The sequence below is a fragment of the Heptranchias perlo genome, chromosome 37, assembly GCF_035084215.1.
Source record: "Heptranchias perlo isolate sHepPer1 chromosome 37, sHepPer1.hap1, whole genome shotgun sequence".
Classification (NCBI taxonomy): Eukaryota; Metazoa; Chordata; class Chondrichthyes; order Hexanchiformes; family Hexanchidae; genus Heptranchias; species Heptranchias perlo.
The window spans coordinates 5,590,593-5,793,550 of record NC_090361.1 but is presented as its reverse complement, the minus strand read 5'-3'; the positions used below and the strand labels follow the sequence as shown (position 1 = coordinate 5,793,550).

General features: G+C 44.8%; 1 protein-coding gene across 2 annotated transcripts; it reads right to left on the bottom strand.

Moving 5' to 3' along the window:
- Window positions 1–1,015: 1,015 nt before the first annotated feature.
- Window positions 1,016–127,373, bottom strand: notch3 (notch receptor 3). Of its 2 annotated transcripts, XM_067973025.1 has the most exons (34): window positions 127,119–127,373; window positions 111,185–111,266; window positions 67,219–67,361; window positions 63,378–63,713; window positions 59,328–59,450; window positions 56,882–57,115; window positions 55,447–55,602; window positions 53,636–53,821; window positions 45,005–45,118; window positions 36,919–37,032; window positions 32,676–32,909; window positions 31,792–31,902; window positions 31,192–31,384; window positions 29,994–30,139; window positions 28,540–28,653; window positions 27,206–27,325; window positions 26,899–27,051; window positions 24,989–25,217; window positions 22,297–22,498; window positions 21,682–21,835; window positions 20,053–20,237; window positions 19,256–19,388; window positions 17,551–17,802; window positions 15,924–16,036; window positions 13,004–13,545; window positions 12,029–12,379; window positions 11,357–11,505; window positions 10,070–10,286; window positions 8,055–8,157; window positions 6,545–6,713; window positions 5,296–5,600; window positions 4,538–4,685; window positions 3,680–3,777; window positions 1,016–3,343 (listed from the first exon to the last, which is right to left on the bottom strand). In XM_067973025.1, exons 1-34 carry the CDS (start codon window positions 127,177–127,179, stop codon window positions 1,925–1,927), a joined length of 7,389 nt encoding a protein of 2,462 aa, XP_067829126.1. In that variant the 5' UTR covers window positions 127,180–127,373; the 3' UTR covers window positions 1,016–1,924. The 2 variants fall into 2 exon arrangements, with proteins under 2 accessions (XP_067829126.1, XP_067829127.1); XM_067973026.1 differs by lacking the exons at window positions 1,016–3,343; window positions 3,680–3,777; window positions 4,538–4,685; ... (7 more) ...; window positions 15,924–16,036; window positions 17,551–17,802 and adding an exon at window positions 18,541–19,008.
- Between the last annotated feature and the right edge of the window lie 75,585 nt (window positions 127,374–202,958).

Sequence of the window (202,958 nt, the reverse complement as noted above, 5' to 3'; positions counted from 1 at the left end):
TAGAGAGGCGGAGAGGCTTAGGGAGGGAATTCCGGAGCTTAAGGCCTAGGCAGCTGAATACACAGCCACCCATGGTTAACCGATAAAAATGGAGGATGCGCAGGAGGCCAGAATTGGAGGAGCACGGAGATCTCGGAAGGTTTTAGGGCTGGAGGAGGTTACAGAGATAGGGAGGGACGAGGCCATGGAGGGATTTGAAAACAAGTATGAGAATTTTAAAATCGTGGTATGGCCTGTTTCGAGCGTTCTGCCTGTAGCAGGGGTTGTACGGCCCGATTCAAAGCCCCGACCTGGGGCAGCAGTGGTTTCGAAGCTCCTGCTCCAATCAAGCATGTGAACAGGAACAAGTCTTTCTAATCAGTGAATTTAAGCCAAATCTCAGATCTCCACAGACTTGCTAGATTCACTCCCACCAACAGAGCTGGGTTATCTGTTCAATGCTCAGTTAATGAGCGAACTTTATCAGACTTCTTATTTTCCAGCTGCACTCATCAATCACCTTCTCTATAGAGCAATATCACCTCCACCTTCCAACAAATTACACCAATTTAAAAAGTACAGAATAATTGACATTTCTCTTCTTTAAAAAAAAGATCTGTTACAATTAAAAGTACGCAAAGAGTTATTGATTCAGGAGCCCTGCCGAAAGGTAACCATCAACTCTGAACATATCTGACATTTTGAGGCCTGGACAGTATGTGGATCCTCTGAAGTAACCCAAGGGACTGTACTGATGATACGGCCCTGGTCTGTTACACACTGGGTAACTCTAAACCGTATGGCCTGAGTCAGTTCTGCTCTGATACGGTCCGTTTTGACTCGATTGGGTTTTAAGTCCATTTGTTCTATGCTCTGGCCTCCTACAGCACTGCCTATATTCTTGACAATTCTTGGAAAAGTCTCACAGGCTTCCTCCTTATACTGGAAGAACTTAACAGTGAAAACAAAATAACAGCGTTCCTTTGATCTTGAAACAGTTAAATAATCATACAATGACACTCTGACAGCATCGTAATTTCCAATGGCAGTAACTTTTAGAAAAGCTTATAGAGGATTAAAAAAAGAGAACAGACCATGAGAGAAAGAACTTGCATTAAAAACTCTCATATTAATTGCTTTATATATAAATGAAATGACGGGGTGTCTTGAGGATTCAATGGTTTTTGACAGTTTTCTTAGCTTCTGCGTTGCTTGAAATACAATTGCCATAGGGGTTTTTCAACTGGTTATTTTGGAATGGTTACTGATTGCAGATCATTGGAAAACCTTCAGGCTACCTCTGTGTTCCAAAGAGAAGGAACAGAACTTCCTGTAACAGATAAGTTATGTAGTGTGAGGTGTCCCTTATTCAGGAAAGGCAGCGGCAAATGCAGCGCCTGAGGCCTCCTGCCCAAATTGTTCTGAGGTAATTTCTCGGATCCTCTTTAGTGGGTAATGGCAATCCCGGACAAAAACCTGGCACACCTCAGCAAAACTAGAGTAACAGACGGTTACCGGAGAATGGCAGGCATCAGTCAAACCAACAGACAGCGTGTGAAGTCCAGTAATACAGAGGAAAAAAACGAAGGGCTTTTATTGCTCAGAGACATATTTGAAGAGGCATGTCCAGGAGAACAATAAACATGTAACAGGCTGCACCATTTTCCACCCAGCCCCTGCTGATTCCCAAACACGTACGGGTAAAGGCAGTGATCACAGCGAGACAGGAACAAATCAAAAACTTTCCTTCTCACCAATTTTTTTGTTTCAAAAGGAATCGAAACCAAAAGACGACTCCATTTTCGATCCGGTGAGTGTTACAGCAGTCGGCTACTTCGTGACTGTCTCTTTAAGACAATGAAAGGAGGAATAGCAAAAAAAATAGCCCAGGTTCTAATATCCTATAGAGACTTTTCTTAAGAAAAGAACGAATGAATGACGTATTTTACGCAAAAACTTGCATTTTGGTCGCTTGTTCAGTCATGTGCTGCAGTTGGGCCTGATGTCCAATTATGGCAGGGCTGGGGGTAGAGTCTGACCAATCAGACATGGAATGTGGAGATGGACTGGACCACTGTTCGGGTGATTCAGGCGACGGTGTCAGGTAGGGGTGCTCATTCTTCAGGTGGAGGTAATGTTTGGGTGTGTTATCGTGCCCTGACGTGTAGCTGTGTTTAGAAGAGGGGGTCAGGTAGTCCTCGGCAGCGGTGTTGCTATGCTGCTTGAAAAATGGCGGCACGTTGGCTTGGGAGGGCGGGGCTTCCTGCGGAGAGATTGATTGGTTGCAGCGGTCTGGTATCCGCGCCATCTCACTCCGCAGCAGGCTCTGCTGGAGCGAATGACTACTAGCGGAAGGGACACACCTCTGCTGTCCCTGCGAAGCTTGAGAAATTGTCTGCTGCTCGACTGGATTCTGGGGCTTGACTGGACTCTGCTGGTTGATCATTTGAGGCCCATTCCCCATGGACATGTGGCTCTGCAGCACCAAGCCATGCTGCAAGGCTTGACTTTGCTGGCGCATGTTGGCATGGGCCCCAGCGGACTGTTGCACCACGTTGATTACAGAGTTGCACTGCGAACTGGGAATCCTCGTTTGCCACTCAAACGGTACAGTGGTGATGGGGCTTACCATGCCAACATTCAGACCGAGGCTACCGCCATTCAGAAGGCAGCTGGGCTGGCCAGCGACTTGAGACATTGAGAGACGAGGCTGCATGTGGTTCATGGACAAAATGGCAGTGTTCTGAGCAGCAATGTCTCCAAGATCGCCAAGTCTAGCCAAGGAGACGGTGAAGGGACCTTCCAGAATACCGTTTACTGGAGGGGTGGCGAGCACGGACAAGGAGCCAGCAGGATGCAAGATTCCAGAGGGGGTCATGACTGGGGATGTGGGGTTGGTAATATAGGCACGCGGCGAATCCAATGAGTCTACTGGAGACAATGTCACCGAACTTTCCATGAGGGAGGTTTGGCAATCCAAACTCAACTTCTTGTTCCTGGCCTTTGCTTCCTTTGCATCCTTGGTCAAGTTGCCATTATTCCCCGAGCCTGAATTCTTCGAGCTGGGCCTCCTCGTTTTCTTTCCTTGGGGGGTTTGCTTTAAGTTGGTCATGTAACTGTTGGGCGGGCACATGAGGGGGGACATTGAATGGCTGCCCATGTGACCGCCTGGTTCCTGAGGGCTTCGCACAGTGTTGCACTCGTCCAGCAGCTGCACAATGTCGTGATGCATCCGCTCCTGCGCAATGTCCCGCGGCAATCGGTCCATGTGGTCCGTGATGTCTCGGTTGGCAAAGTGATCCAACAGCATCTTTGCAGCTTCAAAGCTTCCTTCCCGGGCAGCCAGGAAGAGAGGCGTCTCCTCCTGAAAAATACAGGTTTTCTGATCGTAAGAAAGAATGCAAGAGAATCTCATTGCTTTACAGCACAGAGTATTATCACATTTAGAATGATACCAGGGCTAAAAGGATTATGGGGACAGGTTGCATAGACTAGGCTTGTATTCCCTTGATTAAGGGGTGATCTAATTGAGGTGTTTAAGATGGTTAAAGGATTTGATAGGGTACATAGAGAGAAACTATTTCCTCTGGTTGGTGAGTCCAGAACAAGGGGGCATAACCATTGCCATTCATGGAGCCTAGATTGAAGAATTGAGAGTGTGCCTCTGATATTTATGAGAAGTAACAAGCCCTTTACTCACCTTACTGTCCTGCATATCCTTGTTGGCTCCATTCTTCAGTAGGACCAGAGTGGCATCAACATTGTTCACCGCTGCAGCCCAGTGCAAGGCTGATTTACCTAAACATCCAGACAAAAAGTAGAATTATTTACAATGATCCAGCTCATAACAGCAAGCAAGAATGTTGTCAAAGCTCAGACCCTTTGCTGAGTGTGAAGAACCACCTTTGCAAGACAGCATGTGTCCGTGTCAGACACAATGAGAGTGGGGCACTCTCCTGAACGGCCTCCCACCAATCCGCCTCCGTAAACTTGAGCTCATCCAAAACTCTGCTGCCCATATCCTAACTCGCACCAAGTCCGGTTCACCCATCACCCCTGTGCTCGCTGACCTCCAATGACTCCCGGTCCAGCAATGCCTCGATTTTAAAATTTTAATCCTTGTGTTCAAATCCCTCCATGGCCTCGCCCCTCCCTATCTCTGTAACCTCCTTCAGCCCGACAACCCTCCAAGATCTCTGCGCTCCTCCAATTCTGGCCTCTTGCACATTCCCAATTTCCTTTGCTCCAACATTGGCGGCCATAAGCTCTGGTATTTCCTCCCTAAACCTCTCCGCCTCTTTCCTCCTTTCAGTCACTCCTATCTCTTTGACCAAGCTTTTGGTCACCTGTTCTAATATTTCCTTATGTGGCTTGGTGTCAAATTTTGTCTGATAATCACTCCTGTGAAATGCCTTGGGACGTTTTTACTATGCTAAAGGGGCTATATAAATACAAGTTGTTGTGTTGCTGTTGGTGTTGATAGACATTTGATCCAGTGGCCCTGGATTATAGTTTGAGTAGATAACTTTGTGTACAGCCCCAGGGGTCTCGAACATACCTATCTCATCGACAGCGTTGACATCAGCATGGCACGCTATTAGTTCCTCGACCATTCCTTCGACGGCAAGCCGGGCCGCGAGAATTAGGGCGGTGGAGCCGTCGACCATACGCGCATCCAGGTCCGTGGCTCTATTTCTTATTAGGATCTGGCGGAGAGGGAACAATACAGAATTCACCTTTGGTGCATCTGCTAAAGCCAAACTTTCTAACTTGATAAGCTCAGCAACAATTTGTACAAAAACCACCTCAGGTCTTAGTGGCATCTTGACATGGCTCTTCACAAACTCAGATCTGGTTTGATCGTATCATCACAATCACAGAGTAATGGATACAAGGGGGTGATCTTCAGGCTGAAATTTAAACAAGGGGTTCAGATGCTTTGTGTATAGAATAATAATGGATACTGGGAATTGAAGGGCACAAGCAGATTTCAATAGTAACTTTCAAAAGGGAATTGGATAAATACTTGAAGGGGAAACATTTGCAGGGCTATGGGGAAAGGGCAGGGGAATGGGACTAATTGGATAGGTCTTCCAAAGAGCCGGCACAGGGACGATGGGCCGAATGGCCTCCTCCTGTGCTGTATCAATCCATGATTCTATGATAATGAGTTACAGGGTGGAATCTAATCGAGAGTTGAGATGATTAATATATAGAATAATGGATACCAGGAGTGAATTACAGACGAGAATCTAATCAAAAGGATTGATTAGGTTATGATTAGTGGCACCGAGCCACTAGGTTCCATAATGTTACCTGGAAGACGCCTTGCGCATCAGCAGCGACTGCAGCGTGGAGGGGGGTGCGGCCGGTGTTGTCCTGAGCATTGGCGTCAGCGCCCGCGTCGAGGAGCCGCTTGGCGGCATCTGCCCGTGCGTAGCGGGCAGCCAGGTGGAGGGCGGTCTCTCCGGTCCGGTCAGTCTGTGCGCAGAGGTTGGCTCCCTGGTAGATGAGGTCTGAGATGATGTTGGCAGATGAGTCCTCCTGCTCCTCTTCCTCTGCCAAACCCGTGTCCAGTCCTCCACCACAGTACGAGGCCAGCATCAATGGGGTGAAACCATCTAAATACACAAAACACAAAACGGTTCTCATCTGAACAGCATTACCTTTTTAGTGCTTTATTCATTTTATTCATGAATAGATTCGCAACTAAATATAAGTGGTACTTCTGTGACGTTCACATAGAAAACTGCCAGCCAACGACAGGTTACCGAGAATTTACAGCACAGAAACAGGCCATTCAGCCCAATAGGTCCATGCCGGTGTTTATGCTCCACACGAGCCTCCTCCCACCTTACTTCATCTCCCCCAATCTGCATATCCTTGTACTCCTTTCTCCATCATGTACTTATCTAGCTTCTCCTTAAATGCATCTATACTATTCACCTCAACTACTCCTTGTGGTAGTGGGTTCCATATTCTAACCACTCTCTGGGTAAAGAGGTTCCTTGGTGTTATTGAGCCAACAAGACCATAATTTCCAGGGTTTGGTCCCTGGTCTGTACAAAGTTAGCTGATCTCACTCTGCATAGCAGTAGTGGTGTTACAATTAGCCTCAGTGCCCTGGGGTTAGGGAGGGCAAGGGGAGAGGAAAAGTAGCCACTTTTTATTGCTCCTGATCACCACCCAGTGGACTGCTGGCCCTGTGGTCCCCATTCTCTCAGCTCTCCCCAGTTCATTGACTCTGATCAGACCAAGCCAAGCATATGTCTCTTGGAGCCGTCCTGCATCTTGCAATTTGCCCCCCGCCCCATGTCACATGCCATCTCTGGTCAAACAAACATGCAGACAACCCGCTTCTAGATGTTAGCCATTGCTGCTGCTGTGTAACCAGAAGTTGGCAGGTGAACCTGGGAATGGAAATTGGGACCTTCGGGTCTGTATGGTTTACTGCCACAGCATATAAAGCATTTCACAAATAAAGGACTAGGAAGCTACTCTCTTATGGACTAAGCCTTTGCTCGGTTCTGCAGTTCGACCATTAAGGATCCTAAAGGACAAGTACCTGGGCCTCGGACGTTCACATCCATGCAGTCAGAATCAAACTCTCCCTGAGGCGGGGTCAGGGCCATGGAGGGTGGCATTCGGATGTCTGCCGCAGCAAGGTGGTGCTGAGTCCATTGCCGACAATCGACCGTGTCTTCGTTATCCGACAGTGTGGTTGGCTCTTCCACCTAAGGAATATGTCACACAGAATGATGCAGCATACTGATGTGCTAATGGATGGGCAGAATGTTCATGTGTGCCTCAGATTCTCCCCCCTCCTTATAGGAACAGGAGTAGGTCATTCAGCCCCTCGAGCCTGCTCCGCCATTCAATCAGATCATGGCTGATCTGTACCTCAACTCCATTGACCTGTCCTAGATCCATATCCCTTGACACTCTTACCTAACAAAAATCTGTCAATCTCAGTCTTGAAAATTTCAATTGACCCCCAGCATCCACAGCCTTTTGGGGGAAGAGAGTTCCAGATTTCCACTATCCTGTGTGTGAAAAAGTGCTTTCTGATTTCACTCCTGAAAGGCCTGCCTCTAATTTTAAGATTGTGTCCCCCTCCCCACTGACACTATGACTTCTGATCTTGGTTGTGCTACCAGACAGGTAGCTACAAGTGGAGACAGGGGCCTTCTCCGCCCCTCAGGGAAGGAAAGAAAACCAGAGGTGATGTCAGTCTGTTCTCTAACATCTCCCAGCAGCATTGCCATTGGCCTGTGTGAGAGCGCAGGCAATGAAGCCCAGGGCTGGGAGAAAAGAGAGGCAGGAGAATTATAAAGGAAAAATGGGTTAAAAATTGAATAACACATCAGGGCTTGTGTGGATATGTGGATATAGCAATGTTAGTAAACTGACAGACAATGTGAACTATCTTGTAGATTAGTTCAAAAGTTATGAAAGTGAGGAGAGAAGGCGAGAGATTTCCAAACTGCATCCAGTTAAAGTACCAGTCACTCCTAGGCCAGGTAAAGCAGTTCCACACACAGCTAACAATGCACCTTGTCTATTGTCACCAGTATGTTTGAGGTTTGACCAATAACCAGAAGCTGTAGTGATGATTGTACGGTAGAGGGAACTAGAGGTATAGCAGGTGTAGGATTCAGTGTAAAGCTCCCTCTACACTGCCCAACAGTTTATCTCAACACCAGCCTTAGAAGAGGGGCGCCAACTGTACCAGTGAGATATTTCCAATTCCAGCCAACCAGACGCCCTTTCTGAGTGAGGTTCTCGATTAGTGCTGCATCGAAGTGAATTGAGACTGCCCAAAGACATTTCATGTAGGATTAGGACCAGCAAAGAGAAAGGGAGAGAGACAGAGAAAAATTTGGTTCCATCAGTCTAGGATGGAACCTAGGTCCCAGAGCTGAAAAGAGTGTGTTCAAACTCAACGAAAAGGTCACAACACTCATTATCCCATTCATAACACCCAATGTAGACTGTGGAGTCCTGCATGGGTGGAGGAAGTTGTGCAATGTTGATGTGCAACTCGTATAGTGTAAGGAAATGGAGACAGTCCTCACCTTGAGTCGCTTTGCCTCGGGGCACTCCGTGTCCAGCCACTGTTCAGTCTGGAGGTCCCGCTCGCTGATCAGACCCTCCTCCACCATGGATTTGGAGATGTGCCTGGTGAGAAACATTAGGACGTCAAGTTGTGAAACTGCTCCACAAATGTAGGTCTGCTGCCATCGTGTCTCATGGGGTGACCAGAAAAAGACTCTTTGAAACGTATCGTAGCAACTGCGTACGTGAGCCCGCACTGCGCAGTTGCGTTGGGTTCTCAGTAGAAGCCAGTGCCCATCTCAAAGATCCACACACATGCACTTCCCAGCAGGGTTCAGTGGATAGCAACCAGGAGGGGGATCCCTGGCTGATTTTTCTCCTCTCCAGCCCAGGGGCACTCAGGCATGTCGTAGTCTTCCGGCTGAGAACCCAAAACATTTTTACTAAACAGAGATGGGGTCCCATCATCCAAATTTTATGGTAACTATGGTGTGAAAATGTTTTTTATACAATGGAAGCACTGATCCCTCGAACTCTTTCATCGTATAAATCATGTGCTTGGTTAGTGCCAGCAGGAATCCATACTAACTGGCGTACAATGGACAGGCAATGCTCATCTTATTTTATGCTTGGAGTTTTCTTTTGTATTAGGGGGAACATAACAAGAGGGCAGAGCCAGAAGAATGAACAAACTAAGTGCCTTTCTACAGAGCCTTTCACGTCCTCAGGATTCCCAAAAGCATTTCATAGCCAAAGAACTGCTTTTGAAATGTAGTCACTGTTGTTATATGGGCAACAGTCAATTTGCACAAAGCAAGGTCCCACAAACAGCAAATGAGATAAATGACTAATTCATCTGTTGTGCTGACGTTGGTTGAAGGATAATGAACAATGAAGAATAATCCCTACTCTACAATATAGTGCCATAGGATCTTTTACATCCAACTGAATGGGCCTTAGTTTAACGTTTCATCCAAAAGGTGGAGACCCGAAACAATGCAGCACTCCCTCGGTACTGCACTGAAAGCTCAACCGGGATGATGTGCTCAAGTCCTGGAGTGGGACTTGCACCCAAAACCTTCCGACTCAGAGTTCTGACACTGAGCCAAACTGGTACTCAACTATAACAAGGATACCCACCTCTCAAACCTCACCCTGGTGGCCAATTAGAGCAAAGTAAGATGCAACAGAGTGCCAATGGGCATGGCCAGAATCTTGCCAAATTGAATATTCCAGTCACCTTGTTTCTGGGGCTGATAGTGAACCCTGTATTTGTGTTTTTGCACACAAGGGGGCACAACACTGGAACACTCTTGCCGCCGCATTTAAAATGGAATAAAAATTCACCACTCGGATTCTCTGCGGACACTAAAGAAATATCATCTTCATGTAAAAGCATTTGGCTGATGGGTAAAGGTTTGCATGAAGACTTTAAATCAGAATTTATACAGTTCACTTCAACGGCCTTCCCTGGTAACCTATTCCACAACTATTAACCTTTGGATAAAAAAAGTTCCACCTGAATTCCCTTCTCACTCCTAACCCCTGTTCCCGGCAATGAAACCCTACACCATAGTGAACAATTCACCAGGGTCAACTGTATCAGTCCACATTATAATCTTGAAACTTTTCTCTTTCATTCCTCCCAAGCTACAAACATGCCATCTCACTCTAGCTCCTTCCTGTATCCTCACTATGCTGAAATCAAGACTTATCCCAGCTCCTACTATGAGTTAATCTTTCTTAGAACCGTAAAATTGTGAACTCTCCACTGTAGCTTTTAAGACTCACGTTGCGGGTCACCTCACCTCCCTGACTTTTAAAACTCAAACTTAGGGGTCACCTCAGCACAGCATCTTGATGTACCTCGTCCTATGTTCTATTCTCTGTGACCTTGGTGCTGTCCTGCACTGTATGCCTCAGGCCCTTCACCTAGTGTCTCAGTAAATAAAATGAGAATGCCAAGGATCATTGCAGAAAACATCCTCCGTTGTAATTTTGACAAGGCCCACTAATTACGGCCTACGATCCTTACTTCATCCCCAGCGCGTCCTGTCCCACGGGCTCCCGCCGGTTCTTGTTGCTGCTGTCCTTCTTGAGAGTGAAGCCCTCTGGGAACCACAGCAAGCTCTGCTCCCGCTTGCGTCTCGCCACCAGCACCCCAAGGATCAGGATGACGGTGAGAATGACTGCGGCCACGATCATTAGCGGCAGAAGGTTCATGGGGGGCGCCGGCGGTGACAGGAGCTCACCTGGAGAAACACACAAAGAAGCGTGAGAGCGGGCCGGGGTTAAAGCGAAATATTCATCGCAGTGACAAACTGCCTGGGGCGTCAGTACAGAGACGGTCACTTAACCCAGTGCTTCAGATGCTGTCACAAGCCACCACAGCGCGGACCCCAGCGGCTTATGGCCATCTGAACCCCTTGATTAAATTACAACCATTTGCTCGCTCTGCTATTTGTCACATTTAGGGTCTCGGTGAAATGAAAATTATGACTATCAAATGCAGAGCTGCAATTATCACTGATTGGAGGCTGTGATGTCCTCATGGCAGACAATATGGTCACGTGATTCACAGACGGACTATAATAAGAGAATTAGATTGCAGTTAGGAGGCAAAATGATAGCGTTACTGAGACCACGGTACCGTAAACAATGGTGTATAAGCCCCTCCTCTATACTCAATAACAAAATCAACAAGACTTGAGAGCAAGGACTCGAAGAATTTGCTCCTTTCCCCATAGAGTACTTGAAATAGAGTACCAGAAAATGTAGTTAATTCTGGGTCAATAGATATTGTTAAAAAGGATCATTAGCAGTCCACAAAGGGGACTGAGGTTTGGAGAGGTATTTCGCAGAACTGCTTAATTCACACATGGATTAGGAAGAAAGCGTAGAGTTCTTGGGTGGGTGGGTGGGACCCATGATTGAGGCAGCTGTCCATCAGCAATGGAAGGCGTGCACTTGATGGCTCGAATGGGCTTCTGTTTTTTCAAGTTGCAATAGATTCCTGCGCAGCATTCAGATGAACCAGACATGCAGGGAGCTGTGATTTATAATCAGACGTATAGGGTATATATCTATTATTGCACCCAGTGAAAGCAGAGTCATTTATTGGCTTATAATTCATTACACTTGTCCCAAGTACCAACCTGTGGAGGGGATTGAAAGCCTGGTCAATTACCTCAGAAGTAGCCAGTTCTCCGTAGGGAAGCTTTATAGAGATGGAACCCAAGCCTTGACTTTCAATCAAAGACAATTTGAAGGAATAGTTTTGCTCGTACTAAATTTTCAAGTTATTAGAGAGTAAGACACTTACTGTCGACATCCTTGATGGGATAGGGGAAGTGCAGGTTACCAACCGCAGACAAAGCACCAATGTAGGCAGCCGCACTCTCTGCCGTTGGGAAGCATTCTCCTGCTCCTTGGAGGCACAGACGATTATCAATCTCCAGATTCACCTTCGACCTGGCAGGACAAAGCACAACTTCAGACTATAACCACAGGTACTGGGACAAATCAAACAATAATATAATTCAGATAGAGATAAATAAGGAATGAGGCACGGTTGCTCGGTGTCCTCTGGCCTTCTCCCTGGCTGCCTCTGTGACCTTCTCCCAGGATGTCTGGTATCTTTATGTCCTCTGGGACATTTCCTCTAGCTGGAGCTCGTTTGTGCTCTACCTGGTCCTTCTCCCTATCTGGCCCATTGCTCTACCTGGTCCTTCTCCCTATCTGGCCCATTGCTCTACCTGGTCCTTCTCCCTATCTGGCCCATTGCTCTAACCTGGTCCTTCTCCCTATCTGGCCCATCTCTCCCTGCCCACGCCCCTTCTCTCCCTGGTATTTCTGTGTCCTTGCAGCTTTCTCCATTTCTGTGTCTCTACCAATCTCAGTAGGAAGGCTTTGTTCAGGGAATCCTTGAACGGGTTGGAATCCAAGCTCCATTCATGTTAACAAGAACCAAGTGGGACATGTCGAAATCTCTTACCCTATGATTTCCTGCCCAAGCTCTCGCGGCATCCTGCCCCGTGGCACGCTGCGCTTCTTGAGCCGCGAGCTGCTGCCGTAGTACGGGTAGATCATGTACTGCCCGCTGCTGTCCAGTTTGAAGCGCAGCGTGGCACGCAGGATGGAGCCCAGCTTCTGCAGGAAGTTGGTGCTGCTTTTCAGCAGCTCATCTGGTGGGAGCAGCACGATGACGATGAGGGTCCCTTCGGCTAGACGCTCTGGCACATCGGGGGCGCAGTCCAGACCATCCCAGCCACACTCCTCGTTGTTGCAGCCTTGGTCGCAGCGCTTATTGGCATAGTGATCGGCACAATACTTCTCGTATAATGGGCTGGCGTAAAAAAAACACACAAAGGGAGAAATTCCAGGCATGTCTTGTGTTAAAAATCAGCATATCTCCTTGTGGCATTGCTTATAAAGGACAAAAGCATTAGACCATGTAATATATGATGTATTATTCTGCTACCAAGGTGCAGTTGCCTTTAATCAAACTCGTCCCTTTAAGGCCACAAAGTCTAATTCTGTGAGTAGGCACATCCTGGGGTCAACTAGAGGATAGTTTGCTGTGAGCCACATCTCGCTATCAATTAAAAGTTAACTTTTTTTTTTAGTTAATTTTTTTTTTTTAAAAAGATGTTGTTTGTTCACTGGTAGGTTCCAGAACTGTTTTGTTGTGATTTGTCGCTATTACATGAATATAAGATTTGAAACATTCAGGTGCTAGTGTGACAGACTTCATATGTGTGATGCTTTCTGGAGTGAGAGATGAAATTCAGGCAAAACATTTTATATATATGAGAGAGAGATAGAGAGAGAGAGAGAGAGAGAGAGAGAAAAAAGGTAAGTGACTCCTGGGATTCAAATCTGCAGCCTGTGGGACGCTAAAATGTATTAACCCCTATGCTAACAGGCTGACTGGTCCTGCTGGGCTGTACAGCTTCATGCCTGAACTTACTTGCAGGTTCTCTCTTGGTTCTGACAGTCAAAGTTGTCGTACAGACATTCGCGGGTGTTGCAGAACTCGTCACAGATGTTGTTGTTGAAGTAGCGCCAGCACTGCTGAAAGCTGCACTCCCTCCAGGGGTCGTCGACCGACAGCGAGCAGTCCCCTCCGTCCCACTGGCAAGCGTGCGTGTTGCACTCCCGGTCGCAGTAGCCATCGCCCGCCCTCCGGTGGCACTCCTGGTTGGAGCAGGCGGGCTCCTTGGGAGGAGGGGTATACCTCCTCAGCACCTCGCAGTGCCTGCCGCCAAACTCCTTCGGGCACAGGCACTGGTAAAAAGGGGCCTGCCGGCTGGGCTTGCAGACACCGCCGTTGCGGCAAGGCCGGCCGCCACTGCAGGTATTGTTGGCGGGGAGGTGGCAGGCCAGGCCGGCAAAGCCTGGGGGACAGGTACAGCGGGCTCCCATGGGAGAGTCGATGCACAGCTCACTATTCTGGCAGGCCAGCTCTTGGCAGGTCAGGATGCTGCGCTCGCAGTTGGGCCCAGTGTAGCTCTGAAAGGAAAAACAAACGCAGGTTAATAACACTCACAAGCGAGTTCACTTCACAAGTCATCCAATCACCGAGGAACAGTTCATGCACCATGTGATGTAGTGGTTATGTGTTACTGGACTAGTTACATGTTACATTGCTCGCCCGTATCCCAACTCGCACCAAGTCCTGTTCACTCACCATCACCCACTGTGCTCGCTGACCTACATTGGCTCCCGGTCCCTCAATGCCTCGATTTAAAATTTCTCATCGTTACGTTTCAAATCCCTCCGTGGCCTCGCCCCTCCCTATCTCTGTAACCTCCTCCAGCCCAACAACCCTCCGAGATCCCTGCGCTCCTCCAATTTTGGCCTCTTGCGTATCCCCGACTTTCTTCGCTCAACCATTGGCAGCCGTGCCTTCAGCTGCCTGGGCCCTGAGCTCTGGATTTCCCTCCCTAAACCTCTCCGCCTCTCTCTCCTTTTTTAAGATGCTCCTTAAAACCTACCTCTTTGACCAAACTTTAGTTCACCTGGCCTAATATCTCCTTATGTGGCTCGGTGTCAAATTTTGTTTGCTAACGCTCCTGTGGAGCACCTTGGGACGTTTTACTAAGTTAAAGGCAGTATATAAATGCAAGTTGTTGTTGTAGTAATCCAGAGAACGCGAGTTCAAATCCCACCATGGTGGGTTGAGAATTTGAATTCAGTTAAAACAAAAATCCAGAAATAAAAAACTGGTATCAGTAAAAGTGACCGTGAAGCTGTCGGATTGTCATTAAAAACCCAACTGGTTCACTAACGTCCTTCAGGGAAGGAAACCTACCGTCCTTACCCGGTCTGGACCTATATGTGACGCCAGTCCCACACATGGTTGACTCTTAACTGCCTTCTGAAGTGGCCTAGCAAGTCACTCAGTTGTAGCAGGGATGGGCAGCAAATGCCGGCCTTGCTAGTGATGCCCACATCTCGAAAATGAATAAAGAGAAAAGAAGTATGGGTTCCTCCTCATCTCCATCAGATCACATTCCTTTCTTCCTCCCTGTCCCCAATATTCTCCCCTCCTCTCCAAGTCTTGGTGAGTTACTGGGTTCATAGAGGCTGCTTCCCCTCTGCTACCTTGCTCAAGTGGCCACTCTGCTTGGGTGAATCCAGACAATTAGTGTTGTCGAGCTATTGCAGCAAAATGCAAGAGGACATTGGTAAACTTGCAGAATGGGCATGTAATTGGCAAATTAATTTCAATATAGATAAGTGTGAGGTGATGCATTTTGGTAGGAAGAATGAAGAGGCCACATACTCCTTGGATAATAAGAACCTAAATGGGGTGGAGGAGCAAAGATACACAAATCACAAAGTAGCGACGCAGGTTAATAAGGCATAAAAAAAAGCAAATCAAGCACTGGGGTTCATTTCTAAAGGGATAGAATTGAAAAGCAACAAAGTATAGAACCTTAGTTAGACCACACTTGGGAGTATCGTGCACAGTTCTGGGTTCCATATGCTAGAAAGGATATAGAGGCATTGGAGAGGGTACAAAAAAGATTCCCAAGGATGATACCAGGACTGAGAGGATATACTTATCAGGAAAGGCTGAACAGGCTGGGGCTCATTTCTTTAGAAAAGAGAAGGCTGAGGGGTGACTTGATAGAGGTTTTTAAGATGATAAGATAGACGTGGAGAAAATGTTTCCGCTTGTGGGGGAGCCCAAAACTAGAGGTCAAAAATATAAAATAGTCACTATTAAATCCAATAGGGCATTCAGGAGAAGCTTCATTACCCAAAGAGTGGTAAGAATGTGGAACTCATACCACAAAGAGTAGTTGAGGCGAATAGCATAGTTACATTTAAGGAAAAGCTAGATAAGCACATGGGGGAAAAAGAATAGAAGGGTATCTTGATAGGGTTAGATGAAGTAGGGAGGGAGGAGGCTCGTGTGCAGCATAAAAGGCGGCATAGACCTCTTGGGCCGAATGGCCTCTTTCTGTGCTGTTGTTTCGCTGTAACTCAATGTATTCGACTGTTGGAGCGCAAGAGGCATTCCCAACCGAGCCTCGTCCTGTCCTCGCCCAGCAACCAGAGCTGTGGGTAGCAACCAGGAGCAGGAACCCTGGCTGATCTCCATCCCCCACCGCCCCCCCTCACTCAGGGGCACTGAGGTCAAATGTACTCCTACCCCCACCTCAGTGGAGATTAGCTAACTCTGCACAGTTGGGCAGAGCACTTCCAGACAGAGCCATTGGTGGTGGGGGCATAGGGAAAGACCACTGGAAAAACTGCTTCTCCAATAAAAGTTTTTTTTTTTAGGATTGAGAGGGGAAAAAAGGGATGAGGCACATCTCACCAGAAAGGGACGGTTTCCAACACAATCTCAATGGGTCTGGTTGTTTTTTGTCACTCACCTGTTGACACTTGCAGGTATAGCCGAGCGGTGTGTTCACTGTGATTTTGCAGTGGCCCCCATTCTGACAGGGCTGAGATTCGCACATGTTAATGACACTCTGACACTGGCGACCTACGAGAGATGAGGGAAAAACAGAATAAACCAGGCTTTCTGGGGGTCGAAGGGCGCCGGAGCTGGCAGAGGTCGAAGGGTCACCGCCCTCATCACAAGCAGAGGGAGCAGCCACAGCAACCTTGCATCATAATTCTTTGTTGCAACAGTGGTGCTCGCAAGTGGTGACATTTTAAAGGTAGGTCACCTCATCGCAGGGTTAGGCAAACAAAGGAGGTTTGCAAATGTTTTCAATAAAAGCACTTCTACACCAGATACACAAATCATTAAAAGTAGCAACGCAGGTTAACAAAGCCATAAAAAGTGCAAACAAAGCACTGATGTTCATTTCTAGAGGAACAGAATTCCAAAGTAGAGAAGTTCAGTTAAACTTATGCAGAGCCTTGGTTAGACCACACTTGGAGTACTGTGCACAGTTCTGGTCTCCATATTACAAAAAGGATATAGAAGCACTGGAGAAAGTGCAAAAAAAATTTACAAGCGTGATACCAGAACTGAAAGGGGACAACTATCAGGAAAGACCAAACAGGCTGGGGCTCTTTTCTCTAGAAAAGAGAAGGCCGAGAGGTGACCTGAAAGAGGTCTTTCAAATTATGATGGGGTTCGAAAGGGTGGAGGTAGAGAAGATGTTTCCACTTGTGGGGAGACCAGAGCTAGGAGCCATAAATATAAGATAGTCACTAATAAATCCTATAAGGAATTCAGGTAAAAAAGTGGTAAGAATGTGGAACTCGCTACCACATGGAGTAGTTGAGGTGAATAGCATAGATTTATTTAAGGAGAAGCTAGATAATTACATGAGGGAGAAAGAAATAGAAGGATATGGTGAGATGAAATAGGGTGGGAGGAGGCTCACGTGGAGCGTAAACACCAGCACAGACCGGTTGGGCCGAAAGGCCTGGTTCTGCGCTGTAAATTCTATGTAATTCTATGTACGCTGCTCTGGTTCTGAGAGTGGCCTTCTGATAAATTGCCACTTCCCCTTTTATATTTCCAATGGGCGCCATTCTTCATCAGAAACTGAGCAGTAATGGAGCCAAATCACTTGGCAGAGTTCACAAGTGTATCTGCACTACTGGTGGAATGAGGTCATTGGTGCTTTGATCTTTCAAAGAGCAGCTGATGGGACATGTACAATATAAAAGCACTTTAACAAGTGTCAGCACCTCCTACAGTACATGTGTCAGAGAGAGAGAGAGAGAGAGAGAGAGAGAGAGAGAGAGACTAGATTAAGAAGTGTGTGTGTGGACGGGATTATTCCAAACCGTCTGTGGTGTGAGCAAGAGAAAGGACAGGCAGGATTAGAGTGTACATATGGGTGCATGCAACAGACTTAATCAGAATGAGTGAGAAAGCGAGCACCCATGCAAAACTGGGTTATTGTGAGCAATGCAATGGGTAGTTGGGAAAGCGAGCAAGAGAGTGTGCGCGGGTGCAAGCGTGTGTGACTGGGCAACTGGGAGAATTGATGACCTTAAATCACTGCCTTGCTAGGGTACAGTTGTCGCACTGACCTGTGAAGCCGGGCTTGCACACGCACTGGTAATCGTTAGGAAGCTGGACACAGTCGATGGTAGTCGGCGGGTTACAAGGGCTCGACAGGCACTCGTTAATATCGCCTTCGCACCGATCGCCAGTGAACCCGGGGGGACAGTTGCAGGTGTAGCCACCGATTCTATCCACGCAGGTCCCATTATTCATACACTTGGGCACGTTCGTGCCTGGCGAGAGGCCGCAGTCATCTTCGTTAATTTCACAAAGTACGCCTGAGAAAGACAATTACAAGCAGTCAAAGACAGCCCAAGTACTTTTAGTAAAGACTTCATAACAAGCTGTGGGAATTGAGTTTGGGTACAGTAGAATGGTAAGGGGTCAGAGAGGGACAGATGCGTGGATTAGACCTTGGGTTGAAATTCCAGTTGGATAATCCTTATCCTTTTAATAACAGATTCTTATCCTTTTAATAACAGATTCACGGAAGCTGGAGACAGCAATATGTCTGACAATTCACTACATTTATTATTGTTTCAAAACATTCATCTTAAGGCCACATACAGAGCTGCACACGCAGCCCTCCATCTAGAAAACTCGTGTAAAGAACTCTCTGGGAATCACGAGCAATAGCTTATCCAAAGCCGTTCATGATTCTTCTCTTCGGAGGGAGCTAAAGTTCCTAACTAACTTTTGCTTTGTATCCCTCTTTTGTAACATTTTAAAAACAAGTCTACATTGTCTAATTCTTGCTGAGATCTAATGTTATCTTCCGGTTCCAATGTTACCGCCCTATTCCAATGTTACCTTAGCAACTGTTGCTTCTTATCTTTGCTCTTCCTGAACTATGACTTTACTCAGGAGTGTCATTGTGATGAAAAGATAGGATCTGCCAGCATACAGCTTAAACTAATTCTGCCTACATTAACTGTCGTGTCTTTGTTCTGTATTAAAAACAATGTAAAAACATATTGATATTCTCACATATCCAAAATGGAAATGCACCACAGACGTGAATCTCAAAGCTGTTTAATGTGAGGTGTAGTACAAGTGACACCTGTTAAGATTTGCAATCCTTACTCCTTGGTACAGCACTTCCCTCTCACCCCAGGGAGCTGGGCATAGTTGGGTCTCGCTCAGACAAGTCTAAGGTAACAAAGTTCTCATCTCTCCAGAATGTTCTTCCAGTAACCTTGTGTGATCAGGTTCAATATTATAGACATTTGCTTCAAAACCTTGATCTTGGAAAATAATTGTGAATTGTACAATAAACTGTTCTGACACAGAAAGCTACTTAAGGAGAAGAGGAACAGGGAGATTAAATAACTTGAGTTTCGGCCAAACACAGAGGAAGAAACAAACATTGAAAATCATCATTCCATTTTTGTATAGTTCCAGTTCAGCCTTGTTTCTGGAGGCAATTTAACTCCAGAGTCCAGATCTGCTTGGGAAATCTCAGTTCAAAGAGCCTGGAATCGGACCTGAGGAAAATGGAACCAAGATCACTTCAGAATCCAGAGGCCAAAGGAACATCATTATGCTACGCATTCAATCTTCAATTAACCCGGAAAAATTGCAGAACTTACGCAACCAAAATCCTTTCAACTCTCCTCTTTTTCTTTGTTATTGTGCAACACTGCGTCGGACTGAACTAAGTAACAACCTCCTGCATCGCCCTCAGTAACAGACCCCTGCGTCTTCCTTGCGTGCGGAGGCAAACAGTCTTACCCAGAGTTCCTGGTGGACAGGAGCAGATGTAGCGGCCTATCAGGTCCAAGCAAGTTCCTCCGTTCTGGCACGGGTTCGACTCACACTCGTTCACCTCCAACTTGCAGGTTTTCCCTTTGTAGCCCGGCATGCACTGAGGGAAAGACGCCAAAGTTCAATTAATCTTTTGAAGCAATGAACGTTTGCTTTACAGCTTGACGTCCAGAGATGTTTCTGCTAGTTTGCCAGCTGATGGCAGCAGGACATTGGCAGTCCCATGCCTGATGCCAGAGTGGGACGATGCGGGTTGGCATCTGCAACTCCCAAACGCTGAACAGGGGCGGCCGAATGGTTCTTGATTGAGAGGAGCACAGACAAAATGGGGGGTTGGGTGCACGGGGTGGGGGGCAGCGATTACCCAGACACCTGCTGGTGAGTGGATAAGGAGCAGCTCAGGCAGATGCCTATCCACCAAACGTTAGTAAAGAAAGAAAGAAAGAAAGAAAGATAGAAAGAACTTGTATTAATATAACAAAAATGCTGGGAATACATTGCAGGTCCGTTAGCATCTAACAAGAGAAGTTAAGAACGATTAACTGTTCTTCGCAGACGTTGACGCACTGTGTATTTCCAGCATTTTGTTTCTTAGGGAACCTGCAACGATTTTTCCAGGCATTTTTGTATTAATACGACAGAGAGCACTAGTTCCCATCAATTAAAAATGAGAGAGTTAGTGGCATCTGTTTGTAGGTCCTTTGCTGGTGGTATTTAAAAATGAACCTTTGAGCCATAGCATTGTGCTAAACATCACTGCTTACCTCACACATGTAGCCTCCGATGAAGCTCCTGCAGGTGGCACTGTTGTGACATGGGTTGGAGGCACACTGGTCAACCTCGGTCTCACAGTAGCTGCCGGTGTAACTCTTTGGACAGACGCAGTAGTGCGCGTTCCCAGCACTGAAGCACGAGCCTCCATGGTGGCAAAGCTGAGTTGCAGCCACACCTTTTGTAAAAAGCAGAAAGGAAATGAATCCATAAGAGTTGCAAGTATTTGCTTTCACATCAGCTTTCCCTTTTAAAAACACAAAATCTACATGATTCTAAGCTGGTAAAAGTGGAATTAGAGTGCAAGAAGCCTGTTTCAGTAGAAATGGGAGAGCTGCTTTTAACATTAGGGGGCAGGATGTTTAGTGTTGGGGATTGGTGCACTTTCCCACTTCTGGCATTCAATGTCAACATTAAAAAACGGAAGAACTTGCATTTATATAGCACCTTTCACGACCTCAGGATGTCTCAAAGCGCTTTACAGCCAATTAAGTACTTTTGAAGTGTCGTCACAGTTGTAATGTAGGAAACGTGGCAGCCTATTTGGACACAGCAAGATCCCACAAACAGCAACATGATAATATCTTGGTTGAGGGACACACATTGGCCAGGACACTGGGGCAATCTCCCCATCTCTTCTTCGAAATAGTGCCAAGGGATCTTTTACACCAATCCAAAGGGGGGTGAATGGGCCTCAGTTTAACGTCTCATCGAAAGAAGGCACCTCCGACAGTGCAGCACTCCCTCAGTATTGCATTGGAACATCAGCCTGGATTTCGTGCTCAAGCCTCTGGAGTGGGACTTGAACCCACAACCTTCTAACTCAGAGGCTACCCACTGAGCCACGGCTGACACGATATTAAGCAATAGGCACTCCCAGGTCAGGTACAGTATAGCACAGTTAGAATGAAGCTCCCTCCATGTTAGTGTGACATTTCCATTTTCCATGCCAGTCACTCTCCTGGTTTCTCACAGTGAGACTGCCAATTGAAGCTGAACTATGCTTCATGCTGTGGATTAGCACCAACTGGGGACTGGGAAGACAATGCCCAGATTTACTTCACTGAGGACCTTCCCAGCTGGCGGGGAGGTCTGTCTGGGCTGAACCCCTGGTGCTCGCTGACCTACATTTGCTTCCATTCCAGCAACGCCTCGTTTTTAAAATTCTCATCCTCGTGTTCAAATCCCTCCGTGGTCTCCCCCCTCCCTATCTCTGTAACCTCCTCCAGCCCTAAAACACTCCGAGATCTCTGCGCTCCTCCAATTCTGGCCTCTTGGGCATCCCCGATTTCTTTCGGCGCACCATTGGCGGCTGTGCCTCCAGCTGCCTCGGCCCTAAGCTCTGGAATTCATTCCCTAAAACCTCTCCACCTCTCTCTCCTCCTTTAAATCGCTCCTTAAAACCTACCTCTTTGACCGAGCTGTCTTAATATCTCTACGTGGCTCAGTGTCAATTTTTGACTGATTGTGCTCCGTGAAGCACCTCGGGTCATTTTACTATGTTAAAGGCGCTGTATAAATGCAACTTAATGTTTTGAATCCTCGAGGCTGTTCGTGCATTATCCAACCTGCTTACACTGGATGTCTCATTGCAGGGGCGACTTAATTCTCACTCCTCCTACCTCTCTGCGATGCCGCCACTTCACACGACACATTGGGGATGTCGCAGTAACGTCCTGTCCAACCGCTGGCGCACTCACAGGTAAACGACATTCTCCTTGGCCGGCATCGGCCGCCATTCTTACAGGGGGACATGCTGCACCAGTCCATAGTGATCTATGTGAGGAAAAGAAAAGATCTCCATCAAAGCCAGAAAGTTCTATTCAATCGTTTGACCTTTTCTTCTCAGTCTCTGTGACAGTATACGCTAACCCAGGTCTACTCTCGGGTCTCCGCCAATGCCACTTTGTAACCAACTGCTTAGAGATGGGCGAGAAAGACCAGCCCGGGTTCACTCTCGCCCTTCATCGTGAGGGAGCGTCCGTCCTCACTGCCGCCAACTGTACAGTATAGCTAGTGTCCCATGATATGCAAAAATGATAAGGGATACAGATACAGTCCGACCGTGGTTAACGGGCACAGTCCGACGCAGTTAACGGGTATGCTCAGACCGCAATTAATGAGCATTTTCCAATTTCAAGCAGCTCAAAGTCCTGCTTATATTCATCAGATCCTGAGACTTCCTTCAGGACTGAGGCAGGTACAGGAGAGGGATGTAGCAATAAACAAATCCTCACCTGACACCGGTCACCTGTGTACCCATGGGGACAGGTACACCTGTAGGACTCCAGCCCATCAATGCACATCCCACCATTTAGACATGGCTGAGAGTCACACTCGTCGATATCATTCTGGCAATTGGAACCAGTGAAACCAGATCGGCAGTGACAGCTGTACAAGTTAATGCCGTCTAGACAGGTCCCTCCGTTGAAACAAGAGCTGAAAGAAAGAGTAAAATTAACATTCATCTTTTGTTTTGAAGCAGTTCTGTCCTATATCAGGCTTTACCATTGTGGAGGTTCTGCTGGGATGTCTGAGACAGTCACAGCCTACAGGCACAATAACCAATTGACTGCTGATATTTCATCACCATATAACCAGCATTTCTAGAATATTCTGGAACATATTTTAAAGGGTAGTAATTTGATAAGTAGAATAGTGTAACACTGTTGATGGATTATGGAACTTCATTCAACCGTGCGACAGACTGACACTTGTCACAAATATCAGATGACTGAGAAAGACGCCTTTAATGAACCCGAACTACAATTATGTGGCAATCTCCATGTTCCACGTGCTTTACGTTTATTTAATTTCTCTTGTTGATCTATCCAGCGATCCCTGCTAGAAAGAGCGTGTAGGGACATCAAGATTAGGCTAGGGTGTGATATTACACAGTTGAATAAGAAAGAAAGGCTTGCATTTATATAGCGCCTTTCACAACTTCAGGACGTCCAAAAGCGCTTTACAGCCAATTAAGTACTTTTGAATTGTAGTTACTGTTGTAATGTAGGAATCACGGCAGCCAATTTGCGCACAGCAAGGTCCCACAAGCAGCAATGAGATAAATGACCAGATAATCTGTTTTAGTGATGTTGGTTGAGGGATAAATACTGGCCAGGACACCGGGGAGAACTTTCCTGCTCTTCTTTGAAAAGTGCCATGGGATCTTTCACGTCCACCTGAGAGGGCAGACAGGGCCTCGGTTTAACACCTCATCCGAATGACGGCACCTCAGACAGTGCAGCACTCCCTCGGTACTGCACTAGGAGCGTTGGCCTTTATTTTGTGTTCAAGCCTCTGGAGGGGGACTTGAACCCACAAACTTCTGACTCAGAGGCAAGAGTGCTGCCCACTGAGCTACGGTGGTCCTGATAACATTCACTGCCTGGGCACAGATGAAGAATGGACACATAGGTGAGCTAACTGAAGGATGTTAGCATTTGTGCAAATGCACCCCAACATGGGATTGCACTTTCAGGACAGCAGAGAAGCTGGTGAAGTGGGGGGGGAGGGGGGGGGAAGAGGAGAGGGGATATGACTGCTGGGAGCCCATTACCAAGGGAGTAGTGAGTGTATTAAATCCAAGTTGTGTAGGGTCTGGAATTTCCTTTAAGAAATGTAAATCCATCCGCATGACCTGATTTTGAAGCAAGTTGTTTTTAATCATCTACTACTGGCTGAGAGGGTCAAGGCAGGTCTGAAACATGCACTGTAAGAGACGCCCACATCACGACTGAAGGTCCTGGCATGGTGCCAGTGTGCAATTATCTATTGTTCAACAGGTGGAGCTCGGACATTCACAGTTCCTGATCAGTCAGCTCGGCCAGTGAAGCCAACAGACACAGCAGCAGAACTTCAACAGGTGTCAGTCTCTAATCTTGATCTTTTTTTTTTGTATAACTATCTCAGGGATCACCTCCATTTCTTTTCTGAGCAAATGAATCATCAATACTTTACCAGTAAAGAAAGAACTTGCATTTATACAGCACCTTTTACGACCTCAGGATGTGCCAAAGCGCTTTACAGCCAATTAAATAATTTTTGAAGTGTAGTCACTATTGTAATGGAGGAAATGCAGCAGCTAATTTGCGCACAGCAAGGTCCCACAAACAGCAATGAAATAATGACCAGATTATCTGTTTTTAGTGCTATTGTTTGAGGGATAAATATTGGTCAGGACACTGGGGAGAACTCCCCTGCTCTTTTTTGAAATAGTGTCCTGGGATTTTTTGCGTCCACCCGAGAGGGAAGATGTGGCCTCGGTTTAACGTCTCATCTGAAAGACGGCACCTCCGACAGTGCAGCACTCCCTCAGTACTGCACTGGGAGTGTTAGCCTAGATTTTGTGCTCAAATCTCTGGAGTGGGACTTGAACCCACAACCTTCTGACTCAGAGGTGAAAGTGCTACCCACTGAGCCACACAGTAAAGTTTTATTTTAATTATAAATATGAGTAGAGCTCCTCTGACACTAGCTTCACAATGCTACTGTGTTGTTCTTTATTCTATGTGCAATAAAATCGGCCTTCTATGGGGATGCTTTCAAGCAACCACTGACTGTGTCAGTGAGGTCCTTAAAAGACGATACAGCACTTTTATTTTGTTAGTTTTGTGCTCAAAGTAGGGGAAGTCAATGCTGGAGAATGAAATACATTCTACTTGAAGCCACCCATTAAATACCTAATTCCCAGGTCAGGTACAACCTGGTTACCTGCCAATTATGGGCCCCAGCCACAAACCTCAGTAGCAGTATGATAGTTTCCCGTTTATCATACCAGTCATCCCCTGGGTGAAGTTGTCAAGGTAATCCCAACCAGCGCTAAATTAAGAGCAGTTCCTTGCTGTGGGCCGATGCCTACCCCCAGCAGGATTGAGACGGCCTAAAGCTCGTGTGGTTCCATTAAGAGGGCAGGTATATCTCGCTCACCTCTCAGTGCAGTCTGGAATATTGTTCTCGCAGTGCAGTCCATTAAACCCAGCCTTACAGGTACAGGTGTAGCTGTTGACATAATCGGTGCAGGTGCCGCCATTGCGGCACGGGTTGCTCTGGCACTCGTTGATCTCATCGGCACACCGGGTGCCCGTGAAGCCGGGCATGCAGTTACAAACAAAGGAGTTCACTCCGTCCAAACAGGCACCGCCATTCAGACAGGGATCTGGGAAGAGGAAAACGGTGATTAATGCCAGTGCTTCATAGTAGGCCTGGGACCAAGACAAGAAAGAAAGAACTTGCATTTATATAGAGCCTTTCACAACCTCAGGATGTCCCAAAGCACTTTACAACCAAGGACGTGCTTTTGAAGTGTAGTCATTGCTGTAACATAGGAAATGCAGTGGCTAATGTGCGCACAGCAAGATCCCACAGACAGCAATGAGATAACGAGCAGATCATCTGTTTTTTTTTTAAAAAGTGACGTTGGTTGAGGGATAAATATTGGCCAAGACACCAGGAAGAGCTCCACTGCTCTTCTTCGAAATAGTGCCACGGGATCGTTTACATCCACCTGGGAGGGCAGGCGGGGGCCTCGGTTTAACGTCTCATCCGAAAGAAAGCACCTCTGACAGTGAAGCACTCTCTCAGTACCGGCGCTGGAATGTCAAGTCTAGATTTTGTGCTCAAGTCTACAGAGTGGGACTTGAACGCACAACTTGATAACAGTGAGATACAATTGAACAATAACAATTTGCATTTATATAGCGTCTTTAATGTAGAAAAACAGCCCAAGGTGCTTAATGCAGAGCAAGTGCAATGGTGTGGTTCTGTGCACCCTGGGGGAGAAGGCTCATCAAGGTGTTGACAGCAGTGAAAGCAAATGCTTGTTATACTCTGTCTAGACTTTCCCTTTGCCCTTTTCCCTCCTCTTGTCCTGAAGGCACTGCCTCGTGCTGGGACATTGTTCCATAGGTGCTGGTTACCGTCTGCTAACTTACTGGAGGATCAGTCTTTGTGTGTCAGTCTAGACTGTGAGACAGGCTATGCAACAGTGTGAGGACATCACAGAAAGAACCCGGTTCCATCCTCACTCAACATCAATACATGCACACTTCCAGAAGAGATTATCTTTAAGACTATGTTTGATAGGTGATTGAAGGAAAGGGTTATGGGAACAGGGCGGGCACTTGGGATTATGACTGCTGCATGTGCTGAGGATAGATATGAGCACAGACTGGTTGGATTGATTGATCTGTTTTGTTCTATGTAATTCTGCGGATCACTGGATAGTGATAAGTAGCAGAACTTTTTTTCTCTCTCTCTAGCCCTTCGGCCATGTGCAGTGCATGTAGCTTCATGCTAGCTAAGATCGGCTTAATCATCAACAACAATCTGCATTTTTATAGCGTCAATAACATAGAAAAAAGTCCCAAGGCACTTCACAGGAGCGTAATCAGACAAAAATCAACACAGAACCAAAGAAGGAGATACTAAGGGGGGTGACTAAAAGCTTTGTCAGAGTAGTGGGTTTTAAGGAGGGTCTTAAAGGAAGAGAGGTAGTTGGAGAGGCAGAGAGGTTTAGGGAGGGAATTCCAGAGCTTACGGTCGAGACAGCTGAAGGCATGGCTGCCAATGGAGGGGCGAAGGGATTTCAGGATGCACACGAGGCCAGAATTGGAGGAACACAGAGTAGCCGGAGGGTTGTAAGGCTGGAGGAGGTCACAGAGATAGGGAAAATGAGAATCTTATCTAGGGACTGAACCTGGCATCTCTCCTGGTCTACGTGGCTCGGTTCTAGGTTATGGGGTGCCTGAACCGACAGACACTGGGAGTGCAAAAATAAAAACTTTTTTTTGCTGCAACCAGTCCCGAGCATCAAACAGTACAGCAGCTCAAATACTCACTTGGAGTACAGTCATTGATGTCAGTTTCACAGTCACGCCCTGCGAAGCCCGGCCTACATGCACAGATGTAGTTTCCCAGCGTGTTGGTGCAAGAGCCTCGATTCCTGCAAGGGTTGGCCGCACATTCATCAACATCTACTTGACAGATCCGTCCTGAGGGGTAGGAGAGAGAGAGAGAGAGAGAGAGAAAGTGATAAGGAAGCGATAAGCGTTAAAACACTGGTCACTCACTCCATCTGTGTTTGCCACGCTAAATTATCGTCCTTGGACCGCGCTGCCAGGGGGAGGGGCTTCACTGCCACGTTACCTTGCCATCCCTCCGCACAGGTGCACATGAAATCCTCATAGTCGGGAGTGTGGTTGCAAACGCCTCCATTCTCACACGGGTTGGGGGAACATGGAACCAGCACGTTCTCACAGTTTGGGCCTGTGGGCGGAGAAAGCAGCAAATTTCACACGTGTATTAATGAGGCGCACAAGAGCAGTGTTAACAGGACCCGCTATTTAAATCTGCATCAATTCTACCATGAAATACACTCTGGGAGGTGTCCACGCCTTTGTTACCTCTAGACTCAACTATTCCAAAGCTCTCCTGACCAGCCTCCCACCTTGCACCCTCCGTAAACTTGAGCTCATCCAAAACTCTGCTGCCCGTATCCTAACTCGCACCAAGTCCTGTTCTCCCATCACTCCTGTGCTCGCTGACCTACATTGTCTCCCGGTCCAGAAATGCCTCCATTTTAAAATTCTCTTCCTTATTTTCAAATCCCTCCATGGCCTCGCCCCTCCCAATCTCCGTAACCTCCTCCAGCCCTACAACCCTCCGAGATCTCTGCGTTCCTCCAATTCTGGCCTCTTGCGCCTCCCCGATTTTCATCGTTCCTCCATTGGCGGCCGTGACCAAACTGTAGCGGCAGGAAGTGACATAATCAGAGCCACCCTGGCCCAGAAGTGACATCATCAGAGGTCCCAGAAACCGGAAGTGGCTGCACAGTCTCACTATTCACTCCCAATAGTAAAGGCAAGATACTGAACTGTCCAATGTGGCACTGAAATCTGCATACAGATTCATCAAGATAAACCAGTCTGAAGACAAGTCTCTTCATCTTACAGAAGTTGAATTTTTCAGAAAGAAATGAGCTATCTTGTTCCTCTGCTAGGTTTACTGAGCCTAATTCACCCCCACGCTCCGTGACAAGACAAACCAAACTCAGCAAAAGTTAGCAGTTGTGTCACATCTATAGCCGCAATTTGATCTAAAAGCGGTTACCTCGCAGTTAACTCAACCGTCCACACTGGATAGGTTATAGGGCGAATAGACTATTTACCAAACAACCCACAAATTCAATTGATGGGCAACTCAAATTAATAATTAACAGGAAGTGTTCCAGTGCTACAACTTGCAAGCAAAACATTAGCCTGTCCAACTACGTCACCCCCTCCAGCGTCCTAGCCCTATCTCAGACCCGCTGTTGCATCTGGCAGCAGGACCTCACAAAATTACCTTTCGTGTCTTTGAGCTGTTTATTAACGAAGGCATTTAAAGCTGCTATTAAAAACTAAGAAGAAACCAGGGACAAAATTCCTTTTTTGTCGCAGTAACTAGGAGATGACCAGGTGCTCGAGAGGTTGGCCTCTAACCTGTATAAGGCAGTTCGCACTGGCAGGTGTAACTGGCAATTCCATCCACACAGATTGCTTTGTTTAAGCAAGGATTTGACGCACAGTCATTGATGTTGACTTGGCAGTGCTGGCCTGTGTAAAGAAATAAAATTGCATTTTTCAGTTGGTCCTGTTATCTAATTGAATCTATAAGGGGTGGACAGTGAAAATCCACCAAACTCCAAGGCATAGTGGGGACCATAAGATCATGGCATCCCCTCAAATCCAAATGTAACCACCACCCCTCCTTAAACAGAGCTAATTATAACCCCACATTCTCAGTCCAATTAACAAAACATGCCCATTGCATGGAACATAGGAACATAGGACTCCGCCATTTGATAAGATCATGGCTGATCTGTGATCTAACTCCATATACCTGCCTTTGGCCCATATCCCTTAATACCTTTGGTTGCCAAAAAGCTATCTATCTCAGATTTAAATTTAGCAACTGAGCTAGTATCAATTGCCATTTGCGGAAGAGAGTTCCAAACTTCTACCACCCTTTGTGTGTAGAAATGTTTTCTAATCTCGCTCCTGAAAGGTCTGGCTCTAATTTTTAGACTATGCCCCCTAGTCCTAGAATCTCCAACCAGCGGAAATAGTTTCTCTCTATCCACCCTATCCGTTCCCCTTAATATCTTATAAACTTCGATCAGATCACCCCTTAACCTTCTGAACTCCAGAGAATACAACCCCAATTTGTGTAATCACTCCTCATAACTTAACCCTTGAAGGCCGGGTATCATTCTAGAATTCTGGAAAGATCAACTAAGTTATTTTTGCCATTGTGTTACAGATCGCACTATTTTCTGTTGTAACCAAAAGCATTTGCCAAACCAGTCAGTTATGCACACCCATTCCAGGCTTGGTGAGGCTTCCACCCATGTTTTGTGACTGATCCATTTTGATATGTTTGTGACAGATCCATTCCACATTTTGTGATACACGCAAGCAGCTCAGTGAATGACGGGAAATATCCAGGGCTGGGAGCACTTGACTAAGTAAGATGGTGCAATGAAGAGCATGCACAATATATTGTAGGAACAACAAAAGTATCTGCGTTCTTTATTTAGAAGAACCAGAGGGGAGATGAGAGTGGTGGAAGCAGATTCAATAGTAACTTTCAAAAGGGAATTGGATAAATACTTGTAAAGGAAAAATTTGCAGGGCTGTGGGGAAAAAGCAGGGGAGTGGGACTAATGGATAACTCTTTCAAAGAGCCAGCACAGGCACAATGGGCTAAAAAGCCAACTTCCGTGCTGTATCATTCAATGATTTACTGTTTATTTTTCAACTGATAGGAGCCTAAAATATTTACCAGAACTATCAGATTCTACTGTTATCCTTGCAGCCTCATTGGATTCATGTACCCAGTTATAACGGTGTTTGGGGAAGCCTAGGTATAATTTAGTAAATCTTTTGTAACGTACCTCGAAAGCCCTCTTTGCATTTACAAAGGTAGCCATTCACCAGGTCAGAACAGGTCCCCCCGTTCTGGCAGGGGTTTGAGTCACACTCGTCCTTGTCGATATCACAGTTCATTCCGGTCCATCCCGCCTCACAGTCGCACTTATACCTAGATTTAAATTGTTGGAATGGGAATATTAAATTAGTGAAAGAATGAAAAATCAAAATGCAATTTAAAAAAAAGCTGGTTTCAGATTCAAGAAACAGAAAAGGCGGGGGTGGGGGGAGAAGGAGAAGGAGAGAACGAGAGAGAAAGAAAGAAAGGAAGGAGAGACAAGATATAAACTGAGAGTTAAGAGCTTTCCCAGTGATTCAGTTGATAAGTGCATTGTCCAGTGTAGAACCAGGAAAAAGAAAGAAACTTTGGTTTATATATCACCTTTCAAGACCTCAAGACTTCCCAAGTACTTTACAGCCAATTAAGTGCTTTTTTGAAGTGTAGTCACTGTTGTAATGTAGGAGAGTGAAAGGTTTGCTCTTTCAAGTAAGCTGCTCTTAGTCGGTTTGCCAGTTTGAGGGCCAAAACTGGACTCAGTACCCTATTGTAGGGAGGCAGAAGTTAGGCAGGATTCCTGCTCCTGATCATTGACCTGTGAACCCCTGGGCTGCAGAGTCATCATGTGGACCTCAGGGGAGACGAGAGTCATGCGCGGATATAATGTCTCCCGTAATCGAGTGGTCTTCTGAAACCTGGGACTCGATGTCTCGGCTCAGACATTAAGAATGGTGACCGTGGCAAAGTACTGGAGGGCCTCCTGTGCTGGAGGAACTGATCCCAGCAAGAGTCAGCGTCTTCGGGAGAGCAGGAAATCAGAGGAGGGATGGTGGGAGTGGGAGGTGGGGGGAGAGATTTTGGGGGCAATTTTAACCTAATTGGGTGCGATGCTGGTTTGACATCCATTTAAGTCACTGGGCGGGGTTTAAAATCGGCGTTCCACCCGATCCCGTGGGTTTCCCGCCCGGCGAGTTACGTTAAAATGACCTCTTTTATTTCTTCTAGAAATGAGGAGGAGGAACAAAGTACCTCTGAGAGGAGAACAAGACTAAACACAACCGGGCCGCTCCCAAACCAGACCGACAGCTCCCAAAATGAAAAAGGAGAAGGTATAAAAAAAAAAGTCAGGGAATTTCCCCGCGCTTCATATTTTCTTGTTGCCTTACCCATTGACGTCATCGTGACAAGTTCCGTGCACACAAGGGCTGCTGCTGCATTCATCCACCTCGGAGTGACACAGGGGGTCGTGGTAGCCATCCGGGCAGAGGCAGGAGAAGCCGTCCTCACCGTCAATGCAGGTGCCTCCATTCCGACAAGGGTTGGACGCGCACTCGTTTATTTCGAGGTCGCACTGTGGGCCTGAAAGAAGCGAGTGATTTTCTTTCTTACAAACTAAGAGAGCACTAGAATCAAGAGATTCAATCAGCAAGATGCAAGTGTACGGGCGACAGTTTCTGAGCCCCCAAATGCCACCCATAGGGCCTTGCATACAGCGGTCGGCTTATCGGAGCATTGCAGGTGCACCGCTTGCGGGTTTCAGTGAACGAGGTCTCAGAAAATAACCTGTGTGAGAGGAGTGGAACAGAGGCATATGAGAGGCGTGGAGCTGACCAGTGAAAGGCGTGTGAGAGGCGCGGTGATGGCCTGTGAGAGGCGTGGAGCTAACCAGTGTAAGGCGTGTGAGAGGCGTGGTGATGGCCTGTGAGAGGCGTGGAGCTGAACCGTGAAAGGCATGGCAATGAGCCGTGTGGGACTGGAACACTCACCTGTGAAGCCTGGCTTGCAGATACAGTCGTAGCGATTAATGCCATCCTGGCAGATCCCATAGTCACAGGGCTGGCTGGCACAGTCATCATGGTTAATCTCGCAGTTGTCACCTGCAGTTAATGATAAAAAATGTCATGTGAAACACAGAAATAGCGTCACGGTGAAAAGCTGGAAAGACTCAAGAAACTTTTCATTGTGATACTATAATCCAGCAACAGTCCATTAAGCTATTATGAGGCTTAATTAACATTTGGTTCTAATATGTTACATCAAAAAATTACATGTAAGCCAGCACTGTTTAATATTGTACAATACGCTGAATTGGTCAACTCAAATCCCACCCATCACACCACCAGTGACACTCACATAGCCACCAATATTCCATTCTGATTTCCTTAGGTCCAAATGCCCTCATTAGATAAAACCAAGGTTTAAAAGAGAAAAATCTATAATTGTGCTGTTGGGTGTATGTCATAGTTCAGGTGGACGCATCCTTAAAATTCACAGACCTCCACCCCCCCCCTCTTTACTGAATCCCGGTGACAACAATTAACAAAGTACAGGGGGCTTAATCCTCTGTCTTACAGCTGGAGCAAATTCAGTTCAGAGTTCGGAGTTGAATCTCGAAGCTTCTTTTGCCCTGGGTTAGTTTTCAACGGGCAGCTGGCAGGGCAGGAGGCCACGGGTCGAGTGCAAGTTAAGGGAAGGGAGGCACAAAGGTCAGGCTCATTGCTTCACATGCCCCTGGGTTGGTCTTATGCACTCTACCTCGAGTGCAGTCCAAGAGCAGGGCCAGCCACTCTGAACACAGAATAGTGAAACACATGGCAAGATCTAAAATGAGAGAGAAAGTAAACTCAAAAAAGCTTTGATTTATTTGTACCTGAAGTTCCCTGTTGGCAGCGACAGAGGTATTGGTTCACCAGATCGATGCATTTGCCGGAGTTCTGGCACGGGTTGCTATGGCACTCGTTGATTTGGTTCTCGCAGCGGTAGCCGGTGTAGCCCAGATCACACTGGCAGGTGAAGCTGGCGATGCCGTCGGCACAGGTGCCGTGGTGACAGGGGTCAGGGTTGCAGTCATCAACATTCCGCTCGCATAGCTTCCCCTCGAAGCCTGCAGCGAAAACAAAGGAAAACACAGAACCAGATAAGTTACGAAGGAAACTGCCAAAGAGCGAAGCAGCGGCTAGTGGTGTCATCCAAACTGCATCACGTGAACCAGGGAATTGCAAGGTCACAAGTGGCAACATGAATGTAATCTTACTTTCCTACATCACAACAGCGAATAAAATTCCCATTGTTTGTGGGATCTTGCTGTGCGCAATATGGCTGCCACGTTTCCTACATTACAACGGTGACTACACTTCAAATTGGCTGTAAAGCACTTTAGCATGTCCTGAGTTCATGAAATGCACTATAGAAATGCAGGTCTTTCTTTCTTTTACCCTCCTCGTAACTAAAGAGGTGCTGGGGAATCACATAATTGCAGCAGGGAGTGGGAACTTGGGGAATTCACCCTCTCACTGATAGACTGCTGAACATAGGGGGTGATCAACTTCAGGTTTGCATCCAATCTCCAGGACTTCAAAACAAAGCTTAAAACTTAGGCTAGTAAACTAATTTAAGACACGGAGTATGAACGCCAGCTGTCAGCGGATGTAAGGCGATAACTCAATTGAGAAGTTTGGATGGCATTACAAATTGAGAGCGCGGTGCTCTGGAGATTTATGGTCATCCTGAGATTTGGCTGCGATCTCAAATTCACCACTTGGTATTGATTATACATGGCCATCATCAGTGCTATTCCTTCCCTTAATGCTGTGGTGCGGAAAGGCCGCAGTAAACAATATCTGGTATTCCAATCTGAAAGGTGTCATCTGATACCAAGGCTTTGAAACCCCATCGACCTGCAGTGTATAAATCTCCCATGTATTTCACACCTCGCACACACCTGCTCAACAGGCCTAGAAAATGGAAGGTCGGCGCGAACTGGGCACAGGGAATGAACCTTACACCAGAACGGGGAGTCACGAGGCTTCGCCCGATATTGGGCCTTGGGCCTCAATTACACGAGATAGGCCAGCTGCATCGCCGGAAATTGAAATCCTCCTCGCCGACCCCCAGGTAGGTCCTGGGAGAGGGGATGGGGGTGATCAGGAGAGGGAGGGTAACGATTGGGGACCGGCAACGGTCTTTGGCACAGCAGTGGAGGCACGGAAGCACTGCTGCACATCCCAGCTCCACATTCAGGTAAAGACTATTTTTTTTAAACTTATCTTATTGGTAGCGGCTTGCGGTGGTCCCTTTAAGGCCGCGTGTAGGCCCAATTTTGCAAAGGGGGCCTCAAAAAGGCATGAGGCACCCTATTTGCACATACAAATACGCCTGCTTCAGGTGCGGGACCTGGCTGCTGCTTTTTTCTGCCTTTACCAATATGGCGGGTGGCGCACTTCAGGGGCTTAATGAGCGCTCGCGTGCCCCGGCCACTATATTGGATGCTTAGGCCCGTTTTGCGCATGAAAAACGGTATGCGGCGCCATCGAATTTCTAGGCCAGAATTTCTGCAAATCCACATGTATGAAGACCAGCGATTAATGGGGCAAGATAATCCCTACGCGTTTCACGTCATGCACACGATGGCCACGGTTTTCCAACTCTGTGCTTGCTGGACCTGTGATTTTCCATGCATTTTATGAAAATGTACATTCCCATATGTATTTTTCTGAAGTCAATATACATTTTGATTACACAGTCCTTGCAGGAAGAATGTATTCGTACTTCCTGTTTCCTTGGCATGACTGTACTTGCATTGGAAGCAATGCTGGTGATGGAGTGGGGAAATGTGGCAGCTTGCTTGGTTTTGGGTTGTGGGCCTGGGAATGGGGGAGAGGGCGTTGCATACTGGTGGCCGTGTAGGTTGGGGTCGATGCCCCTGGTCGGTGAGATGCTGTGCTGGGAGTAGGGACACTTGATGTTGAGTGCAGACTGGGGCTCGGGCTGCTTTCCCTAGTTTGTAGTGGAGGCCAAACATCGCTTGTTCTGACTGGGGAAGAGGAGATTGGTGTGAATCAACACCATTGTAGCAGGCACTGGGGAAACCGAGGGGAGATAAAAAATAGAAGGGTTGAATCTGTGAGGCAGGTACAAAATTCAGCAGCACTGGGGGCCCAGATAATGGGGTAAAGTTCACAAGATCAGGGAACTCAGTGATGGGACCTGGGACCTTTTGGTCCATGTGGCTCAGTAACACAACACACCTTGCATTGACCCACTGGGTTAAAACCTTGCAGCACATCAACTGTACCTACACAGGTTATATTCTGCAGGGGATGCTAACCTCATGTATGTATATATATTTTAAAAATCTTGAGCTCTGTTCCTTTCAGAATCATTTCTAATCTATTTGCGAAACGTATTTTTTTTTCCTCTCCCGTTTCTGTGCTGTTGATCCGAGACAGAAAAGTTGGTTCTCACATTCACTCCACCTCAGGACTGATCTGAGGCCCTGTTGCAGGGAGTTACAAAAAAGGGAGGGGGGGGGGGGGGGGGGGCGGGGAAAGGCACAAACCTGCTATTGTTCAACAGAATATTCTATGAGCTGTCGACACAATAGACATCATATCCAATAGGCTTCCCTGGTGCCTGCGTCCAGATCCTGTGAATACTAATCAGGCTAGGTTGAACAATACAGCTTTATCTATTGAAGGGCCCTGTTAGTACCAGTCCCCTCACCAAGACTTTTTTTTCTTCAAATCATCTGTATATAAATGTAACAACTTCTGAAAATGGCACAAGAAGCTTCCCTCTAACCTCCCGATTGGAATGAGGTAAATCATTGCGTTAAAAACTGGAATTCAAGTAATCGAAGGGGAGTTAGTTATTTGGCAGTAACACCACCCAAAATCGATGTAGGCCCAGGCTTTCCTCATTTTGTTATCCTTCACTTTGAGATTTGAGTAAAGGCGGCTACCGTTCACGTTTGTCCACCAGTCCAATCATTCACTGAAATAATATCTGGAGGATAAATATCAGCCACTAAGTCACAGCTACAAAAAAATACTAAAAGTGGACTTTTTATTTCTGTGCCCCTTGCACTCTTGGCCTGTCAATCACGATGTTAGGTTGCGTAATAGGGCTCAGGGAGTAGCGCCTAGGAAGCACTTAGAAAAATGAAGATTGTAGAAGTACCCTCGAGTCTGCCATGGTTTACATTTCAGACAAAACAACAAATATTACTCCAGCATTGCCTCAGTGCCCAGAATGGTACTAAGAAGTTGTTATGATCTGGAACGCATTGCCTAAAAGGGCGATGGAAGCAGATTCAATAGTAACTTTCAAAAGAGAATTGGATAAATACTCGAAGGGGAAAAAATTACAGGGCGATGGGGAAAGAGCAGGGGGAGTGGGACTAATTAGACAGCTCTTTCAAAGAGCCAGCACAGACACGATGGGCCAAATGGCCTCCTTCTGTGCAGTCCTACTATGATAAGTCACAGGTTCAATCCCTGGTCTGTGCTGATCTGAGCCACGACAGTGTGGATGTGGTATCAAGAGAGCAAGGGGATCAGGCTCAGTTCAGTTGCCTTCTGTGGTGGAATAGCCTGCTAATGTTCACTTGGGTGGTCTGTACCTATGGAATCTTACCTCAGCATGTCAGTACCTCAGGGGCCAGGCGGGGAGAACACTGAGCAAAAAAAAAACAAAATCAACAGAGACTGCAGCTTATCTTCATAAAATATTCTTTGATAATTTTCTGCAGTATTTAAGGACCAGTTACCTTTACCCTCCTGCTCCCCCCCACTAATGAAGAATTTATTAGCAATTTTAGTTGATAGAAGTGCAGGTTGGACAGCTTTTAAAAATAATTCCCTTTCCCTCTGACTCTTGCCAGCTGCAGTTCCATAGGCACCAGCTAGTACCATCCAAGTGGCCAGTTCTTCCTGTAAAAGCATAACCAATGAGTATTGGTAGGCTCCTCAACTGTGGAATGCATCACAAGAAAATTGAACATTGGATCAACTGAGCCACCGGGTGAGTGGTTGGACTCCTGCAGTGTCCATGGTAACTGGACGTATCCTGTCCTAAGAGTGGCTGTGTTTAAATGTAACAAGGTCCTGGCTTACCTTCTGCACATTTGCACTCGTATCCGTTGGGCATGTCAATGCACTTGGCTCCATTCTGGCAGGGGGTGCTTGCACATTCATCAACGTCAATCTGACACATCAATCCGGTAAAGCCTGGAGAGCAGAAAGGAAGAAAACTGGTTAGCGTTTCCTGCGGTCAAACTGTGTGCGATAGAGCAGGTCTCTGGCATAGTGGTCTTGAACTGGTGGACCTCAGTAAGAGTCATGGCCCAAGGATCTCCATTAACAAGTAACGGATCTCAACCAGAGTAGGAAAGAAATGTCAAACCCATCCGAGTTCTCAGCTCCTGATTGTAGCTCCTTGCTAAAGGATCATGGCCCCAAGGTTCTCCATTAATGAGTTACTGATCTCAACCAGAGTAGAGGTAAGGTTATCTCAATTCCTCCCCCTATCAGACACCCATGGGTAAATTCCGCGCTGACCAAAATTTACCAATTTATGTACTGGCCGTATGCGAGGCCTTGTTGGCTGCATAAAGCCTGCCAGAATTTTCCCTTTGCCCCGCAAGTCTGGGGAGGGGAGCAATGAGATGACCTCGTCCCAGCTCTGGTCGCTGGCAGGACCTGAGCACGCTGTTACTTGCCTATCATTCACCTGGTGCGCTCAGTCTTTCTTGGAGTACAAAAGGCCGTTAGCCTCCAGTGCCATTCCCCCCTTTTTTCTAGTGGGGAGAACAGGAGGAAAGAAATTGCAGGTAGCTTAACCTGAGATCAAACAAGCAACATCTTTTAAAAGGAGAAAATCTAAGAGCGTTACATTGTCTGTGCTAGTGAGTGCAATCCCATTGTACCGTGAGATTAGTGGAATGGGACATACTGTAGAGGGGTGAAGCAAACCCTCACGGATATATTGTAACCTTTCCTTGGATTATTTTCAATACAGCCACTTTACTCCTTCTTTTGTGGCGTCAGCCATGGCTCTCACCTCTGAGTCAGAAGGTCGTGGGTTCAAGTCCCACTTCAGAGGCTTGAGCACATAATCTAGGCTGACACTCCCAATGAAGTGCTGAGGGAGTGCTGCAATGTCGGAGGTGCCGTCTTTTGGATGAGACGTTAAACTGAGGCCCTGTCTGCCCTCCCAGGTGGACGTACAAGATTCCACAGCGCTATTTCGAAGAGGAGTACGGGAGTTCTCCCCGGTGTCCTGGCCAATATTTATCCATCAACCAACATCACTAAAACAGATTATCTGGTCATTATTTCATTGCTGTGTGGGAGCTTGCTGTGCCCAAATTGGCTGCTACTTTGCCTACATTACAACAGCGACTACACTTCAGAAGTATTTCATTGGCTGTAAAGCACTTTGGGACGTCCTGAGGTCGTGAAAGGCGCTATATAAATGCAAGTCTCTCTTTTGTTAAAGGATTGAAATTAAGGAGGAGTGCAAGAGCTAAAAATGCATTCAGAGCACAAGCAGTCCCCCAAACTGCTCTGTAAATGTAACTGTTGCTTAAATGACACTACAAGTAATGCAATTTTTTAACTCTAAAAAATAAAATTCATGCACTATTCCCATTCCAAGACTCCAAGAGGATGTGTGAGGAAGCTGGTCCCAGGCCTCTACCCCCACCCCCGCTCCCCTCCCCCCAACCTTCCCCACCGCCCCGCCATCCTCCCCTCACGCCCTTCCCCACCCCCACATGAGGTAGCTATGCCTAGACCTCTACCTAGGGTCATTTGAGAAGTAGCTGCTCCTAGGCCTCTGCTCATGTCCCTCTGTAAATTGTGCTGGGAAATTCTCGAGATTGGACTGGGGAGATTTTCCTACAGATCTTAACTCCCTACCTCTTTCCTTGTGCAGCATCCTAGTTTCCCCAAAGGAAAATCTAACCCACCAAATCTCCCACTTGTTGAGCTTCTGTTCTCAGACACATTGGGATGGCCCAAATGGAAGATAGGATTGGGGAGGGAGGGAGTGACGGTATAGGGGCGGAAAGGACAGTTATGCCAGGCTTCTGTCATGGACTTCACAGAATCTGACTTGGAATAGTATTGGCAAAAGTTTAAGAGAGGGTCATCCACTCGGGGTTTTGGTGGCAGGGAGTGTTTATCACAAAAAATATCAAACCCATCTTAGTTCTCGGCTCCGGATTGTAGTTCCTATCTAAACGAATCAAGCTCAGGCCTCAAAGCGTCTAAATTCAAGGCTTGCCACTAGCTAGGGAGAAACGATCAAAAAAAGATATTTTCAACATCAACTAATAAACAAATTATCTAGTCATTATCTCGTTGTTTGTGGGATCTTGCTGTGCACAAACTGGCTGCCGCATTTCCCACATTACAAGTGACTACACTTCAAAAGTATTTCATTGGCTGTAAAGCACTCTGGGATGTCCTGAGGTTGTGAAAGGCGCTATATAAATGCAAGTTCTTTCTTTTCTTTCACTCAATGTTTTAATCAAGTGATTCTGTAATGAATCACTTCAGGATAGGATCAGGAGAACAAAATTTAAATCTGAGTACTAGAAAAGCAAGATTTATCATCCTATGCAACTAGTAAATTTGTGTACACGAGATTTGCTGTGCTATTTGATGAGGTCCAGCCCATAAACAGAGATTAGTGGCTGAGAAATGCAGCATAATGGTATGTGACAAGACCTTACATAATAAACCACCATATAATTCAACTAAATACTATTTTCAGTAGAATGCAGACAAGATAGTGAATAATCCAGCATCTGTTTACAAAAGCAGGACTGAAATTTCTTATATGGTAATAAAATTCCTTTCATTTTTTTTAAACAAGGCATTAAAGGCCTTTTACCAATCTACAGTGAGATTGCAGTGCAGTACTGAGGGAGTGCTGCATTGTCGGAGGTCTTTCGGATGGAACATTAAACTGTCTGTTCCGGTGGATGTGGAAGATCCCACGGCACCATCTGAAGGACAGCAGGATGTTCTCCCAGTATCTGTCAACATTCCTCCCTCAACCGACACCCAAGAACAGATCAACTGCTCATCCACCTCGTTGCTATTTGTGGGATCGTGCTGTGCACAGTGATTACTGTACTTGTTTATATAACGATCTTTGCATTTCGATGTAATCCGTCATGTATGTGAAATCGTAAGAGGTGATCAGGTGCTATATAAGTGCGAGTCTTTGTTGTTTTCCATCTTTCATCTCACAATTACAGTGTATTTGCTTTCATCACCAACACGTTACTGAATGAACTATTATCACCCTGTCACTTTTCAGCAATCTTCCTTCGCTGCTTTGAAAACTAGAAAGCTTCAAAGAGTTTACAAGGTCTTAGATGCATGTGGTATAGAAAATAATAGCCAGGTGGGACACAGGTGAAGGCCCCAACACAACCTCAGGGTTCGGGTGGTTTAGATCTAAGAAGTCTTGATTTTTATTTTCTCTTGCTTAGTTTACAGCTTCATCTGAACCCCCAGGCTGTGTTCATTTGTGAATTCTTCAGGTTTCCTGCAGTTAATTATGGATTTATCTTCAATTGAAAAGATTCTTCTCAAGGGCAAGGTTGAGTTGAAAACTGGAGGGTCATTAACCCCATGCTGCTGAAGAATGCTTCTCAATGGGTCAGGTAAGCAATGGCCCGACTGAATCAGTGGGAATGTACGTGGGCTGGGCATGTCGCAGGGGTATCACAAACGGGGGTAGGTGAAATAACTTGGGAAGGAGAGACAATACATGGGAAAATAGAGGGAAATATTTGCTGATGTAAATGGCTTTCCTCACAAAGATCACATCATCATCGCCAGACGTTTCACTGAAGAGAATTTTGAGAGATTTAAAAAGTCTATGGCTGCTAAGTGGAATTGTCTAAATTCAGATCAGACATTTATATTCCACAGCTCTCTAGAATCTCAACAAAAACGTATTCAGAAACTTGGGAGCCCTCTGTCAATGTATTCCTGTGTCAGCTTATTGAGAAAGGGAATGCACAGTGACAATTCAGAATATGAAAGGAGAGTGGGAGCACCGGGAGAACTGACTGAATCTGACAGTTGTATTCTGAGGTGCTGCTCCTTCAAGCAGGGCCTTCAATGGCTGCATGTGGAACACAGTAATCATATGAGGGGCCCCGTGTCTGCCCCAAATGTAAATTGGGCCTAAAAGAATTGAGGCTCCCTCTCATTAAGGGCAGCTACTTCTCAGGCGAGGGAACCGAGGCCTTCAGAGAACAATTGGTGCATTGTCCGCCTCCCGGAGATAACAGACACGGCCCCTCTTGTCAATCAACCACCAACGGAGAGCTTCTTCAAAGGACTGGCTGAGGTATACTGCACCCTGACCTCTGAATAACCTCTCCACCACAAGAAAAGCTGGTGAGGCCTACACTGCAGGCCTCTCTCCAGTTAAACACCTACTAGTCAGCAAACAGGGGAGGGATTGTGATGGTAAAAAAGTATGCGGTTATGACTTAGTGCCCACTGTAACATATTTTCTTATCTTGCATTTGATCATCAGTGCATTAAACTAATTTTTTTGGGCAGAGGATCAGTCAGCTAGTTCAGGCAAATGGACCAATTTCCACACAAACCCTCCACGGTCTCCAACACCCTAAATTGTTAACTCTTTGAGGCCTACACAGCAGCACTTCGACATCGCCAAAGATCATGCAACTCAAATCCTTGGCGTCTGCTGTGGGTTCTTCTCAGTGTCAACAACAACAGCAACAACTTTCATTTATATAGCGCCTTTAATGTAGTAAAACACTCCAAGGCGCTTCACAGGAGCGATTATCAAACAAAATTTTGACACCGAGCCACATAAGGAGACATTAGGACAGGTGACCAAAAGCTTGGTCAAAGAGGTAGGTTTTATGGAGCTTCTTAGAAGGAGGAGAGAGATGGAGAGGTTTAGGGAGGGAATTTCAGAGCTTAGGGCCAAGGCAGCTGAAGACACGGCCGCCAATGGTGGAGCTGTGAAAATCGGAGATGCTCAAGAAGTCAGAATTGGAGGAGCGCGGAGATCTCGGAGGGTTGTGGGGCTGGAGGAGGTTAGAGAGATAGGGAGGGGCGAGGCCATGGAGGGATTTGAAAACAAGGATGAGAATTTTAAATTTGAGACGTTGCCGGACCGGGAGCCAATGTAGGTCAGCGAACACAGGGGTGATGGGTGAACGAGACTTGGTGCGAGTTAGGATCCGGGCAGCAGAGTTTTTGGATGAGCTGAAGTTTACGGAGGGTGGAGGGTTCTCAGGTTGCCAGTCAGAGCAGGAAGTGATGGCAACAGGGGTTCACCTCAATGCAGTTTGCCTCAGGGAGATTCAAGGCACCGTCTGCAAACAAATTACATTACGGCCAGCATTTCAAATCCAAAAAAAGTGTGACAGGGCAGGATGGGTTAGGTTTTGGAAGGAAAGGGTGAGAAACAGGAGATCTAAAAGGAAAGAAAAGAGGTAAGATGGACAGGTGAAGAACTGACTACCATGGCCAGGTCTGCCTCCTTCCCTCCTCCATCATCAATTAAAAAGGCTAGCTCGAGGGTGCTGGACTACAAAGCGGTGAAAGTTATGTAACAGAGCTCTGGTTAGACCCCCATCTGGAGTACTGTGTTTAGTTCTGGGCACTGCATCTCAGGGAAGGATATATTGGCCTTGGAGGGGGTGCAACGCAGATTCACCAGAATGATACTGGGGCTAAAAAGGAAAAATTATGACGACAGCTTGCATGGACTCGGCTTATAATCTCTTAAATATATCGTAAAAGATTAAGCGGTGATCTAATTGAAGTGTTTAAGATGATTAAAGGATTTGATAGGATAGAGAGAAACTATTTCCTCTGGTGGGAGAGTCCAGAACAAGGGGGAATAATCTTAAAATTAGAGCTGGGCCATTCAGGGGTGATGTCGAAAAGCACTTCTTCTGTAAAAGGGTAGCGGGAATCTGGAACTCTCTCCCCCCAAAAAGCTGGAGGCTGGGGGTCAATTGAAAATTTCAAAGCGGAGATTGATAGATTTTTCTTAGGCAAGGGTATTAAGGGATACAGAACCAAGGCCGGTAGATGGAGTTAAGATTCAGATCAGCCATGATCTAACTGAATGGCGGAACAGGCTCGAGGGGCTGAATGGCCTACTCCTGTTCCAATGTTCTACTTATGTTCCAGAGCATTAACCTGGCCGCCACAAGGATTGTTATCTCCTGGTTGTTTTGCATAAAGCACTCTGGTATATCATTTACAGACATCTGAAAATAATTAACAGTGTAAGCTGACAATTCAGTGCAGTCGTGAGGGAGTGGTGTATTGTCAGGAAGTGCTGTCCTTCAGATGATACTTTAAGCCAAGTCTGCTGGTTCAGGTGGATGTTAAAAATCCTACGGCACAATTTGGAGAAGAGCAGGGGGCTCCCCGTGTGTCCTGGCCAACACTCCTCCCTCAACCAACACCAGATGAACTGGTTATTCACCTCATTGCTATTTGTGGGATCTTGCTGTGTGCAAAATGACTACCACGATTGACCAGAATATGATGGTCACTGCACTTCAAAGTAATTGATTGTATGTGAAGCGCTGAGATGTCGGAGAGATGTAATAATGTACCAGATATAAAGGCAAATATTCAACGATTTTCTTGTAAAATGACACACTGATGTAAACTTCAGGAAATCCATTAAAAAAATATATTTCCTGATCTTGCATTATGCTAACTTACTTAATAATCATTAACAGGGACAGCCTGCAAATGCAGGAGGACAATGAATGGGAACCATTAAGCACACAGCAATGTAATGTGGGGTGTGGCCATCATTTAAGTGTGAAACTCTCACCACTGGTTTGGCTGGTCTAGATTTAATGACTCGATTGCAATCAATCAGTATCAAAAGCTCACTCCTCTAGATATCATTAATGTCGATGGATGGAAAACCAGAGGCGGGATAGGGAGAAATTTTTTTTTACTCAGCGAGTTGTTGTGATCTGGAATGCGCTGCCTGAAAGGGTGGTGGAAGCAGATTCAATGGCACCTTGCAAAAGGGAATTGGATATATAGTCGAAAAAGAAAAATTTTCAGGGCTATGGGGAAGGAGCAGGGGGAGTGGGACTAATTGGAGCCAGAACAGAAACGATGGGCCGCATGGCTTCCTCCTGTGCTGCAAGATTATGTATTTTCTATCAAAAATAGGGCAGTAAAAAGGGACACTTGGCACACTGATCCCACTCCTTGCAGTCTTTCAGACTCTCCTCGGAGAAGTGAATGACCTCTGGTACAATTCCAAGATATTTCAACAAAAAAAAATCTTCCCCACCTCTGAAAATTCCAACATTTCATTGCGACACAACAATCTAACGTTATTCGACCGTGACCAATTGCATTCCACAGATGGTATTTCCATGGACCTGGCCAGCAGGACTGCAACCATGGTAACCATACCTTGGACAAGAGACAAAATTGTCACAACGCACATTGCATGTTGGTGTCATGGTGACATTTTTCTCTATTTAAAATAAAGCAAAGTCGCCCCAGTGTTTCACCTGGTTTTACACCAATGTTCTTCTGAACACCTGTCAGGACCATCATGTGGAGAGTGGTGTGCTTTCGTTTTCTTTTAAAAAGCAGAAATCCTTCTCAATTTTTTTCTCCCGCTTCTCCTTTAGGCGTGGAGTTGTGCTGGGCTAAGGTTGAATGAGTGCCAGTCATGCTCTCACACCTCACTCAAGGGGGCATTCTTCATGAGTGAAGCTGGACAACCTTATGAACTGTGGAAGGAGGAAAATCACAGCAGAACCTGATCCTACTCACCCAATGTCCACACCCGTGTTGTCCCACAAGAGTCATTGGATAGTAATCAGAAACTGGGTGCTGGCTGATTCTTTCCCCGCCCCCACTCCCCTGCCGCAAGGTGCTGAGGCCAACTAGCACCCCTACTGCTGCTTCAGCCTAGATGTGTTAGCTGTATCAAACCAAAGATCGATCAGGTCTTCATGCCTCAACTCCTCACTGGGTGACTGAGCTACTGAAGGAGCTTGGGCGTGTTTTCAAACAAACCCAAATGAGATTGGAGCACACAATGTGGTGCCAGAATATTTGCCTGTATAATTCTGCGGGACCACCTCATCAGGGCACCCTGACAGCGCTGAACATGCAGCTGGTTACTCCTTACCGGAGGGGCACTTGCAGGCGAAGCCATTGACGATATCAGAGCACGCACCGTTGTTCACACAGGGATTGCTCTCGCACTCGTTAATATCGATCTCACAGTAGGTCCCCATGAACCCTGAATGTTATGACACAGAGAGAAAAGTTGATTTAATGGATGATATACATACGTTTAAACAATCATATGTACATACATATCTGCACGTGTACATACATATGGAGTAACGGAGCATGTTGTAGCAATAGGAGCAGGAGCTTAACAATTCAGACTGGATGCCAAAACATACAACCAGTGAGGAGGTTAGTATTAGCTGTGGTGTGAGTGGTGATTCTCAAATGTAAAACCAGGCACTCAAAAGACAACGGGGCAGATCTTGACTTTGTGCGACAGTGCAAGATGGGTGGAGAGAGATGCAATACGGGCAGCCGACTCACTATCGCCCGTCTTACACTATCACCCAAAGTCAAGGTCTACCCCAATGATCCTTATTAATCAAACCACACGATTGAATCCAAAAGTGCAGGACATCACTGGGGTTAAAAGGGTAGCAAGGAACGCTAGTTTAATCAAGAAGCAGTGGTTCGGTAACAGCAAGCCTGAGGTTCAAAAACTGGTTACAGGAGAACGGGAAGACTGAGGGAGGTAAGGAATTTCACAGGTTTGAAATCCTGGGAAAGAATGAGTTAGATCGCAATGGATAATAGCATACACTGGTGGATACACTAGGAATGGAATGGGCCATGTACTAAGCCAAAGTTTAAATGGTTCTGTGTACAGAAGATCTGAATGACATGATTACAGTGAGCAGACAATTGGCACACGGGGAGTCAAGTGTCGTCTTCAAGTGAAGCAGGCATAGAGGCAGGGGTATATTTGTATCAGGTATGCTGATGTAATTCAATACCCATTTTAAAGTCATACATCCTGTCCTATATTACATTGCCAGTATAAATTCCTGTGTCCAGATTTCTAATAGAAACTGTTAATTTAAACTTGTCACACTGTAATTGCACCCTCCTGCCAGTGGTGGTGCTACAATGCCTCCACTGGTGGGAGGGTGTAATTACAGCGTAACTAACGTACATTGGCAGCTCCCATTATAAATGTGGACATGGGAACTTATAATGGAAAAAAGTTGATTGGAGGTGTGCACAGATACAAGATTCTTAATATATTATGGCTACATAGGTACAGATAGATAGACATCTACACACGTACAGACATGCTAGCTACTACTTAAAAGCAAATAATTAGTGTTTACAAGAATATATTATTCCCCATCAGGAGAATGTTCTCAAAGTATGCGCAGAGCAAAAAGACTTGTTTACATGGAAATAAAGATGTTTTCAGTTTATAACAGGGGTAGGAGGAGAGTTCAAAGACTTCAGAGCATAACAGTTACATGGACTGAATTCCAAAACACGCGACTAGTTAAGAGATTAGTATTAGTTGTGGTGTGAGAGGTAATTATGGAGTGTAAAACAAGGTACTCAGAAGACAACAATCCTTCTTATTAATCAGAAGAGCCTCACGCACAAAGGGGTGAGGATACACAGGCTGTTCAAACAGTTAGGATTTTTGTGGCTTGCTCACAAAAAAAGTCAAAGATTCTAATCATTGGAGTAATTTTGTCCTGGCAATTGTGAGGGATCAAGGTTCAGAGGTCAGGGCACTGCCAAGGTTGACAAGCATAGGACAGGAGATGACATAAATCAAGCAGTGGCGATTGGGGGATGCCAAGCTTGAGTTCTAAAAGTTTGCAGATTGTAGGGAGGGAAGGAACCCCACCTTTTTAGCAGGTCGTGGAATTGAATCAGTTGGAGTAGGAGAAGGTACAATGAGTCTTAAATTGGGGTGTTTAAGATAATTAAAGAATTCGATGGGATAGATAGAGAGAAACTATTTCCTCTGGAGGGAGAGGCCAGAACAAGGGGGGCATATCCTTAAAATTAGGCCGTTCAGGGGTGATGTCAGGAAGCACTTCTTCACACAAAGGGTAGTGGAAATCTGGAACTCTCTCCCCCAAAAAGCTGTTGAGGCTGGGGGTCAATTGAAAATTTCTAAACTGAGATTGATAGACTTTTGTTAGGCAAGGGTATTAAGAGATATGGAACCAAGGCAGGTAGATTTAGTTAAGATGCAGATCAGCCATGATCTAATTGAATGGCAGAACAGGTTCGAGGGGCTGAATGGCGCACTCCTGTTCCTACATTCCAATGCTCCTAATTTCAACACAGTGAGGATGAGGTAGGAGGAAGGGCATGCAGGATTTCAACAATTTGCATTTATTAGTGCCCTTAATGTTGGAAAATGTTCCACACGAGGAAAAATAAAAAAGAATGGAGTAGAGGGAGAGATGCATGCATGAAAGGCCAGAATCGGAGGAATGAAGGGTATTGTTGGGGGGGTGGGGAGTAAAGCCGGAGGAGGTCGCAGAGATAGGATAAGGAGAGGCCACAGAGCGATTTGAATACGATGCCAAAGATTTGAAAGTCACTGCCTCCAAGGGACAGGATGATGGACCAGAGAGACAAGATATGGGTAGCTGATGTTTGGACGAGTTGAAGCTTATGAAGAGTGGTGGATGGGAGGCCGCCAAGAAAGAAATTGAGTCTAGCGGGGACAGAAACACGAATAAGGTTTCAGCGGCCAAGAGGGTGAGGTGCTGGTGGAAGCATGCTATGTTCCAGAGATGGAGTATCATCGTGTTGGTGATGGATAGCATGTAGAGCTTGAGGTGTGGTTCTGGGATCATTCTCCTGGGGCCTTCAAATAATACGGGCACCATGGACTGCTTCAGAATAAAGAATAAAAGCATCATGGGTATTAATGTGTAGGATCACATTTCTGTGGTCAGAAGCCACCCAGATACTCATGGTGTGGTGCTCCTTCCTTTGCTATAAGGTTGAAGCATGGAGCACTGATTGTCGCATGGGTCCTTTTATAACACCCTGCACTCGAGGGAAGCCGGACAGGCAATAACAGTTCTGCGACCTTTCTAGTTGCTGTCTCCTTTCCCTGGCGAACATGGCTCTGTAAGTAGAGCTGGGGAGTGGGGCTGGAAGTAGAACCAGGAAGCAGACTGTTGAAATGGAAATTGACAAGCTGGCTGGGACGTTCCTGACCGTCCCAGGTGGCAGATGAGTCAGTGATTAAAGCCACAGTATTGATCATACTGTTGCTGGTGCAATTTTACAGCCAAGATACAGTTAAGCAAACTCATGCTGTAGCGTGTTTAACAAACCTTGCTTTCTGGACGGTTAGCAAAAAGAAATCTTTTCAAAAGTACTCAGGAACACCTGCTTCAGCACTACGCACTCAACTTAGGCAAGCAGAAAGCAAATGGTACGAGTGCAAGATGCTCTGACTGTGTGTGTGTGTGTGTGTGTGTGTGTGTGTGTGTGTGTGTGTGTGTGTGTGTGTGTGACTATCCATGTCTTTCTCCCTCTGCTTCTTTCGGTCTGTCCGTCTCTTTTACTACTACTATAATTCAAACTTTAAACCCAGCTCTCAGAACTCCTGAGTAAATGGAATGAGGGGCCTGTTTGGGGGGGGGGGGGGGGGGGGGGGAGATTGCGGGAAGTGGGGGGTGTACTCTTTCATGCCTGGAGAAGCATTCACCAGCTTTGGCCAGCTTTGTTGGCAGACAGGCCTGCACGACTGGCAGTGAATGCCATAGAGCAGCGAGGTTCAAAGAGAGAAATATGCAAAGAAGGATGAGGGTCCTTTCTTTTTATTTTCCACAGGAGTGCAATTGGAGTGTAAGTGCCTTTGTTGCTCCCCATATCCCTGTCTGGCGTGACAGTAATGTAGTATGTGAGTGGCAGGCCGTGTTGAAAGCACTGGCACCATACAGTACACTCGTTTTCACACAATAGACTATTTACACAGTAACGTAAAACGGATTCCAAAAGATGGGATTAATTGGAGGTTCATTAAAATAGAATACATTGCATAATTAACCTTTCCCGAGCCCTCACGGGACGTAGACCTTTTTATCTTTTTTGCCAATGACCAAACAGCCATTTTGGTGTGAATTGGGGGGTTGTTACCAAGAGGCTCTCTTAATTCTGGCTATGACTGAAGAAATGTATGTTCCTGCTGTCAGCTACAGTGTACGCACTTTAAACTACCAGATATAGAATCATAGAAAGGTTACAGCAAATCACATAATGAGTTTCCAAATACTCAATGCCCGTCTAATATTAGCTGAAGCTGCAATAATGATGTCCCACTCCCACCTCATTAACATCCCCTTTTCTCCCCCATTGAAACAACCCGATTATTTCCAGTGCACCTGACAAAGTAGATGGGAGATCTGAGAACAGATCTATCAGTAACTAGCACCTGCAGCTGAGTATCAGGGAGGGACCAGGATTCATATAATGAATGATTATTTGAACAGAATTGTTCTCCTCAGTAAATGTTAGAAAGCTAGAGTGTCTCTAATCTGCCCCCGTGTTACTAGGCCTCTGTATTTTCTGAAACTTCCTTATAAACCGGGCATTCTGATATCGCTGCTGTTTCTCCATACCCTGTTGATTGCAGTGACAAACCCGCAACATTGCTCATAACCACCGAGCCCCTTGGCCGTGGAATAAACTCACCTGATGTGAAACAGATCATCACAGACAGATACAAGCAAATCACCCACGTACATATTCTACAACAGCTTGTCAGGGAGACATAACTGAAAGTACTGGGGAGGTCCCTTAGCTTATTTGTAATACAATATACTAAAAATATCACATCTGCATGCATGTCCTGTGTCAACTTCCACCATTATAAATTCCAGTGTCCTCATTTATAATGGAGATTGCCTATGTAAACTTGTCACCCTGAAATTACACCCTCGGGCCAGTAGTGGCACTGTAGCGCCTAAGTTTTGTACCTCCCAGACCCGGAGCCTATAATGCAGAGAAACTCTTTAAAATGCAACCAGCCCTGTTTCTCGGCTTCCCAAATTGCCGCAAGTTTGGCGATTTAACTGCACTGGAAAGAGATGAGAGTGTATGTGTAGCAGTCAGGAGAGGGCGGGATCAAGATTGGCCGCTATGCACCCCCCCCTGCCGTTGAATAGCCCTCCAACACTCACTGACCTAAGCTTGCGATTTCACAACTAAAGAGTGGTCACTTCAGCAGAGGGCAGCTGTCGTTCAAGGAAAGCAGCAGCAGTCAATGCCTTGAGAAGAGATGGGAAGGAAGAAAGAATATGGAGGAGGAGACAGGAATGGGCCAACTAAAAGCTCAGGGATTCCAAGGGACGTTACGGTGAGGCACTTTTACTGCGTAGGCATACAGGGGAGTCCGTGATGACACAACATTGTCATCAACTGGCAACATAAATCATTTTTGAAATTATACAAACTAATATTAAGATCAGAATGCACTGCAGCCAATACAACATTCCCCAGCAGCCCCCCCACAAAGGAGCATTTCCAAGATTTATTCAGCATCTGATTTCAGGAACTAAGTTCACTCGAAACAACCTTATCAGCATCAACCCTCTAAAGAGTCAGTCTTGCCTACGTACTGCATTATTGTTTAATCCAGCCTCGAAATGTAGTCCCCCCGATGCATCTCTCTCCCCACCCCCACCCCCACACTGACATGGATCAGTGCTGGGGTCAGTTTGGACTGGCTCAGGGTGCTCACATTGTTAATGAATTCAGCCGGATTTACCACCTGGGGTTTTGTTTATAGAAAGTAATCTGGAATCTTTTATAACCACCGCCAGTGAAAACAGGTGGGGAGCAGTTGTGGCATTTGTGAGCCAAATCCATCCAAGAATCAGTTTTGGGGGGGGGGGAAAGCTGGGTCAGAGAGTGACTGAGGGAACAATGGCGTCACGCCCTCCCCTGAATCCGAGCCATCAGATACATCCAGTGACACCGCTCTCCTACATCCTAACGGGACGTTGCCTATCTGATTTAGGAAGTGGTGACCCACCCCAGCTCAGAATGGATCCTTAAAGCTAATTTAATAGAGAAAGCTCAACTCCAACTGTCGTCAACAGTATTTTCTTTTTAATGGCTATTTTGGCCTGTTACCTCCCATGAGAAGCCCCTCTCCATTTGGCTCCTGTAGTAAAATTTCACAGGCCTTTTCATTCCAGTCAGGAGTGACTCCAAGACCTGGCGTACTGAGGGGGAGCTCAGGTACCTGCAATGCTACAGCACTGACAGTCTCCGCAGGAAGATCCAATTTTGGCTAGTGTGGAGTGGGTTTGCCAGACTCAGCTGTATTATTAAATTGCGGGGAAGGGTAAAGGAAGTCTCTCCTATGGGTAAGTTGGAGCTCGGGATCTTTTCCACAATTGCGTGAGTGTGGTCCTTACAGGGTGACTAAATGGAGCATCTGTGGATATGAAATGTATGACACATGACCTCAGGGCTATGGGGAAAGAGCAGGGGGGAGTGGGACTAATTGGATAGCTCTTTCGAAGAGCCGGCACAGGCACCGTGGGCCGAATGGCCTCCTTCTGTGCTGTAAGATTCTATTATGGTGATAGAAAGAGTCGAGGTTCCCACTCCTTATCCCAAGGCTTCTTCGACAGCACCGCCCTATGATTCGCAGCATGAATCCTGGAGGGGGGGGCGGGGGTTAAATGGAGGGGGCAGTAGACAGGAATGAAAGTAGTAAAATTAGAAAGGATTAAAGAGGAAAATTCACATCGACCACCGAAGCCATTTTGAGAGTGTTGACAGCTCTCTATTTCTCGCCCTCAGCTCCACGCCACTCTTTCACGTGTGTTTACTTTCATCTAAATCTCGAGCTGCAGGGCGCCCGTTATGAGTGTTGCATCAGAGCAGTTCTAAGCTGCATCCATAAAGGATCCAGGAGATGCACTTTTGCAGGAGGGACCTTGTTTGTGCAGCACAATGTGCTGATGCAGCCTTTCCTCCCCTAGCCATTTACTGTTAGAAATACAAAGCATCCTCTCCAGACCATATCATTAAAAGGCGGCCAATTTTTTTTTTGTGTTTATTATTAAAAACTTTCCCCAGGGAAAAATTTAAACTCCACCAAACTCTCGAGGGTTGAAATTAATGATGGAGGGAATATTCAGCCTCCCAATATGTGGTGTGCCGGTGAACAAAGAGGATTTCCTCAGTGAAAGGGTGCAGGCCCAGCCCTCCTGTACTCCGCAGTGTATTAAAATTCTGAGCACACACCCAATGTCTCGTTCCCACCTCCCCTTCGTCTCCCAGCAGCTTCAAGGTCTGAAACTAATCTTGAGGTGTTTTCCATCCCACATCTTTAAAGGGGCACTGCTGCACTGGCTGTGCGCACCAACATAAGGGCTTCAAACTGCTCCGTTTGTGTGATTTTTCTTCTTTTCTTTGTCCAGCTGTCTATGTGGCCTTTTCTCAAATGTAAATCTCCATTGAAGCTCGTAGTTTGAATATAATGACTCTTCTTTTGAGTGTTGGGCAGCAAGGAGTGAAAAAAAAAGTAATCCCAAATTCTAGATTGTCTTTTTTTCTCCCCCATCCCCCTGTTTTGCTCATTTTCCTCTCTCCCGAGAGCAGGGACCAGCTTGAGGCAGAAGGAAGCAATATGGCCCATCGTGCTCCTGCTGGCTCCCTGAAGGAGTTGCCGAAGCTGGACGTCAGCAGGCTCTGTGACCGCGATGGACGTCCCAGCACAGCCTGATCCGATCCTCACCCGCGACACCCCCGACACCTCTCCCACCCCCGACACCTCTCCCACCCCCGCGCACCCCTCCCACCCCCGACACCTCTCCCACCCCCGCGCACCCCTCCCACCCCCGCGCACCCCTCCCACCCCCGCGCACACCCTCCCTCCCCCGACACCCGCGCACCCCTCCCACCCGCGCACCCCTCCCACCCCCGACACCCCTCCCACCCCCGACACCCCTCCCACCCCTCCCACCCCCGCACCCCTCCCACCCCCGACACCCGCGCACCCCCTCCCACCCGCGCACCCCTCCCACCCCCGACACCCGCGCACCCCCGACACCCCTCCCACCCCCGACACCCCTCCCACCCCTCCCACCCCCGCACCCCTCCCACCCCCGACACCCGCGCACCCCCTCCCACCCGCGCACCCCTCCCACCCCCGACACCCGCGCACCCCTCCCACCCCCGACACCCGCGCACCCCTCCCAACAGGGTCAAACTGAATCGGGTGCACCGCCCCAGCTGATTTTGTCCTCTCTATTCTGGGGTCAAGGCACAGTTGGGGCATGGCTTCCTCCCCAGATGGGATTAGCCAACTCAGCGCAGTCCAGAAGTCAAGCTCGGTTGCCTTCGAAGAGCGAAGTTTACCAGGAAACCTTCAGCCGAGCGTATTTTCCAGAAACGACGACGGGGACACCGAACAAGCAATAATCAACTTGGTCGCTCGTTAAACACCCTGCCCGAAATTCAGCTCCGCTGAGTTCAGAATTGAACATTGGGCGGCGTTATAAAGGGCGGCAAGTGTGATTCCATCTGTACTGCACCACCACCCACGTCCATTTTCACCCCCAACGCATCCATTTTGGTTATCACTCTTATTTGTTTGGTTCTGATTCATTAACTGAGGGAAGGTGCATTTTTAAAAGAACATTTCTACTGTGTAATTAGTAGCGATAGAGAAGAGTAATTTTTCATGAATGGGGCTCCTTACCTGGCATACAGATGCATGTGAATTCTCCAATTCGGTCCAGGCAGGTAGCGTCATTCTGGCAGGGCATGGACAAGCACTCATTGATGTCAGTCTCACAGCGAGGGCCCGTGTACCCATTCCCACACTGGCACTGAAACGAACCTTCGGTATTCACACATTTTCCAAAGTGCTCACATGGATTGGCACCTTCAAACGACAAACAAATAAATAAATGGATGACATACACAGTCCCGGAGACACTTCTGAACTGTGCAGTGCTGAAGCAGTGAGGCTTCCAAGCAAGTGCCTTATATCCTCGTGTATAAGGCGGCCCAACTACAAGGCAGCACTTCTAAATCCAACCCATGCAGAAGATGCCCCAGTCGCTGATTCAATAAAAGAAAAAGACTTGCATTTATGTAGCTCCTTTCATGACCTCAGGAGGTCCTAAAGTACTTTACAGCCAATGAAGTACTTTTGAAGTGTAGTCACTGTTGTAATGTAGGAAACGCGGCAGCCAATTTGCGCACAGCGAAGTCCCACAAACAGCAATGAAATAAATGACCAGATAATCTGATATAGTGCTGTTGGTAGAGGGATAAATATTGGCCAGGACACCAGAGAGAACTTCCATGCTCTTCTTCAAAATAGTGCCCATGAGATCTTTTATGTCCACCTGAGAGAGCAGATGTGGCCTTGGTTTAACATCTCATCTCAGAGACGACTCCTCTGACAGTGCAGCACTCCCTCAGCACTGCACTGGGAGTGTCAGCCTAGATTATGTGCTCAAGTCTCTGGTGTGGGACTTGAACCCACAACCTGCTGACTCAGAGGTGAGAATGCTACCCACTGAGCCACAGTTGACACTGGTAATGCTGACAGACTGGTCCATGTGCTGCCACTGCTGTGCACAGACAGGTGACGAGAGACCAGGAGCTGAGAGGGGGGAGCAGGAGACAAGCAACTGCAGGGACGAGAGGATCAGGAGACTGGGTGCCGGAGGCAGGTAAATGGCACCAAGCAGGAGCAGCTGAACTGCTCTGGGTGAGCAACAGCACCATCCACCAGAATGGCTTGGGGAGAGGAAGGACCTACTTGAGGGTCTCCATATCAACCGTTCAACTTACATTTATTTAGGGCCCTTCACATAGCAGACATCTCAAGGAGGAGCAGTGGACTCCGGGCAGAAAATAAAGGAGAAACTAGGGGAGGAGACTGAAGACGTGGTGAAAGAAGTAGGTTTTGAGGTTGGGGAGGAGGTAGCAAGATGTTTGAGAAGTGAGTTAGAGAGCATCAGAACATACAGGATCGGAAAAGACCAGCGTAGTCCATCTTGCCAGCCCCAGCATTCCTCAGTACACGGTGGCTGATGGCTCCACAGGGCAGAGAGGGAGGAGGTGGCAGTGCAACAAACCCGAGTCAAAGGAGAATAGAGTAGGTGCTGCAACGCAAGATTAGAGAAGATTGCAGAGGTCAGGTGAGGGAAGCCATGGAGCAATTTGAAGATGTGGGCAAGGATTTTAGAAGTTGACCTGCTGGAGGACAGAAGTCAGTAGACCAGGGATGGGTGGAAGGATGTTTTGTGGGACATGGTGATCTGGATGAATTGGAGTTTGTGTAGGTGAATGTCAGAGAGAAAATCAACTACTTTAAAATCGCCAACAGAAATTCTGCTGAGGTTAATATTTTCTGATAGGAAATGGGAGGGTCCTTCTGGACTTTCCTTCAATTTTAACCTGTTGTAATTAATGGGGTAAATCGTTAAGGTGACCTATAGGTGGCTTGTCCTCTCTCAGGAGATCCATTCCCTAGGGGAACAAACTCATACATACCTATTGAGCACTCATCAACATCCTGATTACAGGCTGGTCCAGTGAATCCCGAGGGACATGTGCAGATAGCTTGCCCGGTTACTGGATTGGTGTCGCAGATAGCCCCTTCGTGACACGGGTTGCTGACACAAGCATCATCAAGGTGGCAGAGCAGGCCTGCAAGTCAGTAACAGAAGAGTTAGGAGTGTCAGGGAGGATCCAGTGGCCTTGTGAGCAATTACCAGCTGCTACGTACAGACAATCGGAGCTGGCTAGCATGGTTCATCAGAAGCAATGCCAAAACACCAAAGGAGTTACTCTGCCTCAGACATGGGCCTTGATTTTGCGACAAATGACCTAGGTTGTTGATCTATTCCCCCACCCCCCCAACTCTCCTATTGGTGTAGACTCATGTTGGGGTATGGTTCCACAGGCACTGGGGGCCCTCCAGTGCCTTACAAAAGAGGTCCATTCTTCATGTGAGCGCCAGTCGGTGAGCAATGACAGGCTATTTAACCACAGAAAACCCAATCCTCACCCGCCATCCACACACTTATGAATTTCCCAGCAGGGACCACTAGCTGGGAATGAGTGGGAACCCTCGATGATTTTTCAATCTTCCCTTGCTCAAGCTGAAGCCATTTTTAGCATCTCTGTCATCCTCCCAGCTGAGTTCGGCGAACGCAGCACAGACTCTCCTTGCTTGTACGCTTCAGTACCACACTGGGCTGATCCAGCGGATATTATTCAGGGACCAAGGAAATATAAAATGAAGTTAATCGCCCTTCCACCATGTAGAATATTTGAATTGCAGGTTCCGACAGGCCAATCACTCACTCAAAGTAATTTTGAAATTCAGCATCAATTACTTAATATGCCTCCGTTTGTGTGCTGGGTCTACCAGACATGTTCATTTTTCCTCTTGTAGACTAACAGCTGAGACCACATGCAATGTCCTATGTCATAAATCCTTCAACTATAGACACAGATCCAGTTTGTCATTGCTGCAACTTGTGTCTCCCCGAGGTCTCCATTGCCTCCAGAAAATTAACAGTTTCTTCCAACAACACAATGCAGTGTGTTCTATCTACAGGATGCACTGCAGCAAGTCGACAGCACCTCCCAAGCCCGTCACCTCCATCCTACAAAGACAAGGGCAGCAGATGCATGGGAAAGCCATCACCTCCAAGTTCCCCTCCAAGTCACACACCATCGCGAACCTTCGTCGTCGCTGGGTCAAAATCCTGGAACTCTCTACCTAACAGCACTGTGGGAGAACCTTCACCACACGGACTGCAGCGGTTCAAGAAGGCGGCTCACCACCACCTTCTCAAGGGGCAACTGGGGATGGGCAACAAATGCCGGCTTTGCCAGCGATGCCCATATGCCGAGAATGAGTAAAGAAACATATACACGTTGGGGACCCGCACGGCCGAGTGACAGTCTCGGCGGTTACCTGTCTTTCCGATGCGGCATTCGCAGAAGAAGGATGCCACCCGGTCATGGCACGTGGCTCCGTTGAAGCACACTGCCGTGGCACAGTCGTCGATGTTCTCGCTGCAGTCGTCCCCCGTCCAGCCATTGACGCACACGCAGGTGTGGCCACCTGGAGTGTTGAAGCAGGTTCCTCCGTTGTGGCAAGCGTTGGGTTGCAGGTGACATTCGTCCACATCCTCCGTGCAAAACTGACCTGGAAGGGAAATGATCTCACAAGGGTTAGAGATCACAAAGGCCCCTGCAGGCAGTTAACGAGCTGCCCTGCCTTTGCATGCTTTGGTCATGCGACCAATCAGCCTCTAAAATAAAAGAAAAACAGATGGGAGGTGCGGCAAATTAGCAGGATGCCCTTTCACCTCTTGGATCTGGCTCAATCCAGTCTAGTGATAGATGACAATTCTTTGGTTAACATATCCAGGACATCACAGAGTGTACAGCACAGAAACAGGCCATTCGGCCCAACTGGTCTGTGCTGGTGTTTATGCTCCACACAAACCTCCTCCCACCCCTCTTTATCTCACCCTATCAGTATAATCTTCTATTCCTTTCTCCCTCATGTTCCCCTTAAATGTATCTTTGCTATTCGCCTCAACTACTCCTTGTGGTAGAGAGTTCTGCATTCTAATCACTCTCTGGATAAAGAAGTTTCTCCTGAATTCCCTATTGGATTTATTGGTGACTATCTTATATTTATGGCCCCTAGTTTTGATCTCCCCCCACAAGTGGAAACATTTTCTCCACGTCTACCCTATCAAACTCCTCTATCAGGTCACCTCTCAGCCTTCTCTTTTCTACTCAGTTTCTCATGGGGAAGAAAACTGCCTACAAGTTGGCGATCTCAGATAGACTCATTCGTAAGGATAAAAACAGAAAATGCTGGAAAACACACAGCAGGTCAGGCAGCATCTGTGGAGAGAGAAACACAGTTAACGTTTCAGGTCGATGACCTTTCATCAGAACTGGATGAGGAAAATCTGATGAAAGGTCATCCAGCTGAAATGTTTTTATTTCAGATTTTCCCGCATCTGCAGTATTTTGTTTTTGTCATTCGTAAGGATGGCCGGTGTGGAAAATGGAAATGTCACTTTGGTCTGGTAATGGGGTTAAGGGACATTGTTGGGGTGCAGGAGAGGAAAGGAAAGCTTCATTCTAGGGGGGCATAGATAAGGTAGATAGTCAAAATCTTTTCCCAAAGGTAGGGGAGTCTATAACGAGGGGGCATAGATTTAAGGTGAGAGGGGAGAGATACAAAAGGGTCCAGAGGGGCAATTTTTTCACTCAAAGGGTGGTGAGTGTCTGGAACGAGCTGCCAGAGGCAGTAGTAGAGGCGGGTACAATTTTGTCTTTTAAAAAGCATTTGGACAGTTACATGGGTAAGATGGGTATAGAGGGATATGGGCCAAGTGCAGGCTATTGGGACTAGCTTAGTGGTATAAACTGGGCGACATGGACATGTTGGGCCGAAGGGCCTGTTTCCATGTTGTAAACTTCTATGATTCTATGATTCTAAATCAACCTGTGCTACACCTGACATGGGAGTGCTTGACGATGGCATTACTTTCCAGGCAGTGGAGCATGTTTTCTTCTGTTTGTAAAATTAAAGAACATTTCTCGAGTTTATCATGCTAGCTTAGTAAAATATCTTTTCTTTAGCTTTGCACACAGAGAAGTATATATCCCCTGGAAAATAGGTTTTTCATTCCCAAGCAGTGATCTTTCTCAGCTCAGTGAACATAAAAAACAAACGTAGATTTGCATTTAGATTTTCTGGATTAGCACAGTTCATGTCGCACTCCAGTGCAGTACTGAAGGAGTGCTGACTGTCTGTCAGCTGAGACATTAAACCGAGGCTCCATCTGCCCTCTCAGCTGGATGTAAAAGATCCCACAGCACTATTTGAAGAGCAGGGGAGTTCTCCCAGTATCCTGGCTAATATTTATCCCTCAACCAAAATCACTAAAAACAGATTATCTGGTCATTACCTCATTGCTATTTGTGGGACCTTGCTGCGTGCAAATTGGCTGCTGTGTATCCTACATTACAACAGTCACTACGCTTCAAAAATACTCCTAGTTCTGATAAAGGGTCCATACCCAAAACATCTCCTCTCTTCTCTCCACAGATGCTGCCTGACCTGCCAAGCATTTCCAGCATTTTATGTTTTTGATTCAAAAGAACTTCATTGACCGCGAAGCGTTTTGGGATGTCCTGAGGGCGTGAAAGTCATTACATAAATGGAAGTTCTCTCTTTCTTTAATACTGTAGTTGATTTGGTTTTAATAAGGAATAAGGTTTCGGATATGATTTCTTGTCTTTTCCAGCCTCAGCTTCAGCCCCTGCACTAGTTTGTTAATCTAATGAGAGGGAGGACGTGATGTTTCTATTCATTGCTAATGCTGACATACCTGTCCACTCAGGTGTGCACTGGCAGTTGTAGGTATTTACACCGTCTACACAGGTTCCTCCATTCATGCACTTGTGTTCAGGGCAATCATCAATGTTAATTTCACAGTTCTGTCCTTCAAAACCTGATGAGGAAAAAAAAAACACAAGGAATAAGCTTCCTGAATCCCAACCGTAATTGTAAGATTGGGAACTTGATAATGAATTGAGCCCCAATGTAGATTTTCACTTATTCAATTGGCACACCCTGAATCCATAGGAAGCAAACACGAGGCAGTGAGTGACTGGGCAAGGATGCAATTGAGGGCTTCAAATCGCACTGTAAAGGGTAAGTTAGCCATTTCAGTTTTAAGGAGCGGTCCTATTTAGTTGCGGGGAGGGCCCTCAGAGCCTATGCCATGTGCCAGTGTGCTGCACATCACCGATCCACGATGACATTGCTACTCTGGAGGATTAACCTCTATTGCACCATGGCTGAATTACTTTGTTCAGGCACAATCGGGCCATCAGCAGCACAGACTGGATAACCACCGTGACTATAACAATTACCACGTCGATCTTTATACCGCTGAGTCGGAAATATTGGGAATAATTTTAACCTAACCTGCCCATCAGTAAACCCACCGGATGGGGTGGAACGCTGGTTTTACACTCCGCCCGATATTACTCTCTGCTGACTTCAGTGGGGAGTACAATCGGGGCGGGCTGTAAAACTGGCATTGCACCCGATCCTGTCAAATTTCCTGACGGGCAGGTTAGGTTCAAATCAGGTTAGTTTTGAACTTACCCCCATTCAGGAGTAGGCGGTGTCCTCTGGATTACTGTTCTGGACAAGGTGGAACAGCTTATAATGGTGTACATTATCTAGTCCTTTTAGAATCCTAAAAACAGCAATCATATCAGCACTCAACCTTCCCGTTCCCAGTGAGAATATGCCCAAATTCCATAATCTCTCCTCATAACCCAATCCCTCCATCCCCTCAATCATCCTGAGAGTAAAATATCATAACCTGTGATTCATTCCCAGTTAATGCTTATTCATAGAATCATAGGAGGATACAGCACTTAAGGAGGCCATTTGGCCCATCGTGCCTGTGGCGGCTCTTTGAATGAGCTGTCCAATTAGTCCCACTCCCCTGCCCTTTCCCCACAGCCCTGCAAATTTTTACCCTTCAAGTATTTATCCATAAATCATCCAAACCCTCAAATACAGCCTGGCACACCTCCCAGGTACCCAGTGTTGCACCCGTAATGTATTAACAGTGTGGCTCACATAAACTGGGAGGCACTTTGTTTGAAGCTGTATATCATTCGAAGTGAGAACGAGGTGCAGTGGAGAACTTTTGTGCGCCCGCTGTCCTATGTCACTCTGCCGTGCTGCTGTTCTCCGAGCGAGGGGCCCTTCTGACTCACATTAATTCAGTGCATTTGATGTGAAATACTTCGAATTGCTTCCTGTCCCATAGAAAGCCATTTCCTGCCAAGGCCCGTGAGCCTGAAAAGAATCTGACATCTGACATAAATATCCCCGCTCGGTTATTCAGGAAGCTTTGGCCGGTCGCCAGGTAGTCATTTGCCTTTTAAAAAAAATTCTTTTAAAAAAAAATCTAATATGAACTTGCGACCTCTGTAATATACGAGCACCGATGACACTGTGACCTCCGTCACATATTCCCTGTTTGACCGGCCCTTCTGACCCCACCGCCTTAGTTGCAATCAGCCTTGGATTTGCAACCAGTTTTATTGTGCACTGATTGGTTCCTTTTAGGGATCAGTACAGTGCCACCTCCAAGTTCAAAGATTGTCCCACATGAGAATTGTAAGAACATTTAGGAATGGAAAAGCCCATCGGGCCCAAACTACCCTGTCTTGTTACTATGTCCACATCTCATCTGGGTTGCTTCAACCGGTCTACGTCAGTGATGGGCTTTACTGGGTGGTTCATGTTTTAAATACCATCTGTTAAAATGAACCGAATGTGTGCCCACTATAAAGCATGGCATTGGGCCAAGGGTGCAACTGTTTTAAAAAAAAAGTATGCCAAACATGTTATGGAATCTGTCCGCTGATCACTGGGTGCTACCTTGTGTTGAACAGACTGACCCTAAATGCAAAAGGTGGATTGACTCTGTTGCTCCCTCTCCAGACTCTCTAATATTCACTTTCTGGTTATAGAGCCATGGAACCTCAAAGGGCCACTGCGCAGTAAAATTGGCTACAGCAGTATTGCGGGATTGTCGTATGAGGAGAGATCGAGTAGACTAGACCTGTATTCTCCAGAGTTTAGAAGAATGAGAGGTGATCTCATTGAAACATACAAAATTCTTACAGGGCTCGACAGGGTAGATGCAAGGATGTTGTTTCCCCTGGCTGGGGAATCTAGAACCAGGGGTCACAGTCTCAGAATAAAGGATAGGCCATTTAGGACTGAGATGAGGAGAAATTTCTTCACTCAGAGGGTGGTGAATCTTTGGAATTCTCTACCCCAGAGGGCTGTGGAGGCCCAGTCATTGAGTACATTCAAAATAGAGATTGATAGATTTCTAGGTATTAAAGGCATCAAGGGATATGGGGATGGTGCAGGAAAATGGCTTTGAGGTAGAAGATCAGCCATGATCTTGTTGAATGGCGAACCAGGCTTGAGGGTCGGATGGCCTACTCCTGCTCCTAGTTCTTATGTTCTTTATAAAGCTTCCGGAGTGGCTCATGGAGATAATGCAGTGAGTAGCTAACCCAGAGACCAAGTCTGTGCTGTCAGCTGATCTCAGCTGGGGCAGTATTATCATTGGCCTCCAAGCCCTGGAGTAGAGAGCAGAAAATCTTCCAGGGCTCCTGCTCCCAATCACTATTCAGTGACCCTCTCTCCACCCCCACCACCTCGCTGAAAGTCGATTGTGTGAAGACAGGATTGGGCTCAGCTGTGTTGCCCCTAATGGTCCAATAGCAGGCGATACCCAGTCAGGGCTCGCAGAAGGATAGCGGCCACTTGAATGCAGTTAGGGAGGGCACCTGGTACCACCGGACCTCTCCATGGACACCTCCCAGAGAGAGAAGAAAAAAATAGTCTTTTTACTCGGCTATGTGGTTCATTAGTATCCATACACAAGGGAAAATAAATCACACTTCAGCCACTAGATATACAGTTGAGAAGGACAATTTATAATTGTACTGTTGGCTGTTTTTTTATATTTCATGTGCTGACTATATGACTATAACACTTTTTTTTTAAGAATTCCTTGCCAGTGTCTATTATTTCCCTGCACGACCCTCTTATTATTTTGTCAAACATTACACGTGTTACAACATCCTGCATCTTCCTGTAGTCACCATTCTGAGTCTGAATGGCACAGTCACTTGGGCAGGATCAATCAGTCCCCCAGCGATGGGACTGGAATGTGGGGACCAACTTACACTTTACCTACGTTATCTAGAGTACACAGCTTCCACCATGTAGAATGTCAATAGGATGCAAACAAACAACAACTTGCATTTATATAGCGCCTTTAATGTAGTAAAACGTCCCAAGGTGCTTCACCGAAGCGCTTATCAGACAAAATTTGACACCGAGCTACATAAGAGGATATTAGGATAGGAAAAGCTTGGTCAAAGAGGTACGTTTTAAAAGAGCACCTTAAAGGAGGAGAGGTAGAGGGATGGAGAGGTGCAGAGAACTCGGAGGGTTGCAGGGCTAGAGGAGGTTACAGAGATAGGATGGGACGAGGCCACAGAGGGATTTGAAAACAAGGATGAGAATTTTAAAATCGAGACGTTGCCAGACCGGGAGCCAATGGAGGTCAGAAGGCCAACACTGAAAGTGGCTGCATTTCCAGAAAGCAACTACAAACCAATAGAGCCCAATTAAAGAGATTACAGGAAAATAACCCTTCATTCTGACCCAACTCCAAAACATCTCTAATATCATTAAGTAAAGCAAAGTGAAGTCACGCACACAGACTAACCGGGTTAATTAGCGAGCTAAGTTCTTAATCAGGAGGCTGTGACATTGGCACAAAGACTACGCCACCCTGAGCAAGTATACGTTATACTCCCACCTGGTAAACAGGCGCATTCGTACGTCAGGTCCCCGGTCTGTCGGCAGGTCCCACCGTTCTGGCACTGCGATGGTGCGCAGGGGATGTAGATACTCTCGCACAGCTGTCCTGTGAAGCCGACCGGGCACTGGCAGCGGAATGAGCCGGGGGTGTTGATGCACAGCCCCCCGTTCTTGCAGTGGTTGGGCGCTTTGCACTCATCGATGTCAGTGTGGCAGCGCTTCCCGCTGAATCCCGGAGGGCAGGTACAGTTGTAGCGATTATTCCAATTTGTGCAGTGAGCTCCGTTGGCGCATGGGCTTGTAGCGCAGGCATCTATCAGCGAGCAGTTAGCTCCTAAAGGATGAAAGAAAAGGGACATCACAATTGATTGCTGCAGAATGGGAAAGTTCCTTGCTATAAAACCTGGTGCATCAGTTACCTCTATGATTAAAAATCCTATTGATACTCTCCGTTTAAATGCACTGACGCAAGCTAGGTGTGGGTCGACCTTCCAGTACTTCATCCAAGCAGCCATTCTTTCTGTGTGAGTCGAGACAGCAGACTGTTTGACCGTGTGGCCAATGTAGCCAACCTCAATACTCGCACTCCCACCAGAGCCCACTAGATGGCAGTGAGGAATGGGAAGCCGGATTGATTTTTCCCAGCCAAAGCCAAGGGAATACTGAGGCCAATTGTTGTTTCCCCTGCTGCTTTTCCATTGGAGACCATCCAATGCAGCATCCTTACATGTTGCCATCAGGGCAGCTCCACAATAATCAAGATTTTACGGTAGTGAGAGTCTGATTTATTCTTGCGCGCACACACAGTTTAATTTAAACCTATAACATTCCTTTGCCATTTGCTGTAACACTGATTGTAAATCACATCGATGATATACATTGAGGAGAATTTCCTCTGAGTGCCATAAAGCATTGGTTAATGTGTTTGGATGAAACTCCTCTGTTTATCATTCAAGTGAAGTCTTAAATCACTTAAAATAAAACAGTCTTTTCTAAAATACAAAAAGCAATTTCATTCAAACACATTACCCAATTTGTTAAAAACAGCACATAAAGGAATATCTAACCCATGATGTACAAAGGAAGAACGAGATTCTAATACATTGCATCAATGAATGTCAGTCTCTATACTTAGTGCACACAAAAATCAAACCTGAAGCTGTGACGTATATGCCTGATATTATGGTAATTCCAAAATTTACTGCCTTAGAATTAATTTTACTGGTGAAACTTAAAATCCTCTCCTGGTATCTCAGGCAACCCAGAAACCAAAAGGTGGGGAGAGGGGGAGGGAGGGAGGAGATGGGACAGTCCAGACTGCACACTGCCAGCAACAATGTCTGCCATCACACAAATCAATTCGATTATCAACAGGTGAGATTCAGGGCATTTTCTTCAAGTGCATTTTTGTGGACACCTCTGCTTTGGGATACACAGAGGTATATAACAAAACGGGAAATGTTTAAGAAATACACATTTTATTTATCCATTTTTAACCCACAGTTTTCACTGTTTGGAGATGATATGAATAAAGTGGTGTTAGATTTTACGGCACGGAGGACATCTCAAGCTAGAAAAAATGGCAGCACTCAGCGCTTGGTGAGGGGAAGAGGGTTTAGCAGCCACACACTGCAATAAGCCTCTTCTTCTAGGAAAGCTCCAACATATTGGAGATCAAAAGCCTGAACAAAATAACGTTAAGTACTGTGAGAAAATCATTTAAAGGAAGACTTGCATTTATTTAGCACCTTTCATGACTTCAAGACGTCCCAAAGCGTTTCACAGCTAATGAAATACTTTTGAAGTGTAGTCACTGTTGTAATGTAAGAAACACGGCAGCAATTTGAGCACAGCAAGATCCCATGAATAGCAATATGATAATGACTAGATAATCTGTTTTACTGATGTTGGTTGAGGGACAAATATTGGCCAGGGCACTGGGGAGAACTCCTCTGCTCTTCTTCAAAATAGTGCCGCGGAATCTTCCACCTGAGGGGGTAGACAGGGCCTCGGTTTAATGTCTCATCTGAAAGACGGCACCTCTGACAGTGCAGGGCATCCTCAGTACTGCACTGGAGTGTCAGCCTGGATTTTGTGCTCAAGTCTCTGTTAAAAAGTTTAAAAAGTATCTTCAACTCGGATGAAAAAATAGGAAGATAAATGCACCACACATGACACTGAGGCACGTAGGATCAGGAAGGTCTTAGATTCAACCCGTGTCATATGCTGAACTAGCTCATTTCAGCTAATGCTGGGGTATTAAAATCAGCCTCACTATCTATAAACTACGAACAAACACTCAGCCGGTGTTCCCAATCCTGATCCTGTGACCCTATACATTTGTGAGCGTAGATAGGAATGGGATCTGTTATCGCCCTTCCCCTCTCCCCACGGTAGAATAGCCTACCAATGCTCACTGCGGAGGCCCACATAAGTATCGTTACTCAGGCAAAGTAGCCGAGGATTTCCAGTACTACAGTATCAGCAGCTCCGAGGGGGAGAGAAAATTGGAGTAAACATGTTTGGCATGGCCGAGGAGCTGAGTGACTCAAAAGAATCCGAGGTGAATAATGGACAAAAGAGGGATTAAGAGGATTAGCACACAGATCAAAGAGATCACACCTCTAATTAACCTGTAACAGAGCTAAAATCTACTCGCACCAAGGGCGAAGAAAATCTTATGGGAGAAATTAACTACACGTTGACAACTGGAATCGAATTAAAGTCGTGGTTTCAAAATCAGGGCAACGAGCCTCTTCCTGACAACCGCCCCCCCACCCCCAAGAGCCTTATTACAATAATTGCTCTACCAACTGAATTCCCGCTTTTATAATGCCCTAGTGACGTGCTTCACCCCACCATTGGCGGCTGTGCCTTCAGTTGCCTAGCTCCCAATGTCTGGAATTCTCTCTCTCCCCTCCTTTACGACCCTCCTTATCATCCCTTTGGCCCAAGCTTTTGGTCACGTATTTCTAACCTCTCTTCTTTGACGTGGCCCTTTTCCTCATGCTTCTCTCTGAAGCACCTTGGGATGTTCTTAGCTGATCGAGGTGCTACTGCCGCCAGCTCCCAACGCATGGGTCTCTCACAGCCTGGGGGCAATGCAGCAACAACTTGCCTTGATTATAGCACCTTTAACATAGGATACCGTCCCAAGGCGCTGCAAAGCAACACAATCAGACAAAAACTGACACTGAGTCAGAGGAGGATGCGTTTGGACAGGTGACCAAACACTTGGTCAAAGTGTCGGTTTAACGCAGCATCTTAAAAGAGGAGAGAGATGTGGAGAAGCGAAGAGGTTTGAGGAGGGAATTACAGAGCTTAGGGCCTGGACGGCTGAAGGCACGGCCACCAATGGCGGGGCGAAGGAAAGTAGGGGATGCGCAAGAAGCTTGAGTTCTCGTAGGTTTGGAGCAGGTTACAGAGATAGGGAGGGGCGAGGCCATGGAAATATGCCTAATTTGCTAAGGTAAGTGGCCAGGAGAAGCAGGAGCACCAGCACAGCATTACAAACAGCTTTTCTCTCCCTAGTTTTCTCCTCTCACTGCTTCCTCGAGGGCCATGCAAACTGGCATGTGATCTGCTCCCAGATCATCATCAGTGCCATCCTGAACTGCCTGCCATCAGACGAATGAGAGTAGTTTGATGAACACTCCACCCATCTTCCCTCCCCTTCCTGTGAGGGGGCGCGCCCGTAGTGCAGATTAGATAAGGACTGACTGAACAGCCCACTGCTCCACTGTGCTGCATGTTGATGCTCCATTGCTCTGCGTCACCAGAAATCACTGTGCTTCTCCCACATCTAATGCTGTACATGTATGGAACGCGGGTGGCCTTACCTCTGAACCCTCGTGTACAGCTGCATGTGTACTGTGCTGTGCCATCCACCACTGAGCTGGCGCATATTCCTCCGTTTAAACATGGCGACCTTTGGCAGGGGTCAGGAAACTGGCACAAGTCCCCAAGGTAACCAGACCGACACCTGCACAAACCAAGAAAGCGGGCATTAGCTCCTTAGTGCACCTTGGGGATTTAAACAGTTAAAGCCATGGAACCAACAATTACTCAAAGAGCCAGTTTATAAGAGCTGGCAAATCAAGGAACTCTTCTATAAACTGGATTTAATACTTAACCATCTCTTAAATCAATTCCACATTAAGGGCACTGAGTGCAGCCCTAAGATATAATGTCCAGGAAGGTCCCGGATGTGTTTTAATTTCTCCGATCTCAGCTGGGGCAGAAAAATAGGCACTACAATTACCATGCAAATCACAGCTCCCTCTTGATCGATGCGTCCCGGTCCCCTACTGGAGTGTGCGCGTATGCACATTTGCTGAGAGATGATTGGGCTTAGCCATGATGCTCCCTATGGTCAAACACCCTGCTGGCATTGTGTCTAGGCTTGTGCATGAAGAATGGCCAATTGACCAAAGCGCCAGAGAGTAGCAGCCATCCAGGGACCAACCCCACCATCCAATGGAGGTCTTTAAAATTATGAAGGGGTTCGATAGGGTAAGCTTAGAGAAAATGTTTCCACTTATGGATGAGTCCAAAATTAGGGGCCATAAATAGAATATAGTCACTAATAAATCCAATAAGGAATTCAGGTGAAACTTCTTTACAACAACAACTTGCATTTATAAAGCGCCTTTAATGTAGTAAAACATCCCAAGGCGCTTCACAGGAGCGATTTTCAAACAAAATCTGACTCCGAGCCAAATAAGGAGATATTAGGACAGGTGACCAAAAAGCTTGGTCAGAGAGGTAGGTTTTAAGGAGCAACGTAAAGGAGAAGAGAGGCTTAGAGAGGCAGAGAGGTTTAGGGAGGCAATTTCAGAGCTTAGGGCCTAGCCAGCTGAAAGCACGGCCGCCAATGGTGGAGCGATTAAAATCGGGGATGTGCAAGAGGCCAGAATTGGAGGAGCGCAGAGATCTTGGAGGGTTGTAGGGCTGAAGGAGGTTACAGAGATAGGGAGGGGAGAGACCATGGAGGGATTTGAAAACAGGTATGAGAATTTCAAAATCAAGGTGTTGCCGGAACGGGAGCCAATGTAGGTCAACGAGCACAGGGTGTGATGGCTGAACGGGACTTGGTGCGAGTTAGGATACGGGCAGCAGAGTTTTGGATGAGCTTAAGTTTATGGAGGGTGGAAGATGGGAGACCAGCCAGGATAGCATTGGAATAGTCAAGTCTACAGGTAGCAAAGACATGAGTGAGGGTTTCAGCAGCAGATGAGCTGAGGCAGGGGCGGAGTCAGGGGATATTACAGAGGTAGAAGTAGGTAGTCTTGGTGATGGAGTGGATATGTGGTCAGAAAGTCATCTCAGGGTCAAATAGGATGCTAAGGTTACGAACGGTCTGGTTCAGCCTCAGCCAGTGGCCAGAGAGTGGTGAGAATATGGAACTCGCTACCACACAGAGTGGTTGAGGCAAATAGCATAGATGCATTTAAGGGGAAGCTGTGCAAGTACTTGAGGGAGAAAGGAATAGAAGGTTATGCTGATAGGGTTTGATGAAGTAGGGTGAGAGGAGGCTTGTGTGGAGCATAAACACTGGCACAAACCAGTTGGGCTGAATGGCCTGTTTCTGTGCTGTACATTCGATGTAATTCTATGTAAACTGTTGCCGCTTTCAAAACAACAAGGGAAAAAATTAGGAAAAAAAATTCTGTTGGGGGGGGCGGGGGTTAACTTCTTAATTGAGTTTTTTTTTAAAACCAGGGGGAGGAATGAGAAAAGAAAAATTAGAACAATAATATTAGACCAATAACAGAAAATTAACCGAAACATTGTTGGTAATAAATCTGGAGCAAGTCGAGGAGCTGGGGTTTCTCAGCCTTGTAACTGAGGCCCCCTGTTAAATGATCGAGTCCCACAGCTTGTTCTCATCAAGCGATCCAGTCTGGGAAAGGCAATTTACTCTCGGGCCTCGGTGCGGCTTGAAAGGGGGAAGACTTTTCCCACACTGTCATCTCCCTGGCCACCGGGGGCTCGAGAGGATCCACACAGCCAGCTGCGTTCCATCACCTCCTTCCCCGCTGACTCCTCCGTCTCGTGGCGCTGCGGACTGCAGCCGCCTCAAGTCAAAAGCTTCCCTGGTTTCCTGTTCTGCGACGTTTTACTTCAGGGCAGTTGCAGGCTTTTCGCTATTAACCGTTTCCTTCCAACATTCTGCCGCTGCCACTCTGCCCAACGGTCGCTTTGTTCCCCCGTGGGGCCATTCTTTGCGGGTTGACGGGCTGCCAACTTGAAAGACTCCTCCGGGGGCGTAAAATCGCACTTGTAGTGAGTTGGGGTTTAGTTACAGAAAGCAAATACCGTTTCTTACACTCCAGATAGCCAGCTGTTGCCTGCAGCTGTATTTACAGCGTGCGCCGCTTGAGAGCAGCAGCAGTGGGCCCTTGCGCTGGTCGGCTGCCATTTTTATGTTGATGCCCAGATGCAGCAGAGTGGTGCTCAAGATATGGGCGCCTGTGTCGAACTTCACCAGAATGATTCCAGGGCTAAAAGGGTTAAATTATGAGGGCAGGTTGCATAGACTAGGTTTGTATTCCCTTGAATATAGAAGATTAAGGGGTGATCTAATTGAGGTGTTTAAGATGATCAAAGGAGTTGATAGGATAGATAGAAACTATTTCCTCTGGTGGGGGAAGACCAGAACCAGGGGGCGTAACCTTAAAATTAGAGCCAGGGCGTTCAGGGTGATGTCAGGAAGCACTTCTTCACACAAAGTGTAAGTGGAAACCTGGAACTCTCTCCCCCAAAAAGCTGTTGACGCTGGGGGTCAACTGAAAATCTCAAAAATGAGACTGATAGATTTTTGTTAGGTATTAAGGGTTAGGGAACCAAGGCGGGTGGATGGAGTTATGATACACATCAGCCATGATCTAAATAAATGGCGGAACAGGCTCGAGAGGCTGAATGGCCTCCTCCTGTTCTTGTGTTCCTATATCGGAAGAGAGGCCTGTGTTTTCCACCGCCTTTGATGGTTTCTCTTGGGACCCGAATGCTGCTGGAGGTATGGAATCTGCCTCCTTTATAGTATCAAGTGCCGGCATAGGCACGAAAGAAGAAAGACATTTATATAGCACCTCTCACGACCTCAGGATGTCCCAAAGCCCTTCACAGCCAATGAAGTACTTTTGAAGTGTAGTCACTGTTATAATGTCGGAATTTGAGCACAGCAAGATCCCACAGACAGCAATGTGATAATCTGCTTTTTTTTTTAAAAAGTGATATTGGTTGAGGGATATTGACCGGTACACTGGGGGAGACCTCCCCTGCTCGTCTTTGAAATAGTGCTACAGGATCTTTTACCTGCATCTGAGAGGGCAGACGGGGCCTCGGTTTAACGTCCCATCCGAAAGACGGCATCTCTGACAGTGCAGCACTCCCTCAGTACTGCAGTGGGAGTGTCAGCCTAGATTTTGTGATCAAGTCTCTGGAGTGGGACTTGAACCCACATCAATAACAACTTACATTTATACAGTGCCTTTAATGTGGTAAAAACGCCCCAAGGCGCTTCACAGGAGCGTTATCAGAAAAATTTGACACCAAGCCACATAAAAAGAGATATTAAGGACAGGTGACAAAAAGCTTGGTCAAAGAGGTAGGTATCAAGGAGCGACTTAAAGGAGGAGAGAAAGGCAGAGGGGTTTAGGGTTGCGTCCAGTTTCAGCTGTAAACGTAGCTCTCGACACTGGAATGTGAAACATTAATAATTGCACAAATAGGTCTGCAAGCAGTACAATAAAATTCACTGATCTGCAAATTTACAGTGCGACTAATGATTTTTACGGAATATAGTGTTACATACATAGGAATTACAACACAGAAACAGCCGTTCGGCCGAATCAGTCCGTGCTGGTGTTTATTCGCCATGTCAGCAGTAGTCCTAATTCCATTTTATGATCCTAATCCTGGGTATAAGTGGTGCCCGTTTCTGGTACCAGCAGAACCTGTTCCTGGGGTTCCCCTAGTATGAGCCAACATGCACTCTTACAATATGTTAAACCCACTCATCTGCTTACAGCAAGCCCTTGGAAACTGGGTCCATCACAACTGACTGAATTAATCGCCACATTGTGGGAACCTGGGGTATATTTTTTCCATTTAGGAGAAAAGATAGCCAATATGATGTTCCCCACTGCCTTGCAATACTACTTTATTAGCAGATGGAGGGGGGGGGGGGGTGGAATTGCAGCATCTGTGTTTAATGTTTTTCCATTTACTGTATTACAGAAGACCTCTTATAGTGGAAAGGTTTAAAATGAAACTCCTTTTATAACAAACTCCTAATATGAACACCCTAAATAACAGTTTCCAAGCTCCAGAGTAAGACTAAGATTTTGGGGATACATAAACTCAAACTCTTCAATTTATTTTTTTTCTCCTCTTTCCGCCTCTTATGAAGGCATCAGTTCCTGGTTGGGGGGCAGGTTCGTGGGCCCACTCCACTACCTCGAACAAGTGGCCATTATTTGTGCCATTAGATGACTGCAAGGGTGGAGGGAGCAGACCAGAAAAGCTTCACTAAGGAACATGGCTGCAAGGTGCCACCATTTGGATTAACGCACCTTAACATAAGTGAAACTGCTATATGCTAGCGCAAAGTTTCATCCAAATGTAGGATCAACGTTAAAGATATCTATCCACTGGAGCCTGTACACAGCTTCTCCTTGCCATAGGTTAAATGGCTCAATAGAGCAGTAACAATAAGGTGGGCCAGAATAGCCTCTTGTCTCTCTAAACTGCCACCTTTACAGGCTGAGAAAAGTCCACACTCGTGGAGGCCAAGTTTAGCCATACTGCTCAGCAAGGATGAAACCACTTTATAACATACATAAACGAGATTCCATTGTCCACTATTTTAATACAGGTTTTAACTGATTTAAAATAACACCTCCTTTAATAAATCCAATCGGGAATTCAGGAGAAATTTCTTTACCCAGAGTGGTGAGAATGTGGAATGCTCTACTACAAGGAGTAGTTGAGGTGAATAGCACAGATGCATTTAAGGGGAAGCTGGATAAACACATGAGGGGGAAAGGAATAGCAGGATATATGTTGATAGGGTGAGATGAAGAGGGATGGGAGGAAGCTTGTGTGCAGCATAAACACCAGCATGGACCAGTTGGGCCGAATGGCCTGTTTCTGTGCTGTATGTTCTATGTATATATGTAAAACAATGAACAAAAGGAATGTCTTACAAATATTTAAGCATTCACACATTTATATCGTAACCTGTCATTTCTAGACTCTCACGGGGTTGTTAAGGAGTACCTTGAGTGAAGTCTATCTCCATTAACATGAACCTGATTTTTATACTAATGGAGGGGGCATTTACCCACACTGCTTAGCTCCAGTGCAACAGCTCTATAAATTCTAATGAAATGAAACAGAATATTATGTATTACAGGAAGTACAGACACTGGGCACCCGTGCTAACAGTAACTCTGGCACAAAAAAAAACTGACCAAACAAATGAAATCCTCATGAAAATAATGTGAAATAACGACTCCAGTTTGATCTCTGGCTTCAAAACTGATTTAAAAAACACTCAAACTTCAATCTCCTGCATTTCGAAGTCGCCTCAAACTCGTGATTAGAACGCTACCTTGCAATCGTTCTATTATATATTTAATAGATTGGTCATATAACGAGCTTAAAGAGATGGAAATAAGACCTCCTTTGATGACACAGTTGGTCCTAAGCCATCCACAACCATAATTCCACCGATTTTCTCCCTTCTCTGCCTCTCCAGAAGGTGTTAATTCCTGGCTGGGGTGCAGTTTCATGGGTGCACTCCTTGGCCAAGTGGCTAGTTTGTGCTGAGTTAGGTGATCTAGGGCAGGTGGTGGTAGGAATCCCTCAAATGACCTCAGCACCCCTGGGTTGGTGAGGGAGAAGAAAAATAGTTAATAGTTTATAAAGAAAGACACAATTATATCGCAACCTTCATGATCTCAGGGCATCCCAAAGTGCCTTACAGCCAATGAAGTACTTTTGGAGTGTAGTCACTGTTGTAATGTAGGAAATGCGGCAACCAATTTGCACACAGCAAGATCCCACAAACAACAACGTGATAATGACCAGATAATCTGTTTTTAGTGATGTTGGTTGAGGGATCAATATTGGTCAGGACACCGGGGAGAACTCCCCTGCTCTTCTTCGAAATAGTGTCATGGGATCTTTTACGTCCACTTCAGAGGTCAGACGGGCTTCAGTTTGACTTCTCATCTGAAAGACGGCATCTCCGACAGTGCAGCTCTCCCTCAGTACGGCACTGGAGCGTCAGCCTGGATTTTGTGCTCAAGTCTCTGGAACAGGGCTCGAACCCACGGCCTTCTGAGTCAGAGGCGAGGGCGGTACCAACTGAGCCAAGGCTGACATGCTCAATCGCTATGCAATGTACTGCTGGAAAGTCCACATGTGGAGGTCGAGTGAAAAAGGAACAAGACTGCTGTAGTGCCTCCCATGACCAAATAGCCTGTCTGAACTAACACATCGAAATTGGACATTTCGGCGAGGTATTGGTGGGGGGGCGCGGTGGTACTTGCAGAATGGTACCCCAACAAGAGTTGGGAAAAGTTTAAGAGTTATCCTGGTTGTTGGTAAATGTGCAAGGAGCTGGGACTGAACCGGTCAGCGTGACCATGGAGACATTTTGTCGGTCTTTGGATGTCAGGGAACCAGGACGGGCTTTCTCCCCATCTCCATTCAGCGGCTGGCCCACCAGAAAGAGTATACATTTTATGGAGGGGAAGGGGGGGTGGGGGGTGGGGGAAGAGAAGAATTGGACAAAAAAGATCTATACATCAGTCTGAAAAAAAGTGAAAAATGATTTAAAATGATTAACGATGCCACAGAGGGAGTCTCCCTATTGTTGTTTTGTGGTGACCATTTTGCCTTCTTTTGTTTTCTCCTGGTGGACACAAGAATTAAGACTAAAACACAGCATTGTGGGGAATGAAAGGGGTCACAAGGTCACCTGCTGAACAATGAGGCTGATTTAGGCCTTGGGCTGCGTTCTTTTACCCTTAAAGTCCAGCGGCTGCATTCCACAAGCTTCTGTCGCTACTGCTGCGGAAATAGGGTGACCCACTAATCATCATCTACCCCGGGATAATGAGGTATTACACAGCCCCCTCCGAGGGAGCCTCATTCCATCGCACAGCAGGCACTGTCGCCCTCTGAGGCCTGAACTTCGCTTTTCCTTCCCCACGAAACAGTGGCTTCTCACCGCACAGCGTTGACAATTTTTTTTTTTAAACTGATAGTGGCACTCCCTTCTCATTCCCTCTAAAAGAGAGATGTTTTTCTCACGGCTCCCCAGCCCGTTTCACGCTACTGGCACAGACCAATTCCCCACCTCCCCACCCCCGAAGTCTGATTCTTGTCTAACACTGTAACCCCGTTTTTATTATCGGATCTTTGCACCTCAAACCACTCCCCAGTTGGGACAGAGGGTGTCCGAGCTGTTCCCATGCCCTGTATCACTGTGTAAATGGCTGTGATACAGGACAGCTGAGCCAATGGGACTTTTAATGAAAAACTGGGAGAAAAATAATTTAACACATTGTGAAAGTTCAGTCTCTAGCAGATAAGGTGCTTACCATTGTTTTAAAATCCCTCCATTGCCTCACCCCTGCCTATCTCTGTATTCTCCTCCAGCCCTAAAATCCTCTGCGATTCTGCGCTCCTCCAATTCTGGCCTCTTGCGCATCCCAGATTTTCATCCTCCACCATTGGCCGCTGTGCCTTCAGATGCCTAGGCCCTAAGCTCTGGAATTCCCTCCCTAAACCTCTCCATCTCTCTCTCCTCCTTTTAGACGCTCCTTAAAATTTACCTCTTTGACCAAACTTTTGGTCACCTGCCCTAATATCTCCTTATGCCGGTGTCAAATTTTGTTTGATAAATGCTCCTTTGAAGCGCCATGGGACGTTTTGCTATGTTTAAGGCGCTATATAAATGCAAGTTGTTGTTGTTACCATGATGTTAAGTTATCTCACTGGCCAAACAAAACGGACTGCGCCTTCAGACTTCAATTCACCCCAATTCCCGGCTGTTTCGGGATTTGGCTAGCCTCAGCAAAGTCTCGGAACACTTCTGTCCTGTGGGGCTCGGTGTCTTGATGAACTGAGCCATCAAGAAGTGGTGTTTAGTCTGTCAGTCTCCAGCCCTAATGGGCAAGGCCTTGCCCCAGACTGTGTGGCCCTCCTTGCAGAACAAAGAAGTAAGCAGGTGAATGGCAGAGCATCAGTGAAGGGAGAGGGGGGAAAACCTTAATTATGAAAAAAACAGAAAAGTACAATAATCAAGTACTGTATGAAAGTTTGCTAAATTGTTGGGAAATTTAATTTACTCATGAGGGGAAATTAATATGTAAAACTTGGGTTCCAGTGACTGGGTTTTAGCATTAAGACATTGCTGAGCTGGTGCTGTTGTTTGGCGCCTGTAATCTGCTTTCCATGGTACTACCATCCCCTGGGCCCATGTTAAGAAACTCGTCCACAGTTAAATGGAGACAGGGTCAGAGGTCATCTCCCAGATAATAAAAATGTCACCCAGGTGAAGAGCTGCTGCCGCCTCCCCCCACTGGCATGTTGCATTTTCCTCCTCCGTGTCTCACTCCCTTGAAACAATTTCCAGCCAAGTTATTAATGCCCATGATCCCGGTTGCCATGGTTTCACCACAGGCGAATGAGCAAACTCGAATGCCCGCCAGCCACACCAACACATAATTAGTCTCCACTGTCCCGCCCCATACTGTTGGTTTATACTAAAGCTCTGAGGAAAGAGTTAGTGTCGCTGCACAGATATTTAAAATAAATTCCTTTTAAAATAGCTGTACATTTTTGCAGCTCAAACCACAGGCAGTTCCTTACAATACATTTAAAGGGTGGCTGGTTGGAAAGAATTCACTTAAAGGAAATATTTGCTCATGCACTAATGGTCATTCAATGTTTACTTAACAGTAATAATTGGATAAAGGGGATATGTGGCTTCACATTTAGAAGCTTCTGCTTCATCTTAAAGGACCACAAAGGATTTATGGTGTTAGGAGCTGATTTGTAAATTTTAGCATTTATTTAAGGATGGAGCTAGGTTTCTCCTCCAGTGTCTCAGAACAAGAGTCTGAGTCCCAGGGCACACTTCCCACCCTTGATGCCAAAGTTAGAGTCCCAAATGTCTCTTCCTACTCTTGAGGTCATGGGGCTGCACCTCAAATTTGCACTGACCCAAGGCCAAGAGACATAACGTGAAGCAGAGTGACTCTCTTCATCAAAGGGAGAAGGGGACATGGTTTAATCTTGTGTACTTCTACTTTATTGTCTCATACCTCTATGCATTGTCCACTCCAACATGTCTAACAGAATCAAGGAGACAGGGAACAGAGGAATCTCTTTCTCTGACCAATCCCAATAATGCTCTACGCTGACTTGACAGCAAGCAGGTGCACTGGCTACATGCTGACATTCAACAATGTCTCACTCTCCTTCCCATGAAGTAAGATGTTCCACTTACTGCAGCAGCCATCAGGACTCGGTGACTCCAGCCCCCCCGATTAGAATCACAACTTTTAAGTCAGCATTTCGATTGCTCCAGGGGCTCATGTATATCTTGTAGATGTACTTGTTCTCATTGACAGCTGCATTTCTAATATCCTGCTTATACGGTTAACTGGAGCTCAAACTTAACCTTCAATGCAACTACAGACATTTAGAAATGAAACGTTAAGCCAAGGCCCCATCTGTCCTCTCTGGTGGACATAAAAATTCCCACGGCACTTATTCCAAAGAAGAGCAGGGGAGTTCTCCCCGGTGTCCTGGGCAATATTTATTCCTCAATCAATACCTAAAACAGATGATCAGGTCATTTATTTCACTGCTGTTTGTGGGAGCTTGCTGTGCGCAAATTGGCTGACACGTTTCCTACATTACAACAGTGATGACACGTCAAAGGTATTTCATTAGCTGTAAAACTTTGGGATATCCTGAGATCATGAAAGGTGCTATAGAAATACAAGTTCGTTCTTTCTTTTACATCAGAAAAGCTAGCAGATATGAACATTGGGTTAGGATCAGGCTTGGCTGTGATGCCTTTCGTGATGGAATCTCCATCAAAACACAGGCTCATATACGAGGCACGGCTCCTTTGGACAAGGTCCCAGAGGGCTTTCAGTGCCCAAGGGCTGTGTCCCAGCAGGAGTCAGCGCCTTCAGGAGGGGACAAGGAAATTAGGCCAGACCCACAGTATCAGTCAAGCCAATGGCCTAAGCCAACAACAGTGCTCCAACCCTGCAGGAGGGGCTGTGCACACCAGCTTACTTTGGTTTGCAACATTTCGACTGCACTCGTTGCCTTGGTTTCTGTACTACCGGTTTCAGCCACGTTGACCGTTTTTTGAAACCTTGGAATGTGAAACAGGAAAATAAAGTCCAGATGTCCTGGGCCAGGGCCATTGCTCATCTGTAAATGAGAGAAACGAACAGATTTTTTTTGTTGCGCTGCTGAATAATCCCCGATTGGTACCAGAGTCTGAAACAAGGGAGACACAGCAGAAGGAACGAAGGTCAGTCTGTGCTGCAAATCACACCTTGGAATTCCTTGCGTTCGCCATCAGTGTGGGTACGATAGCAGGATTGGTGCACGTTACAATAGCGAGACAACACCCTTCTCCCATTCACTGTGTAGCCTGAATTCCACAGACGTAAGCCTGGTGTCTGGGTTGCAACATCTTGGCTGGGAGGGGGGTTAGCGTTCGTGCATTGTGAAGATGTCAGGACCACAGAGCTCATTGGCCCCTTGCCACTCAAACTCAAACAGGGCTATAATGTGATTTTACTTAATTACACAGACCTTGGAAGTGCTTGCTGTGATTCTTAAAGGGGCTGGTCACACTTAAAGGCACAGCATCACCTTGCAACAAAATCTTGAGAGAAAATCAAAGCCCCAAGTTGCAAATACCAGGTGTACAACTGTGCAATGACATCCTTGGTAACCTGATGGCACCATTTGGAAGAGCAAGTAAAATAATAACTCAGCATTCACAAAAAGCAAATGTGGAGTTTGAATATTTGACTGATGACTTGGTATGTAAATGCAAGTTCCATTTGCTAGTTGGTGTCTTATGCAGAGTTGCACCTTTTCTGTCTGGGTGTACCTGCTTCAGCACTTCGTAGATGCAGATGGTGCAAGTCTCCTTCCTTGACCTTCTCCGCTACTTGCCGCCCTTGCTGGCGTTTTATTCAAGGCTTTCTTGATGCTCTTCTTGGGAGCTGTTTTCTTCTCCTCGGGCATTTTCAAACTCAAATTCAGACTCGTGGCATTTCAGGGCCTTGGTTTTTGCTTTCGGCCAGTAATGGTGCTCTGAGGCAACGATGCCGCTCAGGAGTCCAAGGCTACAACTCCCAAATGAAATGAGCCATGCACTCGCTGGCAGGCAGATTGCAAACTTAAGGAACAAGAGGCAACAATTATGACTCTCAGGAAAGACTGCAAGTTCTGGATGTGGTGTCTGCTGCAATGCAATCTCCGCTCCTCCCTCCCCATACCCATCACAACACAGTTCCATCCATCCTTGAAGCCGCAACATGTGGAGGCTGCGGCTTCAAGGATGGATCTTACCCAAATATTTTCTCTATGCAATTATATTGTCTTCACAAAGAGATGCAGTTTGAGGCGCGAAAGGTTGTCTTTTGTGGCAGGGAGCCCACGAATGAAGTCAGGGGAGCACATGGGCTGCTCAACAGGCCCCCGAATGTGTGTCACGTGACCAACTGGTCAGTCTGAATTTATAAATCCTGCGGAAATATTTCAACACAAGAACTGCTGCCAAGCACTATACCAAAATACCGCGTGGCAATCCCAAAAAATGATTGGCATCACGCACTATCCATTGCGTCAAGTTCAAAGTCACGTGACTGCAAATGTGCAGAGGCCCATTCCTCGCTTCACTAATATTACCTTGGCGAAGAACTTTGGCATTAGCTCCCCTCCTGGATAATGAATAAAGGCACCACCCAATGTAGCCTCAGGCCGTATAAACCAGAGGTTTGCACGTTTGATTCCGAGTCTATGCTGAGTTTTCAAATCCCTCCGTGGTCTCACCCCTCCCTATCTCTGTAACCTTCTCCATCCCTACAACCCTCAGAGATCTCTGCACTTCTCCAATTCTTGCCTCTTGCGCCTCCCCGATTTTCATCACTCCACCATTGGCAGCTGTGCCTTCAGCTGTCAAGGTTCTAAGCTCTGGAATTCCCTCCCTAAACCTCTCCACCCCTCTGCCTCTCTGCCTCTCTCTCCTCCTTTAAGTCGCTCCTTAAAACCTACCTTTATGACCTAGCTTTTTGATCCCCTGTCCTCATATCACCTTATGTGGCTCGGTGTCAAATTTTGGCTGATAACGCTCCTCTGAAGGGCCTTGGGAGGTTTTACTATGTTAAAGGCGCTATATAAATGCAAGCTGTTGTTGTCAAACAGCCTGCCATCACTCACGGTCACACATGAACGCAGTGGAGGTTGCCTGGCGCCTGTAATCACTGAACCAACAGACAACACCTTCAAGAAAGGAAGTAGAAGGAAAAAAATTGCTGGTGCTTGCTTCAGAGTGTTGCTATGGTAATGAAGTGCCCTGTACTCTCCACATTGAAAAAAAAGGCCCCCAGGTTACAACAACATGAAGGAATTTTTAAGCTGCAAATTTCCTTTTTTTTGGAGTCAGTGGGTCAATGGATAAGGCCATGTTAGTTAGAAATTCACACTGCGCTCTTCTCAAGATCCTGCATGCAATTCACTGTTTGTGTTGGCATTCAAAATGGCATCTGTCCAGCTCTTTAAAGGATTATTGCCTCCTAAACAATAGCGACTCCCTTCTCTGCGCATCGCAAAAGTGCAGGAACAATCAGCAATTAAAGTCAGCACTTCCTTAAAACATGACCAACTGGTTCGGCATCACCAGAGAAAACGGGAGAAGCCGCTGCCTGGATCCCACCACAAGGTCTGTTCCTCCACAGTGAAACTGGTCCACCAAGTTCGGGATTGTCTTCTGATGTGGCCTGACCCATCTCTGTCTGTACTTCAGGCGTGGTGGAGCACGTCATTGAACTGAGTGCGCTGCACCAAGACTGTAAGTCTTGCTCATACAACAGATATGTCTTGACATGAATACCCATTGTGAGATTATTACAACATCAATAGGCCATTATAACAACTAACAGGTAGTGCTTAGATCACCTGAGTTGCTTACTCATCTGCCTATACCTTTCTGGGTGGTATTGCTCTTTAATGCTGGGGGAGTCAAGCTCGAGAATGATGTAGATGACTTTGGGTTGTACAGGCAAGAATGAAGTCAGACCTGAAGTTTTGCACGGCAGTAACAGGGATTACTTGTGGTAGGAAAACATAGGAACATACTGCATCACACAGGTATAGTAGAACCTTATAAGGGGACAATCACCAAAAGATTTGGTGGTCAACGTAAGAGGTCATAATCAAAATTGTTCTTAAACAAAGTTGACAACTTGCATTTAATTAACAATTTAACATTAAATAACTTGATCCTTCATTCAAATTTAAAATACCAGATGAAGTGATTTAACAAAAAGCTGGATTTCAAACTTCAAGCTTCAATATTTCATGGTTTTAGTCCTGAGTATTTCATTACAAGAGCAAAGCACACAATGTAAGGTAACTTTATAGGGGTGCAGCTCCAAAGGATTATATGACCACCACCAGTACTTTTTTTAATGTTACAAGGGCTAATGATTTAAACAGTTTATTGGTAGATTCAGAGTTCACTGTGCTCTAAAAACCCTACTAATCTGACCGGTACTTTTGTGATTTGCTGGACAACAGCACTGACCCTGTCCCACTCTAAACTCAGGTACTGCAACCACACTGGCCACTTTAAGATTCATTAAATGTCTGCAAATCCATTTATACCTGAATATTTATTAAAAGACACACTGCCATTAATATATAAGCTCATTAAATAGCTGCACGCAATTATATTCATTAAATATCTGCTGACTCGGGCACAAACATTTAAACTTTCCGTACAGTTCTGTTTCAAAAGGGTCACATGCCAGTGTAACAACTACAATTCTGCCTGCGGTGAATTTGGCAGGTCGGTCAAAAACTGGGTTTGGAATGAAAATAATCAGGTGACCTCACGAACGTTAGGGTGGTCAAATTGGAAACACATTTTCCACTGACATCTCTATTTTTTTCAAACAGGACTTCCCATAAATGGTCAACATAGCGGCGGGGTTCCTGGTTAGAGGGGTGGTTAAGGAGTGAGATCCCACTGTTGTAATGTATAGGGTGCACTACAGATTACAAACTATTACATCTAGTAAAATTCAAAAGAAAACTTTTATGTCTCTATGAAGATTGGATCATTATTTTTTAAACAGGTCTCTTGAATTTCTACCAGTGCCTCTTAACTCTTAAAGATGACTTTTGCAGCACTCCAGTGGTCCAGTGGTTAATGCACAGTCCAGTGAGGAACTGAGTCCTGCAGATGCAATTGATCTCAAGTGTGATTCTGAGACAGCTGTAATAGTGCTACGAATGAGCTCAACAATCCTGAGGTAGGAGGGGAGAAGGCAAGTCAGAAAAAGTAGCGCGTCACCATTTTTTATAAAATACCGAGTAGATTTTGGGGCAACTTGAGTCAGGCTGCACTGCCGGCAGAGTTTCACTAGTGGTGAATGTGGATTGGAGATAATGCTGGATCTCCATAGCATGGGATGGAGATAAACCTATAACACTATAGCATGGGATGGAGATAGACCTATAACATTATAGCATGGGATGGAGATAGACCTATAACATTATAGCATGGGATGGAGATAGACCTATAACACTATAGCCTTGATTGTCCGAACATGCTTGCTATTAGTGAGGTTATGAGCAAAGAACACAGCCTCACCAAATTAACCCTACATGAATCGCAAAAGTAATAAGAGTTATCATTTTTAAACAAATGTACCGTTTAGGTCCTTAAAATCATCAACCACTAGGGAGGAGGGCCTCATATCTACTCACAAGCAGACTGGACTCTTTTACCAGCACAGTAAAGCCTTCTGATTTGCAGGGTTTGACTATACGTTTGGCCGACAGCTGCTGAGATGGGCCAACATTTCCTGACAAAGCTAAACCTTATCCATAGAACATGTGCAGGCTTCAGACAGGAGGAGTGGGGGGGGTAGAACCTCAGCCGCTTGCCTGATCTACATATAAAAGGATTAGCCAAACACCAGCACCATAGGCCAGATGCCACCAACAGCGACGTCTCCATAGATTCCTGCATCGGAGTTAGAAGCTTGACGACAATGAAAAGAATAAAAGGCACAACTACACAAAGTGTAGCATTTGAGGCCTCCCCTCCCCCTTCACCCTCGACCCTGTAAGTACAGTGGACCCCAGACTAACACATACCTCATCCATGCACAGAATCCCTTTCCTCCTACCCCACAGAATCCTCAATCCTTCCTAGAATACCAGCCCAAGCACTAAAACATTCTACCTTTGTTTGTTATTGCATCCCTCAGGTTAGTGCTAAAATGCAACCTTTTTAAAGTGCGCAGTTCACCGTTAAAGGCGCGCAGTTCACCGTTAAAGGCGCGCAGTTCACCGTTAAAGGCGCGCAGTTCACCGTTAAAGGCGCGCAGTTACCAAAGTCCTTAAGAATCCTTTTCATTCATTTGCAAACATGCAACACAATGTAAAGTTGCAAAATCATGGCATCACTCGCAAGTGACATCATCATACAAAAATGGTCCCACTGCGCTTTTTACACAACATTTCACAAAAATGGGGACTCTTTAAAAGGTTTTATTTTGGCTTAAGTAAGGCTTTTATACTGAAGAACCCACTGAAATGCTTCCACTGAGTGTCTTCAAGCTGCAGAATATTTTCAGTAACCTTTTCTTTTGTTAAATGAAACCACAAGTGACGCTGCGCTATAAATGCTTAATCAGATAGCCCAGCTATTGAGGCCTGATTCCAAAATGAGCACCTTGACAATATTTAGGGAAAACATCAGGTTAGCAAGATAAAACAAAAATTTGTCTGCGCCGAGTAAACTGATCTTAGTCAAGGGAGCAGCTGGAGGTGCTATGATGTAGGATGAAAACAGGGTCAGGCTCAGCAGTGATGCCTTCCATGGTCAAATAGCCTGCTGACACACACTCTATGGATTCATACATGAACATTGATCACTTAGGTGAGGTATTGGAAGGGCTGCCAGGAGCCATGGAATCAAACCCCAGTATGGGTCAGGGCCTTCAGGAAGGGAGAGGAGAAAACTGGGGGGAAAAAAATGATTGACATCACACACTTAATTAAGTCACCTCGTGCACACAGTGTTGATGAGCCTGTAAAAGTCTCCCATGAGACACTCTGTCCCCAATGCACGTCACCCCGTCTATACACTGATTCTAGTAATCAGTGTCATGCCAGTCAGATTACAATCAACGTCAAGACCAGTTTTTATGGTTATACTGCATCTGGCCTACTAACAGAGAGCTTGTATGGTCTGGTCAGAGCAGTTCCAGTCTGCAAAGTCCTCTGCACATTCAACTAAACAGTGCATTACTTAGCAGCTACACACGGTCGAGAATTCTAATTGAATTTGCCTTTCTGGTTTACCTCCTTCCTACTGAACCATGACATTAACTATGCTGAGACTAGAGAGCACAAATTCTCACTGAGTCCAATGATTTGAGTTTAGTTGAAAAGCAGGAGTGAGGTAAAGGACTGAAGTAGTTTACCGGCTGATTCACTTTCAAAAGTTCATTCAGCTATTTTGGGGTGGGTGGAATATCTTGGATCATTCAGTATGCTTTGTACACGCAAATAAGCTGTGTATTGAAGTTTAGAACAAATTTAATCCTTACCCTGCTGATTGCGGCTGTTAGTGCAACGAGATGGAGCGCAAGTATATCGAGGGCCAAAATCTAATCCAGTGTCAAAGGATTCTTCCAAATTTTCTCCCTCCCTCTCATAGAGGCAGTGTTTTATGCCATGGCATGGCAAAACAGGCACCAGCAGCCCTTTGACACCTCATCCATGTGCCCATCTTAACGAGCCTAAATAATCGCAGCCACTGAGCTATTCAACTGTGCGCGACTTCGTAACTGAGCCTAATCCCGTCCTCGCCCGACATGCACGCACTCACACTTTTCAGCAGGATTCACTCAACGGCAATCAGGGTGATTTGTTTCCCCCAAGTCCAGAAGCACCAAGGCCAACAACACTGCCCCCAGTACCGCCCTGAGTGAGGTTAGCTAACTCCATCCAGACCAAGGAATTAAATACAGGACCTTCCTGATCTTTATGACTCATTATATGACAGTCGATGCTTATACTCACTGAGATAATCGGCCTTGGCATTAATATTAAGTTGAAATATTAGCTGTGGTTCAAGTGCAAGTTGTATGTTAGTGACGTCTTCCAAACTCCTACACTCTTGAGTTGCTGACCGGCTGGGCTAGAAGGCTAAGGTAGAGTATTCCCACACTCGGAGAGATGAGGTAAACCACAGGAGGACAGTCAAGACGGTGAGCAAACGACCTGTCTTTGGGCATCTGCCAATGTTGCTCTATAATCCATCTCTGGGAGTGACACAAGAATGACCCTGGGTTATTCACCATTGATTTTTCCTTCCGTCTTTGTTGGGAGCTATAAGACCTGTGTTTGGGCACCTCCCATTATGCCTGGATGGGGCTGCTCCAGGAACAGAGTCATACAGGAAGGTGGCAGCTTTGACCTCTGTAATGAATTAGCTGATCTTATCAGGACAGTGGAAGGGTTGCTACAATTGGCCTCAGCGTCCCTGGATTTAGGGGGCAGAAAATTAGCCAGGCTTCCCACTGCTGCTGAAAGTTCAAGTATGAATGAGATTGGGATCGGGCTCTGGCTCGGCTGTAGCCCTCCCCCTCCCTAATGCCTCCCTCCCCGTCCCATGGTCAAATGGGTTTGCTGATCAAACACACACGTTAAGCATGAAGACTTGACTGGTCTTCAGGTCCACACCCAACACCCATGAAATCAGACCTCATCAAGATATCAATGTCTTCAAGGGGGGAGAAAATTAGCAGAAAGTGCACAGGAAGGAGAAAGAAAATAGCCGATATGATTAAGGCAGCAAAATGTTTCTGTTAGCCCGTTATGGGTATTCGAGACCTCACTCAAAGCCTCATACAATTCTAACATGATGTTGGCTTGTTTCCTCATGAAATTAGCTGCTGACATTCCACTCCCTCCCCACCCCATACTCTGAGTACACACTTAAAATTGGAAAATTTCTACATAAGGCACTAAATCAAGCTCGCCAACCCTTTCAACCTCGTCAGCCATGGCTCAGTTGGTAGCACTCTCACCTCTGAGTCAAAAGGTTGTGGGTTCAAGTCCCACTCCAGAGACTTGAGCACAAAATCTAAGCTGACACTCCCAATGCAGTACTGAGGGAGCGCTGCACTGTCAGAGCAACAATCTCTCAGATGAGATGTTAAACCGAGGCCCTGTCTGTCCTCTCAGGTGGACGTAAAAGAACCCATGGCACAATTCAAAGATGAGCAGAGGAGTTCTCCTCGGTGTCCTGGCCAATATTTATCCCTCAACCAACATCACTAATCACAGATTATCTGGTCATTTATCTCATTGCTGATTGTGGGATGTCGCTGTGCACAAATTGGCTGCCGCCTTTCCTACATTACAAAAGTACTTAATTGGCTGTAAAGTGCTTTGGGACGTCCTGAGGTCATATAAGGTGCTATAGAAATGCAAGTCTTTTTTTTTAAAAAAAAAATCACCATTAAGCAAACATCAACAGAAGTTCAGATGCTGATCCTGGCTGGCAAAGCCCTGTCCCTTCAACACCCAGCTCACAGTCAGTAACCCACCTCTAACAGCAGGTTGGTACCAGAGTGGTAAAGTGGGGGAGGAGTTCTCCCATTGAGCTGCTCAGGCTTGCCTCTGTTGTACAGCAGCGATAGCAGGTGGCCAGATAGAAACCTGCTCAGACAATCACTGGCTACACTTCATTCATCTGAAGGATTTACAACTGCTAATCCAGTGTCCCCACTTTAAACTGGCCCTGTGAACCATTCGCTCATTATTTTTTTTTCCCTTTTGGTGTAGTAACGTTTGTTGTTGCTACTTAGGAGTATTCTTTTTAACATTTATAATCACTGAAAATGGAAACTTGAGATTCTTGGTGGATTCTACAGAAATATTTATTCAAATACCCGCTGAAGGGTATTGAACGTCATTTGGTAAAACTTTATTTTTTACACAATGACTTCAATGAAAATCGTAAGAGATGCAGAATGCACGGTTGATCCAATATTGCCCGTTATACACTATCGCCTCATTTTACACCATCACCCAAAGTCAAAATGACCCCCAGTGAGTTTAAACCTGAACATTAGACAAACTCAACTGCACGTACTTAATCTCCAGATAGTTTGAAGCGCTTTTATGCAGCCTGATGTGGGAGCGAGATAGATTAGCCTCCCCGTGCTTCATCTTCACCCCATTTACAATCCTCCAGGTATCATTCTGCATCAGGCACTTGGGTAGAAGCAGAGTTGATGAATCCAGCAGCAGCTCGGAAGACCCATGAAAAGTGCATCTCTGCTGCTGCTGTTGGAACAAGGCAAGTTGATGCTTTGATACTTTTAAATTCAGCCAACAGTGAGAGAGCCACACGGTTGCCATTAACTGAAGTCTTTAAATATGAAAGGGCCTGCTAACAAATAAAATTCCAGAATACCTCACACATGACCAAGTCCATCGTCTTCCCCCGTTCAAGCGGGGCCCGACAGTACATAATCTCAGTGTCCTATTTGACCCTGCACTAAGATTCCTATTCTATATCACCAAGACCACATATTTCCACCTCTGCAAAACTGCCTGACACTGTACCTACCTCACCCTCAACGCCACTGAACCTCCTTGTCCATGCCTTCATCACCTCCAGGCTCAACTTGTCCCAACTCTTCTCACCAGCCTCCCAAGCTCACCGTACGCAAATGTCAACGTGTCCAAAACCTCCAATGCCTGCCCCCAACTCAGCCCCTTTCCCATATTATCCCCGTCTTCACCAACCTCCACTGGTTCCCCATTCCCTGATGCACTGAACTCAAATTCCTTGCCCTCGTTCACAAATCCCTCCATGGCTTTACCCCACTCAATCCCTGTGACATCCCCCAGCCCTGTGCGTCCACTTCTTTCACCATGCTTTCGGTCACCTCCCCACAATCCTCTCCTACTGCTGCTTGCCACTTCTGCGCAGCAACTTGGGGATGTCTACACCACATTAAAGATTCTATAAAAATGCAGGCTGTTACACAGCAGGCCTCCTCCATTCATAACCCCCCCTGGCGCATACACTTTCGCAAATTTGAAATTGATGGTATCTGTTTGTTAATATTTTACTTTTACGATTTGACAAAGGATTGCTGTTTCAATGCAGCGGCAATGTGGAGGTTACAGATTTGTAATAGTTTTCAACCCAGCTTGTGAAAGCTAACAAAGGGGACAGTGTCTCTTTAAGCTTCTCGCTGCACATTACTCCCAGCTCCCAACCCCCCAACACTCGATTCCCATGGCAACCAGGCAGCCGTATTTGTTCTCCAGACCAGGTCTGAAAGCTGAGCTGCTGATTACCAGATCTCCCTGAAACAAAGTGTTGATTGCTTAGTGGCTTTCATCTCCTCCCCAACATCCCCTCGACCCCGCTGGGAAGCTGAAGGGAGGTGGGGGGGTTGGGAGAGAGACACACACACACACATTTTCAGAGCTGCCTGTGGAAGATGGGGGGGAGGGGCCACTTTACCCTGTTGAAAGGATCCCTGGAATTTCTGATGGATGACTTCTTCAACAAGTGAGATGTCTTCACCAATTTCTCTCACCCTTTCTTTACCACCAAGCCAACTTATATTACAGGACATTTGGGGGATTCCAAGTTTAGGATGCCATTTTTCGTGTTACCTTTTGTTGCACAAATTAGGGGGGGAATATTGGGAGCCTTCCAATAAAATCAGGAATATTGTATTTAAAATATTTCACGCACCCCCCACGAAGTTGCTGGTTGTAGTTGTATGGGCACCTGCTGCATTCCTGTGGCACTCCTAAGTGGTCATTCTTTATTAGTGAGGGTGGACAGCATTGGCAGACTATTTGACTGTGGAGGGCATGACAGCCAAGCCCAATCTTGTTCTCAGTGTTCTTTCCAGCGCCAATCACTGGGACACTGAAGCAAACTGTATCAGCGCTGGCTGAGATTAAGTCAACTTGGCACAGACTTAGGATAGAGCGCGGAACCTTCTGGTCTGAAGGGCTCATTTCTACACCATATGGGTACAAAGCCATCAGGAGGAGATGGTTCCAGCATTTTAAATAAATAACATGCTGAATGTTTAACGTGTTTCCTTCTCTGTAGGACACGTCCAGCGATTCCAACTAATTGTGAATCTACTATTTCATAACCCTGGAAAACCCGGATATCAAAAAGTGGGAAATTTCACCTCAGAATGTGAACGGACCAAATTATTTATTTTACTTCCCTACATGGTAACCAACATTCCCATTTGTTCCATGCTCCTGAAACAATCCGAACAATGTATCCGCCTGAGTTTTGAGGGGTGTGCCCACCTTTGGCTGTTTTCTGAGTGTATTTAATTGCGTAGTAATAAAGACCTGCAATGCAACTCAACAACAACAACAACAACTTGTATTTATATAGCACCTTCAACGTAGTAAAACATCCCAAGGCACTTCACAGGAGCGATTATCAAACAAAATTTGATACCGAGCCACATAATGAGATATTAGGTCAGGTGACCAAAAGCTTGGTCAAAGAGGTAGGTTTTAAGCAGCATCTTAAAGAAGGAGCGGTAGAGAGCTCGAAGGAAGGAATTCCAGAGCTTGGGGCCTAGCCAGCTGAAGGCCTGGTCACCAATGGTGGAGTGATGAAAATCAGGGATGCACAAGAGGCCAGAATTGGAGGAGCGCAGAGGTCTTGGAGGCTTGTAGGACAGGAGGAGGTTACAGGGATAGGGAGGGGCGAGGCCACGGAGTGATTTGAAAACAAGGATGAGCACACCTGAAAGGTGCTCGACACAAAATGTTTCTGATTGCACAACATCTGGAAATACTTAGTGTGAACTTCTGGCTCCAATCAGCCAGAAACACCGAGTTGCAGAGACATTCCTTCATTTCCGTATTAGTACTGGACAGTAAAGGTTTCATTTTTGTACTCCTGAGAGACGCATATTAGTTCTAAAAAAAAACATTCTGCCGCAGTCCTCAAAATATCATTTAACCCTTCGAGAGCAGGTGTGAGATTTTGTTTGTAGAACGTTAGACTTTTTTGTTTAAAATATAATTACTTTCCTTTGTTTTCCTCGCTTTTGTCACCTCCAGACAGTGCTGACTCTTGCTGAGGTTCAGTCCCAAAGACCCAGCCGCCCTCCAGTACCTCACCCACATGACCATTCATGGAACCAAGGCTTTGTTGGCCTCACATCTTTTACACATGTGTAATTAATATCAGCACCTCCTGCGCAATAGGGTTGCCAACTCTGGTTGGACGTATTTCATCACATGACCTCCCGCCTCCAACTGCCCCACCCAGTCAAACAGGCCTCTTTTCCCCATCTCCAATCTATAACAGAAAATATAGTTAAAAGAAAATGAAAAAACAATTTTTTTTTTAATGCCCCAATGATTTATTTCTCCAGTTGCTCCCAGAAGTGTCCAGGAGATTAATCTTTAATTCCTGGAGACTCTACTGGTTATGCTGATAGGATTAGATGAAGTAGGGTGTGAGGAGGCTCATGCGGAGCATAAATACTGGCATAGATCAGGGGCCAAATGGCCTGTTTCTGTGCTGTAATTTCTATGTAATTCTATGTACTGCACACTGACAGTGAAAGTAGAGGTGACCGACAGCGATGGGCAAATGGTGAGCCCACCTGTTTATATTGGCAAAGATCCGAACAGATATTGGCATGAAGCCCACCCCTGAGATGGGGGCAGCTTCAAAACTGCCAGCAGTCTGCTGGGCCTCCCTGTTAAGTTGCCAAATGGAGGTCATATTTTAGTTGATATCACGTTGGGTGTCAGAATGACAGAATAACCACTGCTTCTAACTCAAATAATTCCACACTCCTCAGCGTTTAGGGCCATGTAACCCCTTGACGACTGCAATTGTGAAACATTATGCTATCAATTGCAGAATCCTATCACTTGGCTTCTGACAGCAATGGGGCAGTATCACCTAGTTATGTTTGACTGCACGGCTAAGAATGGGGGGAATGGAGGGGATTATACGGTGCAGTTGGTTGCAATGTGATCCTTTCGTTTCTGAGGGCATTTTTACATACATGGAGCGTAGATGACAGCAACAGCACAGTTTTCCCTCCATCAGCTGTTCCAAGGACAGACAGAATTATGGGCATACAAAAATGTTTCTTACACAGGAGTTTAAGAGGGGGAGAATGGTGTACTGAGGGGACTCTCCCAAAACAGGATCCAAACAGCCAGTAACTATAAAAGCAGTTGGAGATTGGTCTGAATACAGCCCAGACATTATAGATTCATATAGCACAGAAAGAGGCCATTCGGCCTACTGTGCCTGTGCTGGCTCTTTGACACAGCTGTCCAATTAGTCCCATTACCCTACTCTTTCCCCATAGCCCTGCAAATTTTTCCCCTTCAAGTATTTATCCAATTCCCTTTTGAAAGTTATTATTGAATCTGCTTCCATCACCCCTTCAGGCGGTGTATTCCAGATAATAACAACTCACTGCGTTAAAAAAAATTCTTCTCATCTTGCCTCTGGATCTTTTGCCAATTACCTTAAATCTGTGTCCTCTGGTTGCCGACCCTCCTGCCAGTAAAACAGTTTCTCCTAATTTACTCTATCAAATCCCTTCATGAAAGTCTGTCCTCTCTGCCAGCTGTGAGGGGAAGATGAGTTTGGGATAGCCCAGTCCAATTCTTAATGGGCATGATTCATAGCACAAAACTACCACCAGTTGACACAGCATTCACAGTCTCAGTCAGAGAGATACATGGAAGGTTAGTGTAGGTTCAGAAATACCTTTCGAAGCAGCAAGTGGTGTTTTGCTAAGGTTGGGAGTTCAGGTATATTGTTAGGGGCATCTGCGAGTGTTCTAGGTCACACTATCCCTGATTTGTGAGTGACGTTGAGACCCACAAAATATGAAAATATTTTATTCCCCATCACTTTGAACAGCAAAATAAATCATTCTTTACACCCCCCCTCCCCTGCATTGAAACTACCGAACTGGACTCTTTTACTGCAGAAATCATCCTTCACAGATCTGCTAACATAATAAAATCATTCAATTTAACCCCTTTTATTTTACAGAGTACAAAATAAGACACTGGGGAATTCAGAATCCCCTGGAGCTTCAACCTGGATTTGTGATATCATTCAAGCACCTGGATTATTAGTCTTCTAAAAAAAAATGGCTAATTTTTTACCCTTCCTCTCCTGAAGATATTGTCTCTTTGCTGGGGTTCAGTTCCACAAACACCAGGGGCTCTCCACTATCTTCTCAAGTGGCCATTACACGGTGATCCTCGACAGTGTCGGTCAACTGTAGGGCCTCACAGCTCACTCTGACCTCGTCCTTGGCCGGCATTCACACACCTACTTCACTGGATAGCAATCCTGGAGTGTTAATCCGGGCCAATTTCTCCTCCCTCACTCAGAGGCCAAACCCCGTGGTTCTCGGGCCAAAGCCGTCGCCACAGCTTAGGTCAGCTAACTCAGTGCAGAAAAAGGGATCAAACTTGGAAATTAGCTGACACTAGTCTTGATTAATTAATCTTAGAACTCTCTCCCTAATACCGCTAAGAACTTGTAGCAAGTAATACGATTGGTAATGTAATGACATCACTGCACCCACGTTTGACACTTTTTCTATCCTCCCTCTCCCCCCCGAGTAATCTTGGTAAAGTGTCGCCGTTCACTTTATCTTTGAAATGCAAACTCACTTGAACCTTTTCACATCTAGCCCCGATGTGAATTACTCTTTTACTGTTTGCAGTCCATATGAGAATATTAGCATTAGAATGAGAGAACTGTGGCCCCTTTCCCTAAATCCCTTTGTACTTGTTTCATATTTCCAAATATAATATTTTCCTCTTTACCTCCTCACAACCTGTTGGTCTTTTTTCCTTTCCACCCTATTTATCCTGGGTTGGCGTTAAAGTAGGAGAAACTGGCCCGGATTAACACTCCAGGATTGCTATCCAGTGAAGTAGGTGTGTGAATGCCGGCCAAGGACGAGGTCAGAGTGAGCTGTGAGGCCCTACAGTTGACCGACACTGTCAAGGATCACCGTGTAATGGCCACTTGAGAAGATAGTGGAGAGCCCCTGGTGTTTGTGGAACTGAACCCCAGCAAAGAGACAATATCTTCAGGAGAGGAAGGGAAAAAAATTAGCCATTTTCTTTAGAAGACTAATTAATCCAGGTGCTTGAATGATATCACAAATCCAGGTTGAAGCTCAAGCTTCACTGTAGCCTGAGCCAACTTTAATCGTCTTACACATTGCAGTGGAAATGGATTTCTTCCCTCAACAACAACTTGCATTTATCTAGCACCTTTAACATAGTAAAACGTCCCAAGGTTCTTCACAGGAGCGATTATCAAACATAAATTTGATACCGAGCCACATAAGGAGATATTAGGACAGGTGGCCAAAAGCTTGATCCGAGGTAGGTTTTAAGGAGCATCTTCAAGGAGGAGAGGTAGAGAAGTGGAGAAGTTTAGGGAGGGAATTCCAGAGCTTAGGGCCTAGGCAGCTGAAGGCACGGCAACTGATGGTGGAGCGAAGGAAATCAGGGTTGCGCAAGAGGCCAGAATTGGAGGAACGCAGAGATCTCGGAGGGTTGTGGGGCTGGAGGAGGTTACAGATATAGGGACGGGCGAGGCCATGGAGGGATTTGAAAACAAGGATGAGAATTTTAAAATCGAGGGGTTGCCGGACCGGGAGCCAATGTAGGTCAGCGATCCCAGGGGTGATAGGTAAACGGGACTTGGTACCCTCCACTGTGGCTGACATATCCTGATGTACGATTTCACGGGAAGCAGTCGCCCTCTCACCTACATTGCCCTTCTTCACTTATGAGTCTACCTAGTGAACATTGGCAGGTGTTTGACTGAGGGGCCTCAGGCCATGTCCAATTGTGTCCTCCACCATTATTGTCATACACAGGATGTATGTCAAGCAGGAGACAATAGAAGAGAATTGGGAACAGGGTCCCTGCCTGATTTGTCCTCTTCGTAGCGAAGAAAACCAAAGCCAATTGAAGCAACCTTGCCAGCACCCCAGATCAGTTCATGTACTCTGCACAGAGTAGGGATCTGTGTGGCACAGTATCAGAATCGACGGTGAATTCACTACCTGAGCCATCAGGAAACAGGAATATTTGTTTGACAACAGTGTCAAGTCTTCACTAACAGAAGGGACAGCGTTCAAGTTACATGGTATGTATAAAAATGTGAAATTCAGGAGTTTTTCTTTATCCTGGGGAGGGGAGATGGGGGATAAGGGAAATGTGTGACACTGAGAAAACCCGTAAAGGTATGAAGACATAAAGGGAATTTTGATTAAGCATCAGAAAAAACACTTGTGATAAGTTATATTTATATAAGCCTGAAGATCATGCTGGGCAATATTCACAGAATCATACAGCACAGAAGGAGGCCATTCAGCCCATCGTCCCTGTGCCAGCTCTTTGAAAGAGCTATCCAATTAGTCCCACTCCCCCTGCTCTTTTCCCATAGTCCTGCAATATTTTACTTTTCAAGTATGTACCCAATTCCCATTTGAAAGTTACTACTCAATCTGCTTCCACCACCCTTTCAGGTATGGCATTCCAGAATTAAACAACTCGCTGGGTAAAAAAAATTCTCCTCATCTCTCCTCTGGTTCTTTTGCTAATTATCTTAAATCTGTGTCCTCTGGTTACCAACCAGCCAGTGGAAACAGTGTCTCCTTATACTATTGTATGAATGCTTAATACACTAATGTCAAATACCATAGTCTGCTATTTTAACAGACGTGTTTACCTGATTATTTTTAAGTATTCATACAATAACATTGGACTGTAAAATTTCCAGGCTCCGGTATCTCAGCTTGTGGAAATGGCATCGCATTTTTCTGAACTATTTTCTGTTTTGTGAAATAACACACAGTTTTGTGAAATAATGCTCTGTTCATTTCAGTTTTCTTTAGCGAAGGTGAGAAAGTTTTTCACAATGTTGTGGTTAAATTACGATGAATGGCTGAAAATCATGGAGCTGAAACCTCAGGGGCATGTAGTTCCCTGCTTACACTCTCCCGCACAGTGAGAAACGGTGGGAAATTTCAGTGCATCATAATTTGATCCAGCTGCAACATTCTTTATCCGACCCCATCCTCTGTTTGAACCCTCCGTCTGAACATATTGGATAATTTAACAATCACACCTCAGAACGTACTGACGGTGGGACAGCCCCACACTACTTCGCCTCTCACTTAACTTGCACTAAGTCCTGCTATAGAGATGCAAGTTGTTGTTGTTATGAGGTAGGTTGTTTCCCTCCTATTTTCGCTCCCCCCGGAAAGCACAACCGAAATCAAGAACTCACCCCATGAAGAATCAACAAGAGCCCAGGCCTGACTCCCTCTTGATGCCACTATTAGTCTCTGACCTCAGTAAAATGACATTAAATGATACTACGAGCACTCAAGCAAGGGCACAGGATGACTGTTTTAATGCTGCAGTTGGTGGTGCTCTCCTGAGATTGAGGCTGAGACACATTGTTGGGGCAGAGTGAAGGCATCTAACCACACTATAACTCACCTGAATATGCTTAATGCTAACACGGGGTGTGTGAAATACAAAGTATCCCATTTCCCAGCATCAACATCCCTCAAATTGATTGGCATAACACACACACACAAAAAAAATCAAACCCGCAATAATTTGATGTATGGTTTCCATCCCAGATACAACGCCCTACGACCACCCACGGAATCATTTCTAAACCACCCAACTACCTCCAAAAAAAATACAAAAGAACTTTGATAAAATCCAACCTTTCAGTCAGAATAATCTGTTTTCCCTCTCCTAGTTTCAGTCAGATGAGATCATTTTGAGTTTCTGCCACAGCCATGACTCACTCTGCTTCACGAGTCAGTCCTCTTGATAACACCGAGTAGGAGGAGACCAAGGCTGGATGTTTCAGTGATAAGGAGATGGGAGCAATTCAAAAGTACACACAGCGCCAGAATCACTCTTGTTTCAATGTTGTGCTTGGAAGCTTTCTGACGGCTTAAATCCTTTCATCTCGCTCCCTGGTTGGACATACAATGCTTTCTTGGAAACTGCCCTTCATCATTGAAAAAAGAATGAACTTGTATTTATAAAGCACCTTTCATGACTTCAGGACGTCCCAAAGCGCTTTACAGCCAATGAAGTACTTTTGAAATGTAGTCACTGTTGTAATGTAGGGAAATGCGGTGGCCAATTTGCACACAGCAAGGTCCCACAAACAGCAATGTGGTAATGACCAGATAATCTGTTTTAGTGATGTTGGTTGTGGGATAAATATTGGCCAGGACACCGGCGAGAACTCCCCTGCTCTTCTACGAATAGTGCTGTGGGATCTTTTACGTCCACCTAAGAGGGCAGATGGAGCCTCGGTTTAACGTCTCACCCGAAAGATGGCACCTCAGACAGTGCATCACTCCCGCCAGCGAGCATGCAGCAGCAGCAACAAGGATGAATCACTCCCCATTTGTGTGATCAATCCCAATGGATAAAGCCATGCCCCACCATTCCGTGGCCTGGCAGCAGAAAGTGCCAAAACAGGAACGTCACTCTATACCACAGGGGTTCTAGCAAAAAAAATGTGCATTTTACAAAATCAAAAAAGCTCACGAAGTGACAACATCACAGCACACACAGTGAACCCAACTAGCCGTCAGCAAACCCTACAAGTTGACCGGCATGAGAAGAAGCCCAGGTTTGTGTCCTTCAGCAGCCTTATCTAAATCAGTGAGAATACCCAGGCCAGAATCTCGGCATGAAATGGAAACGGGTTTGTGCTGCCAAATAGATGACCTGCTTGAGATCCTGAAACACTCGTTTCCTTTAATACATCTGCCGCAGACTCTATTACATTTCCGCTTTCCCACTCGCCCACAAGCACTCATAATTGAAATCAAATGGCTAGGCCCAGTAAGGACTGGGAGACTGCCAGCAGACCAGTCAACATTCAATTAATTGCAGTAAAACTGAGCCATCCAATACACTGCGGTAGTGTGGATGGGGGATTTGGAACACACTGCTCTCCCGACGTCACTAACCCCAGCTTCTATCTATACAAACCGCCTGGTTTTATTTTCACTTTCAGTCCTTAAAATTCACACCTGGGTCATACCCTGTGGATGAAACTGAACTTTAAAAGAGAGAGAATTTATAGGGAAATGCTAAACTAATTAGGAATAACAGATTGAAGAGGTTGGGGGAGTATTAGTTGTGCTAATTACAGAGATATTGAAGATATTTTTCAATATCTCTGTAATTAGCACAACTTTGCGCTATCACAATAGACCACTTATAGCTCAATATCATGCCAATAATTTCACAGGGTACAGTCAACTCCTTCTCTCTAAATAACACAGTTGCTCAAATATCTTGTTCACCTCTTAGGTGCTTGGGGTGAAAGCACTGAAGAGTTTTCAGCTTAATTTTTTTTTGTAAAAAAAGCAACAAAACATGGAAAAGCCAAAGTGAAGGGCAACATGTCCAGGGCTGAGAAGAGTAGATGAGAAGTGCAATCAGGAATTCGCGATTAGGTGGCACCGAGCTTGTCTTAAATACCTGAAGATTTCAGGAGGAAGGGGAGCATGAAGCAGGTGTGGCGCTGCTCCGCTTTGAAAAAGAATTTCAAGGCCGTTATATTTTTAGTGTTTATTGGCCGAGCTCCATTTGCACAGTGGGAAGGACAATCCTTCAGCAGAACAGAAATGCCAGTATCAGGCTATGTAAAACAACACCAATGGCGATGGAGACAACTTTCCCCTGAAGGGGGCAAGACATCCAGATAACGCTGCCATTAAACGACACTTTTTTTGTCTGTCTGTATGGTGTGTGAGATAATGTCATCAGGTCACCACCCACACTGTGCAGTTAATGAAGTCAAGTCTCAGGTTAAGGAACCCAAGAATTTTTTAGGAATGGCTTCGAAGGTTTACCATTCCCAATAAACCTGTCCCTTTTTAATTGATCTTAACCTTGACCTACCCACCTACTCACTATATCTGTCAGGCCCTTCTGCCAGCAGAAACATATCTAGTTACTTCTTGAGCCATTTATACAATCTACATTAAAGTACCTTCCATGATAACCTAACCAAAAACCCTTAGTAGCCTTTGGGTGAAAAGTTCCGCATACCTTCTCTTGTCACTCCAATCTTCCTAGTTTTTAAAACTTCTGTCCCCTGTAACTAAACTTTCACCCAAGGGAACAATCTGCCTTAATCAATTGTGCCAGTCCCCTTCAGGACTGTGAAAACTTTCATTCCATCATCTTGAAGTCTCCACTTTTCCTAAGAAAATGAGGGTGAGCAGCAGGGAACCTCTTCTCTCACAGCACTATTTCGAAGAAGAGCAGGGGCGTTCTCCCTGGTGCCCTGGCCAATATTTGTTCCTCAACCAACATCGCTAAAAACAGATGATCAGGTCATTATCACTGCAGTTTATGGGAGCTTGCTGTGCGCAAATTGAATGCTGCGTTTCCTACATTACAACAGTGACTACACTTCAAAAGTACTTCATTGGTTGTAAAGCACTTTGGGACGTCCTGAGGTAAACACAAGTCTTTTTTTTCTCTCTCACCAGCTGATGGAAGAGGGTTGTGGTGCGGTTTCTTACAGGAGATGGACCCACCCAAAAACTTTCTCCAACTGATGACAACACCTTTCTGTTTTTATTACTTCAATAAAAGATTTCCTCCCATTTCCATTTGTAATCAGCCCGCTCGAGATACCTAAGGCGACAGATCTCTACAATCTGCTCAAACTTTGGGTGGTAGATAGTATACAGTGTGGGAATCCCTTAGTAAAGGGAGGTTGGAGAGTGCTAGAGAGAAATTATAGACATTGTACCAAAAAAAAAAATCAAAACTTTTAAACATGTAATGAGATCACTTTTGACCAACCTGGTGCTGCAATGCTGAAAACCCTGTGCACATCATGTTCCAAACAAACACAAGTTCCTCACTGACTCATCACTGCTGAATTATAGGGTTCATTAAGTTGCACAGTGATTTTTTTTAAATACGGTATAACTTACTCAAACTAAATTCAATTTGTAATACTCTACCTCATAATGTGTACATATATATATGATCTGAGATTCAGGTGATATATTATATGTATTTTACACACCTATTCTGTTATCAAATATTTATATTGCATATTTCATATAATTGATAGCCATTTGTAACATGGACTAGTAGTTATATCATAATCATTAATTGCTTTTTCAATCTTTTTTGCAGCTTCGTTGTTACCCTGTGCCATCGGCTTTGGCCCTTCCCCTGATTTCTCCCTTAAAAATAACACTTCAGTGTCTGGTGATTGTTATAATCAGAGCTGTACCTCCCCACACCCACCCTCCAGAAATAAAGATAAAACTCTAGTGTTCCAGATAAGGCTAATCCCAGGAGGTGGACTGAGAGAGAGAGCAGGCAAAGACTGAAAACTGTGGGGCTGCTGGATCCCATCAAGGACGATCCTTCTACTTGCCAATTGCTCCAATGAGTTGCTGCCTTCACATCCCGATGGCACAGTTTCCATCTCTGAGTCAGGCAGACTAAGGATAGTGCTGGGCTCAATCCCTTTCTGTGTCGGATTAGCTGTTCTCACCTGGGGCAGTGGCAAGGAGGGGGGAAATTTGGCTAGTGTTTCTGTTCCTGATTGTTAGGTGTCAGCCGTGGCTCAGATGGTAGCACTCTCTCCTCTGAATCATCAGGCTGTGGGTTCAAGTCCCACTCCAGAGACTTCAGCACCTAATCTATGCTTATTTCAGTGCAGTACTGAGGGAGTGGCCTCTCAGGTGGACATTAACGATCCCACGGCACTAATGGAAGAAGAGCATGGGAGTTTTCCCCGGTGTTCTGGCCAATACTTATCCCTCAACTAAAATCATTAAAACAGATTATCTGGTCATTATCACATTGCTGTTTGTGGGATCTTGCTGTGCGCAAATTGGCTGCCACGTTTCCTACATTACAACAGTGACTTCAAAAGTACTTCATTGGCTGTAAAGCGCTTTGGGATATTGTGAGGTTGTGAAAGGCCTGATATAAATTCATGTACCTTCTTTCTTTCGATAGTGAATGTTGGTGGGTTGTTAGGGGCATCACAGCTGAACCTCTTTTTCTTTATAAACAGATCCCTACTGAAAGTACACGTGGGAATGCCAGGCAAGAACAGCCAACTGGGTCCGCTGTGACAGCTGGATTGCTCCTGGCACTCGCTGTCAGGTCTTTCACGTGAACGATGGCCACTTGCTCAAGGTACTGGAGAGAACTTTTGGGATCTATGGAATTGTACTGGAGTGAGGGAGTTAATGCCTTCAAGAGAACGGGGATGGGAGATAATTAGGCAAAGAATAAACTACTTTGTGTACCTTGGCTGGGAGTGTGTTCAGTTTTGCATTTCCATTAAGCCAACTAAGACCCTGTGAAGTTCTGCTCCACACAGTAACTGGGAAAACCTTCACCAGAAGCACCCATCAACTGCTGCTCTGACCATTCGCCTTTATATTACATAAAATTACATAGCGATTACAGCACAGAAACACACCATTTGGCCCAACTGGTCTATGCCGGTGTTTATGTCCCATACAAGCCTCCTCCCACCCTACAAGTAGCAAATATTAGGCAAATAAAAATACAGGAAGCAAATAACTTCAGTAATAACACTGTAAAATCAAAGCATGATAAAATAACAATTATTAATAAGAAATAAGAAGCAGAGTAAAGTAACAAAGTGGCAGAATCTAAAAGAAGCACCATTTGTGCAGGAGTAGTTTGCCATTATCTTTTTCACAAGCACTGATGTTCGGTTTCAAGTAAACAGAAATTCCTTGGAAGGTGCTAAAAATGTCTCCAACAAACCCTGAACTCTTGGTTCTGTACCACCTGTGCTCCAGTGGTGGGAATACATCACGTTCACAATTCGACACATTGGCCCCGATATTTAAGGGGAGGCCAGAAATGCGGGTAACCTGGAGGTCCTGCCGAATTTAACGGCAAGCCCTCGTCTAAATTTTTTGTCTCCGTTTCCATTAGAGAGCAGGTTAGTCGCCTGTCCCCCATCCGGCCTCCATTAAAACCAGAGGTGGGATAGGGTCAGGTTTCTGATTTTTGAAGTTTTAAACCCACCGCCCCCCCCCGCAACTTGTCCTGGGAGTTAAAAGTCCCCCCATTGAGTATCTACCCTCTGCCAGGCCATTTGGGAGAGATGGTGGGAGGATGGAGAAAATGCTAGGTGAAGTTTCTATGATTCTATGATTCTAAGTTTCCACCACACACAAAATAAAGAATTACAGTGTCTACAGCGCAGAAACAGGCCATTTGGCCCAAATGGTCTATGCCGGCATTAATGCTCCACAAGAGTTTCCTCCCACCCCTCTTCATCTAACCCTATCAGCATCTCCTTCTATTCCTTTCTTCCTCAAAAGTGCAAGGATGTCCAAATTGAAGGAGTTAACAACTGTTAATTATTTCAGGTTCATTAAGTGATAATCCAGTCAATAACCAGCAGATAAGACTACAGACGTAAGCGATGAGTCTTTTTTTTAAACCTACCCTAGAAAACTGGCTCTATAAATGATAAATCCCAACTTAATTCCACACTTGTCAAAAAATGTTGACCCTGAAATTACGCCATGGGATTTTGGGGTCCAAATGTTTGTCTGAAATTCCTCTTAACAATTTATTTTAAATGGTTAATTCCTCTGTTAAAACAAGAAGGGAAGGAATTTCAGATGAAGGTGTTGAGAGTTCAAATGCTAGAATACTGGCGGGTAATTTCAGGATCTTTATATTTATTTCTAGTCTATAAAGGCTAGAACTTGCTAGAAGAAAATATCAACATAACATCAGCTTCAAGCTCTTTAGGTACGAGCCTTCCACCGATAGCCCTGCCCAACACCGTATCATGGAGCAGGAAAGGGGAAACCAAATTTCAAACCTTGGACACCTGAAAACTAATGGGAGTTCGGATTCATCTGAGCACACTCCCCTCACCATGGTATCTCCACTCCGCCATTAAGAAACAATTGGCCATTTATGTCTGTTCAATTTACAATCATCAGATGGAACACTTCATATAAATATAAAGCCTGGAGCCACTCAAATGGGAATGTTTTGTTCATTTTATTTTATAATTAAATATATAAGTGATACGAGTAAAACGCTTTTAAAACGTTCTCACAAAGTTATCCATTGTGAGGCCTTCACAGACAAAGAATCCGACTGTTTACAATCCTTTTCCTTCAACCGCACTCCAGCCTCAAGCCATAATCCCTGCGAAACAAGGACAACCCTAAATACCCATCCAGGTGGCTGCTTCAGACTGCCCAGATTATACGACAAAACAGCGCCTTTTATAGGCAACCATCAAAGTAACAGTATCCCTTTTAAAGAACTTACCAAAGCGCTTTACAGCCAATTAAGTACTTTTTGAAGTGAAGTCACTGTTGTAATGTAGGGCAATGTGGCAGCCAATTTGCGCACAGCAAGCTCCCCCAAACAGTAACGTCTATTTTAGTGATGTTAGTCGAGGGATATATATTGGCTGCGCGTGCGTGTCTGTCCGTCAGTGTGCACGTGCGTGTTTGTCCGTCAGTGTGCATGTGCATGTCTGTCTGTCAGTCAGTGTGTGCCCGTCTGTGTGTCTGTCTGCATGTCCACCTGCACAAGGGCAGAAAGCGGCAAGAAGTGATCAGATAAAGCTTTGAGAATCTAGGTTCCTACTGAACTGCTGCAGGTGAACACAATGCAGAGTAATAAATGACTCAAGGCAGGCTCCCCTGTGCCACAGTCGGTAAAAGCAGTGCATCACCGAGCAATGCAGAGAAACAGGTGCCAGGGTGGCAGCACAAGGCATTACAACTCACCTCGCTGCCCCTGGGATATGGACTAGAAAAAAAAAATCCCCCAGAGTTCCCGCTCCTGACCCACATTCTGCTAGAAAGTTGGCTTTGGATCAGAACAGAATCGTGGGACTATGTTGCCGGCAATCATCGATTGGTTTCAAACATGGTGTTCCTGCGCCCATGGGACTGTGACTAAAAAGGAGTTTGCAACCTTCTGCTGAATTGTGGAGGAAACTGGGAAGACAAAAAGAAAACTGAACAAGGTAAGTGGGGGGGGGGGGGGGGCGGGAAATCATGTAGAAGAACGTGATAAATGCCCCTTTCATAGCTATACTTGTATCAGACCAACTCTTGCAGTCACAGATAAAACCAGAACTGGGGCATGCCAGCATGGAACAGAAACAGCCATCCAGTAATTAGAACAGAGTTCAACTGGATAAAACAGCAGTAGAAAATAAACTTTCCCACCACACAGTTCTGCTGAGTTGTGAAAATCACAAAAGCATTGCACAACATCCCATGTCTCAGTGCAACACAGATTCTCCTTAAAGAAGCTTTGCATAAACATTTTCAAAATGTTGATAGATGATGTGCCTTGATGTCCCTTATTACACATAGGAATTACGCAACAAACAAAATAACATGATCTAATCATGAATCACAAACAAGGAGCAACTTAACCATTCAAAGACCTTCATTCCAACACAGGAACTTAAGAAAGAAAGAACTTGTATTTATATAGTGCCTTTCACCACCTCAGGACGTCCCAAAGTGTTTTACAGCCAATGAAGTACTTTTTGAAATGTAGTCACTATTGTAATATAGGAAACACGGCAGCCAATTTGCACACAACAAGATCCCACAAACAGCAATGAGATAATGACCAGATAATCTGTTTTAGTGATATTGGTTGAGGGATAAATATTGGCCAAGACACCAGGGCTCCTGCTCATTGTACTGTGACATCTGCTACAAAGTGCGTATGTCTGAATGTTCAGTGAGGGCCAGCTGTGATGTCACTGTGTCAAAAAGCTTGTCCACTCTCTGTCTAGGCTCACACATGAAGGATTGCCACTTGTTCAAGGTACTGGACGGCATCCAGTGCCCATGGAGCCGTGACCCAGGGTGAATCACTGCCTTCAGGAGAACAACTGGGAAAATGGGAGGGGGAAAAAAACACTGTGTAATGATGTCATGTATTCCAGTGGCCTGTCCCAACGGGCATAGTCTGCCCTGTGCTGCGGCGCCATGCCACCGCGTGCTGCCGCACCCTGTGCTACGGCGCACTGTGCTGCCTTCTTTACCGTTCCTTTCTTTCAAATCAGAGTTAATATGTTTATGCATCTTTATGCTTCAGACAGGAGATTCTGAAAGGTATTACAGTACTATGTTACAATCATGATCATCCATCTTATTGAAAAAAAGTTAAGCCATACTGGCACTCACTCTTTCTTGGAGATAGTTACGCAGACACATCCTCAGCTCTTTCATCAGACAGGCTAGTCATCCAGTGTCTGGCTGCTTTGCCTTTTCAATCAATCAGCGAGCACTTGGGTGTGCTCACATTGTCGCACAGAGCAGTTAGTCCAGTTACAGCCGAACGAACACACTGCTCACAGTCCTCCTATAAAGCCACTGCACCTTCCCTTCCCAACAAAGGGAAAGAAAAATATGCCTCTTAAAACAGCTTTGCCACACGATTAAGGTATATTATAAAAGTTTCTCCTTGAAGCACTGTTTAACCTTGGAGTTTAAAACGGGATTATTTTTGGAACCATTCATACACATAAAGGAGTCAATGCCTATGGGGGGGCGGGGAGGGGGGGGGGGGGATGAGGATTCTTTAAGTGTTATATTGTGAGGTACAGACTGAAGCCCTGATTTGCATGTTTTGTTGTTGGTGGTGACCTCCATTCTGCTCTGTTGGGCCCCGACAATGGCTGAGCCAGCTACCAGCGGCACTGTGAACACAAGAAGCCAACGCCCTCTGCCATCTGTAAACACCAAACACACGGTTTGGGATTGAGCAGCCCTCTTGGTGCTGTGAACCTCTCCCACGCCGCCAGCTGACAATATAACTTTTGATAAATAACGTGGTTTGAGGGGAAAGAAAGAACCTGCATTTATATAGCGCCTTTCACGACCTCAGGACGCCCCAAAGTGCTTTACAGCCAATGAAGTACTTTTGAAGTATAGTCGCAGTGGTAGGAAACATAGCAGCTAATTTGCACACAGCAAGCTCCCACAAATACGACAATGATCACAAAATTTGTTTTAGTGATGTTGGTTGAGGGATAAATATTGGCCTGGACATCAGGAGAATATCCCCCGCTCTTCTTCGAATAGTGCCATGGGGTCTTTAACGTCCAGCCGAGACGGCAGACGGGGCCTCGGATTAACGTCTCATTCAAAAGACGGGTGAACTTTAAACATTAGCCACAGGGCACTGAAGCTTTCATCGCAGTCGGGTGAGGACTGGCCCAATCTCACCTTTGCTGTTTGATCCTAGGACCAATTAGTTAGCAGCAATGTTGCTCAAGGAGATAGGGCTCTTCGTTAGTATATTACAGGCGTGCTGTAAATGTGATCATTCATTCTGTGACCCTCCTTGGCTCTGGTTTTCAGGCCCTTGGCCTGAGTGCAATATCATTTAACATTTTAAACAAAGTTATTTTCCAGATTACAACGACAACAACAACTTGCATTTATATAGCACCTTTAATGTAGTACAACGTCCCAAAGGCGCTTCACAGGAATGTAATCAGACAAAAATTTGACACCGAACCACAAAAGGAGATATTTAGGACAGGTGATCGAAAGGTTGGTCAAAAGAGGTAGGTTTTAAGGAATGTCTTAAAGGAGGAGAGAGAGGTAGAGAAGGGGAGAGGTTTAGGGAGGGAATTCCAGAACTTAGGGCCTAGACAGCTGAAGGCACGGCAGCCAATGGTGGAGAAAAGGAAGTGGGGGATGCACAAGAGGTCTGTTTTTTATTCCATCCCAATACTATGTTCTGTGACTCCCACAAAGCAGGCAAGCTTCCACAACCAGGAGAGATTACGGTCTGTCTCCACGGTCACTTCCAACACACTGCAGTGGTGGGACAGCCTCTCTTGCCCCTCCCTATTTATTTTCTCCATGCTGTTTTTGAACTCAGCTCAACATGGTATCCATGACAGTGCCCATGCAGAGGCCAAATATCAACACAGAGGCGGGAGGGGGACCTGAACCTCAGCATTGCCTGGACCGTGCAGCAATGCAGCACTGAGGCCACATTTGAGCAGGATTGTGACTTTCTACCTGCTAGTCATTTGGCTAAGCATCTTAAAAAGGCTGAGGCACTTTTCTCTAGAAAAGAGAAGGCTGAGGGGTGACTTAATAGAGGTCTTTAAAATCATAAAGGGGTTTGATAGATTAGACGTAGAGAAAATGTTTCCACTTGTGGGGAGATAAAAACTAGGGGTCACAAATATAAGATAGTCCCTAATAAATCCAATAGGGAATTCAGGAGAAACTTCTTTACCCAGAGTGTGGAACTTGTTACCACAAGGAGTGGTTGAGGCGAATAGCATAGATGCATTTAAGGGGAAGCTAGATAAACACATGAGGGAGAAAGGACTAGAAGGTTATGTTGATTGGGTTAGATGAACTAGGGTGAGAGGAGGCTCGTGTGCAACATAAATACCAGTATAGGCAGCTGGGCCAAATGGCCTGTTTCTGTGATGTAAGTTCTAAGTAATTCCAATGCCAATACATCCACTCCAGACCTTAGCACATACCCACTCATTAAGTCCCTCTGCATGCACTGTGCTCTCAAATTATTTGTGCTCCCGGCTTTACTTCATCCACCTGTCCCAGAAATTCCAGCACAGACCCAGGACAGATAGATTTCACCTGCTCTGCATACCTGTCAATTCATTTGAACACAAGATTCAAAACACTCTCTGGTTCAGGTCTTCTAATCAGACATGAGGATCTCAAGCCCTTCATACTCTCCACAACACACATTTACAACACTGCCAAGCCCTCATTGCGTTTGATCTTATCGTCAGGGGTTACACCACAATGCAACTTGTATTACACTTTATTAAAAGTGCTTAAAGGCGGTCATGACAGTCTGTTTATTATGGTCCTCCTCTGCCAAACCGGGCCACGGAGACAGAGGCCACAGATTCTCACCAAGACATCGCAGCTAAAGGCCCACATTAATCGTGTAATCTTAACAAAAATATCTACACATGGAATGTTGGTGCTACGGGTATTGTCACAGATTACTTGTTATAAACTCGATTATCACAAGGGATAGGGGTGGCAGTCACAGAGCGAATGTCAGAAATACTGAGTGCTCATCAGCATTATAGCTTTAGACCCAAGATCAGATTCATGACCTCAAGAAGTCAAAATTCGACACCGAGCCACATAGGGAGATATTAGGACAGGTGATCAAACACTTGGTCAAAGAGGTAGATTTTAAGGAGTGTCTTGAAAGAGGAAAGAGGTAGCGAGGCGGAGAGGTTTAGGGAGGGAATTCCAGAGCTCAGAGCCTCAGCAGCTGAAGGCACGGCCGCCAATGGTGGAGCATCACAGCTACAAATACCATGAATACCGTGACTCTCATTGAACTGAACCTCACCGAGCACAACAAAAGAGTTTTGAATGTGCGTCTGGTGTGAGCTCAGTTGTGCCAATCTGCTCTCAATGCGGCTCAATTCCTGCACTATGAGGCACTATGCTGGTGTTTATGCTCCACACGAGCCTCCTCCCTCCCTCCCTCCCTCCTTCATCTCACTCTAACGGCAGGTTACATATGACGTTGGCATCACGGTGCCGTTTTCTCACTGAAATGTTGGAATGTGTCGCATTATGAGGTCTCCCAACTCCCCTACCTTTCCTACTATTTAACACATTTCTTGATGCCAAATCCACAACTGCCTCGTACAGAGGAGCACTTGTTAATGTTAAAGACTTCATCCGGGGTGGTGGGGGAAGGCTGGGGGGGCGCGGGGGGGGGGGGGGGGGGGGGGGGAAAGAGGGCGGAGTCTGTAGCTCCATTGGTGCATCACATACATGCCCAGTGTGGCCCCTGTATTGTCACTCCACAGACCACCTTGCTCTACAATCAGACGACAGCAGCTCCCACCCAGTGTGCTTTACATTTATGGATTGGGACAGATACCAGGACACCAGGGAGAGTGACATCAAACATTACTGATAGCCCCCCCGCAACCCCTCATCCCCACCCCCCCCCCCTCATCTCCGAACCAGGGGCTTCACTTCCACAGTCTGTTAAAAAGCTGGCAGGATTCGAACACTGCGCTAGTGTCAGGCTACCCGAATGTTTACACTTGCAGGATACTCACATGAAACGGTCAGTTTCCATGCCAGTTTCCCACTGGTATCTGTAGCTCCACATTCACTGCCAACTTTATACCAGCGTTTCACCCCTTCTTTCCCAGGGAAAAATAGGCGATTGGTTAATAGCATCTCCAAAAGCTCCAGCTGGTAGCAAGATTTGTGTCACAAGGAGGTGGGGAGGTGATAAGAACATTGCAACCTCAAGAGGCATATACAATCAAAAGAGTGTTTCAGATCTCATTGGACACAGTGTTCACTCAATGCACGGGATACTGTCACACATTCCCATAATAGTGTGTCTGAGTGTTCACTCAATGCACGGGATACTGTCACACATTCCCATAACACGGCGTATCTTAGCTTACACTCAAACACACTACTTAATAAAGAGGATTTCCTCCTGCATGTTGAAGATTCTACACAGGTACTAAAATGTGAAATTTGGCCAAAGAAGTTTTTACCATTAATCTTTTAATGTCTGCCATCTATGAAATCCTGGGGGTTTGATTTAATGCCTATTCATAGTCAATGAGCGGAAAATCTAGCTCACATCACTCTTCTAACAGTGATCATGGATTGCATCCCCCCTTCAAGTCAGCGGGACCAATACAGATATCGAATCTACTTAATCTTTTGAAGTGTCTGGCACTGTCTACGAAACCAAAGCCGAACAACACCTGCTACACCTGCAAAGTGGCTCACCTTTTAATTTTATATTTTACTGAATTGACACACATATTCCATTATTCTTAGCTGAAAGATTAGAGGTGGTCAGAGTCACAGAACTGGCCATCCCACTACTGATGCTAACTAAAAAAAGACAGGCTTCTTTAAACTATGAGCTCAAACAGCAGCCCAGCCAATGGCTGTCCGGGACAGCATAAGCTAATTCACTGCCACTGTCCAGACAAACACAAACTGCTACTGATAATCTGCTTTGCTCCTGAAATCAGCGATGGTTAATGCCCTAAACTTCTTTAACTTAACAGGATTCCACTTCCTCCTGGCAGTCACTGCACTGGAGATAAAGATCTTGAAATGACCAGGAATAATCGTTCCCAGACACCCACCACGTTAGCCTCGCTGGTATGTCTTGGTTGTAGGAGAAAGACTTGCATTTATGTAGCGCCTTTCACAACCTCAGGACGTCCCAAAGCGCTTTACAACAACAACTACTTGCATTTATATAGTGCCATTAACGTAGCAAAACGTACCAAGGCACTTCACAGGAGCATTATCAAACACCATTTCACAGCCAATGAAGTATTTTTTGAAGTGTAGTCACTGTTGTAATGCAGGAAACGTGGCACAGCAAGGTCCCACCATCAGCAATGTGATAATGACCAGATAATCTGTTTTAGTGATGTTGGTTGAGGGATAAATATTGGCCAGGACACTAGGGAGAACTCCCCTGCTCTTCTTCGAAATAGTGCCATGGGATCTTTTATGTCCACCTGAGAGGGCAGACGGGGCCTTAACGTCTCATCTGAAGGATGGCACCTCCGATAGTGCAGCACTCCCTCAGTACTGCACTGGACTGTCAGCCTGGATTTTGTGCTCAAGTCTCTGGATTGGCACTTAAACCCACAACCTTCTGGCTCAGTGGTGATACACCTGTTACAGCAGAAACTCTTAATTTTTATGCTTTAGTTTGAAAATGGAATTATCTGTTGCCAGTTCTGACGAAAGGTCATCGACCTGAAACATTAACTCTGTTTCTTTCTCTACAGATGCTGCCTGACTTGCTGAGTATTTCCACCATTTTCTGTTTCTATATCTGTTGCAGTTATTGCTGATACACTGCCACAACTGAGTCACTAACTTCATCATTCAATACCTGTTTGCAAACACAGTGAGCTGCTACACCTTCCCACAGTGAAGACACCCTTCTCCCCTCCTCTACTGAAGACGCTGACTTTTGCACAGATGTGGTTCCAGTGGAAGCTGCCACCTTCCAAGTCCTGCATCCAAGGTTCTGTTCTTCATGTGAGCTGGGACAGTGAGCATTGGCAGGTTATTCGACCGGGGGGGGGGGGGGGAAACACGGTAACTGAGCCCACTCGACATCCCACAGAGGTGCATGCGCACTCCAGCACCGATCGCTGGATGTCGACTAGGAGCAGCATCCAAACCATGGCTGTTTTTTTACCTTCCCTAGCCTAGGGTCACTGAGGCCAATTACATAAAATTACATTGAAATTACAGCACAGAAGCAGGCCATTCGGCCCAACTGGCCTATGCTGGTGTTTATGCTCCACACGAGCCTCCTCCCTCCCTCCCTCCCTCCTTCATCTCACTCTAACAGCATATCTTTCTATTCCTTTCTCCCTCGTGTTTATCTAGCTGCCCCTTAAATGCATCTCTGCTATTCACCTCAACTACTCCCTGTGGTAGCAAGTTCCACATTCTAACCACTCACTGGGTAAAGAAGTTTCTCCTGAATTCCCTATTGGATTTATTAGCGATTATCTTATATTTAACGGTCCTAGTGTTGGATTCCCCCACAAGTGGTAACAGCGGCCCTATACCTGCCGCTACAATTCAAATCAGCACAATGCAGGAATCGTAAACTTGGTACACTGAATATTACATTTACCCACAGGACCGTCATAGTAGTGAAGAACCCTTTTAAACAGGTGCATCTGTGTAGCTGTGATGCGGAGATGGCTGAGAATACAACATTTATATAGTGCATTTAATGTAGTAAAAACACCTCAAGGTGCTTCACAGGAGCGATTATCAAACAAAATTTGACGCCGAGCCACATAAGGAGATAATAGGACAGGTGACCAAAAGCTTAGTCAAAGAGGTAGGTTTTAAGGAGGGTCTTAAAGGAGGAGGGAGAGATAGAGAGGCGGAAAGTAATGACTAAATCCCTTTTTCCTCAATGATTTTGAAAAATTATTTCAATTACTACTATATTAAAAAAGATTTTTGGGGAGTTCTTCGTAGCTTTCATTGTTTTGTAACTGTAATCCTATCAGTTGACAGCCAAGTAAAGCCTGTGACTAACCGACTGATCACTCGGTATGCTTTGGACCAGCTTTGTCTGACTGTGGAATTCTCCCCCACGTTTTGCGAGAACGTCTCGGATCGGTGAGAGCTCATGAATCGCCGTGGTGGGAATGGTGGCCTGAGGCAGCGCCCGCGGGCCGCCCTGGTACTACACAGCACACTGAACAAAATGTATTTATAATCCACACACATCTAACAGTTTCCAGTCAAAAGAGCAACTTACAGACATGATGCATCTCCATGCGGGCTCCGGATACATCGTCCACTATTTTCACAAGGACGGTGATTATCCCGACACTGCAGAGCTGCAAGGGAGAGAGAGCAAGATTACTTTAAAGAAGTTTTTTTTTGAAAGAGAGGGAAAAAAGAAACAAAAGAAAGAAAAGAAAGATAGGAAAAAAAGAAAGACGTCCCAAAGTGCTTTACAGCCAATGAGGTACTTTCTGAAGTGTAGTCACCGTTGTAATGTAGGAAACACAGCAGCAAATTTGCGCACAGCAAGATCCCACAAACAGCAATGTGATAATGACCAGATAATCTGTTTTTTTTTTAAAAAGTGATGTTGGTTGAGGGATAGATATTGGCCAGGACTCCGGGAAGAACTCCCCTGCTCTTCTTCGAAATAGTGCTACGGGATCTTTTACGCCCACCTGAGGGGGCAGACAGGGCCTCGGTTTAACGTCTCATCCGAAAGACAGCTAACTGTCTGGAAAGAAAAACAATACTTGAGTGCTAAATTTTGAACACTCCAGGGTAGAGTTTCCACCAGTAATATCAGCACAATCCAAGGGGGGCACGGCCGAACCAGCGCAAACGACCGGGAAATTTTAAGTGTAAGTAAGTTATGCCCAAAACCACTTAAGTTCATGTTTTCCATGATCTTTTACGCTTGTTTAAGATTCAATTCGTCCAGATCAGGCCCCGCCCACAAAACTGGCCACGCCCCCAGGCCGAAATTGCGAGATTCCGCCAGTACGGGAAGGCTCGTCAAATTGGGCTCATTTTCTTAGGCACACAGGCACTAGTAGGCATGTTTTAAAAGTTTATTCATATCAAAATTTATATATAATTTACTAGCAAATAGACTAGTGCACACCAATGAAACTATTATATGGTTCGGTATAGTTTTTAAAAATCATTTTCAGTGATTTTAAGTCAGGTTACTCACAGGTGGAGGACTGGACACCCTTATTAAAAATGCTCATTTTTGGTGATAAACCCATTTTAAACTGTATTAATAAAACTGCACCAGGTTACCTCTATTAAATACATCAAGGAATACTTTATAATGGAAAGAAATGATTACGTTCAATTACGCTGCCTGATTTCGCTGGCTCATGGAAGATTTTACGTTTGTGATTATGCAAATGAATTTTATCGGAAACTTGAACTGTAACCTAACCAGAGCAATTTCGAGCGCGTTTTGGGCGCAATTTCCCCGATTGGGCCCAAAACAGAAACTGCACCCCTCTGTTCGTGATGGATGTACAAGATCTAAATAGGTTATACTTGCAAACACCTTTATTACCCAGATTAAATAAAGGTCCACTGAGTGTCAAGATGTTTGTTCCACATGCAGTGCTCAATATCTTATCTTTTATAAAGTTTTATTCAACATTCTGAATTTTTTTCACCTCAGTTACCAACCTTGCCACTCCTAAGGCTCTGTAAAATAGAGAGAGAAACAAAGAGAGAGGGAGAATCACAGAGAAAAGGAGCATGAGGTGCCCAGAATTGGACACAATGTTCTAAATGAGGCCTAACCAGTGATATATAAAGGTTTAGCATAACTTCCTTGCTTTTGGTATGCAATGCCTCTGTTTATAAAGCCAAGGGTCCCATCTGCTATTTTAACAGCCTTCTCAACTTGTCCTGCCACCTTCAAAGATTTGTGTGTGTACACCCCCAGGTCTTTCTTATTCCTGAAACACCTTTAGAATTGTAACATTTAGTTTATATTCTTCCTACCAAAATGCATCACTTCATACTTCTCTGTGTTAAATTGCATCTGCCATGTATCTGCCCATTTCACCAGTCTGTCTATGTCCTCTTGAAGTCTGTTACTATTCTCCTCACTGTTTACTACATTTCCGAGTTTCATGTCATCTGCAAACTTTGAAATTCTGCCTTGTATATCCAAGTCCAGGTCTTTAATATATATCATAAAGAGCAGTTGCCCTAATACAAAACCCTGGGCATCACCAATGTATATTTCCCTCCAGTCGTAAGACAACCGTTCAACACTACTCTCTGCTTTCTTTCCCTTAACCAATTTTGTATCCACGCTGCCACTGCCCCTTTAGTCCTATGGGCTTCAGTTTTGCTAACAAGTCTATTATGTGGTACTTTAATCAAACACCTTTTGAAAGCCCATATGCACAACATCAACTGGTATACACACCAGCACATCTGCCAGTAAACTCACTGATACACACACCAGTACATCTACTAGTAAATTCACTGATACACACACCAGCAAATCTGCCAGTTACCTGTTATTAGGGACAGGATGACTGAGCACTTGGATAAATATGAACTGATCAGAGAGAGCCAGCATGGATTTGTAAAGTGTAAGTGATGCTTAACAAACATAGTTGAATTTTTAAAGAAGGTAACTAAGGTGGTAGATAAGGGAGGTTCTATGGATGATATATATATGCTATTTATGGAGTTCCAGAAGGCATTCGATAAGAAGAGACAGTTAAAAATGAGAGCGCATGGAATTGGAGGAAACCTATTGACACGGGTAGGGAATTGGTTAGGAATTAGGAGACAAGAGATTAGGGATGTCACTAGTGCTGTCCCCCAGGGTTCTGTACAGGGGCATCAATTTTTCCCTATATTTATAAATGACTTAGATGAAAGATATATATATCCATATAGTGGGGTCATTCACTTTGGATCTAAGATAGATCAGAGTATTTTCTAAATGGTGAGAAGCTGGGAACTGTAGAGGAGCAGTGAGATTTAGGGGTCCAAGTACAGGAATCACTAAAAGCTAGTGGACAGGTACAGAAAATAACTTAAAAGGTTAATGGAATATTGGCTTTTATTTTAAGGGACTGGAATACAAAGGAGTGGAAGTTTTGTTACAGTTATATGACGCTCTGATTAGACCCCACTTATGTACTGCGTTCAGTTCTGGGCACCGCACCTCAGGGAGGATATATTGACATTGAAGGGGGTGCAGCGCAGATTCACCAGAATGATAGAGGTTAAAAGGGTTAAATTATGAGGACAGGTTGCATAGACTAGGCTTGTATTCCCTTGAGTATAGAAGATTAGGGGGTGATCTAATTGAGGTGTTTAAGATGATTAAAGGATTTGATAGGGTAGATAGAGACAATTTCCTATGGTGGGATAGTTCAGAACAATGGGACATAACCTTAGAATTAGAGCTAGGCCATTCAGCAGAGGTGATGTCAGGAAGCACTTCTTCACACTCATGGTAATGGAAATCTGGAACTCTTTTCCAAAAAGCTGTTGAGGTTAGGCCAATTGAAAATGTAAAAACTGAGATTGATAGATTTTTATTAAGCAAGGGTATTAAGGGTTACAGAAACAAGGCAGGTAGGTGGAGTTAAGATACAGATCAGCCACGATCTAACTGAATGACAGAACAGGCTCGAGGGGCTGATCTGCCTACTCCTGTTCCTTTGTTCCTAAATGAATGGATACACACACCAGCACATATACCAGAAAACTCAATGATACACACAACAGCATACAGACCAGTAAATTAACTAACACACACATCAGTACATCTACTAGTAAACTCCGTGATAAACTCACAATATCATTAGGTTCAAAGTAGTTATGGAAAAGGACAAACGTGAAAATACCCAACTGGAGGAGGGCTAATTTCAGTGAGCTGAAAGGGGATCCAGCCCAGGTGGATTGGAATCAAAGACTGGCAGCTAAAACAGTAAATGAGCAATGGGAGGCCTTCAAAAGGGAGATTGTCTAGTCTGTACCTGAACTCAATCCCATGATGGGGAAAGGAAGGGCATCCAAAGCTAGAGCTCTCTGGATGACTAAAGATATAAAGATTGAAATGGAACAGAAAAAGGAGGCTTACGATAAATGTCAGGCTGATAATACAGCAGAGAACCAAGCTGAATACAGAAAGTACAGAGGAGAACTAAAAAAGGAAATAAGAGGGACAAAGAGGTGCAGCAAGCATTTAGGAAAGCAAATGGTTTATTGGCCTTTATTACAAGAGGATTTGAGTACAGGAGTAAAGATGTCTTCCTGCAATTATATGGGGCCTTGGTGAGACCGCACCTGGAGTATCGTATACAATTTTGGTCTCCTTACCTAAGAAAGGATATATTTGCCATAGAGGGAGTGCAATGAAGGTTCACCAGACTGATTCCTGGGATGGCGGGATTGTCGTATGAGGAGAGATTGAGTAGACTAGACCTGTATTCTCTAGAGTTTAAAAGAATGAGAGGTGATCTCATTGAAACATACAAAATTCTTATAGGGCTTGACAGGGTAGATGCAAGGATGTTGTTTCCCCTGGCTGGGGAATCTAGAACCAGGGGTCACAGTCTCAGAATAAAGGATAGGCCATTTAGGACTGAGATGAGGAGAAATTTCTTCACTCAGGGTGGTGAATCTTTGGAATTCTCTACCCCAGAGGGCTGTAGAGGCTCAGTCATTGAGTACATTCAAAACAGAGGTTGATAGATTTCTAGATATTAAAGGCATCAAGGGATATGGGGATGGTGCAGGAAAATGGTGTTGAGGTAGAAGATCAGCTATGATCTTGTTGAATGGCGGAGCAGGCTCGAGAGGCCGGATGACCTACTCCTGCTCCTATTTCTTATGTTCTTATGTAAGACAGTGTATGAGAATAGATTAGCGGGTAACATAAAAGGGAACCCAAGAGTCTTTTATAAACATATAAATAGTCAAATGAAGGGTGGGGCCGATTAGAGACCAAAAAGATCTTCCCGTAGAGGCAAAGGGCATGGCTGAGGTACTAAATGAGTACTTTTCACCTGGTCTTAAAGAAGAAGAGGGTTCTGCCAATATCACAGTAAAGGAGGAGGTAGTAGAGAAATTGGATAGGATAAAAACAGATAAAGAGGAGGCACTTAAAAGGTTGGCAGCGCTGAAAGTAGAAAAGTCACCCGGTCTGGATGAGATGTATCCTAGGTTGCTGAGGGAAGTAAGGGTGTAGATAGCGGTGGGTCTGGTCACAATCTTCCAATCATCCTTAGAAATGGGAGCAGTGCCAGAAGGCTGGAGGATTGCAAACGTTACACCCCTGTTCGAAAAAGGGGAGGAGAATAAACCCGGCAACTACAGGCCAGTCAGTCGAGGGTTGGTGCTGGGGAAACTTTTAGAGATAATAATCAGAGACAAAATTAATTGTCACTTGGAAAAATATGGGATAATAAAATGACAGCCAGCATGGATTTGTTAAAGGCAAATCGTGTTCAACTAACTTGATTGAGTTCTTTGATGAAGTAACGGAGGGGGTTGATGAAAGTAGTGCGGGTGATGTTGTGTGTATGGACTTACAAAAAGCATTTGATAAAGTACCACGTAATAGACTTGTTAGCAAAATTGAAGCCCATGGGATTAAAGGGTCAGTGGCTGCATGGATAAAAAATTGGCTAAGAGACAGGAGGCAGAGAGTAGTGCTGAACGGTTGTTTCTCAGGCTGGAGGGAAGTATACAGCGGTGTCCCCCGGCGGTCGGTATTAAGACCATTGCTCTTTTGGATATATATTAATGACCTGAACTTGGGTATATGGGGGCATAATTTCAAAGTTTGTAGATGAAACGAAATTCAGAAATGTAGTAATCAATGAGGAGGATAATAACAAACCTCTGGAGGACATAGACAGACTGGTGAAATGGGCAGATGAAATTTAACGCAGAAAAGTGTGGTGATTCATTTTGGTAGGAACAATGAGGAGAGGTAATATAAAATAAATGATACAATTTTAAAGGGGGTGCAGGAACAGAGAGACCTGGGTGGTGTACGTACACAAATCTTTGAAGGTGGCAGGACAAGTTGAGAAGGCTGTTAAAAAAACATGCGAGATCCTTGCCTTTCTAAACTGAGGCATAGTGTACAATAGCAAGGAAGTTACGCTAAACCTATTTACATCACCAGTTAGGCCCCAGCTGGAGTATTGTGTCTCTTTCTGGGCACCACACTTTAGGAAGGATGACAAGGCCTTCAAGAGGGTGCAGAGATTTACTAGAATGGTACTAAGGATGCGGGACTTCAGTTATGTGGAGAGACTAGAGAAGCTGGGATTGTTAGGTGGTTAGGATCTGGAATGCCCTGCCGGGGGAGTGGTGGAGGCAGATTCAAGCGTGGCTCTCAAACTGGATAAGTACTTGAAAGGAAAAAAAATTGCAGGGCTACAGGGATAGGTTGGGGGAGTGGGACTAGCTGGATTGTTCTTGCATAGAGCTGGCATGGACTTGATGGTACGAATGGCCTCCTTTTGTGCTGTAACCTCTCTATGTTCTCCTTAGAGCAGAGAGGTTAGTGGGAGATTTAATAGAGGTGTTCAAAATCATGAAGAGTTTTGATTTGGTAAATGAGGAGAAACTGTTTCCAGTGGTAGAAGGGTCGGTAACCAAAGGACAGATTTAAGATAATTGCTAAAAGTACCAGAGGCGAGATCAAGAAAATGTTTTTACACAGCAAGTTGTTATGATCTGGAATGCGCTGCCTGAAAGGGCGGTGGAAGCAGATTTAATAATAACTTTCAAAAGGGAATTGGATAAATACTTGAAGGGGAAAACTTTGCAGGGCTATGGAGAAAGGGAAGAAGAATGGGACTAATTGGATAGCTCTTTCAAAGAGCCGGCACAGGCATGATGGGTCGAATAGCCTCCTTCTGTGCTGTATCGTTCTATGATGATTCTATCACACACATACCAGCACTTCGACCAAATAGAGAACTGATACACACACCAGCATGTGTACCAGAAAACTCACTCAGACACATACCAGCACATCTACTGGAAAACTCACCGATTATACACACACCAGCACATCTACTGGAAAACACTCTGATACACACACCAGCACATACAATCATAGATACAGCACAGAAGGAGGCCACTCGGCCTAGCACGGCTGTGCTGACATTTTGGTGGAGCTATGTACTTAGTTCCACTCCCTGGCTCTTTCCCCGTAGCCCTGTAAATTCGTTGCCTGCAAGTGTTTATCCAATTCCCTTTTGAAAGTTACTATTGAATCTGCCTCCACCACCCATTCAGGCAGTGCATTCCAGATCATAACAACTTGTTGCGTAATTTTTTTTTTCCTCATGTTGCCCCTGGTTCTTTTGCCAATCACCTTAGTGGTACTGACCCTTCTGCTACTAGAAACTGTTTCTCCCTATTTACTCTATCAAAGCCATTCATGACTTTGTACATGTCTTAGCAAATCTCCTCTTAACCTTCTCTGCTCTAAGGAGAACAACCCCAGCTTCTCCCGTCTCTCCACATAACTGAAGTCCCTTATCCCTTGTACCATTCCAGTAAGTCTCATCACGCTCTCTAAAGCCTTGACATCCCTCCTAAAGTGTGGTGCCCCGAATTGAACACAATACTCCAACTGAGGCCTAACCTGTGTTTTATAAAGGTTTAGCATAACTTCCTTGCTTTTGTACTCTATGCCTCTATTTACTAATGATGTGGAGATGCCGGTGATGGACTGGGGTTGACAATTGTAAACAATTTTACAACACCAAGTTATAGTCCAGCAATTTCATTTCACATCGTTCACCTGACGAAGGGGGAAGCCTCTGAAAGCTTGTCTATTTACTAAGCCACAGATCCCATATGCTTTTTAACAGCCTTCTCAACTTGACCTGCCACCTTCAGAGACTTGTGTACGTATATCCCCCGGTCGGTCTCTCTGTTCCTGCAGCCCCTTTAAAATGGTACCATTTTGTTTATATTGCCTCTCATTCTTCCTACCAAAATGTATCAATTCATACTTCTCTGAATTAAATTGCATCTGCCATGTGTCTGCCCATTTCACCAGTCTGTCTATGTCCTCCTGAAGTCTGTTCCTATCCTCCTCATTGTTTACTTTTTCAAGTTTCGTGTCATCTGCAAACTTTGAAATTATGCCCTGTATACCCAAATCCAGGTTATTAATATATATAAAAAAGAGCAGCGATCCTAATACCGACCCCTAGGGAACACCACTGTATACTTCCCTCCAGTCCGAAAAACAACCACTCCCTGCAATCTGTCCCTCAGCCAATTCTGTAACCACGTTACCCCTGTCCCTTTAATCCCATGGGCTTCAATTTTGCTAACAAGTCTATTATGTGGTACTTCATCAAACGCCTTTTGGAAGTCCATACACACATCAACTGTATGACCCTCAACAACCCTCTCCGTTACTCTGTTACTGATACACACACCAGCACATCTACCAGTAAACTCAGTGATAACACACCAGCACATGTACCAGTAAACTCAGTGATAACACACCAGCACATGTACCAGGAATTGCTCCCTCTCCTTGCCCTTTTCGTTGCTTTTTTCCCAGTCTGTATTAGGATAATTCAAGTCCCCCATTATTATTACTGTATTGTTCTTACATCTTTCTGAAATTTGCTCCTCCCACAATTTGGTGGTCCATAGTATACACCCAGCAGCATCAGCTTCTGTTCTTCTTAAATCTAAGCAAATAGATTCAGTCTTAGAACCCTCAAGCACGTCATCGCTTTCCAGGACTGTAAAAGTATCTTTGATCAATACTGCCAACCCCCTCCACCATCACCCCTCCCCCTTTTTTCCTTCCTTTTTCCTTCGGAATACATTGTAGCCAGGAATGTTAAGTTCCCATTCCTGCCCTTGTTTGAGCAAGATTTCTATTATTGCCTCTATATGATATGGCCACTATGTGGCAACTCGTGCCTGCAGCTCACCAACCTTATTTACCACGCTCTGTACATTTACGCACACGCACTCCAAACCTGCCTTAGTCTGCCTGGCATTGTTCCCCTCTCTGACCCCTCCTATTTCTGGACTACTCTTTATTCTAAGGCTGTTTGTCTCTCCCAGCCCTCCATGCACCTTCTTTCTCTGATGCTTCACCTTGGTCCCCTCCCTCTGTCAAATTAGTTTAAACCTTCCCCCACAGCTGGTTTACTGGTACGGAGTATCAGCAAACTCAGTAATAACACACAATTGCACATCTATCAGTAAACTCACTAATATACACATCAGCACATCTACCAGTAAACTCACTGATATACACATCAGCACATCGACCAGTAAACTCACTGATATACACACCAGCACATCGACCAGTAAACTCACTGATATACACACCAGCACACGACCAGTAAACTCACTGATATACACACCAGCACATCGACCAGTAAACTCACTGATATACACACCAGCACACGACCAGTAAACTCACTGATACACACGCCAGCACATCTGTCAATAAACTCACTGATATACACACCAGCACATCGACCAGTAAACTCACTGATACACACACCAGCACATCGACCAGTAAACTCACTGATACACACACCAGCACATCGACCAGTAAACTCACTGATATACACACCAGCACACGACCAGTAAACTCACTGATACACACACCAGCACATCGACCAGTAAACTCACTGATACACACACCAGCACACTCACTGATACACACACCAGCACATCGACCAGTAAACTCACTGATACACACACCAGCGCACTCACTGATACACACACCAGCACATCGACCAGTAAACTCACTGATACACACACCAGCACATCTATCAGTAAACTCACTGATATACACACCAGCACACGACCAGTAAACTCACTGATTCACAAACTAACACATCTACTGGATAGTGAACACCAGCATATCTACAGGAAATTGCAGTGATATCACACAACTGCACATGGAATCATAGAATGATTTAGTACAGATGGAGGCCATTCGGCCCATCGTGCCTGTGCCGGCTCTTTGAAAGAGCTATCCGATTAGTCCCGCTCCCCTGCTCTTTTTTTACTTTTCAAGTATATATCCAATATCCTATTGAAAGTTATTGTTGAATCTGCTTCTACCACTCTTTCAGGCACTGCATTCCGGATCATAACAACTCACTGCTTAAAATTTTTTTCCCTTATGTCGCCTCAGGTTCTTTTGTCAGGAAGCTCAGTGATAAAACACCTGCACATGTACCAGTAAATTTACTGATACACACACCAGCACATCTACTGAAAATTCACTCATACACAGACCAGCATATCTACTAAAACACTCACTGATACACACACCAGCACATCTGCCAGTAAACTCCCTGATATACACACCAGCATACCTACCAATAAACTCACTGATACACACACCAGCACATCGACCAGTAAACTCACTGATACACACACCAGCACACGACCAGTAAACTCACTGATATACACACCAGCACATCGACCAGTAAACTCACTGATACACAGACCAGCACATCGACCAGTAAACTCACTGATACACACACCAGCACATCGACCAGTAAACTCACTGATATATACACCAGCACATCGACCAGTAAACTCACTGATACACACACCAGCACATCTACCAGATATCCCACCAAAATAAACCAGCAAGCTCCCAAAAGGAAGCCACCAAAATCTGACAGGTTTTATATTTAGCTCATTTTAAATCAGTAACATGAATTTGCCAAAAGCTCTTTTATAGGAACAGCAACAAAAGTGAAAATACTCCAGGAGGAAAAGGATTTAATGATAGGCCAAGCACAGAGTTTGATCAAAGCTCTAGAATAATTGCATCAGTTTTTGTCTGAGATAGGGTGATACTGAATGGTAGGTTTCCTTTAAACTTACCTTGTTATTAAAAAAGTTACTTCATACCTCTGGTATAATTATCTTAAATGTCAAGAACATATTTTAATTAGTTTAATTGCTATATTTGGGGGGAGAGGCATATATTTTTCCTCATGCCACTAGAGTATTCTTTTAAATCACTAATTTTACCTGAAATATTTGACCATTAGTGGGTGACCTTTCATACAAGATTCTTTCTTAATATCTGGCATATTACCTTTTTCTCTAGAAAATGTTAGTAGGATGCCCCAGTGCCATTGGCATTGCTAAACTAGAACACATTGCCCTGGAGTGGTAGCAGGAGGGTGATGTTGAGCTTTTAATCGCAGCAGACAGATGGAGAGAACTGTTGGAGAACAGTGCCCTGGATGGCATCACAAGCCTCCCAGTCATCAGTTACAGAGGAAAGACCTGGCAGTGGGTCACCTGCCTTTCACTTTCAAGCAGAATATTGTTTGGCATGGAAGTGACAGAGAAACAGGCAGGGGTGGGGAGAAATAACTGGACAATGTAAGGAAACAATAACTAGCTGGAGTGATGATGGGGATATTCTTGATGTCCCTGTGTTTGGGAGGGAGGAGAAAATTACTCCCACTCTTGAACACTATCCGGTCACTCCTGCTGGAAGTATGTGGACAAGGCCCGAAGACAAATCAGGGCTATGCTCTGATCCCACCTCCACTGTTAGTTGAATAGTCAACCAATTTTCATTGCCCAGGTGCACAAATTTGAATCAGCAACCCCAGCTTCTCTAGTCTCCCCAAGAACTGAAATCCCGCATCAATGGTACCATTCTAGTAAATCTCCTCTGCATCCTCTCTAAGGCATTGACATCATTCCTAAAGTACGGTACCGAGAATTGAACACACTACTCCAGCTGAGGCCTAACCTGTGATATACAAAGATTTAGCATAACTTCCTTGCTTTTTTTACTCTGTCTTTGTTTATAAAGCCAAGGATTCAGAATGCATTTTAACAGCCTTCTCAACTTGTCCTGCCATCTTCAAAGATTTATGTACGTATACTGCCAGGCCTCTCTGTTCCTGCACCCCCTTTAAAATTGTACCATTTTGTTTATGTTGCCTCTCCTCATTCTTCCTAACAAAATGCATCACTTCACACTTCTGTGTTCTTCCACGTGAGCTGTTAATAAGTTAAGGAACGGGTTCCACAGTGAATGCAAAGGGGGAGAGAGTGCATAGCAGCATTCTGCTAAAGGTGTCTTCTGTTTAAAGATTCTAGGCAGCTAAAATTGCAAATGAATTGGGAAGGATCTGCTTGGCAAAATCGCTGGATCCAAGAACTGGCCCTAACTAAGCGTAGTTGTTAATGTTGATATTACAAGTGAGGCAAATGTTAGAAAGTTTGCAATAATGAAAGTGCATGGAATTGCAGGCAACCTATTGACATGGGTAAGGAATTGGTTAGGAGGTAGGAGACAGAGTAGGGATAATAGGTATGTACTCCAATTGGCAGGATGTGACTGGTGGTGTCCCCCAGGGATCTGCACTGGGGCCTCAGCTTTTCACTTTATTTATCAATGACTTAGGTAAAAGAGTAGAGAGCCGTGTATCCAAGTTTGCTGATGACACAAAGTTAGTCGGCACAGTAAGTAGTGTTGATGAGAGTAGAAAGTTGCAAAGGGACATTGATAGATTAAATGAGTGGGCTAAACTGTTGCAGATGGAGTTCAATGTGGGGAAGTGTGAGGTCATCCACTCAGGACCGAAGAAAGATAGATCAGAGTATTTTCTAAATGGTGAGAAGCTAGAAACCGAGGGGTTTAGGGGCCCATAAACAGAAACCACTAAAAACTATTGGACAGGTACAAAACATAATTAAAAAGGTTAAAGGAATGTTAGCCTTCATCTCAAGGGAGCTGGAATACAAAGGGGTGGAAGTTATGATACAGTTGTATAAAACTCTAGTTAGACCCCATCTGGGGTACTGAATTCAATCTGGGCACTGCATCTCAGGAAGGATATATTGGCCTTGGAGGAGGTGCAGTGCAGATTCACCAGAATGATACCAAGGCTAAAAGGGTTAAATTATGAGGACAGGTTGCATTCATTAGGCTTGTATTCCCTTGAATATAGAAGATTTAGGGGTGGTCTAAATGAGGTGTTTTAGATGATTAAAGCACTTGATAGGCTACATAGAGAGAAACTATTTCCTCTGGTGGGTGAGTCCAGAACAAAGGGGCACAACCTTAAAATTAGAGCTAGGCCGTTCAGGGTTGATGTCAGGAAGCATTTCTTCAGACAAAGGGTAGTGGGAATCTAGAACTCTACTCCAAAAAGCTGTTGAGGCTGGGGGTCAATTGAAAATTTCAACACTGAGATTGAGAGTTTTTGTTAGGCAAGCGTATTAACAGATATGGAACCAGGGCAGATAAATGGAGTTAAGATACAGATCAGCCGGGATCTAATTGAATGGTGGAACAGCCTCGAAGGGCTGAATGGCCTACTCCTGTTCCTATGTTAAAAGTTCGGGCGAATGCAATAGATACACCTGAATGTAGAGAGGATAGATCCTGGGTAGGGTGAGGAGTGGTGGCACAGCCTGTTCAGTGCAGGGGCCAGATGCACCCCGGGGTGATGGCCCTGTCGACTGTCTCCTGCCCGGCGACCTCTTGATCACAGACAGCTCCCTCGGTGAGAGGAGCAGAGGAAAAGTTACATAGAATGTACAGCACAGAAACAGGCCATTCGGCCCAACTGGTCCATGCTGGTGTTCGTGCTCAACACGAGCCTCCTCCCACACTACTTCATCTAGCCCTACTGCATATCCTTCTGTGGGAGAGTGGGAATCAACAGCACAAATGAACCTGTCACTCCACTGACTGATTGAAGGAGATTACAAGAGATGTCTGTAAGATGCTGACACATAATAGGAAGGGGCACCTAAATTAGAGGTTTTTTTAATGTCTCTTTTTGGTAATAACAACTACTTGCACTTATATAGCTCCTTTAACATAGAAAAACATCCCAAGGTGCACCATAGGAGCGTTATCCAACAAAATTTGACCACGAGCCACATAAGGAGATATTAGAACAGGTGACCAAAAGCTTGGCCAAAGAGATAGGGCTTTAAGGAGCATCTTAAAGGAGGGGAGATAGAGAGGCGCAGAGGTTTAGGGAGGAAATTCCAGAGGTTAGGGCGTAGGCAGCTGAAGGCACGGCCGCCAATGGTGGCGCGATGAAAATCAGGGATGCGCATGAGGCAGAATTGGAGGAGTGCAGGAATCTCGGAAGGTTGTAGGGCTGGAGGAGGTTAGAGAAAGAGGGAGGATAACATACGATTGATCTCCCCCACCCCCTACCCCGTAGCTCTTTTATTTCTAACTGATGTATGGAAGAATGTGAAGTGTAATTTCTCAAGAGCTCCAGCATTCAGTGCATGGAACGTCCAAAGGGCTCGGAGACACGAGGTCTGTCAATGGCTTCACAAACTGCAGACACAAAGCCTCATGTTAATGTGGAGAGGGGCGGGAGGGGTGATTCGGGCCAGAGCTTCAGAGAGGACTCGAGCACCAAGTTCAAAAGTCAGGTTCCTCGCTGAAGGGCCAACTTCAACAACAACAACAACAACATTGCTTTTGAACGCCCCACCCCACACACAGTCCTTGATAGACCAAAAAGTCCCTCTCTCAGCAGCTTGTGAAAAAAAAACGACGCTACCTTTTTACTGAAAAAAAAATCCAGGTCATGGATGAGAAACAAAAACAAAACAATAAAAATGGGATTCCTTGCAAGACCGAATTGTATATGCAGCCCCTGCCTGGGGGGAATGTCATACAATGGAGTGAGTCAGTGTGCTCTGAATAATGCCTAGTGACAGACGGTGATCTTGCAAGGTCGAGTTTAAGCATTAACGTAAAACAAAACTAGATGCTGATCCCACACTTCTTTGTATGGGCTCCACCACTGGTTTTTTTCATACCTCGTGGACTATTCCCCCCCACCTCCCCACACACACTTCCCCTCCTCCCCTCCACTGTCCCATACAAAGACTAGGAGCCGCTTGGCCATTTCATCATTCATGGGGCTGCTGCTGTGTGTGTTCAAGTCTGGTTCCCAAGGATACCGAGATGTGAAGGATTACTCGGTATATCAGCCCCAGATCGCAAGCAAATCCCCACAGCTTCCCATCGCCATACTTGCCCTTAGAACCCGCTGTTTCTCTTCCCCCCACCCCGGGCCTCTTTCCATTTCAGACAAAAGAACAGTTTAATATATTTTTTCAAAACAATTAAAATATATTTAAAAAGGGTGAACCCCCCTCTCCAGTCCAGATTTCTCTTACATTTCTTTGCCCACACATGGCTGAAGGGCATGTAAAAAAAAAATCAACTTCTGAACTGGGATCAAACGGTTCTCAGCAAAAAAAAAATGCGATTATTTCTCAGCCTGATACTTTTGCGGTCATGTTAACAACACCTAACAAGCAGCTACTGAAATCCCTCCATCTCTCTTAGGTGCTGGTTCAGATTTTTGTTTAAAAACAAAATCGAGGTGAATTTAATATATTCACATATTTCTAGCGAACGCGATTTTTTTTGGCCATCTCAAGATTTTGTAAAATTTCCAAACGATGAGATTAATTCAGTTTTAAAATAGAAAATAAATGGGTAACCTTTTTCCAACTTTGATGTAAAGTTTTTAAAAGTGTCCACTCGGCACACTAAATGCAGCGGGTTTTTTTTGCCAATTCAGTAATTACTGCAGAAAATCTGCATGTTCTGTATTAAAAGGAGCAAAACATCTATTAAACAGTACAACAAACAAACGGTCGATTGTATCATCGAAAGGCTGCACGTTTAGACTGCTGTGAACTGTACATCAATCGTGTTCATTACAAGCCTTCATAAAAATCTGGGATTTTTTTATTTTAAATGCCCAACTTAATTCACCTACAATAACCTCACATAATATACATTTTAAAATGTGTGTACTGTACTAAAAGGGCTGGCTTGCAAGCAAAAAAATAAACTTCCCAGAGTCTATAACTGGGATCAGATGTTAGTTTCATTTGTTCAAACAAAAAAGTTACTTGTTACTTAAGAGTGTTGGAGAGAAGGGATAGTTGGATCTCTAAGACGGCAGTACTCCTGGCATCGCGCTGCAATGATCAGCACTGATTGGGGAAAAAATCCCACGGAATGAACTTTAAAAAAAAAACATGCTTTCTGATTCTTTACAAAAATCCCTCAAATCCTGATTGTCCCTATTCACTGCAGACCAGTCCGCCACTCCTTGTAATAAAGCCTCCTTGCGCTTTCTCCTTAAGTCAAGCCGTACCTCCACACTCAGCCGCCAGCAAGAGTCCCCAAAGTAAATTCCAGCGTTTTAAATCCCCCATTGCTCGCGGTTTAAAAGTTCGGAGTTTTCCTTCGTTTCCTCGATTAATTTATACATCCATTCAAACGTGGAGCCCAGAAAGTCCGAGTTATCATGGGGAAAGACGGGGTGGGGGTGGGGAGGGGAAGTTTTAAAACAAAATAGAAAAAAAAAGTGTCGGCGGTATCCCCGATTCGATCCCCCGATCCCGCGTCTCCAAACTTCAGAACAAACTTTTTGAAAACTTCAGCACCGCAGGCTGCCTTGAGCCGCGCACACGGGCTGTATCCATCCGCGCGGGGCGAAAAACTCTGGCAGGAATTATCCCGACTGCGACCGAATGGGAACAAGTGTCACCCAGGTCACTTGATAAGTGATCTCAGAACCCCAGAGCAGCCCTCTCGGAATGTTTCATATCGTTAAGTTTTTTTTGTCATTTATACAAAAAAATTACTTGCACTACTTCTTCTTAAAGGGAGGACTGAAGCAAACGCTTAGCCTATTTATTTACACTCTTTAAGTTTGCATTGGTTATCTGTGAAATACAAAGGTAGCGATATAAAAGTTTCCTTTTGTTATATTCAAAATATTTGGCACTATTTTATCTTAAAATAATACGGGTAGTAGACTGTGAAATGCAATAGGGTAGACGAAACATAAGTTTGACCCCAAAATAAGTATATTTGGCATTCAAATATGCTGGTGTAGCTGGACCAACTCGCTTCTTCATATATGGATTCAATCTGCTACGTTTTGTCCCTTGGCTGTAATTAACTATCAGCTGTGAGGATCGTCGTATTGAAAATCGTGAGAAAGTTAGAGAGCCTCAATCTGCTTTTTGCATCTTTTAAAAGTGAGGCGAGGGCTCCTTTAAAGTGAGGAGAGTGCTCCTTGAAAAAATGAGGAGGGTGTCCCTTTAAGACCGATGGCTGCTGCTGCGGAGGTATTTCCCTGTGGAGCCTGGGAACAAAGTGAGGAGATAAATCAAAAGAAAGGTTATTACAGCAACATGGCGCTGCACTGCTCCGTGTCTGAAACACTGGGGTCATGTAACACAGAGCGAGCGAAGGGGGGAGAAAAAGCAGAACCACAACAGAAAAAAAAAGGAACAGAAAAATTAAATGGATGCACCGTAGAAAGGGAAAAAGTCACCATAAGAAAAAAAAGACCAGGGAGGATAGAGGATAGAATGGGTTGATTTGCACTTTTTTTTAAAGAGTTGGAGAAATTAACCAAGTAACATTCTCTGAGAAGAGGTGTTAAGAAAAGGTACCAGCTGTCCTAGTGGCTCAGAGATGAAGGGCCATATAAATCAAGAAGGTCCTAGGTCTGATTTCCAGTCTGCACTGAATAGCTGATCTCGACCAGGACAGCAGTAAGAGTTAGGGAAGGGAAAACTCTGCCAGGTTCCCACTCCTGACTACTATATACTATTATAGTGAACACTGACTCGTGCCGGGCTGTGACATGCTCCACAGTTGAATAGCCTGCTGCCATTCATTGTCGAAGATCACACGTTAACAATGGCTGGGGAGTCTAGGACTAGGGGACATCGCCTAAAAATTAGAGCCAGAACTTTTAGGAGTAAAGTTAGGAAACGCTTCTACATGCAAAGGGTGGTAGAAGTTTGGAATTCTCTTCCGCAAACAGCAGTTGTTCAAGTTCAATTGTTAATTTTAAATCTGATATTGATAGATTTTTGTTAACCAGAGGTATTAAGGGATATTGGGCTAAGGTGAGTGTATGGGGTTAGGTCACAGATCAGCCATGATCTTATTGAATGGCGAAACAGGCTTGAAGGACTAAATGACCTACTCCTGTTCCTCTGTTCCAATGTTCCTAATGGTAACTGGCCCAAAGTACCGGAGAGCACTTTTGGAACTGCTCCCTAATGAGGGAGTCAAAAGGGCTGGTGAAAAAAATAAAACTTACATTAAAAAATATATTTTTTCAAGCTCCATACAGATCAGGACCTGGACTCCAATTTGTGAGTTGGCCCAATTTCAGCCAGAGATGTGTTGGTGTAGTTCCTGCTCCTGGTTGCAATTTAGTGACCTCTGCTGGTAAGTGTGCCTGTGTGTGGTCATTGGTCAAAAACAGGAATGGGTTCAACTGTGGTGCACCCAATGGTCAAATAGCCTGATGACACTCATTAGCCAGGCTCCTGCTCCTGATTGGTATACAGCATCGGTGGACGCTTGAGACTCGGCCGTGAGGCCCTCCACAGTCAGCTAGCCTGCTGACACTCATTGTCAAGACTCACGCATGGATGACCACTTGCGTGAGGTACTGGAGGGTACCAAGTGCCCATGGAATCACATCAAGGCATCAGTCAGTGACGTGAGAAGGGTAGAAAATTGAGAGGAAATATTTTTTCTGCAAATTCCTCAAGAAATAGAGGATATTGCACCTATTCATATTGCATCACTGGGTGAAATTAAAATAACTAATTAAAAGAACTCACAACGAAGTTGGCATAAGCCACTTACTTACATTTCCCTTTCACGCTAGTCACAACTCATCATTACCACACTATTGCTTAACATGTAGGAGTGAAGAGAGCACTTCAGCTCAAATCAGGTGAATTGGTTGTGGAAAACTTAATCCTACACTTAACACACTGCAGCCTGTATATTACTTTATACAGAATACTCTTCAATCTGTATGTTGCCCTCTGCAACACTCTGCTCTTTGTCCTCCAGCCTGTGTGTTACCCTATGAAACAATGGCCAACATTTATCCGTCAACGAACATCACTAAAACTGATCATCTGGTCATTTACCTCATTGCTGTTTGTGGGATTTTGCTGCGTGTAAAATTGGCTGCTATGTTTCCCTGCATTACAGCAGTGACTACACTTCAAATGTACTTCATTGGCTGAAGCACTTTAGGATGCCCGAAGGTTGTGAAAGGCATTATATAAATACAAGTTATTTCTTTCTTAGTGTATTATACTATATAAACTACACATGGGCTGCTACACTCTGGCACGTGTGCTGTCTTGTAGTTATTGCTCATTTCGTATCTGTTGTCTATTCCATACTCCATACTTGTATCCACATTTCATGAAGTTTACCATGTCTAAATGTGGGGAACTCCTCTCCAGCTCTGTGAGTAACTACATTACCTAGTGTAATACAGATCAGAAGGTCCCAAGGTTGTATTTGCAGTTGCTGCTGTGTTAGCTGATTTCCACGTACCACGGTTGCAACCACAGGGAAGTCTATCGTCAATTTGTCCGACCACACCCTTCAACCAGACGAAATCGAAGTTCTCAGCCGAGGGCTCAATTTCTGCCCCACTACCAAAATGGACCCCATTAGTCTCGCGGCGGACACAGAGGAATTCATCAGGAGAATGAGGCTCCAGGAATTCTTCCACAAACCCCAAAATTCCAGCAGCGAACCCAATGAGACAATCAACGATCCGGAACAGCAGACAGAGGGATCCGCGGTACAGCAACCGAAGAGGAAAGAGTCAAACTCGACTCCTCCGGAGGGTCGCTGCCTTCAGCTTGACATGTATGCTCAAGCTGTCAGGAAATGCGTCAATGCCAGATTCATCAGCCGCACTCAGAAGACAGTCCAGAATGTCACCCGAGCACAACGCAACGCCATCAACGCTCTCAAGACCAACCGCAACATCATCATCAAACCAGCGGACAAAGGAGGAGCCATTGTCATACAGAACAGAACGGACTATTGCAAAGAAGCATACAGACAACTGGACAACCAGGAACACTACAGACGGTTACCCGCAGATCCAACCAAAGAACACACCCACCAGCTCAACAAACTGATCAAGACCTTCGATCCAGACCTTCAAAGCATCCTACGCGCTCTCATCCCACGTTCTCCCCGCGTGGGAGACTTCTACTGCCTCCCAAAGATACACAAAGCCAACACACCCGGACGTCCTCTCGTATCAGGCAACGGAACCCTGTGTGAGAACCTCTCTGGATACATCGAGGGCATCCTGAAATCCATCGTACAGGGAACCCCCAGCTTCTGTCGCGACACTACAGACTTCCTACAAAATCTCAGTACCCACGGACCAGTTGAACCAGGAGCACTTCTCACCACGATGGACGTCTCGGCACTCTACACCAGTATCCCCCACGATGACGGCATCGCTGTGACAGCATCAATACTCAACACCAACAACAGCCAATCTCCAGACGCCATCCTACAACTCATCCGCTTCATCCTGGATCACAATGTCTTCACCTTCGATAACCAGTTCTTTACCCAAACACACGGAACAGCCATGGGGACCAAATTCGCACCCCAATACGCCAACATTTTCATGCACAAGTTCGAGCAGGACTTCTTCACTGCACAGGACCTCCAACCAACGCTATACACCAGATACATCAACGACATTTTCTTTCTATGGACCCACGGCGAAGAATCACTAAAGAGACTACACGATAACATCAACAAGTTCCATCCCACCATCAAGCTCACCATGGACTACTCCTCAGAATCAGTTTCTTTCTTGGACACACGAATCTCCATCAAAGACGGGCACCTCAGCACCTCACTCTACCGCAAGCCCACGGACAACCTCACGATGCTCCACTTTTCCAGCTTCCACCCTAACCACGTCAAAGAGGCCATCCCCTATGGACAGGCCCTGCGAATACACAGGGTCTGCTCAGACGAGGAGGAACGCGATGGACACCTACAGACGCTGAAGGACGCCCTAGTAAGAACGGGATATGACGCTCGACTCATCGATCGACAGTTCCGACGGGCCACATCGAAAAATCGCATAGACCTCCTCAGAAGACTAACACGGGATGCAACCAACAGAGTACCCTTCGTCGTCCAGTACTTCCCCGGAGTGGAGAAACTACGCCATGTTCTCCGCAGCCTTCAACATGTCATCAATGACGACGAACACCTCGCTATGGCCATCCCCACACCTCCACTACTCGCCTTTAAACAGCCACCCAACCTCAAACAGACCATCGTTCGCAGCAAATTACCCAGCTTTCAGGAGAACAGCGTCCACAACACCACACAACCCTGCCACGGTAACCTCTGCAAGACATGCCAGATCATCGACACAGATACCACCATCACACGAGAGGACACCACCCACCAGGTGCATGGTTCATACTCCTGTGACTCGGCCAACGTTGTCTACCTCATACGTTGCAGGAAAGGATGCCCCAAAGCATGGTACATTGGCGAGACCATGCAGACGCTGCGACAACGGATGAACGGACACCGCGCAACAATCGCCAGACAGGAGGGTTCCCTCCCAGTCGGGGAACACTTCAGCAGTCAAGGACATTCAGCCACCGACCTTCGGGTAAGCGAAATCCAAGGCGGCCTTCGAGACACACGACAACACAAAATCGTCGAGCAGAAATTGATAGCCAAGTTCCGCACCCATGAGGACGGCCTCAACCGGGATCTTGGGTTCATGTCACGCTACATGTAACCCCACCAGCGAACAAAAGTTAACTGTTTTTAATATAACGGGTCAATTGCTGTCTTTTCCTTCCGGATGTTTCTATGTTTCTGCCTCTCTCTGTTTTTTTTTGTTCTGGCCGTTTGTATATTCGGTGGCCCTGTAGGTAACACCTATCTGTCTGAACACTTTGGTTGCCTTGGCAACGGGCAGTTGAAAAGACTATCTGTCATCACCAGGTATTGTTCTGTGATTTATAAATGCGAGAGGTTCGAGGATTTCTTGACATTCACCTGAGGAAGGAGGAAGCCTCCGAAAGCTTGTGAATTTTAAAATTAAGTTGTTGGACTATAACTTGGTGTTGTAAAATTGTTTACAATTGTCAACCCCAGTCCATCACCGGCATCTCCACATCATGATTTCCACGTCGGCTGCAATTGGGCTGCTACAACTAACCTCGAGAACCCTTGGTTGGCGGTGTGAGGGAGGAGTAAAAAAAATCCATCAGTATTCCCATTTCTGATTGTAAGCATCAACTGTGGCTCAGTGGGTAGCACTCTTGCTCTGAGTCAGAAGGTCGTGGTTTCGAGCTCCACTCCAGACACTTGAGCCCATAATCTAGGCTGACACTCCAGTGCCAGTACTGAGGGAACACTGTACTGTCGAAGGTGCTGTCTTTCAGATGAGACGTTAACCCCATCTGCCCTCTCAGGTGGATGTAAAAGATCCCATGCCACTATTTTGAAGAAGAGCAGGGGAGTTCTCCCCAGTGTCCTGACCCATATTTATCCCTAACCAACATCGCTATAACAGATTATGTGGTCATTATCAAATTGCTGTTTGTGAGAGCTTGCTGTGTGCAAATTGGCTGCTGTATTTCCTACATTATGACAATGACTACATTGGCTGTAAAGCGCTTTGAGGTTGTGAAAGGTGCTATATAAATGCAAGTTCTTTCTGTTACTATCAAGTAATCCCATACACATATGTGTATGCCAGGAGTGGACAAGGTCAGGCTCAGCAGGATCAAACAGCCTGCCAAAACTGACCGTTAAGACATCTGGCCTCTCTAGAACCATACCCAAGCAAGGGTCACCACCTTTAGGAGATGAAGGGAGAAAATTGGGAAAAGAAGAGAATGTCTAAACATGTAACACTCATAGCTGTGCCAGTGGACTGATGAGTTTACCCAGTAAGGAGCTGGAACATTCAGACCAGTTTGTGTTTGAGTTAGCTCATCTCAGCCAGGTGATAGTCTGGGTGTTACAATTAGCCTCAGTACCCCAGATTACATAGAATTACATTGAGTCTACAGCATGGAAACAGGCCATTTGGACCATCTCAGCGATTATGCTCTGCAAAATCCTCCTGCCTCTGTTCATCTAATCGTGTCAGCATACCCTTCTATTCCTTTCTCCCTCATGTATTTATCTAGCTTCCCCTTAAATGCATCTATGCTATTCGCCTCAACTGCTCCTTGTGATAGTGAGTTCCACATTCTAACCACTCTTTAGGTAAAGAAGTTTCTTCTGAATTCCCTATTGGATTTATTGGGGAAGCAGAAAGTCAGCCAGATTTCCTGCCCCGATCACCTGTTGGAAAGTTTGCATATGGGAATGTTGGGTGAGGACGTGATTAAGCTAAGCCCCATTAATAACCTGTCAGCACTCACTGTGAGCTCACACATGAGTGATTACTCAGGCCGGGTACTGGAGGGTGCCCGGTGCTTGTGCAGCCATACCTTACTGAGGAGTCAACGCCTTGATACAGGAGACTAGCAGAAAATGGGCCAAGAAACAAGTAACCGTGCCTGTAATCTGCCCTGTAATGAACAGGAAGGATTCCACCGCACTGGGACTCTCAGGCTGTGTTACTGAACCACTTCAAGAAATATTCTTTCATCCCCAATTTCGGACAGTTATTCTAATTGTGACAAACGACAATACGGAAACGACACTTGGAGTGGGTCAATTTTATTCCTACAGCTTAAATCACCATTAAGGAGCTTTTACGCTTACCTTGGGGTTTTGGGAGAGCAGTGCTAAACTAACCTTGATGCTTCACTCTCCTGTGTCACTACTACCGTGTGTCTCTGCTCTCCCATTGGCCAATTAAGAAAACACTGCTCAGTGTATCACATACCTTTGCACAATGGCACAATTTTACACTATGGTGTAAGGATGGTGCCACTGTGAAGCAGCTCAGCAGAATTAAATTTTACCCATGAGAAACCCACTGCCATAAGCTGGTAAGTTTATATTTTTAAGTGCCATCAACTGTGCGAGACCCACGCAATAATACTGCAATATTGTAAATGCACCTTTAACTGAAACTAGGTGCTCCACCGAGCAATTAATGGGCACATTTGCCGAGCCCCCAGTTCATTCCTTGCAGTCTACAGCTCCCCAATTGGATAAAGGGAACAAGGCCACTGGGGCCACCATTCCCATTAAGAGGTTTCTGCGGTATCTTAGCAACCTTACTGTTGACCTTTGCACTAGTAACACGTTGAGAATGCAGTTAAAATGAGGATGATGCAGAATGCGCCATTGGGAGTGAAGGACCTCATTGTTCCCCCCATACGTGGATATGGGGGTTTTCACACTGCAGCCTGTGAGAATTGACATGACTTCAGATTTTAAACGGAATTTATTTAAGAATGTAACAGTGCCTCATGCTACGGGCAGTCACAGTTCCACCACATGTTGATGATACAACAGGGCAGTAGTACAAAGGGATCCTCTATTTACCCCACTGAAGCAAACTCATTTCTGCCTCACCCTTAGTGCCACTACCCTTCCATCAATTACAGGGTGTAGCAGGTATTTACAAAACAACCCAACAAGCGGAGTTAGTCAGTGCTGCTGGTGACACTACAGTGAGCGACAGATACATGGATGAAGATCTAATTATTTTTCCAATTTATTGACAGATACAAACAGTCAGATTGACTGCGAAATAAGGGAAGCCAACATTGGAGGATATCCATTCAATTCTGTTCATGGTGTCAGCTGTGGCTCAGTGGTAGCACTCTTGCCTTGAAGCCAGAAGGTTGTGAGTTCAAAGTCCCACTCCAGAGACTTAAGTATATAATCTAGGTGTGCAGTACTGAGGGAGTGCTACATTGTTGGAGGTGCAGTCTTTCAGATCAGACTGAGGCCCTTCTGATGGATGTGAAAGATCCCATGTGCTATATTGAAGAAGAGCAGGGGAGTTCTCCCTGGTGTCCGGACCAATATTTATCCCTCAACCAACATCACTAAAACAGATTATCTGGTCATTATCACACTGTTTGTGGGATCTTGCTGTGTGCAAATTGGGTCCTGTGTCTCCTACATTACAACAGTGATTACACTTCAAAAAGTACTTAATTGGCTGTAATTTGGGACATCCTGAGGTCGTGAAAGGCGTGATATAAATGCAAGTCTTTCTATCACTGAAGAAGGAGCTGTAATGGGTGCACACAGGAGTGCTGCCATCCCAATTTATAAAAATGAGCAGCAGCTTACTCCCCCCAGTTCAATGCCTGGTCTGTTCTAAGGCTAGACATTAGCAGCTGTCCGTGAGAATTTTCCCTCCTTTCTTGTGGGGAAGTGCCTGGCCACCTGCTCAGGGCTGCCACAGAATGGCATGGCCAAGATAAGGAACTAAGTGCGTGGGTGATTGTAGGTGCAAAACCACACCCTGCAGCTCTGTGATATACAGTGCTGGGCTACAGTGCTGCTAAAGAAGTCAAAATCAGGTCCAATGGAAACAAAAACACCTTTAGCTTAAACTCTTGGGTTAGATGCAAGAACAAGCTCCCTCCGCTTTGCCCCAACAATGTGTCTCAGCCCCAACTTTGTGACTTCATTGAGTGAGATTGCCAATTAATACTGACTTAGGGGCAGTTGGGTTAAACCTGCCTTAAACTCCTTTCATATTAGAGTCTTGTAGCCAGCACACAGAAGATGTTTTCATCCCAATCAGTCTGGGCTGGATTTAAGCCCAGGTCTCAGAAACGAAAGGCCAGTGTAGGAATACTCAGTCCCCACCATCATTTTTCTTCCTGTGTAAGAATCCCCATAAAACATATGAATTATTTGCCAAAGAAATTTCCCTTGGATTGAGATTTCTATAAGCTGCAGACAGAAACAATTTACAAATCTTTATAACACAGCTCTTTCATTCAACATAAAACAGAAACTGCTGAACAAAAGCAGACTTTACACAGGAATGATGTGGTGCTGTGTTCAGTTCCAACAATGGGCAGATTTTGCTTTTAAATGTTCATGTTGTGTAAGCGCAGGATTGAAGAGCATTTTATGCTTTAATCAGAAATTCTATGCACTGCGAGCTTATGGGATGTGGTTTGGTCCATTGGGATTGAATACTTGGATCAAGTGCATTTGATGTGGAGTTGACTGTAATATATACAGAAAATTCTCTCGAGTGGGTGAGATTTGGGGCTTTTATTCTCATCCTTTGATATCTTTAACATTTAAGTAACCATATATAATATTTTGCTGTTCATTTTTAAGATTTATTTTTCCCCCACCCCCACTTTATGTCTTCTGACCATGTACCATTCACTGGCCATGAGGGCATCATATGACCTCTTCCAAGGCCTCTGCCAATACTGGTCCAGGTATTAGGAGATGAATGATATAGGAGGGATTGGATTACTCACACTCAGATGTCCCATCTTTCCTTTTAACCTCTAGTTGCCACCTCTACCCGATAACAATCGCCACCGTTCAAGACACAGGAATATGAGTGGAATAAAGTTTATTTTTTCCAGTTACGTGACCCATCCTTAAAGCTTTGATCTTTCCTTACCATCTCCCCTCAAAGTGGACTCATGCTAGTACATGTTTCCACGGGTGCCAGTATTACTCCTATACCTCCATGTCAATAGTCATTTTTTTCCACTGCTTCAATTTTCTCTCCTCCTCTGCCAAAGGTACTGGTTGCCGAGATATGGTTGTACAGTGCTGACTGCACTCCAGTACCATGTCTAAATGGCCATTCCTCATGTTGCGAGCCCAAAAGATTGAGTGTCAACAGGCTATTTGGCTAGTTAACCTCTCTGTAACCTCCTCCAGCCCTACAACCCTCTGAGATCCCTGCGCTGTGCCCTCCTCCAATTCTGGCCTCTTGTGCATCCACAATTTTAATCGGTCCACCATTGACGGCTGTGCCTTCAGCTGCCTAGGCCCTAAGCTCTAAACCTCTCCGCCTCTCTACCTCTCGCTTTTCCTTTAAGACGCTCCTTAAAACCTACATCTTTGACAAAGCTTTTGGTCACCTAATATCTCCTTATGTGGCTCGGTGTCAAATTTTGTTTTGTTTGATAATACTCCTGTGATACACCTTGGGATGTTTTACTATGTTAAAGGAGCTATATTAATGCAAGAAGTTGTTATTGAAGATGAAGTCACAACCAAGTCCAAACATCCGCAAACACACTTTCAGCAAAGGTCACTGGACAGCAGGAACCCTGGCCAATTTTTCCTCTCTCTAACCTAGAATTGCTAAGGATTGGTAGGAAAAACAGAAATGCAGCATATTTTTTAAATGGTAAGAGATTGGGAAATGTTGATGTTCAAAGGGACCTGGTGTTCTTGTACATGAATCACTGAAAGCTAACATGCAGGTGCAGCAAGCAATTAGGAAGGCAAATGGTACGTTGCCTTTATTACAAGAGGATTTGAGTACAGGAATAAAGATGTCTTACTGCAATTATAAAGGGCCTTGGTGAGACCGCACCTGGATTATTGTGTACAATTTTGGTCTCCTTACCTAAGAAAGGATATACTTGCCATAGAGGGAGTGCAACGAAGGTTCACCGGACTGATTCCTGGGATGGCAGGATTGTCGTATGAGGAGAGATTGAGTAGACTAGGCCTGTATTCTCTAGAGTTTAAAAGAATGAGAGGTGATCTCATTGAAACATACAAAATTCTTATAGGGCTCGACAGGGTAGATGCAATGAGGATGTTTCCCCTGGCTGGGGAATCTAGAACCAGGGGTCAAATTTCTTCATTCAGAGGGTGGTGAATCTTTGGAATTTTCTACCCCAGAGGGCTGTGGAGGTTCAGTCATTGAGTACATTCAAAACAGAGATCGATAGATTTCTAGATATTAAAGGCAACAAGGGATATGGGGATGGTGCAGGAAAATGGTATTAAGGTAGAAGATCAGGCATGATCTTGTTGAATGACGGAGCAGGCTCAAGGGGCCGGATGGCCTACTCCTGCTCCTATTTCTTATGTTCTTATGTCAACCCACAACTTGCCCAGCTACCTTAGCTTAGTTCCTCTAAGTCAGCACAGACCAGGGATTGAATCTGGCAATTCCATGGTCTGTATGGCTCAATACTACACTGGGTAGTGCATGTATCCGCTGAATCATAAGGGGAACTGTTAACGATTAATTCTCGATTTCAGCTGATACTGCATAGAAGGAGGCCATTCGGCCCATTGTGCCATGGAGGGAAAATTTTAAGTAGAAGCCTGGTGCTTCTCAACTGAAATAATATATCAAAATAAAACACGAGGGAGACCGAAAAGGTTAAAAAGGAGTCTGATTGACTTTGTGCTCTGGCTTGCTTCCAGCAGAATTGCATGCTGCAATGGGACACTCCCTATTAGGCAATGCACCAGGATGAAATACTTAATCCACTCTACAGCCTGCCAGATCACCCTGCAGTTGACACCTGTGTAAAACATCTGAGGACATCCAAAGTTCTTAATCCTTGGTGAGGTAATTTAACCAGAAGGCAAAAGAAAGTTGGATTTTTAAAAAATTTCATGAAAGGGGAGTAAATGGGAGTGTTTTCCTTTTTCTCTGCTATTTTTGTTGTCGCCCTAATTTAAACCTGACAGTGTTTATCAAAATAAAAACTTGCATTGGTACAGAACTTTATTATGTTGTCAAAAGGACTCAATTACTGTTGGGGTGAAGGGTAGATAATTCCGACACCATGGTGAGGTGCCATGCACACCACGGGTATCAGAAAATCAAGGCGTGTTGCCAGGTATGTAATTGTGGCAACTGTTCTGGACCACTAACATCCCATAGACAGCAATGAGATGAATTACCGATAATCTGTTTTCTGGTGCTATTGGTTTAGGAAAGTTATAGAGCATCACAAGACATTAAAAGATCGCCTGGAGTGCCCAGTTGCTGCATATTTTGCAGATGAAACCTACCTCAGATCAAGTATTGAAAGGCCATAGAAACTATAGAACAGCAATGAAAACTCAGATTCCTCTCCCCACACCAAATAAATGGAATCTAAAGTCTGAAAAACCGACTGGAGGGACAAGCAGGAAATTTATCCCCATTGCTTTCTGTCTTCCAAAAATCCCTCTTACATAAATACCTCTATTATTTCATCGGAGAACCTGGGAAAGTAGTCTTCACCCATCCTATTGGAGTGACGACATGTATCCACTGAATCATAAGGGGAGCTGTTAGCGATTAATTCTCGATTTCAGCTGTGCCAGAGAACGTGGGCAAATATCCACCCAAATGAGACTGCCAGGGAACTTGAGGCTGCCAAGGAATTCAGAGACTGATCACCAGCGAAATTGGACAAAAAAGTGTGCACACTGTGTTGCTAGTCACCCAGTAAGTCTTCTGGTGCAACCTCAGAAAATGCTTAAAGTGAAGCATTACTGACCTGTTTGATCCCTTGCTCATGTACAGTGCCCTTTCTTTCTCCTGAAGATGTTAAATCCTGCTGAGGTACAGTTCCAGCAGCACCTTGCCATGTGGTTTCACATGTAAGCCAAGACATAATATTCGACCTTGGAGAGAACCACAAACTAGCCTGATTCTGTCCTCATTTTTCAGATTATTTGGAACAACTATAAGCAGGGAGGGAGATGGCATGATTATGCACCTAAGTATTTTCAAGTAGGTAAGAATGTGATGGACTATTAACTATCTTGATAAAGGAAGTGATAAAGTCACTCTTCTCTCAGATTGTTTGTGCTAATTTACACTGATTGAAAACAGCAGCAATACAGCCTGATAGCCGAGAAAACGAGAACGAGCAGAATTGTCAGGAATCACCACTCACTCTCCACCTGCAAAGGGGGTTGTAGGAGAATACATTAGATTTTATATTTATTATGATCATCAAGATGATGGATGTACAAAGGAACATTTTCACAATCCCAATTTGGATATAGGAAAGATTTGATGCAGAGTAGCAATTCCTATACACTGTCCCAACCAGCCCTCCGAGCTCAAGTGCAGCCAGGCTTACACTGGCATTCAGCGGAAGTCTCACATTTTAAGATTGTGATTTCCTCCTTCCTTCCTCAGGATCAAGATTACAGGTGAGTGGAGGGCCCGAACAGATTGTGCCAGCATTTGTTTTCCTTGCATTCTCCACCTTGCTGTCCAGCATGAGAAAGCAAAATAATGCAATGGAGCCAGGACTAACCCATCATCCATAGAACACGTGAAAACCATCTATTGAATGTTGTATGGGACCTAAGGAAGGAGAAGGGGCATTGAGTTAATGGCATATATTGTTTGGAAACTGAGAGAAATTTGCTCATCAAAGCACACTATTTGGCATCCTCACACCTCTGAACAGTATATCCATGTGATTGTAACCTCTAAAGTTATTATTATCCATTTAAAAATATAATTTAACAAACTCGATACCATTGGAAAATCTTATCTACAATGGACAGTGTGGGAAAATACACCTAGCCAACCTGGCTCTGGGGGATAAAATCACCTGCGGCAAACACTTATGTTCTTGGGAAGCTCTAATTACGCACCAATTAAAAGGAGTGGGTGTTTTTGGCAAAAAGCTCTAGCAAAACAAACTTCAATTGAGGCAACCACCAACAGAACGAGGAACTGTTTATAAATATAATTATGATAAAATGCTGGCTGGCTGCATGTTGAATATGCTCAGTTGTTACCATTAAGAGTTTTGGTGCCATAAGCGCGTTTGCAAAATGGCGATGGCCTGTTAAGGCAACAGGTCGTACAGAAAAGAATTAGAGATGTCGTTTTTCTGGCATGAAAATTCAAAGCTCTAATCACACACACATGTATATAATTAAAAGTTTTGTGGCTGGCACATTTCCAACATGTCTGTAGGGCATGGGAAAGTGTCCAACATGTCTGTAGGGCAAAGTGCCTGACGTGTCTTTAGGGCATGAAACACGCTGACTGGTTGCTTCTTAGTGAACGTGAAATTTGAGCCAATCAGAAAACTTACTCTCCAACAACATCTTTTCAGCATCTCTCAAAATCCCATTCACAAAAAAAAAACAACACCCCTGCAAAAAAAGGACATAAGAAGTCAACATTTCTGAAAAATATCACAAAACTTACCTATCCCATCTTCCAATACCTCCAACAAAGACTCCTCTTCCCCTCTCAGTGCCTTCTGCAGCTTTAACCATTGAGTTGGGCTGAGGGTCATATGTTTTCCAAGCCTCCACACATGACCAAGAGCTCAGTACCCCTCACTACTGGGTTTTTTTGCTCCTCTGAGGGGAACACATACCATTCACATAGGGTTGCCAACCCTCCAGAATTGCCCTGGCATCTCCAGGAATTAAAGACTAATCTCAAGGACACTGCTGCGAGCAAAACACCCAGGAGAGAAATCATAGGAGCTTTAAAAAAAAGTTTTAAAAAAACATTTCTTTGAACACTTTTGTGTTACAAAATATTGGACATGGGAAAAAAGGCTGTTTGACTGACAGTGAAGAATCATCCAATCGGATAATGAAGTGTCTGTTCGCTTTCCGATTGGTGTAGGAAGGTGGTGCACCGTGAGGATGGACAAGTTGGGCGACCAATGGCGGGATTGTGGGGGCGAGGCAGTTAGAGGCAGGAGGTCATGTGATGAAACCGCTAGGAATATGTCCAACCAGAGTTGGTAACCCTACATTCACAGTGTTTCCTGTGCCTGTGCAATTATGATGTTTTCCCAGCCTTCTACAAATGCCCAACCTCCGGCTGCGGGAGATCCAATCAGGTTGTTCACCATAGCATTGAAACATCAAAACTTTTCAAGTAGACTTTGAACATGTGAGAGGATAAGAATACTAAAGAGGAACTGTCTGCCAACACAAAATTAGTCAGGCGATGACTAGAGAAATTGATCACTGTATTAAGATCATTCTTACATATTTAAGGCTTTAATAGTAGTTGGTAACATGGAAATGTTTACAAAAGTGATTTGGTGAATAAATTGTTTAAGGATCACTTTCATGCTTCCAATATTTTTGACAAAAGAAAGCAAAACAGCAGTGTAAATTATGACTGGGCAAGCTACACTAATGTAGCCGTACCAATCTGTCTCCTCCCCTCCCCAGCCCATGTCCGACACTACCTGAGAGCAATGCTAAAGGAGATGTTAGTACTTATCAGAGTATGAAAGGTGAGCCAGTTTCAGTCCTAGAATCTTACCAATGCCTTGAAGGTGTACAGCAACAACCCAGCTTGATTTATCTTCTGATCTTCCCCTCATGCCTTGAGGGGAACTATTAGTCTGATTAAGATCAGGAACACACCTTGCGGGCAAATGGCATGTTCTGGCATTACGGGACCAGACAACTCTGCTTTAGTCAAGACAGCCCTGAATATTATTTATCTGTTCTCGAGTTTGTGACTGTTAAATGACCCTTTTTATCTCCATAACTCACCCACAGAGTGTTCAGGGGAGCTGAAAGTCCCATCATTAAGTAGTGTTGTAACAGGTGTGTTTTTCAATGTGTTAATGCAGATAACAATCTGTAATGGTTTTATTTCTTAAAAGGGGCAATGTCATCTGTTAAATTGTCTCGCAAGCCACTTTACCAGTTTAGTAAACAGGGGATCGAACAGTGATGCAAGTATCCTCACACCTGCTGTTACAATTTTTTAAAAATATAGTTTTTAATAAGAAAGGAGAACAAAATGTAAAAAATTTAAAGGTTAATGCTGTGGAGAACATGTACCACTTGCTGTAGGTACAGTGGTTTGTTCCCATCTAATCTACTGACCTGACCACTACAAAGTGGATCGATTTTCCCTTTGATCTTTGTGGAGCTGAGCCTGAACTCCAGAGATGGCAGGAGTTTGGGACTGTGATGTTGGCTATTTGTAAAGTTAGAAAGTCAAAGAAAGAAAGGCAATTTCAGATGCTCAGCCGGTGGGTAAGTGCTCTGTACATATTTAAAGGAGATTCAATCCTGAGAGCAAAATGAAAAGCAATATCCCATGGATCCTTTTTCTTGAGAATTTCAAGAATTTCCCTTATTTTCGGTGGGAATTGATTGGATGATTTGGGAAAAGGTTTGAGGGAGCTTCAGATTGTCTCAGCATTGTAGCTGGGATCAGAAACTTTTTGCATGGGCCAGAATTCCATCTGTTTTATAAACTAACAAGGCAATGTCCCACAACATTGCTTTTGGATAAAAAGTGTTTAGTACTCAGAGCTGAAACTCTGTTGGTGGGGAAGTGGGGGCGGGGGAGGGGGGGGGGGTAGGATCCATAAAAGGTGGAGGAATAAGTTTGAAGATGTACAGAATAAAATTAAACTACATTGGGAAACAGTTGGTGCCTGGGAAAATATCCCCCACAAATAGTGCCATTAGTCACTTCCCCACTAACTAAGCACAGCTGGATTGTATATAATTATAGCAAAATAAATTGTAAAAGTGCTCACATTCCTGGGGTCTGTAGGATTCCGTTTGCAAATATTGCAAGTTTCCATTTCATTTTTTTCTTTTTTAAGGAAACAGCCAGACTCCCCTGCCTCCTTTCCCAGAGAACTGTTTGAACTGGCTGTGATACAAGTTTGAAACACAAACATCTCTTGAGGTACAGTTCAGAATTATTGGCTCTGTGCGTCTGTCTCCCTGCTGAGCACTTCCTCTGGGCAGTGCTTTATATCATCACTCTGAGGCTGAGTTGTCGCCTGCGGAGGAGAGCAAACACCCCATGTGGAGCGAGTGCAATGATACTCGATGCTTTAGTGGTCGTTAAAGTAAAGAAAAACACGTCCGCAGGCCAGCATCCACACTTCAAACTCCGGGGTCCTAATACTCCTGGTTTGTATTTCTGTCACCTTTTGGTATAAAATGTTGATCAATGCCTGTTCTTCATGAGTAAGCCTCGGCAGTGAGCTTGGCAGGTTATTCGACCTGGGGGGGGAGGTGTACCACAACTGAACCCAACCCTATCCTCACCCAATGACCACACTGGATCACAAACAGAAGTAGAAAACTTTGTTGATTTCCCTTCCCTAATCCGACTGAAGTGCCCTTAGCCCCAGCCCCAGCAAAGATCAAACCTAAGACCTTCCTGGTCAGTCTGGCTCAGCATCATATTGGATAAACTTAGTGAGCCATCAGGTAGCTTCCCAATTACATTTCTATCTGGTTATTTTTTTGTGTGTTCCAATGTTGTTTTCGCCATGTGAAATCCACTGTAGACCTTACGATTAGATCCATGGAGTCTGTTGGGTCTCCAAAAGCCTACGTCGCATTGTGTCTGGAGTCATCACTTCAGCTAAATAAGAGTCACACAGGTCTCCATCTTTTAAACTTCAAGGAACATCCCAGAAGTTGCCTAATTATCCTGCACCCTTGACCATTCTATTTTGTCCCTGGTCAATGCCAATTTGCAATGCAGCATACACATAAATAAGACTTCTGGACTCAGGCTAACCTTGAGGGAAAATGCTCTGCACAACTTAAAAATTTTCTTTGTGTCCAGTATTTCAGGTAATGATGGTTGGGGCTGTGGCCACAAGGGTGGCACTGGCAGTGCATTGGTGGAATTGTGAAAGCTGGAATGTCAGGGTCAAAAGGTCAGGAAGCTTTAGAGTTGCCTTTTTACCCTTTGTCTAAACTGTGGCACAGGTCTTACTGTTGATAATCTTAACTTTCACTGTTAATGGTGTATGGTTGAGCTTCAGGAATTTCTGTTACGGAGGAGAGAAATTCTTGCCTGTTGCTTGCCCAGTGGTTTAGGGGATAGATGCACCACGTAGTATCACACTGAACCTTCTGGGCAGATGAAGTCCCAGGTTCAGTTGTTTGTCTGCGTTGAGTTAGCTCATATCAACTAGGTGGTGCAATTTGTTTCAATGTCCTTGGGCTAAGGAGGTGGGACACTAACCAAGGTTGATCACTATTGAGTAGAAGTGCTGCTGGGAGACTCAAAATGAGGAAAGAAAGACATGCATTTATACATCACCTTTCATGACCTCAGGACATCCCGAAACGCTTTACAGCTATTTAAGTACTTTTTGAAGTAATGTAGGAGACGTGGCAGCCAATTTGCGCAAAGCAAGGTCCCACATTAGCAATGAGATAATGACCAGATAATCTGTTTTTGGTGGTGTTGGTTGAGGTATAGATATTGTCCAGGACACCGGAGAGAATTTCCCTGCTCTTCGTCAAAATAGTTCCATGGGATCATTTCCATCCACCTGAAAGGGCAGACAGGGTCTCGGTTTAACATCTCATCTGAGGACGTCTGGGTTTAGCTGTGATGGCCCCCAAACTCAAACATGAAGGATGGCTACTCGAGAAAGGTACGAATCAGTTAATAATTTATCCTCAGTATATCGGGAGATAGAAATGAGAAAAGGCCTTTCAGCCCAATCTGGGATCACATTGATATTTAAATATTTCCATTCAGTATACTTTCACCTCTCTCTCCCGTCTTGGCTCCAAGTCACTAATAGCCCGTAGTGTACTGTTAGTAAGGGAATGTATACAGGCCCCAAATGGATCATGTATCTTATGAAAACCAAAATAAAGGTCCAGCATTTGACAAAATCTTTCAGTATAAACAGGGCCAATATCTAGTTCTGTGCTGGGGAACAGCACTAGCACAGCCACTAGTCAGATCACAGATCTGAAATAAAACACACAGAGGTAGATATTCAACCTGAGCATAAAACCAATGTTGTGAACGGCAGCCCATGATAGAAACTGCCTGATCGGCAATGCCAATTTTATGCCCAAAGGGGTTAAGTTGAAAATCCACCCACAGTGTACATGGAGCTTCTAAACTCTGCTTTGTTGGATGGTAATACCAGAGTCATCCTAATCCAGAAATACATAAGGCAGATTAAAGGGCGAGGTGGACCAAACCTTGACTCTTACCCCCTTCCCCTCTTCCTTACCTCACAATAAAAATGAGATGTTAAGAATCAATATCTATTGGCATCATTAAGGTCGAGATTTTTTGCCAGTATAATTGATGAACTTTACAGTTTTTGCCTCCACTTATTCCAGTTTTCTCCTCTCATGTTCGTGCATGCTGAGATACAGCTTTAGGTGGACCATCAGCCCTCTGATACCTTGGCCAAGTAGCAAGACGAAAAATATATTAAATCTGCCGTACACAAAATTGTCAAGAAGCAGAAATATATTTCCGTGAGATATAGGGCAAAGTGAGAACAACCTTTGATTTTAGCCTCCTCTCCTGACTACAATTTTGATTTAGTGCCAGGTGGGGAGATTTTTCAGGTGAAACTGCTATGCTTATCCCATTTTCTAAATGCTTAGTATAGAATATATAGAATTGTTAACATAAGGTTGTACATTTAGAAATAAAAATATTGTATCACTTACAGGTTTTAAAAATCTGGTTGGCAAGTGGTGTGGTATTGAGCCATACAGAGCAAGAAGCTGCTGGTACAGTCACCTGTATCTCTGCCATGTTAGCCTATAGCTAGCGCAAAAGTAGGGCCAATCCAGTTTTTTTTTTATTCGTTCATGGGATGTGGGTGTCGCTGGCAAGGCCGGCATTTATTGCCCATCCTTAATTGCCCTTGAGAAGGTGGTGGTGAGCCGCCTTCTTGAACCGCTGCAGTCCGTGTGGTGAAGGTTCTCCCACAGTGCTGTTAGGAAGGGAGTTCCAGGATTTTGACCCAGCGACGATGAAGAAACGACGATATATTTCCAAGTCGGGATGGTGTGTGACTTGGAGGGGAATGTGCAGGTGGTGTTGTTCTCATGCGCCTGCTGCTCTTGTCCTTCTAGGTGGTAGAGGTCGCAGGTGTGGGAGGTGCTGTTGAAGAAGCCTTGGCGAGTTGCTGCAGTGCATCCTGTGGATGGTACACACTGCAGCCACAGTGCGCCGGTGGTGAAGGGAGTGAATGTTTAGGGTGGTGGATGGGGTGCCAATCAAGCGGGCTGCTTTGTCCTGGATGGTGTCGAGCTTCTTGAGTGTTGTTGGAGCTGCACTCATCCAGGCAAGTGGAGAGTATTCCATCACACTCCTGACTTGGGCCTTGTAGATGGTGGAAAGGCTTTGGGGAGTCAGGAGGTGAGTCACTCACCGCAGAATACCCAGCCTCTGACCTGCTCTTGTAGCCACAGTATTTATGTGGTTGGTCCAGTTAAGTTTCTGGTCAATGGTGACCCCCAGGATGTTGATGGTGGGGGATTCGGCGATGGTAATGCCGTTGAATGTCAAGGGGAGGTGGTTAGACCCTCTCTTGTTGGAGATGGTCATTGCCTGGCACTTGTCTGGCGCGAATGTTACTTGCCACTTATGAGCCCAAGCCTGGATGTTGTCTAGGTCTTGCTGCATGCGGGCTCGGACTGCTTCATTATCTGAGGGGTTGCGAATGGAACTGAATTGGCCTTAGATTCCATGGGCTACAAAGGGGGAATGAATCAGCCAGTATTCCCATTGCTGATCAGTATGTATATGTTGGGCATTGAGTGATAACAGGATCAGACTCAGCTACAATGTCCCTCCTGGTTGAACAGTCTGCTGATAGTTGCCTCTTGGACTCTTGCATGAAGAATGGGCAGAGGGGTGAGGCGCTGGAAGGGCAGCTGACACCAACATAACCATACCCCGTAAGAAGCTTCAGGAGGGAAGGAGTGAAAGGCAAAGAAAACTGGATAAATAATCAGCAAAACTATGGCTATTTCCAGTGACATTGTGAAAACACCCTAAAGAAAACTGTGAAACTGAAGAGAAAATGAAACAGGCACTGGAGTATGTAGAGACGATGTGGGGGAGACCAAATTTAGGGGCCATAGATATAAGATAGTCACTAATAAATCCAATAGGGAATCCAGGAGAAACTTCTTTACCCAGAGTGTGTTTAGAGTGTAGAACTCACTACCACAAGGTGTAGTTGAGGTGAATAGCATAGATGCATTTAAGAGGAAGCTAGATAAGCACATGAGGAAGAAAGGAATAAAAGATATGTTGATAGGTGAGATAAAATAAGGTGGGAGGAGATTCGTGTGGAGCATAAACACCAGCACAGTCCCGTTGGGCCGAATGGCCTGTCTCCGTGCTGTACATTCTATGTAATTCTATGTAGTACATGCTGTACAGTATGTAGGACACAATCCTGTGGAATGTGAAGCCTGGTCTAGTCCTCTGCAGGGTCCAGGAGAAGCAGCATTGAGAGCTGCTCAAACAGGATATGGATGTGATGACTTTACCACTCTTGAGTTCAGTGATTTATGTGGGAAAGCAGACAAGAACACACAGTGTGTAAAAAAAAGGATTAATTGCACTTAAACAGCAGAAGTCAACACAGACCTGAAAGCAGCAGTCGGAGATACAGGAGATAGGCCTGTTGTAAACAGGGAAGGAGCTGTTAGAGTCAGTGTGTGTGCTGAGGCCTAGCTAGGCTCTCAGCCTACTTTTGTTTGTTATTATTATTTTTATTTCTATAAGTTGTTCTAATACTTGCTGACAAGAATGTCAAGCTTTAGTGCAAGCAAGAAGAGAGTTTCTTCTGAAGGGATCAGGCTCTCATATTGGGTGGTCTTTGATTCTACAAAATTATTATTTTTCAAAGTGTTGTGCTTGATAGCTCAGTGGGTTTAATATACTGTGTGTTGAGCCATACAGGCCAGTAAAGCACCAAATCTGATCCCCTATCCTTGCAAATAAGTTGATCTCACCTAGGTGATAGGGAGGTTAGGAACATAGGAGCAGGAGTAGGCCATTCAGCCCCTCGAGCCTGTTCAGTCATTCAATTAGATCATGGCTGATCTGTACCTTAACTCCATTTACCTGTCTTGGATCCATATCCCTTAATACTCTTGCCTAACAAAAATCTATCAATCTCAGTTCTGACATTTTCAATTGACCCCAGCCTCAACAGTTTTTTGGGGGAGAGAGTTCCAGATTTCCATTACCTCTTGTATGAAGAAGTGCTTCCTGACATCACCCCTGAACAGCCTAGCTCTAATTTTAAAGTTAAGCCCCATTGTTCTGGACTGCCCCACCAGAGAAAATAGTTTCTCTCTATCTTGGGACTAATAGCCTCAACATTCCTGGTCTAGGGAAGAGGGGAATAAAAAAATCAGGCAACGTTCCTGCACCAGATCCGAATCCTAATCAAGCCACCCTGGTTGGAAGAGCTTGAGTGATGACCTCCTTCTCCCAACCCGACACAGTCCGTGCTAACTCATGAAGAATGGTCAGTTTGGTGAGGTATAAGAGAATTGTTGGTGTCCATGCAATAGTACCTTTATCAAGGAAGGTGGGTGAAAATTGGTGGGAAGAAAAAATAATGCCACATTTTCTTTGTAGGCCTTTAAAAGGAAAGTCTTCTCACCATTGGGATCTCTTTACCCACGTAACAGGCACTGCACTTCAAACTAGCTCATTGTATGTGAAGCGCTTTGAGACATTTCTGAGAGGTGTGTAGGTAAGTCTTTCTTTTAAGAAGCCTCATTATTTCATTGGGGATTTATTCTGATGGCTCAGTTCTCGGAATGGCCAATAACAGCTCACTTCAAAATTTCTGCTGCCGTGGCACCAAGGTTGCACTGCAACTCTGTTATATTGCCATGCCGCAAACATTTTAAAATATTTTATCCTAGCTTCTATTAAAACTAAGATAAATCTATCAGTGTTGACAGATGCGTTTGAAAGAGGGATGATGTTACTGTGCTGAGTGCATCCTCACATACTCCTTCACTTCTAAACAGGATAAAGTGTCTCACAAGGCATTACCTTCACAGCCTACACCCTTAAAACACACCACTACAAAGAATTATCATTACCTAACATTCTTTTAGGCATTTTCTGTGAGTATTTTGGAATATTTACTGCATTCATGAAGTGCCTGGTTTGCTGTCTGATGTTGACATATTCTTCAACACTTGAAGAAGTACTTTGGCTATAAGAAATAAACAACAAACAGAAAAATAGGTACAACTATACACCCAAAACATCCCTGTGTTATCAGGTGTTGATTAATAAAGAGCATGGTGTTTACTCATAACAGCATACACAAGATGAAGCCTAATCGATTCCAGAGTTGTCACTGCCGTAAACTCCAGACTACAGACAGGTCCCAGTAGGGACAAAATCCCTTCCCATTCATTCCCATTGTACAGAAAAGTAGTGAATGCACCTTGGATCACACGATACTTGTTTCTATGGGTACCGGTGACAGGAGATGTGTACAAATATTAGATCTGCACAAAGCTGTATAAATTTCCCAGGATAAATTTACAATGAATTCTTCAAACCCTAAAAAAATTGTACACCCTTGTATCAATCACCACTTCTCCAAATTTCCTGTCACACTGGCAATCCCCGATACTTCAACCAATTGATCGGTCTTCATGTTGAGTCTTGACAGTGAGTACAACCTCTCACCTTCCACCCTCCGCATACGAGCTCATCCAAAATTCTGCTGCCCGTATCCTAACTCACAACAAGTCCCGTTCATCCATCACCCCTGTGCTCACTGACCTACATTGGCTCCCAGTCCGGCAACGCGCGATTTTAAAATTCTCATCCTTGTTTTCAAATCCCTCCATGGCCTCGCCCCTCCCTGGCTCTGTAACCTCCTCCAGCCCTACAGCTGTCCGAGATCTCTGCGTTCTTCCAATCCTGGCCTCTTGTTCATCCCCGATTTTCAGCATTCCACCATTGGCAGCCGTGCATTCAGCTGGCTTGGCCCTAAGCTCTGGAATTCCCTTCCTAAACCTCTCCATCTCTGCCTCTCTCTTCCTTTAAGTCGCTTCTTAAAACCTACCTCTTTGACCAAGCTTTTGGTTACCTTTCCTAATATTCTTTATGTGGCTCAGCATCAATATTTTTTCTCATAACACTCCTGTGAAGCGCCTTGGGACATTTTTACTTCGTTGAAGGCACTGTATAAATGCAAGCTGTTGTTACATATTTTGATAGGCTAAAATTATATAGGAAGCAAATTTTATTAATAACTGGATGACTGATTAACTGTCCATAGTGTTATTATATATTCCAACAGTTGTCAGGGAGCCCTAAATGTCCTTGCAGTAAATAATTTTTAAAAATTCAACAGCTCTGCCTACCTTCAGTATTTCAGTGTTTATTTTTCCCAGTGTTGAATGAGCCACTGATAATGGAGTGCAAAAGAACAAACAGGGAACTATTTATTTAATCAGACAACAATGCATAAAATACACATACACGAACAATTCATGTAGTTATGAAATATTGAGTGTTTCATAGAGAACAGGTCACACCAAACGCTTTCTTTACTAACTAGATCACACTGACAAAAACCTATTTTTTTTAATTCATTCTTGGGTTGTGGGCATCACTGGCAAGGCTGGCATTTATTGCCCATCTCTACTTGCCCTGAGAACTTCTTGTTACAACTGAGAGGCTCCAGAGGGCAGTTAAGAGTCAACCATGTTGGTGTGGGACTAGAGTCTCATACAGGCCCAGACCAGGTAAGGACAGCAGGTTTCCTTCCCTAAAGGACTGTACAATATCCTGGAGTTTGCCGTTGAAAAGCACTGTCGGGAGCCCACCCATATAAAAATGGATGCCCAGGGTTGGTAGGAGCTGTGAAATGTGGAAGCGTGTTTAAAAAAGCCTAGAAGTCTTATTGTTGTATTTTGAGATTATTTGTCCACTTTTTTTTTGGCACTCCCATTTTTTTGGAATGTACCCAACAGTGGCATATGGGAATCCTTCCTCTTAATTTATATTTTTGGAGGAGGAGCAACAAAGGGATGCCAGCCAGACCAGACCGTTGTAGATACAGGCTGCGCCCATCTGACAGTACCCTCACACCCATATTTACAGGTAGAGGTACACCTACCTGGATTTGTCTCAATTCTCCAAATCACTAGAAAGAGAGAGAAAGCGATAAAGCCGTGCTATCTGCTGTGAGGAACCTTGTAGCCAGAACGCAGCAAAGTGGTGGCTCTACCAGTGGCAGTAACGATCAGCTGTGCCCCAAATTTCCCTGTCTCCACCTCCCTTCTGGACACGCTTCAAGGCTGCCCTATGGAGAGGGTGTCCTGGAATGGCACAGAGAGGCATCCTCCGTATTATCATCTCATTCAGCACAACCTCCACTTTGCCAGCCATCAAACAGGGCATCGGAGTGTTGAACTGACCCACCCGCGGCCAAAGATAGATTTCCCACCTCCGCATTTGTTGTCCCACTCCCCAGGTTTGGCTGGCCATTTCTGTTACCCACATATCCTTTGTAAAGGGCTCAAATGTACATTCAAAATATCAGAAGCTTTTGTAAAGGCTACCAACATTTTGGTCTCCATAATAGGCCAGTCAACATTAAGTAGTTGCTTCCTTTTCATTTTATTGATCACCCTTTGTAAGCAGCTCTATGAGGACTGCCGACAAGTGTTTTCTCCACAGCAATAGGGGGAAAAAAGAGCCAGGCAGTAACTTCCCCTCCACACACACACACACACACACACACACACACACACACAAATATAAAGGCTCGCTGGTCTACAATTAGATGAGATACTGTAAAATTATTCAAACTTGAAACTGAGACATGCTCCCCTCCCCCCACTCCAGGGTGTGTGGAGCCTGAAGACACATCCACAGAATATGTGTAAACAATTTTACAACACCAAGTTATAGTCCAACAATTTTATTTTAAAATCCACAAGCTTTCGGAGGCTTCCTCCTTCCTCAGGTGAATGTGGAACTGAAATCCTCGAACCACATTCACCTGAGGAAGGAGGAAGCCTCCGAAAGCTTGTGGATTTTAAAATAAAATTGTTGGACTATAACTTGGTGTTGTAAAATTGTTTACAATTGTCAACCCCAGTCCATCACCGGCATCTCCACATCACCGAATATGTGAGCAATGAACTTGATCCTTTCTTTATAAACCCCATAAGCCAATGTAAGCAGTAGTGCTGAAAGTGCAATAAATGAGGTGCCTAAGATGAATTTCATCTGAGAAAAAGAGCATGAGATGGATATGGAGCAGTCTTCACTGAAAAATGCACTAGCTGCTATTTCAGAAAGATGAACCAAGAAGTCTACTTCTTGTACTTATCTAGCTTCCCCTTAAATGGATCTATGTTATTCGCCTCAACCACTCCACATGGTAGCAATTTCCACATTCTCATCATTCTCTGCATAAAGAAGTATCTCCTGAATTCTTTATTGGTGACTACATTATATTTACTGGCCCCTAGTTTTGGGCTCCCTCACAAGTGGAAACTTCTTCTCTATATCTACCCTATCTTCACAATTTTAAAAAGCTCTATCAGGTTACCTCTCAGTATTCTCTTTTCCATAGCCTGTTCAGTTCTTCTTACATCATTGTCTCCCGCTAGGGTACCACTGGGGGGGTCTTCCAGTATTTTGTACAAGTGGCCATTCTTTACGTGTGAATCTAGATGGAGACTATCGGCATCCTATTGAACCATAAGAAGCGTCAAAACAGAGCTTGGATCTGATCTCACCCATTGTTTGCACACATAGGAACAGGAGTAGGCCATTCAGCCCCTCGAGCCTGTTCCGCTATTCAATGAAATCAGGGCTGATCTGTATACTAACTCCATTTACTCGTTTTGGCTCCATATCCTTTAATACCCTTCACTAGCAAAAATCTACCAATCTCAGATTTAAAATTATTAATTGAGCTAGCATCTACTGCTTTTTGTGGGAGAAAGTTCCACACTTCTATCACTCTTTGTGGAGGTAATGGACAGAAATCAGGACCAGGAACCCGGAGTGACTTTCCTCTACTTAACTCAGGGGCACTGATACCTAAGGTAGTGCTCCTACTGCTCCCCACCACAAAAAAAAAATCAGCTAACTCTATCTTCTGGTAATCAGGTCTGGGGCCTTTTTGGACTGTATAGCTCAGCAGCACATGAGGCAAGGGATCCAACTCATAAGCATTCAAGAGAGATTCTTAAGGTTACAAATTCTGAGTGATCACGGTCAGTAATGATGTGTGATGAAGATGAGAACGTCACTACACGTATCTCCATTTTACAAAACCTGTTAAAATTGATGCTGTCTGGTGCATTGATTTTGAAACGATCCTTTAAACCCAGTGAATCACCCCAACTATCCCTGCTTAAAAAAAAGGTGATGTTGTCTGCTTAAAAATGGGACTCATTTAACAGTCTTATTTGTGATAACAGCTTGAAAGTAACACAGAGCACTGAAGGTTACAACCCTGCTTACACTAAAGCACGACCGAAAAGCTTTGCCTCGCTACTTTTGGAGTTGCTGAAGAGGGCAGGACCCTATTGAACGAGGTTACACTTACAATAAAGTGAAACTGGTTTTGTATTTCTCTGGCCCGGGGAAGATGGTAACTCGAGCTGATGGGAGTTTCACAATACTGTAGTTCAGAAAAACTTTTTAAAAAATTGCCAGCCTTTAGGCTAAGGTATGTGTGTTAAAACATTTCTTCAGTGAAAATACTTTATGGTAACTGAGCTGTGGATGAAAAGTATGAAGCACATTTCTTTGATCATTGAAAAACAAGTTAACATCTGCTAGTGTAATTTTGAAATGTCTGCAGAAGCAAAATTGGTGTTTGTCCTCAGTTTAAAAACTACTGGTAGCCTGGCAGCATGGCAGCACAACAGCAAGGAACCTTGGTGCTCCAGTGGCATCTTGCCACAAATGTGTGAGGGGATATGGTTGTGGGGGAAGGGAGGGTGATCCTTAAGGTCATCGGAGTGCTGTCCATCTATCATCAGGTTTTTGTATTTGATAACATTATTTCAGTTGTTGTATACCAATGAAACATATTTTCTACAACAATAGCACACTGTGTTCCTTTGGTTAGCTGAAACATTCTTTTGAACATTATGACTGGGGGCCCTTTGGGAGCTTGTCATTATTTGCAGGCGATTCCCAGCACAGAAATGTTTGAAAACTGTTGCTGTACACAAAGATCCTTGGTTGACACCTTTCTCTCCTGCACTGTAAGGCTGCCATCGATGAGCCAAAGTCTTCTATTCAAGCTGTTCTGCAAACTGGGGACTGGTAAGGGAGTTGTACTTGCAATTGGGCGAGCTGTCAGTTTTATTCTATACCTTTTCTACCCGAAGTGCAGCATGGCCATGCTGTCCAGGGACGCAGCTGAGAACTGCCCCAGCATTGAGACTCTAAGCTATCCATAGTCATCTTATTGGGAGATGAGCCTGTGCTACTGGGCTCAACCAGAGAGCTTTCAAACTATTCCTAGTGTTTACTTGCATGACACACACTACCTTTTAATTGCATGTCTTGTGTCACCACTAACAGACTCAAGATGACAAGATAGGCTCAGATGAAGCCGGGGTTTCAATCCATTTAATCTCTTCCTTCCAGATTACCAACTAACCATCTCCCCATACAGAATCCAGTTTCCTGGCCTCAACCATTCTTCCTGGCAATGTGTTCTATTTGTCGATCACCTTCTATGTAAAGAAATACTTCCTGACGTCTTCATTAAACTTGCTTTTCACAACCCTGATGTTGTACCTTCCTGTGCTAGCTCTGAAAGTACTGTTTCGGGTTTACTTTCTCTATCCTGCCGATTTTCATATATCTCTATACAAGTCCCCTTTATAAAGCTGAACAGCCATAGCTTATCAAGTGATTCCTCTTAGCTCTTCCTCTGACAGGGATCAGCCCCACTAGTCTCCTTTGCAATGCCTCTGGTGCCTAGTTGGCCCCCTTATGTTGCAGTGACCACAAGTGCGCACAGCACTCTAGATGCAGCCTGACCAGGGCACATTATATTTTCAGCATGATCTCTGGCGACTTCAACCCAACTAATTTGGCAAATATAAGTCCGCATCTGGTTTGTTTTGTTTATTACCACCTCACTCTGGACATGCTAACTAACACCCCTACATTCCTTGCAACATAACCCATGTGAACTTCTATCTCACCCGGTGGATTACTTGTGCCTTCAATTTTAGCTTCTAATGTGCAATACCTTATATTGTCTGCACTGAATGTCATTTTCCACTGATCAGCCAAGATACAAATCCTGCCAAGCTGTCTGCTTGACTTATTTCCTATGAGTCCACAATCCCCATTAGCATGGTGTTATTGGTAAGTCTGCGTTACTTTGCATTGAGCTTGCAACTCAGGTCATTTAGGTATACCAGGTACAGCATGGTTCCCAGAACAATTCTCTAGGACATTCTAGGGATTCTGATTTCTCAATTACATTACACCACAAGTCTCCTGGTGTAATGGTTTATTTTATTTTGTGAACAGATTCCTGTATAAAGCGTTTTCTACTCAGGGTCACTGGCACAACTCTTCCAACAATCTTCAATCCATCATCAAGAACATCACCTATAATTTGACAATTCAATGGCTGACGTTCTCCATTGTGATTAATGACCTCCCTCCAAGGTGGTCATGCTTCATCGCTCCTTGGCCTCCCATTAAGGGAATTCCACAGATGATCCTTCGCGCGGCATCCATTCAACCTGGCTAAACCAACTAAGCTGCTTCAGCATTTTCTTGGCCTCAGGATACTTGATGCAATGTCGAATGCTCTTGTTTTTCACATTGAGTGTACCACATGGGAAAAGTATTTTAAAAAATCTAATACTGACCTATTTTGAAGTTATTCTCAGATTATCTTTAATGTACCACTCAGAAGCAATCAGACGCAAATATGACAAAAGTCATATGACTTTTCTTAGCATCAGCTGCATATCTACCGCTGCCAACTATGTGCACAATGCCAGCTAGAGCAAGGGTGCCAACTGTAACAGTGTGGAAAGAAATGGAAAAACAGAAGGGCAGAAGGAAGAAGAAAAATTATAGTACTGTCGATGGTTAAGAAAATGAAACAAAAAAATTGTCTCTCCAGTTTCCCTTCTATTGAGGAAAGGACTCATGCTGGGGTTCCAAATAGGCATTCATGTGTGGGCCTGGATGGTAAACAATAGCAGGCAATTCAACCACAGGGGCATCATAACGGTCTGCCATTGTCCCCACCTAACACCCACACATGAACATTTTCCAAGAAGACAGTGATCAGCAAGAGGACACTTTGGCTGATTTTCTCCCTCCATAACCTGGGGACACTAATCATAACACCCAATCTTAGCTGGGAGAGAGAAATTTGTATTATGAAACACTATGCTATAATGGGAAAATTTAGAGAACAACATATGCCTGAGGTTGCAACACATAAACGTTTCCAAACACATTCTGCAATCTTTAAATTGCACAAACTTTTTTTCTTTTATTGTTATAATCATGCAACAGGAAATAGGGGAATTTACAAAAATTGGCATTGGTTTAGATTTTTGCCTGGGGAACAATATATTCTCTCTTTACTGATTACCAATATACAATATATAAGGCTCCCATGAAAGCTTAGTTGGCTAAGGTAGTGACTAGCTGAATCATGCAGACTAGCAAAGGTCTATATTTAATCAATTGTAAACAATTTTACAACACCAAGTTATAGTCCAGCAATTTTATTTTAAATTCACAAGCTTTCGGAGGCTACCTCCTTCCTCAGGTGAACGATATGGAAATATATTTAATCATATATTTAATCAGCCAGGGTTCCCACTCTTGATCTATCTCTCTGCTGGAAAGTGCAAGTGTGAGGATGTGAGGTGAGAACAGGATTGGTGTAGGCTGTAATGTCCTCTGTTGTGGAACAGCCTGCTGAAACTCATTGTAGGCTCGTACATTACCGACGGCTACTTGGGACACATATGTCCATGGAATGAGACAGTACCTTCAGGTGAGGTGAGGGAGGGGTGGGAAATTGGAAGGGTAGGGGGAAAAAATGTTTCTCCAAAAACTCAGACAGATTTAGTAGAGGATACAGCAGTCCCAAAGGTGAAGTTTGGTGTAAATGGTCACTTGCAAGGTAGCCAATGCATCCTTATGGAAGGTGAGCAGCCAGCTAAGATCATGATCATGGGGGGACGAGGAGGCCATCTGTATCTCCGACCCCAAAGAACCATCATATGTCAAGCTATAACGATCCCAGATTTTTGTTCTGACACCATACAAAAAACTCAATTCTAATTATACTATACAGCCCTAAAATGATTCTTGGGACTGTACAGTGGTGCAGCACATTGGAGAATATCTGAATTTCTGATTTTAGGCGATGTCCTTAGGTCGAACAAACTTGTCTCTTTTTGATAGATCAGTTTCAACAATCTCCATTCCTACCATTTCCCCCAATCCCATCCCTCTTCAGAAATGCATCTATTTGTTTCTTGAACCCATTTATATTGTCCACTTCAACTGCTTTCCCAGGTACTTTATTTCACAGTACTGTTACCCTTTCTGTGACTTCGCTTCTTACTCCTAACTTCCCAATTTGTAAACTAGTGTTATCTGGGATTTGAACCTTTCACATTTTGCTTGGATTACCTTGGTCAATACCCTTCATATGCTCAAAACCTTTAATTAAGTCACCTCAAAGTTTTCTCTTTTCGAAAGAAAATGAGTCCACTTCCTTACCCTTTCCTTATAATTAAATTGCTGATTCATAGGATCATCCTTATTGCTTGCCTTCAGGGCATTAATGTTTAGCCTCTGACTAAGTTAACCGGAATTGCACACAGTAGTCCAGTTGGGTTCTGACCATCGCCTTATATAGTGGAAAAATAACCACCTTCAATTTGTACTCTGCTATTGTAGCTAAGCACTAGGCAGACATTATCACAGATTTATGGACCTCCAAATTGCCTGTTACTGAGATTCTGAACTGAGCCATGCTGTCGCAGAGAGGTGCCGAGCAGAGGTCAGAAGCTTCTCCATGGTGAGGAAAGGTTGGACGGCCACTCCTGCACACCTTTGATCAACCCCATTAGATAGTGTCATTGGCAAAGTCCTGGGAATGGGTCTCCAGCCCCTTCCCTTGCCCAGTTGAGATATGCGACACGGGAAACTGCCAAGGAAAACAAAAAAAAGGAAAAAATTCGAAAAAAAGTTCAAAGCTACACAGACCAGAGTGGTTGTGGATAGTCGTTTCCATGTCAGAGAACACATTCTTCCACAGGAGAGACGTAGCCAGGAAGCCCCAATGTCTCAGCGAATAGATGAACCATCTAGTAGTGAACAATGCAAGTCAGGAAGGTCCCAGCTTCAATTCTTGTCTTGTGGTGATTAGCTGCTCTAGCTAGGGCCATTGCAATTGGCCTCAATGGAAATGGTGGGAATATAAAATAGTTAGTGCGCCTGCTCCTGATTATCAGTCAGTGACCCTGCTGAAAATGTATGCAACTGTGGACTGAGAATAAGATCAGGGTCAGCTGCCTCTATGGTCGAAGAGCTGTCAGCACTCACTACCTACCTAGCCACTGGTAGTTGCCATAAAACCATACCCCAGGATACGTTACTGCCTTCAGGAAAATAGGATATATAAAGAAAAAAAGGAAAAAACGTAGCCAGGTCGTGAGTTCTCAGACTTCATGTAATTGGAATAGAACCACAACAGTTGCCAGCACTTAGGTCAGATCTCCATGGTTGAGTTTGGAACAGAAAAGTTGCAGTTGCACCTCAGCATTCTGCATTTCCCTACATTACAACAGTGACTGTACTTCAAAATGTAAAGGCTGTAAATTGCTTTGGGATGCCCTGAGGTTGTGAAAGGTGCTATATAAATGCAAGTTCTTTCTTGCTTTTATCAATCCAAAAATACAGTAGCAAATTTAAGACAAATCACAGGCACAATTTCTCCTATCAATGGAACTCTTGAGATTGGCACTTCCGAGAACGCTCGCCTTTGTATGAAGAAGGTTAAATGCAGTGTTAATTATCACTTTGTGAAATGCATTATCGATGAGAAAGATCTGGCGTGTCAATTGGTAGCTTCAACACTAGCTCTCCACAAATTTGTGCTCTTACCAATCACATTTCTAAACAATTTTACAACACCAAGTTATAGTCCAGCAATTTTATTTTAAATTCACAAGCTTTCGGAGACTTCCTCCTTCCTCAGGTAAATGTTTCAGGAGCTCCTTGAAGCCTACGCATTTATACATATAGAACAATACATGGTGTTTACAGACTGCCCCTGCAACTGCCCGTTGCCAAGGCAATCACCGTGTTCAGACAGAGAGGTGTCACCTGCAGAACCCCCGAATACACATTCAACAAAAAAACAAACAGGGAAAAAAAAACAGAGAAAAAAAAACAGAGAGAGGCAGAAACATCCGGAAGGCAGAGAGAGCCAGCAAATGACCCATTATATTAAAAACAGATAACATTTGTTCGCTGGTGGGGTAACGTGTAGCGTGACATGAACCCAAGATCCCGGTTGAGGCCGTCCTCATGGGTGCGGAACTTGGCTATCAATTTCTGCTCGACGATTTTGCGTTGTCGTGTGTCTCGAAGGCCGCCTTGGAGTACGCTTACCCGAAGGTCGGTGGATGAATGTCCATGACTGCTGAAGTGTTCCCCGACTGGGAGGGAACCCTCCTGTTTGGCGATTGTTGCGCGGTGTCCGTTCATCCGTTGTCGCAGCGTCTGCATGGTCTCGCCAATGTACCATGCTCTGGGGCATCCTTTCCTGCAACGTATGAGGTAGACAACGTTGGCCGAGTCACAGGAGTATGAACCATGCACCTGGTGGGTGGTGTCCTCTCGTGTGATGGTGGTATCTGTGTCGATGATCTGGCATGTCTTGCAGAGGTTACCGTGGCAGGGTTGTGTGGCGTCGTGGACGCTGTTCTCTTGAAAGCTAGGTAATTTGCTGCGAACGATGGTCTGTTTGAGGTTGGGTGGCTGTTTAAAGGCGAGTAGTGGAGGTGTGGGGATGGCCATAGCGAGGTGTTTGTCCTCATTGATGACATGTTGAAGGCTGCGGAGAACATGGCGTAGTTTCTCCGCTCCGGGGAAGTACTGGACGACAAAGGGTACTCTGTTGGTTGCGTCCCGTGTTAGTCTCCTGAGGAGGTCTATGCGATTTTTTGCTGTGGCCCGTCGGAACTGTCGATCGATGAGTCGAGCGTCATATCCCGTTCTTACTAGGGCGTCTTTCAGCGTCTGTAGGTGTCCATCGCGTTCCTCCTCGTCTGAGCAGACCCTGTGTATTCGCAGGGCCTGTCCATAGGGGATGGCCTCTTTGACGTGGTTAGGGTGGAAGCTGGAAAAGTGGAGCATCGTGAGGTTGTCCGTGGGCTTGCGGTAGAGTGAGGTGCTGAGGTGCCCGTCTTTGATGGAGATTCGTGTGTCCAAGAAAGAAACTGATTCTGAGGAGTAGTCCATGGTGAGCTTGATGGTGGGATGGAACTTGTTGATGTTATCGTGTAGTCGCTTTAGTGATTCCTTGCCGTGGGTCCATAGAAAGAAAATGTCGTCGATGTATCTGGTGTATAGTGTTGGTTGGAGGTCTTGTGCAGTGAAGAAGTCCTGCTCGAACCTGTGCATGAAAATGTTGGCGTATTGGGGTGCGAATTTGGTCCCCATGGCTGTTCCGTGTGTTTGGGTAAAGAACTGGTTATCGAAGGTGAAGACATTGTGATCCAGGATGAAGCGGATGAGTTGTAGGATGGCTTCCGGAGATTGGCTGTTGTTGGTGTTGAGTATTGATGCTGTCGCAGCGATGCCGTCATCGTGGGGGATACTGGTGTATAGTGCCGAGACGTCCATCGTGGTGAGAAGTGTTCCTGGTTCAACTGGTCCGTGGGTACTGAGTTTTTGTAGGAAGTCTGTAGTGTCGCGACAGAAGCTGGGGGTTCCCTGTACGATGGGTTTCAGGATGCCCTCGATGTATCCAGAGAGGTTCTCACACAGGGTTCCGTTGCCTGATACGATGGGACGTCCGGGTGTGTTGGCTTTGTGTATCTTTGGGAGGCAGTAGAAGTCTCCCACGCGGGGATTACGTGGGATGAGATTGCGTAGGATGCTTTGAAGGTCAGTTTGTTGAGCTGGTGGGTGTGTTCTTTGGTCGGATCTGCGGGTAACCGTCTGTAGTGTTCCTGGTTGTCCAGTTGTCGGTATGCTTCTTTGCAATAGTCTGTTCTGTTCTGTATGACTATGGCTCCTCCTTTGTCCGCTGGTTTGATGACGATGTTGCGGTTGGTCTTGAGAGCGTTGATGGCGTTGCGTTGTGCTCGGGTGACATTCTGGACTGTCTTCTGAGTGCGGCTGATGAATCTGGCATTGACGCATTTCCTGACAGCTTGAGCATACATGTCCAGCTGAGGGCAGCGACCCTCCGGAGGAGTCCAGTTTGACTCTTTCCTCTTCGGTTGCTGTACCGCGGATCCCTCTGTCTGCTGTTCCGGATCGTCGATTGTCTCATTGGGTTCGCTGCTGAAATCTTGGGGTTTGTGGTAGAATTCCCGGAGCCTCATTCTCCTGATGAATTCCTCTGTGTCCGCCGCGAGACTAGTGGGGTCCATTTTGGTAGTGGGGCAGAAATTGAGCCCTCGGCTGAGAACTTCGATTTCGTCTGGTTGAAGGGTGTGGTCGGATAAATTGACAATAGACTTCCCTGTGGTTGCAACCGTGGTACCAGGGGAAGCTTGGTCGTTGCTGGTGGTGATGCCGAGTTTCTCAAGCTTCCTGCTCTTGGTTTTCATGTCGGCAGCGTAGTTCCGTTGCCTCGTCTGTTTGGCGGTATAACGTAGCTGGTCTGCTGTGTCCTGAGTACAGGTTGAGAGTATGGACTCTATCTTGGTTTCGAGGTTGTGGCGTCTGCTGTAGAGTTGGTGTATGAGATGGTTGCGGAGTGTGCGAGAGGTACGGCGGCAGAGTCTCTCAGCGTAATCCGAGTTGTATGTGGACTTGAGTGGGTTCGTGATCTGGAGTCCTTTCGGGATCTTGTCTGCTTTCTTGCAGCTCTGTAAAAACTTGATGTCTGTGTCTAAATGCGCGATCTTCTTGGATATCCTTTCCACTGTGAGCCGAGTATTGTTCTATATGTATAAATGCGTAGGCTTCAAGGAGCTCCTGAAACATTTACCTGAGGAAGGAGGAAGTCTCCGAAAGCTTGTGAATTTAAAATAAAATTGCTGGACTATAACTTGGTGTTGTAAAATTGTTTACAATTGTCAACCCCAGTCCATCACCGGCATCTCCACATCACAATCACATTTCATTAGACGTCTGACCTTATTCGAGCACCCTGCTGTTATTCCACCTAATACATTCAGCTCCTAAGAATTGTTTTTAAAGGGAAAGTACTTTGCTCTCGTCGGGCTGTGGTTCTGGTTCCACATTAGCAGGAGTGGGTTTTTGTGAACATGGCAGCAACCTGATTCAGTTATGGCTCCAATTTACTCATTAAAACAATCGTGCAGCACACAGCTGTCACGACTGGAACATCAGGTGTGAGACTCGTGTATTTTACGAATCTCTTTTTCTCTTGTGTCTTTAGACCTGCAAAAAGCCTGTTACTGAGATTCTGAACTGAGCCATGCTGTGCGAGCAGAGGTCAGAAGCTTCTCCATGGTGAGGGAGACTGGAAAGGTTGAAAGGCCACTCCTGCACACCTTCGATCAACCCCATTAGAGAGTGTCATTGGCAAATCCCTGGGCGTGGGTCTCCAGCTCTTGATTAGATGAGATATGTGAAAAGGGGAGTTGTCACGTTATTCAATGTCATGCGTCATGCCACAGTGCTGTTGTGGAAAGAGGTGCATTGAAAATTGTTGCAATAGTTAGGGTCTGAAAGCACTAATGTATTTATTTTCCAAGAACCAATCAAAAACATTTCACTGTCACTGGGGAAATTTTCTACAAGCTTCTTTCCCCCATTCAATGCTTAGAGACCCCAGCACCCTCCATTCCCAGTGCAACCAGACCCCATATTCCACCCCTTCAGTGGTATCAAACTGCAGGACCCCAATCCCAGATCTGATAAACCTCAAGTCCAACCTCCTGATGCTATTCAACAACAACTTGCATTTCTACAGCGCCTTTAACAAAGTAAAATGTCCCAAGGCGCTTCACAGAGGCGTAATCAGAAAAAAGTTGACACCGAGCCACAGAAGGGGACATTACGACAGGTGACCAAACACGAGGTAGGTTTTAAGCAGCATTTTAAAAGGAGGTGGAGAGGTGTAGAGGTTTGGGGAGGGAATTCCAGAGCTTAGGGCCGAAATGGCTAAAGGCACGGCTGCCAATGGTGGGGCAACGGAAGTGGGGGATGCGCATGAGGCCAGAGTTGGAGGAACTCATAGTTCTCGGAGGGTTGTAGAGCTGGAGGAGGTTACAGAGATAGGGAGGGGCGAGGCCACAGAGGGATTTGAAAATGAGAATGAGAATTTTTAAATTACATTTTATTCAAACCCTAAGGTCCTCTCACCCCCATGTTGCTGAATCTAGTCTATGCTCACACATTTGAGCAAGATGCTGCAGGGCAACTGGTGACCTTGGAACTGTAGCCCAGCACGAACAAAGGCTTCATGAGAGGAGGAATTTATTTTTTTAAAAGTGAAATGTGACACATTCCATCAGCAGCAGTTTCTATCAAGAAGGGGAAAAAACCCTTCTGTTTAGTCTGTACTGAATCCATTTCTTTTACCTCTATTTGCGTCAAACCTCTGAAAATATCTGACAGTTCTGGCTCAGCTCTGCATTGTGTAAACCTAGGGCTATCAGAGAGCTCAGCCACTGCGTACGTTTCTCCAGCTTCTCACTCCTTCCAAACTAGGGAGCGTCCTTAGAAAAACTGGGCTGTTGCAGAGGCTGCTGCCCATTGGGACTCTCACTGAGCATCCCAAGGTTCCTGTTACTTTAAGATAAAAATGTCCCTGCATCAATACTCGGAAGCAGGTCCTGTTTATAAGGGTCACACCATGTTTTGTTTTTGATGTTTTAAGACCAGTGCATATGGGAAACTATTCTCTTTTTAAGCGCAACTGGAAAAAAGGGGGTGACTCATTATTATGAAAACAGATATCACTTATCAACTGAGGTAAATTTTTTTGACGTATCAATATTTTTAACATTTGAATGTTAGGTGCTGAATCGTGCGTCATCACACCTGTACATTTATAGCGCTCTAGAGGCTCATCTGGGTAAGACAATAAGTATCCAAGCTACACAGACCAGAAAGGTTCCATTTCAGGTCTGCGCTGTTAGTTATTCCCTCATGGCCTCACCCCACCCTATCTCTGTAACCTTCTCCAGCCCCACAACCCTCTGAGATCTCTGCGGTCCTCCAATTCTGGCCTCTCGCGCATCCTTGATTTCCATCGCCCCACCATTGGCGGCCATGCTTTCAGCTGCCTAGGCCCTGAACTCTGGAATTCCCTCCCTAAACCTCTCCACCTCTCTCTCCACCTTTAAGATGCACCTTAAAATCTGCTTTTAGTCACCTGTCTTAATATCTCTATGCGGCTCGGTGTCAAAATTTGTCTAATAACGCTCCTGTGAAGCGCCTTGGGACGTTTTACCATGTCAAAGGCACGATATAAATGCGTTGTTGTTACTGTAATCTCAACCAGGATGGCAGAAAAAGTGACCTTAGCACCGAGTTAGTAATTGGAAATATCCCATTCTTGATCACTATGTGGTAATCCCCAATGGAAATAAATGTGTTTGGACATCAGGTGAGGACATAATTGGGCTCAGCTGTGATGTCTATCAAGGTGGAATAGCCTACCAATACTCACTGCCTAGACTCACACATAAACAGTGAGCATTGTGTAAAGAGGTACTGGAGGCTGGCCAGTGCCCATATACTGTACCCCAGCGTGACTTGGTGGTGCTCGCTAGATCACATTATTCTTTATTTATTGGTCCTTATTGAAAGCTGCTACATGGTGTTCTAGAAATGTAACATTAACCAAGGGTTCTTAATCTTGTCTCAATCTAACATACTGTATTATCTGGGATACAACAGGAATATGGGGGAACAAGTTCATATCAAGAGATTATGCTAACTACAGAGTAGGGTTACTCACTTTTTGTCCCTCTCTCTATCTTTGTGTTGGTGGTTTGTGAATGAAAGTTCAGAGAGACGTAAAGCAAAACAGGTCTCTAAGTGAGGGAAAGATGAATAGTAAGTGGCTCTAGGGTTGTATTATGATCAGCACTGCTGTCAACTGAATACCCTTTCAATATTTTTTCTATTAATGAAGGAGCCAAAAGCAACGCCAGTTAGAGGCACAGGAGTAGAGAGTGTATTATTCACAGAGTTATAAGAGGTTGTGATCTATCAGAGAGTATTATATGAGGAGAGATTGTCTTATTGGGTTACTCTACTAAAGAGAGCTATAAACAATAGGTACATTATATTTGAAACTACAGAGTATCGGAGAGGTCCTCCTGTTGGCTTATCAAGTTTATCCAGTAAGTAACTGAGCCACACAGACCCAGGAGGTTCCAGGTGCAAGTCTGGTCTGTGCTGTGTTAGCTGGGCAGCAATAGAGGCTCTACAATTGCCTCAGTGTCTCTAGGTAAGGAGAGGAAAATTGGCTAGGCCGCCCGCTCCCGATCATTATTCAGTGACCCCATGCGTTGCAGTGGTCGGGTGAGGACAGGATCAGGCACGACTGCTCCCTGTGATTGAATACTCTGTCCACAGTCGCCATCAAAACTCACAGATGAATAATGGCCACTTAAGCAAAGTACCAGAGGACACGTGGTACTGGTTGAACCATACCCCAACAAGAAGTCAACATCTTCAGGATAAGAGGTCAGGGAAATGCGAGAGAAAATTGTTGAGGAGAAAAAGCAACATGTATGTCTTATTTAAGGCCATAAAATATTGAAGTGTTATAGTGAGGGGCTACAATATGAAAAACTATTCTATATACAGTATATAATATATTTTAGAACATTAATCAAAAACACATGTAAAATGTACCATGTTTTAATACTTGAAAAATTCGACTACATTCACAGTTTATATACTTCTATTGTTTGTGTACTGCTGTATATCTACACCTTTGGTAGTCCCTGGATAAATGGTTATCACTTCACTAAGAGGCACAGCATTGTTGTATCAAAATACTGGTACGAAAGAGAACCACCAGAAACAGAAAATATTAAACATCGGGCCGAGGGTCATTTCATCCAGAGCTCCTCTCCTGACCTGACTGCTTTAGCGCTAGCTCCGGTCACTGATAAACTATCCCATCAATCACTGGTGTTTGACTGCTGACGGGACTGAGAGGAGGTCCTCCCTCTGGGACCTGAGGGGACAGTTCTCATGCCCTTCAGAGGCCTGGGAATCCCACTATACAGAGAACATACTGGGCCAGACAGCTGCTTTTAACATCAGCAGAGGGGACCAACACTGTACTCCAGCTTCACACACACCAGCTGTTACAAGTGTAAAATTGCCCATTAACACTTTGTGTACTCAGTTTCTCTGCATCAAGGGAAGATTAGCCGCCTTTGAAATCAAGCAGCTTTTTGTACTTGTTACTGTATCCATGTGTTACTACATTTTACTACGTTAAAGGCACTATATAAATTCCAAGAAGTTGTTGTTAGCCTGACACTCAGTGTTGGCTGGTGTCTTTTGACAATAATCACTAATAAGTAATACTTTGGGTACCTTTCTCATACTTTTTACAATATCCCATTGAATACAGTATCATTCTTTTAGATGTGGGCTTTCAGGCAGTGAACAGGACTTCATTATCATCTGGACTGTGCCAATATCTGGTGTAAAACAATTTTTTCCAGCAAAGTTTTGCTCTGCCTGGTCGACGCAGAGCAAAAAAACTTGGCCATGACATCTGTAAAGCATAATCCAGCCTTCCTCTTATGGGTTAGCTGATTACGGCATAAGTATCAAAGAGACCAGAACGGTCCCAGGTAGCATAGAGTATAAAAGCAAGGAAGTCATGATGAACCTTTATAAAACACTGGTTCGGCCACAACTGGAGTATTGTGTCCAGTTCTGGGCACCGCACTTTAGGAATGATGTGAAGGCCTTGGAGAGGGTTCAGAAGAGATTTACTAGAATGATTCCAGGGATAAGGGACTTTAATTATGTGGATAGACTGGAGAAACTGGGGTTATTCTCCTTGGAACAGAGAAGGTTGCGAGGAGATTTGATAGAGGTATTCAAAATCATGAAGGGTCTAGACAGAGTAGATAGAGAGAAACTGTTCCCATTGGTGGAAGGGTCAAGAACCAGAGTGCATAGATTTAAGGTGATTGGCAAAAGAACCAAAGGTGATATGAGAAAAAACTTTTTTACACAGCGAGTGGTCGGGATCTGGAATGCACTGCCCGAGGGGGTGGTGGAGGCAGATTCAATCATGGCCTTCAAAAGGGAACTGGCTAAGTACTTGAAAGGAAAAAATTTGCAGGGCTACGGGGATAGGGCGGGGGAGTGGTACTAGTTGGATTGCTCTTGCATAGACCCAGCATGGAACTCGATGGGCCGAATGACCTCCTTCCCTTCTGATTCTGATTGGCTGATATCAGGGTGGGGGGAATTGGATATCCTCTTGATGATTGTAAAGTGAGCCTTGCTAGAAGTACAAGCGTGTTTGTTGGCTGAAGGCTGAGCTGCGACGCTCTCCACAGTCAAATTGCCTGCCGACTTCCACTGTGCAAGGTTAGCTAGGTGGGAACCGCCACTCGGACAAGGAGAGTTGCTGGTGTCCCGGCAACAGCTTCAGAGGAGGGCAGGAAACTGACAAAGAGGAAGAAGACCCTAATCCAGCATACTCTGCACACACCCCACAGCGCTACAGTCACTAGAGCAAGGTAAACAAGGTGCTTCTGCTGGACGAGCAGCCACTTTTTTTGGACCACAATCTTCCCGTTGCTTGGCTTCATGGCCTTTCCCCAGCCACGAGGGAAAGTCTGTACCTGTTATAGACCCCTTCAAGACTGGCATCCCTAACTGCTGAGGAACTCTCTTCACAAATTGCTAGGGCCTACAGCACGGGCCTTTTTAAATAAAAAAATACCCTCTAGGGGGTGACACCAAGTTGCCCCAGTGCCACCAGACGGGAACTAAACCGTTAAGCCAAGTGCCTGAGGACACCGCCAAGTAGAAAACAAAAAATAATAACTATGTACAGTAGTGACATTACACAAATGATAATTATATCATAATGTGATTGTGGATATCAACAGCCAGAAATGAAAGTTACACTTTGCGACTTTTAAACAATTCCACATGTACACTGGCAACCAAACAGACAACCACTGTGATGTGAAGCAGTTCTGTGCAGTATAATGCAAAGTTAAAGTCAAGCTTCTGTAAATGATACATGGAGCTTAAAGTAACATTTATGTATCGACTAGACTGATTCTATCTCTTCAACATTAGCATCTGCAAGTGTGTGGCATTTGAATATTCACCAGGATTTTATCTTGCTGCGCTAGGCTCAATGAAACTCACACTACTGTGAAGTATCACTATTACAGTGTAATGGATACTAAACCAAGGGGCCTCTGTCATCAAACAGTCACCACATCCTTAATTAGCATGGAAATGCTGAATGCTTTATGGTGTAGAAAATGGAGGCTGCTGGAAAAATAGTACCAAGTCTGCCAGACTACATCCAGACTTGGAGAGATGCTGACGGGGGTGGAGTAACAGATGGGCCGAGAATGAAGAAGTGTCCAGCCACCCAAGAATGATGGGCTAATTGAGAAGTCTGTCATTCACAGAGACACTGGGCCAATCTCATGCTTAATCTCTTTTCCACTGTCTATATCTTGTCTTAGATCCCTCATGCTTTCTCTGTTTCTCTCCTTGCCTGAAGTTTGTTTCTACTTACTTTTTCATTCTGCTCCCCACACCACCCACCTCGCTACAGATCCTTGGGGATCTATACAATCCTCAAAGTCTGAAAGGCTAAATAGAGTCTAGGAAAGAGCAAAGTGTCCAGCAGGAAGGGGTCATGGCAGTGAATTCAGGAAGGGATTCCCCAAGATCCTAGTGCCCTCTGTGTTACACTGAGTAACATTGTAAACCACTGGTTAGGTTTATGTTGCTCCTGAAGGAAAAATTATAATCCAGGAGATGAACTAATGTAGTCAGGAGACAAATAAGGAGCTTGTTGAGTGTGATGGGGATGAACTTGGTCATTTACACAATGTGACATCAATGAATTACAGGTCCCCAACGCCTCCAAAAGTATATTCAGTTAACCCCTGGTCGCTTGGGCCATTCATATCTTGTATCTGTGAGGGCAAGCAGCTGATCTGCTCCAGGGGCTATTTAAATGCCATTCAGAATCAGCTGCCAGGAGGCAAAGAAGACAGGTCTACGCATTGCTCTTTTGTTTCCTGTGATTCAAGCTCCGTCGTCGAACTATGTGGTTTGAACTGCAGTGCTGTAGTGCCTCAGAGCTTGAACTGAAGTTACACTGCATTTTTTTTAGAATTTTATTCCTCGCAACTGTCTGCCCCTGCACTGTTCCGAAGAGTTCCATGGGCACCTGCACTTCTCAGGGTACTCCACCACAGTAGTAAGTTTAGACTATTTAACCATGGAGGGCATCACAACCAAACTCAACTTCTGTCCTCCCCGATGTGTGCAAACAAACACACACATACAAACACACACACACTTTCCAGCAGGATCACTGGATACCAGTCCAGAACCCTGGCTAATCTTTCCCAGAGTCATGGGGTACAGAAGCTAATTGTAGCATGCAAATTGTTGCCCCAGCTAAGATCAGCATATGCTGGGAATCGAACCTTGGTACTGACTGGTCTGTGTGACTTGGTACTACATTGGGTAGTGCCTTTATCCATTAGGCCATCTCAGAAGCTAAAATGGAACTCTTTATCCACTTTTGTTACCAGTGTCAGTGCCAAATAGGTCAGGTAAAGCACAACTAGGGGCAGTGTAAAGAAATCTCTATTCTACCTGAGCCTCAATATCAGACAAGCATCCTCCCAGTCCACCTGTCGAAATTTTTCCACTTCCCAAACCAGAAATCCTTGCAGCTTTTCTGAGTGAGATTCCAAATTTAGTGCCAATTTCGAAATGAAACTGGCTTAAGACTGCCCAGACGCATTTGATGTAGGATCTTTTACAGACAGATCAATGTATGGCGGAATACAAACCAAATCCTAAAGATGAAAGGACATTTTGCTAACCCGTTATGGAACATCATAACCTGAGTGATTGAGATTTAAAATGTAGAGTGTTCTAGTGGAGTGTGCTGCATAATGCATATTTCATTTATTAAACAGTGTACAACAATAATTAGTAAATCTACTCCCACTTTTGCCTTCATCACTTGTGTCTGTCTGAAAGCGAGTACATCAAAATCCACCACTCAGACTGATAAGAATGCACAAAATAAGTAACAGCTGCGCTATTTCTTTACATTTAATAGTAGATAGTATTCAAAAATAATGTTTATATTGCACAGTATGAGATTATAGCACACTGCATGCCACACATTATGTTGTTTGTCTCACGTATCTTCAAACATGAACATGATGAGCATGAGTGTGTTGACAGGCCCATGTTGGTTCTGCACACATGCTGTTAATAAAAATCATCTGCTTCCCAGTCTCTGTGCAAGGGCTTATTAACAAAAGGCATCTGCGTGAATATTTGCACTGAATTGCCCAGCGTTCAATTCATATGTTCTAGAGAAGTGCAGGGATAAGGTCCAGGTTGTTGTATGAAGAATGACCAAGCCTGCCTCCCCCAGTGCCCTTAGTGGTGCTGCCCTGAATACATTTTAGGATTGAACCAAAATGATAGCATTTTTTAAAAAAGGGGCATATCAGACAGGAAGTTATTTTGATTTAGGAATTTCTCAGCCCAAATGCTTGTGAATGTAAACTGAATGTCTGCCCCACACTGTTGCAGTAGTGGTCAGTAACTGCAATGTTCAGGAAGTGTTGAAACCAGTGTCAGTCTGAAATTCGATGTGAAGAGCACAGTTTAAACTCTCTAAATGTAAGCACTATTGAAAAGATACTGGCCATCTCCTGCTCTATAGTAAGAATCACTGTAGAAGTAGGATAAACTTAACTCTGCTCTAAACTATTGTGCAGGTTAATCAACCCCACAGCTTCATTGATTGGGAACTAACCATTACATGTATGTAATTTTGTACGTTTGAGGATGTCACGATAATGTATTGGTATATTGCAACAAATACAACTCATCGGGATTGTACATTTAGATTTTTCTCCTATTTTGTGATAATCCAGATTACAGGCAAAAGAATTATGAACAGAAAATTACTTGGAAACTAAAGGTCAGGTAACAAGAAATGCATTTTGAAAGCTGAATGGATTGAGGTCCAAATCAACCTGGACTAGCAGATCTTTCTGAAAATTCAACAGCTGCTCCCCCCTGGTCTGACCTAGTTTTCTTCTATTTTAAAGGCGTTCACAATAGAAAATGTATCACATATGCAAAATGTTGCCCCGGATTCTGCAGAGTCTCATACTAGTTGGGCCTGTGCAATGACCTTTGAATGTTATCGTTTGAGCATTGTAACTTATGCCACTGTACAGTTTGCCTGACAAAACAAGATCATTAAATGATACATACATCAAATAAATTCACTTGTAATTTGAACAGACAGCTTTAGCAAATTTCAAATCTGCTGTTAGATAGTCTTGAGCTGAGGTCACCTATACACTCAAGTGAGCAACCCATTTTACCACATTCTCTGTACTCAATAACCAGTGAACAAACTTAAACTGAAAGACTTGCTTCAAGTCATTCATTATTCTTTCTCTATAGGAACGGATTTATGCCCAGTTAAAGTGAGAAAATTTGCCTGCAGTCCATGATATTTTTCCTCACTGTATAGAGCTCTAGCACATCAATGTAAAATAACATCTTCTGAAGCACATCTGATCATTCGATTTGGTTCATACACACAGAGCCATTTGAAGCTAAATCTGAATAAAGTGGAGTACAATTGATTTTGGTATATATGCAAGCAAATCACTTGCCACAGCAACAGTGTGGAGCTCAAGTAGGTGTTAATTGCTATCACCAGTCAGCTGCAACAGATTATTACTGACAGTTAGAAACTGACCATCTGTCCCTATTTGACTGAGGCTGCCTTGCTTTGTTTAACTCTATCCTAGTAAGTTTTCTGTCGGGAGGGCAGCTCAGTTTCCCAATTTCATTCCCCCCTCCCACCGCAATTTTCCTCTCTCGTCTGGCTCCAAGTAGAGTCATTCCATAGGCGCCAACAGCCCCCTTCTCTCAGGTACTTTGTCTGAGTAGTCATCTTCATATGTGAGCCTAGAAGGTGGGCATCACCAAGCTATTTGACCATACAGGGCATCACAGTCAAACTCAAATACCACAGCAACAGCCAGGTTCGGGGCACCACGGGTGGCTCTGCTGCACAGGAGGTGAGGAAGAAGAGTGGCAGGGCTATAGTGATAGGGGATTCAATTGTAAGGGGAACAGATAGGCGTTTCTGCGGCCGCAAACATGACTCCAGGATGGTATGTTGCCTCCCTGGTGCTAGGGTCAAGGATGTCACGGAGCGGCTGCAGGGCATTCTGGAGGGGGAGGGTGAATAGCCAGTAGTCATGGTCCATATTGGTACCAACGACATAGGTAAAAAATGGAATGAGGTCCTGCAAGGTGAATTTAAGGAGTTAGGAGATAAATTAAAAAGCAGGACTTCAAAGGTAGTGATCTCAGGATTACTACTGGTGCCACGTGCTAGTGAGTATAGGAACAGGAGAATAGACAGGATGAATGCGTGGCTGCAGGGATGGTGTAGGAGGGAGGGATTTAGATTCCTGGGACATTGGGACCGGTTCTGGGGAAGGTGGGACCTGTACAAGCGTGACGGGTTACACCCGAGCAGGACCGGGACCAATGTCCTCGCGGGGGTGTTTGCTAGTGCTGTTGGGGAAGGTTTAAACTAGAGTGGCATGGGGATGGGAACCTGAGCGGGGAGTCAGAAGGGAATAAATTTGAGAGCAGCAAGAGAGGGGAAGACCCAGGGGAAATCTACAATACAAATAGTACAAACAGTTGTTCAAGAACAAGTGAAAGGGAAAAGCGTAGAGCAGCGGAAAGAAAGTGTACTTTAGGCACGACAGATAAAATAAAAACTAGAAGGCGTAAGGCGATTAACCCAGCATCAAAGCTGTGGCAGGGGGTTGGGAACCTGAGCAGGGAGACAGAGGAAAGCGTGTCAGGAAGGGACAGAAGGTATGGAGTAAAAGGTAAAGTGTTAAAAAAGGAAAAAGCAGGAACTAAGTGTCACAAAACATATTTGAAAGTTCTTTATCTGAATGCACGTAGCATTCGTAACAAAATGGACAAGTTAATGGCACAAATAACTACGTATGGGTATGATCTTGTGGCCATTACAGAAACATGGCTGCAGGGTGACAACGACTGGGAATTAAATATGCCAGGGTATTTAACAATCAGGAAGGACAGGCAGGAAGGAAGGGGAGGTGGGGTGGCTATGTTAATAAAGGAAGGAAGGAATCACTGTAATACAGAGAAATGATATTGGGACAAAGGATCAGGATAATGAAACAGTTTGGGTAGAGTTAAGGAATAATAAGGGGAAAAAAACATTCGTGGGCATAGTATATAGGCCTCCTAATAGTTGCAACTCTGCTGGAAGAAGTATTAATCAGGAAATAGTCAGGGCATGTAATAAGGGAACAGCTATACTTATGGGGGATTTTAACTATCATATTAACTGGACCAATCAAATTGGGCAGGGCAGCATTGAGGAAGAGTTTATTGAGTGTATTAGGGATGGATTTCTTGAGCAGTATGTAACTGATCCTACAAGGGGGCAAGCAACCTTGGACCTGGTCCTGTGTAATGAGCCAGGATTAATTAATAATGTCCTAGTTAAGGATCCCCTTGGAATGAGTCGCCATAACATGGTTACATTCCATATCCAATTAGAGGGTGAGAAGGTTGGTTCTCAAACAAGCGTACTGAGCTTGAATAAAGGAGACTATGATGGTATGAGAGCAGAATTGATTAAAGTGGACTGGGAAAATAGATGAAAGGGTAAGACGGTACATGAGCAGTAGTGTTCATTTAAGGAGTTATTTTACAACTTTCAAAAAAAATATATTCCACTGAGGAAAAATGGGTGTAAAAGAAATGACAGCCATCCGTGGCTAGGTAAAGAAATTAAGGATAGTATCTGACTAAAAACAAGGACATATAAGGTAGCCAAACTTAGTGGGAGGATAGAAGATTGGGAAGTCTTCAAAAGACAGCAAAAAGTAACTAAAGGATTGATTAAGAAAGGGAAGATAGATTATGAAAATAAATTAGCAAAAAATATAAAAACAGATAGCAAGAGTTTCTACAGTTATATAAAAAGAAAAAGGGTGGCTAAGGCAAACGTCGGTCCCTTAGACAATGAGACCGGGAAATTAATGGTGGGAAACATGGAGATGGCAAAAATGCTGAACAAATATTTTGTTTCAGTCTTTACGGTAGAGGACACTAAGAATATCCCAACACTGGACAAACAGAGGGCTCTAGGGGGGGAGGAGCTAAATACGATTAAAATCACTAAGGAATTGGTACTCAGTAAATTAATGGGACTCAAGGCGGATAAATCCCCTGGACCTGATGGCTTACATCCTAGGGTCTTGCGGGAAGTGGCAGTAGGGATTGTGGATGCTTTGGTAATAATTTTCCAAAATTCTCTGGACTCGGCAAAGGTCCCGGCAGATTGGAAAACTGCTAATGTAACACCCTTATTTAAAAAGGGTAGTAGGCAGAAGGCTGGAAATTATAGACCAGTTAGCCTAATATCTGTGGTGGGTAAAATTTTGGAGTCTATTATTAAGGAGACAGTAGCGGAACATTTGGATAAACATAATTTAATAGGACATAGTCAGCATGGCTTTACGAAGGGGAAGTCATGTCTGACAAATTTGCTTGAGTTCTTTGAGGACATAACGTACAGGGTGGATAAAGGGGAACCAGTGGACGTAGTGTATTTAGACTTCCAGAAGGCATTCGACAAGGTGCCACATAAAAGATTATTGCTCAAGATAAAGAATCACTGGATTGGGGGTAATATTCTGGCATGGGTGGAGGACTGGTTATCTAACAGGAAGCAGAGAGTTGGGATAAATGGTTCATTCTCGGACTGGCAAACAGTAGCCAGTGGTGTTCCGCAGGGGTCGGTGCTGGGTCCCCAACTCTTTACAATCTATATTAACGATTTGGAGGAGGGGACTGAGTGTAACATATCAAAGTTTGCAGATGATACAGAGATGGGAGGGAAAGTAGAGAGTGAGGAGGGCATAAAAAACCTACAAGGGGATATAGACAGGCTGGGTGAGTAGGCGGAGATTTGGCAGGTGCAATACAATATTGGAAAATGTGAGGTTATGCACTTTGGCAGGAAAAATCAGAGAGCAAGTTATTATCTTAATGGCAAGAAACTGGAAAGTACTGCAGTACAAAGGGATCTGGGGGTCCTAGTGCAAGAAAATCAAAAAGTTCGTATGCAGGTGCAGCAGGTGATCAAGAAGGCCAACGAAATGTTGGCTTTTATTGCTCGGGGGATAGAATATAAAAACAGGGAGGTAATGCTGCAGTTAAATAAGGTATTGGTGAGACCGCACCTGGAATACTGCATACAGTTTTGGTCTCCATACTTAAGAAAAGACATACTTGCTCTCGAGGCAGTACAAAGAAGGTTCACTCGGTTAATCCCGGGGATGAGGGGGCGGACATATGAGGAGAGGTTGAGTAGATTGGGACTCTACTCATTGGAGTTCAGAAGAATGAGAGGCGATCTTATTGAAACATATAAGATTGTGAATGGGCTTGATCGGGTGGATGCGGTAAGGATGTTCCCAAGGATGGGTGAAACTAGAACTAGGGGGCATAATCTTAGAATAAGGGGCTGCTCTTTCAAAACTGAGATGAGGAGAAACTTCTTCACTCAGAGGGTAGTAGGTCTGTGGAATTTGCTGCCCCAGGAAGCTGCGGAAGCTACATCATTAAATAAATTTAAAACAGAAATAGACAGTTTCCTAGAAGTAAAGGGAATTAGGGGTTACGGGGAGCGGGCAGGAAATTGGACATGAATTTAGATTTGAGGTTAGGATCAGATCAGCCATGATCTTATTGAATGGCGGAGCAGGCTCGAGGGGCCGATTGGCCTACTCCTGCTCCTATTTCTTATGTTCTTATTTCTTATGTTCTTATGTGTTAATTGTATGAATTATATCAATTCCTGTTAATTGTATTCAGGTGTTGGGTATAGGCGAGCTTAGCTGGGTGTAATGTGTGTGTCAGGGGAATCTCTGTGACTCGAGGTTGGAAGCAATGAAATGCTAGGCTCTTGCATTCTAGCCTGCATCATATGACTATCCAATTTTAACAATGTGTGCACTTTCCAGCAGGGACCGTAATCAGGGATGGGACACTAGTTGATTTTACCCAACCTTGACCGCTATATCCTTGCAAACTATGGACCCATCTTCAACTGCCCTTTCCTCTCCAAAGTCTTTGGCTGCGTTGCTGTCTCCCAAATCTGGGCCCCAATATACTATAGCACTGTGCTGCTGTAAAAGGTACATTTGAATTTTTTTTCCCCCTTTCCTCCCAACTTCTGAAAGTGCCAGGATACAGTTTTATGGGTATCAGCAGCCTTCACGTACCTTGTCCAACTGGTCATTCTTCACGTCATGGCCTTGATCTCCACATGCTAGTAATTTCTAGCAGGAATCACAGGGAACAATCACAAGCAGGAAACTTGGCTGATTTGCCATAAAATATGACATAGATCAGTTGGGCTGAATGGCCTGTTTCTGTTCTGTGGATTCTATCTAATTCTATAATCTGATCCATTTTATATAAGGACTGTTTTTATTCTTTGTTGTTTATAGTGAATTACTGAGTGAATGATAAAATGTGCTCTGGTACAAAGTGTTGGGCTGTTTTACACAAATCATAGAAACCCCAATCCTTGCAGAATGTTTCTTGGCAAACTAACTGAGATTTAACAAAACACCGTTGTAGGGTGTACTATCACCACCCTGCTAATGTATGAACCAAAACTAGCAAAGATCAAAAATAAAATGGCAGCTGAGTGGCGCTTCATTAATGCGCTGTACCATGGAGTAGGTAGATCCAGCCTTTCATTTGTCATTACCCACAATCTGAGTTCCCATTCTTGGCAACGACATTAGGAGGAATTGCTGTGCCAAGGCCATGAACTTCCTCACAAAGAGAGGGCAGGAAGGGGGGACAAAGTTGGCTGGAGTCACCATGGGCCAATTTTGTACACTTCTTGGTGCCCATTGACAGAGTCAGGCAACAGGTCATCTATCAGCATTCCCAGCTGTGATATGGTGCTGGGAGACCAAAAGTAGGAGAAAAATACATTACAAATGGGGATTAAAATTAGGGAGAGAGCCAATATTGATAAAGAGGTGGTACTAGAAAGGCTGGCTGTACTTAAAGTAGATAAATCACCGTGTCCGGATTCGATGCATCCAAGGTTGCTGAGGGAAGTAAGGGTGGAAATTGTGGATGTACAGGCCATAATCTTCCAATCATCCTTAGATACGGAAGTGGTGCCAGAGGACTGGAGAATTGCAAATGTTACACCCTTGTTCAAAAAAGAATAAATCCAGGATCTACAGGCCAGTCAGTTTAACCTTGGTGGTGGGGAAGCTTTTAGAAACGATAATCCGGGACAAAATTAATAATCACTTGGACAAGTGTGGATTAATTAAGGAAAGCCAGCACGGGTTTGTTAAAGGTAAATCGTGTTTAACTAACTTGATTGAGTTTTTGATGAGGTAACAGAGAGGGTTGATGAGGCAATGCGGTTGATGTGGTGCATATGGACTTCCAAAAGGTGTTTGATAAGTGCCAGCAAAGTTGAAGCTCATGGAATAAAAGAGGCAGCATGGATACGAAATTGGCTAAGTGACAGGGAACAGAGTAGTGGTGAACGGTTGTTTTTCAGACTGGAGGAAGGTATATAGTGGTGTTTGCCAGGGGTCAGTACTAGGACCATTGCTTTTCTTGATATATATTAATGACTTGGATTTGGGTGTACAGGGCACAATTTCTAAATTTGCAGATGACATAAAACTTGAACATGTAGTGAACAGTGAGGAGAATAGTGATAGACTTCAAAAGGACATAGACAGGCTGGTGGAATGGGCGGACATGTGGAAGGTGACATTTAACGCAGAGAAGTGTGAAGTGATACATTTTGGCAGGAAGAACGGGGAGAGGCAATATAAACTGAAGGGTACAATTCTAAAGGGGTTGCAGGTACAGAGATTCCTGAGGGTATATGTGCACAGGTCGTTGAAGGGGGCAGGGCAGGGCAGGTTGAGAAAGTGGTTAAAAAAGCAAATGGGATCCTGGGCTTTATAAATAGCAAATTACCTAGCTTTCAAGAGAACAGCGTCCACGACACCACACAACCCTGCCGCGGTAACCTCTGCAAGACATGCCAGATCATCGACACAGATACCACCATTACACGAGAGGACACCACCCACCAGGTGCATGGTTCATACTCCTGTGACTCGGCCAACGTTGTCTACCTCATACGTTGCAGGAAAGGATGCCCCAGAGCATGGTACATTGGCGAGACCATGCAGACACTGCGACAACGGATGAACGGACACCGCACAACAATCGCCAAACAGGAGGGTTCCCTCCCAGTCGGGGAACACTTCAGCAGTCAAGGACATTCAGCCACCGACCTTCGGGTAAGCGTACTCCAAGGCGGCCTTCGAGACACACGACAACGCAAAATCGTCGAGCAGAAATTGATAGCCAAGTTCCGCACCCATGAGGACGGCCTCAACCGGGATCTTGGGTTCATGTCACGCTACACGTTACCCCACCAGCGAACAAATGTTATCTGTTTTTAATATAACGGGTCAGTTGCTGTCTTTTCTATGTTTCTACCTCTCTATCTCTGTTTTTTTTTTGTTTGTTGTTTTTTTTGGTGATTTGTATATTCTGTGAGACCTGGCAGGTAACACCTGTCTGTCTGCACACTGATTGCCTTGGCAACGGGCAGTTGAAAAAACTGTCTGTTATCACCAAGCATTGTTCTGTGAATTATAAATGCGACTTCATTTCGAGGACTTCATTTCCACATCGTTCACCTGAGGAAGGAGGTAGCCTCCGAAAGCTTGTGAATTTAAAATAAAATTGCTGGACTATAACTTGGTGTTGTAAAATTGTTTACAATTTATAAATAGAGGCATAGAGTACAAAAGCAAGGAGGTTATCATGAACCTTTATAAACCACTGGTTCGGCACAACTGGAGTATTGTGTCAATTCTGGGCACCGCACTATAGGAAGGATGTGAAGGCCTTAGAGAGGGGGCAGAAAAGATTTACTAGAATGGTTCCAGGGATGAGGGACTTCAGTTAGGTGGATAGACTGGAGAAGCTGGGGTTGTTCTCCCTAGAGCAGAGAAGGTTGAGAGGAGATTTGATAGAAGTATTCAAAATCATGAGGGGTCTAGACAGAGTAGACAGAGAGAAACTGTTCCCATTGGTGGAAGGGCCAAGAATCAGAGGACACAGATTTAAGGTGATTGGCAAAAGAACCAAAGGCAACATGAGGAAAAACTTTTTTACACAGCGATGCACCTCCTGAAAGGGTGGTGGAGGCAGAGTCAATCGTGGCTTTCAAAAGGGAATTGGATAAGTACTTGAAGGGAAAAAATTTGCAGGGCTGTGGGGAAACAGCAGGAAAGTGAGACTAGCTGGATTGCTCTTGCAGAGAGACGGCACGGACTCGACAGGCCGAATGGCCCCCTTCTGTGCTGAAACCATTCTGTGATTCTATATACTGCTGTTCACCTCGAGTCTGGAGCTGAATCCAGCCCTAACAGGTGGGATAAAAGTCTCTTCTATCTGCCAGCTTTGAAAGGATACTTCGACAAATACATTTAAGCAGCCTCACCTGTATTGTGTGGAGCGGACTCCTAGCACAAAACTGCTGCAATTTACCCAAACAAATTGGAAGTTGTCCTCCTAAGAAAGGGTGTTGGAGGAAATGGGAATGTCACATTGGCGGAGGAGGTAGTGCTCTGCTTGGGATGGGCTGAAGGCACTGTTTTGGGACAGAGAGCTTTACTCTCCACCCTATGCCTGACCTTGGGACTGATTGACATCGATACTGAATGCCAAAAGTGAAAAAACCTTCCACTCCCCAGCTCTGACAGCACCTTGAAGAGCACAAAATGTGCCAAGAAAATGACAAAAATAGGAATTTATAAAAAAAATATTTAAATAAAAAAGCTACACTGAAATGAATCTATAAATCCCTTTGGTGTTATTCCTTCAGAAAATATGAACAAAAAGCATTTTAAGAATAGTTTTTTCTTGCACTGAATAACAAGATTGTGGGCAAGGCAGCAACACTGGACAGTAGATTCTGACCCGGTCGCTGCGACATTTACGTGCATTGGCACCGCCTCTAAACTATTCTTTTCAAGATGAAAAGAGACAATTCCCATGAGGGAGAATTTATAAATCAGCTCGAAGAGTACCCAATAATAAAAAAAATTTGAAATCGGAAACGGAAAAAGAAATGAGGATTTAAAGATCCCGTGTGCTTCTGTTTCAGCTGCACAAGTGGTGCTCTAAGGCCTCCCACCAGCGCCTGATGACCAAACTTTGCATTGGCAGACAGTCAGTGAATGCGGAGGCTCTGACTTTTTGATGTTAGGGTGTGACAGCAAGCTGATGACATAGCTTAAAAGTGAGATCATCCCAGGCTGTGTGGCTCAGTACCACATCAGGCAGTGCATTTACTAGGGCAGCTCCACTTCTTTTGCTATTTGGGATGAGTTGTTATCCCAAGGCCACGTCTACCCTCTCAAGTGGATACAAAAAATCTCGTGGTACTATTAAGCCTTGGCTCAGTGGTAACACTCTAACCTTTGCGCCAGAAGGTTGTGGGTTCAAGTCCCACTCCAGAGACTTGAGCACAAAATCTAGGCTGACACTCCAGTACAGTACTGAGGGAGTGCTGCAATGTCGGAGGTGCTGTTTCTTGGATAAGACGTTGAACCGAGGGCCCGTTTGCCCTCTAAGGAGGACATAAAAGATCCCACGGCACTATTGGAAGAATAACCGGAGAGTGCTTCCGTTGCCAAAATTTATCCCTCAACCATCACCTAAAACAGATTATCTGGTCATTTATTTCATTACTGTTTGTGGGAGTTTGCAGTGCTCAAAATTAGCTGCTGCGTTTCCTACATTACAACAGTGGCTGCACTTTAAAAGTGTGCTTAATTAGCTGTAAAGCACTTTGGGACGTCCTGAGGTCATGAAAGGCGCTATATAAATGCAAGTATTTCTTTCTTAACCAGTTAAAACTGCATATACTGCCAATAAAGAGCACAGGTAAGCTTCCTGCTGTTTGTCGGCTTGTCGGATACTAGTTCAATTGCTAAATTTAAATCTGAGATAGATAGCTTTTGGCAACCAAAGGTATTAAGGGATATGGGCCAAACGCAGTTATATGGAGTTAGATCACAGATCAGCCATGATCTTATCAAATGGCGGAGCAGGCACGAGGGGCTGAATGGCCTACTCCTGTTCCTATGTTGTCCAGCTAGGATCATTTTACCTAGGGCATTGGCGTCTCAAGTTAACTCGAGCAAAGTGGAAAGAATCTCAGCTTTCTGTAGCAGGTATAACTCTCCAGATTCCATTAATGACACCAGACTGGCAAGCGAGGTACAGGCACTAGAGAGATAACTAATACATTTTTAAAATGGAACAAAGGAAAATGCTACACTGATGCCAAGCTAGCACATTTCACATAGTAATTGAGCTTGTAAATATAAGAACAGGTGCAAAAACCGTGCTTGCAGAATAACTGTGCACAAGCATAAAAACGTAGCCTTGGAGAGATGCCACCTGCATTATAGCCATTCAGGACTCACTTTGAAAGTAAATCTTTTGAACTCAACCTTTAAGCTGCTAAACTGGGAAAGCATTCAGAATAGGCCTCTATGAGGGTTCCTCCACGTGACACCTTTAGGATAAATATTTGTCTTTCCTGCGTTGATATTTGCACCACATTGACTGGCTTTATGGGCACTGTCAATAGCAGGTTGACAGCTTTTGCCACAGGCACAAAAGGTGCTTGATATCGGAGCTGCTTTAGCAGAACTGGGCAGTGCACCCACATGCAGGCAGACGTCAAGGGACGAGAAGATATTTACCAATTTAGCAAGATCTTTCTGCAATGCCTGACATTACTCAGCAAAAAATAACTGTCTCATTCCTTCTCCCCCTTCCCCGAGCATCACAGAACTCCATAACAAGATGACGAATATTGCACTCAGATTGGTCAAAGGTCGGGTGAAAACGCTGAGGTTTTCCCATATATAGTCAAATCACGTCATGCATTATAAAATCATTTTGGTGATCTGTGGACTAATCCTTCTCATCAGAGGATCGAGTTCTATTCCGGTCTTTAACTCCTTTGCTGCCCACTCATGAAAGTTCCTAAGGTTTCTACACAGTACAAGTCTTCAGGTTATTGTGACTTTATCGCTCATTGGTAGCGAGAGCTGGACCTATTTCTGGCTGGGCAGTGATCACCTCTTACAAAAGGTAGATACTGCATAGAATCATCAGGGCCAGTGATCTCCTGGACTAGTTTCGATCACCTATTGGGAGGGGGGTCGGAGAGGAATTTCCCAGATTTTTTCCCACAAATTGGTCTGAGGTTTTATCTGGTTTTTCGCCCCTCCCAGGATATTACATGGTTTTGGAAGGGGTGTACATATCATGAGACACAAGGTATCACAATTGTGTAGGACAGGCTGGATGGACCAAAGAGAAGTTTTCTGTCCGTCATTGTTTATGCGTTCGTACGGTGCCCGGCTGTTAATCACAATAGGACATCACACATACTGGAGTGTATTACAAAGCATTAATACATCAGAATGTCATAAAGCTCAATATGTGCATTTCAAGCACCACGGATAAGCTTGTTTGTCCGGGCTTTCAGGCAGTGCGACTTGCTGACAAGTATGCTTGTTGGCAGAGAGCCTTCCTGGTTTTGACAGTGAAGCGCGTGTGAAGGATTGACAGAGTAGTATCATGATCAGCCAACAACCACACACACTTTTCAGCAAGGGTAGCTGGATAGCGGTCAGGAGCAGGAACTCTGGATAGTTTTCATTCCTTTCCTATCCCAGAGGACCTGCAGCCAATTCCAGCACCGCTCCTGCACCCCTCACCCCACCCCCCTGCCCTCAACACTGAAATCAGATAACTCAGCATAGAGCCCTTCGCTACAATTAGCTTCAGTGCTCCTGGGCTACGGTGGGAAATCAGCCAGCGATCCTACTCCTGCCCTGCTGCAAGGTGTAAGTGTGCGCGACAGGTGACAACAGGATCAAGCTCAGTGGTGATGCCCCCAACGGTCAAACAGCCTGCTAACCATCAATGTCTAGGTTACGCACTGTGTCCAACGCGTCAGGCACAGAAAGAGGTCCTGCAAGATGTGGACTGTACCCCAGCAAGAGTAAACAGCTTAAGGAAAGGAGGGAAGAAAAGTGGGGGAGAAATTAAATAATTTGGAATCATCATCAAAGAAGCCACAAGGATGGCAGACAAACATATCTTTATCTACTAATTGGGGGCTGTTCTTGTTACATTACAATAGAATAACCTTCTATTCCTTTCTCCCTCGTGTGCTTATCTAGTTTCCCCTTAAATGCATCCATGGCATTTGCCTCAACTACTCCTTGTGGTAGTGAGTTCCACATTCTCACCACTCTTTGGATAAAGAAGTTTCTTCTAAATTCCCTATTGGATTTATTAGTGACTATCTCAAATTGATGACCTCTAGTTTTGGACTCCCTCACAGTGGAAACATTGTCTCCACAGCTACCCTACCAAACCCTTTCATTATCTTAAAGACCTCTATCAGGTCACCGCTCAGCCTTCTCTTTTCTAAAGAAAAGAGCCCCAGCCTGTTTAGCCTTTCCTGATTTATGATGTTATTTCATTGTGTTCCTCGTTCCGTTTCACTCCAACCTATTCTTTATGAAATTTTTTGTGCATTATTGAAACTTTTCTACAAAGTACAATTTAAATTCCGAAAGTTTACCAGGTTATAAATGTATGTTTCTGAAGGTGTTTAATAGTTAATGCCAGGAGCCAGGAACCAGCAGAGCAGCGTTCAAGTTCGGAAGCTCGGAACACCACTCAGTTTCCTTTACCGCCATGCTGCAGGTCTTTATTGGGCTAACAGGAAGGAGGCCCCTGGTTTGAGCTGCCTCTAATGGACATCGTCAGGAACCAGAAAAAATTGGATTTTAGACGGTGTCATAGAGGCACAGAGTGGCATCTCCTTTTTATTGTCCACTCTTAGAGACTTGAGCACATAATCTAGGCTGACACTCCCAGTGCAGTACTGAGGGAGTGCTGCACTGTCGGAGGTGCTGTCTTTCAGATGAGACGTTAAGGCTCATCTCAAGGCCCCGTCTGTCCTCTCATGTGGATGTAAAAGATCCCATGGCACTATTTCGAAGACGAGCAGGGAAGTTCTCCCCAGTATCCTGGGCCAATAGTCATCCCTCAACCAACATCACTAAAAAACAGATTACCTGGTCATTATTGCATTGCTGTTTGTGGGACCTTCCTGTGCGCAAATTGGCTGCCGCATTTCCGACATTACAGCAGCGATTACACTTCAAAAGTGGGCTGTAAAGCTCTTTGGAACATCCTGAGGTTGTGAAAGGCGCTACATAAATGCAAGACTTTCTTTCTTCTATAGGGAAACTTTGGGATTTTTTTATCCATGGTTGTGCTTTTATTTCTTACAGAAAATGGATGGAAACTTCTAGAAGGCTCAAAGGTCAACTCACCTGGAGGGTACAATTCCTGTTTCCTGTTTGTGGAAATCCCTAAATTGCTTTAAAATAAGCCTTAGAGAATTAGAAAGCATGAAAGAGAGAGATAAAACAGCAAAGCAGTGAGATTGTGCTGGGTTCCATTACTTGAACCTATTATTAATGCTCTAATGTTTAGTTCTGTTAAGTAGTAAGAGGAGTAGATTTAGCAGGTTCTTTGAGCCTTGTATTTAGTGGCAGGTGTAAGAAGACATTCACAGTGCAGACTGTTACCTGCACTGTGAATGGGTGTGTGCAGGAATTTTCTATTCAAACAATAAGAAAGGGGAGAGTGCTTCATTAACCACATACAAGCTAGGTCAAGGCTGCAAATATAATGTACCAGATGCAACAGTGCAGAACCTTAAAGAGAGAGTGCCCCATCTGTTAGACTCTGAGGTTAGGATTTTACCCTTTGAGAGCTGAAGGACTTGTTTAATTTGTAAAGTGTCTTTCTATTGATGGTGTGGCATCAGCGGCAGGTGTGTGATACCCCTACCACTACCGGCAAACACCAATAAAGAAAAGAAAAATCTTGCATTTATATCGCACATTTCACGACCTCAGGACGCCCCAAAGTGCATTACCGCCAATGAAGTACTTTTGAAGTGTAGTTGTTGTTGTAATGTAGGAAACGCGGCAGCTAATTTGCGCACAGCTGATCTGTTTTAGTGATGTGGATTGAGGGATAAATATTAGCCAGGACACCGGGGAGAACTCTGCTGCTCTTTGAAATAGTGCCATGGGAACTTATACATCCACCTGAGGGCAGACGGGGCCTCGGTTTAACATCTCATCAGAAAGACGGCACCTCCGACAGTGCAGCACTCCCTCAGAACTGAACTGGAGTGTTAGCCTAGATTTTGTGCTCAAGTCTCTGGAGTGGGACTTGAACTCATGGCCTTCTGACTCAAGAGACCAGAGTGCTACCACTGAGCCATGGCTGACACTTAAGAGTATTACTGAGTAATGACACTGCCCCATCCCAGTCTAGTAAAATAGCAAAATAAATGTAGCAGCACTCCTGCCATTAGCAATTGTACAAACTACCAAAGTAGGTGGTGTTCAGCCAGACTTCAATGGCACCCTCATGTGCCAACCTGAATGTTGCCACGGAGACAGAGGTGGGCAAAAAATATGGCAGCCAGTGGACTGAGCAGAAGAAAAGCTCTTAGCTGCCCCTTACAGGCCAGCACAGTGAATTTGCTTTCACTGACCTGAGTGAATCTTCTCCAGCCACTGGGGGAACTGAAGACATGGCTGATGCATGTTGCCAATGTACAGGACTGGTATTGCTCTTCTATGACAGACATAGAGGATTTACATGGTTGTGGTAAATAATGCAAGTGGCAAAATTCTGTCAGCTACTCTATCACCAGTACTGCTTGTTTTTCCTCTCACTTATCAGCTCATCTGCTATCACAGGCAAACAAACCCAATTTGTAGCAATTGCACAAGAGCTGGCACGGAAACAACCGAGAGCTACACTGTACCAGATGGGCGTAAATTGCTAACTTTGACTTTAGCATGCACTGCACATGCATGGGAACTTGCACTGAGACATCCTTGAGCTTTAACATACCAATGGGCACCAACTGCAGCTTTTACCCTGTTGTGTACAGTATATTGAATTAATACTGGACATACACAAGCAACGCTGTAATTAATGGACATGAAGTGAAGTGAATTGCCAGCTTTTACCCTAGTGCGTGCTGTGTTTTTCACTTGTCAGGTTTGCCTGTGCCCGTAGTGGCTGCTGCATTCTCCCTGTTCTATACAGTTTAGCGCACAATGACTCTTTGAAGATTGAATTTCTTTTCTTTACAGTGCTTATCCACGATCCTTCTGTCCATTTCTCTCCTGGGAAATTTCTTTCACTGGATAAACCAGACATCCAGAGCCAAGAATGTCTGACAGCCGCTTCATATAATACTACAACCAAACAACCTTGAAGAAAGTACACTACTAGCCAAGGCTGTTTGTGTAGTACAAGTGGTTAGAGTTAACGTACCAGCTGCCAGGCTATGGCTGGTTATTGATGGAACTGCTAATACAATTCAGACCTGATAAACTCCTACCCAAGCCCAAAGAAAACTTTTACTGGACCTATCCTGGTGATAGCTGTCTGGCTAAATGTATCACGTGGTGTGGTACTGCGCCATATTTTCCAGGGAGGTCCCTGAGTGGGAATGCCCTCGTTTGGTTCCACTCTTACCTATCCAATCGTAGCCATTACATCTCCAGCAATGGCTTCTCTTCCCGCCCTCCGCACTGTTACCTCTGGAGTCCCCAAAGAATCTATCCTTGGCCTCCTTCTCTTCCTTATCTACATGCTGCTCCTCGGCGAGATTGTCTCAAGACGTGGCAACTGGTTCCACATATATGCTGACCCCTCCTCGACCCCCCACTGCCTCTGTGTTGTCAGTCTGCTTGTCTGGATGAGCCTAAATTTCCTCCAGTTGAATATTGGGAAGACCGAAGCCAATGTTTTCAGCCCCCACCACAATCTCCGTAGCCTTACCACCAATTCCATCCCCTCCCCAGCTACTATCTCAGGTTGAAGCCAACTTTCTGTTTGCAACCTTGGTGTCCTATTTGACCCCGCGCTGAAACCCCATATCCTCTACCATCACAAAGACCCGCCTACTTAACCTCTGTAACATTGCCCATCTCAGCCCATCTGCTGCCAAAACCCTCATCCACGCCTTTGCCACCTCCAGACTCGACTATTTCTGACTGGCTTCCCATTCTCCATGCTTCATAAACTTCAGCTCATCCAAAACTCTTCTGCCTGTATCCTAAGCCACACTGAGTTCTGCTCACTCCTGTGCTTGCTGACCTACATTAGCTCCCGATCCCCTAATGCCGCGAATTTAAAATTCTCATCCTTGCGTTCTCACCTTCTCATCCTTCATGGCCTCATTCCTCCCTATCTCTGTAACCTCCCCCAACCAGACACCGCTCAAAGAATGCGTTCCCCATACTCTGGCTTCTTGTATATCCCCCACTCCCTTCGCTCCCCCATCGGCGGCTGTGCCTTCAGCTGTTTAGGCCCTATACTCTGAAATTTCCTCTCCAGAACGCTCCACCTCACTCTCCTCCTTTAAGACCCTCCTTTAAACCTACCTCTTTGACCAAGCTTTTAGTCACCCCTGCTAGTATCTATTTCTTTGGCTCCGTGTCAATTTTTGAAGCAAAAGTATTCATGACTTTCTCACTTACTAGCCGTCAGGTCAGCCTTTGTATGGAATTAAAAATCACATCCCACAGGTCTTCATCATGTATCCTGTATGTTCCTATACCAGATGAGACATTAAACCGAGGCCCCATCTGCCCTCTCAGGTGGATGTAAAGATTCCATGGCACTATTTTGAAGAGGACTGGGGCGTTCTCCCCAGTGTCCTGGCCAACATTTATTGCACAACCAACACCTAAAAACAGATTATCTGGTCATTATCACATTGCTATTTGTGGGAGCTTGCTGTGTACAAATTGGCTGCTGCGTTTCCTACATTACAACAGTGACTATACTTCAAAAAGTACTTCATTGACTATAAAGGGCTTTGGGATGTCCTGAGGTTGTGAAAGGCACTATATAAATGCAAGTCTTTACTGCATTATAAACCCTGCCCAAATTAGCTTTTTATCTTTTGTTTCTTTTATAGTTTAACTTACAGCTTCTCTGGTGGCCGAGTGGATAAATGCACCACTCTGTGACCCACTGAGCCAGGTAGTGCAGTATGGTCCTAGGTTCTAATCCTAGTCTGTGTTGAGTTAGCTTTTCTTAGTTTGGTAGCAGTAAGGTTGCTCCAAATGGCCTTAGCACCGACAGGTAGGAGAGGGAATGCTCCCGATCGCTATCCAGTTACCCATGTTTTGAAGTACATACCGGGTGAGGGCAGAATCAGTCATAGCTGTGATGTGGCCCAAAGCTTCTTAGTTTGCTGACATTCACTACCTTGGTTCACACAAGAATCATCAGTTCGGCAAGATTTTATCTATTCTCCTACCTTTTTTTAACTTCTTCCCCTATGTGAAGCACCTTGGCATGTTTTCTACATTGAAGTGCTATTTAAGTGCAAGCGGTTGAAGCAGCAGATGGCTGCTGGCGCCACATTCATTATTGCCTTCAGGACCAGATAGGAATCAAGAAAAAGAAAACTGGTAATATATTTTTATTTATTCTCTTCCCCAGGTAACTCTGAGCACAAAATACAAAAGTTGGAATGATGTGAATGAAGGGTTGACCCCTGTATTTGTCCACAGCATTGCTAGAAAGAAAGAAAGATTTGTATTTCTATAGCGCCTTTCACCTCAGGTCATCCCAAAACGCTTTACAACCAATGAAGTACTTTTGAAGTGTAGCCACTGTTGTAAAGTAGGAAACGCAACAGCCAATTTGTGCACAGCAAGGTCCCACAAACAGCAACATGATAATGACCAAATAATCTGTTTTAGTAATGTTGGCTATGGGATAAATGTTGGCCAGGACACCGGAGAGAACTTCCCTGCTCTTCTTCGAAATAGTGCCACGGAATCTTTTACGTCCACCTGAGAGGGCAGTTTAACGTCTCATCCGAAAGACGGCACCTCCGACAGCGCAGCACTCCCTCAGTACTGCACTAAAGTGTCAGCCTGCATTTTGTGCTCAAGTCTCTGGAGTGGGACCTGAACCCACAACCTTCTAACTCAGAGGCGAGAGTGCTACCAAATTTTTGTTTTAGCTCATTCCAATCTGGATACAAGACAAAAGGCTCACACCACATCCCTTGGTCAACAATCATGATCCACACTACACTCACTCCTACAACAAGGGGCACCGTTACCATTAGATAATATCTATCTTACAGTGATCTTCCATTGTGAACCGTTCAGCCCCATGGCACTGACTTTAATTGATTTGAATTAAATTGCTGGACAATTTTTGCGCTCATGAAGATGAGGGATGTCAGCTCTGCAGAATGGAATAATGGCCCACTTTTGGCATCCAGAGGCAACATCAAGCAGTGGCCTGCTCAGGTAAAGCACGAGTTAGATGCAGACTTAACCCCCCTTCTATTCTGCCTCAACATTCAGAGGCAGCATTTTAATATAAATGGGAGGTCTGCTTGTTCATGATGACAAAGCATCGTCGGAAATGTAGATGCACCAGTGCCGGACAAGAGTGGCCATTTTATTCTGGCTGCGAATGAGCTGACTTCTCACCTTAGCCCTGCAGGTGAGCATGGCTGACTTTTAAGAGCTTTTCTGACATCAAGGATAAGATCGTAAAATCACAAATGCAACTTTACAGCAACAATTGCACAATCACTATAAATAGTGCAAATTCAGAACTCAGCCAGCCCTACTGTACTGCAAAACTGCATCCACTGGAAGCTTTATCTGCTATGCAGCTTTGCATCAGGTAATTAGCAACCCTCAAACCAAGTGAATCATTTATGGGATGCTCCCACAGCACAAAAGCACTAACAGAGACAACTGTGCAAATGGCCCAGCAGTTGTACAACACTGAGGAAGGTCCAGGGCGGATGGTCAAGGTTGCCGTTACAATTCTGAGCAACCGTGTATACACAAAGTTCATGCATGCATAGTTGTTCCTTTGTTGCCCAATGTGCCCCACAGCATAACGAGGCCAGATTCGGCAGCAAGAGAATGGGTTATATTACAGGACCACCTCCGCTGGTTTCAAGCAGCGAGATTAGGTTAATACAATCTTGGAGCTTGTCCCAAATTAATAAATTGTTTGTATTTGGCTCTCACACTTTATAACATCATCTCAAGCCCCTGTATCCTTGCTTCTAACTATTTGGTATTTGTTACTTGGATCCTAACAAGAATTTGGATATGTCAGCTATCTAAGGATTTTGAAAAGCAGGCCTCACTTGATCCCTAATACACGCCAATGGTCACTGATGTATCCCTAGAACAGGTTTTCCAAAGTTGCTGCTCCACATTCCAATCCTAACTCACAGCTCCAGAGGGAACTGGGAAATGACAGCCTTTTTACAGACAATGACAACCTTAATCTAACTAGAAGGTCACAGTGCAGGATTTTATGAATAGAAGCACTGTTGGAACTGAGGTCTCTTAGCACTGAAGTTGTTTACCTGATTAGTCTGAATTAGACCGATAATGCCCCTAATAGCAGGTAAAAGGATCCAGTTTGCTGCACTGAAACTGCACTTTCATTAGGGGGAAGGGCGTTGATGGAATTTAGCAAAGCCAACTGCAAGGACAACACATTTCTTTCAGTCCACTGGGTCATACATCAGGCACATGGATCTTGCTCTTGCACAAGTTTCTTTTCCCCCCAGTGCTCTCCCCTTGCTGTGGTACAGGACCACAGGCACCAACCCAAGTGGCCGTTCTTCAGGTCTGAGCCTAGATAGGCTATTTGACTGCAGGGGGCATCAGACCTGAGCCCAAACTTTCCTCAACCAATGTCCACACAGGTGCACTTTCTAGCAGGCTCACTGAATAGCAATCAGGAGCAGATACCCTGGCTAATTTTCCTCTTTATTAACTAAGGGCAGTGAGTTCAACAGCGCTAACTGAGGTTACCTGATTCTTCTCAGACCAGGAACCAAAGATAGCACTTTCTGCTCTTTTATGGCTCAGTGCTAAACTGGCGCTGCCCATACCCACAAGGCCATCAAGAGACTTGCACTTCAAAATCTGTTAAAACATTATTTTGGCTTTCTTTATGATTAAAGGGAGTGAGAAGCCGAGCCACACAGGCCACAACGTTCCCACGTTCAATTGCCAGTCTGTGCTAAGTCAGCTGGTTTCAGCAGGGGGTTTCAGCTAAGACCTACACATGCCAGCCTACAAAACTCAGAAAGGCTGACGAACAGCTTCAAAAAAAGCGGACAACTAAAAAAAAAATGCAACTAAAAATCGGCCCCAAATAAAGGCATATGACCAAGGCCACCGTCTCAAGCTAATTTATAATTTAAATTCCTTTTTATTTCATTGGATTTCAGGATTTTGACTAGTGTTGTGGGATCACATTCCACAATGCAGTTTATTTTTGAAATCTAATGACCTCACGTATGACATGCAAAATAAGCAGTTACAATGGGAGTGCAGTGGAGCTTGAACTTGTCATGACTTCAGCTGAAGCTATTCCATCAATTGCACTATGGGGAGGGGGGGAAGGTGAGGTATACAAAAGTGCAACTTTTGCAGCAGTGGATTTAAAACATTTTGAAAGGGGAAGTCATCTCTGATGGTGCAAAATTTCTTAGGGGAGTTTGGAGGAAGCTTTGACATTTAATCTGAAAAATTTTCTGGCATTTTGAAGTGTACTGTGATTCAGTATTAAAGAGACAGACAGAGAGAGATAGGGCATGCATGCAAAAGAAAGCTCAAAGGCACCATGGAGACAAAGCCCTGGAGAAAGCTCAGCAACACCCTGGAACCTGTTTGGTGTGCCCTCATGTCCCTAGAGTCTAGCCTGTATACCACAAGTACATTTTAGCTCAGTGACAGCAAGTCCACAGCAACTAAGAGCTCAAGTGTAAAAAAAACTCTAAATTTTGCGGCATGACTGCATTTCACAGAAAGGCTTTTCACACAGCCCCTGGGTTCTCTCAGTAATTGTGTGTGTCTGCTCTATACATTTTCACAAGGAGTTCAAAGGGGTTGGTTTACAGGATTGAAATGAAGGGAAGCAAGAGTTTGCAATACTCAGTTGGGTAGATTTGTGCTCGCTGACCTACACCGGCGCCCAGTCCAGCAACGCCTCAAATTTAAAATTCTCATCCTTGTGTTCAAATCCCTCCATAGCCTCGTTCCTCCTATCTCTGTAACTTCCTCCAGCCCTACAACCCTCTGAGAACTCTGCATTCCTCCAACTCTGGCTTCTTGTGCATTCCCAATTTCCTTCGGCCATCCATGCCTTCAGCTGCCTAGGCCCTAAGAATTCCCTCCTTAAACCTCTCCACCTCCATATCTCTCTCTTCTCCTTTACGACACTCCTTAAAACCTACTTCTTTGACCAAGCTTTTGGTCACCTGTCCTAATATCTCCTTATGTGGCTCGGTGTCAAATTTTGTTTGATAACAGTCCTGTGAAGCACCTTGGGACGTTTTACTATGTTAAAGGCGCTATATAAATGCAAGTTGTTGTTGATTTTAACTCTTGGGTGATCGATGGGCAGAGCACACTAGTCACCCACACGTTCCAGGAGCAAAGGGGCCAGACCCAATTAAATGGCACCAGCGATCTGCACGCATCAGATGGGTGTCCCGATGCAGCGTGCCGATTTCAGGCATGAGGTATTTCGGCCAGTTCCTTCATTGAGTTGTCCTGCAGGTAGGTCGTGGGAGTGGAACAGAGGTGAAGCAGGATGGGGTGAGCCCAGGACAGCAGCACTCCTGCTTCCCCTGCTCCAAAACAATCTAGCATTGAAAATGTTTTGGGGCCATTTTGGGACCAGATAACGGCGGTCTCTTTAAGGACCATTGTTGACGCACAGCCTGCACTTGTATCCCTTAAAATTGCAATCGGAGTTCTAACTACCTGATTTGCATAATCAAGAGGCCTACCGCCTGAAACAGGCGAGCACTCTGGCCGCCTGGGATGGCCCCTTTCAAAATGGCGTCGGCCACAGCACGGCTTTAACAGGACGGGAAGCCCACTGACTCCATTTTGTTAATACCAATTTTGGCCAGTTAAAATCGGCCCGAGTGACTTCACATCAGAACAGGCTAAAATGGCAATTACCAGCCAGTTGTAGTCGGTGATTGGGATATCCTTACAATAGAATTTGGCACTATCCATTGCAAGGTATGAAATGATGTTCAGCCAGACTACAACACTCAGCCGGAATACAATTAGCACAAGGTATTACAAAATATTTGAAAGTATTTATGATCTCACATAGAGTGTAGCCACACTCCACCTGACACTCATTGCAGGCAGATACCATTTGTGCTATGTGAGTGCTGAGACACTGATACACGTTTCAAAATAAATGTGCAAGGCAGTAACATATTGAGGGGGTTATGATGACACAATAAACTGTGATAGTGAAGCAAGAAAAGTGCTATGTTCTCCATTTCTCCTTGTGGAATTTTAAATTACTCTTTGTCACAATTATCTTAAATTCTCGAAGTAATTCAGTTGCTGGATGAAAGTTAAAAGTCATGCAAGGTGATACAAGTTATTCACAGTAGTGCAGGATATTACAAGTCTATGATACAAGCATTGAGGATTATTTCATGATTTCATACATTATTTTTTTTGCAGTGGTTTGCCATATTGTCAGTTTTTACTTGTAACCTGCAAGCAGATTTGTGAATATCTGGTAATTTGATATTTGGATATATTAATATACACATCTACTCAGTTAGATAATAAGAGTCAATAATAAAATCCAAAGTAAGCCGATATTTGTAAGTTCAAGTAAATTTGATCATCTGCTGTTAATTGTCACCTTATAATTAGTTGATCGGAGCCAGGAACACTAAGCAAAGTATGGGCAAATCTCCAGACAAGTTTTTACTCCACTAAAGTTGAACCGATCCATGACGTCCCCAAATGGTAACTTGGCTGAGACCCAACAAAACTTGTCCAACTAAGAATAAATATGTTTGAACATCAATTAAGATTGCCTGTTATACTGGGCTTTGGCACTTTAACTAATGGGCTACTCTTATTTATGTTTTAGAATGCTTTTGAAATACCGTATGAGTTGGATCTGTTTTGTACTTAGTTCACCAGAACATAAAATGAGTTCATTGTATTGAAAAAATTGGGAAACATAATAGTGTCTGATTGAATTTAAAGTCCCTTACACCCTCTTGGCAGGAGGAAAAAAGTTATAAATGATGATTAGGATTCAAGAGTATGTTATGCACCCATTTCTTAATCAGTAAGCTGCCAAACTGAGTTGATTTGGGATTCAGATCAAAGTGTGCAATTTGTCTCAGCCAACTTTAATGTCTCATCCGAAAGACGGCACCTACAATAGTTCAGCACTCTCTCAGAACATGTCAGCCTAGAATATGTGTTCAAGACTCTGGAGTGGGACTCACAACCCATAACCTTCTAACTCAGGAGCAAGAGTGCTACCACTGAGCCATGGTGTGACTATTAATGATGTACAATGTTTTTGAAGGAACACTGGTTTGTAATAACTCCTGTGCAGGGACCAGGTAATTTGATAGTTCAAGAATACTCCACTAATGGTTTGATTATATATTTTAACTGAAGGGATTACACAACATTGATGTCTACTGAAGTGTCCTTAGAAAGGAATTTGTTTTAAGTTTATTGGCATTAGCAACTACTTCTACAATCTTTGGCAGCAACTCAGTCACCTTTCTTTTTAAACCTGTTGACTTTCCCAATGTCCCAGTGGGTAAATGTTTAGTCTATTGTTGTATTAAGCTTTACAGACCAGGAAGGTCCAAAGTCCAATGACCCAGTCTGTGCTGAGTTAACTGATCTCAGCTGAGGTCAAAAACATGTTTCCCTGTCCTGACCACCATCCATGGGTCCCAGCCAATGGTATCACTGTGTTGAGGACCGTGGGTGGGGGCAGGATCAGGTTGATCTGTGATGCTCTCACAGTGAATAAGCTGCTCACCTTCACTGTCTGGACTCACAGATGAAGAATGAATACTTGGGTGAATACTTGGCCAGTGCCGTCAAACTGTACCTCGTGAGTCAGTGGTTTCAGAAGGAAGGGGAAAAAAAAACTCTATATTTACCATCCTTGTTTCCCATCACAATAGTTGCACAGATTCTGATAAATGTGCTAATACATTTTAATTTTGAAAAGAAAAACTACTGTACCTTTGGTTTGTTTTGAATTCAGCCACTTACTGGTGATTGAAATCCTTTGACCCATGTACCGCTCAATTTCCAACACTGCATTCTTCCATCACAGGAAGGATGTCATTAGCTTTAATCATTAAACTAATTTAATAAAAAGAAATAAAAAGCACTATCACAGAGGAGAGTCCATTTGTGCACGACGTGTAACTAGAGTGTCAACTTATTTCTAAAGAAAGATCCACAATTTCATTAGACTTGATCCCCGGAAGAAAACCCCAAGGCCCACATATAAAGATGGGCCAGATTGCGAGTGGCTAAGTCCCATAAACCATAGTTTGAAAATATTTATTGCCTGGGTTTGTTTTTATTTTGCTGACATATAATTACCTCAACAGCTGCCTCTGTTGTGACGTCCAAAAATTGAATTCAATGGCTGAATACTTTTTGTGAGATAAATAGGGGCTAAAATTGTGGAACATTTTGGTGGTCTTCTGTGGCAGGCAATGGAAGATGCTCAAATTGGCAAAAGCTCTTTCCCTTGAGGTTCTAGGACTGCAATGTAACATGATCCCAGCTGCTTTGAAGTCTGCAGCCAATTCAACAAATGGGCAAAACAATCTGTTCTTCCTTTTGTCAAATTTTATGAACGGTTAGCATTCCCGATGACTCAATGCAACACATGGTGTAGTGCTGAGCCACACAGAGCAGGAAGGCCAAGTTGATCCTTGTTCTGTGATCTCAAACATAGTAGTAGTTGGACGCCTACAGCTGTCCTCAGCATCAGCATGCAAGGAAGTGGAAATTTGGCCAAGGATTCCATTGCAGATTGACACAAAGCAATGCTTGCTGGAAAGTGTCCATCTTTGACCCTAGGGGACAAGATCACAATCACTCCACAGTTCAGTAATCTGCTAAAATCACTCTCCAGGCTCACATCTGAGGATTGGTTGAGGTACCAGAGGAGTGCTGCAACATATGGAAATGTATTTCATTCAAGTTACCACTTTTAACAGGAAAGGATAGGTAAACGTAAACAGAAAGCACCAAAGATAATGAGAGAACGCAACTGTGGAAATTATAATCCTGTGAGATGCAGTGTTATATTACAAATGCTGATACTTTATCTCTCCAAATTGTTTTCCTCTTTAAACTTTACCCCTTCCGATCCTCTCCTAAAGCTGGAATTCAGGCTGAGGTATGGTTCAGCTGGGTTATCTCACTGTGAACACCATCAGAACTGAACCTGATCTGATTCTCTCTCAGCAGTGCATTTCCAGCAATCATTTGCACTTATGTAATGGCTTAATGGAGCAAAGCATTCTAAAGGTGGTCCATAAAGAGGGGCCAGAGGTTGAGCATCGAGCAGGATTTGGGGGAATTGTTAGGTGAAGTGACAAAAGATAAGGTCAAGGAGGTGGGGTTTGAAGAGGTTTTGAAGATGGGGAGAGATATAGTAAGGCAACTAGGTTTAGGAAGAGAAAGCCTTAATGTAGGTTGTCATTGCTGAAGGCTCCGTAACAGACAGTGGAGCAGGGTAGGGAAGGGGATACACATACACAGAAGCACAGAGGGTGCAAGCTGAGAAATAGGACTACAGAAGTTTGCAGAGGTAGGGTGGCGTGAGGAGAAATTTGTAGAGGAGGACTAAGATTTTGAAATCAATAATCTTGGGAGACAGTGAGCCAGTGTAGGTCTGTAAGGACAGGGGTGATAGATGAGCAGAACTTAGGATAGGTTAGAAAGTAATGTTCTTGACGATTTGGAGTTTGATTAGAGTGGAGCTCGGTAGGCCAGCAGGAAGAGCATTAGAGAAATTAAGCCTGGAGTTCAAGATGTGGATGATGCATTCACCACTGGTGTAGTGGTGTAGGGGTTAGGTAGGGAAGGAGGCAGGCGATGTTATGGAGGTAGAAGTAGACAATCTTGGTGAAAGCCCGGACGTGGGGTTTGAAGGACAGCAAGGGGGCGCTATATCAAGCTCAGCCTAAATGTGCATCGGGGAAATAGGATGGGACTGGGGGGAAACTAAGGCGAGAATTTTGGTGGAAGCTGAACAGGATGTTTTCAGCCTTGCCAATGTTGAACTGGAGAAAGTTCTGCCTCATGCACAACTTAATGTCAAACAGGAAGCCAGACACAGTGAGAATTGTGATGTCGAGGGCGGTAGCAGAGGTAAAGCTGGGTGGCATTAGCATATATATGGTAGTTGAGCCCATGCTTATGGATACTGTCACCAAGCAGGAGTAACTGGAGCAGAAACCATGGCCGACTCTCCTCTCCCAAGTTCAGGGGCACCTAGGTCAATTGTCACAGCCCTACTGCTGCTCTAACCGAGATCAGCTAACTCAACGTTACATGGCTTACAGCCATCGGCAATTTGTGTTCAGTAGAAGTTGCCGGCTATGATCAAAATGCCAGTCGTTTTAAGCTTCGGCACTGACTCCCCATCCCGCTCACATAAAGTGGCATAGCGCCTGGCACCACTGAAGGGCAGAGCACTTTTCACTTTGCGCAACCAAGATTTACCGTGCCAAAAACATCAGACTCTCTGAGCACCAGCGATTCATCCCTTGTGAACTGAATCAAAGCTGCAGGAACAATTCAACTTGTAGTATTTAAACAGCTGTAAGAAAGAGACTCTCTATCTTTGAAGTGTAAGTGAAAGGAGCGGGCAGTTCAGAAATAATATTTCAATGCATCGTACCACCTGGTGCCCATCTGCTGGAGTTCTTTCAGAATGCTAGGAAAGTATCCAACAGATACCGAAATAATCTTTCATTCAGGCCCAGATACCCTCTTGAAGTAAATTATTACGAACCTAAACCATAAGCCCACAAAATATAACTTTTTATCTTGCCTTGTTTCCATAAAAGAATACTTCTGTGACCGAGCATTTATCCCTATTTTGCTCTGTAAATGTTCTTTTAGGATAATCTGGAACAGATATTTTGGCAGAGCCGTGCAGCAGCTGAGCAAAACGCTCTAATCTAATTAAAGTCCTCTTCACATCTTAGGCATTTTCTGTGTAATGCGAGAAATCACATCACATTCCACCGGGCAGATCTGCACACTCGTTTCAGCTGTCAAAATAGCCATGCTCATTGTTCGCTTGCTTAAAACAACAGGAAATACATATAGAACAGGTTAACTAACGTACACCACTTTAAAAAATGTAGCACACAGTGTGATCGGAACTTAGGAACAGGAATACGCTATTCAGCCCCTCAAACATGTTCTGCCATTCAATGAGATCATGCTGATCTGTACCCTAGCTCTATATACAAGCCTTGGTACCATATCCTTTAATACCCTTGGCTAGCAAAAACGATGGTGGACCCTTATAGCCCACCATTCTACTGAGCAGGATTGGACGAATGGATCTGCTTTTATTTAAATGTCTATTTTTCCTTATATTCTTTCCAAGTCTCTTCTGCGCTATACACCTTTACTGGATGAAGAAGAGCTATATGGCATTGCTTATGGGCTTCACCCAGTGCTTAAGTTGCTCATTAAATGTGGTGGCAGAGTGATCCAGGGCGACGCACAATGATTTGTCCTTTGTTACTCTCCCCGTGAGGAACTATTTGGCTTCTATTCAATGCCTCCCGGATAGTGCAATCGAGATCAAAACCCAATTTCAAGGAAATCGCAGACACAGAGCCACACTCTATCATTGAGCTGCAGCGCAATAAATCTGCGTAATTTTTTAGTATTGTTTTAAATCAATATTTATTGTATTTATACTACCTGGTTTCTTAAATAATATCTAAGTCATTAGTAGTCCAATATTTCTAATGGTAGACCACTGGACCTTTCCCCTGCCCTTCCCAATTTTCCTCTATTTCTTCTTCCCTTTCTCTAATGAAGGTACGGACTCCTAGCGCACCAGTCACTATCCAGTGCCTTGCCCAAATGGCCATTATTCAAAAGCCAAAAGCAGGCTACTCAACTATAGGTTACACTGCAACTGAGACACTCCCGTCCTCATCAGACATCTATCCAAATGCATTTCCAGCTGGGATAGTGATCAGGATTGGCAACCCCGAGCTGATTTTCTGCTCCCTAACCCAGGGATACAGGACCTAAAGGGGGAATTTTAACTCTCCCCAATTAGCAGGAAAGGAGTGGGGATACAGTTAAAATGGAGCAGCTCTATTTCTCACACCATTCCCGCCAATTTGTGAAGAGGTCAGTGTGTAGCCTATTCCACCCTCTCAGCTGATGAAAGAAATAGCAACATTGGGGACAGGGCAGTGTTAGAATTAAGACATTTGAAAGACATTTCCCAATATTTCTTTGCACAACATCCACCCACCATCCCAGTTTTCACTTATTTTGTTTCCCCCTCTTTAGAGCTGCCACGCACCCCATTTTTTAGCTAAGAGCACCGGTGGGTGACCCACTACTATATCGCTTTGGAAGTGACTGCTAAGTGAGGCACCAGAGCTTCCAGAGGTGATGCAAACCGATATTCCCTCCCTCACTCCCACCATGTGGGAAAGGACATGGCCTTCAGGCATCAGTGCCTTCAGCTGACACCACACCAGAGGAGTAACTTGATCCCCGATTTTAACCTAACCCACCCATTAACGGAGAGTGAAATCGAGTGGGACGAAAACAGGCGACCAACCTGAACCCACCCCATTCCCGCCAGGCGGTTTAGGTTAAAAACAGGGTTTTGAGGAATCAAGAGGACAACCCCAGGTGTCACCACTTGCCTTTGGTATCAGCTGTGGCGCAGTTGGTAGAACACTTACCTCTGAATCAGAAGGTTGTGGGTTTAAGTCCGGCTTCAGAGACTTGAGCACAAAATCTAGGCTGACACTCCAGTGCAGTACTGAGGGAGCGCTGCACTGTCGGAGGTGCCATCTTTTGGATGAGATGTTAAACTGAGGGCCCTATCTGCCCTCTCAGGTGGACGTAAAAGATCCCATACCACTATTTTGAACATTTATCCCTCAACCAACATCACTAAAAACAGATTATTTGGTCATTATCACATTGCTGTTTGTGGGATCTTGCTGTGTGCAAATTGGCTGCTGCATTTTCTACACTGTAACAGTCACTACACTTCAAAAGTACTTCATTGGCTGTAAAGCACCTTGGGATGTCCTGAGGTCGTGAAAGGTACCATATAAATGCAAATCTTTCTTTCTTTCTTTCCTTGGCAGACAGTGACAGCAATACTGCCCTTTCAATTGTGTTTTTAAAAATGAGCTTTTGTGATTTCTTCATCAATGATTTCACGTAGGAATCTACCGGTTGCTTATTACGAGGATGTTAAAAATTTCTAATCAGAAAAGCCTAAAAGACTCAGTAGTAACATAAAGCCAGTTGATAAACATGCCACAGCCCACATTTTGATAAGTGCTGGAATAGATTTATTACCGATAGCTGCAGTTTTGGCATCAGTGTAAGCCTGGAAATGTTCTCACTATATTTTAGTTTTTAGTCAGCTGTGATGGACAAGATGAAGATCTCGGAAGTTGCTGAGGATTAGAATGAGGCTGCAGTAAACAGGAGGTTTATTTATCAATTAAAGAATTCAATGCCCTGATAGCAGCCATTGTAAATATATTAATAAGCTTGCACCATGGACTTGCAGGATTTAGGCCGA

What these genes read in the sequence shown, in the direction of transcription:
- notch3 (XM_067973025.1), bottom strand. Translation starts at nt 127,179, where the DNA reads ATGGGGGATTTAAAACGCTGGAATTTACTTTGGGGACTCTTGCTGGCG. An exon ending in GTGCGAACTGCCTTATACAG is followed by an intron (nt 27,326 to 28,539) that starts GTTAGAGGCCAA and finishes CTCCGCCCACAG; the next exon opens with GCCCAAACTGTGAGAACGTG. An exon ending in ATTCCAGACTGCACTGAGAG is followed by an intron (nt 22,499 to 24,988) that starts GTGAGCGAGATA and finishes TCTTTCTTTCAG; the next exon opens with CTCTTGTTTCAACGGAGGGA.